The sequence below is a fragment of the Oncorhynchus gorbuscha genome, linkage group LG25 (genome assembly GCF_021184085.1).
Source record: "Oncorhynchus gorbuscha isolate QuinsamMale2020 ecotype Even-year linkage group LG25, OgorEven_v1.0, whole genome shotgun sequence".
Taxonomy (NCBI): domain Eukaryota; kingdom Metazoa; phylum Chordata; class Actinopteri; order Salmoniformes; family Salmonidae; genus Oncorhynchus; species Oncorhynchus gorbuscha.
This window is the reverse complement of record NC_060197.1, coordinates 36,901,496-37,179,541: the sequence shown is the minus strand read 5'-3', so window position 1 is coordinate 37,179,541 and position 278,046 is coordinate 36,901,496. Positions and strand designations below refer to the sequence as shown.

General features: G+C 44.3%; 12 protein-coding genes, 1 long non-coding RNA gene and 1 other non-coding gene across 33 annotated transcripts in view; 6 read left to right on the top strand and 8 right to left on the bottom strand.

The window, feature by feature from the left end:
• Positions 1 to 3,067: 3,067 nt before the first annotated feature.
• On the bottom strand, positions 3,068 to 64,338 carry LOC124013949 (equilibrative nucleoside transporter 2-like). 2 transcript variants are annotated; one of them, XM_046328529.1, is made up of 14 exons: positions 62,660 to 64,338; positions 20,689 to 20,805; positions 20,310 to 20,366; positions 19,208 to 19,289; positions 15,530 to 15,675; positions 14,935 to 15,074; positions 14,515 to 14,649; positions 7,980 to 8,077; positions 7,703 to 7,772; positions 6,678 to 6,868; positions 6,348 to 6,450; positions 6,005 to 6,090; positions 5,550 to 5,749; positions 3,068 to 5,122 (listed from the first exon to the last, which is right to left on the bottom strand). In XM_046328529.1, exons 3-14 carry the CDS (start codon positions 20,339 to 20,341, stop codon positions 5,011 to 5,013), a joined length of 1,395 nt encoding a protein of 464 aa, XP_046184485.1. In that variant the 5' UTR covers positions 20,342 to 20,366; positions 20,689 to 20,805; positions 62,660 to 64,338; the 3' UTR covers positions 3,068 to 5,010. The 2 variants fall into 2 exon arrangements, with proteins under 2 accessions (XP_046184485.1, XP_046184486.1); XM_046328530.1 differs by lacking the exon at positions 20,689 to 20,805.
• A 6,936-nt stretch (positions 64,339 to 71,274) lies between these two features.
• LOC124013946 (protein ALP1-like) lies at positions 71,275 to 81,978 on the bottom strand. Of its 5 annotated transcripts, none has more exons than XM_046328526.1 (5): positions 80,363 to 80,957; positions 80,173 to 80,258; positions 73,974 to 74,082; positions 73,703 to 73,836; positions 71,275 to 73,248 (listed from the first exon to the last, which is right to left on the bottom strand). In XM_046328526.1, exons 1-5 carry the CDS (start codon positions 80,397 to 80,399, stop codon positions 72,097 to 72,099), a joined length of 1,518 nt encoding a protein of 505 aa, XP_046184482.1. In that variant the 5' UTR covers positions 80,400 to 80,957; the 3' UTR covers positions 71,275 to 72,096. The 5 variants fall into 5 exon arrangements, with proteins under 5 accessions (XP_046184482.1, XP_046184483.1, XP_046184479.1 ...); XM_046328527.1 differs by lacking the exon at positions 80,363 to 80,957 and adding an exon at positions 81,306 to 81,978 and having other exon boundaries at positions 71,276 to 73,248; XM_046328523.1 differs by having other exon boundaries at positions 71,278 to 73,248; positions 80,379 to 80,955.
• Positions 81,979 to 83,369: 1,391 nt separating this feature from the next.
• LOC124013947 (UDP-glucuronosyltransferase 2A1-like) lies at positions 83,370 to 86,608 on the top strand. Its single transcript, XM_046328528.1, has 6 exons — positions 83,370 to 84,224; positions 84,674 to 84,822; positions 84,935 to 85,066; positions 85,301 to 85,388; positions 85,490 to 85,709; positions 85,804 to 86,608. The coding sequence occupies exons 1-6, from the start codon at positions 83,501 to 83,503 to the stop codon at positions 86,084 to 86,086; spliced, it is 1,596 nt and encodes a 531-aa protein (XP_046184484.1). The 5' UTR covers positions 83,370 to 83,500; the 3' UTR covers positions 86,087 to 86,608.
• A 13,499-nt stretch (positions 86,609 to 100,107) lies between these two features.
• Positions 100,108 to 113,304, bottom strand: LOC124013677 (zinc finger and BTB domain-containing protein 38-like). 2 transcript variants are annotated; one of them, XR_006834912.1, is made up of 3 exons: positions 113,004 to 113,304; positions 100,645 to 107,493; positions 100,108 to 100,488 (listed from the first exon to the last, which is right to left on the bottom strand). XR_006834912.1 is itself a non-coding variant. In XM_046328085.1 (2 exons), the coding sequence occupies exon 2, from the start codon at positions 107,475 to 107,477 to the stop codon at positions 101,748 to 101,750; it is 5,730 nt and encodes a 1,909-aa protein (XP_046184041.1). In that variant the 5' UTR covers positions 107,478 to 107,493; positions 113,004 to 113,304; the 3' UTR covers positions 100,514 to 101,747. The 2 variants fall into 2 exon arrangements, 1 of the variants encoding a protein (XP_046184041.1); XM_046328085.1 differs by lacking the exon at positions 100,108 to 100,488 and having other exon boundaries at positions 100,514 to 107,493.
• A 20,718-nt stretch (positions 113,305 to 134,022) lies between these two features.
• On the bottom strand, positions 134,023 to 136,279 carry LOC124014087. The gene is made up of 2 exons (XR_006834960.1): positions 135,771 to 136,279; positions 134,023 to 134,533 (listed from the first exon to the last, which is right to left on the bottom strand). It is a non-coding gene; the product is annotated as an uncharacterized LOC124014087 (long non-coding RNA).
• Positions 136,280 to 136,607: 328 nt separating this feature from the next.
• On the top strand, positions 136,608 to 159,141 carry LOC124013576 (DNA-directed RNA polymerase II subunit RPB1-like). The gene is given in 33 exon segments (XM_046327894.1): positions 136,608 to 136,933; positions 137,786 to 137,918; positions 138,090 to 138,226; positions 138,791 to 138,967; positions 139,153 to 139,434; positions 139,529 to 139,690; positions 140,046 to 140,266; positions 140,531 to 140,663; positions 140,784 to 140,908; positions 141,099 to 141,309; positions 141,531 to 141,740; positions 141,880 to 142,048; positions 142,278 to 142,372; positions 142,569 to 142,772; positions 143,090 to 143,312; positions 143,542 to 143,725; positions 144,265 to 144,436; positions 145,234 to 145,339; positions 146,636 to 146,841; positions 147,082 to 147,345; positions 147,489 to 147,696; positions 147,820 to 148,025; positions 148,852 to 149,034; positions 152,612 to 152,815; positions 153,150 to 153,336; positions 153,726 to 153,839; positions 154,688 to 154,837; positions 154,997 to 155,183; positions 155,185 to 155,258; positions 155,261 to 155,530; positions 155,533 to 155,667; positions 155,670 to 155,717; positions 155,720 to 159,141. Coding segments are annotated over 33 exon segments (5,898 nt in total). The 5' UTR covers positions 136,608 to 136,846; the 3' UTR covers positions 156,151 to 159,141.
• Positions 159,142 to 160,750: 1,609 nt separating this feature from the next.
• Positions 160,751 to 176,174, top strand: LOC124014485 (macrophage-capping protein-like). Of its 2 annotated transcripts, none has more exons than XM_046329548.1 (9): positions 160,751 to 160,907; positions 168,832 to 169,025; positions 171,006 to 171,160; positions 171,624 to 171,785; positions 173,837 to 173,986; positions 174,536 to 174,622; positions 174,845 to 174,977; positions 175,191 to 175,282; positions 175,620 to 176,174. In XM_046329548.1, the coding sequence occupies exons 2-9, from the start codon at positions 168,833 to 168,835 to the stop codon at positions 175,683 to 175,685; spliced, it is 1,038 nt and encodes a 345-aa protein (XP_046185504.1). In that variant the 5' UTR covers positions 160,751 to 160,907; position 168,832; the 3' UTR covers positions 175,686 to 176,174. The 2 variants fall into 2 exon arrangements, with proteins under 2 accessions (XP_046185504.1, XP_046185503.1); XM_046329547.1 differs by lacking the exon at positions 160,751 to 160,907 and adding an exon at positions 163,406 to 163,710.
• Positions 176,175 to 178,132: 1,958 nt separating this feature from the next.
• Positions 178,133 to 178,202, bottom strand: trnaa-ugc. The gene has a single exon. It is a non-coding gene; the product is annotated as a tRNA-Ala (tRNA).
• Positions 178,203 to 180,900: 2,698 nt separating this feature from the next.
• LOC124013530 (nuclear factor 7, brain-like) lies at positions 180,901 to 196,536 on the top strand. 4 transcript variants are annotated; one of them, XM_046327837.1, is made up of 9 exons: positions 181,025 to 181,343; positions 181,883 to 181,930; positions 185,166 to 185,305; positions 185,675 to 185,773; positions 187,264 to 187,542; positions 187,993 to 188,121; positions 194,695 to 194,800; positions 195,104 to 195,654; positions 195,982 to 196,528. In XM_046327837.1, the coding sequence occupies exons 1-8, from the start codon at positions 181,322 to 181,324 to the stop codon at positions 195,634 to 195,636; spliced, it is 1,356 nt and encodes a 451-aa protein (XP_046183793.1). In that variant the 5' UTR covers positions 181,025 to 181,321; the 3' UTR covers positions 195,637 to 195,654; positions 195,982 to 196,528. The 4 variants fall into 4 exon arrangements, with proteins under 4 accessions (XP_046183794.1, XP_046183793.1, XP_046183792.1 ...); XM_046327836.1 differs by having other exon boundaries at positions 195,104 to 195,658; XM_046327838.1 differs by lacking the exon at positions 181,025 to 181,343 and adding an exon at positions 180,901 to 180,993 and having other exon boundaries at positions 195,104 to 196,536.
• Positions 196,537 to 207,715: 11,179 nt separating this feature from the next.
• LOC124014547 (receptor-type tyrosine-protein phosphatase eta-like) lies at positions 207,716 to 219,750 on the bottom strand. 5 transcript variants are annotated; one of them, XM_046329672.1, is made up of 13 exons: positions 219,237 to 219,750; positions 217,867 to 217,962; positions 217,686 to 217,769; positions 216,791 to 216,879; positions 215,914 to 216,499; positions 215,444 to 215,701; positions 214,958 to 215,215; positions 214,554 to 214,677; positions 209,894 to 210,042; positions 209,255 to 209,515; positions 208,699 to 208,968; positions 208,401 to 208,498; positions 207,716 to 208,058 (listed from the first exon to the last, which is right to left on the bottom strand). In XM_046329672.1, exons 3-13 carry the CDS (start codon positions 217,714 to 217,716, stop codon positions 207,966 to 207,968), a joined length of 2,217 nt encoding a protein of 738 aa, XP_046185628.1. In that variant the 5' UTR covers positions 217,717 to 217,769; positions 217,867 to 217,962; positions 219,237 to 219,750; the 3' UTR covers positions 207,716 to 207,965. The 5 variants fall into 5 exon arrangements, with proteins under 5 accessions (XP_046185628.1, XP_046185630.1, XP_046185627.1 ...); XM_046329674.1 differs by having other exon boundaries at positions 219,337 to 219,750; XM_046329671.1 differs by having other exon boundaries at positions 217,867 to 219,750.
• Positions 219,751 to 220,682: 932 nt separating this feature from the next.
• LOC124014289 (cellular tumor antigen p53-like) lies at positions 220,683 to 235,719 on the bottom strand. Of its 4 annotated transcripts, none has more exons than XM_046329114.1 (11): positions 235,577 to 235,719; positions 233,901 to 234,056; positions 233,637 to 233,703; positions 233,186 to 233,422; positions 230,487 to 230,673; positions 230,077 to 230,189; positions 229,527 to 229,636; positions 222,479 to 222,609; positions 222,312 to 222,409; positions 221,970 to 222,073; positions 220,683 to 221,801 (listed from the first exon to the last, which is right to left on the bottom strand). In XM_046329114.1, exons 2-11 carry the CDS (start codon positions 233,957 to 233,959, stop codon positions 221,714 to 221,716), a joined length of 1,194 nt encoding a protein of 397 aa, XP_046185070.1. In that variant the 5' UTR covers positions 233,960 to 234,056; positions 235,577 to 235,719; the 3' UTR covers positions 220,683 to 221,713. The 4 variants fall into 4 exon arrangements, with proteins under 4 accessions (XP_046185070.1, XP_046185071.1, XP_046185068.1 ...); XM_046329115.1 differs by having other exon boundaries at positions 233,186 to 233,392; XM_046329112.1 differs by having other exon boundaries at positions 222,312 to 222,609.
• An 8,511-nt stretch (positions 235,720 to 244,230) lies between these two features.
• On the top strand, positions 244,231 to 268,295 carry LOC124014288 (solute carrier family 2, facilitated glucose transporter member 4-like). The gene is made up of 11 exons (XM_046329111.1): positions 244,231 to 244,658; positions 249,080 to 249,175; positions 255,261 to 255,421; positions 258,116 to 258,240; positions 258,474 to 258,589; positions 258,859 to 259,021; positions 259,266 to 259,453; positions 260,932 to 261,036; positions 261,445 to 261,546; positions 262,772 to 262,975; positions 263,137 to 268,295. Exons 1-11 carry the CDS (start codon positions 244,626 to 244,628, stop codon positions 263,359 to 263,361), a joined length of 1,518 nt encoding a protein of 505 aa, XP_046185067.1. The 5' UTR covers positions 244,231 to 244,625; the 3' UTR covers positions 263,362 to 268,295.
• Positions 265,608 to 269,674, bottom strand: LOC124014291 (Y-box-binding protein 2-A-like). 2 transcript variants are annotated; one of them, XM_046329116.1, is made up of 9 exons: positions 269,502 to 269,674; positions 268,172 to 268,235; positions 267,947 to 267,980; positions 267,635 to 267,736; positions 267,112 to 267,345; positions 266,548 to 266,630; positions 266,195 to 266,411; positions 265,947 to 266,096; positions 265,608 to 265,782 (listed from the first exon to the last, which is right to left on the bottom strand). In XM_046329116.1, exons 1-9 carry the CDS (start codon positions 269,578 to 269,580, stop codon positions 265,747 to 265,749), a joined length of 999 nt encoding a protein of 332 aa, XP_046185072.1. In that variant the 5' UTR covers positions 269,581 to 269,674; the 3' UTR covers positions 265,608 to 265,746. The 2 variants fall into 2 exon arrangements, with proteins under 2 accessions (XP_046185072.1, XP_046185073.1); XM_046329117.1 differs by having other exon boundaries at positions 267,647 to 267,736; positions 269,502 to 269,672.
• A 4,414-nt stretch (positions 269,675 to 274,088) lies between these two features.
• LOC124014168 (eukaryotic translation initiation factor 5A-1) overlaps positions 274,089 to 278,046 on the top strand; it is an 18,143-nt gene continuing 14,185 nt past the window's right edge. The window contains exons 1-4 of one of the 2 annotated variants that reach the window (XM_046328927.1): positions 274,089 to 274,461; positions 276,444 to 276,613; positions 276,903 to 277,007; positions 277,835 to 277,966. In XM_046328927.1, coding sequence (XP_046184883.1) covers positions 276,446 to 276,613; positions 276,903 to 277,007; positions 277,835 to 277,966 — 405 coding nt within the window. In that variant the 5' untranslated portion in view covers positions 274,089 to 274,461; positions 276,444 to 276,445. The remainder of the gene's footprint in view (positions 274,462 to 276,443; positions 276,614 to 276,902; positions 277,008 to 277,834; positions 277,967 to 278,046) is intronic. The other variant, XM_046328926.1, reaches the window with a different exon arrangement.

Genomic DNA, 278,046 nt, shown 5'->3' with positions numbered 1-278,046 from the left:
TTGCTTTTTGGCTTATGACGGAATGACAACTACTGTCCCCAGTTGACCATTTCACCCCACCTGTCAAGTAAGAACAGGTGTTAATGACAATTACTGGGTTTTCAATAAATAAAATGGGGGGGGCGGGGCATTTTTGGGTTGGTCAAGTGTCTTTTTCATTGAAATATGTGCTTTCAATGCAGTGAAAAATAAAACACTTCAAAGTATTGTAAAAAGAAGAATACATCACACAGAAATATAAAAGTAAATTGGATGTCACCATATCAAAGCTATTTCCAACAGCAGCAACTAAAATTCCTCAACTCAAAAACGATACAAATGGTTCCCTTCGCTGTAGTAGCACATAATACATTGTTGTTGTCCAATCATACCGTACGATCCTGACGAATCAAATCCCTGCTCGCAGCCATAATCCAACTGATTTGAAGTTCCATAAAACAAAGTTGATTTGTTTGTATTAAACACTACAGTGTAACAATTATGTCCAACAAGACTCGTTCTTCTCATAGCCAGGTTCTCAAAACCTTATTGCATGAAGTACTTTAACAATAGCTGTCGTTTCACTATCTAAAACTAATGATTCAATCACTACTCTGCTTTTCTCTGGTCTCGCATCGTAAAACGTTGTTACACAAAAGGGTAACTCTGGTCTTTACTATATTTCACTCTTCTTGCTCATGTTTTATTACCCGGCACTATGGTGTCAACAGTGGATGTCCCTGGATTATAGCGTCTGCTAAATAACCTCACATGTCAAATGTAAATGAAGGATGTCTTATCTTAAACGAGATCTATATGCAACATTATGAATGTTTAAAGAAATGCTCTGGTACTTTGGCGACTAGTCAGTATTTTTTTTGTGTTGATAACGATCTGTGTTGATAACAATTTCATGTTAAATCATTCAGACATGGTCATGACCTGAGTCCTGACTCCTTGGTCCTGATTCTCGAACCGTTTCCAGAAATGTGCACTTCCCTCGTCATGGATTTAACAGCGTCGGACTGGTGTAAAATTTGGTTGGAGGGAGTTTACCGTTTCCACAGTCGTTAACATCCATGCGAGAAAGTTGTAAGTGCACACTTCGAGGGAAGGGTGTAAAATCGGGATGCAACCTTAGTAATGCTCCAGAGCCCAGTTCCCCAAAAGCATCTGAAGACTAAGTTCATTATTAGAACAATAGGATCCTATCCCATGTCTCTTTTGGGAAACCGGTCCCAGACCAGTGGTGTATTGGGAGGTAGACGCTGGTATACTCTGTATACCCACGTATTTTTCATTGGGCATTGAGTATACCTTCTTAAACCCCGGATGCGTACCAAAATAGTGTGGGGAAGGTATTCGCCGAATCAATTAATAAGGTTGATGAAACCGATCAGTATGTTAATCTTAAAATGTTGAAATCTTATTTATTCACGTTTTAGGCACAGCAATGTTCCAAAATGCAATTTTGGGGAAAACACCTTTCTAAAACACCACAAAAATCTATATTTCTTCGATTTTTCCCAGACCTCAAAGTGGTCTCGTGATGTGGTTTAAGCATCGTTATGGACTTGGAGCGTCCAATTTGGTTATTTATCTTTTTTTAAAGTTTCAGATTTCTTTCAAATCTGAAACTTGTGAATTTCTTAGTTGACCGCTATGCCTACTTGCACAGTACATCTTGGGTTGACCTGACTGCGAAAGAGCAGGATGGGATTGATCATTTTAGGTAATTCAGAGTATAGCTAGTTTTTCATCCAGTTGGCGACAGATTTTCATGCGAATATTAAAAAAAATATATGCATTAAGAAAATATACGCATTTCTCCACCAGTGGCGTTTCCACCAAATAGATTTGTTGAGGATAAAAGTCAGTGCGTGATGACGTGATGCACACAAAATGTACGCAATTTAGTGTTAAAAATCTAATGTTCAATGTGTTTACGTCGCATTTTCAACTCTATCGATAGTTTTGTCACAGAAACTGTTAAATAGCAAATGTGCCTACTCTGATGTTGACACGTTGCCAACAGCTGGCAGATACAGTGAGGGTAGACTAGTGATGAGGTTATGGCTAAATCAGTCATACATCGATCACCATGTCACCTGAATCAGACCCTCAATATTTATTTAAAAGGAGCATCAAGATTACCATGCACTTTCACCACCCTGTAAAGTTCATAATTGATTTAATATGTAGCCTAATAAACTGCATGGTTTCCAGAGTCGTAGCTGGAGGACCATACATGTCATCGCGTGACTCATTATGTTTATTATATCAATATTTACGCATAAAGATGTTTCCACCACAATTTCTCGCATAATTACTTTTCCTGACAAAAAATATCCCATGTGCGAATTAACAAATTATATGTCGGTATTTATAAAATTGTACTTAAACTGCCCGTTTTCATCACAGCTGTCGTGCATTTTATATGGTATGAAACTGGATGGAAACGTGGTTTGCGTCACTATTTCTCATAGCATTTTTCTCACGGGGCGCCTTTACTTCCCTTGGCGGGCCGTTTGAATTTTTGGGGGGCAAAATGATTATACCCACTTCTCCAGTCACCACTAAACCACTGGTTCGGGTAGAGGGGTATTGTTAAAAAAAAAACGCTTCCTTCCTTCCTACCTCGATCACTGTTCTAACATGACAGAATATATGAAAGCTGTGTATTGGAGTCCTTGCTAACACATATGCAATTGTGATAGGCCAGTGATTTCCTAAAGTAAGGAAGGGTGCATCTGTAGAGTATTTGAACAGGGCCATTACCCTCACCTTCATCCAGCCATTCTGAAACCAAACGGATGTTTGTCTCAACAACACCACGTACAGGGACCTTGTTTGTCTTCTACATACAGTATGATAGTTAATTCTCACTCCATTCAGAAAACACTCTTAAACGTTGAGCAATCAAACCAAAAACAAAGATTTCACGAGAGGGAAACATAAAAAGGATTTTAAAACAACGGATACTTATATTAGAGGAAGGAAGAAAGGAAAGCCTAGAAACCAAAATAGAGCAAACACAAAGTTCATACAAGAGTTGGTAAGGTTCTAATCAATGTGTTCATATCTGGAATAAACAGTTTATAGACATAAATCTATAACTTGATTTAATGCACAGCTTTAGAAATGGTTGTCGATTCATGTTTAATGGCACTCCGTTAAATGTATAATCTGACTCCATTAAATCATCGTGGCCATGATACATTCAAGGAATGAAAATTGGCAGATAATTATGGAATTGTGATTTAGTGTTATGTTAATGTATTGAAAAATATTTTTCTGTAATGTGTTTTACTCCCACTGTCTATGTAATATGAAGTCAAATATTGGCAGATACAGACACTTTACCCTTAGCTGGCTCATCAACCAGTGACCGCTAGAAGCTATTCTTGTTCTTCATCTGTGTTCAAAATACTATAGTTTAGTCTAGTAAATGACCAAAAGCGAAACAAAAACAAGTGCTGTTACTTAAATCCAATGAATTTACATAATCGAAACAGAATAGCTGACACTTTTTCATGGTGACAAAAAATTAAACATTTTGTTATTACAGAAAGCCAAAAGCAACACCCTGTTTACAACAAAGCAGGGAGTGTATCCCTTTTTGTTTAGAAAAATCTGTCACAGCACACCTTTGTACATTATACCTAAAGCCAAAGCTCTGTTCAAACAACGTGACTAGACAGCAACAGGTTAATAGGTAGGTTAGCAGCACAGAATGGTGTTAGGGCAGCGTTTCCCCAAAATCAAACCTCAGGACCCCAACGGGTGCACGTTTTTAGTTTTTTTGCCTTAACACTACACATCTGATTTTATATTCTCAAAAGCCTGATGATCAGTTGATTATTTGAATCAGCTGTGTAGTGCTGGGACATTAAAACAAAACGTGCACCCCCTGGGGTCCCATGGACCGAATTTGGGAAACACTTATGGTCAGACTGAACGCTACCCTCAGGAGAACAGTGGGAAGGAGGAGGAGTGGAATGTGGTCTGGTTCCCATCACCTCCTTGCCCTCTGTTCCTATCCTTACACTGCATCATATCCTGTTTCTAAAACCTGTCCTACTGGGCCATTATCCTGACATGAACAGGAAGCGAATGGAGTATTTTCTATGAACTACATTTCACTCTATTGAACACACCCCAAGTGGTCCTCTCCACTCCAATGGGCTAGAATGACATGAGTGTGCTGATGTCCACAGACCGATGTCCATGTTGTCTGTGTAATGTAGTGCCTTTGTACTGATGTGCAAATAACATAATGAAGAAACCTATCTGTAACCAAATGCAAACTAAGGGAAATAATTGAATTGGTCTTCCGTGCAAAAATAATGTACTATTTCATATTGTCATGATATCCAAAATAAATCAAATGTTTTCAATCAAATCAAATTGTTGAAAAATATAAGTACTTACTCATCAGAGCTAGTAATCCTGATTTAATCTGATGTCGTTATGAAAATAAGACTTCCGTGAGAAAATGATCTACTTTGTGGAACAATCCATTAGTTCTCCATAAACTCCTCTCGCTACTCTTCTTGACTAAGGTTAGTGCCTTAAGAAAACAACAGGGAAACAAACATTATACAAACAGACTCCTCAAAATGGTCCAACTCAAAAATAACCACCCAAGTTTAAAACTGTTTGGCACCGACTGTGTCCATTCATTGTTGTCCGATGAGAGGCAACCAGTCTTTTACTACTAACCACTGTAAACCAGTTGTAAAGTAGCTAGTCATGTAGCGTCATACCCTTCATATCTCAGTTATTTCAAAACGTGTTGTGCATGTCAGGCAGCTGGGGAGATGATATTCAATCCCTGGTATAATATCTATTGTGGTCAGTACTAATATCATTTTGATGCAGGCTTTTCTTTATGCAGCTCTATTCCCAGCCTGGGTCCTTCTAGGTATGACGATGGAAGTGGATGATGTCAGGGCGTGTCCCGTCACTTTACGGATGGGGATGGAGGTGGCTGTTGACTGATGGTGGTGGTCCTCTGATGTGTGTGTGTGTCTAGACCAGTAGTCGCAGCAGGAAGGACAGGGCGGCCCCGATGGAGAGGCCCAGGGCCAGGAAGAAAGTCATCAGGGCCCCGGCCGTCTCTGCATCTTTAGGAGCCACCAACCTCGGAGGAGACGGAGAGAGAGACAGGCGTGTATTCATAAGCATACTGCAGCAAAATTATTTGTCATGGAAAAATAAAACACAAGCATTTCTTATTGGACAAATTCGGGTAGGCCCCTTCCGGTTTCTGCTCGTGTGGTTCCTATTGAATACACCGCAGATATAGGGTAGGTTTTGTTGTGGTGTTACAGTGGCAACAAGGAAGTTGGCATGGTCGGGTGAGAGAAAAAGTATGTCATGTGACTGAAAGAGAATTCCAGAGTGTGTGTGGGAGAGAAGTGGTACCAAGAACTTGCTACGCCAAAGGTGACTAAAGAAGAGTGACAAACCATGACAGGTAGATTGGATTAGTCAATACGTGAATAACTGGCATAATGTTATGACAGCGGACTGTCACGTAATGGTGCGCGTGTGTTACTTCTACTCACTGTGGGGCGTAGGACATGGAGAGGCAGACACAGTATCCGTTGGAGAGGGAGAAGAGCATCATGATGAAAGCGAAGGCAGCGTCGTGGGAGAAGAGGACGGGGAGGTAGGAGCGGCTCTGGACGTTACAGAACATCAGCAGGGGAACAAACACCACCCTGGAGACCACCAGCCCCGGGAACAGACAACTCTCCTTGGGGGGCTGCGGTCCAGATACACAGAGAAATGTTACTGATATACAAGGTTGGATAGACGCAATAAAATCATTTTAGAATAATAACTAAATGTAATACTAAGAACAATAATAACTAAATGTAATACTGGGAAAGAAAGTGAAGGATTATAAAACACTGAGAAACCTCGAAAGTTGTTACATAAATCAAATCCATTGTGATCCTATCAAATGTGTAATAAAATGACATTAATCCACAGAGATGAAATGGGATCAGACACCTACCCACTGGACCAGGGTGGTGACAGTTCTGCCGATCCAGTCACACACGTTGAAAATGAGGAAGCAGCACACAGAGATGAAATAAGGTTCTGATGGGAGGAAGAGGGAGAGAGGTGCTTCATCTGAGTTTTACATCTCATGCATATTAAACATACAGTATACATATCTACACTCTTAGAAAAAAAGGTGCTATCTAGAACCTAAAAGGGTTTTTCGGATGTTCCCATGGGATATCTTTTTAAAGAACCCTTTTTGGTTACAGGTAGAAAATGGTTCTACTTGGAACGAGAAAGGGTTCTCTTACGGGGACAGCCGAAGAACCCTTTTGAAACTGATTTATACATACCCCATTTCCCAGGGTATATGGTCTTGACGTCCACAGTGACGGCGGGGAACACAGCGAGAGTGACGGTGAAGACAAAAACCACACAGAAAGCCATCACCCATATCTGGAGAGAGAGAGAGAGGGACAAGGTAAGAAATATAGTGGAAACTCTCCCATGCTTAAACTCCTCTGGTGCTTTTAATGCATGTTGGGGAGTGAACAAGTGCACACTTCAGAAAAGGGTAGGGAATTGGACCTCAACTGTACACCAGAGCCATATATTTAGAAAATACATAAATAAATATATGACCAGTAGAGAGCCTGCTGAGTAACAATAGAGGTCAGCATTACCTTTTTAAACACCTCCATGACGGTGGACTTCCTGTCCCTGACCTCAGCCTGCTCCAGGGTTAAGAAGGCCTGTTTGGGACTGACCCCAGCCCCCTTTAGCTCCACCTCCTCGCCACTGGCATCTCCATTGGCCAAAGAGCCATTGGCGTGGCCATACAGCTTGCCGTTCTCCGCCGTGCCACTCTCTGTCACTGGAAGAAAGAGAAAGATTTCAGGGAAAATAGATTGACTTGACCTAACACTGACCAATCAACAGGCAGCGGTAAATGTGTGTGGGAGTAATGGCAGATGTCATTATAAAGGGAGAGAGGGACAGACACTAGTTTCTGGAGCCCACCAGACTACTACATTATCTGTTAAGAATAGGGCCAGGAGTTTTTCCTCACCCCATGACCTCATTAGGAAAAACTAGACCAAGCTATAGCTGAATTACTGTAGTCCCTGATCCCTCCAGGACCGATATTGAACAGCCCTGGCTTTCCTAGACCTTTGTTAATTTCCATGGAAACATCTATTGACGTTAACAGGAGAGTGATGGGGTGGTTTAATAGTGTCTGATCTGTAAATGTCCCACAGGGCAGCTCTTTGTCTGGGAGAGGTTGCTGCACTAATTGGATAAATGTGAATAAACTGGGCTAATGGGATAACGATCTGTTGAATCAGTTCCATTCAGACCATGGCCTGTATGCATCTTGCGTCTTAGAGTAGGAGTTCTGATTTGGGATCGCCTTTGCCTTTTAGATCACAATTAACACGATTACATGGACGGGGGAGACCTGATCCTAGATCAGCACTCCTACTCTGAGATGTTTGGATATGTACAACCAATGTTCCCGAGACTGCCGCACAGCTCAGTGCCCAAAACAATTAAAGGGAACTTTGCATACAACCCCTGAGTGTAAAGGAGAGTACTAGCAGTGACAATCTGCACTGCTGTGGATGGTCATTGGTGAGATATATGAGCACAAAATAACCCACATCTTTCACTATGAATGGGTGTCTCTCACAGCTTTCAGCAGCCTCACCTTTCAGCAGCTCATCTGCAGTCTCCACCTCATAACTCCTGCTCTTGTCCAAGTAAAACTGGGCAAACTCCTGGATGAGACCGGAGCAGAGGCCAAATGAGACAGACTGAACATTCCCTGACCTTGAACACAGATTCCTCAGGTAAAACAAAGTCATGCCGTACTGCAGTACGGTCAGCTACAGGCCCGGGGGATACAGGGTCTGTTCTGAGGCCCAACCTGTGGTATCTACCAGGGCTTCTATTACATTCTAGTCCTGTAAAGCTGAGCAACTCACCAGGCGAGGCAGTAGGAGGTAGCTAAGCAAAGTGATCAGGGTTCCTACACACGGCGTGATGAAGTAACCCAACGCAGTCGTCTCAGGGTCCGTATCACCTGTCACACAACCACAACCACAACCACAACCACAACCACAACCACAACCACACACACAAAATAGAAAGGAGAGGTCAGAGAAATACTTACAAGTGGAGTTGCAGAGGCCACATCATACTCATTTGTCTATAGTTTTTTTTTTTGATTTGACAACTCAAAATACATGAAATGTTACACCAGGCAAAAGATACATATAGGATCATTTGAAGATATACAGATATATACACAAAAATAGTCTAGAGACTATTTCCACTGTGATACTCTGTTGGTTAGAAAGATGGCCTCTGTTTCATACATTCAATCATAGATAATGTTCAAATATACATATATATAAAGCAAATATACACACCTACACTTTATATACAGTCGTGGCCAAAAGGATTGAGAATGACACAAATATTAATTTTCACAAAGTCTGCTACCTCAGATTGTAAGATGGAAATTTGCATATACTTCAGAATGTTATGAAGAGTGATCAGATGAATTGCAATTAATTGCAAAGTCCCTCTTTGCCATGCAGATGAACTGAATCCCCAAAAACATTTCCACTGCATTTCAGCCCTGCCACAAAAGGACCAGCTGACATCATATCAGTGATTCTCTCGTTAACACAAAAAAAAATCAAATCAAATTTTATTTGTCACATACACATGGTTAGCAGATGTTAATGCGAGTGTAGCGAAATGCTTGTGCTTCTAGTTCCGACAATGCAGTGATAACCAACAAGTAATCTAACTAACAATTCCAAAAAAAAAACTACTGTCTTATACACAGTGTAAGGGGATAAGGAACATGTACATAAGGATATATGAATGAGTGATGGTACAGAGCAGCATACAGTAGATGGTATCGATATACATATGAGATGAGTGTGTAGACAAAGTAAACAAAGTGGCATAGTTAAAGTGGCTAGTGATACATGTGTTACATAAGGATGCAGTCGATGTTGTAGAGTACAGTATATACATATGCATATGAGATGAATAATGTAGGGTAAGTAACATTATATAAGGTAGCATTGTTTAAAGTGGCTAGTGATATATATATATAATATATATATATATATATATATTTACATCATTTCCATCAATTCCCATTATTAAAATGGCTGGAGTTGGGTCAGTGTCAATGACAGTGTGTTGGCAGCAGCCACTCAATGTTAGTGGTGGCTATTTAACAGTCTGATGGCCTTGAGATATAAGCTGTTTTTCAGTCTCTCGGTCCCAGCTTTGATGCACCTGTACTGACCTCGCCTTCTGGATGATAGCGGGGTGAACAGGCAGTGGTTCGGGTGGTTGATGTCCTTGATGATCTTTATGGCCTTTCTGTAACAACGGGTGGTGTAGGTGTCCTGGAGGGCAGGTAGTTTGCCCCGGTGATGCGTTGTGCAGTCCTCACTACCCTCTGGAGAGCCTTACGGTTGAGGGCGGAAGGCGGTGATACAGCCCGCCAGGATGCTCTCGATTATCTGTAGAAGTTTGTGAGTGCTTTTGGTGACAAGCCGAATTTTTTTCAGCCTCCTGAGGTTGAATAGGCGCTGCTGCGCCTTCTTCACGACGCTGTCAGTGTGAGTGGACCAATTCAGTTTGTCTGTGATGTGTATGCCGAGGAACTTAAAACTAGCTACCCTCTCCACTACTGTTCCATCGATGTGGATAGGGGGTGTTCCCTCTGCTGTTTCCTGAAGTCCACAATCATCTCCTTAGTTTTGTTGACGTTGAGTGTGAGGTTATTTTCCTGACACCACACTCCAAGGGCCCTCACCTCCTCCCTGTAGGCCGTCTCGTCGTTGTTGGTAATCAAGCCTACCACTGTTGTGTCAAACTTGATGATTGAGTTGGATGCGTGGCCACGCAGTCGTGGGTGAACAGGGAGTACAGGAGAGGGCTCAAACGCACCCTTGTGGGGCCCCGTGTTGAGGATCAGCGGGGAGGAGATGTTGTTGCCACCCTCACCACCTGGGGCGGCCCGTCAGGAAGTCCAGTACCCAGTTGCACAGGGCGGGGTCGAGACCCAGGGTCTCGAGCTTGATGACAGGGTACTATGGTGTTGAATGCCGAGCTGTAGTCGATGAACAGCATTCTCACATAGGTATTCCTCTTGTCCAGGTGGGTTAGGGGCAGTGTGCAGTGTGGTTGAGATTGCATCGTCTGTGGACCTATTTGACAAGCAAATTGGAGTGGGTCTAGGGTGTCAGGTAGGGTGGAGGTGATATGGTCCTTGACTAGTCTCTCAAAGCACTTCATGATGACGGAAGTGAGTGCTACGGGGCGGTAGTCGTTTAGCTCAGTTACCTTAGCTTTCTTGGGAACAGGAACAATGGTGGCCCTCTTGAAGCATGTGGGAACAGCAGACTGGTATAGGGATTGATTGAATATGTCCGTAAACACACCGGCCAGCTGGTCTGCGCATGCTCGGAGGGCGCGGCTGGGGATGCCGTCTGGGCCTGCAGCCTTGCAGGGTTAACACGTTTAAATGTCTTACTCACCTCGGCTGCAGTGAAGGAGAGACCGCATGTTTCCGTTGCAGGCCGTGTCAGTGGCACTGTATTGTCCTCAAAGCGGGCAAAAAAGTTATTTAGTCTGCCTGGGAGCAAGACATCCTGGTCCGTGACTGGGCTGGATTTCATCTTGTAGTCCGTGATTGACTGTAGACCCTGCCACATGCCTCTTGTGTCTGAGCCATTGAATTGAGATTCCACTTTGTCTCTGTACTGACGCTTAGCTTGTTTAATAGCCTTACGGAGGGAATAGCTGCACTGTTTGTATTCAGTCATGTTGCCAGACACCTTGCCCTGATTAAAAGCAGTGGTTCGCGCTTTCAGTTTCACGCGAATGCTGCCATCAATCCACGGTTTCTGGTTAGGGAATGTTTTTATCGTTGCTATGGGAACGACATCTTCGACCACTTATGAACTCCACACCGAATCAGCGTATTCGTCAATATTTCCATCTGACGCAAGAAACATGTCCCAGTCCACGTGATGGAAGCAGTCTTGGAGTGTAGAGTCAGCTTGGTCTGACCAGCGTTGGACAGACCTCAGCGTGGGAGCCTCTTGTTTTAATTTCTGCCTGTAGGCAGGGATCAGCAAAATGGAGTCGTGGTCAGCTTTTCCGAAAGGGGGCGGGGCAGGGCCTTATATGCCGCGGAAGTTAGAACAATGATCCAAGGTTTTACCACCCCTGGTTGCGCAATCGATATGCTGATAAAATTTAGGGAGTCTTGTTTTCAGATTGGCTTTGTTAAAATCCCCAGCTACAATGAATGCAGCCTCCGGATAAATGTTTTCCAGTTTGCAAAGAGTTAAATAAAGTTCGTTCAGAGCCATCGATGTGTCTGCTTGGGGGGGATATATACGGCTGTGATTATAATCAAGATAATGCGGTCTACATTTGATTGTGAGGAATTCTAAATCAGGTGAACAGAAGGATTTGAGTTCCTGTATGTTTTCTTCATCACACCATGTCCCGTTAGTCATGAGGCATACGCCCCCTCCACTCTTCTTACCAGAGAGATGTTTGTTTCTGTCGGCGCGATGCGTGGAGAAACCCGTTGGCTGCACCGCCCTGGATAGCGTCTTCCCACTTGTCCCTCTGGTCCATGTCTGAAGCAAGAACGTGTCCATGTTGCTCCATCAACCTTGTTGTCGAAATTGGCAAGAAGAATACAAGTGGTGCGATGTGCCCTTTTCACATCATGGAAGGCAGAACACAGGATCCGCGTCGCGGAAAACATATTCTTGGTCAGTTGATGATCTTATATTCAGTAGTTCTTCTCGACTGTATGTAATGAAACCTAAGATGACCTGGGGTACTAATGTAAGAAATAACACAGCATAGTTTCCTAGAGTGTTGACAGCTGTGAGTGTTGACGAGGACAAGGCTGGAGATCACTCTGTCATGCTGATTGAGTTTGAATAACAGATTGGAAGCTTCAAAAGGAGGGTGGTGCTTGGAATCATTGTTCTTCCTTTGTCAACCATGGTTATCTGCAAGGAAACACGTGCCGTCATCATTGCTTTGCACAAAAGGGGCTTCATAGGTAAGGATATTGCTGCCAGTAAGACTGCACCTAAATCAACCATTTATCTGATCATCAGGAACTTCAAGGAGAGTGGATCAATTGTTGTGAAGAAGGCTTCAGGGCACCCAAGAAAGTCCAGCAAGAGCCAGGACCGTCTCCTAAAGTTGATTCAGCTGCGGGACCGGGGCACCACCAGTACAGAGCCTGCTCAGGAAAGGCAGCAGGCAGGTGTGAGTGCATCTGCACACACAGTGAGGCAAAGACTTTTGGAGGATGGCCTGGTGTCAAGAAGGGCAGCAAAGAAGCCACTTCTCTCCAGGAAAAACATCAGGGACAGACTGATATTCTGCAAAAGGTACAGGGATTGGACTGCTGAGGACTGGGATAGTCATTTTCTCTGATGAATCCCCTTTCTGATTGTTTGGGGCATCTGGATAAAAGCTTGTCCGGAGAAGACAAGGTGAGCGCTACCATCCGTCCTGTGTCATGCCAACAGTAAAGCATCCTGAGACCATCCATGTGTGGGGTTGCTTCTCAGCCAAGGGAGTGGGCTCGCTCACAATTTTGCCTAAGAACACAGCTATGAATAAAGAATGGAACACATCCTCCGAGAGCAACTTCTCCCAACCATCCAGGAGCAGTTTGGTGATGAACAATGCCTTTTCCAGCATGATGGAGAACCTTGCCATAAGGCAAAAGTGATAACTAAGTGGCTCAGGGAACAAAACATCGATATTTTGGGTTCATGGCCAGGAAACTCCCCAGACCTTAATCCCATTGAGAACTTGTGGTCAATCCTCAAGAGGCGGGTGGACAAACAAAACCCCACAAATTCTGACAAACTCCAAACTCCATTGATTATGCAAGAATGGGCTGTCATGAGTCAGGTTGTGGCCTAGAAGTTAATTGACAGCATGCCAGGGCGGATTGCAGAGGTCTTGAAAAAGAAGGGTCAACACTGCAAATATTGACTCTGCATCATCTTCATGTAATTGTCACTAAAAGCCTTTGACACTTATGAAATGCTTGTAATTATACTTCAGTATTCCATAGTAACATCCGACAAAAAATATCTAAAGACACGGAAGCAGCAAACTTTGTGGAAATTAATATTTGTGACATTCTCAAAACTTTTGGCCACGACTGTACAAAAGTCTGTGGACACCCCTTCAAATTAGTTGATTCGGCTATTTCAGCCACATCTGTTGCTGACAGGTGTATAACATTGAGCACACAGCCATGCAATCTCAATTGACAAGCATTGACAGTAGAATGGCCTTACTGAAGAGTTCAGTGACTTTCAACATGGCACCATCATAGGATGCCACCTTTCCATCAAGTCTGATCTTCACATTTCTGCCCTGCTAAAGCTGCCCCGGTCAACTGTAAGTGATGTTATTGTGAAGTGGGTACTTTTAGGAGCAACAACAGCTCAGCCGTGAAATGGTAGGCCACACAAGCTCACAGAACGGGACCGCCGAGAGCTGAAGTGCGTAGCTCGTAAATATCGTCTGTCCTCAGTTGCAACACTCAATACTGAGTTCTAAACTGCTTCAGGAAGCAACGTCAGCACAAGAACTGTTCATCGGGAGCTTCATGAAATGGGTTTCCATGGCCGAGCAGCAGCACATGAGCCTAAGTTCACCATGCGCAATGCCAAGCGTCGGCCGGAGTGGTGTAAAGCTCGCCGTCATTGGACTCTGGAGCAGAGGAAACGCATCCTCTGGAGTGATGAATCACGCTTCACCATCAGGCAGTCTGACGGACAAATCTGGGTTTGGCGGATACCAGGAGAACGCTACCTGCCCGAATGCATAGATCCAACTGTAAAGTTAAGTGGCTGTTTTTCATGGGTCACGCTAGGCCCCTTAGTTCCACTGAAGGGAAATCTTAATGATACAGCATAAAATGACATTCTAGATGATTCTGTGCATCCAACTTTGTAGCAACAGTTTGAGGACAGCCCTTTCTTGTTTCAGCATGACAATTCCCCCGTGCACAAAGTAAGGTCCATACAGAAATGGTTTGTTGAGATCGGTGTGGAAGAACTTGACTGGCCTGCACAGAGCTCTCAACCCCATCGAACACCTTTGGGATAAATTGGAACGACGACTACAAGCCAGGCCTAATCGCCCAACATCAGTGCCCGACCTCAATAATGTGGAAAGCCTTCCCAGAAGAGTGGAGGCTGTTATAGCAGCAAAGGGGGGACCAACTCCATATTAATGACCATGATTTTGGAATGAGATGTTCGACGATGTGGTTCGACGATGTACTGTAGCATAAGACTCCACATTTGCCTCAGTTGAATGATTTGCCACTGAGCATCTCTGATGTGAGTTTTGCATGTTTATTTACAAGTAGTTATTTGTATATTTGTGGGTTCTAGATATTTGTTTGTGTGTGTGACTCACTGGCTATGGAGACCAGCATGGCGATAGCAGCGAAGGTGCCGGCCAGCCCCTGGCCACTCATGAACACAGCGCTGTACTTCTGAGGAAGGAGGCCCACCAGGCCAAACAGACTGCCCTGTAGCACCGCTCCAAACGCTACAAAGTGAGAGAGAGAGAGGGAGAGAGGGTGAGAGAGAGAGAGGGAGAGAGGGTGAGAGAGAGAGAGAGAGAGAGAGAGAGAGAGAGAGAGAGAGAGAGAGAGAGAGAGAGAGAGAGAGAGAGAGAGAGAGAGAGAGAGAGAGAGAGAGAGAGAGAGAGAGAAACACACACACTTATTCAAACACACACAATTCCCCCACCACACACAACATGATTCCCCACCATCCACCCAATAACACAATGCCCCCCCCTCAAACACACACACAATCATGTCCTACTCACAGTTGATGAACCAGATGGTAGCCATGGTAACAGAGAAGAAGCGGTCCTCCTCCATGGGGATCTTGACCAGGATGGCAGTGAGGATGAAGAGGATGAAGATGAAGACCAGGCTGCCTGCTATCCGCACCATCTCCGATATCCTTCGCACAAACACACACAAAACGTTAGTTCTCAATTAGAGCGATTAGAGCGAAGTAAATTACACCACCCAGACAGTGCGTGACATATTTTTTATCTATTGTGTAAAGCCCCTCTAAAATCCACTGTATCGCACTGTATAGACTTTTCTTTTTCACCTATTTGCAGTTTAATAAAATGGCCAATTCAAAAGGGTTGTTCTCTCTCTCTCACACACACACACACACACACACACACACACACACACACACACACACACACACACACACACACACACACACACACACACACACACACACACACACACACACACACACACACACACACACACACACACACACACACACACACACACACACACACACACAAGCTCATCAGCCAAGTGTGCAGTAGAAGGGTGTTTCTTGGAAGGGCATTTGGATGACTTGTAAACCTGAGAGAAGAAGTGCTGTCTCACCGCTGATAGAAGAAGGAGTTGAGCAGAGTGCAGAGCAGCAGGGGGAGCTGGGACAGCAGAGTCATCCAGTTGTTGAAGTAGTACTCTTTGTGGGAGACCACTGTGCCGTTGCTCCGTTCAGTCTTGTTAAGGCGGCTGTTGAAATACTAATGACAGAAGAGAAAGAGATAAATAATAATATATGACCATTTTCCAGGCGCTTTTATCAAAGCGTTAGTATGGGTGGGCCCCAGCAGGAATCCAACCCACGATCCTGGCCGTTTGCTCTACCAACCGAGCCACACAGGACTCATGAGATGACCCAGTTTAGTTTACATTAACGTTCAATACGATGTTGTTTATCACAAGTCACTCATTCCTATACAAATAGGCCTATTCTTTAAGTAGTTCTACAAACGTGTACGTATACCAAATATATAACGTATACCAAATATCACAGCTTACCCTAGGGGAATGAGTTGTGGGGTTTGACATTTGAATATTCAGAGAGCTAGGCCTAAGAGGCTGTACACACACAACCTGGTCACATGGTTGAACACACAGCGCCGTGGAAAATCCATGGCCTCTTACCACACCACGAGTGGTTAACTTCAACATACCGGTACTTGGTGACGCAAGACTACAAAACACCAGGGGGCCAGTCACCAGGGTTGGGAAGTAACTGGTTACATGTAATCTTCTACATGTAATCTGATTACAAACCCCCCCCCTAACAAATCAGTTAAGTTACCAGCAAAAATACTGTAATCAGATTACAGATACTTTGAAAAACTAGATGATTACTTCTTGGATTACTTTTAAAATTCAGCAAGGTTGTTTGCGTAAAAAAACATTATGATACTTTTCTGGTTTCTTAAATTCAATTCAGCATTGAAAAAAGACTCAAGTTGAAGTTTGTTCCAACCTGAGTGTGTCTGACTACAAGTTAGAGAGCACTGTGTTGACACACCAAACTCATTTGATGGATCCTGTTTGTCTTCTAATTAATGCATCTTAAAGGAAAAGTAATCCAAAAGTAACTGAAAGTAATCAGTCTATGTTACTGAGTTTGGGGAATCTAACAGTTACGTTACTGATTGCAATTTTGGACAGGAAACTAGTAACTAACAGATATGTTTAAAAAGTAATCTACCCAACTCGGCCAGTCACACTAAATCCCTCTTAGACAAAACGTTTGACACCAACAACTCAGCAAATCCTCGTTAAACAATACGCATTTACATTTTAGTCATTTAGCAGACTCTCTTATCCAGAGTGACTTACAGGAGCAATTAGGGTTAAGTGCCTTGCTCAAGGGCACATCAACAGATTTTTAAGCTAGTCGGGCTTGGGTATTTGAACCAGTAACCTTTCGGCTACTGGGACAATGCTCTTAACCATTAGGCTACCTGCCACACATACAGTTGTGTACACACACATACAAACAGCATCTGACTCTTAGGGATAACAGCAGCATTACCACCCTGCATCCCACTGCTGGCTTGCCTCTGAAGCTAAACAGGGTTGGTACTGGATGGGAGACCAGATGTTGCTGGAAGCGGTGTTGGAGGACCAGTAGGGAGCACTCTTTCCTCCGGCAAAAAATAAATAAATATACAGTGCATTCGGAAAGTATTCAGACCCCTTTACTTTTTCCTCATTTTGTTACGTTACAGCCTTATTCTAAAATGGATTAAATACATGTTTTACTCAATCAATCTAACACAATACCCCATAACGACTACGCGAAAACAGTATTCAGACCCTTTGCTATGAGACTCGAAAATTGAGCTCAAGTACACCCTGTTTCCATTGAACATCATTAAGATGTTTCTACAACTTGATTGGAGTCCACCTGTGGTAAATTCAATTGATTGGACATCATTTGGAAAGGCACACACCTGTCTATATAAGGTTCCACAGTTGACAGTGCATGTTAGAGCAAAAACCAAGCCATGAGGTCCAAGGAATTGTCCGTAGAGCTCCGAGACAGGATTGTGTCAAGGCACAGATCTGGGGAATGGTACCAAAACATTTTTGCAGCATTGAAGGTCCCCAAGAACACAGTGGCCTCCATCATTCTTAAATGGAAGAAGTTTGGAATCACCAAGAGCTGGCTGACCGGCCAAACAGCAATTGGGGGAGAAAGATCTCCCAGAGGTCCTCTGTGGAGATGGGAGAACCTTCCAGAAGGACAACCATCTCTGCAGCACTCCACCAATCAGGCCTTTATGATAGAGTGGCCAGACAGAAGCCACTCCTCAGTAAAAGGCACAAAACAGCCGCTTGGAGTTTGCCAAAAGGCACCTAAAGGACTCTGACCATGAGAAACAAGATTCTCTGGTCTGATGAAACCAAGCTTGAACTCTTTGGCCTGAAAGCCAAGAGTCACATTTGGAGGAAACCTGGCACCATCCCTATAGTGAAGCATGGTGGTAGCAGCATCATGCTGTGGGGATGTTTTTCAGCGGGATGGACTGGGAGACTAGTCAGTATCGAAGGAAAGATGAACGGAGCAAAGTACAGAGAGATCCTTGATGAAAACCTGCTCCAGAGCACTCAGGACCTCAGACTGTGGCAAAGGCTCACTTCCCAACAGGACAATGACCCTAAGCACACAGCCAAGACAACGCAGGAATGGCTTCGGGACAAGTCTCAATGTCCTTGAGTGGCCCAGCGAGAGCCCGGACTTGAACCCGATCAAACATCTCTGGAGAGACCTGAGAATAGCTGTGCAGCGACACTCCTCATTCAACCTGACAGAGCTTTAGAGGATCTGCAGAGAAGAATGGGAGAAACTCCCCAAATTCAGTTGTGCCAAGCTTGTAGCGTCATACCCAAGAAGACTCGAGGCTGTAATCGCTGCCTTAGGTGCTTCAACAAAGTACTGACTACTGGGTCTGAATACTTATGTAAATGTGATATTTCAGTTTTTTTTTACTTAAAAAAAAAGAAATAATCTAAAAACGTATTTTTGCTTTGTCATTATGGGGTGTTGTGTGTAGATTGATGGGGGGGGGACGACGACAATGTAATCAATTTTTGAATAAGGCTGTAACATAACAAAATGTGGAAAAAAATCAAAGGGTCTGAATACTTTCCGAATGCACTGTATATATCCCAATGCCCCAGGGCAGTGATTGGGGACTTTGCCCTGTGTACAGTGCCCTCTTTCAGATGGGAAGTTAAACTGGTGTCCTGACTCTCTGTGGTCACTAACAATCTCCTGGCACTTATCGTAAGAGTTGGGGTGTTAACCCCGGTGTCTTGGCTAAATCCAGAATCTGCCCATCATGGCCATCTAACCATCCCCAGCTTCCAATTGGCTCATTCCTCCTCTGCCCTGTAACTATTCCCCAGGTCATTGCTGTAAATGAGCATGTGTTCTCAGTCAAATTACCTGGCAAAAAAAGGGTAACATAAAATAACAGTTCTGCCTGATTTTCAAAAAAGACTTACTTTTCAAGTTAATTCCTTAAGATGTCAATGTTCTACTTTGGATAAGGTTCAACAAGTGTGTATGTATCATACATACAGTGTTGAACCTGAGCTAGAGTAGATCTGATCCTAGATCTGTCTAAAGTTGCACAAAACAACAGATCTAGGATCAGATTTACCCTATATGCTAACTGTAGCCTTTAGGGGACTAAATAACTATCTGATCCTGGACTTGTGGTTATAGACGCATGTTAGGTTTACCATGGAGGCGGTCATGAAGAAGTTCCATGGTAGCAGCGTCCCGAGTCCCAGGATGAAGAAGATAACCCCCACCAACCAGCCCCTGGGTTAGGGAGGGAAATATTAGAAACAAGCAAGTAATTCACAGGTTATTGATATATTGTATTTACCATGTAATTTCTAAATAAATAGAAAGTCATTTATGTACCGTGAAATAAAGTGCTACCAGCCAAAGATCATTAGCGGATTTTATAAAAGTACACTGGAAATGTAATCTATTCTCTACATTAATTGATTGAAAACAGTACAAAGTCACTTTTCAGTACCATAGCTTTGCTTAGAGGCAATGCCACACATTGCAATCCCCCACCCCAAATACGACTGGGGTTCAGAGTGAGAGCGGAAGCCAGAAACAAGTGAGAGGAAGAGGCACCATGGGCAGAACTGATGGGAAGTTTGGCTCTTTTTACTGACTCCGATCTTTTCGACTCGTTAAATCAACGGAAGAAATCTCTCGACTAATTCCGTTCTTTTGAGTCAGTAATGCCTAGAGCCCACAGGACCCCCTACCGGCGAACGATGAACTGAAAACATGAAAGAGTCATGTTTCTACCTCCTACAAGCCACATTTCGTTCACCATAGGGGGCTTATTGGAGCTGTCATTTGTGACCGAGACTTGTAAACGTCTGCTTTAAACAATGTAGAGTTGTTGATTGGTAGGCAAACAAATAAGATGATTTATTGATACATTTGACAGTAGGTCTAGCTGTGGACGAAACCGGACTAGATTGTGAACAACTATTGTCGGAATGCATTGCTTAACTGCCATGAGTGTGATCAGCACAACATCGTTCGCGAACTGCAGACCCCCAAACGATTCGTTCTTGTGTATGTTTTAATTCTACAAAGCCGAGTCCATCATAACATTCAATAATCAATGAATCACATTCATTCTTGCACCATGCCATCAATTAACATTTCTAAACATATTTGTATTCTCAATGCAGTCTGCAGCATGATCTATATTCCGATCACGCAGGTCAAACGAACGACTAAAATTAACGAGTCACTCAGAAAAAAACAAACCATGATTGTCAAGTTTAAAAAAAGGTAGACACTCACCTATCGCGCGGGGCGTCTGTCCGACCCTTCATCCTGGGCACGGGGGATCGGTTGAAACTAGGGGCAAAAGAGTGGGGAACACGATCAACATCTAAAAGACAGAGAGTAGATTTGTCTAATCAGCTCTAAGCACGTTATTTACATAATACAAATACAGGACATGTTCTACATACTAGCACATTGCTGCAAGGAGGAGATGGAGCCATTCTCACTACACTAGAGCACTGTATGTCCGAGACCCACTGGATTGTAGCTTGTACTGTTAGCTGTGCTGAGATATCCACCCCTCTGCCAGGTCACAACTTCACACTCCATTTATTTAAATATGTACGGTGTATAAAGCGCTTGGCATTTGAGTCAAAAGACGAGGCCCGAATACCTGTTCTCCCTTTGTCTGTAGATTAAGCAAGAATTCAGAGCCCACTCCTTGTGTATCTTCTTGGTCCTCAATGCACAGAAATGCGTAGGTTCCGCACTCCGACCCACTAACACAAATCTAACAGGAGCAGAGTGAAAGGTTGTGAGTGATATTTCAATTCAGAATGTGAGTGTGTGAGAACTGGGGAAAGTATTTATGCATTCAACCCCTACACTCATTGCTTTGTTTCGTGTCATTTCACCAAAAGCAACATTTCTGCCAGGAGGCATGCTTTCACTAAGAACCAACTCTAGTTTCTAATTGATAAGATTGTTTATTCATACATTTCCTCTGAAATTCATACAAATGCCTGAAAGTCAATGATAAATGATATAGTAATAGACATGCGGTAGGCCTATCGCTTGGTCATGCTGTGAATCGGTTTGGTCAAAGTCATTATAATCTAACTTCACTCTTACTCATAATCTAACGACACTACACTCTCACCTTTAAAAAAGTCTAGAACCTTAAAGGAGAACCCTTTGTAAAAACCCTTTTTAGTTGCAGGTAGAACCATTTTGGGTTCCATGTGGAAACCTTTCTACAGAGGGTTCTATATGGAACCTAAAAGGGTTCTCCTATGTGGACAGCCAAATACCCATTTTGGATCCCTTTTTTCTAAGAGCGTAGATGACAAGCTTGAAGCAGTCAAGCAGAACTGATAAAACTGGGTAAATCGTGGACAATGCTGCATTATGAAGGAGTGAGTGAGAGAGACCTGCTCTACCTCCTCACCCAGAGACCTGCTCTACCTCCTCACCCAGAGAGAGAGACCTGCTCTACCTCCTCACCCAGAGAGAGAGACCTGCTCTACCGCCTCACCTAGAGACCTGCTCTACCTCATCACCCAGAGAGACCTGCTCTACCTCCTCACCCAGAGAGACCTGCTCTACCTCCTCACCCAGAGAGAGACCTGCTCTACCTCCTCACCCAGAGAGAGACCTGCTCTACCTCCTCACCCAGAGAGAGACATGCTATACCTCCTCACCCAGAGAGAGACCTGCTCTACCTCCTCACCCAGAGAGAGAGACCTGCTCTACCGCCTCACCCAGAGAGAGAGGCCTGCTCTACCTCCTCACCCAGGGAGAGACCTGCTCTACCTCCTCACCCAGAGAGAGACCTGCTCTACCTCCTCACCCAGAGAGAGACCTGCTCTACCTCCTCACCCAGAGAGAGACCTGCTCTACCTCTTCACCCAGAGAGAGACATGCTATACTTCCTCACCCAGAGAGAGACATGCTATACCTCCTCACCCAGAGAGAGACCTGCTCTACCTCCTCACCCAGAGAGACCTGCCTCACCCAGAGAGAGACATGCTATACCTCCTCACCCAGAGAGAGACCTGCTCTACCTCCTCACCCAGAGAGAGAGACCTGCTCTACCGCCTCACCTAGAGAGAGAGACCTGCTCTACCTCCTCACCCAGAGAGAGAGACCTGCTCTACCGCCTCACCGAGAGACCTGCTCTACCTCCTCACCCAGAGAGACCTGTTCTACCTCCTCACCCAGAGAGACCTGCTCTACCTCCTCACCCAGAGAGAGACCTCACCCAGAGAGAGACCTGCTCTACCTCCTCACCCAGAGAGAGACCTGCTCTACCTCCTCACCCAGAGAGAGACCTGCTCTACCTCCTCACCCAGAGAGAGACATGCTATACCTCCTCACCCAGAGAGAGACCTGCTCTACCTCCTCACCCAGAGAGAGAGACCTGCTCTACCGCCTCACCCAGAGAGACTTCCTGAGAGACCACTTTACCTCCTCACCCAGAGAGACCTGCTCTACCCAGAGAGACCTCCTCACCCAGGAGAGACCTGCTCTACCTCCTCACCCAGAGAGACCTCCTCACCCAGAGACCTGCTCTACCTCCTCACCCAGAGAGAGACCTGCTCTACCTCCTCACCCAGAGACCTGCTCTACCTCACCCAGAGAGACTTTCACCCAGAGAGAGACCTGCTCTACCTCCTCACCCAGAGAGAATTCCTCACCCAGAGAGACCTGCTCTTCACCCAGAGAGACCTGCTACCTCCTCACCCAGAGAGAGACCTCCTCACCCAGAGAGAGACCTGCTCTACCTCCTCACCCAGAGAGAGACCTGCTCTACCTGAGAGACTCTACCACCCAGAGACCTCACCTCACCCAGAGAGAGACCTGCTCTACCTCCTCACCCAGAGACCTGCTCTACCTCCTCACCCAGAGACCTGCTCTACCGCCTCACCCAGAGAGAGACCTGCTCTACCTCCTCACCCAGCCTGCTCTACCTCCTCACCCAGAGACCTGCTCTACCTCATCACCCAGAGACCTGCTCTACCTCATCACCCAGAGACCTGCTCTACCTCCTCACCCAGAGAGACCTGCTCTACCTCCTCACCCAGAGAGACCTGCTTTACCTCCTCACCCAGAGACCTGCTTTACCTCCTCACCCAGAGAGACCTGCTTTACCTCCTCACCCAGAGAGACCTCCTCACCCAGAGACCTGCTTTACCTCCTCACCCAGAGAGACCTGCTTTACCTACCCAGAGAGACCTGCTTTACCTCACACCCAGAAGACCTGACCTGAGACCTGCTTTACCTTACCTCCTCACCCAGAGACCTGACCTCACCCAGAGACCTTTTACCTCCTCACCCAGAGAGACCTGCTCTACCTCATCACCCAGAGAGACCTGCTCTACCTCATCACCCAGAGAGAGTGACCTCATCACCAAGAGAGAGAGAAACTCTTTACCTCATCACCCAGAGAGACCTGCTCTACCTCATCACCCAGAAAGTGACCTGCTCTACCTCATCACCCAGAGAGAGAAAACCTGCTCTACCCCATCACCCAGAGAGAGACCTGCTCTACCCCATCACCCAGACCTGCTCTACCTCATCACCCAGAGAGAGAGAAACCTGCTCAACCTCATCACCCAGAGAGAGAGGGTGATAGTCAGAAGATCAAAAGAAAAGCAAGTACAGAAGCACTGCCCCTGTGGCAATTTAAGCATTTCTGAGAATTATTTTTTGCTGATAAAACAGCAACTTGGAGACTGAGAATTGTAGTCTCAGTCTAGAGTATAAGGGTCCGGGAATAAGTTGGAAAAAAGGTTTATTCGACTAATGTTAGAATTCCTGAAAGAAACATGAGATGTATCCTCAGTATCCTATATCCTGAGGCTTCTTAAGAAAATAAACTGAACAGAACAACCTGATTCTGTGGCATGAAAGAATCATTTCAGTGAAGTTGTCCTTTGAGTTGTCAACAGTTTTTCAAGCTAGTTGCCATTTCAGTAAAGTCAAGCCAAGTCACATAAGGTCATAGACAGGCAAGGTCTCCCTACAGTAGGTGAAGGTTTCACGGTGGCCAGTAATATGTGATAACAGGAGAGTTAACAGGAAAGTTTGATGGAATCTGTCAAAAAGAATGGCAAATATTACTCCTATGTTCACAGACCTTGTCATTGGCTACTGTCAAACATGTTTTGGGTGAAAATGAAATGAAATCAAAGCTCACAATCAAATAAAATTGTATTGGTCACAGGCACATATTTTTGCAGGTGTTGTGAAATGCTTGTGTTCCTAGCTCCAACAGTGCAGTAGTATCTAACTATTCATAACAATACACACAAATCTAAAAGTAAAATAATGGAATTAAGAAATATATCAATATTAGGATGAGTAATGTCGGAGTGGCATTGACTAAAACACAGTAGAATAGAATACAGTACATACATATGAGATGAGTAAAGTAGTATGTAAACATTATTAAAGTGACCAGTGTTCCATTATTAAAGTGACCAGTGATTCCATGTCTATGTATATGGGGCAGCAGCCTCTACGGTGCAGGTTTGAGTAACCGGGTGGTAGCCGGGTAGTGATAACTATTTAACAGTCATCCTTGAGATAGAAGCTGTTTTTCAGTCTCTCTGTCCCAGCAATGCTTGTGGCATTGGGTGCTGTAGGTGTCCTGTAGGGTAGGCAGTGTGCCCCCGGTGATGCGTTGCGCAGACCGCGCCACCCTCTGGAGAGCTCTGCGGTTTTGGGCGGTGCAGTTGACGTACCAGGCGGTCATACAGGATGATTTCAATTGTGCATCTGTAAAATATTTAGGTGCCAAGACAAATTTCTTCAGCCTCCTGTCTGTGTGGGTGGACCATTTCAGACTGTCAGTGACGTGTATGCCGAGGAACTTTCCACATTCTCCACTGCAGTCCCGTCACTGTGGATATTGGCGTGCTCCCTCTGCTGTTTCCTGAAGTCCACAATCAGCTCCTTTGTTTTGTTGACGTTGCGGGAGAGGTTATTTTCCTGGCACCACACCGCCAGGGCCCTCACCTCCTCCCTGTAGGCTCTCGTCATTGTTGGTAATCAGGCCTACTACTGTTGTGTCATCTGCAAACTTGATGATTGAGTTGTAGGCATAGATGGCTACGCAGTCAAGAGTGAACAGGGAGTACAGGAGGGGGCTGAGCACGCAACCTTGTGGGGGCCCAGTGTTGAGGATCAGGAGGGGGGGGCACCCCGTCAGGAAGTCCAGGACCCAGTTGCACAGGGCGGGGTTCAGACCCAGGGCCCCAACCTTAATGATGAGCTTGGTGGGTACTATGGTGTTGAAGGCTGAGCTATAGTCAATTAACAGCATTCTTACATAGGTATTCCTCTTGTCCAGATGGGATAGGGCAGTGTGCAGTGCGATTGCACCGTCTGTGGATCTATTGGGACGGTATCCAAATTGAAGTGGGTATAGGGTATATGAGGTGATATGATCCTAAACTAGCATCTCAAAGCACTTCATGATGACAGAAGTGAGTACTACGTAGCGATAGTCATTTAGTTCAGTTACCTTAGCTTTCTTGGGAATAGGAACAATGGTGGACATCTTGAAGCAAGTGGGGACAACAGACTGGGATAGGGAGAGATTGAATATGTCCGTAAATACACACACCATCCAGCTGGTCTGCGCATGGCCTGAGGACGTGGCTAGGGACCACCGTCTGGGCTGGCAGCCTTGCGAGGGTCAACACGCATAAATGTCTTACTCACATCGGCCACAGAGAACGAGAGCCCACAGTCCTTTAGCGGGCAGCGTCGGTGGCACTGCATTATCCTCAAAGCGGCGAAGAAGGTGTTCAGCTCGCAAATTGATGTCAGGGATTAGTATTATGACTTAGCTATGCAAATAATGTGTAAGAAGATGAATTGGTACTTTGAGGATTAAAACCTAAATATAATCTGTTACATGATGAGATATGATGAGATGAAAGGGTGATAGGAAAAACGCTTTGTCCAACACTTGAACAGTAAGACACAACATAACAATGGTCTACTAATCATCAGCTCCACTCATCTTTTCTGATTTTCATTAGCTTTTCCAACCCTCCATTTCCCTTCAAATGCAGAGTATTTTGCTATGTCCAAATGAGTCGTTTCTTTGTTGAAAATGGACCATTGGGAAATGCCATTTGATTTATCTTACCTTTCATATACAACGTCACAGAAACAAATATCAGAAAAGTGACCAAAATCATTAAGTAAAAAACTGAGAACGAAATCTGGGGAGGCCTGATACTACATCTGGGGAGACAGGATACTACATCTGGGGAGACAGGATACTACATCTGGGGAGACAGAATACTACATCGGGGGGGACAGGATACTACATCTGGGAAGACAGGATACTACATCTGGGGAGACAGGATACTACATCTGGGGAGACAGGATACTACATCTGGGGAGGCAGGATACTACATCTGGGGAGACAGGATACTACATCTGGGGAGACAGGATACTACATCTGGGGAGACAGGATACTACATCTGGGGAGACAGGATACTACATCTGGGGAGGCAGGATACTACATCTGGGGAGACAGGATACTACATCTGGGGAGACAGGATACTACATCTGGGGAGACAGGATACTACATCTGGGGAGACAGGATACTACATCTGGGGAGACAGGATACTACATCTGGGGAGGCCGGATACTCTGGGGAGACAGGATACTACATCTGGGGAGACAGGATACTACATCTGGGGAGACAGGATACTACATCTGGGGAGACAGGATACTACATCTGGGGAGACAGGATACTACATCTGGGGAGACAGGATACTACATCTGGGGAGACAGGATACTACATCTGGGGAGGGATACCGGATACTACATCTGGGGAGGCAGGATACTACATCTGGGGAGGCAGGATACATCTGGGGAGACAGGATACATCTGGGGAGACAGGATACTACATCTGGGGAGACAGGATACTACATCTGGGGAGACAGGATACTACATCTGGGGACAGGATACAGGATACTACATCTGGGGAGACAGGATACTACATCTGGGGAGGCCGGATACTACATCTGGGGAGGCCGGATACTACATCTGGGGAGACCAGATACTACATCTGGGGAGACAGGATACTACATCTGGGGAGACAGGATACTACATCTGGGGAGACAGGATATCTGGGGAGACATCTGGGGGAGACAGGATACTACATCTGGGGAGACAGGATACTACATCTGGGGAGGCCGGATACTACATCTGGGGAGACAGGCCGGATACTACATCTGGGGAGACAGGATACTACATCTGGGGAGACAGGATACTACATCTGGGGAGACAGGATACTACATCTGGGGAGGCCGGATACTACATCTGGGGAGACAGGATACTACATACTACATCTGGGAGACAGGATACTACATCTGGGGAGACAGGATACTACATCTGGGGAGACAGGATACAGGGGATACTACATCTGGGGAGGCCGGATACTACATCTGGGGAGGCCGGATACTACATCTGGGGAGACAGGATACTACATCTGGGAGACAGGATACTACATCTGGGGAGACAGGATACTACATCTGGGGAGACAGGATACTACATCTGGGGAGACAGGATACTACATCTGGGGAGACAGGATACTACATCTGGGGAGACAGGATACTACATCTGGGGAGGGGAGGCCGGATACTACATCTGAGACAGGATACATCTGGGGACATCTGGGGAGACAGGATACTACATCTGGGGAGAGAGGATACTAGGGGAGACAGGATACTACATCTGGGGAGGCCGGATACTACATCTGGGGAGACAGGATACTACATCTGGGGAGACAGGATACTACATCTGGGGAGACAGGATACTACATCTGGGGAGGCCGGGATACTACATCTGGGGAGGCCGGATACTACATCTGGGGAGGCCGGATACTACATCTGGGGAGACAGGATACTACATCTGGGGAGACAGGATACTACATCTGGGGAGACATACTACATCTGGACAGGATACTACATCTGGGGAGGCCAGGATACTACATCTGGGGACATCTGGGATACTACATCTGGGGAGGCCGGATACTACATCTGGGGAGACAGGATACTACATCTGGGGAGACACATCTGGGGAGACAGGATACTACATCTGGGGAGACAGGATACTACATCTGGGGAGGCAGGATACTACATCTGGGGAGACAGGATACTACATCTGGGGAGACAGGATACTACATCTGGGGAGACAGGATACTACATCTGGGGAGACAGGATACTACATCTGGGGAGGCCGGATACTACATCTGGGGAGACAGGATACTACATCTGGGGAGACAGGATACTACATCTGGGGAGACAGGATACTACATCTGGGGAGGCCGGATACTACATCTGGGGAGACAGGATACTACATCTGGGGAGACAGGATACTACATCTGGGGAGACAGGATCTGGGGAGACAGGATACTACATCTGGGGAGACAGGATACTACATCTGGGGAGACAGGATACTACATCTGGGGAGACAGGATACTACATCTGGGGAGACAGGATACTACATCTGGGGAGACAGGATACTACATCTGGGGAGACAGGATACTACATCTGGGGAGACAGGATACTACATCTGGGGAGACAGGATACTACATCTGGGGAGACATCTGGGGAGACAGGATACATCTGGGGAGGATACAGGATACTACATCTGGGGAGACAGGATACTACATCTGGGGAGACAGGATACTACATCTGGGGAGACAGGATACTACATCTGGGACAGGACTACATCTGGGGAGACAGGATACTACATCTGGGGAGACAGGATACTACATCTGGGGAGACAGGATACTACATCTGGGGAGACAGGATACTACATCTGGGGAGACAGATACTACATCTGGGGAGACAGGATACTACATCTGGGGAGACAGGATACTACATCTGGGGAGACAGGATACTACATCTGGGGAGACAGGATACTACATCTGGGGAGACAGGATACTACATCTGGGGAGACAGGATACTACATCTGGGGAGACAGGATACTACATCTGGGGAGACAGGATACTACATCTGGGGAGACAGGATACTACATCTGGGGAGACAGGATACTACATCTGGGGAGACAGGATACTACATCTGGGGAGACAGGATACTACATCTGGGGAGGCCGGATACTACATCTGGGGAGACAGGATACTACATCTGGGGAGACAGGATACTACATCTGGGGAGACAGGATACTACATCTGGGGAGACAGGATACATCTCTGGGGAGACAGGATACTACATCTGGGGAGACAGGATACTACATCTGGGGAGACAGGATACTACATCTGGGGAGACAGGATACTACATCTGGGGAGATACTACATCTGGGGAGACAGGATACTACATCTGGGGAGACAGGATACTACATCTGGGGAGACAGGATACTACATCTGGGGAGACAGGATACTACATCTGGGGAGACAGGATACTACATCTGGGGAGGCAGGATACTACATCTGGGGAGACAGGATACTACATCTGGGGAGGCAGGATACTACATCTGGGGAGGCCGGATACTACATCTGGGGAGACAGGATACTACATCTGGGGAGACAGGATACTACATCTGGGGAGACAGGATACTACATCTGGGGAGACAGGATACTACATCTGGGGAGACAGGATACTACATCTGGGGAGACAGGATACTACATCTGGGGAGACAGGATACTACATCTGGGGAGACCGGATACTACATCTGGGGAGATACTACATCTGGGGAGGCATACTACATCTGGGAGACAGGCTACATCTGGATACTACATCTGGGAGACAGGATACTACATCTGGGGAGACAGGATACTACATCTGGGGAGACAGATACTACATCTGGGGAGACAGGATACTACATCTGGGGAGACAGGATACTACATCTGGGGAGACAGGATACTACATCTGGGGAGACAGGATACTACATCTGGGGGAGGCCGGATACTACATCTGGGGAGACTACTACATCTGGGGAGACAGGATACTACATCTGGGGAGACAGGATACTACATCTGGGGAGACAGGATACTACATCTGGGGGGGAGACAGGATACTACATCTGGGGAGGATACTACATCTGGGGAGACCGGATACTACATCTGGGGAGACAGGATACTACATCTGGGGAGGCCGGATACTACATCTGGGGAGACAGGATACTACACAGGATACTACATCTGGGGAGGCAGGATACTACATCTGGGGAGACAGGATACTACATCTGGGGAGACAGGATACTACATCTGGGGAGACAGGATACTACATCTGGGGAGACAGGATACTACATCTGGGGAGACAGGATACTACATCTGGGGAGACAGGATACTACATCTGGGGAGACAGGATACTACATCTGGGGAGACAGGATACTACATCTGGGGAGACAGGATACTACATCTGGGGAGATACTACATCTGGGGAGACAGGATACTACATCTGGGGAGACAGGATACTACATCTGGGGAGACAGGATACTACATCTGGGGAGACAGGATACTACATCTGGGGAGACAGGATACTACATCTGGGGAGACAGGATATCTCTGGGGAGACAGGATACTACATCTGGGGAGACAGGATACTACATCTGGGGAGACAGGATACTACATCTGGGGAGACAGGATACTACATCTGGGGAGACAGGATACTACATCTGGGGAGACATCTGGGGAGGATACTACATCTGGGGAGACAGGATACTACATCTGGGGATACTACATCTGGGGAGACAGGATACTACATCTGGGGAGACAGGATACTACATCTGGGGAGACAGGCTACATCTGGATACTATACTACATCTGGGGAGACAGGATACTACATCTGGGGAGACAGGATACTACATCTGGGGAGGGATACCTGGATACTACATCTGGGGAGACAGGATACTACATCTGGGGAGACAGGATACTACATCTGGGGAGACAGGATACTACATCTGGGGAGGCCGGATACTACATCTGGGGAGACAGGATACTACATCTGGGGAGACAGGATACTACATCTGGGGAGACAGGATACTACATCTGGGGAGGCCGGATACTACATCTGGGGAGACAGCTACATCTGGGGATACTACATCTGGGGAGACAGGATACTACATCTGGGGAGACAGGATACTACATCTGGGGAGACAGGATACTACATCTGGGGAGACAGGATACTACATCTGGGGATACTACATCTGGGGAGACAGGATACTACATCTGGGGAGGCCGGATACTCTGGGGACATCTGGGGAGACAGGATACTACATCTGGGGAGACAGGATACTACATCTGGGATACTACATCTGGGGAGGCCGGATACTACATCTGGGGAGACAGGATACTACATCTGGGGAGGCCGGATACTACATCTGGGGAGACAGGATACTACATCTGGGGAGACAGGATACTACATCTGGGGAGACAGGATACTACATCTGGGGAGACAGGATACTACATCTGGGAGACAGGATACTACATCTGGGGAGGCCGGATACTACATCTGGGGAGACAGGATACTACATCTGGGGAGGCCGGATAATACATCTGGGGAGACAGGATACTACATCTGGGGAGACAGGATACTACATCTGGGGAGACAGGATACTACATCTGGGGAGGCCGGATACTACATCTGGGGAGGGGACAGGGTACTACATCTGGGAGACAGGATACTACATCTGGGGAGGCCGGATACTACATCTGGGGAGACAGGATACTACATCTGGGAAGGCCGGATACTACATATGGGAAGGCCGGATACTACATCTGGGGAGACAGGATACTACATCTGGGGAGGCCGGATACTACATCTGGGGAGGCCGGATACTACATCTGGGGAGACATACTACATCTGGGGAGACAGGATACTACATCTGGGGAGACAGGATACTACATCTGGGGAGACAGGATACTACATCTGGGGAGACAGAATACTACATCTGGGGAGACAGGATACTACATCTGGAGAGACAGGATACTACATCTGGGGAGGCCGGATACTACATCTGGGGAGGCCGGATACTACATCTGGGGAGACATGATACTACATCTGGGGAGACAGGATACTACATCTGGGGAGACAGGATACTACATCTGGGGAGACAGGATACTACATCTGGGGAGACAGAATACTACATCTGGGGAGACAGGATACTACATCTGGGGAGACAGGATACTACATCTGGGGAGACAGGATACTACATCTGGGGAGACAGGATACTACATCTGGGGAGACAGGATACTACATCTGGGGAGGCCGGATACTACATCTGGGGAGACAGGATACTACATCTGGGGAGACAGGATACTACATCTGGGGAGACAGGATACTACATCTGGGGAGACAGGATACTACATCTGGGGAGACAGGATACTACATCTGGGGAGACAGAATACTACATCTGGGGAGACAGGATACTACATCTGGGGAGACAGGATACTACATCTGGGGAGACAGGATACTACATCTGGGGAGACAGGATACTACATCTGGGGAGACAGGATACTACATCTGTGGAGGCCGGATACTACATCTGGGGAGACAGGATACTACATCTGGGGAGACAGGATACTACATCTGGAGAGACAGGATACTAAATCTGGGGAGGCCGGATACTACATCTGGGGAGGCCGGATACTACATCTGGGGAGACATGATACTACATCTGGGGAGACAGGATACTACATCTGGGGAGACAGGATACTACATCTGGGGAGACAGAATACTACATCTGGGGAGACAGGATACTACATCTGGGGAGACAGGATACTACATCTGGGGAGACAGGATACTACATCTGGGGAGGCCGGATACTACATCTGGGGAGACAGGATACTACATCTGGGGAGACAGGATACTACATCTGGGGAGACAGGATACTACATCTGGGGAGACAGGATACTACATCTGGAGAGACAGGATACTACATCTGGGGAGACAGGATACTACATCTGGGGAGGCCGGATACTACATCTGGGGAGGCAGGATACTACATCTGGGGAGACAGGATACTACATCTGGGGAGACAGGATACTACATCTGGGGAGGCCGGATACTACATCTGGGGAGACAGGATACTACATCTGGGGAGACAGGATACTACATCTGGGGAGACAGGATACTACATCTGGGGAGACAGGATACTACATCTGGAGAGACAGGATACTACATCTGGGGAGACAGGATACTACATCTGGGGAGGCCGGATAATACATCTGGGGAGGCAGGATACTACATCTGGGGAGACAGGATACTACATCTGGGGAGACAGGATACTACATCTGGGGAGACAGGATACTACATCTGGGGAGGCCGGATACTACATCTGGGGAGTCAGGGTACTACATCTGGGGAGACAGGATATTACATCTGGGGAGACAGGATACTACATCTGGGGAGGCCGGATACTACATCTGGGGAGGCCGGATACTACATCTGGGGAGGCCGGATACTACATCTGGGGAGGCCGGATAATACATCTGGGGAGACAGGATACTACATCTGGAGAGACAGGATACTACATTTGGGGAGGCCGGATACTACATCTGGGGACGCCGGATACTACATCTGGGGAGGCCGGATAATACATCTGGGGATACAGGATACTACATCTGGAGAGACAGGATACTACATCTGGGGAGACAGGATACTACATCTGGGGAGGCCGGATACTACATCTGGGGAGACAGGGTACTACATCTGGGGAGGCCGGATACTACATCTGGGGAGACAGGATACTACATCTGGGAAGGCCGGATACTACATCTGGGAAGGCCGGATACTACATCTGGGGAGGCCGGATACTACATCTGGGGAGGCCGGATACTACATCTGGGGAGACATGATACTACATCTGGGGAGACAGGATACTACATCTGGGGAGACAGGATACTACATCTGGGGAGGCCGGATACTACATCTGGGGAGACAGGATACTACATCTGGAGAGACAGGATACTACATCTGGGGAGACAGGATACTACATCTGGGGAGGCCGGATACTACATCTGGGGAGGCAGGATACTACATCTGGGGAGACAGGATACTACATCTGGGGAGACAGGATACTACATCTGGGGAGGCCGGATACTACATCTGGGGAGACAGGGTACTACATCTGGGGAGACAGGATACTACATCTGGGGAGGCCGGATACTACATCTGGGGAGGCCGGATACTACATCTGGGGAGACAGGGTACTACATCTGGGGAGACAGGATACTACATCTGGGGAGACAGGATACTACATCTGGGGAGACAGGATACTACATCTGGGGAGACAGGATACTACATCTGGGGAGACAGGATACTACATCTGGGGACATCTGGGGAGACAGAATACTACATCTGGGGAGACAGAATACTACATCTGGGGAGACAGGATACTACATCTGGGGAGGCCGGATACTACATCTGGGGAGACAGGATACTACATCTGGAGAGACAGGATACTACATCTGGGGAGACAGGATACTACATCTGGGGAGGCCGGATACTACATCTGGCGAGGCCGGATAATACATCTGGGGAGACAGGATACTACATCTGGGGAGACAGGATACTACATCTGGGGAGGCTGGATACTACATCTGGGGAGACAGGGTACTACATCTGGGGAGACAGGGTACTACATCTGGGGAGACAGGATACTACATCTGGGGAGACAGGATACTACATCTGGGGAGGCCGGATAATACATCTGGGGAGACAGGATACTACATCTGGGGAGGCCGGATACTACATCTGGGGAGGCCGGATACTACATCTGGGGAGACAGGATACTACATCTGGGGAGGCCGGATACTACATCTGGGGAGACAGGATACTACATCTGGGGAGGCCGGATAATACATCTGGGGAGACAGGATACTACATCTGGGGAGACAGGATACTACATCTGTGGAGGCCGGATACTACATCTGGGGAGACAGGATACTACATCTGGGGAGACAGGATACTACATCTGGAGAGACAGGATACTACATCTGGGGAGGCCGGATACTACATCTGGGGAGACAGGATACTACATCTGGGGAGACAGGATACTACATCTGGGGAGGCCGGATACTACATCTGGGGAGATAGGATACTACATCTGGGGAGACAGGATACTACATCTGGGGAGACAGGATACTACATCTGGGGAGACAGGATACTACATCTGGGGAGACAGGATACTACATCTGGGGAGACAGGATACTACATCTGGGGAGGATACTACATCTGGATACTACATCTGGGGAGACAGGATACTACATCTGGGGAGACAGGATACTACATCTGGGGAGACAGGATACTACATCTGGGGAGGCCGGATACTACATCTGGGGAGACAGGATACTACATCTGGAGAGACTGGATACTACATCTGGGGAGACAGGATACTACATCTGGGGAGGCCGGATACTACATCTGGGGAGGCAGGATACTACATCTGGGGAGACAGGATACTACATCTGGGGAGACAGGATACTACATCTGGGGAGGCCTACATCTGGATACTACATCTGGGGAGACAGGATACTACATCTGGGGAGACAGGATACTACATCTGGGGAGGCCGGATACTACATCTGGGGAGACAGGATACTACATCTGGGAAGGCCGGATACTACATCTGGGAAGGCCGGATACTACATCTGAGGAGACAGGATACTACATCTGGGGAGGCCGGATACTACATCTGGGGAGGCCGGATACTACATCTGGGGAGACAGGATACTACATCTGGGGAGACAGGATACTACATCTGGGGAGACAGGATACTACATCTGGGGAGACAGGATACTACATCTGGGGAGACAGGATACTACATCTGGGGAGACAGGATACTACATCTGGGGAGACAGGATACTACATCTGGGGAGACAGAATACTACATCTGGGGAGACAGAATACTACATCTGGGGAGACAGGATACTACATCTGGGGAGGCCGGATACTACATCTGGGGAGACAGGATACTACATCTGGAGAGACAGGATACTACATCTGGGGAGACAGGATACTACATCTGGGGAGGCCGGATACTACATCTGGGGAGGCAGGATACTACATCTGGGGAGACAGGATACTACATCTGGGGAGACAGGATACTACATCTGGGGAGGCTGGATACTACATCTGGGGAGACAGGGTACTACATCTGGGGAGACAGGATACTACATCTGGGGAGACAGGATACTACATCTGGGGAGGCCGGATAATACATCTGGGGAGACAGGATACTACATCTGGGGAGGCCGGATACTACATCTGGGGAGGCCGGATACTACATCTGGGGAGACAGGATACTACATCTGGGGAGGCCGGATAATACATCTGGGGAGACAGGATACTACATCTGGGGAGACAGGATACTACATCTGTGGAGGCCGGATACTACATCTGGGGAGACAGGATACTACATCTGGGGAGACAGGATACTACATCTGGGGAGAGACAGGATACTACATCTGGGGAGGCCGGATACTACATCTGGGGAGACAGGATACTACATCTGGGGAGACAGGATACTACATCTGGGGAGGCCGGATACTACATCTGGGGAGACAGGATACTACATCTGGGGAGACAGGATACTACATCTGGGGAGACAGGATACTACATCTGGAGAGACAGGATACTACATCTGGGGAGACAGGATACTACATCTGGGGCCGGATACTAAATTTGGGGAGAGGCCGGATACTACATCTGGGGAGGCAGGATACTACATCTGGGGAGACAGGATACTACATCTGGGGAGACAGGATACTACATCTGGGGACGCCGGATACTACATCTGGGGAGGCCGGATAATACATCTGGGGAGACAGGATACTACATCTGGGGAGACAGGATACTACATCTGGGGAGACAGGATACTGGTGTGAAGGTGGGTGGATCTGGGTGAGGCCGGATACTACATCTGGGGAGGCCGGATACTACATCTGGGGTAGGCCGGATAATACATCTGGGGAGACAGGATACTACATCTGGGGAGACAGGATACTACATCTGGGGAGGCCGGATACTACATCTGGGGAGGCCGGATACTACATCTGGGGAGGCCGGATAATACATCTGGGGATACAGGATACTACATCTGGAGAGACAGGATACTACATCTGGGGAGACAGGATACTACATCTGGGGAGGCCGGATACTACATCTGGGGAGACAGGGTACTACATCTGGGGAGGCCGGATACTAAAGTGAATATCTGGGGAGACAGGATACTACATCTGGGAAGGCCGGATGACTGACATCTGGGAAGGCCGGATACTACATCTGGGGAGACAGGATAGAGGTGGAGTGGAGGTGGGTAGATAGAGGTGGAGTGGAGGTGGGTGGATAGAGGTGGAGTGGAGGTGGGTAGATAGAGATGAAGTGAAGGTGGGTGGATAGAGGTGGAGTGGAGGTGGGTGGATAGAGGATGATAGAGATTTGTAGAGGATAGCTCTGGATAAGACCGTGGAGGTGCTAAATGACTTTAATGTAATGTAATGTAATGTAATGAGATTAAGTGAAGGTGGGTGGATAGAGATGGAGTGAAGGTGGGTGGATGGGTAGAAGTGAAGTGAAGGTGGGTGGATAGAGTGGAGGTGGGTGATAGTGAAGGTGAGTGGATAGAGGTGGAGTGAAGGTGGGTGGATAGAGGTGGAGTGAAGGTGGGTGGATATAGGTGGAGTGGAGGTGGGTAGATAGAGGTGGAGTGAAGGTGGGTGGATAGAGGATAGAGGTAAAGTGAAGGTGGGTGGATAGAGGTGGTGTGAAGGTGGGTGGATAGAGGTGGTGTGAAGGTGGGTGGATGGGTGGAGAGGTGGAGTGGAGGTGGATAGATAGAGGTGGAGTGGAGGTGGGTAGATAGAGGTGGAGTGGAGGTGGGTAGATAGAGGTGGAGTGGAGGTGGGTGGATAGAGGTGGGTAGATAGATGAAGTGAAGGTGGGTGGATAGAGGTGGAGTGGAGGTGGGTGGATAGAGGATAGAGATTTGTAAGTCGCTCTGGATAGAGACCGTCTGCTAAATGACTTAAATGTAATGTAATGTAATGTAATGAGATTAAGTGAAGGTGGTGTGGATAGAGATGGAGTGGAAGGAGGTGGGTGGATAGAGGTGAAGTGAAAGGAAGGTGGGTGGATAGAGATGGATAGAGGTGAAGGTGAAGGTGGATAGAGGTGGAGTGAAGGTGGGTGGATAGAGGTGGAGTGAAGGTGGGTGGATGAAGAGGGTAGATAGTGGAGGTGGGTAGATGGGATAGAGGTGAGTGAAGGTGGGTGGATAGGGTGGGTGGAGATGGAGGTGGAGTGAAGGTGGGTGGGTGGGTGGATAGAGGATAGAGGTAAAGTGAAGGTGGGTAGAGAGAGGTGAAGTGAAGGTGGGTAGATAGTGGAGGTGGGTAGATAGAGGATAGAGGTGAAGTGAAGGTGGGTGGATAGAGGTGGAGTGGAGGTGGAGTGAAGGTGGGTGGATAGAGGTGGAGTGGAGGTGGAGTGAAGGTGGGTGGATAGAGGTGGAGTGGAGGTGGGTAGATAGAGGTGGAGTGAAGGTGGGTGGATAGAGGATAGAGGTAAAGTGCAGGTGGGTAGAGAGGGTGAAGTGAAGGTGGGTAGATGGAGTGGAGGTGGGTAGATAGAGGATAGAGGTGAAGTGAAGGTGGGTGGATAGAGGTGGAGTGGAGGTGGGTGTGAAGGTGGGTGGATAGAGGATAGAGTTGAAGGTGGGTAAGGTGGGGTGGAGAGATGGAGTGGAGAGGTAGAGGTGGGTGGATAGAGGATAGAGGTAAAGTGAAGGTGGGTAGATAGAGGTGGAGTGGAGGTGGGTAGATAGAGGTGAAGGTGGGTAGAGGTGGGTGGAAAGAGGATAGAGGTAAAGTGAAGGTGGGTAGATAGGTGGGTGGAAAGAGGTGGGAGGTGGGTGGATAGAGGTGGAGTGGAGGTGGGTGGAGAGATAGAGGTGGAGTGGAGGTGGGTGGAAAGAGATGGAGTGGAGATGGGTGGAGTGGAGGTGGGTAGATAGAGGTGGGTGGAATAGAGGTGGAGTGGGTAGATAGTGGGTAGATAGTGGTGGAGTGGAGGTGGAGTGAAGGTGGGTGGAGGTGGGTGGATAGAGGTGGAGTGGAGGTGGGTGGATGGGTGAGAGGTGGAGTGGAGGTGGGTAGATAGAGGATAGAGTTGAAGTGGGTAGATAGAAGGAGGTGGATAGAGGTGGTGAGTGGAGGTGGGTAGATAGAGGTGGAGTGAAGGTGGGTAGAGGTGGGTAGAGGAGGTGAAGTGAAGGTGGGTAGATAGTGGAGGTGGGTAGATAGAGGATAGAGGTGAAGTGAAGGTGGGTGGATAGAGGTGGAGTGGAGGTGGAGTGAAGGTGGGTGGATAGAGGATAGAGTTGAAGTGAAGGTGGGTGGATAGAGGATAGAGGTAAAGTGAAGGTGGGTAGATAGAGGTGGAGTGGAGGTGGGTAGATAGAGGTGCAGTGGGGGATGGGTGGATAGAGGATAGAGGTAAAGTGAAGGTGGGTAGATAGAGGTGAAGTGAAGGTGGGTGGAAAGAGGTGGAGTGGAGGTGGGTGGATAGAGGTGGAGTGGAGGTGGGTAGATAGAGGTGGAGTGGAGGTGGAGTGGAGGTGGGTGGATAGAGGTGGAGTGGAGGTGGGTGGATAGAGGTGGAGTGGAGGTGGGTAGATAGAGGATAGAGTTGAAGTGAAGAAGGGTGGATAGAGGTGGAGTGGAGGTGGGTAGATAGAGGTGGAGTGAAGGTGGGTGGATAGAGGTGGAGTAGAGGTGGGTAGATAGAGGATAGAGGTGAAGTGAAGGTGGGTGGATAGAGGTGGAGTGGAGATGGGTCGATAGAGGTGGAGTGGAGGTGGGTAGATAGAGGTGGGTGGATAGAGGATAGAGGTAAAGTGAAGGTGGGTAGATAGAGGTGGATTGGAGGTGGGTGGATAGAGGATATAGGTGAAGTGAAGGTGGGTGGATAGAGGTGGAGTGGAGGTGGGTAGATAGAGGTGAAGTGAAGGTGGGTGGAAAGAGGTGGAGTGGAGGTGAGTAGATAGTGGAGGGGTGGAGGTGGGTGGATAGAGGATAGAGGTCAAGTGAAGGTGGGTAGATAGAGGTGAAGTGAAGGTGGGTGGAAAGAGGTGGAGTGGAGGTGGGTGGATAGAGTGGAGGTGAAGTGAAGGTTGGTGGATAGAGTGGAGGTGTAGCAGCCCAGAGCCGTCAGAGTGGGGTTGAAAATATGCTGCTGCTCTGTGCAGAGGGAAGCAGGGCGCTCAGGGTCTCCATGAACAGGACACCACACTCTCCTGAATAAATCATGTGTGCAGAGGTGAGCCTGGGCTATTTTCTCGAAAGGCTGTCACTGCCCTAAAGCAGCCCCAGGCACCATTTCAACGCCTCTAGAAGGCACACTGGCAGCCTAGCAACCACAAACCTATTAGTAGGGTAAATGTCATTCATTCCAGTTATTTAAAGCCATGATTGAGCAGGTTTGAAGCAGGATGTTTTCTATACAGAACAGCCCTCCATCAAATTGAAATGATTTTTATTGCGGACATTTGAACAGCAGGACTACAAAGAGTTATTTTCCAGTTTTCCCAAGCCATTAACGTGTCATAGCAATGTGTAAATGTCTAATTACTCCCCCCACACCTTATCATTCCAGCCTCTTGTAAACCAGACAGCTGCTCCACTACCAAATATATCAGTGTCTCCGAGCACCAACTGCCCTAGTTGTTACTGTCATAACAAAACCAGAAAGATTAGGCCTTCCATCTGTTCAAACGGTCTCTGTTTTCATATCTAACATGATAAAAACGTGGAATTTTCTCATTTCGTCTCCATTAAAATATTTTTCAAATAAATGTACTCAAATAGCTCATTTTACGTATTAGGCTTATTTATGTAGGTTATACAGAGATACAATCAAAATAACCTAGATGTATATCTAGCCAGCTTGAGCCCATGGTTTATGAACTGATACACAAAACTAAGCTGGATTCAAAAAAATATATATTTAAATTATACAAAATTCTTGAAACCAATATAATGTTATATATATGGGTGATACAACCATACCAGCTCTTCAGATTTTGCTGTGAGGAGGCAGAGTCATTAGATCATTTGTTTTGGTACTGACCATATTTTTTGGTCGCAGGTTCAGAAATGGCTGAAGAATTGCAACATTTACCTGGAGCCAACTCTGCAAATAGCACTGCTTGGTGATTTAAAAAGTCATAGTCAATCGATCAATAATACTCTTAGCAAAAAGGTTTATCTTTCATTTACAATCTGTAGAAACTACGAGAACAGAAAAGGTTCAGAACTGTTGTGGAACATCACAGAACAGTTCTGAAATATATGGCAAATAGACATATAATAATAATAATAATATATGGCAAATAGACATGAAAACTGGATATGTTCAGATAGATGGGAGGTTGAGGGTCGCTGAAGGACGAGACTATAAACAAACAAAATATCATTATTGTCAAATATACTGTGTCCGTAAAATGTATATAGTATGTATAAGCTGGAAGCCTGTTGTTGTCCATTAGTTTGCTCCAATTAGGTGAGGGGTGGTAGGGTTAGGGGAAAATAAGGGAATACATATGTACTAAAAAAATATATGGGGGTTTTGTAAATTATGCAGACAATTACATTGATGGAATCTATCTGTGGGGAAATTGTGATCCCCAAAATAATAATTTGTTCTCAGTAGAACTGTAGATTTTCAGTGCTGAACATTTTCAGTTCCAAATAATATGGCAGAAGCCCATATGAAATAAACCTGTCTGGTCACCAAGAAGAAATGGAGTACAAGCCACGCGGTTTATCACCTATCAGGGAGTAGGAGTAATCCTCCATTGTGTCAATCTTGGCCATGTGGTGTCTAGAAAGCAGCAATGTCGCATGGTGGACTACGGCAATTTCCATTCAACATGATGAATATTCAAAGATAGCCTACATGTCCTTGGTGATGATTTCCATGAAGGAGTGACCAAGAACTTCGTCAAGGCGGATGATGTGACAGATTCCATTTGTAAAGGCTGACTGGCTGAATGACGACCATGAGGGCATGGCCTAACGCCTCGATCACACGGACAGCATCATTGCGTTTAGGTACAACGGAAGCACAGTACCAATCAAAATGGTATGCAGCAGCATCATATGTATGTAACAAAAGTTCAACATTCACCTTCTGCTATAATTTCTGTCAAGCCGTCTACACATACAGTTTAATGCATGTGTTAGATAAATCCAACGTATGAACCACACGGAACGCATTGCAACTGCTTCTGCAACGCGATGCTGCAAGGCAAACGGAGCGTTCCATTGGAAATGAATAGTACCAGTCAAAAGTTTGGACACACCTACTCATTCAAGGGTTTTTCTTTATTCTTACTATTTTCTACATTGTAGAATAATAGTGAAGACATAAATACTATGAAATAACACATATGGAATCATGTAGTAACCAAAAAAAAGTTTTAAACAAATCAAATATATTTTATATTTGAGATTCTTCAGTGTCCACACCCTTTGCCTTTTTATTTGATTTATTTCACCTTTATTTAACCAGGTAGGCTAGTCGAGAACACCTTTATTTAACCAGGTAGGCTAGTCGAGAACACCTTTATTTAACCAGGTAGGCTAGTCGAGAACACCTTTATTTAACCAGGTAGGCTAGTCGAGAACACCTTTATTTAACCAGGTAGGCTAGTCGAGAACACCTTTATTTAACCAGGTAGGCTAGTCGAGAACACCTTTATTTAACCAGGTAGGCTAGTCGAGAACACCTTTATTTAACCAGGTAGGCTAGTCGAGAACACCTTTATTTAACCAGGTAGGCTAGTCGAGAACACCTTTATTTAACCAGGTAGGCTAGTCGAGAACACCTTTATTTAACCAGGTAGGCTAGTCGAGAACACCTTTATTTAACCAGGTAGGCTAGTCGAGAACACCTTTATTTAACCAGGTAGGCTAGTCGAGAACACCTTTATTTAACCAGGTAGGCTAGTCGAGAACACCTTTATTTAACCAGGTAGGCTAGTCGAGAACACCTTTATTTAACCAGGTAGGCTAGTCGAGAACACCTTTATTTAACCAGGTAGGCTAGTCGAGAACACCTTTATTTAACCAGGTAGGCTAGTCGAGAACACCTTTATTTAACCAGGTAGGCTAGTCGAGAACACCTTTATTTAACCAGGTAGGCTACACCTTTATTTAACCAGGTAGGCTAGTCGAGAACACCTTTATTTAACCAGGTAGGCTAGTGGAGAACACCTTTATTTAACCAGGTAGGCTAGTCGAGAACACCTTTATTTAACCAGGTAGGCTAGTCGAGAACACCTTTATTTAACCAGGTAGGCTAGTCGAGAACACCTTTATTTAACCTTTATTTAACCAGGTAGGCTAGTCGAGAACACCTTTATTTAACCAGGTAGGCTAGTTGAGAACACCTTTATTTAACCAGGTAGGCTAGTCGAGAACACCTTTATTTAACCAGGTAGGCTAGTCGAGAACACCTTTATTTAACCAGGTAGGCTAGTCGAGAACACCTTTATTTAACCAGGTAGGCTAGTCGAGAACACCTTTATTTAACCAGGTAGGCTAGTCGAGAACACCTTTATTTAACCAGGTAGGCTAGTCGAGAACACCTTTATTTAACCAGGTAGGCTAGTCGAGAACACCTTTATTTAACCAGGTAGGCTAGTCGAGAACACCTTTATTTAACCAGGTAGGCTAGTCGAGAACACCTTTATTTAACCAGGTAGGCTAGTTTATTTAACCATGTAGAACACCTTTATTTAACCAGGTAGGCTAGTTGAGAACACCTTTATTTAACCAGGTAGGCTAGTCGAGAACACCTTTATTTAACCAGGTAGGCTAGTCGAGAACACCTTTATTTAACCAGGTAGGCTAGTCGAGAACACCTTTATTTAACCAGGTAGGCTAGTCGAGAACACCTTTATTTAACCAGGTAGGCTAGTCGAGAACACCTTTATTTAACCAGGTAGGCTAGTCGAGAACACCTTTATTTAACCAGGTAGGCTAGTCGAGAACACCTTTATTTAACCAGGTAGGCTAGTCGACAACACCTTTATTTAACCAGGTAGGCTAGTTGAGAAGACCTTTATTTAATCAGGTAGGCTAGTCGAGAACACCTTTATTTAACCAGGTAGGCTAGTCGAGAACACCTTTATTTAACCAGGTAGGCTAGTCGAGAACACCTTTATTTAACCAGGTAGGCTAGTCGAGAACACCTTTATTTGACCACTTAGGCTAGTCGAGAACACCTTTATTTAACCAGGTAGGCTAGTCGAGAACACCTTTATTTAACCAGGTAGGCTAGTCGAGAACACCTTTATTTAACCAGGTAGGCTAGTCGAGAACACCTTTATTTAACCAGGTAGGCTAGTCGAGAACACCTTTATTTAACCAGGTAGGCTAGTCGAGAACACCTTTATTTAACCAGGTAGGCTAGTCGAGAACACCTTTATTTAACCAGGTAGGCTAGTCGAGAACACCTTTATTTAACCAGGTAGGCTAGTTGAGAACACCTTTATTTAACCAGGTAGGCTAGTCGAGAACACCTTTATTTAACCAGGTAGGCTAGTCGAGAACACCTTTATTTAACCAGGTAGGCTAGTCGAGAACACCTTTATTTAACCAGGTAGGCTAGTTGAGAACACCTTTATTTAACCTTTATTTAACTGAAAGCCAAAACAATCGCCACCGCAATGAAGTTTGAGGATTTTAGAGATGGACCATCGCGGTGTCGAAGATTTATGAGACGTAAAGGCCTGTCCATCAGGGTACGGACGAGTCAAGTCAGCAGCTCCCTCCCGACTACGAGGAAAACGTTTCAAACTTCCGCAAATTCACTGATGCAAAGATAGAGGAGCATTCCATCGGCCCGCACGACATCATAAATATGGATGAGGTTCCTCTGACGTTTGACCTGCCTCTCACTCGGACTAGCAACAGGAAAGGCGAATCATCCATCACGCTGAAAAACAACTGGGCATGAAAAAAGGCACTTCACCTGTGTTCTGAGCTGCACGGCGTCGGGAGAAAAGCTTCCACCGATGTTGATTTTTAAACGCATGACGATGCCAAAAGACAAATTCCAGAGAGGAATTGTTGTGAAAGTGAACAAGAAAGGATGGATGACGGAAGGCCTAATGCATGAATGGCATACGGAGTGTTACGGCAAGCGACCAGGAGGATTCTTTCACAAGAACAAGGCATTGCTCGTGTTGGACAACATGAGGGCCCATATAACAGATTCTGTGAAAGAAGCCATCAAGAGGACAAACTCAATTCCAGCTGTGATTCCTGGGGGAACAACAAAGTATTTGCAGCCACTGGACATCAGTGTAAATCGTGCATTTAAGGTGGCGCTCCGTGTTCAGTGGGAGGCTTGGATGACAAGTGGGGAGAAATCCTTCACTAAAACGGGCCGCATGCGAAGAGCCACTTATGGTCAAGTCAGCCAGTGGGTCCTGACAGCGTGGAGCATTGTCAAAAAATCCACTATCATCAACGGGTTTCGAAAGGCTGGACTGCTGCGTGTTGTTGAGGGCAGTTCAGCGGGGAATTTGCCTCCGGATGAAAGTAATGAGAGCGACAATGAAAACTCCGACACCGAAGGAGATGACTTCAGTGGTTTCAGTGCACAGGAGGAGGAAGATAGTGACCAATGACTTTACTGGTAGGCTACTGTTTAATTTTTGTTACAAAAGCCTATTTATTTTTGTTACAAGTCGTGTTTCGTTTAAAGGCTGTGTAAAGTTAATTTGTTTCAATGTACCGGTAGGCACCTGCGACCTATAGACATGTGCGGCTTATTTATGTACAAAATACTTTTTTTTTTTTAAATCAGTTGGTGCGGTTTATATTCAGGTGCGCTTAATAGTCCAGCAATTACGGTTAAGTCAGAAACGTCCAGAATAGTGATGCTGGACGGGCGGGCAGGCGCACGCAGCAAAACATTGAAGAGCATGCATTTAGTTTTACTTGCATTTAAGGGCAGTTGGAGGCCACGGAAGGAGAGTTGTATGGCATTGAAGCTCATCTGGTGGTTAGTTAACACAGTGTCCAAAGAAGGGCCAGAGGTATACAGAATGGTGTCGTCTGCGTAGAGGTGGATCAGAGAATCACCAGCAGCGAGAGCGACATCATTGATGTATACAGAGAAAAGAGTCGGCCCAAGAATTGAACCCTGTGGCACCCCCATAGAGACTGCCAGAGGTCCGGACAACAGGTCCTCCGATTTGACATACTGAACTCTTTTTTAAATTTTATAATATGTTTATTATTTTACAATAAAAAATCAAATAAAAAAGACAGCAATACTAACAATGACATTCATTGTACTGTTGAATGGGATGGCCAATTTAGAGGACAAAACAAAACTTAACTCAAACATACACAAAATCCTATTAGGTGGTACATGTATATGAAGACAGCATATTGTCATTACAAGCAGTGTAGTTAAGCCAAAAATAAATGTTGAGTGGAGTACAGCACAGAGTAGCAGCAGATCGTCAACCCAGTTATGAAGCGGGACTAGACCATTTATCCAGTATCGGCTGCCATATTTTGTAAAACATTGGACTTTATTGGAGGTATTGTATCGAATCTTTTCATATGTATTACATTCCCTAAATCCCGTAACCACATTTCAAAGGTAGGTACAGTCTCCAGTTTCCAAAATTGCAACATGAGCCTTTTGACTAATAGAGTACAAAGAGAGACAGCTTTCCCTTCGTGGTTATTCCCATCAACTGTACCAAACAGAGTGGTCAATGGGTCTGGGGCTAGAACTCTATCAAAGGCTCTAGATAAATAATAAAAAATGAGAGCCCAGTAAACATGTAACTTAGGACATGTCCAGAATAAGTGGGTCAACGTCCCCTCATCCGCTTGCACCTCTCACACAGTGGTGAGGTGTCCGGGAATATTTTATGCAGTTTTACTTTTGAGTAATGTAACCTGTGTATCACCTTAAACTATACAAGGTTGTGTCTGGCATTCACTGAACTGTGGTTTATATTCCTGAGAGCTTCTACCCAGTCCTCATCTGAGATTTCTGAACCAAGTTCTTGTTCCCAAGCCCTTTTAATGGTGTCTGTGGATACCTCCTTGTGGGCCTGTAGCACATCATACAGTCTAGAGACCGACCCTTTTGAATGGGGTTTGACAAGGATCAAGCTATCTAATGTAGGACTATTTGGCTTCATGCCATACTGTGGGATATGTGTCCTTACGAAATTCCTGATTTGGAGGTATCTGAAAGAATGTGTTGTTGGCATGTTGAACTTTCCCTGTAATTGTTGAAATGAAGCTAACTGGCCATCTATGTATAGATTACCAATTGTTGTGAGCCCCTTCTCCCTCCACTGTGAAAACACCACATCATCCAATGCGGGGTGGAAAGCATGATTCAGGCAGCGACCACCCATACGTAGAATGTATGCACACATGACTGTAAGTCGCTTTGGATAAAAGCGTCTGCTAAATGGCATATATTATTATATATTATAAATCGGGCTGTCAATGTATACAGTGGGTATGTTAAGAAAATACCTCATCTGTTTCCAGATACTAAGCGTATGACAAATGACTGGGTTAGAGTCATAAGTGGATTTATTCACATATGATGGGCTATTAACAAGTGCAGGGAGTGAGAACGTTGACAGGAGGCCTGCTCAATCAAAAGCCATGCAGGCATATCCTTCTGTCTCATCGCAGGTAAGCTTTCCCTCCAGAAAGACACAATGTTCAGATTAGCAGCCCAATAATACAGTTTAAAGTGAGGAAGGCCAAAGCCCCCCTCTATTTTGTACATGCATAAATGCTTCTTTGAAATTCTGGCTGCCTTGTTATCCCATAAAAATGGAGCTACTATTGAATCCAGTTTCTTAAAATAGCTTTGTGGTATGAAATTGGGTAGACATTGGAAAAGGTAAAGAAACCTGGGTAGAACAACCATTTTTATACGACCAACCAAGGAGATAGGCAGAGTTTTCCAAAAATCTATATTTTGTTTAGCTGATATATTTTCATGTCCCAATTCGCTTTCAATAGCTGATCAAGGTCTCTTGTCACTACAATGCCAAGGCTTGTGAACTTGTCCATCACTGTTCTAAACGGGGTAAATTGCAGAAATTGCTTATCCACAGGCCGTGATATTGGCATCAACTCACTTTTTTGCCAGTTTATCTTGTAGCCAGAGAAGGAGCCAAATGTGTTTATCAAGTTAAGTAAGGGTGGAATAGATGTTTTAGGTTTGGACAAAAACAAAAGAACATCGTCTGCATATAAGGAAATGTTGTGCTGTGTGTCCTTTATTTTAACAGAAGCTATATCGGCACATGCCCGAATGCGAGTAGCAAGGGGTTCCATGGCTATCGCGAAGAGAGCAGGCGAAATAGGGCACCCCTGTCGGCACCCCTTGAACAAGCGGAATGACTGCGACATTTCTTGATTGGTTACCACGGACGCCATTGGGTGTGCATAAATCATTCTTATCTAATTAATAAATCCCTTTTCGAACCCGAAGTGCTCCAGAACCAACATCATATATTTCCACTCAATCCGGTCAAACGCCTTCTCTGCATCAAGAGCTATTACCACTGCCTCAACCTTATGATCGTGATACATTACATTGAAAAGACTTCTCAAATTGTAGTGTATATGTCGGCCCGGGATAAAACCTGTCTGGTCAGGGTGTATGATGTCAGAAATATATGTTTTCAATCGGTTTGCCAATATCTTTGTCAACACCTTGTTTTCTATGGGGAGTAACGACACGGGGCGCTAAGACGACATCTCCATGGAATCTCTATCTCTTTTCAAGATCAGTGCTATTGTAGCCTCATACAGTGTTTGCGGGAGTTTGGCATTTTCTTTGGATGGTTTAAACATTAGCAACATAAGTGGAGCTAGACTGGAGCAGTACTTCTTATAGAATTCTATTACATATCCATCAGGCACAGGGGCCTTGCTGTTTGGAAATTGTGCTATCGCTGTGTTAATTTCCTCCAAAGTTATCCCTGCATCGAGTGCAGAAGCTGCCCCCCCTGTCTAGTTTAGGAAGTTCACGTTCAGCGAGAAAGCATTCCATAGTTTGTGGATCAGTAGCATCACATTTTGATTGGTATAGCTCTGAGTAAAACTGTGCAAAGCATTTATTAATATCCTGCGGATCTGTTACTATTTTACCCTTCTTGTCTTTTATTTTGTGAATAGCTCTAGATGCCTGTACATGCCTTAGCTGTCTTGCTAATCATTTATGTGGTTTGTCACCCTGTTCAAAATAACTTTGTAACTTTGTTGCGTTCTACCAAGTAAAGAGCCCACCCGTTTCGAAAGGATGGTATTGTATTCATATTTTAACTTTGTGGTCCTTCTGTAGCTCAGTTGGTAGAGCATGGCGCTTGTAACGCCAGGGTAGTGGGTTCGATTCCCGGGACCACCCATACGTAGAATGTATGCACACATGACTGTAAGTCGCTTTGGATAAAAGCGTCTGCTAAATGGCATATTATTATTATTATTATCTTCTCAAGGATTGTATACGAGGAATTCGTCCTAAAAACGTTCTCCTGCTCCCCTAACTCTCTTTCAATTTCGCTTAGCCTAGTATTGGCACGTTTCTTCCTCTCTGATGTATAAGAAATAATGTAACCTCTAATCACAGCCTTTAGAGATTCCCAAAGGGTGGAGTCGTCGTCAACATCCCCGTGTCGTTAGTTCTGAGGAAAAAGGCAATCTGCTCCTTCAAATACTGACAAAAAGCCTCATCTTTCAGCAGGTATGCGTCTTAGCGCCACGGTCGCCGACCTGTCGACATAGTGTAGAGTTTCAGCACCATGGACAGAGAAGAGTGGTCCGTAATTAGAATAGGGTGATAGGTAACCGACTCAGCTGCTGAAATTAGTTTGGAGTCCAACAAAAAATAGTCCATTCTGGAATATGATTTATGGACTGATGAAAATAAAGAGTAATCCCTGTCTGTTGGGTGCGTCAGTCTCCAAATATCAACAATGTTAAGGTTTGTCATCAATGTATTTAGACAGACACTGGCATTTGATTGTTGAAGTGACCTTGATAGCTGTTTATCTAAAAGAGGATCTAACGTACAGTTAAAGTCCCCTCCCACAATAACACTTGTATCCGAGATATTTGGTATGTCCTTAAATACCCTTTGAAAAAATAATGGATCATCGAATTTGGGTCCATATAAATTGACCAAGGTTACTGGTTTCGAATTTCGAATTCAGTGTACCAGCCACAATAATATACCGACCATTAGGATCTGAAATCGAGGATGAATAAACAAACGGAATGTTTTTCCTTATCAGGATTTGCTACCCCTCTCGCTTTTGTATCAAAGTTAGACTGGTATATCTGACCGATCCAGCCGACTCGTAGCTTGGCCCGAGCGAAGCGTTTAATATGAGTTTCTTGAATAAACACTATGTCAGCACTCAGTGATTTTAGATGAGAGAAAACCTTAGCTCGTTTCACCACATGCCCTAAGCCATTACAGTTCCAGCTGACTATCTTTATTCCACCTGGTCTACTCTGTGCTCTGTCACTATGTGGCATTTCTTATTTTAGAGCAAATTGTTGCTGTCATACAAAACTCAGAAGAAAAACGTTCCGCCGTGCGGGAGCTTGTCATGCCACCTGTACTAATAATAAACGTGAACATAAAACACATACCCCATCCCCCCTCCCGTCCCTTTACTGAGTGACTTCCCCAAACGAAGCACTCCTTGGCTAACACACAAACCTTAGGGTGTCTAGACATACAGCTTGAACTAACTCGTCTATAGATGCTCCACATATACGCTAATATTAAATAACACTTAACACTTAACTCTCACGTTAGGGGGTGAGTGGCGCTAAAACATGATGTGCCAAACAATGCTATATTAGCCACAACATCTCACCAATCATAAGTCCCAAATTCTGATCTTCTAATCGAAAAGCCATAGTCCGGAAATCCAAACACATTCCTGGCCTGTAATTTGGTCATTTAGCCAGCTGACACAGCCGTTCTGTATCCTCAGCCAGGGAGCTTGCTTGTCAAGAACAGATCAGCCTCTTTTGGGTTGTCAAATGTACGTGTTGATCCTTCGACTGTCACCTTAAACTGGGCTGGGAAGAGTAATCCATATCGGATGTTGGCCGCCCTGCATTTGTTGCATACCTCATCATACTCTTTCCGTTGGTTCCTCACCTCCAAGGTAAGATCTGGGTAGAAAGACACCCTGGCTCCGTTGAAGTTAAGGGGGAACTTTTGACTAGCCAGCTTGAGGATGAGATCCCTGGTCTGGGGATAGTGCAGCCATACAATGAATGGCCTTGGTGGCTCGCCCTTGGCCGGCTTCGTTGCCTGAGATCTGTGTGCGCGGTCGATCAGGATGGCCGTTTTGAAGTGTTCACTCCCCAGCAGGGCCGGTATCAGCTCAGAGACAAATTCAGTGGGTTTCCCTTTCTCAGTGTCCTCCTGGATGCCACATATTCAGATGTTCTGGCGTCTTGATTGCGACTCGAGCATTTCCAGTCGGGCTTTCAGGGTTTTGTTGTCATTTTTTAACGTTGCTGTAGCCTGGCCTCGTGATCGACTGTCGTCTGCTCAACCTCATGCACCCTTCTCTGAGTTGCCTTCACAGTTTCGGCCAAAGTCCCAATACTCTTTGAGATATCAGCCAACCTTGTGTCCACCTTCTTGCTTAGTGAGTTTATGGCAGCCAGTATGTCACTTTGTATAGGCTCTGTGGGGGACTCTTGGAAGCTAGCCTCTTCAGCTAACTCCTCGTGGGTTGGCGACGTTGAAATTGGTTCGCTGTCTATCTCATTCAAGTTATCTTGTTTAGCACTCCCTTTTCTGGTGCCTTTTCCCTTTGTCATATTTGTTTGAAGATATAGGTCGTGAGAGGTTAAGATAAATACTCATTTGTTTCAAAATGGAGCGGTGCTCTAGCAAAGCACATCTACTCCATAGCACGCTCTCTAGCGCCCCTGACATTCTGAACGCTATCTGAGAAGTAGATGGTGAACCAAGCGAGGCAATCATTTGAGAAACCAAGGCTGTTGAGTCTGCCAATAAGAATGTTGTGATTGACAGAGTCGAAAGCCATAGCCAGGTCGATGAATACGGCTGCACAGTATTGTCTTTTATCGATGGCGGTTATTATATCGTTTAGGACCTTGAGCGTGGCTGATGTGCACCCATGACCAGCTCTGAAACCAGATTGCATAGCGGAGAAGGTACGGTGAGATTCTAAATGATCGGTAATCTGTTTGTTAACTTGGCTTTCAAAGACCTTAGAAAGGCAGGGTAGAATAGATATTGGTCTGTAGCAGTTTGTGTCTAGAGTGTCTCCCCCTTTGAAGAGGGGGATGACCACAGCAGCTTTCCCCAATCTTTGGGAATCTCAGGCGATATGAAAGAGGTTGAACAGGCTCGTAATAGGGGTTGCAACAATTTCGGCAGATAATTTTAGAAAGAGAGGGTCCAGATTGTCTAGACCGGCTGATTTGTAGGGGTCCAGATATTGCAGCTCTTTCAGAACACCAGCTATCTGGATTTGGGTGAAGGAAAAGTGGGGGAGGTTTGGGCGAGTTGCAGTGGGAAGCGCAGGGCTGTTGACCGGGGTAGGGATAGCCAGGTGGAAAGCATGGCCAGCCGTAGAAAAAAGCTTATTGAAATTCTCAATTGTCGATTTATCGGTAGTGACAGTGTTTCCTAGCCTCAGTGCAGTGGGCTGCTGGGAGGAGGTGCTCTTATTCTCCATGGACTTTACAGTGTCCCAGAACTTTTGAGTTTGTACTACAGGATGCAAATTTCTGTTTGAAAAAGCTAGCCTTAGCTTTCCTAACTGCCTGTGTATATTGGTTCCTAACTTTCCTGAAAAGTTGCATATCACGGGGGCTATTCGATGCTAATGCAGAACACCACAGGATGTGTTTGTGCTGGTCAAGGGCAGACAGGTCTGGAGTGAACCAAGGGCTATATCTATTCCTGGTTCTACATTTTTTGAACAGAGCATGCTTATTTAAGATGGTGAGGAAGGAACTTTTAAAGAATAACCAGGCATCCTCTACTGACAGGATGAGGTCAATGTCATTCCAGGATACCCCGGCCAGGTCGATTAGAAAGGCCTGTTCGCTGAAGTGTTTTAGGGAGCGTTTGACAGTGATGAGGGGTGGTCGTTTGACCGCAGACCCATTACGGATGCCTGTAATGTTAGGATGATATCTATGAGGGTGCCGTGTTTACAGATTTGGGGTTGTATATGGTAGGTTCATTAATCATTTGTGTGAGATTGAGGGCATCAAGCTTAGATTGTAGGATGGCCAGGGTGTTGAACATGTCCCAGTTTAGGTCACCTAGCAGCACGATCTCAGAAGATAGATGGGGGGCAATCAATTCACTTATGGTGTCCAGGGCACAGCTGGGGGCAGAGGGTGGTCTATAGCAAGCGGCAACGGTGAGAGACTTGTTTCTGGAAAGGTGAATAGAAGCTCGACTTATTTTGGTACAGACCTGGATAGTAAGACAAAACTCTGCAGGCTATCTCTGCAGTAGATTGCAACACTGCCCCCTTTGGCAGTTCTATCTTGGTGGAAAATGTTATAGTAAGGGATGGACATTTCAGGGCTTTTGGTGGTTTTTCTACGCCAAGATTCAGACACGGCTAAAACACCCGGGTTGGCAGAATGTGCTAAAGCAGTGAATAAAGCAAACTTAGGGAGTATGCTTCTAATGGTAACATGCATGAAACCAAGGCTTTTACGGTTACAAAAGTAAAATGAGAGCACCTGGGGAGTAGGAGTGGAGCTAGGCACTGCATATCCTGGATTAACCTCTACATCACCAGAGGAACAGAGGAGAAGTAGGATAAGGGTACGGCTAAAGGCTATAAGAACTGGCCGTCTCGCACGTTCAGAACAGAGAGTAAAGGGAGCAGGTTTCTGGGCACGATAGCATAGATTCAAGGCATAGTGTCATGTTTTGTCATATATTGTCTTGTCATTATGCTTTCCCTTCTGTTCGTTTCCCCCTGCTGGTCTTATTAGGTTCGTTCCCTTTTTCTATCCCTCTCTCTCCCCCTCCCTCTCTCTCTTCTCTCTATCGTTCCGTTCCTGCTCCCAGCTGTTCCTATTCCCCTAATCAATCATTTAGTCTTCCCACACCTGTTCCCGATCCTTTTCCCTGATTAGAGTCCCTATTTCTCTCCTTGTTTTCCGTTCCTGCCCTGTCGGATCCTTATCTATTGTTCACCGTGCTGTGTTTGTGTATCGCCCTGTCGTGTCGTGTTTCCCTCAGATGCTGCGTGGTGAGCAGGTGTCTGAGTCTGCTAGGTTCAAGTGCCTTCCCGAGGCAACCTGCTGTTCAAGATCGAGTCTCCAGTCGGTTCTCGTCATTACGAGTGGAAGTTGTGTTTTTTGATTGTATTTTACTTTACTGGATTAAAGACTCTGTTTTCGCCAAGTCGCTTTTGGGTCCTCATTCACCAGCATAACAGAAGGATCCGACCAAGAATGGACCCAGCGACTATGGATTCTCTCTACTCTACTCTCGAGTTCCAGGGAGCGATGCTCGGCAGACACGAGCAGGAATTGTCTGCTGCTCGGCATGCCGTTGAGACCCTGGCCGCTCAGGTCTCCGACCTCTCAAGACAGTATCAGAGTCTTCGTCTCGTGTCACCAGCTACTTCCGGTTCTTCCGAGCCTCCGGAACCTAGGGTTAATAACCCACCTTGTTATTCTGGGCAGCCCACTGAGTGCCGCTCCTTTCTCACCCAGTGTGATATCGTGTTCTCTCTCCAACCCAACACATACTCAAGAGAGAGCTCGGATTGCCTACGTCATATCACTCCTTACTGGTCGGGCTCGGCAGTGGGGCACAGCTATCTGGGAGGCAAGCGCTGAGTGTACTAACAATTATCTGAACTTTAAAGAGGAGATGATAAGGGTTTTTGATCGCTCAGTTTTGGGAAAGAAGCTTCCTGGTCCCTGTCTTCCCTATGTCAAGGTAATCGATCCATAACGGATTACTCAATAGAGTTTCGCACTCTTGCTGCCTCCAGTAACTGGAACGAGCAGGCGTTGCTCGCTCGTTTTCTGGAGGGACTCCACGCTAAGGTTAAGGATGAGATTCTCTCTCGGGAGGTTCCATCCAGCGTGGATTCTTTGATTGAACTCGCTATTCGCATTGAACGACGGGTAGATCTTCGTCACCGAGCTCATAGAAGAGAGCTCGCGTTAACTGTGTCTCCCCTCTCTCCGACACTACCGTCTTTCCCCACTGACTCAGGTGTTGAGCCCATGCAGCTGGGGGTATTCGCATCTCGACTAAGGAGAGGAACGGAGAATCACCAACCGCCTCTGTCTCTATTGCGTTTCCGCTGGTCATTTTGTCATTTCATGTCCAGTTAAAGGCCAGAGCTCATCAGTAAGCGGAGGGCGACTGATAAGCGCTACTAGACGGTCCTCTCCGTCAAGTACATGTACTACTTTACCGGTCCATCTACGCTGGACCGGATCGGCAGCATCCTGCAGTGCATTAATAGACTCTGGGGCAGAGGGCTGTTTTATGGACGAAGCCTGGGCGCGGGAACATGACATTCCTCTCAGACAGTTAGGGAGCCCACGGTCATGTTTGCCTTGGATGGTAGTCCTCTCCCCAGTATATTATGTGAAACACTACCTTTAACCCTCACTGTATCTGGTAACCATAGTGAGACCATTTCTTTTTTGATTTTTTGTTCACCTTTTACACCTGTTGTTTTGGGTCATCCCTGGCTAGTGTGTCATAATCCTTCTTTTGATTGGTCTAGTGGTTCTGTCCTTTCCTGGAGCGTTTCTTGTCATGTGAAGTGTTTAATGTCTGCTATTTCTCCTGTTTGTTCTGTCCCCTCTTCTCAGGAGGAACCTGGTGATTTGACAGGAGTGCCGGAGGAATATCATGGTCTGCGCACGGTCTTCAGTCGGTCCAGAACCAACTCCCTTCCTCCTCACCGGTCGTATGATTGTTGTTCTGATCTCTTTAAGAAGCGTTTGCATCCGCTCCTATCCTTGTTGCACCTGACGTCACTAAACAGTTTATTGTTGAGGTTGACGCGTCGGGGTGGGCGTGGGAGCCATTCTGTCCCAGCGCTCCGATACTGACGATGGGGTCCACCCTTGTGCGTATTTTTCTGCTTCTGCTCCTGGTCTTGCTGGGTCTCAGTCTGTTCCCTGCCATCGCATCTCTCCTGTTCTTGTTCCTGCCCTTGCTGTGTCTCAGTCTGTCCCTAGTTGTTACTCTCCTGGCCTGTTTGGTCCTGTTTGCTCTAAAGTTTTCAGTTCTCTACCCGTGTCTCATTTTTTTTTTTTAGAGTAGTACCCTAGTTTCCCTTTTTTTTTTTTCGTTTTCCGTTACGGTCCTGAGGAGAGGAGTTGGGTTCTTTCTCGGGACGTGCTGGACCGTTTGATCTATGATTTCCTCCGTTGCCGCCAGTGTTCCTCCTCGAGAGCGCCAGGAGGCGCTCGGTGAGTGGGGGTACTGTCATGTTTTGTCATATATTGTCTTGTCATTATGCTTTCCCTTCTGTTCGTTTCCCCCTGCTGGTCTTATTAGGTTCGTTCCCTTTTTCTATCCCTCTCTCTCCCCTCCCTCTCTCTCTTCTCTCTATCGTTCCGTTCCTGCTCCCAGCTGTTCCTATTCCCCTAATCAATCATTTAGTCTTCCCACACCTGTTCCCGATCCTTTTCCCTGATTAGAGTCCCTATTTCTCTCCTTGTTTTCCGTTCCTGCCCTGTCGGATCCTTATCTATTGTTCACCGTGCTGTGTTTGTGTATCGCCCTGTCGTGTCGTGTTTCCCTCAGATGCTGCGTGGTGAGCAGGTGTCTGAGTCTGCTAGGTTCAAGTGCCTTCCCGAGGCAACCTGCTGTTCAAGATCGAGTCTCCAGTCGGTTCTCGTCATTACGAGTGGAAGTTGTGTTTTTTGATTGTATTTTACTTTACTGGATTAAAGACTCTGTTTTCGCCAAGTCGCTTTTGGGTCCTCATTCACCAGCATAACACATAGTGTACAGACAAAGGTAGGATGAGAGTTCATTGGAGGTAAACCTTAGGCATTGAGTAATGATGAGAGATAGTCTCTAGAGACGTTTAAACCAGGTGATGTCATTGCATATGTGGGAGATGGAACAACACGGTTGTTTAAGGCATATTGCACAGGGCTAGAGGCTCTACAGTGAAATAACACAGTAATCACTAACGAGGACCGTAATGGACAAGGCATATTGATATTAGGGAGAGGCATGCACAGCCAAGTGAATTGTATGGGTCCAGTGAATGGTTGTGCTGGCTGGGGACACGGCAATTCAGATAGTTAGCAGGCCGGGGCTAGCAAGCTAGCAGTTAGCAGGCCGGGGCTAGCAAGTTAGCAGAATGGCCTTAGAGGGACGTGGGGGAAATTCTGTTTTTGCCTCCTCGTGCGGTGACATCGATAGACCAGTCATGGAATTAGTAGGGTTCCATGAAGGTCAGTCAATACAGAACATTTCAAGAACTTTGAAAGTTTCTTCAAGTGCAGTCGCAAAAACCATCAAGCTCTGTGATGAAACTGGTTCTCATGACCACGACAGGAAAGGAAGACCCAGAGTTACCTCTGCTGCAGAGGATAAGTTAATTATAGTTACTAGCCTCAGAAATTGCAGCCCAAATAAATGCTTCACAGAGTTCAAGTATCAGACATCTCAACATCAACTATTCAGAGGAGACTGCATGAATCAGGCCTTCGTGGTCGAATTGCTGCAAAGAAACCACTTACTAAAGGACATCAATAAGAAGCAGAGACTTGCTTGGGCCAAGAAACATGTGCAATGGACATTGACCGGTGAAAATCTGTCCTTTGGTCTGATGAGTCCAAATGTGAGATTTTGGTTCCAATCACTATGTCTTTGTGAGAAACTAGGTGAACGGATGATCTCTGCATGTGTGGTTCCCACCGTGAAGCATGGAGAAGGAGGTGTGTTGGTGTGGGGTATTTTTCAACAGGACAATGACCCAACACATCTCCAAGCTGTGTAAGGCTATCTGACCAAGATGGAGTGCTGCATCAGATGACCTGGCCTCCACAATCACCCGACCTCAACCCAATTGAGATGGTTTGGGATGAGTTGGACCACAAAGTGAAGGAAAAGCAGCCAACAATTGCTCAGCATATGTGGGAACTCCTTTAAGACTGTTGGAAAAGCAATCCAGGTGAAGCTGGTTGAGAGAATGCCAAGTGTGCAAAGCTGTCATCAAGGCAAAGGTTGGCAACTTTGAAGAACCTCAAATATAAAATATATTTTGATTTGTTTAACACTTTTCTGGTTACTACATGATTCCATATGTGTTATTTCATAGTTTTTATGTCTTCACTATTATTCTACAATGTAGAAAATAGTAAGAATAAAGAAAAACCCTTGAATGAGTAGGTGTGTGTAAACTTTTGACTGGTACTATTCATTTCCAATGGAACGGTCCGTTTGCCTTGCAGCATTGCGTTGCAGAAGCAGTTGCAATGCGATCTGTGTGGTGCATACTTTAGATTTATCGAACGCATGCATCAAATTGTATGTGTAGTGCCTCCCGGGTGGCGCAGTGGTTAAGGGCGCTGTACTGCAGCGCCAGCTGTGTCACCAGAGACTCTGGGTTCGTGCCCAGGCTCTGTCGTAACCGGCCGCTCCTGGGAGGTAAGTGGAGCGACGCACAATTGGTAGGGATATTCTTGTCTCATCGCGCACCAGCGACTCCCGATGGAGGGCCAGGCGCAGTGCGTGCTAACCAAGGTTGCACAGTGTTTCCTCCGACACATTGGTGCGGCTGGCTTCCGGCTTGGATGCTCGCTGTGTTAAGAAGCAGTGCGGCTTGGTTGGGTTGTGTATCGGAGGACGCATGACTTTCAACCTTCGTCTCTCCCGAGCCCGTACGGGAATTGTAGCGATGAGACAAGATAGTAGCTACTAACAATTGGATACCATGAAATTGGGGAGAAATAGGGGGTAAAATTCAAAAAATAAAAAAATAAAAAAAATTGTATGTGTAGACGGCTTGACAGAAATGATTGCAGAAGGTTGAACTTTTTTTGCATACATATGATGCTGATGCATACCATTTTGCTCAATAACGAGGCGTAACAAGCTGATCAGACAGGCTCCGCACGTGCACCAACCTGTGCATGTTGATTTTGTCTATCTCCACCAGACATGTTCATGACACGCAGGTTAATGCACGACGCGCTGCAAGCTCCGCCTCTCCCAGCTACTCATTGGTTAATCAACTGTGAACCAACTATATTAATTTGGGGATAGGTCGAAACACACATGAAACATTCATGGAAATTTAGCTAGCTTGCTGTGGCTAGCTAATTTGTCCTGGAAAATAAACATTGGGTTGTTATTTTACCTGAAATTCATATGCTCCTTAAAAAATTTTTTTTTGTTATTTAGCAGACGCTCTTATCCAGAGCGACTTACAGTTTCATATTTTTTAATACAAGTCCCCAGTGGGAATCTAACCCACAGCCCTGGCGTTGCAAGTACCATGCTCCACCAACTGGATCTTTGTAGAATTTTGACCAATGTTGATTCAAACAAAATCATGTGTTCTCTACTCCGACAATTAATCCACAGATAAAAAGAGGAAACCTAGGTTAGCTTTGTTTGTTTTCTTTGATAAATCTCTCCTCCTTCATCTGTCTTCTTCTGTGGATTTTATATGGCGGTTGGCAAACAAATTTAAGGTGCATTACCGCCACCAACTGGACACCTAGTTCATATTTTAATCACCTACCTGTGTACATGCTTTTAAAAACCAATGAGTAGCTGGGAGAGGCTGTTTGAATGTTAAATGACGAGATAGAGGCATTGGTAACCAGTCTTGTTCAGTACATCACAACACATCCGGGTATCTCAAGCACCCCGGTAAAACACAAGAGTTGCAGTAATGAACATTTACCAACAGATGGATTCACTGTGCCATCTTACACCCATAACATCTTCCATTTAATAAAATAGGACAGGAGGTGTCAATTCACTAACAAAACAAACCTAGTAACAATTTCCAACATGAACCGTTTAGTATTTTTTAAATATTTTTTTTCAGGTAACAACAACACATTTTGATATTCTCTTCACTTTTATCTCTGTCAACAATCCATGATGGGAAACCTACAGATTAAGTCTTTTTGGTGGCTGGGACAGACGTCCGCAGCGTGAAAAGACAGAGGGCTTGTCTGCGAGGACTGCGGCTTCCCGCACAGGCATGTCACCTGAATGTCTAAGGGGAGTATTGATGGGCGAGGGAGCGGCCGACCTGTGATCCCCTGGCTCTTCGCCCAGTGCCTCAGACCCCATGTGACTTGCTGGGGTTCTGTCTTTTGTCATGCGACCCCTTTGGCCATCAGGGTTCTGAGTAGGTGCTGGCTCAGTAATCCGAAGGTCAACCCTGTTACAACGGTACAGTGATCCATTCACTTCGACCAAGTAGGAGCGTGGTGCCACTTTCTGTACACAGGAGCCGAGTCTCCAGAGGCCTGTCCGGTCCCCTGGTAGTGGCTTCATTCGCACCGTTTTACCCACCCTGAGCTCAGGTAAGTCTTTTGCTGATTTGTCGTAGATGAACTTGGAGACCTGTCTTCTGTGACGTAGCTTCACCAGCACGTCTGTCACCACACATGGCTCCAGGAGAGTGCTGGCTACTGGCAGAGCTGCTTTTAAGCACCGTGCCATGAGGCGCTGTGCCGGGCTGCTATTGTAACAGTATAATTTTAAACCGTCCCCTCGCCCATACCCGGGCGCGAACCAGAGACCTTCTGCACACATCAACAACAGTCACCCACAAAGCATCGTTACCCATCGCTCCACAAAAGCCGCGGCCCTTGCAGAGCAAAGGGAACTACTACTTCAAGGTCTCAGAGCAAGTGACGTAACCGATTGAAACACTATTTAGGGCACACCACTAACTAAGCTAGCCGTTTCACATCCGTTACACTATCCATGCCTTCTGTCGGGGTATTGTGCCACTGCAGGATTGCTTTCCAGGCATCTTTGCCCTCTCGCAAATTTTCCTTGCCCACTGGCACAAACCCTAGAAGGGAGGACATTTAATATTTTAAAGCTAATTTCCTGCTATTCTACATATTTTGACATGGTTTAGGTCTATGTCCAGGTGGAAAATAAAATAAAAACACAGGTCAGATGCTTTGAACATTAAATGAGCACTCAAAATTTGACTACTTTTTTGAGGGAGGATATTGAAAGTATGCTAATACCTTTAGAAAGATATATATATATATAACACTGTGAAATGTTTCAGTTTTTGATTTGTTAAAAAAGTTTGAAATATCCAATAAATGTTGTTCCACTTCATGATTGTGTCCCACTTGTTGTTGATTCTTCACAAAAAAATACAGTTTTATATCTTTATGTATGAAACCTGAAATGTGGCAAAAGGTCGCAAAGTTCAAGGGGGCCGAATACTTTCGCAAGGCACTGTATTTTCGTTTGACACTATTCAGACAGTAATGAAATGAGATGGGCAGACAGTCAAATGGGAGAAGGCCATTGTTACATTTGGAAGGCGCGTGGGGATGGATGCAGCTAGATTTGGCTTCCAGACTCCGCTATTGTGCCAAACCCTCAGTACGCTCTGGACCCCATTGCCAGAGCAAGCATAAATTGTATATGTATATCAAATCAAATTTTATTGGTCACATACAGACAGTTAGCAGATGTTAATGCGAGTGTAGCGAAATGCTTGTGCTTCTAGTTCCGACAGTGCAGTAATATCTAACAAGTCATCTAACAATTCCACAACGACTACCTAACACACACAAATCTAAGTAAAGGGGTGGAATATGAATATGTACATATAAATGCATGGATGAACAATAACCGAGCAGCACAGGCAAGATGCAATAGCTTGTATAGAACCCAGCATATACATAGGAGATGAGTAATGCAAGACATGTAAACACTATTAAAGTGGCATTATTAAAGTGGCAAGTGGTCCATTTATTAATAAAGTGGCCAATGATTTTGAGTCTGTATATAGGCAGCAGCCTCTCTGTGAGTGATGGTCAAATGAGTTGTTTAGTTACTTACTCAAAATGCATATGCCAACCAGGCAGGCTGTAATCCATACATGGCTGTTATGTAAGATTTAGCCATGTGTGAATGACAACATGCCTGCGTTGGCATATGCATTTTGAGTAAGTGCTCGGCCTAAAGACCTTGGGAATGTGATTTTGAGAAAAAAAAAAGAAAAATCCCGTCCGCACATTTCCAATCATCTAATTTCACTAAACAACCCATTTGACCGTTGTAGCATGCGACATTATTCTAGCAAAATTATAAGAGAGCAGAGGCCCATTTATCCGTCACAGAAACCGCGCAGCCAGGCAAACAAGAGCCGTTGTCGTGTCGCATCACCTAACGACCAATAACAAAGAAAACCTGCCAAACGTATGGACTGTTGCCCGTTTACACGATTGTAAAACAATTCATTGCTACAATTAAGTTTAACACTGTAACAATTAATTCCCGCCTTTCATGTCAAATCGTGGTGTAGGCAAGAAGAGTCATGTCATGCCTACTAACCTTGTAGAGATGAGAAGTGCGGCAGTCAGATCACTGTGTTTTCATTATTGCAACGCAACAAAAAAAGACGTTTGTTGCTAAAAAACCAAAGCGATAACATGTAGGATAAAATGTAACAAGATAAATGTAGCCTTTCGCTCCACGTGGCGCGAGCGCCAAATAGTTACGTATGGCTGTGCTGCTGTTACAATTTTACATAGCGCGTAGGCTAATCTTCATCATCTCCCCGACTCGGAGTTACACACACTGAGGTATAAATAAGAAGTTACACATACAACCAAATACAACATAGCTCACTGCTCGGATGCCCCTCCCCATGTCATCATAGCGCACTACTAGTTTTTCGGCCATAGGCAATAGGTGGTGATGGGCATTCCGGCTCTTTTCAGTGAGTCGGCTCTTTTGGCTCCCAAACGGCTCTTTAAAAAAAACATGTCTTGTATTTTTTCAAGTCAAACCGTTTGCGATAGTTTGACTATGATTTCTGTGAAAACAATTATAATTAAATTATTAAATGATATCATAATCTACCTTAACCACAATGTATTTAAAAATGCATTGGTTTGTTATGTAATATAATACTATTAAACATTTGCATTTAAATTATACATTTGTAATGTATATAAACAATGTGCATATAAATCTAAACATTCAAAACGAATACAATCTGAACAGCATAATAGAATATTGCACAATATCAAAGAAAAATAAATAACAATTTGCAAAACTGCAGCATCCCACAAATTGAAATAAATGTAAAGAGGATGTTTTTACACATGTGCATTTAAAGTATAACTTTTTTAATGTATATAAACAAAGTGCATATAAATGTAACAATTCAAAACGAGTACAATCTGAACAACATAATAATAGAATAATGCACCATATCAAAGAAAAATAAATCATGTGCAAAACTGTAGCATTAAACATTAAACTGGTCCCTCTTTTCTCTCTATTCTTTATTGCCATGTTATAACCAGCAGCACACAGCAATGCTGACCATATTTTGCTTTTATGAGAGATTTGCATTCAGAAGTGCAAGCTGCCTCACTTTGAGGGGCTGATGCGGATTCTTCTCTCAGTAATTATTTGTCCCGTTTTCAAGAAGACCCTCTCAGAGGGAACGGATGTGGCCACTATGCAGTCTCCCTGTCATGACTTAGTAAGCCGTGGGTAGACAGAGACCTTGTTCTTCCACCAGCTCAGAGGATTTGCAGATCTTTGGAGGAGGGGCTCCTCAATGCACCAATTTGTAAGTCGCTCTGGATAAGAGCGTCTGCTAAATGACTTAAATGTAATGTAAATGTAAATAGGATCGGACCTCCATTATGGCATCTGCTGAGGGATTCCTTCGTGCTGCATCCCCAGTTGCTCTCTCGTCAAACAGCATCCAAACAGCAGACGTTTGTGGCACTACTGCTGGTGCTTCTGCTCCATCTGATCCCTCTTCTTCCTGTTGCCCTGGTTCCTGAGCCAACTGACTGCTGGAGCTGTCCCTCCCTGCTGCTGAGGTTATTCTTTGAAGAGCCTCATCGATCGCTCTGGCATCACTGAAGGCTAACTTCTTAAACCTGGGGTCAAGTGCAGCGGTTTCTGATAGCACGTGATTATATTCCATTCTGTGGAACTTCCTGTCCATTGATGAACATAGGGTGTCCATCAACTCTGTCACATGTCCTGTGGTTACATTTGCTTCTCTGGCGGATGGCTGTGATTCGCTGCAGACCCTTACACAGGATTATCATTTTTGAGGCTGTCACATTTCTGAAACGAGAGAACAGTAAGTTATGAGTTCAGGTTCATATTTTGTCTACTGATACTACATTCTCATCTACTGCTCATATACAGTTGAAGTCAGAAGTTTATATACACTTAGGTTGGAGTCATTAAAACTTGTTTTTCAACCACTCCACAAATTTCTTGTTAACTGTAGTTTTGGCAAGTCGGTTACGACATCTACTTTGTGCATGACACAAGTATTTATGTTTACAGACAGATTATTTCACTGCATCACAATTCCAGTGGGTCAGAAGTTTTCATACACTAAGTTGACTGCTTTTAAACAGCTTGAAAATTCCAGAAAATTATGTCATGGATATAGAAGCTTCTGATAGCCTAATTGACATCATTTTAGTCAATTGTAAGTATACCTGTGGATGTATTTCAAGGCCTACCTTCAAACTCAGTGCCTCTTTGCTTGACATCATGGGAACATCAAAAGAAATCAGCCAAGACTGCAGAAAAACAATTGTAGACATCCACAAGTCTGGTTCATCCTTGGGAACAATTCCCAAATGCCTGAAGGTACCACGTTCATCTGTACAAACAATAGTATGCAAGTATAAACACCATGGGACCACACAGCTGTCAGCTCAGGAAAGAAACACGTTTCTGTCTCCTAGAGATGAACATACTTTGGTGCGAAAAGTTCAAATCAATCCCAGAACAGCAGCAAAAAATGAGAAGATGCTGGAGGAAGCAGGTACAAAGCAGGTACAAAAGTATCTACATCCACGTAAAACGAGTCCTATATCGACATAACCTGAAAGGCTGCTCAGCAAGGAAGAAGCCACTGCTCCAAAACCTCCATAAAAAAGCCAAACTACGGTTTGCAACTGCACATTGGGACAAAGATCATACGTTTTGGAGAAATGTCCCCTGGTCTGATGAAACAAAAATAGAACTGTTTGGCCATAATGACCATCATTATGTTTGGAGGAAAAAGGGAGGCTTGCAAGCAGATGAACACCATCCCAACCGAGAAGCACAGGGGTGGCAGCATCATGTTGTGGGGGTGCTTTGCTGCAAGAGGGACTGGTGCACTTCACAAAATAGATGGCTTCATGAAAAAGGAAAATTAGGTGGATATATTGTAGCAACATCTCAAGACATCAGTCAAGAAGTTAAGGCTTTCACAAATGGGTCTTCCAGATGGAAAATGACCCCAAACATACTTTCAAAGTTGTGGCAAAATGGCTTAAGGACAACAAAGTCAAGGTATTGGAGTGGCCATCACAAAGCCCTGACCTCAATCCTATAGAAAATTTGTGGGCAGAACTGAAAAAGTGTGTGTGCAAGCAAGGAGGCCTACAAACCTGACTCAGTTACACCAGCTCTGTCAGGAGGAATGGGACAAAATTCACCCAACTTAAATCATTCTCTCTACCATTATTCTGACATTTCACATTCTTAAAATAAAGTGGTGATCTAACTGACCTAAGACAGGGAATTTTTTACTAGGATTCAATGTCAGAAATGGTTAAAAACTGAGTTTAAATGTATTTTGCTAAGGTGTATGTAAACTTCCAACTTCAACTGTACATATATAATATTGGATTAAATAATGATGTAGTAATAACTGCTTACTGTACCTCTCTCCACTGTTCTCCACAGTGACCTGCTCAAAGGGTTCCAGGACTCTGCACATCTCCTCCACCACCTCCCATTCCTCTTGGGTCAGAGCATCAACATGTGCATTGACAATGGCCAGGGTAGAGATGATGGCATCCTTTGACTCAAGAAACCGCTTCAACATATAAAATGTTGAACTCCACCTTGTAGTGCAGTCTTGTTAATGCCTCAGCTCAGGCATGCCCATCTGGCGTTGTGTAGAGTTTCGTTTTTCAGCACCTACTGTACCCTGTGGAAGTATTCCACAGCTGCTTTAACTTTGTCCACAGTGGGCTTCATCACCTTCAGAGCATCTCTTACAAACAGGTTGATTGCGTGGGCAAGACATGGATGATGGGTCCATTTAAACATTTTCATGGCTTTGGTTATGTTAGCTAACATAACAGACCACTTTTCCATCTACTTGCCATTCTCTGGCCACTCTCAACAGTTCCTCTGCCAAGTTCTCTGAGGTATGTATGTCGCTGAAGTCAAAGCAGTCCAGAAGACAGCTAGACACCGAAAAATCTTCAATGAAAAGACATGTAACCGACATGTAAGAAGTGGTTACCCTTGATGTCCAGCAGTCAGTGGTAAGGCAAATTGCAGTAGCTTTCTGGACTCTTTCCCACACTGAAGCCTGTGTGCTCTCGTACAGTTGTGGAATAGGTGATTTTGAAAGGGTTTTCCTGCTTGGAATTGTGTACATTGGATTTAGACTATTGCTATAATATCTAAAACCTCTGATCTCCATGATCGAAAATGGCTGGAAATCGTTGGCAATCATTTTAGCCAATGCAATATCAATTTGGCCTTGTTTTGCTACAGACATAGACTTTGGCATAAACTGGTCCATAGAAGACTGTGTTGCTGTGGGTCGAGGAGTAGGCCTACTTGACTGACTGGACACATTGCTGGCTCCACCACTATCACTAGCAGGCCCACTAGTTTCTCGAAGCTCCGCTACAGATAGCTTCATAGTTGGGTGCACAGTTTGCATATGCCGGTGTAGGTTGTGTGTAGAACAGGCTTTATATGATATTTTGTTTTGGCAAATTCTACTCTGTGCTCTAACATTATTTACATTACTAAAATGCATCTAAATGCTACTGTGCTTCCGACTCATTTTCCAGCTGTTTTCACAGCTGTCCTTCCTCTCTCTCCTCAGCTGCTAAGTGTGTGACTGTGAGTGAGTTGGCTCTGCCCTCCCTCATGCATCTTTGGTTCATTGGTTGACACTGCATGTCTGATTGACAGGAACAACATGTGAGGCTGTTAGTCTGAGCAGACAGTCAGAACGAATGTGTGCGCTTGAGCATTTAGGCCTATATTATTGTATTTTTTAGTTCTTTGAATTAGTTAATTCTATTCATTTAAATCTTTTGATTATTCATATCCTTATTTTTTTTTATAAATAGATTAGGCTCTTCTGATATGCGAGCTGGCTCCCAACTTTCACCTACAAGAGCCGGCTCTTAGAGCCGACTCGTTTGCGAACGACCCATCACTAATAAACTCAGCAAAAAAAGAAACGTCCTTTCACTGTCAACTGCGTGTATTTTAAGCAAACTTATTTGCTTAAAATACAAAATATTTGTACGAACATAATATTCAACAACTGAAACATACACTGAACAAGTTCCACAGACATGTGACTAACAAAAATTGAATAATGTGTCCCTCATGGACTGCACCATATTTGCCAGTTCTTGCTGTGAGATGTTACTCCACTCTTACACCAAGGCACCTACAAGTTCCCAGACCTTTCTGGGGGGAATGGCTCTAGCACTCACTCTCCGATCCAACAGGTCCCAGACGTGCTCAATGGGATTGAGATCCGGGCTCTTCGCTGGCCATGGAAGAACGCTGACATTCCTGTTTTGCAGGAAAACTGTATGACATATCCAAAACCGCAGCAGATAAACTTTACTCGAGATCTATAAAAAACAAAACAAGTAGGCTGCAGTTTGATTAGCCTACATGTAGCACAGTAGACTGAAGAGTTCCACTCACATTTTATATAGCCGAATATAATCAAATGAATCAAAGACATGGTACTTGTGTACACAAGAACTAGGCACTTCCTAAATAAGGCTAACTACCACCAAACTGAAGTACGACAAAGGTAAAATCTCTAATATGTGCCTTTGTACAAAGATAGAGTCAAAGACCTCAGACTTTGGTTTCCTCATATCGTTCCTCCACAGTGCTTGACTTGTTTACTTGAGAATCCCTATCTGATTTCTCTATGATAGTCCTTCAGTTGTCTTTTTTTAATTGAAAGTCCATTTGGGAAAACATTTCCTCTGCCATTACTCAGACTTCCTCAACGGTTCCCCTTTTTGTCAACAGTGTCTTGTACCTCCACCGTTAACCGTCCTGACTTCCTTGTACTCTTGCTCTTGTTCACTGTCCATCCAGATTAGTTGTATTACTGTGTTTCTTCTTGGCATTTAGTGGTGTGAAGTACTTAATAAAAAATACTTTGAACTACTACTTACATAGTTTTTGGGGGTATCTGTACTTAATTGATATTTTGTTACAACTTGTACTTTTTTTATTTCACCTTTATTTAACTTGGCAAGTCAGTTAAGAACAAATTCTTATTTACAATGACGCCCTACCAAAAGGCAGAAGGCCTCCTGTGGGGACGGGGGCCTGGGATTAAAAATAAATACAATATAAATATTAGGACAAAACACACATCACAACAAGAGACAACACTACATAAAGAGAGACCTAAGACAAGATAGCAAGTCACACAGGACAACACAACATGGTAGCAACACAACATAACAACAACATGGTAGCAGCACAAAACATGGTACAAACATTATTGGGCACAGACAACAGCAAAGGGCAAGAAGGTCGAGACAACAATACATCACACAAAGCAGCCACAACGGTCAGTAAGGTGTCCATGATGGAGTCTTTGAATGAAGAGATTGAGGTCAAACTGTCCAGTTTGAATGTTTGTTGCCGCTCGTTCCAGTCTCTAGCTGCAGGGAACTGAAAAGAGGAGCGACCCAGGGATGTGTGTGCTTTGGGGACCTTTAAAGAGAATGTGACTGGCAGAACATGTGTTGTAAGTAGATCTCTCAGATAGGGGGGAGTGAGGTCTAAGAGTTTTATAAATAAGCATCAACCAGTGGGTCTTGCGACGGGTATACAGAGATGACCCGTTTACAGAGGAGTATAGAGTACAGTGATGTGTCCTATAAGGAGCATTGGTGGCAAATCTGATGGCCGAATGGTAAAGAACATCTAGCCGCCCGAGAGCACCCTTGCCTGCCGATCTATAACGTATGTCTCCGTAATCTAGCACGGGTAGGATGGTCATCTGAATCAGGGTTAGTTTGGCAGCTGGGGTGAAAGAGGAGCGATTACGATAGAGGAAACCAAGTCTAGATTTAACTTTAGCCTGCAGCTTTGTTATGTGCTGAGAGAAGGACAGTGCACCTTCTAGCCATACTCCCAAGTACTTGTATGAGGTGACTACTTCAAGCACCTAGTCCTAGACCCTCAGAGGTAGTAATAACACCTGTGGGGAGATTACCTTTGTTTTGGAGGTGTTCAGAACAAGGGTAAGGGCAGAGAAAGCTTGTTGGACAGTAGGAAAGCTTGTTGTAGAGTATTTAACACAAAATCCGGTGAGGGGCCGGCTGAGTATAAGACTATCATCTACATATAAATGGATGAGAGCGCTTCCTACTGCCTGATCTATGTTGATGTAAATTGAGACATTCCTAAAGAAAATAATGGACTTTTTACTCCATACATTTTCCCTGCTACACAAAATAGTCATTACATTTCAAATGCTTAGCAGGACAGAGAAATTGATAAGTGTGAATCCCTTGTCATCCCTACTGCCTTTGATCTGGTGGACTCACTAAACACAAATGCTTATTTTGTAAATTATGTCAGTGTTGGCGTGTGCCCCTGGCTATCCGTAAATATAAAATAAAATAAAAAATATTGTGGTTTGCTTAATATAAAAAATTTTGAAATATATTTATACTTTACTTTTGATACTTAAGTATATTTTTGCCTTTACAAATATATTTAAAACCTAATACTTTTAGACTTTTCCTCAAGTTGTAGTTTATTGGGTGACTTAACTTAATAGAAAATTACTTAAGTAAAAGTGTATCTTTACTTTTACTCAAGTATGACAATTGGGTACTTTTTCCACCATTGTTGGCATTGGTATCCCCCAACAATCCTGTTGTTTGTCCTTAACAGACCATAATCTGCCTCTCAAACTCTGGTTATCCTAGCCATGTAATTCTCTTGGCTGCAAAATGAGGAAAGCGTCTCTGTTCAAATCTGACAAATATAAGTATCAATCTGCAAAAAACATAGAGAAGAATGATTTGTTGATTTTAAAACACAATGTTTCAATTGTAAAATAACTGAATAATTTGGTTTAGACTATTCATTGAGTGCTATTAAGTGAGCACTGAACATATCCACATCACAAAACTAAATATGGTTACTCGCCAAACACTTGCACTCCCATGGGTTTGCTCTAGGATGTCCTCATCCTCTTTAATCCAATCATCATCCTCTTTAATCCAATCATCTGCATAATTTACAACTCTCCTTTTCCTTCTCTGTGAAAAGACCAAATAATAAATGAAAATCAATGAAACATTGAAATCTGTTGCCAAAATAATATATCCCTTGAGGATGGAAGAGTGCTTTTGTCTGTCTTATCACAGAGTGCATTGGTGATTGAAATTAGCCTGGCACCATGAACCTACCATGTCGTATTTTCCTCTAAGGTAAAAATGTCCCTTTAGGTGGCACAATGAAGAATGCTTTTATCAGACTTGATTGCATACCACAGCCTGTAGACTATAGGGTAGTGGTTTTCAAACCTCTCCTTGGGGACCCCACCCAGATGCTTCACAATTTTGTTGTAGCCTTGACCCAACTCACCTATTCAAGGGCTTGATGCTTAGGTGACTAGATGAATCAGGTGAGCTAGCTATGGAATAGTTCAAATACATGAAACGGCTGCGGGTCCCAGAAGACAGATTAAAACCTGCCTGCTTATAGGGGATGCTTTGAGTATCCATACAGTAATAACACAAATTCATTCAATGGCTCCTGGTGGTACCTTTGGGAAATAACATAACCTTTCAGTTTTTCTAAGCCGAAACTACTGCATTGAAAATTCAGGAAAAACTTCTCACACACACACACACACACACATTTGAATAAACCATAGTATTATAGGGCAGAAAGGCTAAGGTACAAGAAAAAAAAATAATCCATTCGCATTACAAAGGATTTGGAGGTAGATATATTGCTTTATTTTCAACTCAACCGAAAAAGAAAAGGTAACAAGTAGAAACGATGTATATAAACCCTAGACTACTGATGCCATGTATTGGCCATTGAGAGGCTTTGAAGCCACCAGTCAGCCATATGACACTCCCTAGTAGGAGCAGTTCTCCATAGGAAAGAAAGGGATTCTACAGTAGTTTAATTAAATGGATTCAAGGACAAAATTACATGTATTTTTGTTGTTGTTGTGGGGACGGTAACATTAGTCATCTAAAAATAAATGTACTCTAAGGAGAATATATTTTTTCACTTAATTTTTATGCTAAATAAGAGAGTGCCAAGATGGGGGCAAGGTGGTAGCGCCCCCTATCAGTCATCTAGAGTATACAGTATAACTCATTGAGTAGAACACACTTGTAATAATCACTGAATTGATCAAAAAGACAGCAACAAGTTCAAATACCTGCCCCACTCATTTACACCACTCACAAAAACATAATCCAAATCGTGTTTCACTATACTGTGTACAGTATAAAGGAAATCATATTTGAAATAAAGTGGATGATTTTTGACATGGTAAAGAAACAACACTGGCATATGAGGCGACTATGCTTAATTGTTTTAGTGAAAAAGTCAAAAATGTCAGTAGTAACAGTTCCACCACCACTTAAGGGCTGATGAAGTATCACAGCTAGCCAGTGGTGTAATCGGTGACTGATGGTGACTTATTCGACCCATCAATTGTGATCACCAAATCAATGTTCCATCACTACTATGTTGTAAGCGTGTTCTTTTTGCACTGCCGTCATGTTTGCTGGTGCAGATGTACCTCGCTCATCTTTCACAGTGGCCATGCATTTCATTGTAGAGCTCCGTTGAGCCAAACTGTCCCTCAACGCCTCTCCGCTGGTCTCATTGGACGCTAGCCACTCCTTCAGAGCCTCTGTCACCTTGCTTCCATCCTCAATCTTCACTGGCTCCAGCAAGTCTCCCGACCTGAGGCAGATGTTATGCAGCACGGTGCACACCGCTAGCACTTTGGGGATGAAGCTTGGGTGGAGCTCAAGAGGCTGCAGGAAGATCATGTGCCAGCGCTTCTTCATGATGCCGAAGGTCCTCTCGATGGAGGAGAGAGCCATGGCGTGGTGCTGGTTGAACTGGACGTGCACCGGGTTCTGGTCAGACTTTGAATAGGGTGTGATGATGCACACAGGCGTCTGTAGGCAAGGGTACCCGCCGTCGCCTAGGAGGAAGCATCCGGGTGGAGGGTAGAGGGCACATTTGTAAAGGGGACTGTGCCTCAGGATCCTCACGTCGGTCATAGACCCAGGCAGCCCTGCAAAGACGTCGATGAAGCTGCCCGTGTGGTCGCAGACCCCTTGGAAGTTGATGGTGGGGAGGGCCTTCTCAGGGAGGGGCTGGTCACCTGGACGCTGTTGGGGTTGCGGTACACCGGGGATCTTGACCCTGACGTGGCACCCACCTATGGCCCCCACAGCCTTCTCAAACACCGGGTGACGGGCCAGTCTGCCGAACCCTTGCATCGTGAGAGCCAGCTCGCCTGAAGAGGGCTTGTTCACAATCTTCAGAGAGAGCTTGACCAGTTTGTCCGCAACGTCGCGGACGATGCTGGTAGCATTGGACAGAGGGATTCCGAAAGTCTCAGAGACAGTTTTATAGGAGGTCCCGTGGGCCAACCAGTAAATAAAGACGAGGATCTTGAATGTTGCCATCTGTCTGTCTTGACCAGTCAGTGCCAAGGAGAACAGATAATTCAGAGATTCCCTCTTCAGTCGGTAGTCGGGATACGTGTCTAGTTCAGGATCACAGAAGACTTTGAGGATGGGAGTGGAGGGATTCAGCTTACTGCACTGAAGTAGCCCTCCGTTCTGTAAGAAGACGACCAACTGTATGTAAGTAAACACGTAGAGGGACTTGGTAGCCTGCCTGGTAGTCAGAGGCCTATGTCGATACAACACGCCACTTCTGTACATTCAAAAAGCTTCATTATTTTTTGTAAAAAATGTTGTGTGTCGGTCTTTGTTGTCTTTTTAGGGGATTAAGTTTGTTGTTCATTTCCAGATGCTGCTGGACCTTTGGAGACACTTAGATGACTGGGACAGGTTCACTTCTTGAAGAACTTTTCCATTGTTTGGGTTTGATTATTTGACGGTTGTATTTTACTTCCCTTTCCCATCTTTTGTCATGTCTCTGATTAGTTTTTAGTTTTTTTATGACCAAAACATGGCTCAATAGATCTGTATATCTCACAACCAACCATCTCAACAGCATGTGTGTTTGTATCACATAGGCCTTAACTAAGATTTAAACATTTAAAAAACTGATGGAAAGTGGACTGACCTGATGCTGGGTCATTGATGATCCTGGAGTTTCTTCCTCTGTTCTGTCTTTACTGTCTATTCTGTCGTCTCGCCACAGGCTTTGGCTCCACTCGTTAACAAACACCATGTCCACTTTGGGACACAGCTGCTCATCTGAAACAGACACAGGTGCCATTACAGTAAATACAACGTATGAAATTCACTTCAAAAAGCTTAATATGTAGTCTGGGCAAAAGGTTATGCACTATTCTCAAACATAGAACTGTGATACATCAAACTGTCACACTCACCTGTCACTGGAGATGGTGTGTCATGTTCTGTGTCATCATTTATTTCCTTCTTGATGCGAAGTACTTTAATTCCATCCTTCTCCATGGTAACAACTTTTAACAATTTCCACTGAAAATGTTACAAAAACTAATTTACAGGAAGTGCAGATGTAAAGTTTGGTAACAGAATGCAGGTCAAATCTGTTTTTTTTAAATGTAACTACATTTTCCAAAAACTCTTAAATATCTACTTTGAATTAAGACAGAATGATGTCTGCAGAAAGAATGACATGACACCTTCAAATTGAAAAAAAAAACTATTTTAGTTAGAAGAACTACAGTAAATTAAGTGGATTAACACCCTATAACACAATTATAGTGACAGAATGACATCATGGGTCTCTGATTTGTGCTGTACAGAAATGCATCATTAAGAATGGCATTCTCTTCATGGTACAAAAATATAATATCATTTTGAGTATTATTCTACATACTGGCTACCACATTTGGTTGGTCCGGGCTTGACCAAATCTGTACCAATCATGGATGTCTATGTTTCACAAGTTTGGACATCACAGTACAAATCGGTAAAAGAACACCAAACTGCAGTAAAAAAAAATAAGAAAAAATATGAGAGTGAATTCTTGACAGCTTCAGATGGTGCCTGCTCTTGGTGAAGGCCTTTATTCGTCTGGCAGCCGAGTTAGATGGCACTAGGGAGGGACAGGTTAGATGATGGCAGAGTTAGCTAGCCGGTCCTGACGTTGTTCTCAGTCCCCAGCCCTCGGTAGCCACGTCCTAGTGGAGGACGACTCCTCCACTGGTGATGTGTAACATCCACTTGGGTGACGCTTCTTCTGCTGCCGATACGGCGCTAAAAGCTCACCACACGTCAGTCCAGTGTATAAAGCCACCCTCACTACAAGGGAGCCCTCTGCCATCTCCACACTGTAGTCCTCTCACTTTGGCTGGGTTAAACTAGAAGCGGTGCTGAATGCATCTCTGTAATGCAAACAGAAGTCAGGTAGCTAAGCAAAGCAAAGAAATCAATCTGCCATTCCATTGGTCAAGGAAACTAGACATATTCGCTAGAAATTCAATGAGTTATCAAACACACAAAAAGTTTTAAAAAACAACTAAATATGTACAATATTTTACAGGAGTTCTCCGACTGTACTGAGCTATACTCTACTTTTCCCTACTGTTGTCCAAACTTGTGAAACAGATCTCTATGATTGGTTCAGATGTGGATTGACCAAATTTCAACTACTTTTCAACGTCCATGGAAACCTGGTGCTCAGTGGGTGAGGTGGCTGATTACAGTAAATAGAAAGAGGGGGGACTCATGGGTAGGCCTCAGTAAGAGCCAAGAGAAGTGACATTAATTGGAGAGAGACAGAAGAGAGACAGGGAGAGTGAGGGGGTTGTCCAGACTGTTTTCACACTCTTGCTGTGAACCCCACTGGACAGAAAAATACATCAATATTATGAGCTGAACATAACAGTTATACCAGTGGAAGGGAGGACAGTAACAGGAGACACTATGAGCTGAACATAACAGTAGGCTGGTGGAAGGCAGGACAGTAGCAGGAGACACTATGAGCTGAACATAACAGTAGGCTGGTGGAAGGCAGGACAGTAGCAGGAGACACTATGAGCTGAACATAACAGTTATACCAGTGGAAGGGAGGACAGTAACAGGAGACACTATGAGCTGAACATAACAGTAGGCTGGTGGAAGGCAGGACAGTAGCAGGAGACACTATGAGCTGAACATAACAGTAGGCTGGTGGAAGGCAGGACAGTAGCAGGAGACACTATGAGCTGAACATAACAGTAGGCTGGTGGAAGGCAGGACAGTAGCAGGAGACACTATGAGCTGAACATAACAGTAGGCTGGTGGAAGGCAGGACAGTAGCAGGAGACACTATGAGCTGAACATAACAGTAGGCTGGTGGAAGGGAGGACAGTAGCAGGAGACACTATGAGCTGAACATAACAGTAGGCTGGTGGAAGGCAGGACAGTAGCAGGAGACACTATGAGCTGAACATAACAGTAGGCTGGTGGAAGGGAGGACAGTAGCAGGAGACACTATGAGCTGAACATAACAGTTATACCAGTGGAAGGGAGGACAGTAGCAGGAGACACTATGAGCTGAACATAACAGTAGGCTGGTGGAAGGCAGGACAGTAGCAGGAGACACTATGAGCTGAACATAACAGTAGGCTGGTGGAAGGGAGGACAGTAGCAGGAGACACTATGAGCTGAACATAACAGTAGGCTGGTGGAAGGCAGGACAGTAGCAGGAGACACTATGAGCTGAACATAACAGTAGGCTGGTGGAAGGCAGGACAGTAGCAGGAGACACTATGAGCTGAACATAACAGTAGGCTGGTGGAAGGGAGGACAGTAGGGAGACACTATGAGTGGTTAAGTGGAAGGAGGACAGTAGCAGGAGACACTATGAGCTGAACATAACAGTAGGCTGGTGGAAGGGAGGACAGTAGCAGGAGACACTATGAGCTGAACATAACAGTAGGCTGGTGGAAGGGAGGACAGCAGGAGACACTATGAGCTGAACATAACAGTAGGCTGGTGGAAGGCAGGACAGTAGCAGGAGACACTATGAGCTGAACATAACAGTAGGCTGGTGGAAGGGAGGACAGTAGAGGAGACACTATGAGCTGAACATAACAGTTATACCAGTGGAAGGGACAGTAGCTATGAGCTGAACAGTAGCAGGAGACACTATGAGCTGAACATAACAGTAGGTTGGTGGAAGGGAGGACAGTAGCAGGAGACACTATGAGCTGAACATAACAGTAGGCTGGTGGAAGGGAGGACAGTAGCAGGAGACACTATGAGCTGAACATAACAGTAGGCTGGTGGAAGGGAGGACAGTAGCAGGAGACACTATGAGCTGAACATAACAGTTATACCAGTGGAAGGCAGGACAGTAGCAGGAGACACTATGAGCTGAACATAACAGTAGGCTGGTGGAAGGCAGGACAGTAGCAGGAGACACTATGAGCTGAACATAACAGTAGGCTGGTGGAAGGGAGGACAGTAACAGGAGACACTATGAGCTGAACATAACAGTAGGCTGGTGGAAGGCAGGACAGTAGCAGGAGACACTATGAGCTGAACATAACAGTAGGCTGGTGGAAGGGAGGACAGTAGCAGGAGACACTATGAGCTGAACATAACAGTAGGCTGGTGGAAGGGAGGACAGTAGCAGGAGACACTATGAGCTGAACATAACAGTAGGCTGGTGGAAGGGAGGACAGTAGCAGGAGACACTATGAGCTGAACATAACAGTAGGCTGGTGGAAGGCAGGACAGTAGCAGGAGACACTATGAGCTGAACATAACAGAACCAGTGGAAGGGAGGACAGTAGGGAGACACTGGCTGGTAGGCTGGTGGAAGGGAGGACAGTAGCAGGAGACACTATGAGCTGAACATAACAGTAGGCTGGTGGAAGGGAGGACAGTAGCAGGAGACACTATGAGCTGAACATAACAGTAGGCTGGTGGAAGGCAGGACAGTAGCAGGAGACACTCTGAGCTGAACATAACAGTAGGCTGGTGGAAGGTAGGACAGTAGCAGGAGACACTATGAGCTGAACATAACAGTTATACCAGTGGAAGGCAGGACAGTAGCAGGAGACACTATGAGCTGAACATAACAGTACGCTGGTGGAAGGGAGGACAGTAGCAGGAGAAACTATGAGCTGAACATAACAGTAGGCTGGTGGAAGGGAGGACAGTAGCAGGAGACACTATGAGTTGAACATAACAGTTATACCAGTGGAAGGCAGGACAGTAGCAGGAGACACTATGAGCTGAACATAACAGTAGGCTGGTGGAAGGGAGGACAGTAACAGGAGACACTATGAGCTGAACATAACAGTAGGCTGGTGGAAGGGAGGACAGTAGCAGGAGACACTATGAGCTGAACATAACAGTAGGCTGGTGGAAGGGAGGACAGTAGCAGAAGACAACTGTGGTTTGTGTCTACTATGATTTCCTATTGTAGCCAATTCAGTTGCAGTCATTTTGCAAATCATTTTTTGAGTCATTCTGTTACCGATTTGGAAACAGAATGACACGTTTTAATCACTAAATAAATCATAAACCAAATGATCAGTAAACTACAACTAATTGGTAGCTCTACCTTTAATTGTTACTTCTGTAAACTTTCATAATCTTCCCACTTAAAGATGTGGTGTTTTGGTAAAAGTATAACAATATATTTCTTAAACTTACAGGCTAATGATTTCTGCAAAACTACATTTAAATGTTGATATTAGTTGGTAGTGGTAACATTGAGCTTTGATGCATTTCAAATACCTTGTAAGACTTTTTCTGCTAGATGTCGTTTAAGAAAACATCCACTCCACTTGTTCCACTTAAATTACTGCCCAGCTGAACAGCACCTTATCATCTGAAGCTGTGGGAGACGATTGCCCAAGACCTGCCAGATCTCTACATTGGTTTTGTTTGTTTTCACAGCATCTTTGTGATTCTCTTTGTATTATTATTATTATTATAATAATTAGTAGTAGTAGTAGTAGTAGTAGTAGAGGTTGACCGATAAATCGGAATTGCCGATTAATTAGGGCCGATTTCAAGTTTACATAATCTGTATTTTTGGACACTGATTATGGCCGATTACACTGCACTCCACGAGGAGACTGCGTGGCAGGCTGACTACCTGTTATGCGAGTGCAGCAAGGAACCAAGGTAAGGTGCTAGCTAACATTAAACTTATCTTATAAAAAACAATCAATCTTAACTACACATGGTTGATGATATCTAGCTTGTCCTGCGTTGCATATAATCGATGCGGTGCCTGTTAATTTATCATTGAATCACAGCCTACTTGGCCAAACAGGTGATTTAACAAGCGCATTCGCGAAAAAGCACTGTCGTTACTGCCGTTTCTCTCCCAATGTGTACCTAACCATAAACATCAATGCCTTTCTTAAAATCAATACACAAGTCTATATTTTTAAACCTGCATATTTAGGTAATATTGCCTCTTAACTAGGGAAATTGTGTCAATTCTCTTGCATTCTGTGCAAGCAGAGTCAGGGTATATGCAGCAGTTTGGGCCGCCTTGCTCGTTGCGAACTGTCTGAAGACCATTTCTTCCAAACAAAGACCGTAATTAATTTGCCAGAATTGTACATAATTATGACATGACATTGAAGGTTGTGAAATGTAACAGCAATATTTAGACGTATGGATGCCACCCGTTAGATAAAATACAAAACGGTTCCGTATTTCACTGAAAGAATAAACATCTTGTTTTGGAAATGATAGTTTCCGGATTTGACCATCTAATGACCTAAGGCTTGTATTTCTGTGTGTTATTATATTATAATTAAGTCTATTATTTGATAGAGCAGTCTGACTGAGCGGTGGTAGGCAGCAACAGGCTCGTAAGCATTCATTCAAACAGCACTTTCCTGCATTTGCCAGCAGCTCTTCGCTGTGCTTCAAGCATTGCACTGTTAATGACTTCAAGACTATCAACTCCCGAGATTAGGCTGGCAATACTAAAGTACCTATTAGAACATCCAATAGTCAAAGGTATATGAAATACAAATGGTATAGAGACAAATAGTCCTATAATAACTACAACCTAAAACTTATTACCTGGGAATATTGAAGACTCATGTTAAAAGGAACCACCAGCTTTCACATGTTTTGAGCAAGGAACTGAAACGTTAGCTTTCTTACATGGCACATATTGCACTTTTACTTTCTTCTCCAACACTTTGTTTTTGCATTATTTAAACCAAATTGAACATGTTTCTTTATTTATTTGAGACTAAATAGATTTTATTGATGTATTATATTAAGTTAAAATAAGTGTTCTTTCAGTATTGTTGTAATTGTCATTTTTTACAAATATAGATATAAAAATCGACCGATTAATCGTCTTTTTGGGGTCTTCCAATAGTCAGTTTCGGCGTTGAAAAATCATAATCGGTCGACCTCTAGTAGTAGTAGTAGTAGTAAGATCCATTTTCCATGTTTGACCAGAAATCAGTCTTTGCTTATTGCTAATTTTTAGGATGCAAAATGGTTGAAACATTTATATATGCCTTCATTTAACCTCTTAGCTTTCATTTGACACCAAATGTAATGTACTCCCATGAACTAATAATTAGTATTCATGGGCCTTTTACATGGAAATGCCCGTATACAAACCTGGGATTGGCCAGCCGGATCCTGAGATTGCAGCCCTGCACCTGTCTTCTCTCCCTTTCCATCGTCTTTTGTGTGGACAGGTTCATCTATACAATTATCATAAACAAAAGAAACCATAAAATACATGTTTGATTATTTGCCAAAAAATAAATCGTATAACAAAGCAAATGCAATCAACTTAGTTTCCAACCATCCACACGAGTTACATTTCCTGCCATCAGCTTCATGACGAGCGACAGAACGCTGCTTTGCCGCCATCGACTTGCCTTCCAAAATTTGCAGCTTCTTTTTATTGGACTCGTTTTCGACTTTTAATGCTTCGTTCTCCAGTTTACTCTTGGACAACTGTTGGCGAAGGACCACGGCGCTGTCCTCTACAAGTCGGACTATTTCCACGACCGCTGCCGTCACTACCGCGTTCATGAGAGAGGTTAGCTGACTTTGAAAGTGGCCAGCATTCTCCATTGTCATTTGCTAATAAATCTTAAACTTTTTTTTTTAGAAAACAACAATAATGTGATGAACTGTCATCAAAACCTACACGTACGTATTCACGTTGTCTTCTACCTTTGCCTGGCAAATTGTAAACAATGCTTGTGCACGACTTCCTATTTGGGGAGGAGCTATTGACGAGTTGGTCATGCAGTAAGTATGGTGTGGTGCAAGTACCAAAAGGAATATAGAATTTAATGATTTCAATTTGAGATTAAGATATTAAAATGCATTTAAAATGTACTTGCACAACTATAAAGCAAGCAACAATGAGGTCACTGGTCAAACAATATTATATTAACTTCATAGGCTACAAATTGTCTTTCTATCTTAAAATGTGCCTTCCCACTGTAATCTCAATATTAATCAATTCCAGTATATTTAGAATACCAGTATATATTTTTTTTAAACACACATTTAAAACATGTCAATAAGCTTATTTTATCTGTTAAGATGTATTTAATTAATGAGTCAAATAACATTATTCAATAGAAAATTAACAGAAAGAAAATAACATTTTAATAAATCTGACAGTCCTCTACGAACAGTACGTTGGTATCACAGTACCACACATCTATGGTTGCGACATGAATCATCACTGAGGTAGCATGTCAAATAAAAAACAATTACTCTACACCCACATTGCATTGCCATTTTGACTCATCTTCCAGATTCCAGGATTTGAATGCTGGCCAACCCCAGCTCTGTCCGAACCACTTCTCGCCATAATAATGCTCTTGATTTTGATCTCTGGCCTCAGGTATACAAAAAGCATCTTCCCAAGCGCCTCTGCAAATCCTGCCAAATGAAAATTCATTTCTATTGGAAACTATTCGCACCACCCCGGTTTGGGTTTCCTTTTCACTTTGAGTCACCCGGATCCCTTATTTGTGATGTTGGTGTTGGAAATTCCCCTTGTTCCTCAGTTTCTCCAGCAAAACTTTCCACTGTCTCGAGGCTACGTCGAGACTTAAAGAAATAAGCCATTTCAGTGTTATTTTCCCCATGCTGTTTCAATTTTCGATTGGCACTCTCTACATACAAATATACATACTGGTCTTGACGGAAGGAAAAAAAAACATTTTGGAGTGAGGTTCTCCTCTGCACTGATCAAATGATTATCCGTCTTAGTTGTTTAAATTCAGATAGTGATTGAACGAACCGTACACAAATCCATAACAGCATAAGTTTCGAAAACCGTTTCGCAAGGGATGATTTATGTTTCTAAACGTTGAAACACCGCATCATAATTGTAGTTCACGCGCAGCCAACCATGGGCGGAGCTAACCGCTGTAAACCCTATCGATAAGGAGAAAGGTTTTCAAGAGCAAGCAGGCTACCTTTACCAGGAGCTGGAAAGCCAACATGACGACGACAAAATGGAACATTGTCTATCCCCCGCTGTCGACAGTTCTGCTTCCAAACTTTGTCATTTATTTTTGTTAGATTAATTCAACAGTTCCAGTGCTTTGTTGTCAGTGGTGGAAAAAGTACCCAATTATCATACTTGAGTAAAAGTAAAGATGCCTTAATAGAAAATAACTCAAGTGAAAGTCACCCAGTAAAATAGTTCTTGAGTAAAAGTAGTATATATGTAAGTATATATGTAAGTATCAAAAATACATGTAAGTATCAAAAGTGAATGTAATTGCAAAAATATACTTTAGTATCAAAAGTAAAAGTATAAATAATTTCAAATTACTTATATTAAGCAAACAAGATGACACATTTTTTGTTTTTTATTTATTTATCGATAGCCAGGGGGACACTCCAACCTGACGTCATTTACAAACCAAGCATTTATGTTTTGGGAGTCTGCCAGGTCAGAGGCAGTAGGGATGACCAGGAATGTTCTCTTGATGAGTGTGTGAATTGGACCATTTTTCCTGTCCTGCTAAGCATTCGAAATGTAATGAGTACTTTTAGGTGTCAGGGAAAATGTATGGAGTAAAAAGTACACTATTTTCTTTAGGGGTGGAGTGAAGAAAATTTGTAAAAAATAGTAAAGTACAGATACCACAAAAAACGACTTAAGTAGTTATTTAAAGTATTTTTACTTAAGTACTTTACACCACTGTAGGTTCTCAAGTTTAATCTTGGACACCTCCAGCCGAAGTTGAAAATGCGCCATCCTCTACAATTCCCAGTCGTTCCAGGACCACAATTTTCAAAAGCAGGTTCAAGACAGATGTTAGCTGAGTTGTTAAATAGTCACAATTCGCCATAATTGTCTTTTTATACAATGACACGTATGTGAATGTATGAACATACTCAGTCCTTTGAACGTTCTGCTGCTAGCTTCCTTTCCTTAGCATGCCTGTCAAGGAAAGAAATCAACATAAAAGCATTGCCATCATAGAGAAAGGAACACTGCCATCTACCGGATAGAAACTGGTCGCACAGGTGCCTTCCTAAAACTACTTTGGGCAGACAGCTCTTGCGGTCAGAAGTAAGCAAATTAAGGTTCATCAAACTTTGATTCTAATACCCCATTGTAAACTTGAAACCCTGTTCTTTTATACTACTCTGGAAAAAGTTACAAAAACCGAAAGGTGAACGAGTCTACGTCGTTTTAGACATGCACTTTTGCCTCATTGAAGAAAGAGGGTTCAGGTTCTGAAGTCCAAGGTACATTGTCAGTGGCAGATTTGACACAGCTGTGCAGTGTGCAAATGTGTACCATGGTTATCTCTGACATAACCTATAGACTTTGAGACTGCAGAGGCGAACACATAACTCTTTTATAGTCAGGTTGATCTTACACAATTCTAGTGAAAACCTGTATGTCGTTGTTGAACGCATAGAGGTCCTCTCTGTCTCTATCTACTCCGCTACAATGGTGTCTGGGACGTTGTTGATGTCCATGGCCCTCCTCATTCTCTGTGGGTGTCAGGGCGCACACAGTGGTAATGTGCTGGTCTTTCCTGGGGAGTTCAGTCACTGGCTCAACATGCGTGTGATCCTGGAAGAACTAGTGGAGCGAAACCATAGTGTCACAGTGCTGGTTTGCTCTGCCTCACCTTCAGTCAACTATACCAAACCAGAGGGTTTCAGCTTCAAGGTGTATAATGTTCCTTTTGAGAGACATGATTTGGAGTCTCTCCAGGAGGACTTCCTAAACTTCTGGATATACGAGGCTCAGAACGCCTCAATGTTGCAGGTGGGCCTGAAGATCCGGGAGGTGTTGGGAAGCATGACAGCTCTACATCTCAACATGTGTGATGCCATGTTCCACAACAAAGAGCTTATGGACACACTGAGACAGTGGGAGTTTGACGCAGTCCTTTCTGATCCAATGATGCCATGCAGTGACTTAATGGCAGATGCTCTTAACGTGCCTTTCATTATCTCGCTGAGGTTTACATTTGGCATGACTATGGAGAGGCACTGCGGGCAGATACCAGCGCCCCCCTCTTTTGTTCCTGCCCCCCCTTTGACGTACACAGACCAAATGAGTTTTTTGGAGCGGGTTCACAATTTTGTTACGTACATGATACATTCTACCTTTTTCTCTATACACTGCCTACAGACCATTGATAAGTACTACAGTGGGATCAAGGGTAAGTTGATCAGAATTTGTCAAAAAGTTGGAAGGGTGCTTGCACCACAAGCTCAATCTCAGGTTTGTTTTTTTATAAAGATTGGAATATCTACAAGAAGAATGTCATATCATGACTTGGTTTATTTGATTAAGTGGATAAGCTAAATCAGGTTAGGTACTCCTTTGACAGAGCTCTGATTGAAGCAGTGCTTTCGCCATTGATGTTATATATAGGGCTAGGTCTACACTCTACTGAAGCTATTCTGTGTGCAAATCTGCAACATGTTGGTTATTGAATGATTCATATGCACAATGGCTTTTTTTAGTACAATAACTGTTACATTCTGAGAGAGAGAATCCGCTGTAAAAGTTGTAACAATATAATTACTGATTCGCTTGTATAGGTTTTGTGGACCACTTATTCAGCAGTACTGCGTCTCATTCATAATGCATCTCGACATTTATCAGGCAGACCTACGACTTTATGCGAGATCTTGGGGAAGGCAGATATCTGGTTGATACGGACCTACTGGGACTTTGAGTATCCTCGACCTTTCCTTCCCAACTTTAAATTTGTGGGAGGCCTTCACTGCAAACCTGCAAAACCCCTTTCAAAAGTAAGGCTTTTCAACACAAACGTATCAACTGTCTTACAAGATGATCTATTATCTACAGTCTATTGGGCTGATAACATTGAACCAGAAGGAAACAGATTGTGTTGAATTTCAGGCCATGGAGGACTTTGTGCAGAGTTCAGGAGATGATGGAATCGTGGTGTTTTCCCTGGGATCCATGATCAAGAACCTCACGAATGAGAGGGGAAACACCATAGCCACTGCATTGGGACAAATACCACAGAAGGTTAGTCTGTTGCTTATAACATTGTTATAAGTAGAGGTGTCATCGTCTCCTTGATCCCGATATTGGATCCATTTGTACGATTCAAACAAGCTAGCTTACACTTTTCCTTCACATAGAATTCTGTCAGAGATATTGCATTTGGCCATCAGGGACCCTTCAAAAAAAACATTGCTTCTTGTTATAAGTACCGTTTCATCGCAGGTTCTCATTCATGTTCCTGTTTTCTCACCATAGGTGCTGTGGAGATACGATGGGGAGAAACCAGAGACTCTCGCCCCCAACACAAGAGTTTATGAATGGATCCCACAAAATGATTTACTTGGTGATATGTCTTTCTTGATAACAGTCATAAACATATAAACATTCCTTGCGTACAACAGTGTTCAACAGCCCTGCTTCCTCTCGTTGTGCTGTATCAAAAAGGTCATCCAAAGACCAAAGCCTTCGTCACCCACGGTGGGACTAACGGACTATATGAATCCATTTACCATGGAGTCCCAATGGTGGGCATCCCCTTGTTCGCTGACCAGCCAGACAATATCATCCACATGAAAAACAAGGGAGCCGCTGTAATGGTGGACTTCAACACGATGACACCCAAAGACCTTGTGGATGGCCTCAACAGTGTGATCAATGATCCATCGTAAGTCACAAATACACAACTGCGGTTTCCTCACGCCAAACGTTTGGGCAACTGTTGAAAATGTGCCTTGATTCCCCTATTCCCCTTTCACCAGGTATAAAGCAAGCATGATGAGGCTGTCAAGAATCCACCACGACCAACCAATGAAACCCTTGGATACAGCTGTGTTCTGGATCGAGTTTGTGATGCGTAACAAAGGGGCTAAGCACTTGAGGGTGGAGGCCCATAACCTGAGCTGGTACCAGTACCACTGTCTAGATGTGGCAGCTGCTCTGCTCACCATAGTGGCACTTGTCATAGTTGTATCCATTAAAACATGCATTTTCTGCTTCCGCAAGTGCTGCAAGAAAACTACATCGAGACAGAAGACAGAGTGACCCCTTGAAATAATGTGAAAGGGTCATTCCACCAAATTAGTACCTTGTTGGGTAGTGTAACTTCGTGAAAAATAAATGTTTTATTTCACCTCATTTTAACATTCTGTCACAAATATGCATGTTGAACTTTAATTGAAAAAATGTTTTGCCCATCAAGGTTAAATGAAAAAAATACTATGGAAAGTGCCTATTATTAATTGCCAAATCAAGTATAGCCGAGTTGACTGTAACAGGGTTGATGATGTCGTCTTAAATCTGCCATAAATCCCGTTGCGACGGGTAATCAAAGCTTGTTGTGTGCAACAGGGAGAACCGAAGACAGAAGATAAGAGTGACCTCCTGGAATAATGTTCATGTCAGGTATTATTGCAGTGAAAGAATCATGTGCACGTTTGTGAAGTCTTAAATACTATTTGAATGCATTCACATGCTTTGAACTTGTTGAGAAACACTGATTGGCTAATAGCCTACAAACTGTGTCAACTATAAACCAAAAGCACAGCTATCATGCTTGTAAACCAATCGTATTGTTCCAAATCCATATGAATAGATTGTTCTTTATAAATAATGGTTTGTTGTTACATTTAACTGCCGAAAATGCTGTTATGGAGGGAATTTACTTAGTACACGTGTCAATTCCACAGAGGGCCGAGTGTCTGCAGGTTTTCACTCCTCTCTTGTACTTGATTGATGAATTAAGGTCACTAATTAGTAAAGAACTCCCCTCACCTGGTTGTCTAGGTCTTAATTGAAATGAAAAACCAAAAACCCGGAGACACTAGGCTCTTCGTGTGATGACTTTGACCCCTGCCAGAGGTCAGGCATGTGGGAGAAGTCGGAGCTGAGGGATGATAGTCGAGTTTCCCACTAGTAATTAGGAGTTGGAGGGGCATTCAAGTGGATTTTTCCCGGTAAAAATACCACCTTCCCACTTGGTTATGAATGCAGCATTAACAGTGGTGTAACTCGTCTATCATCCCTGTGTCAGAGTCTATCTAGAAGATAGCGAAGGAGTCAGGCGCAGGACACAGGTAAGAGTAAAAAAACACTGTATATACTCAACCCAAGAACGGAACAAAAGTCCCGTTACAAAACAAGGACAAAACAGGACTCGAACTCTAACACACGAAAGACAATCACGCACAAAACAGAAAGGGAAACCAGAGGGTTAAATAAGGAACATAATTATGAGATGGGAACCAGGTGTGTAAACATACAAAACAAAAGGAAAAATGAAACATGGATCGGTGGCAGCTAGAAAGCCGGTGACTTCGACCACCGAACACCACCGAACACCGACCGAACACCGAACACCACCGTACACGAAACACCACCGAACACCACCGAACACCGAACACCACCACCCGAACACCACCACCCGCCTGAACACCACCGAACACCACCGAACACCACCGACACACCGACCCGAACACCACCCGAAAACCACCGAACACCGCCCACCGAACACCACCCACCCGACACCACCGAACACCACCGAAGACCACCCGAACACCAACACAGACCGAACACCACCGAACACCGACCGAACACCACCGACACCGCCCGAACACCAGACACCACCGAACACCGACCGAACACCACCGAACACCGCCCGAACACCACCACCGAACACGACCCGAACACCACTCGAACACCACCGAACACCGACCGAACACCCACCCGAACACAGACCGAACACCACCGAACACCGCCTGAACACCACCACCACCGAACACCACCAAAAACACACCACCGAACACCGCCCACCACCAAAAACCACCGAACACCGCCCGAACACCACCCGAACACCACCGAACACCACCGAAGACCACCCGAACACCGCCGAACACAGACCGAACACCACCGAACACCGACCGAACACCACCGAACACCGCCCGAACACCACCCGAACACCACCGAACACCGACCGAACACCACTGAACACCACCCGAACACCGACCGAACACCACCGAACACCACCACCGAACACCGCCCGAACACCACCCGAACACCACCGAACACTGCCCGAACACCGCCCGAACAAGGAGAGGGAACAACTTCGGTGGAAGTCGTGACACCCTGAGCTCCGACTTCTCTCACAGGCTGACGACCTCTGATGTTACCTACTAAGAAAATAACGGCATTTTCAGCAGTTAAATGTAACAACAAAACATTTTTTTATGAAGAGCAATCTATTCATATGGTTTTAGAACACTATGATTGGTTTACAAGCATGATAGCTGTGCTTTTAGTTTATGGTTTACACATGCCCTTATGGTGATGACCTTTTGCAAATCCAATCAGTTTTCCACGTTCAGGTCATCACATTGATAAAAAATACCTTAAATGACATAGAAACAACATTGATTCAACCAGTTTTTTCCCAGTGGCACACCCCTAAGTCTCAATATACACAGAACAGCCACACTCTTTACTTGTGCATATATTTAACATTATGCCAAATGTATGGCAAAGTCAATTGAACATATGGCATTCTCTTATGTACCAGTCATAATTATACATTTATAGAGTGATACAGCTAAATGTGGGTGAGTTCAAACCAGTGGAGTAGAGTTAGGGTGACCTGACACGCTCTTTCCGCCCACTGTCACGCCCTGACCTTAGTTATCTTTGTTTTCTTTATTATTTTGGTTAGGTCACGTGTGACGAAGGTGGTATGTGTTTTTTCTCTTGTCTAGGGATTTTTGGATATCTATGGGGTTTTGGTATGTCTAGGTATGTAGGTCTATGGTGGCCTGAATTGGTTCCCAATCAGAGACAGCTGTTTATTGTTGTCTCTGATTGGGGATCCTATTTAGGTTGCCATTTTCCATTTTGGTTTTGTGGGTCATATTCTATGTTCAGTTGCCTGTTTGCACTAGTCATATACGTAGCTTCACGGTTCATTTTGTTGTTTTGTATAGTTTTGTTCAGTGTTCTCTCTTTTATTAAAGGAGTTATCTACGCTTATCCCGCTGCGCCTAGGTCTCATCGTTACGACGAACGTGACAGAACAATCCACCATAAAAGGACCAAGCAGCGTGAAAAGGAGGAGCAGCGTTTGATGGAGCAGAAAGCATGGACGTGGGAGGAAATACTGTCAGGAGAGGATCGCCTACCATGGAGGCAGGTGGAGATAGCACAGGAGGAACGGCGACGATATGAGGGTACACGTCTAGCACGGAAGCGCAAGAGGCAGCCCCAAAAAAATTTGGGGGGGGGCACACGAGGAGATTGCATGAGTCAGGTCGGAGACCTGAGCCTACTCCTCGTGCTTACTGTGGGGAGCGTGCTTACTGTGGGGAGCGTGCTTACTGTGGGGAGCGTGCTTACTGTGGGGAGCGTGTTACTGGTCAGGCACCGTGTTATGCGGTAGAGCACAGGATGTCTCCAGTCCGCTATTCTATTCTAGCTCCTCTAATTGGCCAGGCTAGAATGGGCATCCAGCCAGGAAGGAGGGTGCCGGCTCAGCGCTCCTGGTCTCCAGTGTACCTCCTTGGACCAGGATACCCTGCGCCGGCTCTGCGTACTGTGTCTCCAGTGCGCCTCCACAGTCCAGTACGTCCTGTTCCTCCTCCCCGCACTCGCCCTGAGGTGCGTGTCCCCAGCACGGGACCACCAGTGCCAGCACCATGCACCAGGCCTATAGTGCGCCTCGGCAGTCCAGTACGCCCTGTTCCTCCTCCCCGCACTCGCCCTGAGGTGCGTGTCACCAGCCCGGTACCACCAGTGCCAGCACCACGCACCAGGCCTACAGTGCGCCTCGGCAGTCCAGAGTGTCCGGCGACAGTACCCCCAGAGCGTCCGGTGACAGTACCCCAGAACCTCCAACGACGGTCCACAGTCCAGAACCTCCAACGACGGTCCCCAGCCCGGGGTCTCCATCGATGGTCCTCAGTCCAGAACATCCGGCGATGATACACGCAGCGAGGGTCCCCGGGGCCTACGGCGAGGATCCGCAGGGGGGGGGGTACTGTCACGCCCTGACCTTAGTTATCTTTGTTTTCTTTATTATTTTGGTTAGGTCAGGATGTGACGAGGATGGTATGTGTGTTTTTCTGAGTTATGTACGCTTATCACGCTGCGCCTTGGTCTCATCCTTACGACAAACGTGACACCCACAGACTACTGAGCAAAGTCTCTTTCACTGCGCCATTCAGTTTCTCTGTATTACAGTAAAGGTAATCTCAGTTAGCCCAGAAATAAAATCATGCGTAATTTGGTCAGATGTTTCATTTACATAGTCTGCCCACAAGAGATTACAGTAAAGGCAATACTACAACCAATATTGTATATTTTCCCAAATCTAATGATAATGAACCTAGAAAAGGAATATCATGAGAAAAACACCTTGGACCTCATTTGAAACCTGTACATTTATCAGTTGTGAGAGAATTTTTACGTACCTTTCGGCGTTCGTTCCCTTGTCCCTCAGCTTCCAATCCCAGCAAAGTGAGACATAAACCCAGCAGCAGTCCACCTGACATCATCTTCAACGAGCCACCCTACCAGTATCCAGAACCACACAGTTGTTGATCCATTCCACTCACTCTGAACTAACCCTGTGGTAGTAGTGGTGGGGCTAGTGATCTACCGTGACACTCTGACGCCTGACTTGAAGTGAGCCAGAGCTACGTGAGCCCGCCAGAATCCCACCTTCAAAGCAGTGGAGGCTACTGAGGGGACGACGGCTCATTATAATGGCTTTAATGGAGCAAATGGAATGGAATCAAACACATGGAAACCATGTGTTTAATGTATTTGATACCATTCCAGCATTTTGCTCCAGCCATTACCAGGAGCCCATCCTCCCCAATTAAGATGGCACCAACCTTCTGTGCTTCAAAGAGACCATAGGGCAAATACACTATACATACAAAAGTATGTGGATTCAGCTATTCCTGCCACACTCATTGCTGACAGGTGTAAAAAATTGAGCACACTGCCATGCAATCTCCATAGACAAACATTGGCAGTAGAATGAATGGCCTTGCTGAAGAGCTCAGTGACTTTCAACTTGGCACCGTCATAGGATGCCACCTTTCCAACCAGTCAGTTCTTCAAATTTCTGCCCTTCTAGAGCTGCCCCGGTCAACTGTAACCGCTGTTATTGTGAAGTGGAAACGGCTAGTTTGTGTGGTAGGGCACACAAACTCACAGAACGGGACCGCCGAGTGCTGAAGTGTGTAGTGCGTAAAAATCGTCTGCCCTCGTTTGCAACACTAACTACCAAGTTCCAAACTGCCCCTGAAAGCAACTTCAGCACAAGAACTGTTAACTGAGAGCTTCATGAAATGGGTTTCCATGGCCGAGCAGCCGCACACAAGCCTCCCATGGCCATGCAGCCGCACACAAGATCACCAAGCATTGGCTGGAGTGGTGTAAAGCTCGACGCCATTGGGACACTGGAGCAGTGGAAACGTGCTCTCTGGAGTGATTAATCACGCTTCACCATCTGGCAGTCCGACAGTTCCAGTGGAGGGAAATCTTAACAGTACAGCATACAATGACATTCTAGACCATTCTGTGCTTCCAACTTTGTGACAACAATTTGGGGAAGGCCCTTTCCTATTTCAGCATGACAATGCCCCCGTGCACAAAGCGAGGTCCATATAGAAATGGTTTGTTGAGATCGGTGTGGAAGAACTTGACTGGCCTGCACAGAGCCCTGACCTCAACCCCAGTGAACACCTTTGTGATGAATTGGACTGCAAGCCAGGCGTAATTGCCCAACATCAGTGCCCAACCCCACTTATGCTCTTGTGGCTGAATGGAAGAAAGTCCCCGCAGCAATGTTCCAACATCTCATGGAAAACCTTCCCAGAAGAGTGGAGGCTGTTATAGCAGCAAAGGGGGGACCAACTCCATATTCATGCCCAGGATTTTGGAATGAGATGTTCCACAAGGAGGTGTCCACATACTTTTGGTAATTTAGTGTACATGCAGTGGCTATTGATTCCCAGGAGTATTTGTTGCTTGTTTATGTCTAACTTTAAGTCACTCTGGATAAGAGCGTCTGCTAAATTGCTCAAATGTCAAATGCAACTGTTTGTAGGTGAGAGAGAGGGAAAGTGCAAGGGGAAACACAGAAAAGGAGTGAAAATAAAGCGAAAGACTAATAAAAAGACAAGAGGGGGAAAGAGGAAGTGTCAGTGACCGAGAAAACCAGGACAAAATATTGATGAGCTCATAGGCCATCCGAGACCAACTTTTCAATACGGAATGTTCTCTTACAGAACAAGAGATCCTGGCATGATTTTTCTGAACTGATAATGAGATCGCAACTAATCGATGTGATCCACCACTACCTCTCTATCTATGGTCAAACAGACGTCAGCGTCGACTGATGGTTGTTTACCAGTTCCACTGAGACCTTGACTGTTGGCTGAGAGAGCAGTGGCTAAGTGTGTTGGGGTGTCTTTACGCTGCCGTCTTGGCAGTATTCCTGTATGGTCATCTGAGGACACACTCCGCTTCCAGGAAGGGTACGGTGATGCTGACAAGAGTAGTCCTCTCATGCCCTGCAATGGGAAAGCTATCACCAGACGAAGGAGTCAAAATATTTTGTCTGATTGGTTTTACGTCACAGTGTCCCGACATCTTGCTCTGTTTGACATCCCCAAGTTTTTGCAAAATATGAGATTACTTCTTTAGTGCACCTAAAAATAAATCTGTAAATTGCTTTAGTGATTGGCAGTTGAGACCACTTCCAGATCAGCACTGTTCTACTCCTGCAGTGCAAGTCAAATGCCCTGATTAACATTTTTCCCGTCAGCGTATTACTGGAAAGCTCCTTTAATAACCAGACAACCTGGATTCCACAGAGTTAACTGGAGAAGAGTTCAACGGTTTTACGTTACAGGGATATAATCTTGCAGTACCTTCCTGTGCCACTGTGTGTCACTCTTAAGAGGGGTTTCAAAAAGTTACATGTTCTCGGAAATAGACATTGGTCTTGGAAATCACTTCCGACCTCAAACAAAACTTTTCACTAACTACCTCCTAATAACCCTATCCTTTCACTAACTACCTCCTAATAACCATATCCTTTCACTAACTACCTCCTAATAACCCTATAAGTTCACTAACTACCTCCTAATAACCATATTTGAACATCTTGGCCATGTTCTGTTATAATCTCCACCCGGCACAGCCAGAAGAGGACTGGCCACCCCACATAGCCTGGTTCCTCTCTAGGTTTCTTCCTAGGTTTTGGCCTTTCTAGGGAGTTTTTCCTAGCCACTGTGCTTCTACACCTGCATTGCTTGCTGTTTGGGGTTTTAGGCTGGGTTTCTGTACAGCGCTTTGAGATATCCGCTGATGTACGAAGGGCTATATAAATAAAATTTGATTTGATATCCTTTCACTAACTACCTCCTAATAACCCTATCCTTTCACTAACTACCTCCTAATAACCCTATCCTTTCACTAACTACCTCCTAATAACCATATCCTTTCACTAACTACCTCCTAATAACCCTATCCTTTCACTAACTACCTCCTAATAACCATATCATTTCACTAACTACCTCCTAATAACCCTATCCTTTCACTAACTACCTCCTAATAACCATATCCTTTCACTAACTACCTCCTAATAACCCTATCCTTTCACTAACTACCTCCTAATAACCATATCATTTCACTAACTACCTCCTAATAACCATATCATTTCACTAACTACCTCCTAATAACCCTATCCTTTCACTAACTACCTCCTAATAACCATATCCTTTCACTAACTACCTCCTAATAACCCTATCCTTTCACTAACTACCTCCTAATAACCATATCATTTCACTAACTACCTCCTAATAACCCTATCCTTTCACTAACTACCTCCTAATAACCCTATCCTTTCACTAACTACCTCCTAATAACCATATCATTTCACTAACTACCTCCTAATAACCATATCATTTCACTAACTACCTCCTAATAACCCTATCCTTTCACTAACTACCTCCTAATAACCATATCATTTCACTAACTACCTCCTAATAACCATATAATTTCACTAACTACCTCCTAATAACCATATCCTTTCACTAACTACCTCCTAATAACCATATCCTTTCACGAACGTACTCCTAATAACCCTATCATTTCACTAACTACCTCCTAATAACCATATCCTTTCACTAACTACCTCCTAATAACCATATCCTTTCACTAACTACCTCCTAATAACCATATCATTTCACTAACTACCTCCTAATAACCCTATCCTTTCACTAACTACCTCCTAATAACCATATCCTTTCACTAACTACCTCCTAATAACCATATCCTTTCACGAACGTACTCCTAATAACCCTATCATTTCACTAACTACCTCCTAATAACCATATCATTTCACTAACTACCTCCTAATAACCATATCCTTTCACTAACTACCTCCTAATAACCATATCCTTTCACGAACGTACTCCTAATAACCCTATCATTTCACTAACTACCTCCTAATAACCATATCCTTTCACGAACGTACTCCTAATAACCCTATCATTTCATTAACTACCTCCTAATAACCCTATCCTTTCCCAGTTTTAACCCAATAACTATGTGTAATTAGGATTAGGTTTAAGGGTGAAAAGCCCTGCATATGTTGATTTAGTATGCCCCCTTCCCCCCACAAGTGTAACAGCTAACTCTATTACGTGGTGGTGTAGTACAACAGTAACAGCTAACTGTATTACTTGGTGGTGTAGTACAACAACAGTAACAGCTAACTGTATTACTTGGTGGTGAAGTACAACAACAGTAACAACTAACTGTATTACTTGGTGGTGTAGTACAACAACAGTAACAGCTAACTGTATTACTTGGTGGTGTAGTACAACACTAACAGCTAACTGTATTACTTGGTGGTGTAGTACAACAACAGTAACAGCTAACTGTATTACTTGGTGGTGAAGTACAACACCAGTAACAGCTAACTGTATTACTTGGTGGTGTAGTACAACAGTAACAGCTAACTGTATTACTTGGTGGTGAAGTACAACACCAGTAACAGCTAACTGTATTACTTGGTGGTGTAGTACAACAGTAACAGCTAACTGTATTACTTGGTGGTGTAGTACAACACCAGTAACAGCTAACTGTATTACTTGGTGATGTAGTACAACAGTAACAGCTAACTGTATTACTTGGTGGTGTAGTGCAACAGTAACAGCTAACTGTATTACTTGGTGGTGTAGTACAACAGTAACAGCTAACTGTATTACTTGGTGGTGTAGTACAACACCAGTAACAGCTAACTGTATTACTTGGTGGTGTAGTGCAACAACAGTAACAGCTAACTGTATTACTTGGTGGTGTAGTACAACACCAGTAACAGCTAACTGTATTACTTGGTGGTGTAGTACAACACCAGTAACAGCTAACTGTATTACTTGGTGGTGTAGTGCAACAGCTAACATTACAGTAACAGCTAACTGTATTACTTGGTGGTGTAGTACAACACCAGTAACAGCTAACTGTATTACTTGGTGATGTAGTACAACAGTAACAGCTAACTGTATTACTTGGTGGTGTAGTACAACACCAGTAACAGCTAACTGTATTACTTGGTGGTGTAGTGCAACAGTAACAGCTAACTGTATTACTTGGTGGTGTAGTGCAACAGTAACAGCTAACTGTATTACTTGGTGGTGTGGTACAACAGTAACAGCTAACTGTATTACTTGGTGGTGTAGTACAACAGTAACAGCTAACTGTATTACTTGGTGGTGTAGTACAACAGTAACAGCTAACTTTATTACTTGGTGGTGTAGTACAACAACAGTAACAGCTAACTGTATTACTTGGTGGTGTAGTACAACACCAGTAACAGCTAACTGTATTACTTGGTGATGTAGTACAACAGTAACAGCTAACTATATTACTTGGTGGTGAAGTACAACAGTAACAGCTAACTGTATTACTTGGTGGTGTGGTACAACAGTGACAGCTAACTGTATTACTTGGTGGTGTAGTACAACAACAGTAACAGCTAACTGTATTACTTGGTGGTGTAGTACAACAACAGTAACAGCTAACTGTATTACTTGGTGGTGTAGTACAACACCAGTAACAGCTAACTGTATTACTTGGTGATGTAGTACAACAGTAACAGCTACCTGTATTACTTGGTGGTGTAGTACAACACCAGTAACAGCTAACTGTATTACTTGGTGGTGTAGTACAACAACAGTAACAGCTAACTGTATTACTTGGTGATGTAGTACAACAGTAACAGCTAACTGTATTACTTGGTGGTGTAGTACAACACCAGTAACAGCTAACTGTAATACTTGGTGGTGTAGTACAACAGTAACAGCTAACTGTATTACTTGGTGGTGTAGTACAACAACAGTAACAGCTAACTGTATTACTTGGTGGTGTAGTACAACAACAGTAACAGCTAACTGTATTACTTGGTGGTGTAGTACAACAGTAACAGCTAACTGTATTACTTGGTGGTGTAGTGCAACACCAGTAACAGCTAACTGTATTACTTGGTGGTGTAGTACAACAGTAACAGCTAACTGTATTACTTGGTGGTGTGGTACAACAGTAACAGCTAACTATATTACTTGGTGGTGTAGTGCAACAGTAACAGCTAACTGTATTACTTGGTGGTGTGGTACAACAGTAACAGCTAACTGTATTACTTGGTGGTGTAGTACAACACCAGTAACAGCTAACTGTATTACTTGGTGATGTAGTACAACAGTAACAGCTAACTGTATTCCTTGGTGGTGTAGTACAACACCAGTAACAGCTAACTGTATTACTTGGTGGTGTAGTGCAACAACAGTAACAGCTAACTGTATTACTTGGTGGTGTAGTACAACACCAGTAACAGCTAACTGTATTACTTGGTGGTGTAGTGCAACAGTAACAGCTAACTGTATTACTTGGTGGTGTGGTACAACAGTAACAGCTAACTGTATTACTTGGTGGTGTAGTACAACAACAGTAACAGCTAACTGTATTACTTGGTGGTGTAGTACAACAGTAACAGCTAACTGTATTACTTGGTGGTGTAGTACAACAACAGTAACAGCTAACTGTATTACTTGGTGATGTAGTACAACAACAGTAACAGCTAACTGTATTACTTGGTGATGTAGTACAACAGTAACAGCTAACTGTATTACTTGGTGGTGTAGTACAACACCAGTAACAGCTAACTGTATTACTTGGTGGTGTAGTACAACAGTAACAGCTAACTGTATTACTTGGTGGTGTAGTACAACAACAGTAACAGCTAACTGTATTACTTGGTGGTGTAGTACAACACCAGTAACAGCTAACTGTATTGCTTGGTGGTGTAGTACAACACCAGCTATTGTTATTGTTATGTACTTTGAATTTGCTTCAACAAACACAGTACCAACCACCACTTCAGCTTGTGGAGAACAAAGAATGTTGACGAACACGGTATACAGTGATTAAAATAATAGGGCAAATTGGTTTTTATCTCAGTGCAGATGTTCAAATCAGACATGAGACTTTCTTTCTGTTGGGTCATCAGGTTAATACTTTATTTGTTTGATTGTAGCGAAGAGGAGAGAGGAGAACAAGAGGAACGAGTTAAAGAAACAAGGAAGTAAACAAACAAGAGACTTTGGGAAAGCTGTGGCTACAAGCCTTTGTATCAAATCCAGAGACAACGTTATCAGGCAACAGTAAAACGTTTGATATATTTGAAGAAGAAAGAAAACGGTAACGTATTTGTGGACTCTAAAAACTATGGCACAGTATTTACCTAAACATACACAATACCAAACTGTTTAGCCACACCCCTAGAACTATGACCAGCTTCATAGCACTCTAAACCACATGGTTTTTCTTCAAGTTATTTGCCATTTTGATCAATTCAGCCATATACCATTTACATTTCTTATGCCATAAAAAGGCACCTTGTCTGAAATCTGGAAGATCCTCACCATTTCAATACAGCTACGTTTCAATATATCAAAGCGGAGGCACAATTCATTTGAACTTACTGAACATACTGTAAATGTGTATATCATCACCAGAATTCACTCTTTATGTCTATTTGCAGGCGTTTGGTCAATGATTGATTGCCATGATGGCAAAACTATGGCATAAGAAATGTTTTTTACAAAACACAAATATGTCCATATAGTGAAATGGCCTTTGATAGGTATAGTATGGAGAGAGTCTTTACAGCTGGGTAGGGAGGGGGGGTCTTTACAGCTGGGTAGGGAGGGGGGGGGGGGGGCTCTGGAACAAAACCACTGAAAAAGGCAACAAAAAAAATACAGGAGGTCCCTATTCCCCGAGGGATATGCTGCATAGAAGCAGATTTGTTTTGGTTTTCCTTTTTCACAGACACACACATACACACACACACACAGAGATACGCACACACACACACACACACACACGAGACGCACAAAAGGCTTGTAACCACACCCAAGTGGAGGCCGCAAGCCCCTGCGGTTGGTCACGCTGTGTTTTCGTCCTCCTGCCCGAAACGAACAGCGCAGCGGTGGCATCATACACACATACCCATTACACACTTCAAAGAGGTGGTGTAAAGTGTGTGTTTGTTTGGGGAGGAAGGGGGATAATTGGACAGCTCCCATACTGATTCTGAGAAATAAACGTGGCAGCTGCTCTTTTTGAGGGGGTTATACTCCGGAACAAATACAACCGAGACAAAACCAAGATTGAGAGCTGAGATAATGGGGAAAAGGACAGGATGTGGAAGGAAAAAGAAAGAAAGTTATGGGGAAGAGAAAGTGAGTGATTTTGGATACCTAGGAGGATATAAACTGTTAGGAAGCGAGTGTTGCTCATGCTTTAGTGGATACAGAACCCAAGTTTCTTGACGTTCCTAGGACTGTACAGTATATATGCATACCAGACTTCATAACGACTCTTTACACATGTTATTTTTCAAGTCAGAAAAACTGAAATCCATCTACCTTTAATGCATTTTGTACTTCAATAACCTCTTGACTAAAATTACATTCATATTTATAAGTGTACTCAAACCCCCTTTTGCTGAATCCACTTTTGTCTCGCTAGCTAAAAGGGGTAGTAAAAGTTAAACAAATCCAAAAATGTAGTGTAACACATAAATCACACAGAGAAAGACTCAGAACAGGAAAAAGTCCCACAGGATTCTGGGAAACTCAAAGCGGCACAGTGGATGCTGCTAAGCCCGGCCCTTCAACACCAGCTCTGTGGGAGACGATTACGTCACCTCTCGCTTCTCTACCCCAGAGCGCAGAAGGAGGGAGGGAGGAGAGGAGCTATTGGAACACAAAAAGCTGTCTGAGACAAGCAGACCTCAGTGTGGCGTGATCTTACTGCGTCTTCCGACTCCATTCGCCTTGTCCTTTTCTATCTCCTTTCAGTGGAGGGGGAGGGGTCTTTTTTGATTCGACATCAAGATGTAGGAAGCTCCGTTGAGGGTACTGGCCTAGGTGCGCCCTGGCCTCTGTGTTTCTCTTTTAATCTCTCTCTTAGGATCACAGAAATTGCCCTGCCCTGATTCCATCTCTATGTATTTCCTTGTGCACTCCCTCTCTTCAACACGGCCTAGCAAATGGAGTGGGTCTTTGGTGGACACCAGGGGGCATCAGGGGGAGGGAAAAGGCCACAAGAATAAAAAGGTTGACTGATTCTTGTTTTATTATTTTCAATCCTTGGAAGAAATGAGATGAGTACAAGGACAACTGGAAGTGTATGGTCTACACTAGCCTATGATTGTCACCCAGTGGCCAGCTACAGTACATGTGCATAACAGCTACAAGTGTCAAGTCTTCCCTCCCTTTTCTAGGAATGTTTTCCAGTTGTTATGCACAAGGTAAAAACTAACATGAACCTCGCAGCAGACCTGGGTCATCTGGCCACTCTATGGTCTTAGGTTAGTGACCTGGACTGAAAGTCATCTGGCCACTCTATGGTCTTAGGTTAGTGACCTGGACTGAAAGTCATCTGGCCACTCTATGGTCTTAGGTTAGTGACCTGGACTGAAAGTCATCTGGCCACTGGTCTTAGGTTAGTGACCTGGACTGAAAGTCATCTGGCCACTCTATGGTCTTAGGTTAGTGACCTGGACTGAAAGTCATCTGGCCACTCTATGGTCTTAGGTTAGTGACCTGGACTGAAAGTCATCTGGCCACTCTATGGTCTTAGGTTAGTGACCTGGACTGAAAGTCATCTGGCCACTCTATAGTCTTAGGTTAGTGACCTGGACTGAAAGTCATCTGGCCACTCTATGGTCTTAGGTTAGTGACCTGGACTGAAAGTCATCTGGCCACTCTATGGTCTTAGGTTAGTGACCTGGACTGAAAGTCATCTGGCCACTCTATAGTCTTAGGTTAGTGACCTGGACTGAAAGTCATCTGGCCACTCTATGGTCTTAGGTTAGTGACCTGGACTGAAAGTCATCTGGGTCCCTGGACTGAAAGTCATCTGGCCACTATGGTCTTAGGTTAGTGACCTGGACTGAAAGTCATCTGGCCACTATGGTCTTAGGTTAGTGACCTGGACTGAAAGTCATCTGGCCACTATGGTCTTAGGTTAGTGACCTGGACTGAAAGTCATCTGGCCACTCTATGGTCTTAGGTTAGTGACCCGGACTGGAAGTCATCTGGCCACAATGGTCTTAGGTTAGTGACCAGGACTGAAAGTCATCTGGCCACTATGGTCTTAGGTTAGTGACCCGGACTGAAAGTCATCTGGCCACTATGGTCTTAGGTTAGTGACCTGGACTGAAAGTCATCTGGCCACTATGGTTACTGGAGGTAACATAAGCTCACAAGATCGGTAATTGACAGATTCTACTCCAGGCAAATGGTTTGCTAGAGTTGCTGCTTTGTGAACAGGGAATAGAGGAATTCCTTCTAATGCTTCTATGCACTGACCTATAATGCCTAGTCCATCTAGTGTTAGAATGTTGCTAACACCTCAGAACCCCATGGAACGATCAGCACTCAGATGGCAGCCATACAGCCACTCACACACATCCACACACACATCCACGCCAAACAAGCAGAATCCCACCTCAGCGTTCACAAACAGAATTCCTACATACTGTGCATGTTACCTGTGCATATAAAGCTCTCACAGACACTTGGAGCACAAGTTTACTAAAGCAATCACACATATCACACACTCACACAGTGTAATTTAATGCTCCGACTCCCACCGCGTCGAATCATGGCCATTTTGGCTGATCCCTTCTGTCCCTAAAACAAGGCCTCCCCTGTATTTATTATGCAGCCACAGAATGGGAAGCGGACCGAAACAAATGATTCGCAAAACACACCCTGTTAGCTGTTGTTATTCTTATATTATAGATATTGTCGTAACAAGTTTGAGAGGACAATTAATCAAGCTCTAGAACTATTACTACTGAAAGACGTGAGAACAGAAACCAGAGCCAGAGGAAAGGAGAGGGGAATGAGGGATCTGTCTTTTTTCTCTCCTCCTCTTACTTCACTCCCCCACTTCCCATCATCCCTCCTCCTGATTCAACGCTTTGGCTCTGATCGCTACTTTACAAAAGAGAGGCAGGGGACTGTGCAAGTGTACACACTACAAAGGAGCCGATGGCACCCTTCCTTCTCCACTACGGGGACTGGTCGTCCGCTTTGAAATATTCCTCAGATGTCATTTCTATATACACCTTCTACAACTTTCCGTTACTGTTGTCCCGCTGTTTCTTGCTGCTGCCACCGCTGCTGTTGTAGAGGCTGGGGTTCCCCACTAGGTGGTGTGGCGCCATGCCAGCGTAGGGACCAGCTGCAGCAGCGTAGTTGAAGAGGGCAGGGAGGAAGGGCAACGGCTCCACCTTCTCCCCCCCGGGGGCCATCATGTTCAGAGCCATAGGCAGGGTGGCCAGGTTGTAGGGGTAGGCCAGCAGCTGCGGCCCGTAAAGCAGGTGGTAGGGGTCGGGGTAGAACGGCAGTTTGGCAAGATCCCCAGTAGGCACCATCTTCCCCAGCGGCCCGAAGGAGAGAGGCCCCGTCGGGTAGGACATGAGCAGGTTGTCCTCCTGCTTCTTGCCAGAGCGGTAGCCACCCTGGACGATGAGGGGCAGTGGGTAGTCCTGCATGGGGTATCCCCTGGCAGTGACCTCCCCTCTGTGAGGATCTCTCGATGGCGCTGGGGAGTGGTCCAGGGGCTCTTCCTCGGACGGTGGGGGGTCCCGGGGGAGCAGCAGGGCATGGGCAGAAGGGCGGTCGCTGCCACTGACCGACCCAGGGGGCAACTGAAACCTCTCGAGACCCTGTGTGCCACGCAGGGACTGGGCAACCTGTTGATTGGCCTGCATCAGCAGGTCCATAGCAGTGGGGAAGTGTCGGGGAAACTTGGAGGGCCGCCTCTGCAAGGGTGGGCTGTTAATAGCAGTTTGAATTGGTGTGTGTATCGGGGATGGTGCGGGACTAATCGGCTCCTCTTTGGGTACCAGGAGGGTCCCCTCCATGTCTCTGGGCTGCTCCTGTAGTGATGCTCCCCTTGACTGCTGAGCCCTCTCCATCTCCCTTTCTCTCTGCCTCTCCCTTCCCAGCTCTCTGTCCATCTCTCTCTCCCTCTGCTTCCTCCTTCCCAGCTCTCTGTCCATCTCCCTCTCCCGTTGCTTCCTCCTTTCTAGCTCTCTGTCCATATCCCTTTCCCTCTGCCTCCCCCTTTCCAACTCTCTCTCCATATCCTGTTCCCTTTCCAGCTCTCTCTTCATCTCCCTCTCCCATTCTCTCTGCCTTTCCCTCTCCACCTCCCTCTCCCTGGCTAGAATCGAGGACATGGTCAGGTCTTGTGCTTGGTTGGGACTGGGGCTCCTGGACAAGGGTGGGACCCTGAGATCTTGGGCGACTGGTGAGTTCTTAAAACCAGCATGATGGAGGAGGCCCATCCCACATCCCTCCCTCTGTCCTTTTCCCACAATATCACCCTCCAGCTTCACACCACAGACCCCTTGGAGGGGCACTGTTGTCATGGCAACGGACAGAGGAGCAGCAGTATGGCTGATTCTCATCTGCAAGGTCGGGGCCATATTTGGAGAAGTGACAGGTGCAGGGCTGGTCCTCCTGTGGTTCTGCCCCTCCAGACTCCTCTTCCTGGGGGTCCGGTAGTCCAGACATTCAGCTCCGCTGCTCATGACCAGCACACCCTGGAGGGCCGAGGAGCAGCAGAGGGAGGGAGATGGTGTCGGCCGGTCGGCTGTGGGGATCTCTGGAGGGGGCTGAATAATCTGAGGACTGGGCTCTCTGTCAGGAATGGGAGTTGTGAGTTCATTAAGTTCTTTGAGTTCAGGGCCGCTGCACAGTGTTGGAGTTTGGTGCTCTGCTTTCACCTCGCTAGGCTGGCTCGCGCACTGCAGCGGCCCTATGGCCTCGCTACTATGCTGTGTCTCTGGGATAGGGTAGCTGATAACGGGGACAGAGTGAACAATGGGAACATGGTCCCTCGTGGTGTCTACGTCTTTGCTAACAGTGCTAACTGTTGTCTCTGCTGCTGCTGCTGTTTTTAACTCTGTTTGCGTCTCCTCCTTTTCTCTCTCCGGGGAGCTGCTTAACTCGTGGCGCCTCACGTGGCGGTTTAGCGCTGAGGATGTCTTGCACACCTTATGGCACTGGGGACAGGTGTGTCTCGCCAATGACCTCCTGCTTAGGCAACTTGGACTTCCCTTCCCTAGTATAACCCTCTCTCTCGCCCTATCTACCTCTGTTAACTCCGTCTCTGTCTCCATGCCCTCATCTCGAGACTGACACCCAGCTCGGGATTGCACAGACGAGGGGTTGGGGGCTTTGGGGTGCTGGGCTCTCTGGTGGTCCTCTAGTTGGTCCCTGGAAGGGAAGGGGGCCCTACAGAGGAGGCACACAAACTCCAGCAGGTGGCTAAGCTCGTGTTTATCCCGTTTCCTGGAACTGGAGAACCAGCGACCACACGTATCGCACTCCGACGCACTTCCATCGGACCAGAGCCGACGTTTTGTGTCCATAGGGGGGACTGAGGTAGACAATGGGGGCTGGGGAGAGACCAGGGGAGGATCAGCAAGCTTAAGGTGTGCTTCCCCGATTTCGTCCTCCCCCTCTTTGTCCTTCTCTTTTGAAGGTATAGAGGAAGTACTGAACGATTCAGGTGCCTCTCCCTCCTCCTGCACCATGTGATCTTTCACCTCCCCCACTTCCTGCTCCACCTCATCCATCTTTCCATCCTCCTTCTCTTGGTCTTCCTTATTCACATGGTCCATGAGTCTCTCTGCCCTCCTCATTAGCCGGAGGGAGCGTTTGTAGTGGAGTTTGCGTTGCCAGTTCTTTGTTTTGTGGGCATGAGGGGCCTTCCTCTTGGGCTTGTATGAGTAGTAGGGCCTCCAGAGGTTGTCCTCATCATCCTCACTCTGCCCCTGCTTGCGCACCTCCTGGCGGAAGTAGTACTCTCTGACTTTGCCCGTGGCTTTTGGGCTTTTCTTCCGGCTGTCCCCCTCTCCATTTTCCCTCTCCCCATCTCCTCCTCTCTCCCCCTCAGCTTCGACACTAGAGCTGCGATGGGAGCGGTGTTTGTGGTGGTGGTGGTGGGAGTGGCGAGGTTCCTTGGAGTCATGTGGGGAGGAGTCCATCCTTTTGGCTCTGGAAGAAGGGGGGCTCCTGTCCCTCTTGAGGTCCGTCTCGGAGATGCTGCGTTTGACCATGGCCTCCTCGCCTATCCGCACCGTGATCTGGCACAGCGGCCCGGCCCCTTTGCCCTCTGACCCTGTGGACAACTGTTTGGCTGAGGAGCTGTCACTCTTGCTGTGCCCCTTGCGGGACTTATGATGGGACCTAACTGTTTCTGACCTCCTCTCCCCCTGCTCTGTGGCATCTGAACTATCCACTAATTTAGCTCTCTTCCTATGGCTCTCCGTACTTTCCCTGTGAATTTTAACAGGCTTTGCACTGACCTTGGGGAGTGTCTGGCTGTTGCAAGCTTCAGGGGAGGGACTGCTCAGGGGGCCTTTCCCGGCCCCAGAGGTGACCTGGTTGCTATGGACAATGACGGATGGCGCCGCTGTGCCATGCACTATGACGGAGGGCTTGGAGTGGCCGTATGTGATGACAGAAGACAAACCCAACTCTGGGCTACCGCTGACCTTTGGAGTTTTGACTTTGTTACGAACGGATGCTTTGGAGCTGCTGCCACAGCTATCTACCTGCTCTGACTCTGTCTCTCTGTCAGCTACTCTCCCTAAGGCCATACCTGTTAGGGAGGGGGGCAGTGTGGGGATCTCTCCCTGCTCTAGGCCCACTGAGAGGGGGAAGCCAGCAGGGAACTCGTCAGGGTCAGACTTCACACCCTTGGGTAGAGAGCAACTGATGAGGCTGTGAAGGTCCAGGGAGCCGGGCAGGCTGCAGTCCAGGGGCTGAGGCAAGGGGACGGCAGAGGGGTCAGACGGGGGCAGCAGCAGGCTGTTGGCCAGGGAGTCACTGTAGGTCTTGTAGGGTCTCTTCTGGGAACGCATAGGAAGCAGGCGGTAGAACTTGAGGGCGTTGACCTTCTGCTTGTAACCGCCGTTGACTGTCTTTTCGCTGGAGATGAGGCCCGGGCTGATGCCGTGGAAAGCCTTCTGGTGGGTCTTCAGGTTGTAGTACGTTGCAAAAGCCTCCCAGCAGAAGATGCACTGGTAGCGTCGCTCGCCCGTGTGCCACACCTCGTGCTTGGTGCGGTACTCGGCCAAGGCGAACACCTTGTCACAGAAGTGGCAGGGATACTTGCGGCGCCACGAGTGCACGTTGGAGTGACGCTTGAGGCTGGACAGGGTCATGTAGGAGCGCTCGCACACCGAGCAGAAGTAGATGACATGGCCGTCCACCACCTTGACGAAGTGGTCCTCGTCCCCCACCAGCTCTGACACGTCGCCTTCATGCCGAACCAGGAGACCTCGCCCTTTTTTCCCTTTCCCAGGCTTCATATCCTCTTCACTTGCCCCCACAATCTGTCCTCCCTCCACCCTAACCTCCCCTTCCTCCAGGGGCTCCTCTTTGGCCAGGATGGGGAGAAGAGGGATGCTAGATGGGAGGGCCGGGTTCAGAGCGTGCGTGCAGGAGGCCTCATGGGACTGCAGTCTCTTGTTGTGGATGAAGGCTTTGCCACAGTGCTGGCAGCTGAGGGCCCGGCCGCCACGGTGCAGCCGCATGTGGGCCGTGAGAGACAAGGCGGAGCTGAAGAGGCGGTGGCACACCCCACATATCAGCTCTGGCTCGGGGCCATCTGGGGGGGTGGAGGAGGAGTGAGGAGGAAGAGTGAAAGACTCAGAGGGGTGAGGAAGAGGAGGAGAAAGGTGGAGGTTGGGTGGACGTAGGTTTGTTCCAACTTGGGGGCTGCCCACCCTCCCTCCTTTTTTCCCTGTTTTCTCCTTTCTGTCTGTGCCCCGCCCCCCCTGGCCCCGATAGGCCACGGTGCTCAGGTTGAACAGGATCTGTGCAGTCTTTGAGGGTGAGGCCGTGCCATTGGTCAGTCTGTGACCCTCCCCTGGGTAACCACCTAAAGGCCCATTGGAAGACCTGGGGGGGAACCTGTGGAACTGGGAGTCCAGACCGGCTTTGAAAAGAGGTGGGGGGGATTTGATGTCCTTTTTGACCAGTGCGGTAAGATCCATAGGAGAGGAAGACGAGGAAGGGGAAGAGGAGGCGGAGGAAGAGGACGGGGAGCTGTCCCGCTGGGGGGGGTTAAAGGGCCGCCGTTTGTCTGTGGTGGTGGCATCCAGTTTCCACGCTGACACCTCGTTGGACGCCTTGGAGACTGAGGAGGAGTGTCGGCGGCGGGGGTAGGATGTGGCTGAGGAGGGGTGGTGGTTGTGAACGGTGAGGGCGGCGGGCAGGGCGGCACTGAGGGGGAAGCTGAGGGTGATCTTAGCGTTCTCGGGGCCGTCTGCCTCATCATTCATCAGCCCCTCCATCATGGCCTCCCCTCCTCGGCACTGCCGGCTTTTTCCCTTCATCTGCCCTGGTTCCGCCTCCTCTTCTTCCTCAACCAGATTGGTCAAGATGGGCACCCTAAGGCTGAGGCCCGCCTCCGACAAATGCCTGGTCCCCTTGGAGCCCTTGCGGGCAACACGGGAGGAGTAGATGAAGTCAAGCAGGTTGGACAGCACACAGGACTGGAGGTTAGGCAGGTCCAGCTCAGCCCCCTGGATGAGCCTGGAAGAGGGGGTAGACGGCGGGTGGTGGCTGCCTAATACAGGAGTCGTAGGCGGTGGGGAAGACGTCGACAGCAGCAGCTGGCGGAAGTACTGGCAGCAGGCGGCCAACTTAGCGTCGCTGGTGGCGATGAGGTTGACGTCACAGAAGAGGGTGGGCCCGGCGGGCAGGCGCTGCTCGTTCAGGCGTAGCAAGAAGAGACCTGCGTGGAGGGGGTCCAACACCTCCAGCCAGGACACCATGACCAGTCCCCAAAACCTGAGAAACGACAAGAAGAGATGAGTGTTACAGCTAGAATGGATCCCTGCATGCGAGTTTTGTAAGTGGCTGTGGATAAGCACTACATTTGAATGTATTATACAAGAAAGAAAATACTGATTCCTATCCAAACAAAGATTCCTTCATGATGCTAAGGAAACAATGCTAAGGAAACGATGCTAAGGAAACGATGCAAAGGAAACGATGCTAAGGAAACAATGCTAAGGAAACAATGCTAAGGAAACAATGCTAAGGAAACAATGCTAAGGAAATGATGCTAAGGAAACAATGCTAAGGAAACAATGCTAAGGAAACAATGCTAAGGAAACGATGCTAAGGAAATGATGCTAAGGAAATGCTTAAGTCGCTTAAGAGCGCAACAAACGTCAGCTGATATTAAAATCCAAAAAGGAATGGCGAGAGCAGGGAAAGAGAGAAGAAGAAGGAATATGTGGTAATGCTGGTTTAGATTTCAGCACACAGAGACTGGAAAGAAATTCCAGGGATCCATCTTGGCTGTGTCACAACATTCACGTCACCTAATTGGAAGGCGTTCAGATTTAATCAAGATTTAATCAAGATTCCCTTGGAATAGAGTGTCGACTTGCATCCCATAGCCCTGTGGACTTAAAACAAATAGGTCCCGTTTAACAGACATGGTGGGGGGGAAAGGGGAGTGATTCTCATCACAGCCTGCTGGCCCATTCCTGGTAGTGGTCAGAATCTGCCGGCCATGACTCTAACCATTATTTGTGAAGGCAGAGGGAGAGAGAGAGGGAGGGAAGGAAAGTGGAAGCCAGGGAGAGAGGCAGGGAGGCAGGGTAGGGGAGGATAGTGGAGGAGGGGTGTTTTTCCGCCCGCTGCATCCGGTTCTGTCGCAGTTAAGCTCGAGAGGACGAGCAAAGATCGCCGGGGCGCTTCCCATTTCCATTCTAATTCTAGCAGCGATTGCGGCAGATCCACTCGCCTGCTATCTATTCATACACGCCAGCTCGCAGATTCGCCTGCAATAGGCAATTTTATTGTAATTACTTATTTAGCACAGGCCGTTCTGTGGGGTCTGCAGATTGGGGAGATGGATGTTGAGGCCTTAATGATGCGACAAAAATAAAAATCCACAGTCATGTTTTTCTGCTTGTGTTTTCAAGCAGCAAGGCAGAAAGGCCTCTGTAAAATTCCACAGGCAGCCCTGAACAGGCAGAAACTAGGTCAGCACTGTTATTGCAGAGGGAAGAGGGAGAGAGAGTGAGGGAGAGAAAGGAAGAGAGAGGGCCAAGCTGGAAACAGGAACACACATACACACAGCACAGGCCGACAGAAAGGCAGATAGCGCACAGACAGACAGACACAAACACATCCCCATTGGCAGAAATGCACGCAGTCATATATACAGGCACGGCAAGCACCCACAGCCACAAAAACAAACTACTGATGCCATGGGTGTAAAACTATAAGTAAAACAATGGGGAGAAGCAGGGGCGCAATCCGCAACAGACAGAGAGTCTGTAGAGGTGGAATGAACTGAATTACAGAACAGAATAAGAGGAGCTTTGAAGAAAGAGGATATAAAGGGGGAAAGGGACACGCCACCCATACACTGAAATGATACACAACGAAATACACAGTAAAGTCGCACAACTACGCTGCTAATCCCACTTGCTCTGTATTTCCCTGGATATACAGGCAAACACAGTGACTATTTTGGCAACCTACCTCTATAGCCCTATTCGCACAGGACTAGTACTACTATACAATGTCGGTTATGTAATGGTTACTCCAGCACAAAACGGACGGAATTCGTTTTCCCAAACTGCCCCTGTATTTAAAAAAAATATTATTCATTCAAATGGACCGTTATGACAGAAGCCTGGAGGCTCTTCTTGTCGTAAAGATATTTCAAATGTCTAGGGATGGCCTAATGTTGACCTAATGACCTTCAGGTCAAAGACAGTCAGCTTAACAATCCATATCAATGACAACCATGAACTAACCTACGCAGACATTTAACTACCTGACGGATTTGCCAATTTATCAATTCATTGGCACAATATCGTCCACTTCATCTTTAAAAAAAAAGAGAAGTACGGCACTAGGAAAGTTGATATGTGACAAAACAGTTTGTTCATCTGTAGGCTACGGGCATAGCACTTTGTTTTACGCATCAATTTGGTCCCGTGTTCTTCCCCAACCTGGGTACAGCACCTGCTTAACTCTTTTAATATCCCTCAAAACACGGAGATGACGATTCACACGGGACTATCAGAGGACCTGGGAGTTCAGCCAAAAAAACAGGGTTTTTTCAGGGCTGGAATAATAACTACATGCCAAGTAAACATGACTGACATGGCAGATTCAGACGGGACTAAAATGACAAATGTGGTGGGTTGTGCTCATGCCCAGTAAACCATATCCTGTCCGCACATGGCTTAACTTCCTGCATACTGGACACAGAGACATAAAAGTTCATGTGACTCTGGGGAAGTAGATAAAAGGCCTCATTGCCAAAATCCTGAAGTCTCCCTTTAAAGTAGATGTGTCTTCTTGAAAAATATGTGGATATGTTTACTGTGCAGTCTGCTCTGACAACACACTGTCACTTGGTATTAGTCCCGTGTGGCTCAGTTGGTAGCGCATTGAGCTTGCAAAACCAGAGCTGTGGGTTCGATTCCCATGAGGGACCAGTACGAAAAATGTCTGCACTCACTACAGCAAGTTGCTCCGGATAAGAGTGTCTGCTAAACGACAAACAAATGTCATTTAGACGCCAGCTACTCGTAGGCGGACACACCGTGAGACGGCGTGAGGGCAAAAAAAATGTCACGATTTCATATGGTGTTTACGCCGCAAATGGGAAAATGCGTCTGCCGCCCTCTCTCTCTTCATCTCGCTGTGACGCACACAACTGACTCTCCACAAACAGGCCCTGAACGACGGTCTGGCCAAGCGTGACGGGGAGCTTTACACACACACAATCACGCACCACACACAGTCACGCGCATGCATACACCCCCTCCCCCCTCGCACGCAAGCAAGCATCTGACCCTCAGTGTGCCAAGGACCCAGCCTCGCCCCCCACAAAATACAGTGCCCTTCTGAAGCACAGAAGTTCCGCACAAACAAACATGTCCGCTGAAGGATTGTACATCCATTTTCACCCACGGTGCTGAAAAGAGAAAAAAAAAAACACACAAAAACAGAACAGCAAGTGCAAGTACGGTTTGTGTGGCACAAATGACGGACTAAGCTACGTAGATGAACACAAGGCAGAATCACAACGTCAGCAAGAGGAAAAACATCAACGCTACACCCGGGTCACAGTGACCATGCCACTATTAAAAGTACCTAGAGTCCTAATCAGTTAGTATGCAATGGCTCTGATCCCATCTCCTTTATATGTACAGCCCAGCCATAGACTAGTGACTGCAAGAGCCTGGTGGGTGGGTTTCAGCCAGCACGCGGGGGGAAATGTGGGGGGCCGGTTTGAGTGTGTGTGTGGGGAGGGGGGGGGGGTTTACTCGTTCCGCACTGTGAGCGAGTGGAGTGGGATTGTGGAAATAGGAAGGTGTCGGTTGGGTTCTCCCCAGTGTGGAACGGCCAGCAAGGGGGGCACCAGTTGGGTCGTGAAAAGGGGGCTGTCGTTGGAGACAGAGAGAGGGAGAGACACTGAACTCTCCATAACCCCCCCGGCCCAGAAAACATGGAGGAGCCAGCCAGATGGGCAGAGGGAGGAGGAGGAGAAGAGCAGGGGAGGAAGGGATGATGGTATGGGTCGGGGAGTGGTGGGTGGAGAGAGGAGGGTGGAGAGAGGAGGGTTGGAAGGGTAGATAGTGTAACTTCAAACACATCTCTTCCTGGTCCAGATTTCATGGTTTCCTTGTCTTTCAGATCCTGCTCAGCGTGTCAACATGGCCCCCCCCTCCCCCTCAGTGTAATCTGTGGTATCGCTACAATTTGGCATGCCACTCCACGCACCAGCGAGCCTGCTCCATGTTAAAACGCCACACTCCATGGTCCGTTAGCTCTCAACCCGGCACATAATTATCATCATTCTGACCCCTGTAATAGAGAATGGAAACAACACCCACTGACCTTTTTGGGGTAATTTTCCCCAAAACCATTAAAAATTTTGCACACAGTCCCTCTGAAGACACAGTGCAGGTCAGTTAGGTTTGTGCAGCGTAAAACAATACAACTTTATTGTCCACAGTTACAGCGAACAACGGAAATGTGTCTTCTGCTCTCCTCATTTCTCAACCGTACGACTAGAGCGCATCACCCAGCAAAGGGACAAATCCTGACTTTATAGATGCATACATAACTCAAACCTCTGGTCAAATCATACTTCTGCAGAAGTCATTCATATCAACGAGAGATTTATGCGTAACATTGCACGCTGAAATCTCCATTTCCGAACTGGACAACTGGAATGGCTTAAGTGGAAATTGTATGCAAAACCAACATTGCCAGGGTATTCAAGTCTTCCATTGGATGCCATTGACATAATCTAGCCAGTATACAAACAACAAGTCAAACAGAAAACTGTTGGCTGGAAATTCATCAACTGCCACTGGCGCTAAGCAACGAGGCTCCCTATAACTCCTGACCTCTGACCCCTAAAGCCCTGTGGCATTGTAGGTCATATTTCCCATACAGTGAAGGCAGAGGCTTGGTGGCCATGGTGACCAGGAATGTGGAAATATTTGGCAGAGGGACTGTTGTTTTGGAAAAAGAAAGCAGGGTTGGTTAGGGAAACAACAATGGGTCTGTGACGTTAAAATGCCCTCCAAGGCTTAGCAAGAACCTCCTTCCGCTTCCAAAATAACAACCTGGCACTAGAAGGATATTTTGATGACACACCAAAGAACAGACAGGAGAGGCGAGAATAATTTAACCTCGGCGCTAAATTCGCTATCAGGGACGTGTATGTGCAAGTTTTTCACCAACTCCTTGTGTCATTTTGGGAGTTAAGTCGGCTGACCAGTCACAGTGAGAAAAGGTTGCTCACACAGAGCCCATGTCATGCTCACGTCTACCGCCTTGCTCTGATACACATTAGCTAGACCCCCCAATCTGGAGTGTTTCATGCAGATGCGAAAGACGCAGAGATTTTTTAAGTTTCATCACAATCTCTGAACGAGTCATCGCTCCTGAAAAAGAACTGCGTGGTACGCCAGCGAGACCGAGGAGGAGGAGGGAGACAAGGCCTCTTATTGGCCCCCCACACACACACACACACACACACACACACACACACACACACACACACACACACACACACACACACACACACACACACACACACACACACACACACACACACACACACACACACACACACACACACAGACACACACCAACCCTTACACACACTTAAAACAAATATTACATTTCTCCTGACATACAAAACAACCAGGCAATGGCGTGACTGAGAAAAACAAGCAGACGAAAAAAGAGAGAAACATATCAGCCTCCCTTTCACTGCTAGGCAAGCACACAACAAGACAACGTACCTCGGAAAACCTCCTGCTGCATCTCTGCTGCGATGTGTTCTCCCTCCTCTCTCTCTTGCTCGCTCTATCCGCTCTCTCCCTCGGTCTGTGTGAGCGTGCGTCTGCGTGAGTGTGTGTGTGTGAGAGAGTGCAGGCAAGGAGAGACGGCGCACACACAGGCAGCAGTGTGTAAAGACAGAGGGCAGGAGCGACTCTCACACTCTGTCTCTCTCGGTCTCTCTCACTCGCTCTCTCTCTCGCTCGCTCCCCCTCGCTCTCTCTCCCCCTCACTCTCTCTCTCTCACTTGCTCCACTCTCTCTCACTTGCTCCACTCTCTCTCACTTGCTCCACTCTCTCTCACTTGCTCCACTCTCTATCACCTGATCCAATCTCTCTCACTTGCTCCACTCTCTTTCTCTCACTTCAGTTGTGCACATGATTGTCAGTATTTTTGCCTTTTTTTCCAGCAAGTGAATTCCCCCCCACACCCCGAATCCAATCCTCTTTTTATTTGGAAGTGTTGTTCTCCAACCACACACACAGACACACTACTTTATATACACAAAGCCCGGCAAGATAGGGAGGGCGAGAGAGAGAGAGAGAGAGAGAGAGAGAGAGAGAGAGAGAGAGAGAGAGAGAGAGAGAGAGAGAGAGAGAGAGAGAGAGAGAGAGAGAGAGAGAGAGAGAGAGAGAAAGGCAGAGGACGCCATTTAAGCAGTTTGTTACGAGCACTGCCAGTCCCCAAAATGGCTGAAAACAAACAGGAGCAATGCCAACAACAAAAAAATCCTGGGCACTAGGATAGAGAGAGAGAGAGAGAGAGAGAGAGAGAGAGAGAGAGAGAGAGAGAGAGAGAGAGAGAGAGAGAGAGAGAGAGAGAGGAGAAGAGAGAGAGAGGAGAAAGAGAGAGACTACAGACAATAGTTGGATGGCCGATGGAAGTGAAGTTGCCGGAAAGAGGGAAGCAGAGATCAAAGAGAGTTCGAGAGAGTGAGGGAGAGAGAGGGAGAGAGAGAGGGGGATGGGGGAGAGAGAGGGGGGGGGAGAGAACGGCAGGGACACACTGTCTTTGTTTTTATTGCCTCTGTTTAAAGGGTTCAAGTTTATGGGGAGCGAGCGATGGAGAAGAAGTCAGGTGTGTGTTTGGGGTTCACTGCATGATTGAGTGACCCTAAATACAACTCCACCCTGCTCTGCTGTATGATCGATTGTTTGACTGACAGTCAACAGACATCTGCGTGGCCTTGCTGTGTTACTTTATGTCAAAATGATAACATCTTCCCTTGCCGTTGTCAGAATGTCTTTGAAACAAATGGAAGAAAACAAAGCGGGGGGGAACTACCTCAACTTGTCCAACAACAAACTCATTTCCGTTGAAATAAGTTTTGCTACGGTGTGCATTAGTGAATACACCCTTGGTTTGGGAACTATTCAAAAACGGTGTGAATCTTATGCTGGGGGGGGGAGAAAGAGGGGTAGTGAGGGAGAGAGAGAGCTATATTGCATGCTCCAATTTTTGGAAAAGTATGATTATTTTATACTAATATAATTGCTCAGAGAATGAGATTTTCTTTAACAAGTCATTTTTGTTAAATTATTGGCAACCCTGCTTTCAGTACTCCAGGACCTTACCCATGTGAGGATAATGACACAGCCTTTTTCTAAAATTAAAACCACAGGTTTTCAATGGGGTTCAAGTCTGGAGGCTGATGGTGGTAAATTAACCATTTCTTTGTGGATTATGGGTTATTGTCTTGCTGGAAGATTCACTTGTGGCCAAGTTTCAGCCTTCCTGGCAGAGGCAACCAGGTTTTTGGCTAAAATATCCTGGTACTTGGTAAACTTCATGATGCCATTGACCTTAAAGAGATTCTCTGGTTCTTTTGTATACTTTTTAGCCAGTAGTTCTGAAGGTAAAGCTCACGAGCCAAAAGTAGCCTCAGAAAATTGCGCATTAGGTCACATACAGTGATCTCCAAAAGTATTGTGACTGTGACCATTTTTGTTATTGTTTTGGCTCTGTACTCCAGCACTTGGAATTTGAAATGATACAATGACTACGAGGTTAAAGTGCAGACTGTCCGCTTTAATTTGAGGACATTTTAAATCGACATTGGGTGAACCGTTTGGAAATTACAGCAGTTTGTGTACATAGTCCCCCCATTTTAGGGGGGGGGACAAATTCACTTGTGTATTAAAGTAGTCAAACATTTGGTATTTGGTCCCATATTCCTAGTACACATTGATTACATCACGCTTGTGACGCTGCAAACTTGTTGGATACATTTGCTGTTTGTTTTGGTTTAGTTCTTCAGATGATTTTGTGCCCAAAATAAATTAATGGTAAATTATTATAGATTGTGTAATTTTAGAGTCACTTATTGTAAATAATGTTTCTAAAAACTTTGACATTGATGTGGATGCTACCATGATTACGGATAGTCCTGAATGAATGTGGATGCTAACATGATTACGGATAGTCCTGAATGAATGTGGATGCTAACATGATTACGGATAGTCCTGAATGAATGTGGATGCTGATTACGGATAGTCCTGAATGAATGATTACGGATAGTCCTGAATGAATGTGGATGCTAACATGATTACGGATAGTCCTGAATGAATGTGGATGCTAACATTACGAATGAATGTGGATGCTAACATGATAGTCCTGAATGAATGTGGATGCTAACATGATTACGGATAGTTCTGAATGAATGTGGATGCTAACATGATTACGGATAGTTCTGAATGAATGTGGATGCTAACATGATTATGCTAACATGATTACGATAGTTCTGAATGAATGTGGATGCTAACATGATTACGGATAGTTCTGAATGAATGTGGATGCTAACATGATTACGGATAGTCCTGAATGAATGTGGATGAATGAATGTGGATGCTAACATGATTACGGATAGTCCTGAATGAATGTGGATGCTAACATGATTACGGATAGTCCTGAATGAATGTTCTGAATGAATGAATGAATGATGCTAACATGATTACATAGTCCTGAATGAATGTGGATGCTAACATGATTACGGATAGTCCTGAATGAATGTGGATGCTAACATGATTACGGATAGTCCTGAATGAATGTGGATTACGGATAGTCCTGAATGAATGTGATTACATGATTACGATAGTCCTGAATGAATGTGGATGCTAACATGATTACGGATAGTCCTGAATGAATGTGGATGCTAACATGATTACGGATAGTCCTGAATGAATGTGGATGCTAACATGATTACGGATAGTCCTGAATGAATGTGGATGCTGACATGATTACGTATAGTCCTGAATGAATGTGGATGCTGACATGATTACGGATAGTCCTGAACGAATGTGGATGCTGATGATTACGGATGCCTAACAATGATGCTAACATGATTACGGATAGTCCTGAATGAATGTGGATGCTAACATGATTACGGATAGTCCTGAACGAATGTGGATGCTAACATGATTACGGATAGTCCTGAATGAATCGTGAATAATGAGGAGTGAGAAAGTTCGACACACAAATATCATACCCTCAAGACATGCTAACCTCTCACCATTGCAATAAGAGGGGAGGTTAGAATTTTTTGGGGGGGGGTATGATATTTGTGCCTCTGTAACTTTCTCAATCACCATTATTCATGCCTCTCTGAATTATTAACAGACTTCATGTCTGTGACAGAGACACGCCTATGTAGTGAATTGTGCCAAGGCCTATCACATTTGTCACTGTCTGAAGAGTCACAGTGACAGTTCAAAGAGGCAAGCGTTATTTTAAAGGCTGTATACATTATATAGGTGTGTCGGGGGTTACTGGAGGGTTTATTAATTGCATCCGGGTCGCGTGTGCAATCCGGCAGTGTCCATGTTTATTTTTTTTATGGCAACTTTGTGTGCAGTACACATGTTAGACTAAAGGCTTCCACAGACAACATGTTTGGATAATGTGCTATTTTACGTTTTGCTAATCTGATACTGTGAATGTTGTGTATTTTGTGGAATTGCATTAGTGGTGACACTGGTTTACTCATCTAATATGTATATACTGTATTCTACACTATTTATTGCATCTTAGCCTATGCCGCTCTGATATTGCTCATCCATATATTTATATATTCTTATTCCATGCCTTACTTATATTTGTGTGTATTAGGTAGTTGTTGTGGAATTGTTAGATATTACTTGTTAGATAATGCTGCACTGTCGGAACTAGAAGCACAAGCATTTTGCTACGCTCACAATAACATCTGCTACTCATGTGTAAGTGACCAATACAATTTGATTTGGGGGAAATGTAATTTCCCAGGTCTTGTCATTTTATTTTTTCAGGAAATGTGAAGAGTGTTCCCGGGACAGTCCCGAGTTCCCAATTACCCATGTGATTCCCTAATGCACATACACTATATGTACAAAGGTAAGGGACACGCCTTCAAATTAGTGTATTTGGATATTTCAGCCACACCTGTTGCTGACAGGTGCATAAAAATCAAGCACACGCCCATGCAATCTCCATAGACAATCATTGGAAGTAGAATGGCCTTACTGAAAAGCTCAGTGACTTTCAATGTGGCATCATCATAGAACAGCATGCCACCTTTCCAACAAGTCAGCTTCTCAAATTTCTGCCCTGCAAGAGCTGCCCCGGTTAACTTTAAGTGCTGTTACTGTAAAGTGAACACGTCAAGAAGCATCATTGACTTAATTGTGAAGTGGTAGGCCACAAAAGCTCACAGAATGGGACTGCCAAGTGCTGAAACGTGTAGAGCGTAAAAATCTTCTGTTCTCGGGTTGCAACACTCACTTCCGAGCTCCAAACTACCTCTGGAAGCAAAATTAGTACAAGAACTGTTCGTCAGGAGCTTAATGAAATAGGTTTCCATGGCCGAGCAGCAGCACACAAGCCTAAGATAACCAAGCAAAATGCCAAGTCGGCTGGAGCAGTGTAAAGCTTGCCGTCACTGGACTCTGGAGCAGTGGAATCACGTTCTCTGGAGTGATGAATCACGCTTCAACATCTAGCAGTACGACGGATGAATCTGGGTTTGGCAGATGCCAGGAGAACGCTTCCTGTCCGAATGCATAGTGGCAACTGTAAAGTTAGGAGGAGGAATAATGGTCTGAGGCTGTTTTTCATGGTTTGTGCTAGGCCCCTTAGCTCCAGTGACGATTAATCTTAATGCTTCAGCATTACAAAGACATTCTAGACAACAGTTTGGGGAAGGCCATTTCCTGTTTCAGCATGACAATACCCCTGTGCACAAAACGAGGTCAATACAGAAATGGTTTGTCGAGATCGGCTTGGAAGAACTTGACTGGCATGCACAGAGACCTGACCTCAACCCCATCGAACACCTTTGGGATGAATTGGAACGCCGACTGCGAGCCAGGTCTAATCGCCCAACATCAGTGCCCGACCTCACTAATGCTCTTGTGGCTGAATGGAAGCAAGTCCTCGCAGCATTGTTACAACATCTTGTGGAAAACCTTCCCAGAGGAGTGGAGGCTGTTATAGCAGCAAAGGGGGGGCCAACTATATTAATGCCCATGATTTTGGAATGAGATGTACGACTTGCAGTAGTCCACATACTTTTGGTAATGTCGTGTATGTGTACATCAATGCTCTCTCTCTTGCACTGCTGTGTGTCACTCAACTGGCAAGTAAAATAAAGGTTAAATAAATAAAAAATTAAAAAGAGGTCGAAGCTCATTGGCTAGGACTCGCAGCATATCTTCCAGGAAAACAGTCGCTTTCAAAATAAGGTTTTTGTTGCTAATTGTGGTAAAACAGTAATTCTGCTCATAGATATTGCATGTATGAACTACACATTGATACATCCAGCCTAAAGCTGGAGGTTAAAAAAATACTTAGTAGTCGCCAAAGTTCAGGAGCATGTCTTTAACAAGGGTCCCAGGACTAGTGGAAGCAAAATAGCCCCATAACATCAAAGGTGCACCACCATGTTTTACCGTTGGTATGAGGTATTTTTCTGCATATGCTTCTGTTTTTTTCCGACACCACTGGTGTGCGTGGCTAAAGAGCTATACTTTCACGTCATCTGACCATAGCACAGTCTGAGAGGTATACTACGAAGCAAGCTACATCTACTCAGGGTTTTCTAAAGCTAGACAGCTTCAGTTTGCTTCGCATTCCAGCTCCGGCTTCATCCGATGGTGGATATTGTTCGTCCGCCTGCCGCTAACTCTAGCAGGCTTGTAACTGCGCGTGGACGATTCAGTGTCACATTTTCATTTGTGCCCCAAATCAAAATGAAAGAAAAGTTATCTTCCAAATTCAGGAGGCTATGGTGTGAAATTAACTTTAAGAAGTGCAGTCTTTATTGTATTACTTTGGTGTGCTTATCGATGCAGAAGCAACGTTTTCCCACTCTTAACGATAAAATTATTGTATTAAGTCATACAAAAGTTTTACTCTGCATGTAGTTTAAACTGTCGTTACTAAATGTGTATTTTGATAGGTATAAAAATGTAAACACAAAATACATTTGATGAATAAACAATGTAATCCGTTGTCTTCCCCAAAATGTTTATCCAAGCACTAATCAAAATCCACAAAGAAATAGTTTAATTGACCACAAAAATAAAAATTTTGCAATGGTCATCTCAGTCTCCAGACTTGAAGAGAGCAGACGATGGATATCAGGGATCTGGAATGATTCTGTATGGAGGAATGGTCCATCCCTCCCAACGTGTTCTCCAATCTCACAAAACATTTGAGTGAAAGGCTCAGTGACGTTCTCTTCACAAGGGGAGTGTGCAGGAGTATTGAAAACGGGTGCCAATAACTTGAGCCCTATGTTTCAGTTTTTTTTATTTATATTACTTAAACAAAATCTCTTTCTCTGAGTAATTGTATTAGTATAAAATAATATAACTTCTCAATTGTATTAGTCTAAAATAATATAACTTCTCAATTGTATTAGTCTAAAATAATATAACTTCTCAATTGTATTAGTATAAAATAATATAACTTCTCAATTGTATTAGTATAAAATAATATAACTTCTCAATTGTATTAGTATAAAATAATATAACTTCTCAATTGTATTAGTCTAAAATAAATAACTAAATATAAAAATAATATAACTTCTCAATTGTATTAGTATAAAATAATATAACTTCTCAATTGTATTAGTCTAAAATAATATAACTTCTCAATTGTATTGTGTACAGCTCAGTATTTGTATTATTTCTTATATACGTTATTTTTTTGCTCATGTTTTTTTTTTTTACCTATATTTTACTAGGCAAGTCAGTTAAGAACAAATTCTTATTTTCAACGACGGCCTAGGAACAGTGGGTTAACTGCCTGTTCAAGGGCAGAACGACAGATTTTGTACCTTGTCAGCTCGGGGATTTGAACTTGCAACCTTTCGGTTACTATTCCAATGCTCTAACCACTAGGCTACCCTGCCGCCCCGTTTATCAGGGGTGCCAATAATTATGGATCTGACTGTATACCAGCACACTTGTCTCCATGGGAACGGTGCTGGGATTGGGTGATGCTGCTGTAACCTCTCCAGCTCTTCAAGGAACTTTGTTGCTTTTCTCTCCCCTCCAATACACTCTTTCACCAATGGAGAGAGAGAGAGAGAGAGAGAGAGAGAGAGAGAGAGAGAGAGAGAGAGAGAGAGAGAGAGAGAGAGAGACGGTGGGTTACAGAGTATGAGTGTGCTTGTGACAGTGTGTGCGTTTTTCACATAAAGTGGTGAGTGTGTGTGATTTGGGGGTTGGGTAATTGCGGCTGTTGGCGGTAATTATAGTGAGGGGTGTGCACACATGCTCACGTTACTGGAGTGTGGCTGACCAGTCCCATGAGTGTTTTTCCCCTGTCTTGTTGCAGTGGCGGCCGGCCACAAACTCTGTATTCAGAGGGAGGCCCGTCGTCCAGCCGTCCCTATTCATGCCCGTTTGCCCAAACATTATCATGGCTTTTCATGCTGTGCTACAAAGCGACACACACATCTGAATACACAGAGATGGAAGCGCCGAGACAGCCATCTTGCTGGAAAACCCGAGCCATTATGGAGTGATACTTTCGGTCGAAGAGTTTAGAATGAGTTTCATTGTAAAACCATTCACCATTCATATCGTTTTAAAAAGTCATGCCCAACTACACAAAGGCAGTCTTGAAGTAAGTGTGTTGAAAACAGTACAAGAAAAAATACCTTTTGGCTGTTTTGCTGGGAAATCTATATGGAGTGTGCGACTATTTATTTATTTTAATAGTTTACAATCTATAAACACAACATGAATATATTTTCTCGAAATGCATCATGGTTATTGTCAGGTTTGACAGAACGACTGAAAAATAGGGACCTGAAAAGCATTCAATAATTTCAACAGTGCAATTGATTTCAACAGTGAGTGGACATCATACATCCAACAGCACTTGACTTTGTATTCAATAGAATCCGGTCTCTACAGTATCTTTCATGAGTCCTGCTTGAAACCGCCAGTACTGTGGTTGATACTGATACAGAGACGGCAACTACTGCATTTCGATGTATTTGACTAGCAGCTTTGAATTCATGGCGGAAGCCTAGAGAAAAACTAGAACCAAAACTACCCCTAAAGAGACAAATCTGCTGAAGTGGGAAGTCCAGAGAAGTTTACCTCAGGTTAAAAGGTCAGGGGTCATCTTAAATGGGAACAGGAAGTGAGTCACCCCACGAAGGGGTTAGGTTGGCGAACATTCACTCTGTCCAGCAGACATTTTTTTAAATTAGAAAATAAATTACACATATATACTTACATGGGCAACACATGCACACCCACAAACATACAGAATTGCATGCAAGCAAATTTGCAAAAACACACACATATATTGGAACTCTTCAACAAACACACAAATACATACTCTTGCATAAATGCACATGATTTACAGCGCACATCGTGTCTGCCAAATGATTACCTGCATCAATTTGGCAAATGCTCCAAACCAGCAACGTGATCAAACATGCAGCATGTCACAGCGGATTAGGGTGGCATGCCTTCTGTCTGCGCAACCACAGCTAGTGTGGAGTCACACAACGTGCGCCTTGTGAAGACGGGAAATTCAAACTGGGCGGCGGTGACTAGTGGATAGTGATTTAGTTTAAGACAGGGGTGAATAGTGGATAGTGATTTAGTTTAAGACAGGGGTGAATAGTGGATAGTGATTTAGTTTAAGACAGGGGTGAATAGTGGATAGTGATTTAGTTTAAGACAGGGGTGACTAGTGGATAGTGATTTAGTTTAAGACAGGGGTGAATAGTGGATAGTGATTTAGTTTAAGACAGGGGTGAATAGTGGATAGTGATTTAGTTTAAGACAGGGGTGACTAGTGGATAGTGATTTAGTTTAAGACAGGGGTGACTAGTGGATAGTGATTTAGTTTAAGACAGGGGTGACTAGTGGATAGTGATTTAGTTTAAGACAGGGGTGAATAGTGGATAGTGATTTAGTTTAATACAGAGGTGACTAGTGGATAGTGATTTAGTTTAAGACAGGGGTGACTAGTGGATAGTGATTTAGTTTAAGACAGGGGTGAATAGTGGATAGTAATTTAGTTTAGTTTAATACAGAGGTGACTAGTGGATAGTGATTTAGTTTAAGACAGGGGTGAATAGTGGATAGTAATTTAGTTTAGTTTAATACAGAGGTGACTAGTGGATAGTGATTTAGTTTAAGACAGGGGTGAATAGTGGAGAGTAATTTAGTTTAGTTTAATACAGAGGTGACTAGTGGATAGTGATTTAGTTTAAGACAGAGGTGACTAGTGGATAGTGATTTAGTTTAAGACAGGGGTGACTAGTGGATAGTGATTTAGTTTAAGACAGGGGTGACTAGTGGATAGTGATTTAGTTTAAGACAGGGGTGACTAGTGGATAGTGATTTAGTTTAAGACAGGGGTGACTAGTGGATAGTGATTTAGTTTAAGACAGGGGTGACTAGTGGATAGTGATTTAGTTTAAGACAGGGGTGACTAGTGGATAGTGATTTAGTTTAAGACAGGGGTGACTAGTGGATAGTGATTTAGTTTAAGACAGGGGTGACTAGTGGATAGTGATTTAGTTTAAGACAGGGGTGACTAGTGGATAGTGATTTAGTTTAAGACAGGGGTGACTAGTGGATAGTGATTTAGTTTAAGACAGGGGTGACTAGTGGATAGTGATTTAGTTTAAGACAGGGGTGACTAGTGGATAGTGATTTAGTTTAAGACAGGGGTGACTAGTGGATAGTGATTTAGTTTAAGACAGGGTGACTAGTGGATAGTGATTTAGTTTAAGACAGGGGTGACTAGTGGATAGTGATTTAGTTTAAGACAGGGGTGAATAGTGGATAGTAATTTAGTTTAGTTTAATGATTTAGTTTAAGACAGGGGTGACTAGTGGATAGTGATTTAGTTTAAGACAGGTGGTGAATTTAGTGGATAGTGAATTTAGTTTAGTTTAAGACAGGGGTGACTAGTGGATAGTGATTTAGTTTAAGACAGGGGTGACTAGTGGATAGTGATTTAGTTTAAGACAGGGGTGAATAGTGGATAGTGATTTAGTTTAAGACAGGGGTGACTAGTGGATAGTGATTTAGTTTAAGACAGGGGTGACTAGTGGATAGTGATTTAGTTTAAGACAGGGGTGACTAGTGGATAGTGATTTAGTTTAAGACAGGGGTGACTAGTGGATAGTGATTTAGTTTAAGACAGGGGTGAATAGTGGATAGTAATTTAGTTTAGTTTAATACAGAGGTGACTAGTGGATAGTGATTTAGTTTAAGACAGGGGTGAATAGTGGATAGTAATTTAGTTTAGTTTAATACAGAGGTGACTAGTGGATAGTGATTTAGTTTAAGACAGGGGTGACTAGTCCCTCGACTTCTTGGCACTGACGGAAACATGGATCACCACAGACAACACTGCTACTCCTACTGCTCTCTCTTCGTCCGCCCACGTGTTCTCGCACACCCCGAGAGCGTCTGGTCAGCGGGGTGGTGGCACCGGGATCCTTATCTCTCCCAAGTGGTCATTCTCTCTTTCTCCCCTTACCCATCTGTCTATCGCCTCCTTTGAATTCCATGCTGTCACAGTTACTAGCCCTTTCAAGCTTAACATCCTTATCATTTATCGCCCTCCAGGTTCCCTCGGAGAGTTCATCAATGAGCTTGATGCCTTGATAAGCTCCTTTCCTGAGGACGGCTCACCTCTCACAGTTCTGGGCGACTTTAACCTCCCCACGTCTACCTTTGACTCTTTCCTCTCTGCCTCCTTCTTTCCACTCCTCTCCTCTTTTGACCTCACCCTCTCTCCTTCCCCCCCTACTCACAAGGCAGGCAATACGCTCAACCTCATCTTTACTAGATGCTGTTCTTCCACTAACCTCACTGCAACTCCCCTCCAAGTCTCCGACCACTGCCTTGTATCCTTTTCCCTCTCGCTCTCATCCAACACCTCCCACACTGCCCCTACTCGGATGGTATCGCGCCGTCCCAACCTTCGCTCTCTCTCCCCCCGCTACTCTCTCCTCTTCCATCCTATCATCTCTTCCCTCCGCTCAAACCTTCTCCCACCTATCTCCTGATTCTGCCTCCTCAACCCCTCCTCTCCTCCCTCTCTGCATCCCTTGACTCTCTATGTCCCCTATCCTCCAGGCCGGCTCGGTCCTCCCTCCCGCTCCGTGGCTCGATGACTCATTGCGAGCTCACAGAACAGGGCTCCGGGCAGCCGAGCGGAAATGGAGGAAAACTCGCCTCCCTGCGGACCTGGCATCCTTTCACTCCCTCCTCTCTACATTTTCCTCCTCTGTCTCTGCTGCTAAAGCCACTTTCTACCACGCTAAATTCCAAGCATCTGCCTCTAACCCTAGGAAGCTCTTTGCCACCTTCTCCTCCCTCCTGAATCCTCCGCCCCTCCCCCCCCCTCCTCCCTCTCTGCAGATGACTTCGTCAACCATTTTGAAAAGAAGGTCGACGACATCCGATCCTCGTTTGCTAAGTCAAACGACACCGCTGGTTCTGCTCACACTGCCCTACCCTGTGCTCTGACCTCTTTCTCCCCTCTCTCTCCAGATGAAATCTCGCGTCTTGTGACGGCCGGCCGCCCAACAACCTGCCCGCTTGACCCTATCCCCTCCTCTCTTCTCCAGACCATTTCCGGAGACCTTCTCCCTTACCTCACCTCGCTCATCAACTCATCCCTGACCGTTGGCTACGTCCCTTCCGTCTTCAAGAGAGCGAGAGTTGCACCCCTTCTGAAAAAACCTACACTCGATCCCTCCGATGTCAACAATTACAGACCAGTATCCCTTCTTTCTTTTCTCTCCAAAACTCTTGAACGTGCCGTCCTTGGCCAGCTCTCCCGCTATCTCTCTCTGAATGACCTTCTTGATCCAAATCAGTCAGGTTTCAAGACTAGTCATTCAACTGAGACTGCTCTCCTCTGTATCACGGAGGTGCTCCGCACTGCTAAAGCTAACTCTCTCTCCTCTGCTCTCATCCTTCTAGATCTATCGGCTGCCTTCGATACTGTGAACCATCAGATCCTCCTCTCCACCCTCTCCGAGTTGGGCATCTCCGGCGCGGCCCACGCTTGGATTGCGTCCTACCTGACAGGTCGCTCCTACCAGGTGGCGTGGCGAGAATCTGTCTCCTCACCACGCGCTCTCACCACTGGTGTCCCCCAGGGCTCTGTTCTTGGCCCTCTCCTATTCTCGCTATACACCAAGTCACTTGGCTCTGTCATAACCTCACATGGTCTCTCTTATCATTGCTATGCAGACGACACACAATTAATCTTCTCCTTTCCCCCTTCTGATGACCAGGTGGCGAATCGCATCTCTGCATGTCTGGCAGACATATCAGTGTGGATGACGGATCACCACCTCAAGCTGAACCTCGGCAAGACGGAGCTGCTCTTCCTCCCGGGGAAGGACTGCCCGTTCCATGATCTCGCCATCACGGTCGACAACTCCATTGTGTCCTCCTCCCAGAGCGCCAAGAACCTTGGCGTGATCCTGGACAACACCCTGTCGTTCTCAACTAACATCAAGGCGGTGGCCCGTTCCTGTAGGTTCATGCTCTACAACATCCGCAGAGTACGACCCTGCCTCACACAGGAAGCGGCGCAGGTCCTAATCCAGGCACTTGTCATCTCCCGTCTGGATTACTGCAACTCGCTGTTGGCTGGGCTCCCTGCCTGTGCCATTAAACCCCTTCAACTCATCCAGAACGCTGCAGCCCGTCTGGTGTTCAACCTTCCCAAGTTCTCTCACGTCACCCCGCTCCTCCGTTCTCTCCACTGGCTTCCAGTTGAAGCTCGCATCCGCTACAAGACCATGGTGCTTGCCTACGGAGCTGTGAGGGGAACGGCACCTCAGTACCTCCAGGCTCTGATCAGGCCCTACACCCAAACAAGGGCACTGCGTTCATCCACCTCTGGCCTGCTCGCCTCCCTACCACTGAGGAAGTACAGCTCCCGCTCAGCCCAGTCAAAACTGTTCGCTGCCCTGGCCCCCCAATGGTGGAACAAACTCCCTCACGACGCCAGGACAGCGGAGTCAATCACCACCTTCCGGAGACACCTGAAACCCCACCTCTTTAAGGAATACCTAGGATAGGTTAAGTAATCCCTCTCACCCCACCCCCTAAGTTTTAGATGCACTATTGTTAAGTGACTGTCCCACTGGATGTCATAAGGTGAATGCACCAATTTGTAAGTCGCTCTGGATAAGAGCGTCTGCTAAATGACTTAAATGTAATGTAAATGTAAACTAGTGGATAGTGATTTAGTTTAAGACAGGGGTGAATAGTGGATAGTAATTTAGTTTAGTTTAATACAGAGGTGACTAGTGGATAGTGATTTAGTTTAAGACAGGGGTGAATAGTGGATAGTGATTTAGTTTAAGACAGGGGTGACTAGTGGATAGTGATTTAGTTTAAGACAGGGGTGACTAGTGGATAGTGATTTAGTTTAAGACAGGGGTGACTAGTGGATAGTGATTTAGTTTAAGACAGGGGTGAATAGTGGATAGTGATTTAGTTTAAGACAGGGGTGACTAGTGGATAGTGATTTAGTTTAAGACAGGGGTGACTAGTGGATAGTGATTTAGTTTAAGACAGGGGTGAATAGTGGATAGTGATTTAGTTTAAGACAGGGGTGACTAGTGGATAGTGATTTAGTTTAAGACAGGGGTGACTAGTGGATAGTGATTTAGTTTAAGACAGGGGTGACTAGTGGATAGTGATTTAGTTTAAGACAGGGGTGACTAGTGGATAGTGATTTAGTTTAAGACAGGGGTGAATAGTGGATAGTAATTTAGTTTAGTTTAATACAGAGGTGACTAGTGGATAGTGATTTAGTTTAAGACAGGGGTGACTAGTGGATAGTGATTTAGTTTAAGACAGGGGTGAATAGTGGATAGTAATTTAGTTTAGTTTAATACAGAGGTGACTAGTGGATAGTGATTTAGTTTAAGACAGGGGTGAATAGTGGATAGTAATTTAGTTTAGTTTAATACAGAGGTGACTAGTGGATAGTGATTTAGTTTAAGACAGGGGTGACTAGTGGATAGTGATTTAGTTTAGTTTAATACAGAGGTGAATAGTGGATAGTAATATAGTTTAGTTTAAGACAGGGGTGAATAGTGGATAGTAATTTAGTTTAGTTTAATACAGAGGTGAATAGTGGATAGGGATTTAGTTTAATACAGAGGTGAATAGTGGATAGGGATTTAGTTTAATAAGGAGGTGACTAGTGGATAGTAATTTAGTTTAGTTTAATACAAAGGTGACTAGTGCATAGGGATTTAGTTTAGATTAATACATAGGCGACTAGTGGACAGTGATTTATTTTAATATGGAGGTGACTTATAGTGATTAAGATTATTTTAATATAAAGGTGACTAGCTGATACTGATTCAGTTTAGTTTAGTACAGAGGTGACCAGTGGACAGCGATTTAGTTTAATATGGTGGTGACTAATAGATACTGATTCAGTTTAGTTTAGTACGGAGGTGACTAATAGATACTGATTCAGTTTAGTTTAGTACGGAGGTGACTAATAGATAGTGATTCAGATTATTTTAATATGGAAGTGACTAGTTGATAGTGATTTAGTGTAATAGGGAGATGACTAGATGATAGTGATTTAGTTTAGTTTAATATGGAGGTGACTAATAGATAGTGATTCATATTATTTTAATATGGGGGAACCTAGTGGATAGTGATTCAGTTTAGTTTAGTACGGAGGTGAGTAGTGGACATTGATTTAGTTTAATATGGAGGTGACTGGTGGATATTGATCTGATTTAATATACAACCAAGAGCAAACCTAAAACACATGGTTGCTTCGAGGGGAAAGGAAAGGAGAGGAGGAGAAGGGGGAAGGATAGGAAATGAGAGGAAGAGAAGTGGAAAGGAACGGAGAAGAGTGAAAGGAAAGGAAAGGAGGAGAAGGGGAAAGGAACAGGGAAGAGTGAAAGGAAAGGAAAGGAGGAGAAGGGGAAAGGAACAGGGAAGAGTGAAAGGAAAGGAAAGGAGTGAAAGGAAAGGAAAGGAAAGGAGAGGAGGAAAGGAAAGGAGAGGAGGAGAAGGGGAAAGGATAGGAAGACAAGGGGAAAGGAAATGAGGAAGAGAAGGGGAAAGGAACAGAGAAGAGTGAAAGGAAAGGAAAGGAGGAGAAGGGGAAAGGAATGGAGAAGAGTGAAAGGAAAGGAGAGGAGTGAAAGGAAAGGAAAGGAGAGGAGGAGAAGGGGAAAGGAAACACCTCTAAAAGAGGCTGGAAAAGATTGGTGGAAAATCATCTGGGAGGGGTGACTGATATGGTTTGTGGTGGTGGTGGTGTTGAGGAGGAGGAGGAGGGAGAAGGGGGGTGAATTTTCCACTGCCAGGGAAAGAACGGCTAAATCAAATTAATTAGCTTCTTCATCTCCAGGCAGCTACTCAGGCATGCTGTACTGGCAAAGAGAGGGAGAAGGAGAGTGTACACAAGAGAGAGAGTGTAGAGAACTTGGTGGAGGAGTGAAGAGCCTGTTATATGTGCTCGATTCAGGAGAGCTGGGAGGGTGGGGGCAGTGGGGCCTGGGTATTGGTGAGGGAGGAGTGGGGCATAATTCTCATATAATCAGGAGAGGAGGGTTGTTTTGCTGGTGTTCAGCGGCGAGTAGGAAGTAGCTGTGCGTTGACTGTGTGGCGGGCCTTTAGTGCTGCAATCCGGGTTTATGATACTTCCTGTTCCTAAAACGGCATACTTTTTCAGAGCGCTGTCAACACCCCAGCTCTTCCGCAATGCCTCTTTAAATAGCAGGCACACCTCAATTTGACACCGAGAAAAGAGAATGGATGTGAAGAACAGCAAAAGAAAGAGAAAGGGAGTGTGAGGGAGAGCGACAAAATCAAATCATTCCCCAGTGATAAAAAAAGGACAAACACTATGATAATACCGTTGACATCGGGAGAAAGAGAGCGAGAAAGAAAGAGGCAGATGGTCAGAGGCGGTGGCACCAAGCCAGAGAAAACATAAGAGGCAGAGCAAAAAAAACAAAGAGAGAGAGAAAACAGTGGTTGGGCAAGGGGAGAGTCCGTGCAGCCAGCATCTGGTAGTCTCTACAGCTCAGTATGAGAGAGGGAGGGGGAGGAAGAGAAGAGATGGAGAGAGAATATGGGTGAAGCGAGGTGGTATGGGAGAGAGTGACAGAGGGAGGAAGAACATAAGAGAGAGGGAGAAGAAGAGAGAATAAAGGACAGGGGAGGCGGTGCGGGTGTGAGCGAGGTGATATGGGAGAGAGTGACAGAGGGAGGAAGAACATAAGAGAGAGGGAGAAGAAGAGAGAATAAAGGACAGGGGAGGCGGTGCGGGTGTGAGCGAGGTGATATGGGAGAGAGTGACAGAGGGAGGAAGAACATAAGAGAGAGGGAGAAGAAGAGAGAATAAAGGACAGGGGAGGCAGTTCGGGTGTGAGCGAGGTGATATGGGAGAGAGTGACAGAGGGAGGAAGAACATAAGAGAGAGGGAGAAGAAGAGAGAATAAAGGACAGGGGAGGCGGTGCGGGTGTGAGCGAGGCAGCAAAAAAGGGGAGAGGTAAATAGAATTAGGGAAAGGGCAGGGCGTGAAGGATAGACAGACCAAGAGAGGGAAGGGGAGATGGCCGGAGTCAGGGGCAGTCCTCTGGGGGATAGGAGGACTCAACCGTGCTGCTTGTGCCAGACTTTGTCGCACCGCACGGAGCCCAGATTAACACTAAACCGATTGTGACGGGAGGTGGGATCAAGTGCAATTAATTTAGCACCTCAGATAGTTCCGGAAAAGAAAGAGGCTCTAAAAGCCTTCACACAATGGAACATCACGTGTGTGAATCTCCTCCAAAAGCACTCCGTGCCTCCTGCAAGAAGACAAAGTGTTCCCTCAGACTTGGATCCTTCAATATCAAAGCATCTTAAATTACTATCATGTTTGTCAGAAGACGCAAGAATGACAATAAAAAATGCCTACGTGAGACATTAAGGTTGGATCTGATGGGTGGATGATTAGGGAGGTCTAAAAGAGAGCAACTCGGTGACATCATCAACACAAACAGTAAACAGGACATTCCCTGGGCTCCCTGTGAAGGTCTGGGATGCCTTTCAAGAGAACAGCTCGCTTGTTCCGTTTAGATTTGTTAAACAAGCAAGAGCGTGCCTCTTACTAAATGTCATGATCCATTTTATTACAAAACAGCAGGCCAGTGTATATAAACTGAAACGTAATTTGTTTTTATGGAGTTGGAAGCTAAACATTTATGCTTGACCAATTAATCTGTTAGATACTAATATTATCAGAATGGGCTGAATCCAAACATACATTTCTCTTTTGATCATGTGATTAGACACAGGGTGTAATTCAATAATTGCGGATACTGGATTTCCACAAGGCGCCTTCAGAAGTGATTTGCACAGCAACGTGTCCTGAATGGAAGGAATTCACAATTGATTAAGAAACCGCAGTCCCATGTTGTGACCCGGTCAGGTGGCCTACTGATGGCAAACCTGGCTGAGAAATCATCAGGCACATGTAACAGGGCTGACCATTTCTAAATCAAGTGCTCTCTCCACTGGCTTCCAGTTGAAGCTCGCATCCGCTACAAGACCATGGTGCTTGCCTACGGAGCTGTGAGGGGAACGGCACCTCAGTACCTCCAGGCTCTGATCAGGCCCTACACCCAAACAAGGGCACTGCGTTCATCCACCTCTGGCCTGCTCGCCTCCCTACCACTGAGGAAGTACAGTTCCCGCTCAGCCCAGTCAAAACTGTTCGCTGCTCTGGCCCCCCAATGGCGGAACAAACTCCCTCACGACGCCAGGACAGCGGAGTCAATCACCACCTTCCGGAGACACCTGAAACCCCACCTCTTTAAGGAATACCTAGGATAGGATAAAGTAATCCTTCTCACCCCCCCCCCTTAAAAGATTTAGATGCACTATTGTAAAGTGGCTGCTCCACTGGATGTCATAAGGTGAACGCACCAATTTGTAAGTCGCTCTGGATAAGAGCGTCTGCTAAATGACTTAAATGTAATGTAATGTAAATGTGAGTATGATAGAACCACATTTACCTATGGTATTACATAGTGTCATCTCATGTGTTTAGTTAAGACGCTTTATGCGTACCTTTAAAGTGTGGCAGACAAAGACAAGAATACACACACATAGTAAACCAAGCCCAATAGTTAGTAATAGGCCTGCACTACAGGTGCGTGTGTACCTGGGACATCGGTGGTAAAGGCAGGCATAAAAAGCTACATAATCTAACACTCCCTCCCCACTATTTCCTCCGGCTCTTAGCCTACCTTCCGTCGGAGACGTTTAAACAGGGGTCCAGAATCTCAGAGTCAAAATGGAGTCACTTATCTCCTCCCCTGCTGTTCCTGGGTCCCTCCCCATCTCTGAACGTCCCTCCCTTCCTCACTGTGCTACAGAGGACTCCCTCGCTTACTCACCCAGCTGTCGCTGGCTCGCACACTGCCAGGCAAACACTGAAAACGAGAACTCCTTCTGGACAAGGATCATTTTAATCCCTTCAATGAATATAACACACAAAAACAAGCACACTCATGTACGTCACCCATCCCACTGAGGACACTAGTCTCAAATTTAAAGTGTTACACACACCCACAAATGACATACTCACAGATCAGTATTCACATGGTAGATTAGTCACCCTCTCTAGGAAAATAAGTCACAATTTACAACTCAAAGTGCCTGAGTGATAAGGTCCATAATCTGGGTCTATGTAGCTCAACATAAAATGTAAACTAAGATTGTCATATGATATAGGCCTAAGAAATTAGAATCCATTGACAACTTTAGGACCATGCAAGAGGGGTGGTGCTAATGAATCAACAGAGTATTTTGGACCAGGTTACCTGTTTTGAATAAGCATTATATACATATACTAAGCTGTTGGCATAATACAGTATATTGGACCAGGTTACCTGTTTTAAATGTAGGCAGCACCAGTAGGAGGCTGAGAGCAAGGCAGGGGACATTTCCGCATATGAACTGTTGTTGCGCAATTTCATTACCAAGCATGCCATTGGCATCATAGACCATAAGGGGGAGCCAAAAGACTGATAATGGTTTGTTTGTATAACAGCACAGTGGTATCCTTTTACAGGCCTTCAGAAAGTATTCACCCTTTACTTTTTCCCACATGTTGTTACAGCATAAATTTAGAATTAATTAGAGATGTCACTGGCTTACATACAATACCCCATAACGTCAAAGTGGAATTATGTTTTATCAACATTTTTACTCATTAAATAAAAATGAGTATTCAACCCCTTCGTTATGGAACATTCTGGAGTAAAGATGTACTTAAGTCACAAAGTAAGTTGCATGGACTCAGTGTACAATCAGTGTTTAACATGACTACTACCTCATCTCTGTACCCCACACATTCCACAAAGACCAGAGCAAAAGCAGACATTGAATATCCCTTTGAGCATGGTGAAGTTGTTCATTACCCTTCTGATGGTGCATTAATACAGCCAGTCACTACAAAGATACAGGCGTCCTTCCTAACTCGGAGAGGAAGGAAACCGCTCAGGAATTTCACCATGAGAGCTATTGTGCCTTTAAAACAGATAGAGTTTAATGGCTGTGATAGGAGAAAACTGAGGATGCATCAACACTGTAGGGGCTCCACAATACTAACCTAATTGACAGAGTGAAAAGGAAGCCTGTACAGAATAAAACATGCATCCTGTTTGCAACAAGGCAATAAAGTAATACGGCAAAATATGTGTCAAATCCAATACAACACATTAGTGAGTACCACTCTCCATAGCTTCAAGCATAATGGTGGCCACATAGTATGGGTATGCTTGTAATGGAAAGGGCTGGGGATTTTTTCAGGATTCAAAAAAAGAAACAGAATGGTGCTAAGCACAGGCAAAATCCTCAACCTTTCAGCAGGACAATAACCTAAAACACAAGGCCAAATATGCACCGGAGTTGCTTATCAAGAAGACAGGTTATGTTCCAGTGGCCGAGTTAGTTTTGACAAATCTATTTGAAAATCTATGGCAAGACCTGAAAAAGGGTTTCTAGCAATGATCATCAACCAATTTGGCAGAGCATGAAGAATTTGGGAAAAAAATGAAATAGGAAAATGTTGCACAATCCAGGTGTGGAAAGCTTACCCAGAAAGACTCACAGCGGACGCAGGGGTGTGAATACTTATGTAAATGAGATGCATTTCAATTGTAATAAAATAGCAAACATTTCTAAAAACATGTCATTATGGGGTAGTGTGTAAGAGAAAAAAAAAACATTTAAAATATATTTTTAATTCAGGCTGTACATTTTTTTTACAAATTTTTAAAATCAAAGCACTTGGAAATAAGGATACAGCTGATCTGACTACTATAACAGCTTGAGGGTGGGAACTTGACAACTGTCATATACAGAGTCTGCCAAATAAATGAGAGCAAAGTGGCATGTTCATGCTGTCAACAGTGAAACACCCTTCAATTCCCAAACACATAAACAGAGTCAATAAGTAACTTTGATTTCTTTATTACTTTAAACAAAATACAGTTACTACAATCCTTTAATTTAAAATCACTCAACAATCAGGGGTGTACATTTGCAACTACCATTCTAAAAAGGAGCAGCATACAGAAGAGCCTAGCCACTAAGAAAAGTATTTGCAAATCGGTAATGCAAACTGATTGGTTTATGGACATGCCGTTTAAAAATCAACCGATGCAGTGCAATCAATGTGATCATATATCTAACAACTTCCCTGTTAAACCTACTTGCTCTAGTCTTTAAAAAGTCCTCCTGGCTACACACTCATGCAAGAACAAACAAAAAAGTTGTTAAGGGGGACAACATTCTACAATATGTTACATCAGCTTTTAGGTGTACATTTTTAGTTGAAGACCTCTTGGTCTTGTGGTAATGTTCTGTAGCAAGAGTTTTGTGAACAATGTCTACAGTGGCTGGTCCACTCCTGAGCCAGTCAGTGGCAACAACCAGGTCCTTCCATGGTGAAAACACTTCTGGTACCTAGTGACACAGGAAATTCGTGAAACGGAGAAATAGCTCGCTACCTAGTTAGTACAATCCCTGAACTCAATTTAGATGGTACCTGAATATGTAAGCTGTCAACGTTATACAACACATCTATTTAAAAGTATATCAAACAACAGGTCTGCTTGAACGCTAACTTTCAGTTTCTCTGGTAGCTAACAGGACTCCATTTTTCTTGCCAACAAGAAGCACAAGCCACAACACCGCCATGTTGAGACGAGGTTTCAACGTTAAAATGTACAACGTTAAATTAGTTGGTAGTAGCTAGCAATTGAAACAAAATAGTCCCAACAAAAAAAAAAACATGAATTAACATTCAAGTATCAACCAAAACAAATGTATAGCAACGATATTGAAAAAGAAAAAACAACAAGACGACCAGAGAATGTCATGAGCTGCTAGTTATCCGTCCGAGAGACAGACAAGCAGCAGTGTTTTTGACCATGTTGTTGTGTAGATTAAAGTCAGCATGCCAACTCTGCTAACTAGCAAGATTACGCAACACCTATACAAATAACTTAAGCAATTCGATAGCCAACTATCGTAACTATATCAAAACTTTTTTTTTTTTACTCAGTGCCCACCTTTTTTCTATGAATATTACAGACTTAGCTAACATATTTATACATCTGACCAACAGGGGTTGGCGAGTTAACGTTACCTGGTCGCTCCGGATGCCATTTTTCTTGTAACTATCTAGCTATATTAGCTAGATGTTTTCCTATTTAAAAAAAATGAAACTAACTAGCAAGCCAATGAGTCTATTGTACTCGGTGATATTTAAACAAAACCAGGGCTAAAATAGTATAAAACATGTGTTGCTAATTTTCCATCGTTGAATCGCGGGTTTTAACAGTGTCTACAAAGGGGTACCGACGTTGGATAACTAGTTGGGTTGGCAACCCGGGTCCTGGAGTGAAATTACCAATTAGTTGGTCAGGTGTGGTGCCTAATTGGAACAAACTCTTGTTTTCTGCGGCACCAAATATTATAGTACTACTATGTGGAAATCTGATTTTACATAGACTTTGGTTTGCCGTCTAGAGACAGTTACCGCCAAAGCCAAGCTGGGTCATTTCGTTTTAGACGTGGCCTTCCAATCGCGTCCCTATTTCAGAATATAAATAACAATGTACATAACATTAGCGAAATGTACTCTTTAAAAACTAGTATTTCAAGCTTTCCCGTTATAAATTACGGTAACGTCTTTCACCGTTATTGTATTAAACATCGCAGGCTTTTGTCGGATTTTCCCAGTTGGAGTACTTCAAATAACACTGACCACGCCGGCATGGTTTCCACTTGAGACCGAGGATTCTCGCGTAGTCCCGTAAAAAAACAAAATGTTGTTGTAAAGTAATAGTAACTTCGACATCTTCTTAAAAAACATAAGAAAAATAACTCGTTTTAACTGGTTTCAAAATAATAATACTAAGCGAAAAACCACTTTAAATACGTCTTTGATTTTCCGAAAGGTCGAGGTAGGCCTCGTGAACGAGCTTCTTTTCCAAGAGTTGTAGCCGATCCAGAGCGAGACCAACGAGACAACACGGATTTAAAAAAAATAATAGCTTAGAGAGGAAAAATAAGAATCGGTGAAGTTCGGCAAACATCGGAAATAAGGCGGGTTTTTCCAACGCCATCGTATCTCTATAGCCATTGGTTAATCTCTGCTTATTAATGTATATTAATTATGTAATTGACCAACCACATTACATTTTATTGAATATTTATAGAACTACAACCATATTTACATTGTAGCCCCGCCTCTGCTCTGTTCTGACCAATGGTGAGCATTTCAATCAATTTAGTGCCTGCTTTATGTTTCAATTGGCTAAAGAAGAGAACGTAAGCTACAATTGGTCATGCGTCTTATGAAATGTATTATTCATGTTAGGATCTTGTGTAGCCAATTAACGTTTTACTACAAAGATCCATAACCCGCCTCCTGACTGTTCAGCCCCTGCTTCGTTGAGTGTGTCAACCTGTACCAAAATATCCAGTCTATATAAACACGCGTTGGCTACTTTCAAACTCAGATGCGCGTAGAGCGCACTGGAGTGTAGATCAGGAAAAGGGAAGGGGTCAGCTGGTAGCCATAGTGGATAGGAGTAAAACGTAAATAAATAGACTCCAAGGGCAATAACCAACGTGGGTCTTCGTGATATCGCCTTCGGAGACATTCCGGTCACCGTTGGCGGCTTGGCCAGAGTCCTGGTGGCATTTAAAGCTGTTCTTTCTTACAAAAGCGGCGTGCCGAGGGAGGACGCTTCTCTTTGAATAGACAGGATGCACGGACCGCCCTCCGGCGACAGCGCATGCCCATTGCGCCTCATCAAGAGAGTGCAATTCGGCATCATCAGCCCAGATGAGCTTGTAGGTTTTGCTTTGGGGTGGGGGGATTCGTTTACTTTATGAACGTTCACATTGATCTTACCTGTACATGATAATACCTAGAATGTATTATGACAATGAAATGGATGTAGCAATTCGTTTGCAGATAGCCTAGCTAGCTAAGCCATGTTGGAGCTTGAGCTAGCAACAGCATGTTGTAGGAAGTTCGACCAACTTTCAGCACACACAGTATTTTTCATCTGAGCTAAGCCATATCATGAATCAAACTCCCTTTTTATATGGAAAGTTCTACATGTAAACAAAGACTACTTTTACTGAACTTGGCTATTTTGCTCTGCTATATTTGGTGTTCCCTAACAGTTAAATGCACAAACATTAGCCAAGTCTAGATGTTCCCTCTTGTTATGACCTATATATGTGGGAGCTACATCGTAATAAAAGGTCACGTCAATAAAGTCAAAGTTATGCATGTTTCTTTACTTTGTTTTTTTATTAGTTTGGTATAATAGAATAAGTTGTTTACACAGTCCGTAATCATTGCATTGTCAATTCCTCGCCTCCAATTGATGTTCATCTAATGAGTTGGTCCTCACACAAGTGATTTGTCAGATAGTACCCAATATTGGTTTAGAAATGCAACTGATCGAAGTGTACCACCATGTTCTAATTGAAGTGTAGGTACTGTCATATCTTGATTCAGTTACCCATTTTGTAGCAGTTATTTATTTGAATTAGTTTCCCATGTGGCCTGAAAGAGGTTGGTTTTTCCAATGTTGTCGTAAACTTGTGACAGCTTTATTGTTTTGTGTATGTACTTGGGCTATTCATATTTTGGAACCGGATTTGATGTTGACCATGGATGTGTCACTGTAGAAACGGATGTCGGTCACAGAAGGGGGAATCAAGTACCCCGAGACCACAGAAGGAGGACGTCCTAAACTTGGTGGGCTGATGGACCCCAGACAAGGGGTCATCGAACGATCTGGAAGGTGTCAAACGTGTGCAGGTACCGAAAGTTACCAGGCAATCAATTTTCATCTCAATGATAATAAAACACTTGTTTTGAATTTGATAGTCTTTTTATTTTTTATTTTCAAACCCAAACAGTTGTGGTTCAGGTTAGGTCACCACTACTGTATTGAAATGTCAACAAAGCATTGTTGTTTTTGCTATTCAGGCAACATGACAGAATGCCCGGGCCACTTCGGCCACATAGAGCTGGCAAAGCCTGTCTTCCACGTGGGATTCGTCAACAAGATCATGAAGGTTCTCCGATGTGTCTGCTACTCGTGCTCCAAGCTTCTGGTCGACACGGTCAGTAACCCTCCATTCCTCACTCATATCACTACCTACAGTGCAGCTACGCAACCTATATGTAACATTTACTAATCTGCTCCAGCATTCGATTCTCTTGTGAGGCTAATGGTAATTGACCAGCGCTATACCTCCAAACATCTGCGCTGCACAGCATACACACAGAATATATAGCACTACATTAACTCCTGATATGTGTAATTGATTGTCATTTTATGGGTATAAGCACTATTGAATAAATCATGCTAATGATTGCATATTAGTCCTGGGAATTGCGTTACACATTCCAATGACTTGTTGATTTTTATTTTATATATATTTTTTATTTAACCTTTATTTAACTAGGCAAGTCAGTTAAAAACAAATTCTTATTTTCAATGATGGCCTAGGAACAGTGGGTTAACTGCCTTGTTCAGGGCCCTAACAACATATTTTTACCTTGTCAGCTTGGGGATTCGATCTAGCAACCTTTCAGTTACTGGCCCCAATGGTCTAACCACTAGGCTACCTGCTGCCCCATAAATTTTGTGATGGTGTGATGTGATGGTCTTTCCTTCCTTCTAGAATAACCCAAAGATCAAAGACATCCTGCAGAAGTCCAAGGGGCAGCCCAGGAAGCGCCTGACCCACGTGTACGACCTGTGTAAAGGCAAGAACATCTGCGAGGGCGGAGAGGAGATGGACAACAAGTTTGGAGTGGACCAGCAGGAGCACGACAGTGAGGACATCACTAAGGAGAAGGTACTTTCACCGGCGATGCTTGTCGACATGTCATTTATAGGCCATCGATACTTAACATGTCTTTTTTTTGTTCTCTTTGTCTGCTTCATCTCCCTTAGTCACATGTGTCTGATTCTGTTTCTTCTTGTAACACACACCCTCTCACTCTCTCCCATGCACACACACTCTCTCCCTGACACTCCCAGGGGCACGGTGGCTGTGGGCGCTACCAGCCGCGTATCCGCCGGTCGGGCCTGGAGTTGTACGCCGAGTGGAAGCACGTGAACGAGGACTCGCAGGAGAAGAAGATCCTGCTGAGCCCAGAGCGCGTCTACGAGATCTTCAAGCGTATCTCGGACGAGGAGGATGTCATCCTGGGCTTGGACCCCAAGTTCTCCCGGCCCGAGTGGATGATCGTCACAGTACTCCCCGTGCCACCACTGGCTGTCCGGCCCGCCGTTGTCATGCAGGGCTCTGCTCGTAACCAGGTGGGCCTGGGAAAGTTTGAGATTGTTTAAGTTTTTACCTCTGTCGTTTACCTCTGTTTAACCACATCGTATCCTTTTTGTTTATGTCGCCCAGGACGACTTGACACACAAGCTGGCCGACATCGTCAAGATCAACAACCAGCTGCGGCGGAACGAGCAGAGCGGCGCGGCGGCCCACGTCATCGCTGAGGACGTGAAGCTGCTGCAGTTCCACGTGGCCACCATGGTGGACAATGAGCTGCCAGGCCTGCCCAGGGTACGCACGGCTGCAGTGACACTTGGGAGGGCACCAATTGGCACAACATTACTGTACTTCTTACCCTTGCCGATGTGTAGTGTTACTATAAACATTTACTCTTACTGTTTTTGTTTGAATTGAAGACTGTTAAATTAAATTAGAAGTAACACCAAATAAAATTTCAGAATACATTTCAAAATACATTCACAGACTACTGGATGCTTTAAAAGTGTTATTTTGTTAAGCTGATAAGACGGACAACTATTCAACCCATAACTGGGTTTATTTAGTTTTCAATGATTACTGATAGTTGTAAAGGATCATCTGTTCTGAATATGCCTGTGCTGATCTCTGACTTAATCTCAACTCCCAGGCGATGCAAAAATCTGGCCGCCCACTTAAATCCCTCAAACAGCGCCTGAAGGGGAAGGAGGGGCGAGTCCGAGGTAACTTGATGGGGAAACGTGTGGACTTCTCCGCCCGAACCGTCATCACCCCCGACCCCAACCTCCAGATCGACCAAGTGGGTGTCCCGCGCTCCATCGCAGCCAACATGACCTTCCCAGAAATCGTCACACCCTTTAACATTGACAGGTACACCCTTTAAAGTTGACAGGCACACCCTGAAACGTTGACGGGCACACCCTGAAACGTTGACGGGCACACCCTGAAACGTTGACGGGCACACCCTGAAACGTTGACGGGCACACCCTGAAACGTTGACGGGCACACCCTGAAACATTGACGGGCACACCCTGAAACGTTGACATCTACCTATATTTCATTGAGATAAAAAGTAATTGATTAAACTGACAGAATTGTGTATTGGTTCTAATGCTGGCTGTCCTATGTCTCCAGGTTACAGGAGTTGGTGCGCAGAGGCAACAGCCAGTACCCCGGAGCCAAATATATCATCCGTGACAACGGGGACAGAATCGACCTGCGGTTTCACCCCAAACCAAGTGACCTTCACCTGCAGATTGGCTACAAGGTAACCCTCAAAAGACCAGATGGTCGTAATTTATCATGTAATGTTTTCTAAGGAATATGATTGACATGAACTTGATGTAATGCAATGTCACTTTTACAAACTCATTGTTGCCTCCCTCAGGTGGAAAGACATATGTGCGACGGTGACATCATTATCTTCAACAGACAGCCCACGCTACATAAAATGTCTATGATGGGGCACAGAGTCCGAATCTTGCCCTGGTCCACCTTTCGAATGAACCTCAGGTACTACTATCAAGTCCTGAATGATCCATTCAAGTCTGTCAGCCAGTTACAGGACACGCCCAAATTTTCTCAAATTGAAAGCAAATGTTAACGCATAAGACACATTACATATCATTGAACATATGACATCAAACAGATCCTGAATGGTGACATTAACCACTTTGGATCCCTCCTCCCTCTTGCTCCACAGTGTAACCACCCCGTACAATGCTGACTTTGACGGGGACGAGATGAACCTGCATCTACCCCAGTCCCTGGAGACGAGAGCTGAGATCCAGGAGCTTGCCATGGTGCCTCGGATGATCGTCACCCCCCAGTCCAACAGGCCCGTCATGGGCATCGTGCAGGACACCCTCACCGCGGTGCGCAAGTTCACCAAGAGGGATGTCTTCCTAGAGCGGGTAAGGAGGGCATTACGGATTGATCAGCCCAAAGTCGATGTTTGTCAGGAATTTTAGACATCAATACACTGCACAATGTTGTACATGTTAAACAAAAATTTAACACTTGTAAAAGTTGGAGTAAGATTGTTGAAGACGATCACAAAAAACACACACACACACACTTCGGAAAAACACACTCATCTTCCTACACTCATTCTGGAGCATGATCTGTCCCCAAGGGCGATGTGATGAACCTCCTGATGTTCCTGTCCACGTGGGACGGCAAGGTGCCCCAGCCAGCCATCTTGAAGCCCCGGCCACTCTGGACGGGCAAGCAGATCTTCAGCCTCATCATCCCGGGCCACATCAACGCCATCCGAACACACAGCACCCATCCAGACGAGGAGGACAGTGGGCCATACAAACACATCTCCCCTGGGGACACCAAGGTAAAATACTGAACACTCAGCAGGCAAAACACCCTGAGATGCTCATGTGGTAATGAGGATTTGTAGGGGGAAAAATCCTCTTGTATTGTTAGTGTGTGCAGAATACAGGGTCTTATTTCTGTCATTGTGTACATCCCAGGTGATAGTGGAGAACGGAGAGCTGATCATGGGCATCCTGTGTAAGAAGTCCCTGGGTACCTCGGCTGGCTCCCTGGTTCACATCTGTTTCCTGGAGATGGGCCACGACGTCACCCGCCTCTTCTACTCCAACATCCAGACGGTGGTCAATAACTGGCTGCTCATTGAGGGTAAGGACCTGGGTTGGGCTGAGCTGGGTGGGTACTGGAGGAGGGCATCAGTGGGTGGAATGGTCAGATGAGGAAAAGGCAACTCATTTGAAATCCACTTAATATATAATAATATATAATAATATATATAATATAATAATAATATTACTTGTGTATAAGCTCATCTAAATGCAGATATTTTAGTCAATATTACCTCCATTTGTTCTTAATTATCATATACTCTCTCTAGGTGCCTCTATTGGTATTGGTGATTCTATTGCTGACGCAAAGACTTACCTTGACATTCAGAACACCATCAAGAAGGCCAAGCAGGATGTAATAGAGGTAAGTCCCTTCTCTCATCGGGAGCTTTCTTCAAAGTTCCAGAATATTCCTTTAAAAATAATTCCTCTTGTACTCACGAAGGGGGAATCCCCTGAAAATTCCTTAGGAAAAATATAGAATGGAGTAGAATAGATGTGATCCCTAGCCAAGCTCCGCTATCTTAACTGTCACATTTTCTTCCTGCATTCCTCTCCAGGTCATTGAGAAGGCCCACAACAATGAGTTGGAGCCCACCCCTGGTAACACGCTGAGGCAGACCTTTGAGAACCAGGTGAATCGCATCCTGAATGACGCCCGTGACAAAACGGGTTCCTCCGCCCAGAAGTCCCTGTCTGAGTACAACAACTTCAAGTCCATGGTGGTGGCCGGCTCCAAAGGCTCCAAGATTAACATCTCTCAGGTACGTCCAGGGGTCTTAAAAAACAGGGCTGTGTTCAGAAAGGTGAACATTTTTTTGAAACAGGCAGGGACTACCTCAACCTATCCAATAAGAAATGCACATTTTTGTTTCCCATTAAAAATGCTTTAAAATGTTTCACTAGGGTGTGCTCTACCGAGCACGACCCAGGGTTGTTTCAGACATCGATGGGTCACTATGGCACAAAAACATTGGCACTTTATTCCTATATGGATGACGGCAGAAAACAGTCCTCAATTTACACCCACTAACTTCCATTGTCTTCTTTGTCTCACCATCACTCTCTCTGTGGCCCTCAGGTTATTGCTGTGGTGGGGCAGCAGAACGTGGAGGGTAAGCGTATCCCCTTCGGCTTCAAGCACCGCACGCTCCCCCACTTCATCAAGGATGACTACGGCCCTGAGAGCAGAGGCTTCGTGGAGAACTCGTACCTGGCTGGCCTCACGCCCACGGAGTTCTTTTTCCACGCCATGGGAGGCAGGGAGGGGCTTATTGACACGGCTGTGAAGACCGCCGAAACTGGTGAGTGAAGGGGCTGAGGCATGAGCGATGTTAGGGACAGAGACGGGTTAGGGTTCAGGGTTTAAGCTGGTTAGAAGCACTGGTTAATGAAGGGTACGAGGGGTAAGAAGGGGTGAAGGTTACGACCCCGACGCGATTAGGGAGAGGGGACTACAGACGTGATCGCATAGCTAGTTGACTCGGTGGTTGAAATGCTCTTCAAACCTCTTTCCTCATCTGGTTCCTTCAGGTTACATCCAGCGTCGTCTGATCAAGTCCATGGAGTCTGTGATGGTGAAGTACGACGCCACCGTGAGGAACTCCATCAACCAGGTGGTGCAGCTGCGCTACGGAGAGGACGGCCTGGCCGGAGAGGCTGTGGAGTTCCAGAACATGGCCACGCTCAAACCCTCCAACAAGGCCTTCGAGAAGAAGTGAGTGGTGAAGGGAAGTGGGATTGCCGGGGAGGAAAATGACGGCTAGAGTTTTGGGTGTGGTGTAATTCAGCTCACCTACCCCAGTAACAGATTTGTTTGAGCTGTCTTGCCAACGCTTAAGGTCATGGCAACAAGCATAGGAGTTAGCTGTATGGGAAAGACAGATCTGGGACCAGACTGGGGCTCTCACTGAATTCTGTGTTAATGTCATATTGCATCTTAGTCATTGGAGGATTCACTAAGGTTCTTGAACTAGTACATGTCCTTCTCTTCTCGTAATGATTGACAGTGTAATGACAACCCCAAACACTGGATTTCATAGTCTCCACCTCTCCACAACCATCTTATTTATCACATAGACTCTAATGCCAACACTCTTAAGGATTGCAGCTCACTGTCCACAGGCCACACATTCAGGGTCAACTGGCTTAACTCTCCACTGTCAGCCTGTCGGTCTCCCCTCTTATCCCATCCCTCCCTAAACCTCTTCCCCTCATATCCCGTCCCTTGCCTAAACCTCCTCCCACGACCACTAGGTTCAGGTTTGACTGCACCAATGAGCGGGCGCTGCGGCGCACCCTGCAGGAGGACGTTGTGAAGGACGTGATGACCAATGCCCAGGTGCAGAGTGCCCTGGAGAGAGAGTATGAGAAGATGAAGGAGGACAGAGAGATTCTGAGGGCCATCTTCCCCACTGGGGACAGCAAGGTGAGAGGGAGACTGAGACGCACGCACACACAAGCATATGAACACACTTGGGCCTCCCGGCTGTACTGCAGCGCCTGCTGTGCCACCAGAGACTCTGGGTTCGCGCCCAGGCTCTGTCGTAACCGGCCGAGACCGGGAGAACCGTGGGGCGACGCACAATTGTCCTAGCGTCGTCCGGGTTAGGGAGGGGTTGGCCGGTAGGGATAACCTTGTCTCATCGCGCACCAGCGACTCCTGTGGCGGGCCGGGCACAGTGTGCGCTAGCCAAGGTTGCCAGGTGCACGGTGTTTCCTCCGACACATTGGTGCGGCTGGCTTCCGGGTTGGATGTGCACTGTGTTAAGAAGCAGTGCGGCTTGGTTGGGTTGTGTATCGGAGGACGCATGACTTTCAACCTTCGTCTCTCCCGAGCCCGTACGGGAGTTGTAGCGATGAGACAAGATAGTAGCTACTAAACAATTGGATATCACGAAATTGGGGAGAAAACGGTGTAAAAAAAAAGCATATGAACACACACTGGCTTATTTGCGCATCTCCTGATTCTCCACACACACACATATCTCCACACATGCACATATCTCCACACACGCACATATCTCCACACATGCACATATCTCCACACATGCACATATCTCCACACATGCACATATCTCCACACACGTACACTCATTCACTTCCATGTCTTCCCAGGAACTCTCCCACTCCCACATGTCACCACTGCAAGCATATCCCACTGATTCAGCCCAATGCATTAACTTCTTTAGTATTGTAAAGACCGATGTCCCTGCTCCCCACTAGGTGGTGCTTCCATGCAACCTGGCCAGGATGATCTGGAACGCCCAGAAGATCTTCCGGATCAACCCCCGCACCCCCACAGACCTCAACCCCCTTCGAGTGGTAGAGGGTGGGTACCACAGTCATATACTCTGCAGTCACCACAGACCCATATTGTAGACCGTCTAAAGATGTACTAGAACACTTCTGTTTTGTAACCCAGGGACTGATTCAGACCTGGGACACCAGGCGAGTGCAATTATAACTATAGTTAGAAACGCTAAGCAGACCGATACTGATTAGCCCTGGTGTGTTGTAAAAGGTTGATGCCATTAATTTTCTATGGCCACTTGGATTGTGAATAGGCCTCTGAGCTATCACACCACCACACCAGCTATCACACCACCACACCAGCTATCACACCACCACACCAGCTATCACACCACCACACCAGCTATCACACCACCACACCAGCTATCACACCACCACACCAGCTATCACACCACCACACCAGCTATCACACCACCACACCAGCTATCACACCACCACACCAGCTATCACACCACCACACCAGCTATCACACCACCACACCAGCTAACCACCACACCAGCTATCACACCACCACACCAGCTATCACACCACCACACCAGCTATCACACCACCACACCAGCTATCACACCACCACACCAGCTATCACACCATCACATGAAGTGACCTTGATAGGTGAAAGTTGATCACACCCATTGTCAACCATGTCATTCAGTGGAATGATTCACAAATCATGTGGACAAAGTGATTCTAGCCTGGCCTACCCCCAAGCTGCACTCCTTACAGACGGCTTCTGGTGCCCGACCATAGTCTTAACACTGAAGACTAGGGTGCTGAGTGATGTGGTGTGATCCTTTACTCAGTACTGCACTACACAGTGTACAGTATTGTGCTTCACGGGCCCTATTCAGACTTGGAAGTAAGTTGACTTGACATGTACTGAAGTCAGAAAATGTTGGACTTAAGTCCATGTTTTATTAACTTAAATCCACGTTAATTCTACGTATCTCGAGCCTGAATTGGGCACCAAGTGCCTCGGTCAAAGTAACGTTTGTTGTCATGAAGACAAAGACGTGTTGTGTTTAGAAGACCATAGCACTTGATATGCTACTGTAAGAGGTTACCCGATTCATTTAGTCATTCCAATGACTAACCTTTTGGTGTACAATGCATCTATCTAGATTTTTAAAAAATAAGGACTTGCTGCACTTCGTTCAGTAACTAAGTAAATGTTGTTGACATATCTGCCATCTTGGTACCAAATTTCTCTCGCATAAAGCAATTTTAACTCAGCCACTAAGCCAGGCTAAATAATCCTAAAATAAAATGACACGGTCTGACATTCTAAAACGTCTCCCCGCTCCTTTACACGCCGCAGGTGTCCAGGAGCTGAGTAAGAAGCTGGTGATTGTGAACGGCGAGGACCACCTGAGCAGACAGGCCCAGCAGAACGCCACGCTGCTTTTCAACATCCACCTGCGCTCCACGCTCAGCTCCCGACGCATGACAGACGAGTTCCGACTGAGCACTGAGGCTTACGACTGGCTATTGGGGGAGATCGAGAGCAAGTTCAACCAGTCTATTGTGAGTAGAGCTATACACGCACAGCATGCTGGGAGAGACTGGAAGGGGGAGGGTCAACACCAAAACTGGTTGCTATGAACTAAAGATGTTATTAGATTGAAATGGACCGTGTAAATGGATAGTGTGAAGGAGTAGAAAACCAAGCCTAGAGCTTGATGGGATATTTTTTTATTACACTAATCTAATTAAATCATAATCATTTAATGTAATTACTTCTCTACCTCCCTCTCTGTCCTCTAGGCCCACCCGGGTGAGATGGTGGGGGCGTTAGCAGCCCAGTCGCTGGGAGAACCCGCCACCCAGATGACCCTGAACACCTTCCACTACGCTGGTGTGTCGGCCAAGAACGTCACTCTGGGCGTGCCGCGTCTCAAAGAGTTGATCAACATCTCCAAGCGGCCCAAGACCCCCTCCCTAACCGTGTTCCTGCTGGGCCAGGCGGCCCGCGACGCCGAGAGGGCCAAGGATATCCTCTGTCGGCTGGAACACACCACCCTCAGAAAGGTGAACCGTGGAGAATGTGATGTGGTAGACCACAGTCAACAACCTTTCGGCCGACTATCTCCTTTCTTAGGTTGTTCCTTTTCTTTGCGTACTGATTTATACAACGATTATCAACCCCTCTCTTTCTCTCCTCCTCTCTCCAGGTGACGGCCAACACAGCCATCTACTACGACCCTAACCCCCAGAGCACGGTGGTGACGGAGGACCAGGAGTGGGTCAACGTCTACTATGAGATGCCCGACTTTGACGTGACTCGCATCTCCCCCTGGCTCCTCCGCATCGAGCTCGACCGCAAACACATGACTGACCGCAAGCTGACCATGGAGCAGATCGCAGAGAAGATCAATGCAGGTGGGGATGAGTGAACACAAGCAAACACCGATTGATGGATCTATAAGGAAGTGTTGTAAGTAAAAAGGACCATATAATCCCTACACAACCTACTGCAGAATGCAACCTTTTTTCTCCCTGAAGGTTTCGGAGATGATCTGAACTGTATCTTCAATGACGACAACGCCGAGAAGCTGGTCTTGCGAATTCGCATCATGAACAGCGACGAGAACAAGTTCCATGAGGATGAGGAAGTGGTGGACAAGATGGACGACGACGTGTTCCTGAGGTGCATCGAGTCCAACATGCTGACGGACATGACACTGCAGGGCATCGAGCAGATCAGCAAGGTCACCGAGGGGTCACGTGCACACACACACACACACACACACTGAAAATACCCCATAATGTCTGATGTCTTAACTTCACTAGGGCACCATTTGACATCTCAGCCCCTAATACTCCTCAATTCTTTTGGATGAATCCCGGAACATATTCCAGTCTGTGCTAGTAAAACAGTCCTGTAGCATCCGCGTCATCTGACCACTTCTGTATAGAGCGAGTCACTGGTACTTCTTGCTATAGTTTTTGGATAGAACTATGGTCAGATTTGCCAAATGGAGGGCGAGCTTAAGTTTCTGTGTGTGGAGTAAATGTGGTCTAGAGTTGTTCTTTTTGTCCTCTGGTTGCACATGTGACATGCTGGTAGAAATGAGGTAAAACTGATTTAAGTTTGCCTGCATTAAAGTCCCTGGCCACCAGGAGCGTCGCTTCTGGATGAGCATTTTCTTGTTTGCTTATAGGCTTTTGCACTCAACGAGCTGTATAAAGCCATAAGCAGTCAGCATCGTTTGTGGAGGTAAATAGACGGATACGAAAAATATAGATAGTGTGGTCTACCTCGAGACTTAATATTAGACATTGCACACCAGCTGTTATTGACAAATAGACACCCACCCCTTGTCTTACCAGACGTACCTCACTTATCTACCTCTTCGCTACCTCCCTTATCCTTTACTACATTACCATCTAATACTCTAAGCTATCTCCCTTATCTGTTACTACATTATCACTGACTTAACACACACTGGTTGACCTTAACAATATGGCTGAAACCTATCCAGATCGTTAACCCATCAGCTATTGATCTTCGTCCTGTCTGTCTCCTCTCCCTAGGTGTACATGCACTTGCCCCAGACTGACAACAAGAAGAAGATCATCATTACAGAGGAGGGAGAGTTCAAGGCCCTGCAGGAGTGGATCCTGGAGACAGATGGCGTGGGACTGATGAGGGTCCTCAGTGAGAAGGACGTGGACCCTGTCAGGACCACCTCCAACGATATTGTAGAGATCTTCACGGTACGGATAGATTCCATAGTTACCGATAGCTATGCTAGTTGTGATAGTTACCGATAGCTATGATGGCAACCGATTGCTACGGTAGTTATGGTGTTACGAAACCTATTAACTAACCTGCTAATATTGTAGCACCCGCTAAGACTAGGGATCGTAGGCCTACCTAGGTACATGGTCTGTAACCAAAATGTGTGCATTAATGTGAGAAATCAGCATTTTTATGACCGTGTTCGATGCACATGTGCCCAGGGAGACAACAACCTTCCGTTGTGTTCAGGGCAAGCTCTGTCTTGACTCCTTTGGGTCGGTCAGCCCTAGTGAATTATGTTAGGATGATGACAGAAACCAATAGATACCGGAAGGAAAACGACAAACAGGCATGCCTAAAATATCTCACAAAAGGTCTAATGGCCACCAAACTCACAGCTTGCAAGCTGGGACATTGACTCACAATCTTAAATGATAACAAATAAAGTTTTAAAAAATATATATATATACAGTGCGGCAAAAAAGTGTTTAGTCAGCCACCAATTGTGCAAGTTCTCCCACTTAAACAGATGAGAGAGGCCTGTAATTTTCATCATAGGTACACTTCAACTATGACAGACAAAATGAGGGGAAATAATCCAGAAAATCACATTGTAGGATTTTTATGAATTTATTTGCAAATTATGGTGGAAAATAAGTATTTGGTCACATTACAAACAAGCAAGATTTCTGGCTCTCACAGACCTGTAACTTCTTCTTTAAGAGGCTCCTCTGTCCTGCACTCGTTACCTGTATTAATGGCACCTGTTTGAACTCCACTATGGCCAAGACCAAAGAGCTGTCAAAGGACACCAGAAACAAAATTGTAGACCTGCACCAGGCTGGGAAGACTGAATCTGCAATAGGTAAGCAGCTTGGTTTGAAGAAATCAACTGTGGGAGCAATTATTAGGAAATGGAAGACATACAAGACCACTGATAATCTCCCTCGATCTGGGGCTCCACGCAAGAACTCACCCCATGTGGTCAAAATGATCATAAGAACGGTGAGCAAAAATCCCAGAACCACACGGGGGGGACCTAGTGAATGACCTGCAGAGAACTGGGACCACAAAGTAACAAAGCCTACCATCAGTAACACACTACGCCGCCAGGGACTCTAATCCTGCAGTGCCAGACGTGTCCCCCTGCTTAAGCCAGTACATGTCCAGGCCAGTCTGAAGTTTGCTAGAGAGCATTTGGATGATCCAGAAGAAGATTGGGAGAATGTCATATGGTCAGATGAAACCAAAATAGAACTTGTTGGTAAAAACTCAACTCGTCGTGTTTGGAGGACAAAGAATGCTGAGTTGCATCCAAAGAACACCATACCTACTGTGAAGCATGGGGGTGGAAACATCATGCTTTGGGGCTATTTTTCTGCAAAGGGACCAGTACGACTGATCCATGTAAAGGAAAGAATGCATGGGGCCATGTATCGTGAGATTTTGAGTGAAAGCCTCCTTCCATCAGCAAGTGCATTGAAGATTAAATGTGGCTGGGGCCTTCAGCATGACAATGATCCCAAACACACCGCCCAGGCAACGAAGGAGTGGCTTCATAAGAAGCATTTCAAGGTCTTGGAGTGGCCTAGCCAGTCTCCAGATCTCAACCCCATAGAAAATCTTTGGAGGGGGTTGAAAGTCCGTGTTGCCCAGCAACAGCCCCAAAACATCACTGCTCTAGAGGAGATCTGCATGGAGGAAAGGGCCAAAATACCAGCAACAGTGTGTGAAAACCTTGTGAAGACTTACAGAAAACGTTTGACCTCTGTCATTGCCAACAAGGGTATATAACAAAGTATTGAGATTAAATTTTGTTATTGACTAATACTTATTTTCCACCATAATTTGCTAATTAATTAATAAAAAATCCTACAATGTGATTTTCTGGATTTTTTTAAATCTCATTTTGTCTGTCATAGTTGAAGTGTACCTATGATGAAAATTACAGGCCTCATCTTTTTAAGTGGGAGAACTTGCACAATTGGTGGCTGACTAAATACTTTTTTGCCCCACTGTATATACACACACACACACACAGTGCCTTGGGAAAGTATTCAGACCCCTTGAATTTTTTCACATTTTGTTACAGACTTATTCTGAAATTGATTGTATTGTTTTTTTCCCTCATCAATCTGCATACAATACCCAATAATGACAAAGCAAAAACAGTTTTTAGAAGGAGAAAAAAACAGAAATATCACATTTACATAAGTATTCAGACCCTTTACTCAGGACTTTGTTGAAGCACCTTTGAAAGCAATTACAGGTCGGGTCCAAGTCCGGTCTCTGGCTGGGCCACTCAAGGACATTCAGAGACTTTTCCCAAAACCACTCCTGCATTGTCTTGGTTGTGTGCTTAGGGTCGTTGTCCTGTTGAAAGTTGAACCTTCACCCCATCTGAGGTCCTGGGTGCTCTGGCACAGGTTTTCATCAAGGAGCGTCTCTGTATTTTGCTCTGTTCATCTTTACCTCAATCCTGACTAGTCTCCCAGTCCCTGCCTCTGAAAAACATCCCCACAGTATGATTCTGCCACCACCATGGTTCACCGTAGGGATGGTGCCAGGTTTCCTCCAGATGTGACACTTGGCATTCAGGCCAAAGAGTTCAATCTTGCTTTCATCATAGCAGATAATCTTGTTTCTCAAGGTCTTTAGGTGCCTTTTGGCAAACTAAGCGGGCGGTCATGTGCCTTGGTCACTCAACCACAAAGGCCTGATTGGTGGAGTGCTGCAGAGTTGCAGGTTGTCCTTCTGGTAGATTCTCGCATCTCAGCAGAGGAACTCTAGCGCTCTGTCAGTCACCATTGGGTTCTTGGTCACCGCCCTGACCAAGGCCCTTCTTCCCCGATTGCTCAGTTTGGACGGGCGGCCACCTCTAGGAAGAATCTTGGTTGTTCCAAATTTCTTCCATTTAAGAATGATGGAGGCCACTGTGTTCTTGGGGACCTTCAATTCAGCAGAACTTTTTTGGTATCCTTCTCTAGATCTGTGCCTTGACACAATCCTGTCTCGGAGCTCTACGGACAATTCCTTTGACCTAATGGTTTGGTTTTTGCTCTGACATGCACTGTCAACTGTGGGACATTATATAGTCAGGTGTGTGTCTTTCCAAATCATGTCCAATTGAATTGACCACAGGTGGACTCCAAGTTGTAGAAACATCTCAATGATGATCAATGGAAACAGGATGCACCTGAGCTCAATTTCGAGTCTCATAGCAAAAGGTCTGAATACTTATGTAAATAAGGTATTTCTGTTTTACATTTTTAATAAATGAGCAAACATTTCAAAAAATCTCTTTTCACTTTGTCATTATGGTGTATTGTGTGTAGATTGCTGAGGATTTTAATTTATTTAATACATTTTAGAACAAGGCTCTAACGTAACGAAATGTGGAAAAAGTCTACTGAGTACTCTCCGAAGGCACTGTGTATATATAAAAAATGTTGCTCCACTGCTAAACCTGAAAAGTACATGAATTGCCGCATAGCCCAAACATGTCAGTCAGTATTTTTTGCGATATTCATAACTCATTCCCCTCCTTTCTAGGTACTGGGTATTGAGGCTGTACGTAAGGCGCTGGAGAGGGAGTTGAACCACGTCATCTCCTTTGACGGTTCCTACGTCAACTACCGCCACTTGTCGTTGCTTTGCGACACCATGACATGCCGCGGTCACCTGATGGCTATCACACGTCATGGCATCAACAGACAGGACACGGGACCTCTCATGAAGTGCTCCTTTGAGGAGACGGTAAGAGTCACGTGAGGGGACAGGGGAAAGTGGAAGGGCGGGGGGAGGATGTTGCAGATGTATTGGTATAAGTTCGTTTTTTCATTAGAACATATTTACGACTTGCGTAACAATTCTAGTCACCGTCCTTAATAGTAGGAGTACTCAAATGTCCAGTACTTAACCTGGGGGTCCAGGTGTCACTGATTGGCCAGAGATTCCACTCACCTTGTTCCCAGGTTTGGATCGGACCTTAGTGGGAAACAATGAAAATCAGCATTAAGCTACTTTTGACCTCGAGGTCTGGATTTGAGAAAAGGGGGCCTCCTGTTCTTACACTCCCTCCCTGTCCCAGGTGGATGTGCTGATGGAGGCGTCATCCCACGGGGAGAGTGACCCTATGAAGGGTGTGTCTGAGAACATTATGCTGGGCCAGCTTGCCCCCTGTGGGACGGGCTGCTTCGACCTGCTGCTGGACGCTGAGAAGTGCAAATACGGCATGGAGATCCCCACCAACATCCCTGGGATCAGCGTGGCTGGACGTGAGTGGCTACAAATATTCCACACAGTGAATAATACAATTAAGCAAGAATTGAAATGGAATTGTTCATCCTATGGACGTTTTCAATCACCAGATTTACATTTTCGATTGTATGTTGAAATGTATTGGTGTGGACTCATTGAACAACATAGGAAATGTGTACACGTATGAAATGTGTACACGTATGTTCTCATTTGTATGTTGAAATGTATTGGTGTGGACTCATTGAACAACATAGGAAATGTGTACACGTATGTTCTCAGAATGTCTGTTTGACTTCAAAGTATCCATGCATTTATCAAGTAATGTATATGGATACATCTCAATGAAGATAGATTATGAAGTATGCACATATGAAATGTGGTCTAAAATGTGTCTTCATTTCCACAGCCACCGGAATGTTCTTTGGCTCGGCGCCTAGCCCCATGAGTGGCATGTCCCCTGCCATGACCCCCTGGAACACTGGAGCCACCCCCGCCTATGGTGCCTGGTCCCCCAGCATTGGTAAGGCTCAACCTGGGCGGACTTTGACAATATCCCGGGGGTACAGCATGGTCCATCCCACCTGACCCTACTGTTCCATTGACTCATGCCCTGACTCTCTACTGTTCCATTGACTCATGCCCTGACTCTCTACTGTTCCATTGACTCATGCCCTGACTCTCTACTGTTCCATTGACTCATGCCCTGACTCTCTACTGTTCTGTTGACTCATGCCCTGACTCTCTCTACTGTTCCGTTGACTCATGCCCTGACTCTCTACTGTTCCATTGACTCATGCCCTGACTCTCTCTACTGTTCTGTGACTCATGCCCTGACTCTCTCTACTGTTCCATTGACTCATGCCCTGACTCTCTCTACTGTTCTGTGACTCATTCCCTGACTCTCTCTACTGTTCCATTGACTCATGCCCTGACTCTCTCTACTGTTCTGTGACTCATGCCCTGACTCTCTCTACTGTTCTGTGACTCATGCCCTGACTCTCTCTACTGTTCCATTGACTCATGCCCTGACTCTCTACTCTTCCATTGACTCATGCCCTGACTCTCTACTGTTCCATTGACTCATGCCCTGACTCTCTACTGTTCCATTGACTCATGCCCTGACTCTCTCTACTGTTCCGTTGACTCATGCCCTGACTCTCTCTACTGTTCTGTGACTCATGCCCTGACTCTCTCTACTGTTCCATTGACTCATGGCCTGACTCTCTCTACTGTTCTGTGACTCATGCCCTGACTCTCTCTACTGTTCTGTTGACTCATGCCCTGACTCTCTCTACTGTTCCGTTGACTCATGCCCTGACTCTCTCTACTGTTCCATTGACTCATGCCCTGACTCTTTCCGACCACCAGGTAGCGGGATGACTCCCGGAGCAGCAGGCTTCTCTCCCAGCGCAGCGTCCGATGCCAGTGGCTTCTCTCCGGGCTACTCCCCGGCCTGGTCCCCTACCCCTGGATCTCCTGGGTCCCCGGGGCCAGCCAGCCCCTACATCCCCTCTCCAGGTTGGTCACCATACAAAACAACCAGTTTGGTATGAAATACCAACTGACACAGGAGTGACTGCATTACCTTTTTCCATGTTATAGGAATAACACTGAAGCTTGATGTTCTGTGTACAAGTTTTCTTTATTTCTCATGTCTCTACATTTCTACTTTTCCAGGAGGTGCGATGTCTCCCAACTACTCGCCCACCTCCCCAGCCTACGAGCCCCGCTCTCCTGGGGGATACACCCCCCAAAGCCCGGGCTACTCCCCAACCTCCCCCTCGTACTCCCCAACCTCCCCCTCGTACTCCCCCACCAGCCCCAACTACAGCCCCACCTCACCCTCGTACTCCCCAACCTCCCCTCCTACTCCCCAACCTCCCCTCGTACTCCCCAACCTCTCCTAGTTACTCCCCCACGTCCCCCTCCTACTCCCCAACCTCCCCTCGTACTCCCCAACCTCCCCTAGTTACTCCCCCACGTCCCCCTCTTACAGCCCTACATCCCCAAGCTACAGCCCTACGTCCCCAAGCTACTCCCCCACCTCGCCTAGCTATTCCCCCACCTCACCCTCCTACTCCCCCACCTCACCCTCCTACTCCCCCACCTCACCCTCCTACTCCCCCACCTCACCCTCCTACTCCCCCACCTCACCCTCTTACTCCCCCACCTCTCCAAGCTACAGCCCCTCTTCACCCAACTACACCCCCACCTCCCCTCCTACTCCCCCACCTCCCCATCCTACTCCCCCACCTCCCCAAACTACACCCCCACCAGCCCCAACTACTCCCCTACCTCCCCCTCTTATTCCCCCACCTCCCCATCCTACTCTCCCTCTAGCCCACGCTTCACCCCCAGTCGCCCACCTACACCCCCAGTTCTCCCTCTTACAGCCCCAGCTCCCCTCCTACTCACCCACCTCACCCAAATACACCCCTACCTCCCCCTCATACTCCCCCAGCTCTCCAGAGTACACCCCCACCTCCCCCAAATACTCCCCCACCTCGCCCAAGTACTCTCCGACCTCTCCCAAATACTCACCCACCTCCCCAACTTACTCACCGACGACGCCCAAGTACAGCCCCACTTCGCCCACCTACTCACCCACCTCGCCCACCTACACTCCCACCAGCCCCAAGTACTCCCCTACCTCCCCAACATACTCTCCAACCTCACCCAAATACTCTCCCACCTCCCCCACCTACTCACCAACTAGCCCCAAAGGGTCCACCTACAGCCCCCTGTCTCCGGGCTACAGCAACCCCTCGCCCAGCTTCACTCTCACCAGCCCGGCCATCAGCCCAGATGACAGTGACGAGGAGAACAACTGAGGGAGCCAGGAGAAGAGGGGGCTGACTGCCCCAGTCCAAGCTCCTGGGCTGGATAACTGAAGGATCGCCTTTCTGCTGGAGGTGTCGCTGGTTTGGGTGGACAAAGAAAAAAACTAAACCCTGGGCATCCCACTTGTGAATTTTATATTTTGGGGACCATTGTACCCCCAGCCTTGTCCAACTTGAGGGGTGGGGGTCCCTAAAAATACTTCCTACTATTGTATTTGATAGACTTGAACAGTTTAGCCAGGAGAAATGGCTGCCTTTTGAACTAGAAGTTTTGTTTCTGTTATTAATTTTCATGCAGGGGGCTGAAGCAGAGTTCTAAGTACCTAGAGGAAAGCAGAGGGGAGGGAGATGTGGTTACCACATTGACAAAAACCTCCCTCCTTTTCACCCCCCTGTTTCCCAGCACCCAGTCTCTCTCTCTGAACTTCACTGTTGGATGTGTAGTTGTAGGGGAGAGTATTGCCAAAAGCCTTGAAAAATCTACCAGTGGATTGTATTTCTCTCCTTAAAAAGCATTTAAGCTTCCAAAAAAAGACAGAGTAGAAGAGTTGAGGTGATCTTTATTGCATATTTTACTAAAACGTATCTTTTAGTTTTTCAGTTTTTCTAAATCTACAGTTGCTGTTTTGGTTGGAAGAAAAAATTGAGCTAATGTTTCTAATTTAATTTTCACATGCACCGAATACAACAGGTGTAGTAGACCTTACGGTGAAATGCTTAGTTACAATCCCTTAACCAACAATGCAGTTCAAGAGTTAAGAAAATATTTACTAAATAAACTAAAGAAGGCTGGCCAGCGTTGAGGTGAACAGCATAAAAGATTACAAATGTGCAGTTCAGAACAGTGGAAGTAGAGTAGTGGAAAGGGTTGCCATGATATACTGCAGGTGTATTCCTTGCAGCACATAGTCCAGGGCTGAAGACTGCCTAGGACGACAGATGGTCAGGTCATGGATGCAGAAACCCGAAAGGGAGATGGTGACGTATTGTCACCTCTCTGTGACATTCCAAATAAACCCCTTTACCCTCACTCCAAAGACAAGCCTGAAAGATGTCAAAACCAGCCACCAGCATCCCTGTGCTCTTCACCATTAGATGAGACTTGTGTACAACAGCAAAAAGCTGATTTTTTTTTCCAGCAAACCACTTCTTTCTTAAAATACTGGGAAGTATGAGGTTTATGAAAGACTTAGAATGGAATAATGAGATAATATTATTACTATTTGATTCTGTTTGGTTTCAGGAGAGAATGGGGCGTTTCTAGGTGGAAGAGGGATACTAGTTGGTCGGTGTTGTTGCTTCTGTCATTGTTTAGGAATGAGTAGCAACCTGCTAATACATTTTAATTATCCAGATTTAGGTTGAAGCGCTCTTATTTGAAATCCCTCCCACCTTTCAATAATACGTGTTCCATAGTTCTAATTAGGAAATGTAAATGAGTTCTCAATACTTTGTTCAATACTCGTTCAATTTATTTAAGAAAGAAAAGAGAAACGTACTACTTGTGTGAATCAGTATAGAGGATAAATTGAGAATCCAATGATTTTTTTTGTACGTTTTTTTTCTCATTTGCTTCTGACTTGGTAAGAGCGGTTTGCAAAGAGTGTCTGTGTTCAGGTACTTTGGATGAAGGGGCAGGGAACGGAGGGGGGTTTGTTTGATTTCTCCCCCTTAAGGTCTCTCTTCCATTCTGTTTCCCAATCGCCCTGTTCAGTTTCTGCCATTCCGGCTCCAATTTGGGCCAAGATGGCCGCCGCGTTCTCATTCAGTTGTAGAAAGGAAATTTTTGCATGCAGTCCATTCATGAGGCTTCCGCTAAGTGGCTCTACTACAGTTAAGGAAGAGAATTCAATGTTCAGCTTAGTGTTTTCAGTTACGCTCTTGACCACTGGAGGGCGACATATGCCCTCAGTTGAGTTGACTTCTCTTAGAAGCGTCAGTTTCAGTTCAGTGATTTTTAACAAAGGAGACCAGCCATTTCGGAGCACTTTTGGCCTCTACATCCCCCTACCCACTACATTAGTGTGTCAGTGAATCCTTGAAGTTTATGAAAACCACGGACCAAGCATAGACAAACATAACATTCACTTCTGGGTGCTCTTTACACTTTACTAGGCCTAGTTTGATGAAGTGGACAAGTGTTTGATTCTCTTGCCTGTATGACTATGGAACACAGATTGTGTTTCCTCTGGTGTTCCCTCCAAGCAATAGGACATGCTTTTGATTGGACTAGCTGGCTTTCCCTCCCCCCTCTTCATCCACAAGTGATACTGATTATTTTCTGAAATCGGTGTTTGTCCTTTTTTCTACCAGTGTATGTACCTGTGATTGGTAATCTCGGCGTGGGTGGGAGGGAAAGGAGTGGAGTACTGTATGGAACTGGGAGTCCTGAGGGAATGGAATTTGATGCCTGTGGACTTCCATGGTGGGACTGGTACTCTGATGCAGTCTGAATTTGTCGGGATCTTAATCTGAATCATGGTCGGGAACGTATGCGTTTCAACAGGGGTGATTTTGAATTGACTGGACTGTACCACCTGCATTGGATACAGGTGTTGGCAATACACTGTTGAAATCCATGCAGTTGGTCTCTCCCATCATCGCCTCATGACATGGTGACTTTGTCCACTACCATCATATCCCATTGATTTACCTGTCGTCCAGTCAATTCAAACATACCAGGACTCGTGTGTGTGTGTGTGTGTGTGTGTGTGTGTGTGTGTGTGTGTGTGTGTGTGTGTGTGTGTGTGTGTGTGTGTGTGTGTGTGTGTGTGTGTGTGTGTGTGTGTGTGTGTGTGTGTGTGTGTGTGTGTGTGTGTGTCGTAGGAGAGACAGGGTTTCTTGAGTTGGTGAACAGACTGGACAGGGTGTCTGGGGAAAAGGAAGGATTAAAATTGCCACTGTATTGAAATCAATCCAATATGTCATTCTCTGTATGTTTTGTTTTTTTGACTTGAGAAAAAAAATAAAGTTTTACTACAAGTTGTGTGTCTTATTTGTAAGAGTTGTCAGCACTACCAGTAAGCTGAGTGATTTAACAAATCCCTTTTATATAAGCGGAAATGTGTAAGAGGAATTATTCCATAGATCTTACCTTCTACTGGGTAAACCTAGAATTTGGGGTGAGGGTGAACGCATTCTGGATCTGAGGTTTTGATCAATAGGCCCCATATGACTATACAATAAAACCTCTATAAGGGGCTATTGGTTTCTTTTTCAGGGCACATCACTATAGATATCATAGCCACTGCTATACAAGTCATCTAGTTAACAACCCTGCATGACAGGAGAGCTTGCTTCATTTTCTTACACATCTCCTTGGTTTGTGGTTTAGTGACATAGAGCCAGCTGTCGCCATGGCTACAGATGTTAGGGCCTAGTTCAATTTCAAACATTATCCGCTAACCCTAGCCCCTAAACGTTCCGTGTCAAAAGATCTGGAAAATATGAATAGGTGAAAGGAACATGGTAGACACTCCATTAAGCCTATGAGACGGCTTGGTGAGACCATTGGTTATTTGAGATCTGTGAACACAACGTGTAGGGGCTGAAATGGAACTGGAGCCTAATACTGATTGAATGCCAAAGATGACTATTTTCCAGTCACCTGATATAGTACACTGAATCACAGTCACACACTTGAGTCTATTTAGAATGTGGACTTCTCTTTTTCCATCTTGGTTGGTGTATTTGGTAATCCAAATGGGATGTTCCAGGGAAATACTGAGGATGTAGACGGGCCTCAAAATGTGCCAGTTTAGGTTGCCTTGATTAAATCAATACATATCAATATAAATATAACAGTCTGAAATATTGACCAAATGAGAGGAACTACAGATGTTCACATTTAGCAGACACCATTGTCTGGATTGACCTTTCAAAATAACATACTATGTGGAACAAGGTTCAAGTTATGGAGTTTGCTGGACACCACACCTAAAAATCAGTGCCCCACATAAGTAAAAAAAAAATGTAAGTGTTAAGAAATAGTAATGTCAGCCTAGCCCACTATCATCATTAAGGAATCCCCCAAGGGTCAAAGTGTAATTAGGTCCCTGTAGAACCACAAAAGAATGTCCTGGCTGGTGACTGTGCAGTTTGTCACTGTGTAGGAGGTCATAACACTATATATTCGGCACTCAGTCAGTTAAGTGTTCCCCATACAAGGTGTGTCTATGGGAGAGGCCATATGAATACTGGTTAGTTTGGTTATGTTGCTATGGTGAAGGAATAGTGGCTGAATCATTAAGATAAACAAATTCTCATGCCACAAAGTCATTCACAACTCTTTCTTGTTCTATTCTGCTAATTTTGTCTCACTAATGCCACACTCTCACACCCTGTTCTTACTCTTTCCAGCCCTTCTCTCACTCTGCTTCGTTAGCTTTTCTCTCTCTCTCTCCTTACTTTTTCTGCAGTTTATTTTTTCTGTAAACCAGGGGGCTGGGCTATGACTGTTTGAGACAGAGACAGAAAGAATGTGTGGTTGAGATTGTTTGTGTGTGTGTGTGTGTGTGTGTGTGTGTGTGTGTGTGTGTGTGTGTGTGTGTGTGTGTGTGTGTGTGTGTGTGTGTGTGTGTGTGTGTGTGTGTGTGTGTGTGTGTGTGTGTGTGTGTGTGTGTGTGTGTGTGTGTGTGTGTGTGTGTGTGTGTGTGTAGACGTTCCCTTTGCATGACTACATTTCCTCTTTCTCTCTCTCTCTCCACCGACGTGTCCTAATCCACTACCTCCTCAACTAAAGTTACAAGGTAAGATCTACAAAATAACTTGTACTTTTTTTCTTCACATTTCACTTGTCTTTTGTCTTTTTCTTTTCTACCCAACTTGTCCTGAAACAGGATGCATCCATCTTGCGTTCTTTCCTCAAATTAGCTGAGGAATCTGAGGGAACACTGAAACTTCACTTACCTCCCTTCTCCACCCCTGACTTTAACACCCTCCATCCTCTCTCGATATCTCTATCAATCATATTGTTAGCCATCTCTTCATTCTCCTCTCTGTTTCTCTCTCTCTCTCTGTTTACAGATTGTTTATGGACTCTGCTCTGCACGTATTCCTTTATCACTTGTTATCTCAATGTAATTACTTCTCCCTTGAATTTAATCCCTCACACACACACACCTTGCACACACCACAGGAGGTTGGTGGCACCTTAATTGGGAAGGATGGGCTCGTGGTAATGACTGGAGCGGAATTGGTGGAATGGTATCAACTACATCAAACACATGGTTTCCAGGTGTTTGATTCCATTCCATTTGCTCCGTTCCGGACATTATTATTAGCTGTTTTTTCTCCTCAGCAGCTTCCACTGGCACGCACACACACACACACACACACACACACACACACACACACACACACACACACACACACACACACACACACACACACACACACACACACACACACACACACACACACACTGTCATTTGACAAATTGGGCTCCCGAGTGGTGCAGCGGTCTTAGGCACTGCATCTCAGTGCAAGAGGCGTCACTACAGTCACTACACTACAGGGGCAGCCGGTAGCTTAATGGTTAGTGTCGGAGGTTGCTGGATCGAATCTCTAAGTTAACAAGGTAAAAATCTGTCGTTCTGCCCCTGAACAAGGCAGTTAACCCCCTGTTCCCCGATTGCTGTCATTATAAATAATAATTTATTCTTAACCGACTTGCCTAGTTAAATAAAGGCAAAAAAATAATAATTACACTCATATCTCCCTCTGTCTGTCTGTGTATTGTCACTCCCTCTGATTAAGAACGCATGAATGATCTGATTGGCTCAGTGACCCCAGCACCCTATCTCTGACCCCGTCTCTCTCTTTAACCTGAAGCCAAATGCCCTCTGCTGCCCAGGGCCAAAGGCCTAGCCCAGCTCAGCGAACACATAATGTTCTGAGAACCATATGTTGGTGAGAGTGTGGTTGTTCCTATGGTTATTTTGCATACAAACTACCCACAATATTCTGGGAATGGTACAGGATACCCAAATAGCTCATAAAGTTCTAAAAGCAGCTAGCACATAATGTTCGAAGAACCATATCTTTCTTAAGTGAGAATTTCAGTACTTCAGTATAACGTTTCCTACAGGTTCTCATGCCATTAAGAAAACTTTCCAGAAAAAAACACAAGAAAACATTAGTATTGTTCAAAAAAGGTTCTACGGATGTTATTTAAAAACATACACATTCTGTTCTCGGCATCAACAAAACTCTTTCTATCCTGTAGCTTGTTAAGTGTGTTCACACCTGATCTTAATGAGTGTTTTTTCTTTGCAACGAGGCCTGTTAGAATAGACTCAAATGAACAGCTTGCATGAGTTTAAAAAACGGGCATGCTAGCTCTATCCTAGTGGTGCAATGGATTGATTCCATGGATAGAGAACAGAAGACAATAGGTTTGAATCCCACTGATGCCATTCCAAAATAAAAATGAATTGTGTTTGCATGATTAATGCCTAAGCGAATGCATTTCTGTGTGTCTTACGAGTGCTTGGAGTTCAAAACAGTTCAACTAAGCTGGCAGTGTTATTAAAAGTCATAGTGAAACATTCTAAAAACTTTATTTAATTACCTTCTCAGAGCGTTAATAATACCTCACAGGAAAACTTTAAGAAACCATAGCAAAATGTTCTCAAAACCTCCCTTCAACCTAAAAATGTATGTTCCCAGAAGAAACTAAATGTTCACTTCCATTCTCAGAACCTTTAAAAAAATGTCCAGTTTTACATGCCAGGAAGCATATGGCTTTTTTTCCAGAAATAATGGGAAACCAAAAATGTACGTTCCCACAACTTCCAAGGAACCAAATGTGCTAGCTGGGAGGTTCCTGTCTCTTGGGTTACATCCCAATTATCTTACATGGTCTCCTTTGCTTGTAACCTTGTTTATTTTTGTTTATCACTGACCTGGTTGGGAGATGCAATGGAGACTAAGGATGTGTTTACACTAATTGGTCTTTGACCAATCAGATCAGCTCTGAAAAAGAGCTGATGTGAAAAGATCTGATGTGATTGGTCAAAAGACCAATTAGTGGAAAAAATATAATAATTAGACTTGTGTATATGCACCCCAATTGTACTGTCCTGTCCTGTCCAATCAATGCTCATGAGAGACATGAGATGAGGAAAGGAGGGTGCTCATTTGTTAGGGACTGTGTACAAATTGCCTGTCGCACAAGTTAGACATCTGTCAGTGTCAGGACGCATCTTCTTTTCCCCTCTCTCATTACTCTGCTCTGGCCCATGGCAAGTGGTTAGGCATTGAAGATGGGGGAGCCTGCCCAGCAGTCATCATTGTCACCGTGGTGTTTAGCGTTTGTCAGGAACCCGACTCTTCCCCCATAGGGCGCCCTTGCCAAGGCTGCTCAGATCACTCTCCGGGCTCACGTTGCCTTCCTCATATAATCTAACCAGGCCAGCTGAGGAGCAACGATACACTCTGCCTCGCCCAGGCCTCCTCTGTCCACTTACAGTCACAAACACTCGAGCAGCCATCAGGCAGAATGGAGCTGGAGTCAGGTGCGGTGCCGGAGCTAGCCGAGGGGATCATGCAGTTAAGTTTCTCTCGTCTAAACCTCCTCTTCACCACGCTGTCTAAGCGTTGTAACCCTAAACCCCACCGCCGGACACCTGCAGCCCTATGTGCAGTGGTTGGTGTCCCCTTGGCTTTGTGTCCTACATAGGCTAGCATGTGTGTTCAGATATTTACTTTTTTTTATCTTTATCTGTCAATCTTTCTCTGACTGGTTACTTTTACCAGCTTGTTTTTGTTCTGTTTATTGATTATTTGGAGCTGGCCAATAAATTGTATCTGTTTTGCTAATTGGAATTAGGGCGCTTCTGTTTTTTTACGAGGGCATGGCCTTGCTGATAGATAGCATGAAGGATAGGCTCTATTCTCACTGGGTTGTTGCTACGTGCATGAACTTCCTTATACCTACATCCTTACCTGTGATGCAGAGACATTTTATTTGGGTTAGGTGAATGTTAGTTTTAGTGTGATTGACTCCGCTATAGTAGTATAAGGAAAGAGGTGCTTCTGATATCCTGTGATGTGGCTACCCAGAGGTAGGGAAAATACCTAAGAAAGTAACGAGAATTATTCAAGTAAAAGTATTTGGGTTTTAAATATACGATACTGCAGTATCAAAAGTAAATGCAATTGTGGAAAAATAGTTATGTATCAAATGGCACAATTTTCATTGTTTAATTTCCTGATATCCAGGGACACTCCAACACTCAAACATAATTTACAAACAAAACATGTGTTTAGTGAGTCCACCAGATCAGAGGCAGTAGGAATGACCATGAATTGGTTATATTGATAAGTGCTTGAATTGGACTTTTCCTGTCCTACTAAACATTCAAAATGTAACAAGTACTTTTGGGTGTCAGGAAAAACGCTTGGAGTAAAAAGTACATTTTCTTTTAGGAATATAGTGGTAAAGTACAGATACCCCCAACAATTACTCAAGTAGTACTTTAGTAAAACATCATTTAAAGTACTTTACACCACTGTGGCTCACCAGCACTGAAATACAATCGATCAAATGTATTTATAAAACTTTTTTTTTTACATCAGCAGTTGTCACAAGTGCTTCTACAGAAACTGAGCTTGAAACTCCAGAGAGCAGACGATGTAGTAGCATGGTGGCTAGGAGAAATTGAGCCTGAAACCCCAGAGAGCAGACGATGTAGTAGCATGGTGGCTAGGAGAAACTGAGCCTGAAACCCCAGAGAGCAGACGATGTAGTAGCATGGTGGCTAGGAGAAACTGAGCCTGAAACCCCAGAGAGCAGACGATGTAGTAGCATGGTGGCTAGGAGAAACTGAGCCTGAAACCCCAGAGAGCAGACGATGTAGTAGCATGGTGGCTAGGAGAAACTGAGCCTGAAACCCCAGAGAGCAGACGATGTAGTAGCATGGTGGCTAGGAGAAACTGAGCCTGAAACTCCAGAGAGCAGACGATGTAGTAGCATGGTGGCTAGGAGAAACTGAGCCTGAAACCCCAGAGAGCAGACGATGTAGTAGCATGGTGGCTAGGAGAAACTGAGCCTGAAACCCCAGAGAGCAGACGATGTAGTAGCATGGTGGCTAGGAGAAACTGAGCCTGAAACCCCAGAGAGCAGACGATGTAGTAGCATGGTGGCTAGGAGAAACTGAGCCTGAAACCCCAGAGAGCAGACGATGTAGTAGCATTGTGGCTAGGAGAAACTGAGCCTGAAACTCCAGAGAGCAGACGATGTAGTAGCATGGTGGCTAGGAGAAACTGAGCCTGAAACCCCAGAGAGCAGACGATGTAGTAGCATGGTGGCTAGGAGAAACTGAGCCTGAAACTCCAGAGAGCAGACGATGTAGTAGCATGGTGGCTAGGAGAAACTGAGCCTGAAACCCCAGAGAGCAGACGATGTAGTAGCATGGTGGCTAGGAGAAACTGAGCCTGAAACTCCAGAGAGCAGACGATGTAGTAGCATGGTGGCTAGGAGAAACTGTCTGGTGAAATGTCTCCTTTTTAAGTAAGCATTTCTGAACCTGGTAACCATGCCTTTTGATGAAATATGCAATTGTGAAAGATTGCTATTGCAAAAATGCTCAACCGGATACATTTTATCTAAAGATTGAGGATAGGGAGGAGGACTTCAGCTTGTTGATTCCTCTATCGTTCTCAGTAAGAACCATTGTTAGACACAGTGGTGTTTTAAGCTCTAGGTGAGTGTTTAGAGGGAGAGTGTGAGTCAGATTAGCAGTTTCCATAGAAGCTGATCAAATGGCCACAATCTCTGTTAATGGGGGTGAAGCTTTATCTAAAAAAAGCTGCAGATTGAAGTTTTATTGTCTGAAGCTACTCCCTGTAGCAATCTTGCCTCACAATACAATATGTCGTTGTGCCAATCAAACTTTATCAGTACTGGGTTTTTCACTGGCCCCTGTGAGTGCAAAACTGAAATGAATTGAGAGCATTTTCATTTCTTTGGGGGGAACATTTTACAGAATGTTTCCATTTCAGACAGGCTTCTTTCAAGGTTACCCAAAACCCAGGCCATTTCCCTTTATGCTGTTATTAGAAGTGCATACATTTACATCATTTAGCAGACTTTCTAATCCAGAGCGACTAACGGGAGCAATTAGGGTGAAGTTCCTTTGATATCAACAGTCGGCTCGGTGATTTGAACCAGCCTCCTTTCCGTTACTAACCCAACAATCTACCTGCCACCGATGACAAGTCTTTGCCAGTCTGGCTCCCATTTTGTATGCTGGTTAACCTACTGTTAGGGTTAACCTACTGTTAGGGTTTACCTACTGTTAGGGTTTACCTACTGTTAGGGTTTACCTACTGTTAGGGTTAACCTACTGTTAGGGTTAACCTACTGTTAGGGTTTACCTACTGTTAGGGTTTGCCTACTGTTAGGGTTTGCCTACTGTTAGGGTTAGCCTACTGTTAGGGTTAGCCTACTGTTAGGGTTAGCCTACTGTTAGGGTTAGCCTACTGTTAGGGTTTGCCTACTGTTAGGGTTTGCCTACTGGTTCGGGTTTGCCTACTGGTTCAGGTTTGCCTACGGTTAGGGTTTGCCTACGGTTAGGGTGTGCCTAGTGTTAGGGTGTGCCTAGTGTTAGGGTGTGCCTAGTGTTAGGGTGTGCCTAGTGTTAGGGTGTGCCTAGTGTTAGGGTGTGCCTAGTGTTAGGGTGTGCCTAGTGTTAGGGTGTGCCTAGTGTTAGGGTGTGCCTAGTGTTAGGGTGTGCCTAGTGTTAGGGTGTGCCTAGTGTTAGGGTGTGCCTAGTGTTAGGGTTTGCCTACTGTTAGTGTTTGCCTACAGTGTAATTATAGTGCAGCACCACATGTTCTGTGAGAGTTGGGTGTTCCACATAGCTGGCCAAAAGGTTTCCGGAATGAACTAACTCCGAATGTTGTAGTTTTGTTTGCTCTAAATAATTTATAGGACACTAAAATGTCAGTCTGCATGGCGTGTGTGTGTGTGTGTGTGTGTGTGTGTGTGTGTGTGTGTGTGTGTGTGTGTGTGTGTGTGTGTGTGTGTGTGTGTATACAGTACAGGTGGATCTCAAACCTTTTATTTCATTGTGATCCCCCTTAAAAGGCTTTTGTGTTTTCTGTTTGTTCTGTTTTCCATAGTCTACTCCATTTCAAGTGTCTAACAGTGCACTTACTACAAGTGTAATACACCACATAGTAGGCAGAACCTACATGCTTATTGACCCATCTACACCTTACACTTGTTTGTTTGGCGTATAATGTGACAGGATATCCCATTGAATGTGGATAGACCGTAGAAACAATCCACATGGTGCTGTGATTCAGGGGGAATTATTTCTACTGGACAACATCAATACTTACCTGTCTCTCAAATGATTCCACCTGCCTTCTGTTTGATAGAAAAACAAATGCCTGGCAAGGGACACTGCACCTTCAGTATAGACAAAATCAGCATTTAAGGCTTGGTGACTTGAGTTTATCAAATGTTTCAACATTAAATTAGTCATATTCAAAGATAAATCATTGAATCCGATTGTTACAGGGAGTAACTTTGACAGAGGTGATCGGAGGAATCATAAGTGGTTGTTTTTGTCTGCGTAACATCAGGAATGCTTAAACATGCTCTGCTACAAATCAATAAAGCGTGATATAGCTTTGGCAACTGTGGCTTGAGAGAGAGAGAGAGAGAGACTTAGTTTTCAGTGTCGGCATGTGAGACGTGATAAGACCTGCCCTATAGACACACCCTCTTTTGTACAATGAATGACTAGTGCATTATGGGTTGGTATGCCTGCTCTGGTATTGTATTACACAACAATGATGTAGCCCCATCTACCCTTATGGTCTTTTATCAAGCAATATGCACACACTGTATATAGACTTTCTATTGTGTTATTGACTGTACGCTTGTTTATTCCATGTGTAACTCTGTGTTTGTCGCACTGCTTTGCTTTATCTTGGCCAGGTCGCAATTGTAAATGAGAACTTTTTGTCAACTAGCCTACCTGGTTAAATAAAGGTGAAATAAAAATAACTTGACCCCTCATTTGGGGTTTTCTCCTATTCATTTCTACCTTTTTTTTTCTTTCCTGTTTCTGAGTTCCTGCAGAAATAGTTATTCATGTCATGACATGATGATGAGTTCTCACCCATCCTCCACTGCTGCTTTCTGTGTTTTTTTTGTCTGGACTCCAATATGGAAATAAGTATTCTTGCCACGACAAGTAAAAGCAACTTTCTGCCACCTCTAGCGGCAACAACTCCCCATGTCTATTTGTCTCACTCATTTCATAGCAAAGAAATACACCCCCCTTCCCCACCCCAAATAATAAAACACTCTACTTCTTTATTATCAATTGCATCTTAGCCGCTTTCACTGCTCATCCATATATTTTGGACTTAAATATTGTTTGTATTAGGTTTTGTTCTGGAATTGTCGGCTCTAGAAGCATAAGCATTTCGCTACTCGCAATAACATCTGCTAACCATGTATGTGACCCATAACATTTGATTTGACTTACACCCTCGCTCTTCCAACTCTTCCCTCCCCAATCTACCATTTGTTTATCCTCCCCTGACCCCCTCTACCCAGTGCAGAATGCTCCCTATCCAGGCAGCCCCCTCCCCATACTCCTACATCCATCCTCCACTGACCCACTCTCTCCTCTCCTTCTCCCTGTACAGAATGTTTCCCAACATGGCAGCACCCGGACAGTTTGGGCCAGAGACGCAGGAGCCGGGGCTGAAGGTGTGGCGGGTGGAGAAGATGAAGGCGGTGCTGCTGAAGCAAGCTGAAGTTGGAGCCTTCTTCAACGGCGACTCCTACCTGGTGTTGGAGCACAGGGGGGACCAGGGGGCCGACCTACACATGTGGATAGGTGAGATGTAGGAAAATGGATGCATGTTGTGTGTCAAATACGTAGGGTCAAGAGTTTTACTTGACCAGGGTCTGTATTGACAGAGTAGGAGTACTGATTTAGGATCAAGTTCCTCTGTCTTATTCATTATGATCTAAAAGGCAAGACTGATCCTAGATCAGCACTCCTTCTCTGATAGACTCACGTGGCCATGATAAACTTTGCCCCACTAAGGTATAAAAAGCTGTAGAACTTTGTAATAGAATGCTCCACCATTTACCTTTATGGAAGTGCAAGACAATGTTTTGATCCATACTGATATTTGATAGAACTTCAATAGAAACCGCTATAGGAGCCTTTCAGTGTGCTACTCCTCGATCTGTTATTAAATGGGTGAGTTGTGGTCATCATGGGGGATGGGGAGGACGGGGATATCTGTATACATTAGTAAGTGTGTACATGGGTGGAATGAAACTGTCTGTCTCTTGGGATAAGAGTATTTTGTTATCATTTATGGATGGTGCTTCCTACACTCTTAGAAAAAGGTTTCAAGAGTTCTTCGGCTGTCCCCATACGAGAACCCTTTTTTGGTTCCAGGTAAAATCCTTTTTGGGTCCCGGTTGGTGCAGCGGTGTAAGGCACTGCATCACTACAGACCCAAGTTCAAACCTAGGCTGCGTCTCAGGCGGCCGCAACTGGGACACCCAGATGGCGGGGCATAATTGGCCCAGCATCGTTAGTGGAGGGTTTGGCCGGGCGGGATTTCCTTATCCCATCGCGCTCTAGTGACTTCTTGTGGTGGGGCGGGTGCATGCACGCTCGCTTCGGTCGCAAGTTGTACAGTGTTTACTCCCAATAAATTGATGCGGCTGGCTTTCGGGTTAAGCGAGTAGTGTGTCAAGAAGCAGTGCAGCTTGGCAGGGTTGTGTTTCGGAGGATGCATGGATCTCAACATTCTCCTCTTCTGAGTCCCTCCTGGAGTTGCAGCGATGGGACAAGACTAACTACCAGATTACGAGGTGCAAAAAAAAATGAGAATGAGATGTCCGACAAGCAGGTGTCCACATACTTTTTCATGTAATATACTAGCCAACCCACTGTTTCCACACCATATTAACCTCTGTGCCGTTGCCAAGCGAATAACCTGCGTGCTAATGGTGATGACATGACACTGACCCAACGATTTATGTGAGGGAGGAGACTAAGACTGACAGATGGAAGGATGATGACAGAAGGAGGATGGGGGGAGAATTAAAGAAGAGCTCCCTAAGGAAGAAGGGCTGTGTGTGTGTGTTAAAAAAAATGCACTAAGGTGATTGTCAGTGCTCCTCTAAAAGCCCCCCCTCTACCCTCTCCATGTTCTCTGTGACCCCTACACCCACCTTTCACAAGAGCCCGGCCCGACCCTATATGACCTTTAGCCCCCAGGTCCAGACAAGTGGACCACAATAATAAAGGTCCCAACGTTTCTGCGCATGGGCGGGATTCTCTACTAACCCACATGCTCTGCTCTAGGCTGCTCGCTTAATAAAGTTAGATCAAAGCTGAATGTCTGCTCCTCCTTTCATTCTCCCTCCGCTATGTGTCTGTCACCACACCCCTACTCCCCGCTATGTGTCTGTCACCACACCCCTACTCCCCGCTATGTGTCTGTCACCACACCCCTACTCCCCGCTATGTGTCTGTCACCACACCCCTACTCCCCGCTATGTGTCTGTCACCACACCCCTACCCCCGCTATGTGTCTGTCACCACACCCCTACTCCCCGCTATGTGTCTGTCACCACACCCCTACTCCCCGCTATGTGTCTGTCACCACACCCCTACTCCCCGCTATGTGTCTGTCACCACACCCCTACTCCCCGCTATGTGTCTGTCACCACACCCCTACTCCCCGCTATGTGTCTGTCACCACACCCCTACTCCCCGCTATGTGTCTGTCACCACACCCCATCTCAGACTCACACAACTCACCCCTCCCCTCTCTTCCTTTCTCTCCAGGTGAGAAGTCATCTCGCGATGAGCAGGTGGCGTGTGCCATGTTGGCCACCCAGCTGGACAGCTTCCTGGGTGGTGACCCCATCCAGCACCGAGAGGTCCAGGGCTACGAGTCTCCGGCGTTCATGAACCTTTTCCCCAGAGGGGTCAGCTACAAGGTGAGCAGGAGAATAGCCCTGGTTCATACTTCCTGACAACACAGGGCCCATCTGTTTAAGAAATGTACTTGCCTGGGAATTTGTGCACAAACTTTTGTTTCTCTTTGACATCAATGTGTGGTTTTCTGTAATCCACGTGTTTCCCACATTAGATTTGGACCCACTGAGTCATGGATGTGTATCTAAAGTGTTAGGATTGAGTCCTCTACTGAAAGCTAATGTATTTATTTATTTTTTATCCATGATTGATGAAATGACTTTACAAGCACTACTTTTCATGACCTCATCACATGCTTCTGATTTGTCATATCATTCCACATATCTCTCGTTGAAATGACAGTTAGTAAATCCTTAGACTTCCTGGTTAGATACAATGTTGAGAAAATGTAACCAACATTTTCATATTGTTACCTTTTTTTTTATTTTTCCTTTTATTCACTCTCTCCCTCAATCACACGTGTAGGAGGGTGGTGTGGAGTCTGGCTTCAGGCGGCCCCAGGGCGGGTCAGGGCCCGTTCACAGGCTGTACCAGATCAAAGGGAAGAAGAACATCCGTGCCAAGGAGGTGGAGCTGAGCTGGGAGAACTTCAACAAGGGAGACTGTTTCATCCTGGACCTGGGAGAGGTGAGTGGGGGGGAGGGAGGTGAGAGTGTGTGTTACTAATTCCCTGCGGGAGGCTCTTAGCAGTGAGGGCTTGGAGAACTATTACATTGCCTTGAATGGCACATTCCTTAATTAGTGATCAGTAAAGTAGGCCTCTACTAAATCGTACTGTGCATTTGGAAAGTATTCACACCTCGACTTTTCCCACATTTTGTAACAGCCTTCATCTAAAATTGATTTAAATGTTGTTTTTTTCACCCCTCAATATCCCCTCAACACAATATCCCATAATTACAAAGCAAAAACAGGTTTAGAAATTGTTTGCAAAATGTAAACATTTTTTTAAAACATTTACATAAGTATTCAGACATCTTTACTCTACTGTGTTGAAGGACTTTTGGCAGCGATTACGTGTCTTGGGTATGACACTACATGCTTGGCACACCTGTATTTGGGGAGTTTCTCCCATTTTTCTCTGCAGAGCCTCTCAAGCTCTGTCAGGTTCGATGGGGAGCATTGCTGTAGAGCTATTTTCAGGTCTCTCCAGAGATGTTCAAGTCCGGGAATCTGACTGGGCCACTCGGACATTTAGAGACTTTTCCCAAAGTCACTCCTGCAATGCCTTGGCTGTGTGCTTAGGGTTGTTGTCCTGTTGGAAGGTGAACCTTCATCCCAGTTTGAGGTTCGGAGCGCTCTGGAGCAGGTTTTCATCAAGGATCTCTGTACTTTGCTCCGTTCATCTTTCCCTCGATCCTGACTTGTCTCCCAGTCCCTGAAAAACATCCCCACAGCATGATTCTGCTACCACAATGCTTCACTGTAGGGATGGTGCCAGGTTTCCTCCAGACATGACGCTTGGCATTCAGGCCAAAGAGTTCACTCATGCTTTCATCAGACCAGAGAATCTTGTTTCTCATGGTCTCAAAGTCCTTTAGGTGCTTTTTGGTCAATTCCAAGTGGGCTGTCGTGTCTTTTACTGAGGAGCAGCTTCTGTCTGGCCACTCTACCATAAAGGCCTGATTGGTGGAGTGCTGCAGAGATGGTTGTCCTTCTGGAAGGTTCTCCCATCTATACAGAGGATCACTCGTGCAAATGATACTGTTTTGAGGTATAATATAATCATGATGCTATCAGTTGCTGACGTTACGTTGCTGGGTGGACTTAATGGCTGGACAATGAGGAAATAATATCTGGGTTTTTGCCATTTGTGAGATCCTGCTTGACTCACCTGTGTTTTCAGCCTGGGGCAGTTCATCTGTTGGATGAAGTGATCTGCCATTTTCAGGGGGATAATGGTCTCACCATGTCTTACCTCAGTCTGACCCATAGAGGTCTCAGTAAAGTCTCGACACCATAATGTGTATTCACTGTATTCCATACAAACCTTGATTTTAAATTAGTATTTCATTAGACAAGGCCCTTTTCCCCCCCGATTGCTCAATTTGGCCAGGCGGCCAGCTCTAGGAAGTGTCTTGGTGGTTCCAAACTAATTCCATTTAAGAATGGAATCCACTGTGTTCTTGGACCTTCAATGCTGCAGAATTATTTTGGTACCCTTCCCCAGATCTGTACCTCGACACAATCCTGATTCGATGGTCTACGGACAATTCCTTCCACCTCATGGCTTGGTTTTTGCTCTGACATGCACTGTCAACCGGGGGACCTTATATAGACAGGTGTGTGCCTTTCTAAATTCTGTCCAATCAATTGAATTTACCACAGGTGGACTCCAATCAAGTTGTAAAAACATCAAAGATTATCAATGGAAACAGGATGCAGCTGAGCTCAATTTCGAGTCTCATAGTAAAGGGTCTGAATAATTATGTAAATAAGGTGTTTCTGTTTTAAAATATAAAATGTTCTAAACCTGTTCTCTTTGTCATTATGGGGTATTTAGTGTAGCTTGATGAGGGAAAAACCATGTGTTTAATCAATTTTAGAATAAGGCTGTAATGTTACTTAATGTGGTAAAAGTCAAGGGGTCTGAATACTTTCTGAATATATTATATATATTATTATTATGTATATTATTAACTTCAGATGAGACAATAAAAAAACGTCTATGTCTTTAGATCATATTTTCCTGGATCGGCTCGCAGGCCAACATGTTTGAGAAGCAGAAGTCGCGTGAGATCGCTAGCCTGATCCGTGACACTGAGAGACATGGCAAAGCACGCATCACTGACGTCAATGAGGGGGAGGAGACGCCGGAGATGCTCAAGGTACAATCGCCGGCTTAGTCCTTTAAGCTAAGCAAATGAAAACAAAAGTCAGACCTAATGCACAGGAGGCTTCTGAGGGGAGGACAGCACATAATAATTGGCGGAAAGAAGCGAATGGAATGGCAAACGCATGCAAGCTACAGTGTGTGTGTGATCTATTTGATACCATTCTGCGCCGTCCATTGTCATGAGACTCCTCCCCAATTAAGGTGCCAACAACCTCCTGTGACCTTGAGACCTGTCAATCCTGTAATATCTAAGCATACTTAGAGACTTTGAAATCGAGTATAGGAAGGTAATGAGTCGATAGTCATGTTTTGTGGGCGGAGGTTGCTGATATGATTAATGGGGATCTAACTTTTAAAATGTATACAAACCAGTGGAGCCTGCAGAGGGTAGAATGGCTGGAATGGAGTGAATGGTATCAAAAACATGGTTTGAATTTGTTTACCACTCCATTCTACTCCAGTCCAGCCATTTATGTTGAGCCATCCTCCCCTCAGCAGCCTCCACCACAATCCATGTTCCACTCTGCCCTGTGATTGACAGGTTCTGGGACCAATGCGAGAGCTGGCAGAGAGCACTCCAGAGGAGGACAGTCGCGCAGACATCTCCAACTCCGCCTCCCTCTACAAGGTAGCTGGGCATTACAATTCCGTTGGTAAACAGTTCTCTCCAGAACTGTTCTATTGCATCACATAATTACTGTTGGATCGTTCACCCCAATAACAGAATTTGAGATATTTTGGATTCTAGACTGCACAGCTATACTTTGGAGAGCTTTTTTTCCAAGATTTATGGGGCAAACTAGTTCACAAAGGAACTAAAAGTCATGGCCTGTGTTGCTGTTTTCCACAGGTGTCCGATGCGACAGGTCAGATGAAACTGACCAATGTCTCGGAAAAGAGCCCATTTGCCAAGGACCTTCTGGTGCGCGACGACTGCTTTATTTTGGATAACGGGGCCAACGGAAAGATCTTTGTTTGGAAAGGTGAGGAAAGCACGTGAACCTCGACTAACATTTCTGCTCTGTGAAATGTATCCCTAGAATGTCTGAGATATCCGATGTCTAATGAAATACTAATTTAATCAGGGTTTGTATTGAATAAAGTGAATATACATTATCGTGTCGAGGCCTTACTGACACCTCTATGGGTTAGACGGAGGTAAAACATGGTGAGGCCATTATCCCACTGATTGACAGGTATGGGAGCAAATGCAGAGGAGAAGAGGGAGGCCCTGAAAATGGCAGATCACTTCATCCAACAGATGAACTACCCCAGGATGAAAACGCAGGTGAGTCAAGCAGGATCTCACAAATGGCAAAAACCCAGACATTATTCCCTCATTGTCCAGCCATTAAGTCCACCCAGCAACATAACGTCAGCATCGTGATTATATTATACGTGAAAACAGTATAATTTTTCAAGTTTTGAATTCCATTTAGTCAAACCGAATCCCGTGTATGTCTCCTTCCATTGTCACACTGCCATTTCTGTTGTGTAACCACTAACTAGCAGGTCATGAACCCAGTATCATAAATGTTTTATGCATATACAATGGGGTGGTTTATGTGTATGACAAAGTAGATCCAGTCATGACCGGGTAGTCAAATCTCTGTTCTCTCTTACAGGTGGAGATACTACCACAAGGGAGGGAGACAATCATCTTCAAGCAGTTCTTCAAAAACTGGAACTGAACTACAATGGCTCTCAGAAAAGGGTCTCAATGATGCCCTCGTAAAATAGTATGAAATTGAGACCTGGAAAATAAAATCTCTCAATGTTTTGGTCTTCTCAGGAGTGACAGCATCTCAAATTCAATAACTTTTTTAGAAATGCGTTTACTTATATGTACATATTTGTAAGGTACTATACTCATAGAAAACAATTCTTTAGTCATGCTTAGAGGAAATAAACTCCAGATAATAAGAGCATTTATGATTTCACACCAAATGGGAACCCTAAGTCACTACTTCTGCTTCCGACTGGGGAGGAAAATGTGTACTCACTGGTTACTAGTCTCATTTAAAGCCAAGATGACATTCCACAAATCCTATAAGTTGAATTTGTTTGGTTTAGTCTTTTTTACATTTTTTTTTTACATTTGTTTAAGAATAACAGGACATATTCTACTAATACATGTAGTAGGCTACAGATTATGAAAATAAATGGAAACTGAAACAACACGTACAGTGTGGCTTTGTGCTTTGGTTCCTGACAACTTTATGGCATGTCATTGTCTGCGTCCCAAACGGTACCCTATATAGTGCACTACTTTAGACCAGGACCCTAGGGCAGTAGTGCACTAAAAAAGGAATAGGGTACCATTTGGGATACAACGACTAAGTTGTAATTACTTGTGTCAATTCTCTCCTGCTTGTTTTCATTACTGAAATAATCAATGTGTTTCACCTTTCACCTGGTGAGATGACGTTGCTTCGGTTGTTACACCTCTTCCCATAGTTCCCTGGATAAACACTAGGTTAAACCTGCCTACAGGGGAACTACCAGTAGACTCAGTTTATTTAAGTAACCTTCTGTAATACGTTGGGGTTGTCAAAGAGAGCCTATGTTAATGTCATGTTCTAAAGCTGTATCCAGTGCCTTCAGAAATTAATCACACCCTTGACTGTAACACTACAAAATGTGGGGGGGGGGGGTTGGATTTAATTGTACATTTTGGTCAACGATCTACACAAAATACTGCCCCACCTGGATTGTACAATATTTGCCTTTTATTTTTATTATTCAAGCTCTGAAGTTAACCATTGCTAGAAAGCCATTTTCAAGCCAAAGCTGTAACTAGGCCACTCAGGAACATTCAATCAAGTCTTGGTACATTTAACATTTACATTTAAGTCATTTAGCAGACGCTCTTATCCAGAGCGACTTACAAATTGGTGCATTCACCTTATGACATCCAGTGGGACAGTCACTTAACAATAGTGCATCTAAAACTTAGGGGGGGTGGGGTGAGAGGGATTACTTAACCTATCCTAGGTATTCCTTAAAGAGGTGGGGTTTCAGGTGTCTCCGGAAGGTGGTGATTGACTCCGCTGTCCTGGCGTCGTGAGGGAGTTTGTTCCACCATTGGGGGGGCCAGGGCAGCGAACAGTTTTGACTGGGCTGAGCGGGAGCTGTACTTCCTCAGTGGTAGGGAGGCGAGCAGGCCAGAGGTGGATGAACGCAGTGCCCTTGTTTGGGTGTAGGGCCTGATCAGAGCCTGGAGGTACTGAGGTGCCGTTCCCCTCACAGCTCCGTAGGCAAGCACCATGGTCTTGTAGCGGATGCGAGCTTCAACTGGAAGCCAGTGGAGAGAACGGAGGAGCGGGGTGACGTGAGAGAACTTGGGAAGGTTGAACACCAGACGGGCTGCGGCGTTCTGGATGAGTTGAAGGGGTTTAATGGCACAGGCAGGGAGCCCAGCCAACAGCGAGTTGCAGTAATCCAGACGGGAGATGACAAGTGCCTGGATTAGGACCTGCGCCGCTTCCTGTGTGAGGCAGGGTCGTACTCTGCGGATGTTGTAGAGCATGAACCTACAGGAACGGGCCACCGCCTTGATGTTAGTTGAGAACGACAGGGTGTTGTCCAGGATCACGCCAAGGTTCTTGGCGCTCTGGGAGGAGGACACAATGGAGTTGTCGACCGTGATGGCGAGATCATGGAACGGGCAGTCCTTCCCCGGGAGGAAGAGCAGCTCCGTCTTGCCGAGGTTCAGCTTGAGGTGGTGATCCGTCATCCACACTGATATGTCTGCCAGACATGCAGAGATGCGATTCGCCACCTGGTCATCAGAAGGGGGAAAGGAGAAGATTAATTGTGTGTCGTCTGCATAGCAATGATAAGAGAGACCATGTGAGGTTATGACAGAGCCAAGTGACTTGGTGTATAGCGAGAATAGGAGAGGGCCAAGAACAGAGCCCTGGGGGACACCAGTGGTGAGAGCGCGTGGTGAGGAGACAGATTCTCGCCACGCCACCTGGTAGGAGCGACCTGTCAGGTAGGACGCAATCCAAGCGTGGTAAGCAACTGATGTGTTTTAAGTTATTGTCCTGATTTTAATTTTCTTGTGATTTAGAAGACACTTATCCAGAGCAACTTACAGTAGTGATTGGATATATTTTCATTATTTTTCCTGTACTGGTCCCCAGTGGGGATCAAACCCACAACCCTGGCGTTGCAAGCGCCATGCTCTACCAACTGAGCCACACAGGTGAATCTCCCAGTGTCTGTTGGAAAGAAGACTGAACCAGGTCTTCCTCCAGGATTTTGCGTGTCCTTAGCTGTATTACGTGTCTCCCTCCCGCCAAAACTAGTCCTTGCCGATGACAAGCATACCCATAACGTGATGCATCCACCCCTATGCTTGAGAATAAATAGTAATCAGTGATGTGTTGGGTTTTCCCCAAACACAACGCTTTGTATTCTGGAGAAAAAGTTCATTTCTTTGCCACATTTTTTTGCAGTATTACTTTAGTGCCTGGAATATTTTTATTCTGTGCAGGCTTCCTTTTCACACCCTGATCTTTGGTTGAATCTGTGCTTGAAATTCATGGCTCAATTAAGGGACCTTACAATTACCTGTATGTGTGGGGTACAGAGATTGGGTAGTCAATCTAAAAAAAATTGGGCTGTAACACAGCAAAGTGTGGAAACTAAAGGGGTGTGAATACTTTCAGAATGACTTTCTTTGACTGGGGACTGAGTTTTTGTCCTGGAGTGGAGGTGACCGTTGGTCTCAGTTGGACCATTGGACTCTGGAGATAATTAGGCTAATAATGACCTTAATTCCATTGACGTATGAGCGACACGCACTGCCGCTCTCTGATGGATAGATCTCACACACACACAGAGCCACCCACTGGGTGCTGACGCTGCTGCAGTACCCCCTGAAAAATCCTATTTTTTAAAAAGATTTGTATTTATTTTTTCGTCACAAAGTAGTGCCTTTCCTAGTCCTTCCCACGGCTATGCGCACACACACAAACACACACACACAGACAATTTTCACTTATGGAAAAACATCCACAAGACCTTGATCAATTTCTGGCCTATTCCTGACACATCGCCTGGCAACAGTAAAATATTCAGGTGTGTGATGATTGGTCAGTATGATGCGAAGAGCCAAAGCTAATTCTCAACTGTGATCCATATTATTTAAAATGTATTGCCTTTAGGTCTTAGTAACAGTAGGGCAATTATTTAGCAGTTCAGGTCAGGAAATGCCAACGTGGCAGTTCTATGATTGTTTATTCAACAGAGAGATACCCATCATAAAGCAACATTAAACCTTACTCTATCATAGGTAGCTTATAGTTTGCGTCACAATGCGGGACCGATGATGTAAAGATGCGTGTAAGGTCTATTAAATGAATGGCCTGTGATAAGCCCATTTAATGTGTGAGCTGGCAGGAGTGTTTGTTTGTGTGGCTCTCCCTCGTTTCTAACCAACCGTATTACTGTCGCTGAAATGGATGGCTGAATGGAGAAAGCAGCCACATCATGGGAGAATCAAGTATGAGTGTACACAAGATAAGGGACCCTCTTTTCCAATACCAGAATATGACTCAAATCCTAAATGTATATGCCATCACTAAATGAAACTATGTTAGGGATAGAGAAGAGATTCATACAAAATACAATCCTTTAAAACCTCTTGGCGCACAGATCCCTTTAGCGGAATCATTTTCGTCAACATCCGGTGAATTGCAGAGAGCCAAATTCAAACTAAATCACTAAAAATATTACATTTTCATAATCACAACTTAACTTGTTAATCCACCTAGCGTGTCAGATTTAAAAAAGGCTTTACGGTGAAAGCAAACCATGCGATTATTTGAGGACAGCTCTCAGCAGACAAAACATTACAAACAGCTAGCAGCAAAGTAGATTGCTTTTCTGACTTTCGTGACCAATCAAATTAATCGTTTACCTTTGATCTTCGTATGTTTGCACTCAAGAGACTCCCAGTTACACAAATGTTTGTTTTGTTTGATAAAGATTCTCTTTATATCCAAAAACCTCCATTTGGTTGGTGCGTTTTGTTCAGAAATCCACAGGCTTGTGCGGTCACGAAGGGCAGACAAGAATTCCAAATAGTACCCGTAAAGTTCATAGAAACATGTCAAACGTTTTTTTAGAATCAATCGTCAGGTTGTTTTTACAATAAATAATCAACCGGACGGTAGCCTTTTCAATAGAAAAGAGAAAGAAAAGGTCTCGCTCCAGGCGCGGGCGCATGCACAAATTTGAGGACACTGACGCGGTGTGATCATTCTCGCTCAATTTTTCTGAATAAAAGCCTGAAACTATATCTAAAGACTGTTCACACCTTGTGGAAGCCATAGGGAAAGTAATCTGGTTGATATCCCTTTAAATGGAGGATAGGCTTGCAATGGAAATGTGTAGTTTCAGAAAAACGGCACTTCCTGGATGGATTTTCCTCAGGTTTTCGCCTGCAATATCAGTTCTGCTATACTCAGACAATATTTTGATCGTTTTGGAAACTTTAGAGTGTTTTCTATCCGAATCCGCCAATTATATGCATATTCTATTTTCTGTGGCTGAGAAATAGGCAGTTTACTTTGGGCATGTTTTCATCCAAACATCAAAATACTGCCCCCTAGCCTCAAGGTTTTAATTTAGACATGAAAATTGGGATACTGTTCTGTACAGGCATAAGTGTATATTTGCTAATGATTGATCCACTAAAATAGCATCAAAGATGGTGAATCCGCGTCACATCAACATGTGACCTTCGTGACCCCTTATCGCTATAATATCTCGCGCTCTCTCCTTGGTAAAGCCAACAGTGATTGCTAGGAAGGTAGACTGATTATACTTTATATCCTTGCAGAAAGGTCCCCCCCTCCATCTCAGTGCCAAGGACCATAAAAAAGTCCAAAGATCAAACTGCAAGCACTGTAACAAAAACAGCAGACTTGGGAGGGTTTGCTGTACAAACTACCAAGAACACGCACCAGACCGACCTTCACACATAGGGTAGGATTTTGGTTTCTTTTTCATTTTTATCTTAAATGTGTTATTCTTTGTCATTTGATCTAATATAATGATAAACACATTGTCATGTTTCGTTTTAATTGTGATAAAGATTATATTTATGATATTTCCTTATAATAATAATAATAATAATATATGCCATTTAGCAGACGCTTTTATCCAAAGCGACTTACAGTCATGTGTGCATACATTCTACGTATGGGTGGTCCCGGGGATCGAACCCACTACCCTGGCGTTACAAGCGCCATGCTCTACCAACTGAGCTACAGAAGGACCCCATTTCAACACTGATGTTCACATTTGACCTGGCATGGGGAGTAGAACACTACATAGTAAGCCATTTGAGAGGATGTGTGAAGCTTACGGGTCAAGTGTCCAATTCATTTAATAATTTAACCGACACTGCATTTTGTTATGCATCTTAGGTTGTCACATAGGACAGTAAAAAAGGTACATGTCCACTAGGAGAAATAGCCTGTTCCCCTTATGCTAATGACACATTCAAGGAAAACAGAAAAGGGTCTTAAATTATGACTGATTTGCTTTCCCATACCCAGACAGAGGATGTTTCAAATATCTACACTAGCGTAGATACTCTTATCTACTGAAGTTTTTTTTCATAGCTTCAACAATGTCACCTGTCATTGTTTTTAGTTCTGCATTTTGAATTTTATGTATGTTTATTTCATTTCAATGTATATTCAAAGCTTGGTAGTAGACTTTCAGTTTTAAGTTAAGTGTATTTGACGTGTGACCGTCAAATTTGCCATTTTGTACAATTTAACGTGGATATGGATAAATAAGTTCAATCTTTGGTAGCCTCAACTGTCATATGGAATATTTTGTAAGGAGTCAATTTATGTTCATGCAGGATTAAGGATGGCAACTTTCGAAATGAAGAGCATTCTGAAGGTGTCGAGTAAGTATTTGTCCCCTTTCCTTACTGAGATATCTATATACATACAGTGGGGAGAACAAGTATTTGATAACCTGCAAAATCGGCAGTGTTTCCTACTTACAAAGCATGTAGAGGTCTGTAATTTTTATCATAGGTACACCAACTGTGAGAGACGGAATCTAAAACAAAAATCCTGAAAATCACATGATTTTTAAGTAATTCATTTGGATTTTATTGCATGACATAAGTATTTGATCACCTACCAACCAGAAATAATTCCGGCTCTCACAGACCTGTTAGTTTTTCTTTAAGAAGCCCTCCTGTTCTCATTACCTGTATTAACTGCACCTGTTTGAACTCGTTACCTGTATAAAAGACACCTGTCCACACACTCAATCAAACAGACTCCAACCTCTCCACAATGGCCAAGACCAGACAGCTGTGTAAGGACATCAGGGATAAAATTGTAGACCTGCACAATGCTGGGATGGGCTACAGAACAATAGACAAGCAGCTTGGTGAGAAGGCAACAACTGTTGGTGCAATTATTAGAAAATGAAAGACATTCAAGATGACGGTCGATCACTCTCGGTCTGGGGCTCCATGCATCCATCCTCCCATTTTAGAAAACCCCTTTGCAAGGATGTTAGCACAGCTGAAAACTGTTTTCCTGATTAAAGAAGCAATAAAACTGTCCTTCTTTAGACTAGTTGAGTATCTAGATCATCAGCATTTGTGGGTTCGATTACAGGGTCAAAATGGCCAAAGACCTTTGTTCTGAAACTCGATTTCTTGTTCTGAGAAACCAAAGGCTATTTCATGTGAGAAATTGCCAAGAAACTGAAGATCTTGTACAACGCTGTGTACTACTCCCTTCACAGAACAGAACAAACTTGCTCCAACCAGAATAGAAAGAGTGGGAGGCCCCGGTGCACAACTGAGCAAAAGGACAAGTACATTAGTGTCTAGTTTGAGAAACGGACACCTTGCAAGTCCTCAACTGGCAGCTTCATTAAATAGTACCCGCAAAACAACAGTCTCGGCGTCAACAGTGAAGAGGCGACTCCGGGATGCTGGCCTTCTAGGCAGACTGGCAAAGAAAAAAACATATCCCACCCAGACTGTCTGATTAAAAACAAGTTTAAGATAGGCAAAAGAACACAGACACTGGACTGAGGAAGATTGGAAAAAAGTATCCTGCCTAGAAGGCCAGCCACTTCCCTGTTGAGACTGGTGTTTTGAGGGTACTATTTAAGGAAGCTGCCAGTTGAGCAGTGTTGCCAACTAATTTTCAGGGTAAGTTGCTAGAGGCAGGTTGACTTATTGCTTAAAGTTGCTAAATGATGTTGTGATGTCATTACATAGAATACACAATAACGTTACTCAAATATGATTTGACATTTGTTCAGGTAGACTCCCACTCTTTTCTGTACAATTTTGATTGAGACATATTGATTGATGTAAGTTCTGTTCAAGATCAAACATTCGTGACCAACTATATTCATGGGGTTTGGCTCATCGAACCGTACCTCTACTGCAGTCAGCCAACAATGATTAGCAATTTGCTGAAATTGCTGCTAGCCTGCTGCTGCCTGTGCATGAGCTGAGCACCTGCTGCTGACGTCACTCACAATGCACTTTTGCAGCATGGCACGTGTTGTTACTGAGTGTTGTTGATAAAAGGTTATATAGATGGGTGAGCCGGTCAAGGATCGATTCAGACAAGGTGTTAAAATTGTACTATACAAGCGACAGTTTATTCAGAATGAGAATATCTGGTACACGTAAATACGGCCCTTCCATTCGCTCGCACAGAACAGCAGGAAAAAGAGAGAGTGAACCGTTACAATACAATTTATACAAAACAGAAAGTGGGTAGATTCTGGAAGTTCGATTCTTCGGATTGGTTCACACTTGAGGTAGTCTTCTTTTATTGGCTCAGCTGGGCCGTCCGTCACTCTAGAATCCCGCCGTCACACAATGTTCAGCTAAAGGGGGAAATTTGGTGTGTGTGCTGGATGGGGGTGTGTGTGCGTGAGTTATCCTGTAGGGGGCCCCACATCCTTTACTGTGAGAATATGTTGCTATGTGTTGTCTCAGTTATAACAATGCAATATCAGTATGCTGGTCACTTACATAAGAAATAGCACTTCCTAACAGTGTGACAGAAAAAAGTTGTGTAATTTAGAAGGAAAATGCATGCATTTTAGCATTTGAGTCACTTCAAAAGTTGCAAAAGGTTCAAAATCCATTTTTAAGTAGCTAAATTTCTTGCTATGGTGCTATTTGAAAAAAAAGTTGCCAGGGTAGTCTGAAAAGTTGCTAAATCTAGCAACAAAATTGCTAAATTGGCATCATTTGTAACTGTTTTCGTCTGGAGAAGGAGAAGAGGACCAAAATGCAGCGTGGTAGATGTTCGTCATACTTTTAATTAAAACTGAACACTACACAAAATAAACTAAACAGTTCTGTGTGGAAGACACAGAAAACAATCGCCCTCAACCAAAATGGGGGAAACAGGCTACCTAAGTGTGATTCTCAATCAGAGACAATGATCGACAGCTGCCTCTGATTGAGAACCATACCAGGCCAAACACAGAAATACAACATAGAAATAAGAACAGACTTACCCACCCCAAACTCACGCCCTGACCAAACTAACACAAAGACATAATAAAGGAACTAAGGTCAGAACGTGACATCATTTGAGGACGTGTGTATGTATGTATGTGTATGTATATATATTTTTTTGTGTGACTTTTTTAGTTGACCACAAATCAAGTAATCTTTAATTAGAACTATTTTGAATTGCCTGTCATCCTATTAAACGTGACTACATTGGTAGTTATTTATTGTTGTAATATGAATCTAGAATTGATTCCAAACTGGCATTCAATCTTTATCGGAACACATCACAACCGTCCAATAGTGAGGCAATCATTAAAAACAAGCATAGATCAATCCATTTAGGAACACTACTATCTATCTACTACTTTCTGTGTACTATATAGCACTGCCAGTGTAGGGAAGACCCGAGACTTTTACTCTAATGAACTAGGTCAGTAATTTGACTCCTAATCATTCATGCAATTCACAGGTCTGTACATCAAACGGTCGGTTCACAATGTTTTAATCCGAAAATTCCGGATGTCACACCCCCTTCCCCCCCCATGCCAGGGGCACTTGAAATGAACTCTGAAATGTATCTGTGTGTCCCCACCTCTCTAATCTCATTTTATCACTGTTTCACCTCCAGAGCTGAAATTGGAGAGCTCTACCCAGAGTCACTCCATCGGGGCGGTGCGATGGAACCTTCCTGAAGAAGACCTCCAGGCCCACAGCTCAGCCCCTACCAGCCCCTCCAAGAGCTGCGCCCCCTCCACATGCCGCTTACGGGTAAGTTACACACAAACCTCCATCCCCTCACAGTATCACATTTGATTTGTTTATTTAACCAGGCAAGTCAGTTAAGAACAAATTCTTATTTACAATGACGGCCTACCCCGGACGACGCTGGGACAATTGAGCGCCGCCCTATGGAACTCCCAATCACAGCCGGTTGTGATACAGCCTGGATTCGAACCAGGGTGTCTGTAGTGATGCCTCCAGCACTGAGACGCAGTGCCTTAGACCACTGCGCCACTCGGGAGCATCCAGACTATTTTAAAGTCATTCTATTTGTGTACTCTTCTACCTGTATGTGCTTGTTTGTACTAGTTTTCTACATTTGCCTGCTCATCCTGTATATATGTGTGTCTCTTGTAGCAACATCGTCGTCAAAACGGCCTGAAGAACCTGCGCAGCCTGCAGGAGTGTGTCCGCTTCATCAACCACTGGAAGGAGCAGGTGGCCGAAGTCTGTAAGGTAAGTAGACCCCTGAGAGGGAAAGAGATTGAGAAAGAGATTGGGGGACAGGGGAGACATACATTTATAGAAAGAACAAGGGGAGAGGGATGTGGTAAGAGGATGAGGAAACAAAAGCCCCGACAGACCAGGGATGCACATTGATTTCCAACGTTAGTATGATAGTTTTAGCGGTAGTTTTGGCGATTGTATTAATGATACTATTTATTAGCGGTAGTATTAATTTGACCCATATTTTGTATTGCAAAATGCCTCTGGAATTATGGGTTGTGAGGGGAAAAAGGACAAGTAAATGCACAGGGAAGTGCGATGAAGGAGAAACAGTAGGCCTGGTTTAGTGGGGATGGCGTCAATCATTGGGGAACTATGAGACCGGTGTTGAATGAAGCCTAGATAGTGAATAAGGCCTGTCTGTCGGTCAGGGATTGTTCACAAAACTTTTGCAACATTTAATTGAGTGACTTTACAGAGAAAGGAATATATATATTTTTTTATATAAAAAAGGGGACTTTAGAACTGTCACTTGAGTAAAACAGGGTGAAATGACCCATTTGGGTTGATCACCATGTTATTATAGCTTGAACACCTGGGTTGACTGTCTTCTAGTTAGTCAACATGTTGACAGTTGGACGGTTTAATACTTAAAATAAAAAGTATTGATTCTCAAAACCAAATTGTTCTTAGCGGGACAAACTTAGCTTGTTTATTACCTTTACATTTGACATGTTAGTCATTTAGCAGACACACTTATCCAGAGTGACTTACAGTTAGTGCATTCATCTTAAGATAGCTAGGTGGGACAACCACATATCACAGGGATATAACATTAATTATTCCTCAATAAAGTAGCTATCAGAAAAGTCAGAGCTAGAAGGGGAAGGGAGGAAGTCAAGTGCAAGTGTTGGATCACCGATAGTGGATACGCGTTGCTAAGCAAGACAGATGACAGTTAAATGAGGTGATGGGTAAGGAGGGTACTGATACAGGGGTTCTTATCAGCCTTTACAGCTCTGTTAACCCATCCCAATGCCCTGTGGGGCTGAGCTGGAACAAACAGGGTTATAGTCAAACTATGTAACTTAGGCAGATACCCCTCCAGGGTGGGAGGGGAGGTTACAAGTTTACATGGACAGTGGATTTTTACAATTGGGCCAGGTGGGGATTGGAGGTAAGGCGGGGTCGGGAGTGCTAAGCTGGCCTCTGGCGTATAACTGCCAGGTGGGAACAGGGTTACGTAAACGAAAAACACACTCAACCATCCCATTTTGCATTTATTTGATCTAGTTTTGCAACGCATGGCTAGATGTTCGCCTTGTGCCCATTTTCTTTGTGAATCAAGCTACATTACATGCACAATCACATGCTGTACTATCAATGGACAACACAGTATTGCTACGACAATAGTGAGATGGTTGACATGACATAGCTATACATGCTATTGAGAATGTACAGCATGATATTGACCTTGTTGCTGTTTTGTGTTGTTGCAGAGTGGCAGTGACGCAAGGGAAGGCACCAGTAAAGGAGAGACCTCTGAGGAACTGAAAGACCCAAGAACAGAACGCAGTCTGGAGGAGAGCAGGAAACTCATTCTCCTGTGGGCCAATGAGCTCACAAGTGTCGACAAGGAGTTGATGAAAAGCCCCTGGGTGCAGGAGAGAAGTGAGAAGGTGGAGGAGGAAGAAAACGGGGATGGAGAGGAGGATCCTAACGAGGAAGTGCAGCAGAGGATCATGGAATGGGCCAAGGAGCTGCAGAGCGCCTCAGAGGTGAGAGATCAGGGGTCAAGGATACAAATGTATATAAAGAGTTAAAGGAACACCACTGAGAAAAGAAATGGAGGAAATATGTGTTCCCTAATGATAGTCATTTCTATAACCTAAACAGCCTTGGGCCAGGTGGGGGTTGGAGGTAAGGCTGGGTCGGGAGTGCTGAGCTTGCCTCTGGCGTATGACAGCCTCTCTCAGGCTGAGACAGAGAGACTCTAGCAAAAACTGAACACTTAGCATAAGGGGTAAAAGGTCAAAAAAAGTGTTTTTATTTTTTACATTTATTTCACCAGGCAAGTCAGTTAAGAACAAATTCTTATTTACAATGACGGCCTACATCGAACCAAGATGTCTGTTGTCGTGCCTTAGACCGCTGCACCACTCGGGAGCCCAATAGGAGACCCATAGAGATGACTTGGTATTAACGTCCATGTGTCTGTGTCTACACAGAGCTGTGGGGTGCAAAGCGACGAGCTCGGCAAGGTTCTGCGTCTGCTGGGCCTGAGGAAGAAGAGACTGGTCAACCTCCTGCCCTTACTGGAGTTCATTACCTGGTCACTGCTAAAGGAGGACTGCAAGGTGAGTTCCAGACACCGACGCACGCAGGCGCACACAACAAAAAAGGGGAGAAAAAAGAGGTCAACATTATATATTGGAGAACTAGTTTTAGTTTCATAGTTGAATAGTTTATTAGTGGTCTTCTCATTAAACATTATGTTTACAGCGTTTTATTTTCTGAAGTCGTACCCTCACCTGAATCCATTATAATTAGTTAGCAATGTTCCCTCTTAATCATTCACATTTCTGTTGATTGAGGATCAGCAATACAATGATATAGTCTATACATGCCTCCACCAGGTTAAAACCCTAGGTGTTATTTTAGATTCTGTACTAAATTTCGAGTCACACATTAGGAATGTGACCAAAATAGCTTTTTACCACCTGAAGTACATTGCCAAGGTGCGGCCATTTCTCTCTCAGGCTGAGACGGACTCATCCATGCTTTTATTACAAGCAGGCTTAAATACTGTGATGCTCTCTGGTCTGGTCTACACAAGAAAGCCATGGGTCAACTACAAAACATACAGAATGCTGCAGCATGGGTACTGACCAAGACCAGACAGAGAGCATACATTACACCGGTTTTAAAATCTCTGACTGGCTGTCTGTGAGTTTTAGAATTAGTTTTAAAATGATTCTATTGGTTTTTAAATCAATTTACGATTGTGCACCCCAATACATGTCAGACATTACATTTACATTACATTTAAGTCATTTAGCAGACGCTCTTATCCAGAGCGACTTACAAATTGGTGCATTCACCTTATGACATCCAGTGGGACAGTCACTTAACAATAGTGCATCTAAAACTTAGGGGGGGGTGGGGTGAGAGGGATTACTTAACCTATCCTAGGTATTCCTTAAAGAGGTGGGGTTTCAGGTGTCTCCGGAAGGTGGTGATTGACTCCGCTGTCCTGGCGTCGTGAGGGAGTTTGTTCCACCATTGGGGGGCCAGGGCAGCGAACAGTTTTGACTGGGCTGAGCGGGAGCTGTACTTCCTCAGTGGTAGGGAGGCGAGCAGGCCAGAGGTGGATGAACGCAGTGCCCTTGTTTGGGTGTAGGGCCTGATCAGAGCCTGGAGGTACTGAGGTGCCGTTCCCCTCACAGCTCCGTAAAGCACCATGGTCTTGTAGCGGATGCGAGCTTCAACTGGAAGCCAGTGGAGAGAACGGAGGAGCGGGGTGACGTGAGAGAACTTGGGAAGGTTGAACACCAGACGGGCTGCGGCGTTCTGGATGAGTTGAAGGGGTTTAATGGCACAGGCAGGAGCCCAGCCAACAGCGAGTTGCAGTAATCCAGACGGGAGATGACAAGTGCCTGGATTAGGACCTGCGCCGCTTCCTGTGTGAGGCAGGGTCGTACTCTGCGGATGTTGTAGAGCATGAACCTACAGGAACGGGCCACCGCCTTGATGTTAGTTGAGAACGACAGGGTGTTGTCCAGGATCACGCCAAGGTTCTGGCGCTCTGGGAGGAGGACACAATGGAGTTGTCAACCGTGATGGCGAGATCATGGAACGGGCAGTCCTTCCCCGGAGGAAGAGCAGCTCCGTCTTGCCGAGGTTCAGCTTGAGGTGGTGATCCGTCATCCACACTGATATGTCTGCCAGACATGCAGAGATGCGATGCCACCTGGTCATCAGAAGGGGGAAAGGAGAAGATTAATTGTGTGTCGTCTGCATAGCAATGATAAGAGAGACCATGTGAGGTTATGACAGAGCCAAGTGACTTGGTGTATAGCGAGAATAGGAGAGGGCCAAGAACAGAGCCATGGGGGACACCAGTGGTGAGAGCGCGTGGTGAGGAGACAGATTCTCGCCACGCCACCTGGTAGGAGCGACCTGTCAGGTAGGACGCAATCCAAGCGTGGGCCGCGCCGGAGATGCCCAACTTTGAGAGGGTGGAGAGGAGGATCTGATGGTTCACAGTATCGAAGGCAGCCGATAGATCTAGAAGGATGAGAGCAGAGGAGAGAGAGTTATTTAGCGGTGCGGAGCGCCTCCGTGATACAGAGGAGAGCAGTCTCAGTTGAATGACTAGTCTTGAAACCTGACTGATTTGGATCAAGAAGGTCATTCAGAGAGAGATAGCGGGAGAGCTGGCCAAGGACGGCACGTTCAAGAGTTTGAGAGAAAAGAAAGAAGGGATACTGGTCTGTAATTGTTGACATCGGAGGGATCGAGTGTAGGTTTTTTCAGAAGGGGTGCAACTCTCGCTCTCTTGAAGACGGAAGGGACGTAGCCAGCGGTCAGGGATGAGTTGATGAGCGAGGTGAGGTAAGGGAGAAGGTCTCCGGAAATGGTCTGGAGAAGAGAGGAGGGGATAGGGTCAAGCGGGCAGGTTGTTGGGCGGCCGGCCGTCACAAGACGCGAGATTTCATCTGGAGAGAGAGGGGAGAAAGAGGTCAGAGCACAGGGTAGGGCAGTGTGAGCAGAACCAGCGGTGTCATTTGACTTAGCAAACGAGGATCGGATGTCGTCGACCTTCTTTTCAAAATGGTTGACGAAGTCATCTGCAGAGAGGGAGGAGGGGGGGGGGGGGGGGGATTCAGGAGGGAGGAGAAGGTGGCAAAGAGCTTCCTAGGGTTAGAGGCAGATGCTTGGAATTTAGCGTGGTAGAAAGTGGCTTTAGCAGCAGAGACAGAGGAGGAAAATGTAGAGAGGAGGGAGTGAAAGGATGCCAGGTCCGCAGGGAGGCGAGTTTTCCTCCATTTCCGCTCGGCTGCCCGGAGCCCTGTTCTGTGAGCTCGCAATGAGTCATCGAGCCACGGAGCGGGGAGGGGAGGACCGAGCCGGCCTGGAGGATAGGGGACATAGAGAGTCAAGGGATGCAGAGAGGGAGGAGAGGAGGGTTGAGGAGGCAGAATCAGGAGATAGGTGGGAGAAGGTTTGAGCGGAGGGAAGAGATGATAGGATGGAAGAGGAGAGAGTAGCGGGGGAGAGAGAGCGAAGGTTGGGACGGCGCGATACCATCCGAGTAGGGGCAGTGTGGGAGGTGTTGGATGAGAGCGAGAGGGAAAAGGATACAAGGCAGTGGTCGGAGATTTGGAGGGGAGTTGCAATGAGGTTAGTGGAAGAACAGCATCTAGTAAAGATGAGGTCGAGCGTATTGCCTGCCTTGTGAGTAGGAGGGGAAGGTGAGAGGGTGAGGTCAAAAGAGGAGAGGAGTGGAAAGAAGGAGGCAGAGAGGAAAGAGTCAAAGGTAGACGTGGGGAGGTTAAAGTCGCCCAGAACTGTGAGAGGTGAGCCGTCCTCAGGAAAGGAGCTTATCAAGGCATCAAGCTCATTGATGAACTCTCCGAGGGAACCTGGAGGGCGATAAATGATAAGGATGTTAAGCTTGAAAGGGCTAGTAACTGTGACAGCATGGAATTCAAAGGAGGCGATAGACAGATGGGTAAGGGGAGAAAGAGAGAATGACCACTTGGGAGAGATGAGGATCCCGGTGCCACCACCCCGCTGACCAGACGCTTTCGGGGTGTGCGAGAACACGTGGGCGGACGAAGAGAGAGCAGTAGGAGTAGCAGTGTTGTCTGTGGTGATCCATGTTTCCGTCAGTGCCAAGAAGTCGAGGGACTGGAGGGAGGCATAGGCTGAGATGAACTCTGCCTTGTTGACCGCAGATTGGCAGTTCCAGAGGCTACCGGAGACCTGGAACTCCACGTGGGTCATGCGCGCTGGGACCACCAGAGTAGGGTGGCCGCGGCCACGCGGTGAGGAGCGTTTGTATGGTCTGTGCAGAGAGGAGAGAACAGGGATAAACAGACACATAGTTGACAGGCTACAGAAGAGGCTACGCTAATGCAAAGGAGATTGGAATGACAAGTGGACTACACGTCTCGAATGTTCAGAAAGTTAAGCTACGTAGCAAGAATCTTATTGACTAAAATGATTAAAATGATACAGTACTGCTGAAGTAGGCCAGCTGGCAGTGGGTGCGTTGTTGACACTACACTAATCAAGTCGTTCCGTTGAGTGTAATAGTTTCTGCAGTGTTGCTATTCGGGGCTAGCAGGCTAGCTAGCAGTGTTGTTTACGTTACATTGCGTTAAAAGAACGACAATAGATGGCTAGCGAACCTAGAAAATCGCTCTAGACTACACAATTATCTTTGATACAAAGACTGCTATGTAGCTAGCTAAGTAGCTAGCTACGATCAAACAAATCAAACCGTTGTACTGTAATGAAATGAAGTGAAAATGTGATACTACCTGTGAATGCGACCGGGTAGTTGAGTTCTATACAGAAGACGTTGGCTAGCGTTGGCTAGCTAGCAGAGTCACCTACGTTAAGGACGACAAATAGCTGGCTAGCTAACCTCGGTAAATTAAGATAATCACTCTAAGACTACACACTCTAAACCTAAACAACACAATTATCTTGGATACGATGATACGAAGACAGCAAAGACAGCTATGTAGCTAGCTAACACTAAACTAATCAAGTCGTTCAGTTGAGTGTAATAGTTTCTCCAGTACAGCTAATCAGTGGACGTTAGCTAGCTGGCTAGTGAAGACTACGTTAGGACGGCGAAATACGATAATTACGCAATTATCTTTGATACAAAGACGGCTATGTAGCTAGCTGAGAAGAAATTGCTAAGATAAGACAAATCAAACCGTTGTGATATAATGAAAAGGTTATACTACCCGTTGGAGCGAAGTGCAGATGCGACCACTCGCTCCAACCGGAACCGGAAGACATGCTTTTAAGTTATGAACCCAGTATGTCCCTCAGGTACTGGCATTTTAACTATCCCAAAGCCTAGAACCAAGGGTATCAGACCTCAGGATAAGACCCAGATGCAGACAGTTCGAAGTAACACAGGTTTATTACAAAAACAGGGGGCAGACAAACAACAGGTCACAGGCAGGTAGAGGTCATTAATCCAGAGCAGTGTCACACGGTACAGAATGGCAGGCAGGGTCAGGGCAGGCAGAGGTCATTAATCCAGAGCAGTGTCACAAGGTACAGAATGGCAGGCAGGGTCAGGGCAGGCAGAGGTCATTAATCCAGAGCAGTGTCACAAGGTACAGAATGGCAGGCAGGGTCCGGGCAGGCAGAGGTCATTAATCCAGAGCAGTGTCACAAGGTACAGAACGGCAGGCAGGGTCAGGGCAGGCAGAGGTCATTAATCCAGAGCAGTGTCACAAGGTACAGAATGGCAGGCAGGGTCAGGGCAGGCAGAGGTCATTAATCCAGAGCAGTGTCACAAGGTACAGAACGGCAGGCAGGGTCAGGGCAGGTAAAATGGTCAAAACTGGGAAAACAAGAAAATGGGGTAAGGTCAAACGCTGGTAGGCTTGGCGAGACTAGACGAACTGGCAGCAGACAAACAGAAGACAGGTATAATACACAGGGGATAATGGGGCAAATGGGCGACACCTGGAGGGAATTGGAAACAAGCACAAAAACAGGTGAAACAAATCAGGGTGTGACAGAGGTATGGAGAGGCAGCCTTTAGTTATCATGCCTCCAGCCTCTGGAATAGCCTGCCAGAGAACCCGAGGGGGGCTGGAACTGTGGACAAAGTTAAGAGATCTTAAGATTTTAAAAAACAAAATGACAAACGGAACAACTAAAAACCACATCCTAAGGAAAAGCAAAGCTAAAAATATGTTTGTGTCGTAAATATTTCCACTTTTATTTTCATTGTTTATTTATTTTTTCGTGTAAAGACATTCCATGTCTGAAATGTGCTGTATAAATAAAGCTTGATTTGATTTCTACCCACCTACTTACCTAAAGTGTTATGAAAGCAGCTTACATAACCAGTGATATACCGCTCCACTAATAAAGCTGTAAAATCATAACTGGTTGGGCTACAGAGTGTTAGAGGTGTGCAAATAGTGACAAGGTTTGTGGTGGAAGCATGACACAGATCAATGCTCCACCAGAATCTGTAGGGCTTATCACATAGAACTGATTAGCTACCGACCTGGTCCACAGGAAATCTAGGACTCAGCCAATCATAATCTATTTAATCCATGTTTCTGTTTCATAATATTTGCTCGAGGTACTATTTCTTTATTCATAATAGTAGGGAAATTAGGAGCAAAAGTAAAGTTCTTTGGCAAGATCATGATGGATTAGATAAGAGGTATTTTTTTCAATGACATTTAAACCACCGTATTTAAACCACCATGTCAAAGTGTTGTTTTTTCCCAATTCAATATCTAGTAATAATATAGGGATATGTTACAATACAAAACATTTTAATTGAACATCACAAGACAGCCATCCCAAAACCAAACTCTATACAGCCCTATCTATCTCATCACCCATACAGTGAATGATTGACCGTTGTCTTGTCTAAACTTCATGTCCGTCGTACCTTTGCCTTGTTGTGATAAGGCCCCAGGTCATTTGATATAGTGCACTAAAACATAATGTTGAGAACTGCCAGTCTAGCATGTCATTTACGTCCTACTTTTCCTCTATCAGCACAGTGTGATCTGCCTTGTTGGTCAGGGTTGACAAGAACATGTATACATTTGAATCTGTTGATCTGGTCTGTGTCACTTTGATCAGTACATTTCAAGTCACAGAGGTGAAAATGAAACTCTTAATGCCAATTGTGTTCCTGTTTTCAGGGTGTTGTTGCTCATCTGTGGCTGTCAGCCAAGCAGCGCACCTGGAAGGCAGGCACTGCAAGATACATCCCTAACTCGGTGTGGAACTGGATGGTCAGTGCATCAGGTAACTATCCTCCTATTTGGACATGTACTTTAATTTAAGATATTAATAAAAAACAATTAAAAGCACTGAAAATAAGAATGAATAGAATATTCAATATAAAGCATTTTCCAAACATTTTGCCCAAACCTTGAACTACAGCTACAACATAATGGTAATAGCTACTAGCATAGAAATGTAGAATAGAAGAACAGATGACGATGTCATTTAAAATGATGAAAGTAAAAAATGATGAAAGTAAAAAATGTGCGGCACATTTCAGAAAGCTACCAACTCAACCAACTCTCTCCCCCCTCCTCCCTAAAGCTGACGTGACCCTTGACCCCATGACCAACCACTCGTGGCTTCAGCTCTCCGACGACCACCGAAAGGTCCAGGAGGGCATATCCGAGTCCAACCTGCCCTTTAGTCCCCAGCGCTTTGACGCCTGGCCTGGCGTGTTGGGCTGGGAGGGATACGCCTCTGGACGCCACTACTGGGAGGTCGAAATAGCCAACAACGGCTACTGGCGGGTGGGCCTGACCACGGCGGGCGCCAAACGCCACGGCCGCTTCCCCATGAGCCCCCAGATGGGCTATTGGACCCTGTGGCGCAGCACCCACCAATTCTATGCCTGCACCAAGCCTGAGACGCCCCTGCCCCTGGGTCTGATGGCCCGCCGGATGGGGATCTATCTAGACTATGAGGAAGGACAGATTTCCTTCTACAACGCGGAGACCAAGTCACACATCTATACATTTACAGACACCTTCAAGGAGAAGCTGTATCCGGTGTTTTCCCCACTGGACGGGCGCACACTCATCACCGTCATCTCGCCGCATAAGGTCTCTACGTTTTGAAGACATCAGGTTCCTTTGGTTTGTAGGTTCTCCCCAAACATCAGCTCTGTTAGCTTACTTTCAATCACTGTCGGATTTGGACATGGAAAACCAGGTGTGTGTGTGTGTGTGTGTGTGTGTGTGTGTGTGTGTGTGTGTGTGTGTGTGTGTGTGTGTGTGTGTGTGTGTGTGTGTGTGTGTGTGTGTGAGCAGCTTGCTCCAGTGACATTCTGTCCAATCAAATCAAATTTTATCCGAACTGCACCGTCTGCAGAAACTTACTTCAACAACTTTCTCCCTCAAGGGTTTTCTCCTAAATTATTACTTTCCCTCCTCTCTCTCTCTCTCTCACTCTCTCTCTGTCAGCATCAAACTAACTGCTCGGCCAATCAATAACATGAATTAATCAAGGAAGTGCCAAGAAGAAGAGAAAACAATAGGAGAAGCAGTTGACACTGACCATCACAGACTTGGGTTGCGGCATGGGCCCCGTTCCCACATCAATCCCTAGCCTTGGCCTAGACAATTCTGGACGGCCCCTTATAGATCTGAAATAACTGAATGGATAGAATCAAAAAGGAAGGAACTTCACACTCTAATAAAAAGTGTCTGTTAACACGCACATTTGACAAGTTAGATTTAAACATCAAATGTTTGAACAGCCCCACATTTTTATAATCTTTTTGTAAAATACTGTATGTATATAAATTGCATTATGACACTAAAACAGCTAGCTAAATGGAAGATTGAAAATGTACAATGAGGAGAACTAGTTATTTTAAATCCAGTGGTGTGAAGTACTTAAGTAAATATACTTTAAAGTACTACTTAAGTTGTTTTTTGGGGTATCTGTACTTTACTTTGCTATTTATTTTTTTGACATTTACTTTTACTTCACTACGTTCATAAATAAAATACTATACTTTTTACTCCAGACATTTTCCCTGACACCCAGAAGTACTTGTTACAATTTGACAGGAAAATGGTCCAATTCGCACACTTATCAAAAGAACATCCCTGGTCATCCCTACTGCCTCTGATCTGGTGTACTCACTAAACACAAATGCTTCATTTGTAAATGAATGTCTGAGTTTTGGAGTGTGCCCCCGGGGGCTATCCGTAAATAAAAAATCTAATAAAAATATATTTTAAAGCAAATAATTTCAGACTTAAAATCAAGTAGCATTTTACTGGGTAACTATTACTTGAGTCATTTTCTATTAAGGTATCTTTACTTTTACTCAAGTATGACATTTGAGTACTTTTTCCACTACTGTTTAAATCAACCTATATGTTACTGTGTATCTACCTATATAAATATGTATGTCTATATTTATTAACTTTATAATGCACTGGCATTATAAATCTGCGAATAGAAAATTGTCACCAAGTACGAATATTTTTGTCTACAAAACATGGATTTATTTGTGTGCATCACATTTTCTCTGACTCAAGTAGGGTGGACCCTAATTAGTCGACTGGTCGATTGTTTAGTCATTAGGCTGTTGGTAAACCAAGATTGTTTTAGTCTATCAGTAACAAATCTATTTTTATTTGCGCCCATCTCAGTGAACTAATCAACTGGGTCTCAATCCTGGTCCTGGGACCCAAAGGGGGGCACATTTTTGTTTTTGCCCTAGCACTACACAGCTTATTCAAATGATCAACTCAAAACGCTTTGATTTGATTCAGGTGTGTAGTGCTTGGGCAAAAACTAAAATGTGCCCCCTTTTGGGTCCCAGGACCAGGATTGAGAACCACTGATTAATCCATTGCGGAGGCCTAGACTAAAAACCAATTTATGCTTGATCCAGAAATGTGTTCAGAGGCTCCATATGGAGGGTGTGATGCAATTGCGGAGCCTCCAGAGGCAGACATAAGCCACATCGAGCTCAGTGCCACATCGGCACGCGCCTTCTACATTTTGTAACAATGCGGAGGGCTCTGTATAGGGCGGTACATCCTGTAGAAAACAAACTCACTTCCTTGACAACAGCTCGGCACTGCTCCGCAAAGCGCAAGTATGAATGAAGGCCCTGACTTCTGTTGAGGCGAATGAAGGCCCTGACTTCTGTTGAGGCGAATGAATGCCCTGACTTCTGTTGAGGCGAATGAATGCCCTGACTTCTGTTGAGGCGAATGAAGGCCCTGACTTCTGTTGAGGCGAATGAAGGCCCTGACTTCTGTTGAGGCGAATGAATGCCCTGACTTCTGTTGAGGCGAATGAATGCCCTGACTTCTGTTGAGGCGAATGAATGCCCTGACTTCTGTTGAGGCGAATGAATGCCCTGACTTCTGTTGAGGCGAATGAATGCCCTGACTTCTTTTGAGGCAAATGAATGCCCTGACTTCTGTTGAGGCGAATGAATGCCCTGACTTCTGCTGAGGCGAATGAATGCCCTGACTTCTGTTGAGGCGAATGAATGCCCTGACTTCTGCTGAGGCGAATGAATGCCCTGACTTCTTTTGAGGCGAATGAATGCCCTGACTTCTGTTGAGGCGAATGAATGCCCTGACTTCTGCTGAGGCGAATGAATGCCCTGACTTCTGCTGAGGCGAATGAATGCCCTGACTTCTGTTGAGGCGAATGAATGCCCTGACTTCTGCTGAGGCGAATGAATGCCCTGACTTCTTTTGAGGCGAATGAATGCCCTGACTTCTGCTGAGGCGAATGACTGCCCTGACTTCTGTTGAGGCGAATGAATGCCCTGACTTCTGTTGAGGCGAATGAATGCCCTGACTTCTGCTGAGGCGAATGAATGCCCTGACTTCTGCTGAGGCTGTATCACCCACCGTAAGTGATACATGGCCAATGCAGACCTCGATTGACCATGCCCAGATGCACAATGGACTTCTCTTTCCAGAATGCGCTTTCTCCCGCCAACTTAATTGTGTAAATTGTTTGCGTTTGATTGTAAGTGTATATCAATGACTCATTACATATCACCAGTAGAAATTCCTATAATTTCCTGGGAATTTGTTAATGTATTCAATATTATTCTAGTCTTCCCGTTTTCATTGTCGGAGTAAGGATGCACATGCATAGAAGTAGGCTAATAGGCTTCCTGGCCTGTGCGCAAATGTATGCATATGAAACCGAGTTAAAGACATTTTCAAGATGGATATTCATGCTTTCAAACCACTTGAACCACAGACTCCAAATAAGTGTCATGATGTTGGAAAAATTGCGCACAACATTGCACGTCTTATTTTCACGAGTTGGACATTAATTCGCTTTCCAAAGCTAAAGCTATTAAATGTGGAATTGTGAGCAGCATTTTGTATTCCTAGTTGAATTAGTTAGGGAGTGTAAACAAAGTACAACCTTTTTTACATTCTAATTTCAATAGCTCCTTGGTCATTTGACCTACTGACTTCAAACAAGGTTCAGAATGTCCACTGAGTGGGCCTACATATTGCACACCCTTTAGTTTGTCCATTTTCATCTCACATGGTTTTACATGAATTTTCCAAAATGTAAAATTTCAATAGCTCCTTGGTCATGTCACCTAATGACTTCAAACTAGGTTCAGAATGTCCACTCAGTGAGCCTACACATTGCACACCCTTTAGTTTGTCCATTTTCATCTCACATGGTGTTACGTGATTTTCAGTGGTCACCCCCAAAGCCAATTCCTACTTTGGCCGCCTTTCCTTCCAGTTCTCTGCTGCCAGTGACTGGAACGAATTGCAGAAATCACTGAAGCTGGAGACTCATATCTCCCTCACTATCTTTAAGCATCGTCAATCAGAGCAGAGCAGAGCAGAGCACCTGTACGTAGCCCATCTGTAAATACAATAGAAAAGTCCAACTACCTCATCCACATATTGTTATTTATTTATTTAATTTATACATATATATTTTGCTCCTTTGCACCACAGTATCTCTACTTGCACATTCATCTTCTGCACATCTCACTCCAGTGTTTATTTGCGAAATTATAATTATTTCGCCACTACGGCCTATTTATTGCCTTACCTCCTTAATCTTACTTCATTTGCACACACTGTATATATACTTTTCTATTGTGTTATTGACTGTACGTTTGTTTATTCCACGTGTAACTCTGTGTTGTTGTTTGTGTCACACGGCTTTGCTTTATCTTGGCCAAGTCGCAGTTGTAAATGAGAACATGTTCTCAACTGGCTTACCTGGTTGAATAAAGGTGAAATAAAAAAATACTGTACATGGGAATGTCTTATGTCCGTCCTACATGTAGTGTTGGTACATGGAATATTCCTCAACTGCATAGATCATACATTGCTATTGCAAATAGAAGTATTTATGTTCAACTGACATTTTCAGATATTATTTTGACAAACACACTTTGGGGCTTACAATTCATTCTCTATTGTCATAGAGTTGGTGGGCACCGTCACCTGTGATCATTGTGATTTGACTTTCTTTAAGCACGTACTGATGAAAGTGTCAATTAGTATTTTTTTCTTAAAGTCTACAAACTATACATTGATTCACTCTGTGTTATGGTTGAATCCAAAATGCTACTTTTATTATTGTCCTGTAAATGGTTCAGTGCCTTACCTCTACTAATGAAGAGGTAATAAATTACTACTAGATTATAAGGAATATAAGGAAAACAGCATACAAATTTGGCTTGTGTATTCATTTGCCTATAACTAATCAGAATTCCATTATGTTTACATAAAGAGAATACTTCAAAATGAGAAGATCCTTCCATGGAAAAGACGACTGGGCGGACATAAAGTGGAAATGAGGGTAAATAACTCACACCATGCAGCAGGACACCTTCAGCTGCGGGGTCTTTGTAATGCAGGTTTGATAGTTATATTTTCAATAATGAATGGTGTCTTGACATTGGCCTTGACCTTTCCCTCTTCTCTCTCTACTTTATAGAGTTGACTCTTGGAAAGCCTTTGTTAACATAGAGTCTGGTAACATCAAAAGGTGGGAAATGGAACCATATTTTGGTAATCCAACCAGTTGAAAACATGCATTGGTACTTAATGAATATGATGTCAGATCAGTTGTTGTCTGAGACATTACTACTAATGATGGTATGACATAAATCGTATCTTGGAAAGTATACACATTCTAGTTATCAGATTCACATGGAATTGTTGTGCAGTTTAAATGTAATTTTAGCTTCTAAAATGAGAGAATTGGTTTGTCATAGAGTAAACTCTGCTCACTCAGTGGCCCCGCCCAAGTGAACAAGCATCAGTTGTAAACTATGAAATACGCCCTTCTCTTCACCACCATATAAACCCGTTGACGGAAATTCAATATTCTGTTCCAAGGACGTGAGGACTTGCGGTCCCTGCGTTAAAAGGGCAAGATCACCTACAGAACTAAGCCAACCTCAGTGTGAGCTCTGGTTGAACGACAAGAACCTAAAGAATTTAGAATCGAATTTCAATGTGAAGATGACGATCAACACGCCGAAAGGATGAATTTCGACTATACCAGCCAGAATATAGCATGAGCTTAAAGTATGGCAACTTGGTATGAACTTTGAACTCTTATTCACTAAAGAAGTGATACCTTCTAGCCGATTGAGTTAGCCGCAGCAACTGTAAACGTGGGCTAGGAAAGGACGGACAACGTATCCAGTCTAACACACAACAACGATACTATAATGTATCCAGTTTACCACCAGAGACATTCTTCAGAGGACAAGGAAGATCTCTGTTGAGGAACACGGCCTTCCATCTACGACCAATCTATTGAAGCCGCAGCTCAGAGTAAATATTCCTTGCATTTTTTTTTCTCCAAATGGGTAGTTATTTAGAATGCATAAGATTCTCTATTTACGATAACATAGCTTCTCCCTTTGTTACTCAGTCTTCCCGCTCTTTCATTCAAAACCCAAAACCCTTTCTTTGCGTAACCAGCCGTCATATCTGTTCCGTCCGCTAGGGACGTTTTTCTTTATGACATAATTTATAATCAATGTATGATACATTCTCTGTATATGTAATTCTGTGGGATTATTTAGTAAATAAATAATTAAACCAAATTTTGTATTGCTGATTCAACAGGGTTAGCCAGGGTTTGTGAAGATAACCAAGAATTTACAACTTTCAGATGAGACTGAATAAGGTGACGATAAATAATTGACTGCTACTGATGTAAAAGACTACCAGGTCTTTAAGAGTTTATTTGGAAGATAACAGCTCTATAAACATTATTTCGTGGTGCCCCGACTTTCAAGTTATTTACATTTACATGATTAGTTTAATAAGGTAATATTAATTACAGAGAAATTATTTTATAGAATACCATGACATATCACTTAATCCGGCATAGCCAAAGACACGACAACGGTTAGCTATTATGTGACAATTAGGTCAAAAACTCTATTTTATTTTTTTGGTGTAGATGGCCAAGGAAGTTGCACAGAACTTCCCCAACATCCCCTCCCAAATTGATGTGGAACCTTCAAAAACACATGGAGCAACTGCGAAAAGAAAGGGCTGAGGATATACTAAAAATGTCTGGTATGTAAATGCCATTTAATTCAAAGTAAATGTAAAATCTTTATTTGTATGTGGTTGTATGGGACAGCCATATGTTCAGTTCATGCCTATGATTTCAGAGTTAAACAAAGCCAATAACAGCTTCATGTGTGCCACTGATAAATAACCTTGATGTAGCCCAAAGACTGACTGGGTTAGTAACTTTATTTATCATGTTTATAATCTTTTGAGAACAGTGACGCCATGTAAGACAATTTATGATATAACACAATGGATGGCTAATTCGTCATTCGTCATACTGCATTGATATTTGATATTATTTATAACGTATTACGCTTTGTTTTGTTTTGATTGAATGTTTGGCATGCCAACGGTGATCCCATGTGCTGTGCCTAGGAATGAAGACTAAAGAGTTCAACGGAGTAAAGAACACAAACTGGAAGTGCAGTCTTTGTTGTTGAAAATGTATGCTATACCCCATACACACTGAAGAGGCTCTGAAATGTACATCAACCAGGGTTAATGTCTGCTATACCCCATCCACACTGAAGAGGCTCTGAAATGTACATCAACCAGGGTTAATGTCTGCTATACCCCATCCACACTGAAGAGGCTCTGAAATGTACATCAACCAGGGTTAATGTCTGCTATACCCCATCCACACTGAAGAGGCTCTGAAATGTACATCAACCAGGGTTAATGTATGCTATACCCCATCCACACTGAAGAGGCTCTGAAATGTACATCAACCAGGGTTAATGTCTGCTATACCCCATCCACACTGAAGAGGCTCTGAAATGTACATCAACCAGGGTTAATGTCTGCTATACCCCATCCACACTGAAGAGGCTCTGAAATGTACATCAACCAGGGTTAATGTCTGCTATACCCCATCCACACTGAAGAGGCTCTGAAATGTACATCAACCAGGGTTAATGTCTGCTATACCCCATCCACACTGAAGAGGCTCTGAAATGTACATCAACCAGGGATCAAGAGAAAGTTAACACTGTGAAATGTTTCATACTTACAGTGCCTTGCGAAAGTATTCGGCCCCCTTGAACTTTGCGACCCTTTGCCACATTTCAGGCTTCAAACATAAAGATATAAAAATGTATTTTTTTGTGAAGAATCAACAACAAGTGGGACACAATCATGAAGTGGAACGACATTTATTGGATATTTCAAACTATTTAACAAATCAAAAACTGAAAAATTGGGCGTGCAAAAGTATTCAGCCCCTTTACTTTCAGTGCAGCAAACTCTCTCCAGAAGTTCAGTGAGGATCTCTGAATGATCCAATGTTGACCTAAATTACTAATTATGATAAATACAATCGACCTGTGTGTAATCAAGTCTCCGTATAAATGCACCTGCACTGTGATAGTCTCAGAGAGACTATGTGAGATGAAAATGGAGGTGGGGGTAACCAGTGAAATTCATGTAAAACCATGTGAGATGAAAATGGACAAACTAAAGGGTGTGCAATGTGTGTCTATGCCATCGGGTTAGCTACAACCTGTTTTGAAAGTGTCAGGAGTAATGGTTAAAAAGTTATTGAAATTTGAAATGTTTGATTTGTCACGATGTTGATGGTCCCTAACTGCTGTTGGTGGATGTAAGGAAAACTACAGGCAAATATCCAACCTAAAACTGTCTTTACCTTGGTGCATATAAAAGTGTCCATTTGGGGGTCTGGTTGTGTTTCTGATTGGCTTAATGCACCACGGCTAATGACCTGTGGAGCTTCTCAAAGTAATGTTTTCTTCAACTCAAACAGCAAGCAAACAAAGTCTATTTTTACATCCATTGAAAATGACAACAGTTCCTCAATGCATTAGAAACACTTTCCAGCTATCTCCCTTCCCATAACCACTCAGTGTGAAAGGGAAAAATGTCATGCCCTGATGACAGGAGCTCAAGCAGTAGAACGTTTGAGGTGAGGTTACTCAGCTCCGGTGAGCTCCTGCCAAAGTCAAGCACTGCTTCGTATCCCTTGTGCAAATGGCAATGTTTTTATTTTTTGGCTCTATGCAGGCTATTTTTACATATTTGGCAAAGGTTTATAATTTTAACTTAGAATTGGATAAAAATGTTATTAAACACAATGCAATGATTTTGAGATATGAAGCCGTTATTATAAATGAAATTAAACTGTTTAATGAAAATGTGCATATAAAAACCATAACTGGCACGCAGATTGGTAGAAATGGTCAAATAACTTGTCATTCCACATGAGAAAGTTGGCCGACTCCACGTGTAGCCTACCAAAGGCAACTTCTGGAGAGTAACATCAGAATCTGTCAAAGCCAGAATGAGAACAGTTAAGGTTTTTTTCTTCTTTTTATCTATATCTCGTGGCGCACTCTCGATGCATTTGTCTTATTTCATCAAACCGTAAGCTTTAAGCATCAGACAAGCTCAAATGAATAAAGTTGATTTTATTCAAACACATAGGGTGTGTATATATACGGAAAAATACAAGTTTAAAAATGTTCAATAAATTGGTCGAAAGAACTTTCGGTTCAACAAGATATTTTTTTAGTCAGGGACAGCCATAGACTCATGTATATGTCCTTTCACTTATCTTTATCCAACCATTTATTGGCAGTTTATAGTGGTGATGGTCATGGTGCATACCAAGGTCACATTACATGTAGTTCTGTCCTTGAGCTGTTCTTGTCTAATGATGTTCTGTATTATGTTTTGTGTGGACCCCAGGAAGAGTAGCTGCTGCTTTTGCAAAATCTAATGGGGGATCCTAATAAAATACCAAATTTCATCTGAGACAATTCAGTATATTACAAGTGTGGCTGCCAATACAGAAACATCTCTATATAATGTGATACTGATGCCTAGAGTTTCAATGCGTGAGCACACTCCCCTCCCCCTCAAGATAACTACCAATAGTATTGCAATATCTACAAGGGTGGGAGTTGAGTATGTTTTAGTTACTTCAATGAAAAGTTCTAAAAGGTTGGTGATGATTTAAACGGGTCCCATAAGTGGGTGTATACCGGAGGTTTTTGGTACCATGTGTTTGGCATTAGGCCTCACACATTTAGGGTCCGTGGCCCTCACAGTCCACATCAAACAGACCCGCCCCGTTGACTTTTCCACATTTTGTTACGTTACAGCCTTATTCTAAAAATGTATTTAAAAATTTTTTTTACTCAATCTACACACACTACCCTATAATGACAAAGCAAAATAAAAAATGGAAATATCACATTTATGCAAGTATTCAGACCCTTTACTCAAAACTTTGTTGAAGCACTTTTGGCAACGATTACAGTCTTGAGTCTTCTTGGGTATGACAATACAAGCTTGGCACACCTGTAGTTTCTCTCATTCTTCTCTGCAGATCTTCTCACACTCTGTCAGGTTGGATCGGGAGCGTTGCTGCACAGCTATTTTCAGGTCTCTCCAGAGATGTTCGATAGGGTTCAAGTCCGGGCTCTCGCTGGGCCACTCAAGGACATTGAGACTTGTCCCAAAACCACTCCTGCGTTGTCTTGGCTGTGTACTTAGGGTCGTTGTATCTATACAGGTACAGGTACAAATGTATCTATATCCACAGTAAAACGAGTCCTATATCAACATAACCTGAAAGGCCGCTCAGCAAGGAAGAAGCCACTGCTTCAAAACCACCATAAAAAAGCCAGACTACGGTTTGCAACTGCACATGGGGACAAAATTCGTACTTTTTGGAGAAATGTTCTCTGGTCCTATGAAACAAAAATAGAACTGTTTGGCCATAATGACCATCGTTATGTTTGGAGGAAAAAGGGGAGGCTGGCAAGCCTAAGAACACCATCCCAACCGTGAAGCACGGGGGGTGGCATCATGTTGTGAGGGTGCTTTGCTGCAGGAGGGACTGGTGCACTTCACAAAATAGATGGCTTCATGAGGACGGAAAATTGTATGGATATATTGAAGCAACATCTCAGGACATCAGTCAGGAAGTTAAAGCTTGGTTGCAAATGGGTCTTCCAAATGGACAATGACCCCAAGCATACTTCCAAAGTTGTGGCAAAATGGCTTAAGGACAACAAAGTCAAGGTATTGGAGTAGCCATCACAAAGCCCTGACCTCAATCATATTTTGTTGTGTTACAAGGTGGGATTACATTTTTTTTCATCAACTAAGTGGAAGGATATTTGTTTTAAAAAACAATTGAACAAATAAAACACTTTATATATATATATATATATATATATATATATATATATATATATTGATTCCTTCTGGAAGTATTCATACACCTTCACTTATTCCACATTTTGCTAGAGCCTGAATTCAAAATGGATTAAATAGAGTTTCTCACCCATTTTTATTTTTATGAATTACAGAAATATCTCATTAACAAAAGTATTTACAACCCGAGTCAATACATGTTAGAATTACTTTGGCATCGATTACAGCTGTGAGTCTTTCTGGGTAAGTCTCTAAGAGCTTTGCACACCTGGATTGTACAATATCTGCACATTATTCATTTGAAAATTCTTCAAACTCTGTCAAGTTGGTTGTCGATCATTGTTAAAACGGCAATTTTAGATTACTATAGATTGTTTAGCCGATTTAAATCAAAACTGGAACATTCAATGTCATCTTGGTAAGCAACGTTGGTGTATATTTAGCCTTGTGTTTGAGTATTGTGCTGATGAAAGGTGAATTTGTCTCCCTGTCTCTGTTGGAAAGCAGACTGAACCAGACAGCACAACCTGTGACACAGTGTGAAGGATTACCTGTCCCTTGCCCTCTTGTCCTTTGCTATCCTCCCAACTATTTTTTTGTGTCCTCTCCTATTCTCTTCCTCTCTGAAATGGGACAGACACAGATATGTGCACCAGTGTTTAGTACCTTTTGAGCAACCCTGTTCAACGAATTAGGTTATGCAAAAACCATTTTTTTTAAAGCATTTTCTTCTTTGACATATGTATTTGCCAAGTGTCTACTGTCTAGAAGGGGGTCAACCTATGTTGCTGACTGGACCCCACGCTTAGCCGTTCCAACCTCTTCCTTCTTACAGTCGACTCCCAATCACAAGCCTGATGTGATACAGCCTCTTCTCTGCTGTTATGTTTGTGCATCACGTGTATCACATTTCTTCCTGTTTCGATTCCGACTTTAGACTATTCCCATCAGCGCGCATTATGTCAACTACTCTGGAGGTTGCCTTGTCTCTCAAACAGGAAGTGTCAGCAAGCCACATGCCAGCTTATTCTGAAGGTTCTACCTCGCACTATAGCCGTTTTACTATAGCTGTCTATTACAATAGATACGAAGCTCTATTAATAGACAACTATAGTAATTAACAACTACAACTACCTATAGGAAGGACATCAATGGATCTGAGTGGATACAATTTAATTTAACATTGAGCAACCATAAAAAAGTAATCCACTGCCCCGCCTAACATGGCCAACCAATTAAATAAAAAATGAATTAAAAAAACTATTATGTCACATGCTTGCTGGGGGTCCAACATCCAGCAAAGATGTTGAATTGAATAACCAACTTCCAACACATATTCGTCCTTAACATCAGGTGCCTTCTTGATCGAGTTGCAAAAATCTAGTTTTAACAAAAACACTAGTAAGAAAAAAAAGATATATATACTGTATATAATGCACACCAAGACAGTCAGCCTTTTATTCAGTCATTTGGTCAGAGAAAATACCTTACTAAAATGCATTTGTAAAACATACATTACTTCCTGAAAACAAGCAAAACAAGGATAGACAAGAAATTCAAAACACATACATTCTTGGCACACATCCAACTCTTAATTTATCTATTGTTATCATTTTTTATTATCAAAATACAATTCATCTTAATCTTGACTAAGAAATGATATTGAATAGATGGTATGTGGTATGTGTGTGTAATTATGCCCCTCGCCACTCCAGTTCCCAGAACACCTTATCAATCAAAGTTTCATTTTCCATCTTGCTGAACCACTTGCGGAAATGGCTAATCAACTGTAACAAAAAAGTACAGACATAAAAATACAGAACAAAAACTTGTTTTGTATTCAACGTGTAAGACAATATATTCATTTTGATTTATTCAGTATGTGATGGAGGAAAACATTTGACACTGTTCTTCTGTACGTATTTTTCTCTATATTCTCACTAACTACTGTTGCTCATTGCAGCTTTTTACAAAAATATTTTTCTTGCAATTATCCTGCTATGTGGTTGTTTTACCAATTCATTGTATGATGAATGTAATGTAATTGGAAGATGTGGGGATGAATGTAATGTGATTGGAGGATCTGGTGATGAATGTACTGTGATTGGAGGATGTTGTGATGACCTCACATTTTGCAGGACCTCTGTCCGTGTGCCGCTATCCTCACAGATGGAAGGTTCGCTGGAGGAACACGCCATAGTCATAGTTCGAACTCTCACCGTAGCACCTGGCAGAGAGAGGGGGGAAGAGAAAGGAAAGAGAGAGCGAGCGAGCGAGCGAGAGAGAGATCCATGTGAGTTAAGATGTAATGTAAGGGAGTGATGAAGAAAGGTCACCCACAACAAACATTGTCACCGATCATTATTAGATATGTAAGCAAGATATTTCAACAACATGTAAATATGTCTGATGTGGTGAGTAATTTACTTGTGGTCTGTGATGTTTGGACAGGCTGGCTTTCCTGGGTTCCCGCCTTCACTCGTACTTCGAAGGTGTAATTGGTCCCAGCATGCAACTCATGAAATGTATAGTTGGTTGTGTGCGTCTCGTACGTCTGCGTATCATTCCAGAATTCAGTTATGTATTTCACCAGGTACTTTATTTGTACACCTTGGGATGCCACGGGGGCTTTCCATGACAGGGTGACATGACTCTTATTGAAGAAATCGATTTGGGCTGATTGCGGTGGGAGAGGAACTAAGGGAAGGAGACAGGGAAGAACGATAAAAAGAGGAGTGACTTAAAATTAGAAGGGAAAATCATACATTTCAAAGTGCAAAACCTCTCAAAGGTCAAAAGCTTTTCAAATTCACATCAGCTGTTGCCCTTTGACACTGTACTGTACATTGTAAGAATACTATCGACTAGATGTCAACAATAAAAGTCTAAATGTCTTTCTTGTATTTTTATACTACTGCTATGTATCAATATTGATGGAATGTGTTCATCTATTTAAAGAGTGAAAGATTAACTAGTAACTCACGAGTGAAATTTGCAGTGGAAATTGGGTGACTCTTGAGATACCCATTCAGAGTGGTGACTGTCACTAAATATTCAGCTCCTGCCTTTAGGTTGGTGAATGAGAGTTGACTGTTAGTTGTATTCTCTGTTTCCACTTCCTCGTTAGAAGAGTTTAGCTTGAGCTGAACACTGAATGTCTCGTAGTTTCCCTGAGGAGGTGTCCAGTACACTGTGATGGTGTCCTCAGTAATGTCCAGCAGTAAGTTTGCAACTTCACCTGGAGCTATGGGGGAGAAAGGGAAAGAAGGATGAATGTGACACAAGGAAAATATATAAAAGTGACAAATTGAGAATATTAATGGTAGTGTGAAATGATTAGGCTATTGCTATAATAATATTCAGTTATTATACACCATTCACAAAAATACTATCCACCTTACCAATCAACCACCAATTAAATCCACTACCTAATCAACCACCCTCTCAATGAACTAATGCCTCATTATCGTCACTCCGGCGAGAAGTTTCCCCTAGGTACGGGTCTAGGATCAGCTTCGCCTCCCCAACCTTAACCATTAGTGGGGGAAATGCAAAACTGACCCCCGATCAGTGTGTCCAGGGGTAATTTCACCTTACACCATCAACATGTGTCCATACTCACTGGTGCGGCCAATCGCTTGGCTGGGTTCTCCCTCAACCGATCCGTCGGGCACCAGTGCCACAACGCTCAGCCAGATCTTGGCACCTGGCGACTGGTTCCCCACCGTCAGAGTCGTGTTTGTCAGATTCTTCCAGAATATGACAACCGTTCTATACTCAAAATAAACAATGGCCTTGTGTCAATCCTGTTCACATGCGTCCTTGTCATACACTGTAGTTCAGAGTCTGTTCTCTGTTCCATAAAGCAGGGTAATGGAGTGTGTTCTATACATTACATTTCTATGTGAATTTGCATGCCATTTTTACATGCATGTTCTGACTGTTCTCATGACGCAACAGTTGGGTCTGTTTATTTATGAAAGAATTAGCAGTAGAAAGTCAAATGGCAAAGCTGGGACCGAGAGACTGAAAAACAGCTTCTATCTCAAGGCCATCAGACTGTTAAACAGCCATAACTAAATCAGAGAGGCTGCTGCCTACATACACTTAAATAAATGGATCACTAGTCACTTTAATGTTTACATATCTTGCATTACTCATCTAATATATGTGTGTGTGTGTGTGTGTGTGTGTGTGTGTGTGTGTGTGTGTGTGTGTGTGTGTGTGTGTGTGTGTGTGTGTGTGTGTGTGTGTGTGTGTGTGTGTGTGTGTGTGTGTGTATATATATCACACACACACTGTATTTTATACCATCTATTGCATCTTGCCTATGCCGCTCTGTCATTGCTCATCAATTTATTTCTGAACTCAGCAAAAAATGAATCCAAGACCCTGACCTTCAAAGATTAATTAATTAATTCGTAAAAATCCAAATAACTTCACAGATCTTCATTGTAAAGGGTTTAAACTCTGTTTCCCATGCTTGTTCAATGAATCATAAACAATTAATGAACTTCTTGACGCTACCCATCCCGTTAGCGGGATCATTTTCTGAATAACATAGCGCCACAGTCAAATAATATTACTAAAAAATATTCATATTCATGAAATCACAAGTGCAATATTGCAAAACACAGCTGAGCCTTTTGTTAATCCACCTGTCGTCTCAGATTTTGAAATTATGCTTTACAGCAAAAGCAATCCAAGTGTTTGTGTATGTTTATCGATAGCATGACATAACATTATGTACACTAAGCATTAAGTATCTAGGTCACGAAAATCAGAAAAGCAATCAAATTAATCGTTTACCTTTGATGATCTTCGGATGTTTTCAATCACGAGACTCCCAGTTACACAACAAATGTTCCTTTTGTTCCATAAAGATTATTTTTATACCCAAAATACCTCTGTTTGTTTGTCGCGTTATGTTCAGAAATCCAAAGGAATGAGGTCACGACAACGCAGACGTATATTCCAAATAATATCCATAATGTCCACAGAAACATGTCAAACGTTTTTTATAATCAATCCTCAGGTTGTTTTTAAAATATAAATTCGATAATATATCAACCAGGTGTGTAGATTTTTCAATAACACCGGGAGAAACAATGTCCGCTTTACTCTGTAGCGCAAAACTCACTCTGAGAGCCCCCACCTATCCACTTACGCAATGTGATCTTTCACGCTCAGTTTTTTAAATAAAAGCCTGAAACTATATCTAGACTGTTGACACCTTAGAGAAGCCACAGAAAAAAAGGAATCTGGTTGATATCCCTTTAAATGGAGGATAGGCATGCATAGGAACAGAGAGGTTTCAAAATAAGAGACACTTCCTGATTGGATTTTCCTCAGGTTTTCACCTGCAATATCAGTTCTGTTATACTCACAGACAATATTTTTTTTACAGCTTTGGAAACTTTAGAGTGTTTTCTATCCTAATCTGACAATATATGCATATTCTTGTTTCTGGGGCTGAGAAATAGGCAGTTTAAAATGGGTACGTATTTTAGCCAAAATTGAAAATACTGCCCCCTACACGCATGAATGAACATGCACCTGGGGAACGGTCGTTAAGACACTAACAGCTTACAGACGGTAGGCAATTAAGGTCACAGTTATGAAAACTTAGGACACTAAAGAAGCCTTTCTACTGACTCTGAAAAACACCAAAAGAAAGATGTCCAGGGTCCCTGCTTATCTGTGTGAATGTGCCTTAGGCATACTGCAAGGAGGCATGAGGACTGGAGATGTGACCAGGGCAATAAATTTCAATATCCGTACTGGGAGACGCCTAAGACAGAGCTACAGGGAGACAGGATGGACAGCTGACCGTCCTCGCAGTGGCAGACCACGTGTAACAACACCTGCACAGGATCGGTACATCCGAACATCACACCTGCGGGACAGGTACAGGATGGCAACAACAACTGCCAGAGTTACATCAAGAACGCACTATGCCTCCATCAGTGCTCAGACTGTCCGCAATAGGCTGAGAGAGGCTGGACTCAGGTCTTGTAGGCCGGTTGTTAGGCAGGTCCTCATCAGAAATCACCGGCAACAACGTCGCCTATGGGCACAAACCCACCGTCACTGGACCAGACAGAACTGGCAAAATGTGCTCTTCACTGACAAGTTGCGGTTTTGTCTCACCAGGGGTGATGGGTCAGATTCACATTTATCGTCGAAGGAATGAGCGTTACACAGAGGCCTGTACTCTGGAGCGGGATTGATTTGGAGATGGCGGGTCCATTATGGTCTGGGGCGATGTGTCACAGCATCATTGGACTCAGCTTGTTGTAATATAATAATAATAATATGCCATTTAGCAGACGCTTTTATCCAAAGCGACTTACAGTCATGTGTGCATACATTCTACGTATGGGTGGTCCCGGGGATCGTTGTGCGCGTTAACGTGTTCAATGGACTGAGCTTGTTGCTGTGCGTTAGAGGGAAGACTTCCTCCTCCCTCATGTGGTACCCTTCCTTGCAGGCTCATCCTGACATGACACTCCAGTATGACAATGCCATCAGCCATACTGCTCGTTCTGTGCGTGATTTCCTGCATGACAGGAATGTCAGTGTTCTGCCAAGGTCAGTGAAGAGCCCCGGATCTCAATCCCATTGAGCACGTCTGGAACCTGTTGGATCGGAGGGTGAGGGCTAGGGCCATTCCCCCCAGAAATGTCCGGGAACTTGCAGGTGTCTTGGTGGAAGAGTGGGGTAACATCTCACAGCAAGAACTGGCAAATCTGTTACTTTTGATTTTGACCCCCCCCTTCTTCAGGGCCACATTATTCCATTTCTGTTAGTCACATTGTAGAAAAGGCCCATGGAGTTGGTGGAAGAATAATTTAATTCATGGCCACTTGCTCAGCTGGGCTAGGGCCGCTTTAATTACGTCAGGTGGAAATGTCCGACAGATCTCAACTCCATAAAAGGAGGAAACCGCCATGGCCTGATCTCGCTGCTTTCTCTTCCATAACTCTGTCTAATCCAGAAGTTCTGTGCATCCATGAATCTACACTACCCAGTAAATATACCACTTTATGGTTAAAGGACTTCCTGCCTCAGTCTCACCCATTCCTCTGTCACCTGACCACCTGTTCACCGTCAGTCATCCTACCTGTCCAGCTACTCAGATTCCACTAATCTTTCACCCGTCTGTGGAACTTGTTTAGTTTATGTCTCAGTTGTTGAATCTTGTTATGTTCATACAAATATTTACATGTGAAGTTTGCTGAAAATCAAACGCAGTCGGCGTTTCTTTTTTTGCAGAGTTTATGTACGTATTCTTATTCTATTCCTTTACTTAGAGTTGTGTGTATTAGGTAGTTGTTGTGGAATTTTTAGATGACATGTTATTTATTGCTGCACTGTCGGAACTAGAAGCACTAGAAGCATTTTGCTACACGCAATAACATCTGCTAACCATGTGCATGTGACCAATCATTTTATCTGTTTTTAGCTACGACTCGTTAACGTTCTATAGCGGCCAAAAATACTGGATACAGTTTCTATAGTCTCCTCATTCATTCATTTTATTTAGTTAGCCAGGATACTGCACCCAGTAACAATTGCCACTGTTTTCAAGGGAGTCCTGAGTTCCAGCCTACATACTTGATAACATGTCTATAGTAAACAACATGCTTGGTAACGTTCTATAGTAGCCCACATACTTGGTAACGTTTCTATAGCAGTGTACATACTTGGTAACGTTTCTATAGTAACCTACATACTTGGTAACATTTCTATAGCAGCCTATATACTTGATAACATTTCTATAGCAGCCTACATACTTGATGTTTCTATAGCAGCCTACATACTTGATGTTTCTATAGCAGCCTACATACTTGATGTTTCTATAGCAGCCTACATACTTGATGTTTCTATAGCAGCCTACATACTTGATGTTTCTATAGCAGCCTACATACTTGATGTTTCTATAGCAGCCTACATACTTGATGTTTCTATAGCAGCCTACATACTTGATGTTTCTATAGCAGCCTACATACTTGATGTTTCTATAGCAGCCTACATACTTGATGTTTCTATAGCAGCCTACATACTTGATGTTTCTATAGCAGCCTACATACTTGATGTTTCTATAGCAGCCTACATACTTGATGTTTCTATAGCAGCCTACATACTTGATGTTTCTATAGCAGCCTACATACTTGATGTTTCTATAGCAGCCTACATACTTGATGTTTCTATAGCAGCCTACATACTTGATGTTTCTATAGCAGCCTACATACTTGATGTTTCTATAGCAGCCGACATACCCGTTTTCTTCTCTCCAGGCGTGCGCTCTGTACCCAGAGGTGTTACCTGTCGGCCGTTCCCATTGGAATTCGACACTGTCATTAGTAAGAGCAGTCGGCTTTAAGTTTGACACCATTCCTGGTTCTGAAGGGGAAAGGAGAGATCAGTGTGTGTGAGCTGCACTGAACATTTTGATTTTATCCAACTAGGCAAGTCAGTTAAGAACAAATTCTTAACTCCAAATATAAATGTATAAAACTGACCTTTTCAAATCAAATTACATTAACTTTCTCAATGGAATGAAATTAAAATGGAATTTGAAACAGAATGTCTTATTATTTATAGTTTCCCCTATGGAAACGTTCCTCTAGGAAAACAAGTTAAACATTTGCATAGGAAAAACAACAACAGTGCTCTGACTCACTGGTGTAGGAGGGGATAGCCAGCCGATCTCCCTCGATGGACTTGTCCTCCACCTCGGCATTGACCTCAAACGTGTACAACCCTCCTGGTATCAGGCCTTTGACCAGGGCGCTCTCTGTGCGTGTGGTCATTTTCAGGTCGGGTTCACCCCTCACCTGAATGGTGTACAAGTCACGGTTGCCCTCAGGAGCGAACCAGGTCAGGAAGATGCTTGTTTCTGAGACATTGGCGACATTGAGTTTTTGGATCACGCCAGGCTCTGAGAGAGAATTCATGATCAGTAGTTAGCATAATCGTCATCATTGATATCGATGTCTTCATATTGTTACAGTAATATCATAATAAATATCTACCGGTACACAAATATATCTGTCTAGGATCTCTACAACTACTAGTATTAGAAGTAGTGGAACAGTAGCAACAACAGCAGCTGTAGTGGTCCTATTCAACATTAACATTTGCTACTGGTGGTATTCCCCATACTCACTGGTGTAGAAGGAGACGTTCTGTGGGTTGAGGTCTCTTCCACACTTAATGGGGAACACCTGGACTCTGTACTGGGTTCCGGCGGTGAGGTTAGAAAGGTCATAGGTCTGGTTCAGACTGCTGTGGTTTAGGGTCAGGTTGTAGTCAGTGGACTTGACCTCCATCCTGTATCCGCTGATGTCACCAGGCCCACGGGTCCAGCTCAGAGTCGCGCTGTGTAGTGTCTTGTTGGGCATGGTGGCATCACCGTAGAAACGGTCTACATACACAGGTGAGGTGCGGTTTTTGATTGGGATGGGTTGGGGTGAGGGGGAAAGAGAAAGAGGGGGGAAAGGGTGCAAGTCAAAGAAAACACATCAATATGTTTATCAGTAAGTTATGCACCCCAAACATCAACATCTCAGTCCACTTCAAGGGAACATCACAGTAAATCAGAAACATTCATATTATCTTTTTTAAACCACCCCCTACCTTCATAGCAGATATAAGGAAGAAGCTCTGAGCAGATTTTATCGAACCAAAGTCCAAAACTGAGCATGGCTATGCAAGGCTCCTCAATGTACAAGTCTGTCTCAGTTTCATTCGTCCCATTGTTCCCACTAGTCATATTGGTGCCATTGATGGCACCAGTAACTCCAGGAAAGAACGTTGATCCCGTCATGACAGACGTCATCTTTGTCACGGCTGGTGTCGTCGTTGACGATGCAGTCATGTTTACCTTTTCTGTGAAGTTCGTACCATGGTAGCTACTATTAACAGTAGTTACCGGGGGAACACTGGTAGAGTTGCTGTTATTGGTGCAGCAACACCCACAGTAATTGGGGGGGGTGGAATAGTAGTTGTTAAAGATGTTCACAGGATTCTTGGGCTTGGAGAGTATGGGGCGACCGGGGTACCAGTTCTGGAAGGCGAGGGGGTTTCCATTGGACCAGCGGGACCAGGGGAAGGAGCCGTTGTTCATGGTTTTGCGGAGGCCGATCCAGTAAGAAGAGGTCAGGTTCTGGGCAAGTTGCTGGATGTTTTCAGGGGTCAGGCTCACCATCTCCTTGTAGCACACCTAATAGGACAAGGATAATATCAGGTATATTGGGTCAGTACTGGTCCTAGAGGGCCACAATGTGTGCCAGCTTCTGTTCCAGTCCAGCAATAATATTTGATAACATCATCATCTAATCATTGTCCTCGATCGAGTCACTGGTTTAACCAGGCGTTTTAAAGCTAGGTTGCGGTTGACAAAAGCCTGCACACATTGGACACTGCTGTTTTACATTGCGTACAAGAAGTCTGTGTGTCCAGGAAAGGTGTCCCATGGGGACAATAAAGATGTTTCCATATTTTAGTGTTCTACCTGGCAGTGTAGCCTGGCCTGTTCCCAAGTGGAGGAGTTGGACTGGAAGAAGTACTGTCTCTCAGCTACACAACACACCACCAACACAGCTGGGAGGAGGGAACGAGGAAGAAATCTGAATATGATTTAGAGTTAACATTCATATACAGCTTCCAGTCATTTTCAGTTTCAGTATGATAATCAATGATCCTATTCAGCAAACTTTATAATGCAAGGCTAAAAGTCATGTTAAAATTTGACTGATTTTTAGCACCTGTGTATCATTCAGGGCCATACTCATAAAGCATATCAGAATATAAGTGCTGATATAGGATTAATTTAGCCTTTTAGATCATATTGATTATAATTACATGGACACGGGGGACCTGATCCTAGATCAGGGGCCATATCAAGTGTCTCAGTGTAGGAGTGCTGATCTAGGATCAGGTTCCCCCTGCTCATGTAATCGTGTTCATTGTGATCTAGAAGGCAAAACTGTTCCAAAATCAGCACTATTGATTCAAAAGGTAAGTAAACTGACACTGTTATTCCATGTCTACAACTGGGTGCCATTAGATTTGTTTGATGGGATGTCTTTGCATGAGTTTGCATATGAGGGAATGCTAGTCCAGGAAGTTTGGGATACATTTTTTCCAAACAGAATATCCATTGTAAATGTCACTTGAACATTTTTTATTAAAAAGAATGAAACAATTCTCACTCTTGCGCCTTTCTTTCTGCTTTAATAACCTGCCAAATACAATATCTGCTTTCCATGTTAGTTTTGCTTCCCTTGTTGGTAGAACTTACTTAATGATTGTTTGTTTTTTAGACCCTAAAAAGGTTCACCTTTCTGTAGACCTTTAATCAACACATGAAAAACAATACATTTGTGAAACGCAAGACTTGAGCTCACCCCATAATATCAGGTGTTGAATCCTGCCCATCCTTCGACTGGAACGATTCAGACTTCTTTGTTCTGGTTACCGTTTTAGATATTCTCACGGGAATACATTTAAATCAGACAAACAGCTGTTGAAATCCACTAAATGTATCCAAGATGAACTGAAGAGGTTCATCAATATCCCAAAACTTACCAAAAGGAGTGAGAACAAACCAACTGCGGACGCAGCATGTGATCTTAACACCTGTGCAGGCAACGTCTGGCTCTCATTTGAATATGGACACACGGACTGCATTCAGAATGAGGGGATGGAGGGAGAAGACTCACAGGGAGTGTCATTGGAGTATTCAGAGTATTATTGGAAAACATATTGACGTGAACAAGTTGAGTCCCCCTAACATGTCAAATTATATTTGATTCCTAGAGCATTTAATATCCCATGATTATCTGTATGACTTATTCAAAATTGTCCATGAATGGCTGCAAAAATACATAGCCTCATATAATTAATTTACAAAGACAAGTTGTCACATCAGATTTCAAATGTGATAACACTGGCAACATTGGGAAGTGGAGCTATAAAATAAGTGTGGGGAATAACAGTAGTGTTCTTGATGACAAGCACAGGAATGACCCTATATTGTTGCTCATTGTTAAGAATGACAATTGTTCCACTGATCAGACTAAATATAGCAAATATCCCGAAGATGACAAATCTGCCCCTACACACTAAACTAAATTATGTTTCTATTTATTATCCACCCATAAAATGGACACTTTTGGGTTCATAATCTGTTTGACGAAATTATTTTTCATAGTTCCAAATCAGGTCACTGTACCAAACGTCCCTGCTAAAACATACTCTGGGTCTGTCACAGACTAAATGCCAATCACCAAAAACATTTTTGCAAGTGTGGATTAAATATGCTGTCAAAAGGCTGCATTCTGCAATAGGGGCTGGAGTAACAGCAACCTAATTTTGTTGACAACATTGTTACATACGTTTTTTTTAACAGTTTTAAACTCAGCGATAAAGGTTCTAACGCCATTCATTTCCACTCTAATCTTGAGCGGTGTTTCTTTAAAACATGCATCCTATCCCCTTGATCCTTAACATAACTTCACAAATAATATTCTTCAATGTTCCGCATTTCAGCGTTGTAGCAAGACAGGGTAGATTTTCGCTCGTGATGTTCAATTGCAGTCGCAGATGCTCCGATTTCAAAACGATTTGGAGCACAGTTGAAAAGTTTATGCACTGACTATAATGGCCTAATTAGAAGAATAAAATCAGTACTTTTCAATGCGCGTTAGATAAGGTGTGCCGTGATTAGTGTTTCACGGCCTGAGAGTTGGCAAAAATGTCAAACAGAAACATAGACCTATTTTTGATATCCTGTCCACTTTTCCCCCCCGCAGTCTGTAGGCTACTGCGCATTTTCCATATTTGCGGGTTTGGGTCCAGTGCTGGCTTCAGATTTTCACTTTATCGCATAGTGAGTCGGGTGGTTGCGGATGGATCTTTAGCTACCGCAGGTGGGTGTGGGTGAACAAACAGCTCACCCGCGAATTACTAGTGCTCAGCCCATTTCTGTACTCCTTGTACACCCATGACTCCAACACCATTTAAGTTTGCTGACGATACGATAGTGGTGGGCCTTACCGCCGACGTAACTGCCTACAGGGAGGTGGTCAAGAGTCCTGGCAGAGAGGTGCGAGGAAAACAGCCTCGGTCTCAATGACAGTAAAACCAAGGAGTTGATGGTGGACTACAGGAAACGGGGTGAAGGGCTGCAGTGGAGAGGTTCAAAGGCTTCAAGTTCCTTGGTGTGCACGTCACAGATGACCGGGTAATGGTCCAGTCACACCACCACCGCGGTGTTGAAGGTAACAGCGCCCCTAAGACCTCAGGCGACTGAAGAAATTAAGCATGGGTTCTCAAGAAGTCCAACAGAATACAATTTAACGTTATTCCACTGCGTGACCAAGACACTACCCACTTTATATTTGTAAATACTAATAGTCCATTATTACCATGAATACTACCTCTTACTTCTATGATTTATTTATAACTTGACTGTTTGTCGTCATTAACTGATAATGTCCTGAACTGCTGAGGGAGCTCCCACAAGCATTTCACAGCACCTTTATACCTGCCGTAATCTGTATGTGACGTATAAAATGTGATTTGGAGCCAAAACCACTAATAGAGTTCTTGCCACAGGAGGCTGCTGAGGGGAGGACGGCTCATAATAAAAGTTGGAATAGAAGGAATGGTATCAAACACATAGAAACCATGTTTGCCGTTTGACACCATTCCAGATATTCCATTCCAGTCATTACTATGAGCCCGTCCTCAATTAAAGGTGCCACGGCCACCTGTGGTTCTTGCATAATCCACAGGTGTACCACAAAGGTTCTTTTGAAATCAACGACCACTCGATTACAGATGGTAGTTTCTGGTATTTGATAGATGACTATCTCGCTCCCATTTGGGAACTTATCTACTGGATCAACATGGCTCCCACATGCAAACAAAATGGAACTACAAAGAAGAATTTGTTAAATGGATGCAAGAGATACTTGGTTTTGCGTTATTCCTCCACACATGCAAAGCATGATGGGTCGATATGTAAACATAGCAGTAGGGGTCCAGAGTGTCGCAGTGGTCTAAGGCACTGGATCTCAGTGAAAGAAGCTTCAGTTCCCTACAGTTCCTGGTTTGAATCCAGGCTGTATCACATCCGGCCGTAATTGGAGTTCCCATAGTTAGATAAAGGTTAAATAAATCAAATATACTTAGAGAATGGTCTGGGACAGTGAAGTAGGTCAGCTGAAATAATAGAGTACGCAACATTTGGTTCTGGGTTCCGAGATTACGGGTAGTCTCTAGACAACCTTGTCACGCACCCATGTCACCTTGTTCATCCGCAGGGACTTTGTATATAAAAAAAAAAAAACTCAAACTCAAAACTCAAAAGACTGCAGGTATTGAGAAAAGACTGAGGATTTTAAGTATTACTTAAATTGCTTTAATTGATTTTAAAAGTTCCCTGAAATGTTTCCTTTCCCCCTGAACAAAATAGAGCCTCATGTCTCAGCACCGAATGACATCAAAAAGAGTTTCCATCAGAGAATGATAAATTAAACAAATATACATGTGCTAAGTATCATAATCATAGTATCAGACCGCTTCACAAGAGAGAACTCAAATGTATTTTTTTTTTTTAACAATGAAAAAAAAACATTCTGATAACCAGAGCTACAAGTAAAAACAAAAGGGGCAAAAGAAAGACATGGTTTCAGGAGGAGGGATAACAGCAGTTATGTTCAACAGGTATAAAAAATACTAACAGGCAACTGGCCAATTAACTGGTAACAAAGCATCGTGGCTAGGCAGGTCAAGATATGAATACTTGATTTAATTGGTCCAAATCATAAAAGCACAAGCTAAAGTGCTGTTTGGGGGACAGGTGAGGAGGAGGAAGTCCCACCAGATGGTTAAGGCAGTGGGAGGAGGGGTCTTAGCTTACCTAGCTAATTTTAAACAAAACCCTAGGCCCTACACTTACGCAGTTTGTGTTGTACTGAAATTGTTGGACTGGTATCCGAAATATGGTGAAAATCCCAACACGGTACTTGTACTATCTGAGAAGGTCCGGTCACAATTTTCCTAGCTGTCAAAAGATCCGGATGGACAGTAATTTACCGTCATATAAAAAAACAATACAATAAAAAATAACACTTTTTACACAGTTTGAACTGTTTTGAAGCTAATTTCCTGCAATTCTACAGATTTTGCCATGTCTTGCATGTTCATATGACTACATTTATTAAAATGTTGGTCCGTCCCTATTGACCCCTTTCTGGGTCCAGCGTATGGCTGTCTAGGTGGAGCTATTACCATCTTGCTAATATCTTTCCTTTCAGAAGTGCCTACATGTAGGGACTAGGGTTTGGTATTGGGCATTTAACTTGGGAGTCGCAACTTAATGTTGGCCTGGAATAGACAGGAGAATAAGGACCGACATGTCCTGGCCTTAGTCCGAGTCGCTCCTGTCTTCCTTTGTAAGCAGCCGCTTTCCGCTCTTCGGGGCCATTGCTTCTTGCTTGAGGATCTTTGCGGAACTAAGAAAGACAAATACAGGACAAACAGAGGGTGAGACTGTTTACCATTGAGAGGAGAACATGTATGTTGCAGGTAATAGATGTGGGGGGAGGTAACGCATGTAAATGGTACATGGGGATTTTAGGGAGAAGTTCCTGTCGTCAGGATGGCTGCCGCTGGTAGCATACCCTTTCTTCTTGTATTTCTCCTGCTCAGCGGGAGGAATGTGGTCCATCAGCTCCAGACTGTCATTGATCTTCTTGAGCCACTCATAGTGCTCTCGGCCACGGACCTGAGAGGAGAGGGAGGAAGTGAGAGGGGACTTCCCTTGGGCACAACCATGCAGTAGAGATACACAAATTCTCCCTCACAAAAGTGCCTCTGTCTGTCAGCTTGTGTGTGTGTGTGTCTGTCAGCTTGTGTGTGTGTGTGTGTGTGTGTGTGTGTGTGTGTGTGTGTGTGTGTGTGTGTGTGTGTGTGTGTGTGTGTGTGTGTGTGTGTGTGTGTGTGTGTGTGTGTCATTCCCTCACCTGCAACAAAAATACATTGTCCTTGTCTTCATCCTCAGTGCTGGAGCCATTCTTGATCTTCTTGCTGGTCCCTGGAGGGGGAAGGCCCTGTTGGGACTCTGAGGGGAGAGGAGACAATGTCAACAATGACATAGGAGACGAGGGTTGAGACGTGGCCCGAGTCTTACTTCTCTTGGAGCCGTTGGTGGTCTTGGTCCCGTTCAGAACTTTGTTTGTGTTCTCTTCTTCGGTCTTGCGGTCCCGGCCGGGACAGGCACACACACGGACCTCGAAACAACGGCGACCCAAAACCTGACCCCTAGAAAGGAAGCAAGGGGGTGAAGAATAGTGAAAGTTAGAGGCAATAAACTCACGGGGAGCAAAACACACTAGGGATGTGCATCTTTCACTTCCAAGATGATTCGATATGCATCTAGATACAGTGCATTCGGAAAGTATTAACCTTTTTGGGATAGGGGGCAGCATTTTCACTTTTGGCTGAATAGCGTGCCCAGAGTGAACTGCCTTCTACTCAGTCCCAGATGCTAATATATGCATATTATTATTAGTATTGGATATAAAACGCTGAAGTTTCTAAAACTGTTTGAATAATGTCTGAGTATGGCAGGCGAAAACCTGAGAAAAATCCAACCAGGAAGTGGGAAATCTGAGGTTTGTAGTTTTTCAAAGCTTGGCCAACCGAAAACAGTGTCTATGGGGTGAAGTTGCACTTCCTAAGGCTTCCACTAGATGTCAACCGTCTTTAGAAACTTGTTCGAGGCTTCTGCTATAAAGGAGGGGGGAATGGGAGCTGAATGAGTCATGGGTCTGGCAGAGAGTCTCAGGCTCACGACAGAGTTAGCCCTCGTTCCAGTGCTTTTTTTCAGACAATGGAATTCTCCAGTTGGAACCTTATTGATGATTTATGTTAAAAACATCCTAAAGATTGATTCCATACATCGTTTGACATGGTTCTACGACCTGTAACGTAACTTTGAGTTTGGACGTAGTGCTCGTGCCTCATGAAGATGGATTACTGGGCTGAACCCGCCAACAAATGGCTATTTGGACATTAATGATGGACTTTATGGAACAAATCAGTCATTTATTGTCGAACTGGGATTCCTGGGAGTGCATTCTGATGAAGATCAAATGTTATTTCTAACTTCTGTTGACTCCAACATGGCGGATATTTCTTTGGCTGGATTGGGCTCTGAGCGTCGTACTCAGATTATGCTTTTTCCTTTTTTTTTAGAAATCTGACACAGCGGTTGCATTAAGGAGGTCTCTTTAATTCTGTGAATAACACTTGGATCTTTTAATCAATGTTTATTATGAGTATTTCTGCAAAATCACTGGATGTTTTGGAATCAAAACATTACTGCATGTAACGCGTCAATGTAAACAGATTTTTGGATATAAATATGCACATTATCGAACAAAACACATGTATTGTGTAACGTGATGTCCTATGAGTGTCATCTGATCAAAGGTTAGTGATTAATTTTATCTATATTTCTGCTTTTTGTGACTCCTATCTTTGGCTGGAAAAATGGCTGTGTTTTTTCTGACTTGGCTATCACCTAACAATCATGTTGTGCTTTAGCTATAAAGCCTTTTTTGAAATCAGACACGATGGGTAGATTAACAAGAAGTTTTTAATTTGCTGTATTGGACTTGTTAATGTGTGAAAGTTACATTACATTTCGTGCGCTGCCTTTTCAGCGGAATGTTGTCGAGGGGATCCGCTAGCGGAACGCCTGCCCTAGAAAGACCCCTTGACTTTTGACATTGTTACGTTACAGCCTTATTCTAAGATAGATTCAATTGTTTTCCCCCCTTCAAGCTACACACAATACCCCATAATGACAAAACAAAAATAGTTTTTATTTTTTAGCAAAAAATTATAACCTGAAATATTACATTTACATAAGTATTCAGACCTTTTACTCAGTACTTTGGATGTGGCGCGTCGCTGCACAGCTATTTTCAGGTTTCTCCAGAGATGCTCGATCAGGTTCAAGTCCTGGCTTTCAATGGGCCACTCAAGGACATTCAGAGACTTGTCCCGAAGCCACTCCTGCATTGTCTTGGCTGTGTGCTTAGGGTCATTGTCCTGTTGGGAGGTGAGCCTTTGCCCCAGTCTGAGGTCCTGGGTGCTCTGAAGCAGGTTTTCATCAAGGATCCCTCTGTACTTTGCGCCATTCAACTTTACCCTCGATCCTGACTAGTCTCCTAGTCCCTGCCGCTGAAAAACATACCCACAGCATGATGCTGCCACCACTATGCTTCTCCAGACATGACACTTGGCATTCAGGCCAAAGAGTCCTTTAGGTGCCTTTTGGCAAACGCCAAGGGGGCTGTCATGTGCCTTTTACGGAGTGGCTACCATCTGGCCACTACTAAAGGCCTGTTTAGAGGAGTGCTACAGAAATGGTTGTCCTTCTGGAAGGTTCTTCGATCTCCACAGAGGATCTCAGGTTCTTGTTCACCTCTTTGACCAAGGCCCTTCTCCCCCAATTGCTCAGTTTGGCCGGGCGGCCAGCTCTAGGAAGAGTCTAGGTGGTTCCAAAATTCTCCCATTTAAGAATGGAGGCCACTGTGGACCTTCAATGCTGCAGACATTCTTTGTTACCCTTCTCCAGATCTGTGCCTCGACACAATCGTGTCTCTGGAGCTCTACGGACAATTCTGTCAACCTCATGGTTTGGTTTTTGCTGCGACATGGACTGTCAACTGTGGGACCTTATATAGACAGGTGTGTGCCTTTCTAAATCATGTCCAATCAATTGAATTTACCAAAAGGTGGACTCCAATGAGTTGAAGAAACATCTCAAGGATGATCAATGGAAACAGGATGCACCTGAGCTCAATTTCAAGTATCATAGCAAAGGTTCTGAATACTTTAAAAAAAACGTATTTACATAAATTTGCAAAACCCTGTTTTCGCTTTGTCATTGTGGGGTATAGTGTGTAGATTGAGTAACTTATTTCATTTAATCCATTTTGGAATAAGGGTATATTGTAACAATGTGGAAAAAGGGTCTGAATACTTTCAATGCACTGTATACGGGATACAATACATTTGTAGTTTGAAACGATTCAGTGCGATTAGAGAAACAAATTGATTCGGTGTGATAAGATGCACTAACTTCTGTTGCATAAACATTCAATTTCCATTCTAAAGATGGAGCTCATGAGCTGGGCCTCTCCGAGTTGGATCTGTTGGAGCAGACTTGTGTGCGTACGTACGTAAATCGTGTGCATGGTTGTCTCTCAAGTTTGGCGTTCAGCTTTTTCGCGCCGGACGCTTTATCTGCTCCACCATGCACCTGTCTGGTTGAACGCCTCCTCTCCCACTCAGCCTCCCGACCAAAGCTCTCCCAAGCGGGTGGGCCATCTGCTCCCGTTACCTGCTGCTTGGATCACACCCGGCGATCTACTCCCAGTCTTCCCTGGCCTGTCTCCCAGTCTGGTACAGGTACCCCCGCCACACTCCCTCGAGCTTTCACTTGGCTCCAGCACACACTCACGCCGTAGACTTTGGACTGATCTGAATTTTTACCTAGGCTAATTAACTTGTGAATCTTATGTGAGCTTTATTCAGAATTGCTTTTCATTAACTAGCATCGGTCTACTATTTATTAATCTCAGACTTTTATAGCCTATTGGACTCAGAGCCACGTTATTGTGTTGGGGCGATTGACTCAACTTACAATGTCTAGCCTCAAGCCATTTCACTTTTTTCTTGTGCTATTTGCTCCATGACTCCTGCACACTTTGTTGAGTATGTAGTTGCTCATTTACCAGAACGTGGATTAGACAATGTTCGTTCCCACCCTCGCGACAAACTTCTTTATTGGTTACATGTACTCTAGGCCTCCCATCCTATTCTAACCCTCTCTCGCTGGCTTTGTATTCATGTTACCTGATGAAATTGTGGTACAATATGATCTTGTTGCCACCTGATGCACATTCAAATGTCATTAAAAATATCAACACTGCAGAGCTCTCCCTGTCCTCTACCGTGCCCTGGAAAAGTGCATGAACACACTGGCCCGTCTACGTTTGCTAGTCACAATTCTGATATTTGCTTTGATGATTTCTGCCCTTGTAAAAGCCTTGGTTGTCTGCACGTTAACACTAGACGCTTATTAACTGAAATGGATCAATTTAAAGTGTGGGTTCACAGCTCCAATCCAGATATGTTGGTCATTATTGAGACATGGTTAAGAAATAATGTTCTGATGTTAAACTTCCAGGTTATAACCTTTTTCGGCAAGACAGATCTTCCAAAGATGGGGGAGTGGCCATCTTTACCAAGGATCACCTTCAGTGCTCGGTTGTCTCCAACAGGTCCCCAAACAATTTGATTTGCTGTTTTAAGCATTAAGCTTTCAAATAGCTCTTTGTTGACTGTTGCTGGGTGCTATCGTCCTCCATCAGCACCAGCCTGTACCCTACCTGCCCTAAGCTCTCTCATGGCTCTTTACACCAAGTCTTAATTTGTCCTGCTAGGTGACCTAAACCAGTACATGCCTAAACCACCTGGCCAAGTTAAAACAATGGAACTCCCTAAATCTCTCTGATCACCAATCCCACATGGAATGACCCCAAATACCAAGAAAAGTCTACTCTCCTTGACGTTATCCTCACAAATAATCCTGATTAGTATCAGTCTGGTTGGTGTTCTGTAATGACCATAAGTGATCACTGTTTTACAGCTTGTGTTCATAATGGCTGCCCAGTGAAAATGACTTCACCGGATTCGTCATAGACGCTTGCTGAAATGCTTTCCTTCATGACCTGGCCTCTGTAAATTGGTATAGAGACAGCTTGATCCCCTTTGTTGAAGATGCCTGGAACCTCTTTTTGTTGCATCTTTTCAGTGGTATTGTTAACAAGCATGCCCCCATAAAGAAAATTAACAGCAGGATCAGCACCTGGTTCGACCGTGATCTGGCAGTGTTACTCCACCTCAAAAACACCATTTGGCAAAAGGCTCTAAAAGAGCGTATGGCTAGGGCCTCCCGGGTGGTGCAGTGGTCTAGGGCACTGCATCGCAGCGCTAGCTGTGCCACCAGAGACTCTGGGTTTGCACCCAGGCTCTGTCGCAGCCGGCCGTGACCGGGAGGTCCGTGGGGCAACGCACAATTGGCCTAGCGTCATCCGGGTTAGACCGGTAGGGATATCCTTGTCTCATCGCGCACCAGCGACTCCGGACCGGGCGCAGTGCGCGCTAACCAAGGTCGCCAGGTGCACAGCGTTTCCTCCGACACATTGGTGTGGCTGGCTTCCGGGTTGGATGCGCGCTGTGTTAAAAAGCAGTGCGGCTTGGTTGGGTTGTGTTTCGGAGTACGCATGGCTTTCGACCTTCGCCTCTCCCGAGCCCGTACGGGAGTTGTAACGATGGGACAAGATAGTAATTACTAACAATTGAATACCACGAAATTGGGGAGAAAAAGGGGGCCAAAAAAATGCAAGAAAAGAAAACAAAGAGTATGGCTGAGCTCTTTAAAAATCACTTTATTAAGTCAGGATTCCTATGACTCAGACACACCTCCTTCATATACCAGCCCTTCTAATGTGACTATTCCCAACGCTCCACCCTCTTTCCCCGCTGCCCTGCTACACAGCTTCTCCCTAAACTCATTTAGATCGTTTCGTCTGTGTGGTTGGAAGGCAGTGCTTAGTATGCAGTGCTTGGAAGGCAGCCACATTGATCTCCCCCTTTAAATAAAGGAACCAATCTTAATTGTTATAGGACTATTTTTCAAAAGTGTTGGAAAAACTTGTCAATAAACTGACTGGCTTTCTTGATGTCTATAGTATTATCTCTGGTATGCAATCTGGTTTCTGCTCAGGTTATGATTGTGTCACTGAAACTTTAAGGTCCTCAATGTCACCATTGCCTGTGACTAAGCAATTTTGTGCTGCCATCTTAATGGACAAAGCTTTTGATACGGTACACCATTCCAAACTTCTGGGTCGGCTAAGGAGTATTAGTGTCTCAAAGGGGTCTTTGGCCTGGTTTGCTAACTACCTCTCTCAAAGAGTGCAATGTGTAAAGTCAGAAAATCTGCTGTCTCAGTCACTGCCTGTCACCAAGGGAGTACCCCAAGGCTTGATCCTAGGCCCCATGCTCTTCTCAATTTATATCAACATAGGTCAGGCAGTAGGAAGCGCCCTCGTCCAATTATATGCAGATAGTCTTTTACCCAGCTGGCCCCTACACGGATTTTATGTTGTAGAGAGTTCAACAAAGCTTTCAGTGTTCAGACAGCTTTCTTTGCCCTTAACATTCTTCTGAACACCTTCGAAACCAAAAAGGTATTGTGGTCGTGTAATAAGATTTCACCACTGTCTCATAATTTAATGGTATAGACCAGTGGTGGGCAAACTTTTTGGCTCGAGGGCCACATCGGGATTTTGAAATTCAACGGATGGTCGCATTTTTTGGGGGACCAATTGTTTGTTAAAACAATTTGCGGAGGCTTCCCGAGTGGCGCAGCGGTTTAAAGGCACTGCATCACAGCGGTCGTCACTACAGACCCGGGTTCGATCCCAGGCTGTCACACAGCTGGCCTTGACTGGGAGACCCATTGGCCCAGTGTCATCCAGGTTAGGAGAGGGTTTGGCAGGCTGAGATGTCCTTTTCCCACCACCATCTAGCGACTCCTGTGGTGTACTGGGCGCATGCACGCTGACCAGGTGTATGGTGTGTCCGCCGATACATTGGTGCAGCTGGCTTTCGGGTTAAGCAAGCAATGTGTCAAGAAGCAGCGTGGTTTGGCTGGGTCGTGTTTTGGAGGACGCACGGCTCTTGACCTTCACCTCTCCCGAGTCCGTACTGGAGTTGCAGCGATGAGACAAGACTAACTTCCAGTTGGATACCACGGAATGTCTCGCGGGCCGGTTTGAAGTGCCGGCAGGCTGAAGGCACGGACGCAGTTGTCACAAAATATGAGGTATTTTCAGAAGGTAGAAAGTAATTTAGCACATTGTTTTTGTAGGCGATTCTTAACGTTTGAACCAATTTTGTGACAGATGCATGCTACATTTGGATCGGAGTCCCGCTGACAGACGCACTCATATCTTACATTTTTCAACCGGGGACAGATCATACATCCCTAAAAAAAAAAACACATTACGGAAAATGTAACGCAAACTCAGACCCTGATGCGTAATTTCCAAAATAAACAAACACAGTGAGAAGGGATATGGAGAGACACTTACTCCTGGGTCTCCAGGGTCAGGATGGTGAGGATGGGCCGCCTGTTCATACCACCCATGCAACTGGAGTTACACATGAAGTTCAGGAGAACAGTAGTCGTTTCAGAGCCCAGCTATACAAACACATATACACAATGGTAAGCTTCACTTGAACGTACATTGACAAATGCAAAATAGACAGATGTCTCTATGAAAGTGTCAAGAGAAATGGCAAATAAAATACCATTGATAAGAGTGAATAGACCGGTCTTGGAAGCTCAAATCCAGCCAATTTAACTGGTAAACGCATGGGTCCATAATGGCTTCCTGGTATGGTGATATAATGATTTCCATGGTAATGTAGAATGTTCATTCAAATGATACAAACTGATGTGGCTATTGTTTAAATAATTTCATTTGAGTTGATTCAACAAATCGCAGAACAGATTGATGGGGTACACTTCCTGCCTTGCTCATCTGGGTACACTTGCAATGGCCGCCAGTCCACCCATTATGCCATCATTTACTTGAATGGGGAGGACCGTTCTATTAATTCTCTTTCTATATGGTATACCTGAGGAGGCTCATAGGGCAGCAGCACACTTTGACGCTTGGTGTTTCCATCCTCCAGGTATTGAGCCCACTGGCTCCCCTCCACCCTAATCAAGTGACTGCGGTGGACTACGCCTAGACAAAAAAAAAAAACAGGAAGTAGACAAGTAGTGAGGGGGAGTCTCCTCTGTTTCTGGGACAATCTTTTACATGGAGTGAAGGTATACCTCATCTCTCTGAGACCATGGAGAATATTATGATTAGATTTGCATGGGTTTAATTTCCTCTTTATTCGTTTACATGGCTAAATACAAAAACCGAGCCAAAATAAAATCATGCATATTAGTACATTTTTCTCCCACTCTAAGGGCAAAATCCTTATTATCTTCATCAGTTTTGAAAGTTTACCTTAGACTATAAACACACACCCACCTTCATTGTTATCTGAGGCGCTCTGGTGGTGGGGGCAGCGGCGGACCACCTCAGAGACATGCTCAGACTTCTTGTAGATAGCGGTGGCCCTGAGGATGGCTCCTGGCGGGGGATCCATGGCCATCAACACCTCCACAGGGCACGTCTTAGCCAGCTGGCAGTACAGCTTGTTCAGCTGCACAGAATACTGGGAGGGGAGCGAAAACAATGAGCAACCAGTTGTATGTGCCTATAGGAATTTTATTTTGTGAAACAAAGTGGTGAATTGAATTGATAAAAAGTGGGGAAAAATAAGCACTTTGGTGAAGTTATTTCACTTGAGATTTTGTGTGTGTGAGTATTATCCGTTTATAAAGTTTACATAAAATACTGAACACTAGCAAAGGGTGGGCTTAACACCTACAGGTATAAGATCATAATACACATGAACAATTATATTAATATTCTGAAGAAATCGTAAATACCCTGTTTATAACTATACATTTTGACCAAAAGGGCTGCATTTTAACCCTTTCCATAATGGAGCCCTTGTGTGGAACATGCCCTGTCATGTCAGACCCATGCATTACTGCAACCTACCAGCATGCAACTCCTCAGTTCCAATGAATGAGTTGCAGGGGGCGTTAGTTTGAGGGCAGCACACACTAACTCAAGCCTGATAGACCTATCATAGTACGGTGACATGTGAGTCACTGTGGAAACCTTGCTGCTATTGGCTGTTTTAATCCAAATACTTTTTCGCCAAAACCTTGAGTTTCAGCAAATCGTCACAATGAACTGGATTCCAGTTGAATGTAACCACAGGGAATTAGAATGAGTGGAATATCCTTCATCTCTGTCTGAGGTAAAGTAACTGCAATTTACTGTAATTAATTGATTGAAATGAGACCATGGATTGGTTTGAAGACATTTTACTGTTACTTTTTTGACGATCACAATAGGTACCTTAATCAAAATACTTCAAAATAGATGTTTCCTCCAGAAGAGAAAAGTAATTCTAAAGTTGAAAGAGGGAGATCAATAGAGAGAGAGATATATATATATATATAGCATGTGAATATACAGAGAGACAAGGCTTCTTAAAGGGTGGGGCTGGACCCCATGGAAGGCTGTGTTTCATTCCTATAGAGTACCACAGTATGAGTCATAATACCCATAAAGCCTAGCAGTCAAACAAGGAAAGGGTTCCAACCATTTGTCCACCATAAAGTTTTCCCACTGGGCAGTGGTTCCCAAACTGTGGGGCTCATTCTAGCTTTAAACTTCCTCTTGAAAATTAGAATAGTAGAATGCACAAGGTGCAATTTCTATACTTGGCAGTGCATCATTAGTTTATCTTGTCATGTTAGTCATTGCATACCTTAGATAGCAATTTATAACTTGCCAGAAATGTCCAGATCAACTAGTCCATGTCAGCCAAAGTGTTTCAGGTAGGTTTTGTAGCCCATAGATATTGTAATTTGTGTCACTCAAATATCACATGAATACCCATTAGACATGCCAAAACGTATAGAATTGCTAGAAAATCTGCTTTAAACCTGCTAAATGTTCTCCGCCAACAAGAGGGGTGTGAAAAGTTTTTCATGAACATTGTTAGTGCCCATAGAAATAGACGTGGTGCAGAATGTCCCCCAATGCTAGGGGCCCTGAGGGAAAAAGTGTGGGAACCCCGGGTATAGGGGATTTTAAAAACACTTAAAATAAGGGCTGTGTTTTGTTTAGACTTACCCTGGTGTGACGTTTTGATAGCCACGTAAATCGCTCTAGGACAAGGTGACTTATAATATATTTGCCTGTATTTACCCCTCAAATTAAATTTGCAGCTATTTAGTTGCTAATGTGGCTATCGTAAAGAACTAGAAATGCCGTGACTGACTTGAGGCAAAGCTAAGAATCTTTGGATTAATTATCTAATGTTAGTTAAAATTTGTAATGATTAAATTTTCCAAATTTCTTTAAAATGTATAATTCTGTGAAGTGTCTTGTGCAAGTTTTAAAATGGGGCGGCAGGTAGCCTAGTGGTTAGAGTGTTGGCCTAGTAACTGAAAGGTTGCAAGATCAAATCCCCGAGCTGACAAGGTAAAAATCTGTCCTTCTGCCCCTGAACAAGGCAGTTAACCCACTGTTCCTAGACCTTCATTGAAAATAAGAATTTGTTCTTAAAGGTAAAAAAATGTTTTAATGGACACAATACCTGTTAGCAAAGGAGTCAGCTAGAGATGACGTGCAGGAGCTTGAAGGGATTTGTAGTATTCCATCATGTCTACGTTGATGCTAATTAGCATTTTCGAAACAAAATAAATAGAGCCGAATATATTGATTGAAAAAGTCACCTTGTATGAGAGGGATTTACATACTTACACGCCAGGGTAAGCCCACGCAAAACACATCACTTATTTTAAGTGATAAATGAACATATTATCATGAATTATAAACTGGGTGGTCTGAGCATTGGTAAAATATTTTCACTGTTCTAATTACGATAATAACCAGTTTATAAAAGGCAACTCTGGAGTTTGTGGTATATGGCTAATATACCACAGCTAAGGGCTGTATTCAGGCACTTCTGTTGGGCAGAAGAACAGCCCATAGCCATGGTATATTGGCAATATATACCACACCTCATCGGGGCTTAACTATACGTGTGTGCATGTATTCAGGCATGAGCATGTGCAGTAAGCCATATGCATGACACTCACAGTGGAGGTGACAGACTTGGCGGTACCCGACTTCTGGAATCGCAGCTGGAAGCCGTGCTTCCCAGGGTAGTCGTTGGTGGAGGGGACAGTGGAGGCGGGGGGAGGAACGCTGTCCAGGGTTGACACAGAGGGCTCCACAACCGGGGGCTCCAGCAGTTCAAACAGCACCTCGTCAAAGACCTTGTGGAGAGTCGCGTCAGGAAGGAGCTGTGAGGGAGGTAAGTGGATGCCATTTATCTACAGAGGAGTAAAGCATTCAAGTTATCAGTTGCTTGTTACATTTCTGTCTGAATAATGAAACAGGAGTGCCCACCATGGAAATCAAATTACCAGAGAACAAAAAAAATCGAACTCAAACAATCACTGGGGGGGGGCTCATTAGCCCATTCTAAAAATGTGTGGCGTGACGAAAATACTTCCTTTACGTCATGAGGTAGACAATCAAACGTACCGAGACATCCAGGTCAGACCAGTTTTCAGTAGCAACCAGTGGAATACTGGGCCCCTGAGGTGTCATACTATAGAAAAGAAATCACCGGATCAGTCATTATTATGGCCCTGAAAAGACCTATGCAGAAAAGGTGCTTTAATACATTGAACAATGTCTCTGGGCTTCCACTCACACAGAACCACCTCGATCTAGTCTTAGAAGTAGCTACCTACCTTGGTAGTCTTAAACATAAGTCTGTGGTCCTAAAGGTTGCTCAAAACTTACTTGCTCTCCCAAAGCTGCTGGAAGGAACATTGGCCCAGGGGGGGGCTGAGCTCTTCCATCCTTTATCCGTTCACTTTATCGACAGCTCACAAGACCGTTTGGGAGGAGAGGATTGGACACAGGGACACAAGGAGGGAGGGAGGAAGGCGATAGGATCTAGGAGAGAGAGCACACCCATGCAATTAGTTAAGAAAAAAATCTATACTAGTTTTAGCAGCTACCGGTGTCTTCAAAACAAAACATTTATGGAATGAGTGGGGAAAGGGGGACAACAGCTCCCAAGTGGCACAGCATTCTAAGGCAGTGCATCTCAGTGCTAGAGGCGTCACTACAGACCCTGGTTCGGGTCCAGGCTGTATCACAAACGGCAGTGATTGGGAGTCCCATAAGGCGGCGCACAATTAGCCCAGTGTCGTCCTGGTTAGGGTTTGGCCAGGGTAGGCCGTCATTGTAAATAGGAAATTGTTCTTAACTGACTTGCCTAGTTAAATAAATAAAAATTAAAAGGCTAGAATGCAGACAGGGGACGGGTAATGACCGACTGGGTTGTGTAGTTAGCTAGACAGCAATGTGAGCAAGTGGTGCCACGGTATTAGGCTAATCCTCATCTAAATCTATGATTAACTTGCAACCCACCCTATACAGAGAGAAATAATAACGGTGTCTTTATGTATGCCCATGGTTCATTGGACAGAGCCTATGAGGAAAATTAACATTGTTGTTGTAGGGCAGGGATCATCAACTAGACTTCTACATTTGTATATGATCACATTTTTTTTTTTTTATAGTAAATCACTTGAAGCGGATTTCCTGGGGGTTTTGCAGTCATGTAAATGTAATGTAATGTCTGACTTTTTTTTTTTTTTTAAGACAATTTTTTTCTCAGAGAACTCGGGGGCAAAATAAAACCACCTGTGGGCCAAATCCAGTTGGGGAACCCTGTTCTAAGGTAAAGTTAAATGAATACACGGTGAAAATAAGATCTATGGTAAACAAAGGCTTAGGATATCTTATTTCTTGTTCTATGAGAACCAGCTAAAGAACTTTTTGGTAAATTCTTTAGAATTTATGTACTAATAAAAACGGTTTCATAATTCAAGAAGATCATGTTAACTGGCATAGACCGCTTTCGGTATTCCCAAACATTGCCGCACGAGGGAGATGCGCGCAAATTGTTAGATAAAAGTTATTATTATAAATATTATAAATATGAACTTCAGTACCATGCGGAAAGGCCGCAGTTGTACATGAAAAACATTGGTACAGATAAGCGTTTTCAGAATTGACCTTTTTACAAGTATCGATTGAAGGTGGCTCAATCTTGTTTCTGACAAATCGCGCGAGGGTTTGAGCGTTCCTCAGTTATGGCCTAGCATGTCCTAGCTAATTAGCGAGCAGGTTAGACAACCAAAACAGTCTGAAACGTAAGCGATTCGTGATCATCATCCCACTTCCATGTCATATAATACTACAATGTGTAGTGATTAAATTTGTATTAATACAACGAAATACAAGACACACAAAACTTCACCCACCATCTTCCACTAAAATCTGCTAGCTCAACTGTAAGCTTGACTGGCTTTTTTACTAGAATCTCAAATCAACAACGACCACAAACTTTTCCAGGCAAAATAACTTGCTACGCTGCCTAAAATAAATAAAACATGGATTTATACCTCGCCTCCCGTTTATGAATCTTTTCTTGCAGCACCTTGGTTCTCTGTCAATGCAATCCGTAGCAGCTATAAAGCAAAATATTTTGTTTCAGTGAAAAGCGTGCATTTCGGGGATTTCCCCAATAACCAGAATAGGGGAGGAGCTGTGCAGAGTTCACAGGCCACCAATCAGAGGCCGCGCCCACCGAGGTGTATGTTTTCAAATGAAATTGCGCGAAATGTTCAAAAAAAAAAAAATTAAGTGGATACATTTTACATTTTGGTATTGCTAAAATTATATTGGCTGAATGCAGGAATGAAAACAAATATTGTGGCGTTTGAGGCACACCATTTATTGCACACTGGTTATCAATGCGTTGTATCATCACATTGAATTGCATAGTTCATGTTTTGTGATAATAATGTCTGATAATGATGTCTAATTTCTCAGATTATGTGCATGTCCAAAGATTATGAACTCATGCAAAATTATTTCCTTCAAAATAAAATAAAAATATCTACAAAGTTGCATTCATTTAGAAAAGACATGCCTGCTCCTCAAAATGTCCTTATTTCAACTGTTATAACGGCTTAATGTAATTCACCAATATTCATTCTTCCACCCTAGTTGATATGCCTAAATTATGGAATATTGTTGATGATGAGTCGATAGGCTACTAGCATTGATGGCACTAGTAGCCCTGCTATTAAGAGGGATAGCTGACTAGCTGACCTTTGAGTGAATATTCAAGCTTGTTTATTTGTTATGTAATAATAATAATAATAATATATGTACACATGATATGAGAATAAGAGCACCTCCTCCCAGCTGCCAACTGCACTGAGGCTAGGAAACAGTGTCACCACCGATAAATCCATAATAATTTAGAAAATCAATAAGCATATTTCTACGGCTGGCCTTGCTAACCAGGTCAACAGCCTCGCACCCCCCACAGCAACTTTCCGAAGCCTCCCCCATTTCTCTTTCACCCAAATCCAAATAGCTGATGTTCTGAAAGAGCTGCAAAATCTGGACCCCTACAAATCAGCCGGCTAGACAATCTGGACGCTCTCTTTCTAAAATGATCTGCAAAAATTGTTGCAATCCCTATTACTAGCCTGTTTTCTTTGGTATCGTCTGAGATCCCCAAAGATTGGAAAGCTGCTGCGGTCATCCCCCTCTTCAAATTGCTACAGACCTATATCTATCCTACCCTGCCTTTCTAAGGTCTTCGAAAGCCAAGTTAACAAACAGATCACCAACCGTTTCGAATCCCACGTACCTTCTACCCTATGCAATCTGGTTTCCGAGCTGGTCATGGATGCACCTCAGCCACGCTCAAGGTCCTAAACGATATCATAACCGCCAACAATAAGAGACAATACTGTGCAGTTGTATTCATCGACCTGGCCAAGGCTTTCGACTCTGTCAATCACCACATTCTTATTGGCAGACTCAACAGCCTTGGTTTGTCAAATGACTGCCTCGCCTGGTTCACCAAGTACTTCTCAGACAGAGTTCAGTGTGTCAAATCGGAGGGCCTGTTGTCCGGACCTCTGGCAGTCTCTATGGGGGTGCCACAGGGTTCAATTGTCATGTTTGTCATTTATTATCATGTCTTGTCCCTGTGCTCCCCATTCTATTCGTTTCCCTCTGCTGGTCTTATTAGGTTCTTTCCCTCTTTCTATCCCTCTCTCTCCCCCTCCCTCTCTCACTCTCTCGCTCTCTCTTCTCTCTATCGTTCCGTTCCTGCTCCCAGCTGTTCCTATTCCCCTAATCATCATTTAGTCTTCCCACACCTGTTCCCGATCCTTTCCCCTGATTGGAGTCCCTACTTATTCCTTTGTGTTCCGTTCCTGTCCCGTCGGTTCCTTGTTTAGTATTCACCGTGCTGTGATTGTGTTTCGCCCTGTCCTGTCGTGTTTTTTGCCTTCATCAGATGCTGCGTGTGAGCAGGTGTCTCTGTCAACTACGGCCTGCGCCTACCCGAAGCGACCTGCAGTCTGTGGCCGCTTCTCTTGTTATTCCCCTCTACAGACTAGAGGATTTCTGTTATTCCCTGTTTGGACTTGAATAAACTCTGTTTCTGTTAAGTCGCTTTTGGGTCCTCTATCACCTGCATGACATCAATTCTCGGGCCGACTCTTTTCTCTGTAGACATTAATGATGTCGCTCTTGCTGCTGGTGATTCTCTGATTCACCTCTACGCAGATGACACCATTTTGTATACTTCTGGCCCTTCTTTGGACACTGTGTTAACTAACCTCCAGACGAGCTCAATGCCATACAATTCTCCTTCCGTGGCCTCCAACTGCTCTTAAATGCAAGTAAAACTAAAAGCATGCTCTTTAACCAATCGCTGCCCACACCTGCCCACCCGTCCAGCATCACTACTCTTGACGGTTCTGACTTAGAATATGTGGACAACTACAAATACCTAGGTGTCTGGTTAGATTGTAAACTCTCCTTCCAAACTCACATTAAGCATCTCCAATCCAAAATTACATCTAGAATTGGCTTCCTATTTCGCAACAAAGCATCCTTCACTCATGCTGCCACACATACCCTCGTAAAACTGACTATGCTACCGATCCTTGACTTCGGCGATGTCATTTACAAAATAGCCTCCGACACTCTACTCAGCAAATTGAATGCAGTCTATCACAGTGCCATCCGTTTTGTCACCAAAGTCCCATATATTACCCACCACTGCGACCTGTATGCTGTCGTTGGCTGGCCCTCGCTTCATATTCGTAGCCAAACTTACTGGCTCCAGGTCTTCAAGTCTTTCCTAGGTAAAGCCCCGCCTTATCTCAGCTCACTGGTCACCATAGAAGTACCCACGCGCTCCAGCAGGTATATTTCACTGATCATCCCCAAAGCCAACACTTCCTTTGGCTGCCTTTCCTTCCAGTTCTCTGCTGCCAATGACTGTAACGAATTGCAAAATTCACTGAAGCTGGAGACTCATATCTCCCTCACTAACTTTAAGCACCAGCTGTCAGAGCAGCTCACAGATCACTGCATCTGTACATAGCCCATCTGTAAATAGCCCATCCAACTACCTCATCCCCCATACTGTTATTTATTTTATTCCTTTGCACCCCAGTATCTCTACTTGCACACTCATCTTCTGCACATCTATCACTCCAGTGTTTAATTACTATATTGTAATTAATTTGCCACTATGGCGTATTTATTGCCATACCTCCCTTATCCTACATCATTTGCACACACTGTATATATATCTATTGTATTATTGACTACATGTTTGTTTATTCCATGTGTAACTCTGTGTTGTTGTTTGTGTCACACTGCTTTGCTTTACCTTGGCCAGGTCGCAGTTGTAAATGAGAACTTGTTCTCAACTGGCCTACCTGGTTAAATAAAGGTGAAATAAAAAAATAAAAAATAAAAATATACATGGATGCAGAGTGCAATAAACTGCTTAGCATTCTTTCAGGTTCACCTCTGGAAAATGCAACAACAATAGAAAAATAAGCTATTGAATACAAAGACTAGGAAAAACACAAACTTTATGAAGTAAAAATAGAATGATAATTTAGCTAAAATATAATACAAGAAGGCACTCAAGCGAATTGACGTTGGATATTTACACATGCATGTGCAGGACCAGGAAAGGATATTGATGGTACCAACCAGCAGTAAGAACCTAATCCTGATCATAGTAGTAGGCTACTGTATATAGACATATCTAGGATATAGATAACATGAATGGTGTTAGTAAGGTCACTTCAGAGCAATGCAAACAGATAGAAAATAACTACATTTGAGTTGTACGGTGCACACAAGCACCTAATTCGATCATAACCATATCTAAATGACAAATACATGCGATTCCCGGGACCACCCATACGTAGAATGTATGCACACATGACTGTAAGTCGCTTTGGATAAAAGCGTCTGCTAAATGGCATATATTATTATTATTATTAACCATTCTGAATGAGACAGCAGTACTAACTGATTAAATAGCAGCATGTAAAGATATTATAAGAACATAATAAGTACTTACTAAACTCTTATAGTTTTCAGTCTTATAAGTCTTGGCCAAGTTTGCGTGAATGGATTTCAGACAGTTTTATGATTAAGGCATTAATAATACAAGTCGATCTGTCATCATATTATTATTGTTTTACACAGTGTATAGTAGTTTACAGGGATGGGACTGCATAGTTGAAGTCGGAAGTTTACATACACCTTAGCCAAATACATTTAACCTCAGTTTTTCACAATTCCTGACATTTAATCCTAGTAAAAATTCCTTGTCTTAGGTCAGTTAGGATCACCACTTTATTTAAAGATTGTGAAATGTCAGAATAATAGTAGAGAGAATGATTTATTTCAGCTTTTATTTTTTTCATCACATTCTCAGTGGGTCAGAAGTTTACATACACTCAATTAGTATTTGGTAGCGTTGCCTTTAAATTGTTTAACTTGGGTCAAACATTTCGGGTAGTCTTCCACAAGCTTCCCACAATAAGTTGGGTGAATTTTGGCCTATTCCTCCTGACAGAGCTGGTGTAACTGAGTCAGGTTTGTAGGCCTCCTTGCTCGCACACGCTTTTTCAGTTCTGCCCACACATTTTCTGTAGGATTGAGGCCAGGGCTTTGTGATGGCCACTTCAATACCTTGACTTTGTTGTCCTTAAGCCATTTTGCCACAACTTTGGAAGTATGCTTGGGGTCATTGTCCGTTTGGAAGACCCACTTGCAACCAAGCTTTAACTTCCTGACTGATGTCTTGAGATGTTGCTTCAATATATCCACATAATTTTCCACCCTCATGATGCCATCTATTTTGTGAAGTGCACCAGTCCCTCCTGCAGCAAAGCACCCCCACAACCTGAGTATGCCACCCCCGTGCTTCACGGTTGGGATGGTGTTCTTCGGCTTGCAAGCCTCCCCCTTTTTCCTCCAAACATAACGATGGTCATTATGGCCAAACAGTTCTATTTTTGTTTCATCAGATCATAGGACATTTCTCCAAAAAGTACAATCTTTGTCCCCATGTGCAGTTGCAAACTGTAGTCTGGCTTTTCTATGACGGTTTTGGAGAAGTGGCTTCTTCCTTGCTGAGTGGCCTTTCAGGTTATGTCGATATAGAACTTGTTTTACTGTGGATATAGATATGTTTGTGCCTGTTTCCTCCAGCATCTTCACAAGATCCTTTGCTGTTGTTCTGGGATTGATTTGCACTTTTCGCACCAAAGTACTTTCATCTCTAGGAGACAGAATGCGTCTCCTTCCTGAGTGCTATGACGGCTGCGTGGTCCCATGGTGTTTATACTTGCATACTATTGTTTGTACAGATGAACGTGGTACCTTCGGGTGTTTGGAAATTGCTCCCAAGGATGAACCAGACTTGTGGAGGTCTACATTTGTATTTTTAGGTTTTGCCTGATTTCTTTTGATTTTCCCATAATGTCAAGAGGTCTGGGCTGATTTCCCATGATGTCAAGCAAAGAGGCACTGAGTTTGAAGGTAGGCCTTGAAATACATCCACAGGTACACCTCCAATTGATTCAAATCAGAGGCATCTAAAGCCATGACATCATTTTCTGGAATTTTCCAAGCTGTTTAAAGGCACAGTCAACTTAGTGTATGTAAACTTCTGATCCACTGGAATTGTGATACAGTGAATGATAAGTGAAATAATATGTCTGTAAACAATTGTTGGAAAAATGACTTGTGTCATGCAACAAAGTAGATGTCGTAACCGACTTGCCAAAACTATAGTTTGTTAACAAATAATGTGTGGAGTGGTTGAAAAATGAGTTTTAATGACTCCAACCTAAGTGTATCTAAACTTCCGACTTCAACTGTATCTACTTTTTGAAACCAGTCCTACCGTTACACAAGGACAGATACAGGGAACGGGTCCTAGTCGATGAGAATACATCTTTGCTGAGGCATCTGTGTTATTTGCAGAAGAGAGGCGGTGATGGGATTTTCAAACAGAGCGGTTGCCAGGTAAAAACATTGCTCAAATAAAATGCCTTCAATATTGTGACTCTGGCTGATTGCTGAACTTTGAAAATATCCCATTGCTAGGAACTGATTTAGGTTATCAGGCTAGTCTACTCTTCACACTAGAGTTTCCTCACCATTAGTGAGCTACCACTGTCTCTGAAAAGAGGTACCTGGAACCAAATAGGGTTCTTCAACGGGTTCTCCTATGGGGACAGCCGAAGAACCCTGTAAGGTTATAGATAGCACGCTTTTTTTTCTAAGAGTGTGTGTTTGCTCTTGTGGTTACAGGTCTCAAGGAGTTGGCTATGCAAGTCTAACTAGTTATAATCAGTATTTTATGTAGAATCTAAGTTAAGCATAGATAGACATCCATACTAGTATAGCATGTGCTCCTTTTTTGCCAATAGACACCATTGCTTTCTAAGTCTGAGACTTGTTGAACGCACAATTGGCTATAATGCGACATCCGTTTTCTGTCACACATCACATTACTGTAAAATGTTTAAGAACTGGCACTCTGGCAGCCCCATTTTGCTAATCACACACACACAGTGCGGGAACGAGTCATTACAGAGGAACAGTAATCACATCGCCTGACACACAGCAGGTCACCTGTTTGACTGGCGGTGGGGCAGTCACATGGTCCGTGTGCGTCGGTCAGTGTGGCGGTGTGACTTTCCATCAGATAACACTCTCTGATTGGTGTCACTTCCAGTTTTGGAACAACACAACTGACATTTGCACTGTGACTGCCTAAACATTGTTTATTTGTTCTGTTTTCATTTCTTTGTTTGGCACAGTTCTGTTTTTTTTTTATCTTTGATTGGGACAGTTGGTTCTTACAGGCACCACTGTGTATTATCTGTGTCTGTCCCGGGATACAGGTATGTGGGTCTACATAGACACACACACTCTTAGAAAGAAAAGGTGGGAAATTGTGCAAGTTCTCCCACTTCAAAATATGAGAGGCCTGTAATTTTCATCATAGGTACACTTCAACTATGACAGACAAAATGAGGAAAGAAAATCCAGAAAATCACATTGTATGATTTTTAATGAATTGATTTGCAAATTATAGTGGAAAATAAGTATTTGGTTACCTACAAACAAGCAAGATTTCTGGCTCTCACAGACCTGTAACTTCTTCTTTAAGAGGTTCCTCTGTCCTCCACTCGTTACCTGTATTAATGGCACCTGTTTGAACTTGCTATCAGTATAAAAGACACCTGTCCACAACCTCAAACAGTCACATTCCAAACGCCACTATGGCCAAGACCAAAGAGCTGTCAAAGGACACCAGAAACAAAATTGTAGACCTGCACCAGGCTGGGAAGACTATTTAGAACATAAAGGTGTTCTTTGGCTGTCCCGATAGAAGAACCCTTTGAAGAACCCTGTTTGGTTCCAAATAGAACCATTTTGGTTCCAGGTAGAACCTTTTGGGGTTCCATGTAGAACCCTTTTTTTTAAGAGTGCATGTCATGTGGTCTGGAGGTCCTAGGCCACTGTTCTCCTGGTATAGAATTTCTTCCTCATTTAGTGTGGGCCATACACATGACTCACTGGCCTGGGGCCCTGGCTTTGGACGATGGTGTCAGGTTCAGCTCCTCTTTCTCAATCTGTGCCTTAGATTAGAGTATGATAGACGGGAGGGGGGAAGGGGAAGATGTGAGGAAAGGAAAGTGGGGTGAGATGCGAGCTTGTTCACAGAGGGTGTGGGTGAGTTGGATTGATAGATCTAGTCCAGACATTTTTCCATTGCATTTTTGTCAGGTCCTGCCTTGCCCCTCATAACCCCTACCAAGACACACCTCCCAATTCACACCTGCTAGCAGTCCCCAATTTCCCCAGCCACCCCTACTTCGCCGACCCAAGTGGTACATTCCAAATTTAGGGCCCACTGGTTGCCTCGGAAAGGATTCATATTTTTGTGTGAAATAGGGAAGTGTTTGTGGTGGATGGGGTGAGTTAGCTGTGGTGTACTGGTGGGGAGCGTCACCCTTTTGGCATGTGTTCTAAAATAGCGGAAAGACAGAATGACTGCTAGGGCAATGTAGACAAGCCCATCTGACTATCCAGAAGAAGTGTTGAGTCATAGGTCCAGATTGGTGGTGGTGGACATTGGCTTTCTCCCAAGGTCCAGGCATCCAGCCTTTGCACACCATCCCCTGCAGAGGAATGGGCTACATATCTAATAAGCATATCATAAATATAGTCCTTTCTATAGATGTACCTTTTTCAGCCACTGCAGGTCTCAATCTAATCTATAAGAGGAAAGTGTCTCCTCACCCAATTATAACCATTCTTAATGGTGTTGGAGAAAATCACATGTTAAGGTTGAAGAGGAATTAGTTTAAAAGTAGACCAACTAGTCTATCACACTTTTTAAAATAATGCTTTTTAACTGAATTTAACAATGGCATGAACCATCACGACTTTCTCTTTTGCACATGCTGTTCAGCTTCAATATGTACAATATACTGTATCTAGGCCACTCATGGAATCTGAAAAACCCATATACTGTATCTAGGCCACTCATGGAATCTGAAAACCCACAGTGCATAGAAGTTACAGTGAGATGGTGGTTATTCTGTATGCTGATGAAGCGCTCCTTTTGACTTCAGCCAATGGTGTATAAGGTCAAGACATGGCTTTCTGCTTCCGTCTCACCCCAAACGACGACCTCTGTGACAGGCCTTCAAGAGTAGGGGGCGGCTAAAACGCCCTCCCGTCGCCCCTCGTTCCCTCCGCACCTTCTCTCCGTCGTTTGAAAATACCAAGAGTTGTGCGCCGGTGTACTGATGTCATTATATGCAAACTGGACCCAGAAGCTCCACAAACTTCAAAGAGAGGACACGTTAAACATTTAGAACTATCGCCACCTCGTCGGTTTTCACCTTGGTTCCAGTTTTTTTCTTGGGTTTTACTCTTCCTTTCGACTTTTATTACAAGTACCAGGTTTATTGTCCTTATTCCAATTGAGTTTTTTTCACGTGGTGTCCAGTTGGGATAGCGCGCGGGGGAGCGGGACACAACTGTCACCGACTGTAATCTGTGTCTCGCGCTGTCAAAGACATGCCGTCTGGGTTTCAGCAACTCGGAGGGGAGGTAATCTAAACAACACTCGTTTTTATAAGAAAATAGTTGATTTGCAATAAGTAAATTGCAATGAAATGTTTTCATGCGCACTAACACTGAGTAGCCTATGATGGATGAAGTATAATTTACTCACTATTGACACTGATTTGCAATAGTCTAGCCCATGTCTCTGCATAATGTGTGATTTAAAATGTATGTTGTGTTGTTTAAAACCTCTTTCTACGACTGTAAAAGCATAATTATCAATTTATCTATTAATCAAATTATACATGTATTGTTTATATTTTATAATCCAAGTTTTAGGCTCTCATTAGGAAAAAGAAAAATCGATCACGCACTCTTATCCTAATCTATATATTTCTAAGTATCTCTATCTGTTTATTCTCATCCTCCTCTGAGTGCATGATCGATTTTTTTTTCACCTGACAAAATAACTGGTCTGCCATTGGCATTGAATCATGCTGGGCACACACTGGTTGAATCAACGTTGTTTCAATGTAATTTCGCATGTGCATACAATGATGACAATGATGACTCCATCCAAGCAAACGGTCACTAATACCACTGCAGAATCTTGTGATCTATGACGTGGTTCACAACAACATAGTTGACCAAAATAAGGACAGAGCAACCGCTGTTTGTTAGTGTCCGTCAAATATAACAAGATAAGAAAAGACATAGTGTTTCTATTGAGAGCGAAATTACATTTGACATTTTGGGCTATTAGAATAATTATAACAATTGCTATTCATATATTAAACAAAACATAATGTTCTATTTTCTGACAAAATTGACAAAACATAAAGTCAGCCTTTATTTTGGACATGAGAGCCCGTAGTTTTATTGGTCCTATATAGTGACCTTGATCAGCAGAGAGAAGAGCGTGCTTACTGATCAGGGCTGAGATGAATATGGGTTGGTTGGTAGATCACCCAGTACAACCTGTACCTTGTTCCTTCCCACAGCTGACGCCAACAAGGTTACTGACACTTTAATTCAAAACCATTCTTCTTAGACTTACTAGGATCTCAGCATCGTTGAGTTATTCTTTCTTTTCATGATTGGTGGCACAATAGCAAAAATCACATCACCAAACTGTTATATCAAAATGCCGGTACGTTTAAATTGGTTGCTGATGACAGAATCTGAGACAGTGAGAAACAATATTATCTTGCCTTGACCTCAACTCTGTCCCATTTGTTTCTGTCTTTCCCAATATGTTCTACATATGCAGGCTACAGTTGAAATGTTGTGAAGCACGTTCTGTGAAGTAAAATAGAGCGTGTCTCTTGCCTTTAGACTAGAAATGTTTTCTTTGTTGTACGATGTGGGACGCAGACGCAGACACAAACACACACACACACACACACACACACACACACACACACACACACACACACACACACACACACACACACACACACACACACACACACACACACACACACACACACACACACACACACACACACACACACACACACACACACACACACACACACACACACACACACTTTCCCTTTGTTTTGCTTTATTTTGACAAAACACAGCTTATCTGTAGACTCAACACAGCAAGGTTACAGCAACACAGACAGACACACCCTGACACAAACTCAACCAGGTGTATAACACACATTGGGACATTTGTTAATGAACCATTTTACCATGTCTCAGAATAGAATAGTACAGACAAGAACATCATGCGTAGAATATTGTAGAATAGAACTATGTCCTCTGACGGGAACTGCTTGCAGTCTTGTTTAGTTGAAACGAAACAGTAAACACTCCATGTATATGTTTTTATTAATAACATAACATATTGATAACATTTTTGGAGAAGAAACTGTCAACCCTATCTAGCTATGATAGGATGTGAAGTAACGGTGCATTGCAGCCCATGTTTAACTAATGTGAACTCAGTGGTATGTTGTGAAGGCTTGTGGAGCCAGTCAGCTTTCTGTGTTGAAGGTAAACAGATGTAAACAGTAGGAAGGCCTGGTCAGTCTCTCCCAGAACCCCTAGCTGTCAGTCACCGTGGCAACAGGTGCCTGTGAGATGATGGGAACTATAGGCAACTCATCGTTCACTTACCCAATAACACGATACACAGGAAAGTCTTGGACATGGCTACAAAGATCCTTTCTCATTTAGTACCACAGTTACAGTGGGGCAAAAAAGTATTTAGTCAGCCACCAATTGTGCAAGTTCTCCCACTTCAAAATATGAGAGAGGCCTGTAATTTTCATCATAGGTACACTTCAACTATGACGGACAAAATGAGGAAAGAAAATCCAGAAAATCACATTGTATGATTTTTTATGAATTGATTTGCAAATTATGGTGGAAAATAAGTATTTGGTTACCTACAAACAAGCAAGATTTCTGGCTCTCACAGACCTGTAACTTCTTCTTTAAGAGGTTCCTCTGTCCTCCACTCGTTACCTGTATTAATGGCACCTGTTTGAACTTGCTATCAGTATAAAAGACACCTGTCCACAACCTCAAACAGTCACACTCCAAACTCCACTATGGCCAAGACCAAAGAGCTGTCAAAGGACACCAGAAACAAAATTGTAGACCTGCACCAGGCTGGGAAGACTGAATCTGCAATAGGTAAGCAGCTTGGTTTGAAGAAATCAACTGTGGGAGCAATTATTGGGAAATGGAAGACATACAAGACCACTGATAATCTCCCTCGATCTGGGGCTCCACGCAAGATCTCACCCAGTGAGGGTCAAAATGATCACAAGAACGGTGAGCAAAAATCCCAGAACCACACGGGGGGACCTAGTGAATGACCTGCAGAGAGCTGGGACCAAAGTAACAAAGCCTACCATCAGTAACTCACTACGCCGCCAGGGACTCAAATCCTGTTGTGCCAGACATGTCCCCCTGCTTAAGCCAGTACATGTCCAGGCCCGTCTGAAGTTTGCTAGAGAGCATTTGGATGATCCAGAAGAAGATTGGGAGAATGTCATATGGTCAGATCAAACCAAAATATAACTTTTTGGTAAAAACTCAACTCGTCGTGTTTGGAGGACAAAGAATGCTGAGTTGCAGCCAAGAACATCATACCTACTGTGAAGCATGGGGGTGGAAACATCATGCTTTGGGGCTGTTTTTCTGCAAAGGGACCAGGACGACTGATCAGTGTAAAGGAAAGAATGAATGGGGCCAAGTATCGTGAGATTTTGAGTGAAAACCTCCTTCCATCAGCAAGGGCATTGAAGATGAAACGTGGCTGGGTCTTTCAGCATGACAAGGATCCCAAACACACCGCCCGGGCAACAAAGGAGTGGCTTCATAAGAAGCATTTCAAGGTCCTGGAGTGGCCAAGCCAGTCTCCAGATCTCAACCCAATAGAAAATCTTTGGAGGGAGTTGAAAGTCCGTGTTGCCCAGCAACAGCCCCAAAAACATCACTGCTCTAGAGGAGATCTGCATGGAGGAATGGGCCAAAATACCAGCAACAGTGTGTGAAAACCTTGTGAAGACTTACAGAAAATTGCCAACAAAGGGTATATAACAACGTATTGAGATAAACTTTTGTTATTGACCAAATACTTATTTTCCACCATAATTTGCAAATAAATTCATTAAAAATCCTACAATGTGATTTTCTGGATTTTTTTTATAATTTTGTCTGTCATAGTTGAAGTGTACCTATGATAAAAATGACAGGCCTCTCTCATCTTTTTAAGTGGGAGAACTTGCACAATTGGTGGCTGACTAAATACTTTTTTTGCCCCACTGTATATATAGTGGATATTAGAGAGGTGTGTCTGGAGGGATGTGGGGTCTGTTTGTGCGTGTGTGTGTCTGCATGTGTGTAGTTTTGGCCTTTACTAAGACAGGAGAGTTCCCAAAATATAGAGGCTTGTAAACAGTCTAGACCATGGTCATCTTACAACAGCAGTTCCGTCATTGTCTGTGTATGGACATGACATTGTCTGTGTATGGACATGACATTGTCTGTGTATGGACATGACATTGTCTGTGTATGGACATGACATTGTCTGTGTATGGACATGACATTGTCTGTGTATGGACATGACATTGTCTGTGTATGGACATGACATTGTCTGTGTATGGACATGACATTGTCTGTGTATGGACATGACATTGTCTGTGTATGGACATGACATTGTCTGTGTATGGACATGACATTGTCTGTGTATGGACATGACATTGTCTGTGTATGGACATGACATTGTCTGTGTATGGACATGACATTGTCTGTGTATGGACATGACATTGTCTGTGTATGGACATGACATTGTCTGTGTATGGACATGACATTGTCTGTGCAACAAACCATACCTTTCTTGATGGTCCATCTTCTCCACATCCTTCACACAATCTCTTTGTGAACAACCACACAATTGCATCATGGTAACAGTGAGGTGTTGTGTTCTTGTGTGTGCTCTACAGACGGTGACTGGAACCCTTGCTCTCTCAGTGTTCACCGCTGTATTGGGTTCCTTTCAGTTTGGGTACAACATAGGTGTCATCAACGCTCCTCAGAAGGTAAGACCGACTTGCACTCATCAACCAGAGCTATTGATACAGAGTTCTGCAAATTGGGATTTAGAATTTCCTATAGATGCCAAGTTTGCACCAAAAGTGTTATCATGAAACATGGGTCTGCAAACATAGATGCTAGTGCCAGAACCATGGTTCTCAGACGGTTGCATACTTAAGTGTAATACACTTCAAAACCAGGTGAGACGGTTCAGCATCGGAATAACTGTTAACTATGAACTCTTCAATGTGTTGTCTCACATTTCATTTCACACACTGATAGGGGAGTGTGGCTGCAAAACTACCTGAGACAGGTAGTGAGTTGGCATTTACACAGATGTCCCCTTGATTCCACCCAGCTAAGCTCAGTCTCGCCGTTTCAACTGATAAAGGGCAGCGACTGAAAACAGCTCCCTGTGCTCTATGAGTGAGTCAAAGAGAGTTGCTGTTTAAGAACCGACCTGGGAATTAATACCTCTAGCATGACCTTTTCTAAAACCGATTATTGTTGTTGTTTTCTCTAAGGACCAGGTACACTACATGGCCAAAAGCATGTGGACACCTGCTCGTCGAATGTCTCATTCCAAAATCATGGGCATTAATATGGAGTTTGTCCCCCCTTTGCTGCTATAACAGCCTCCACTCTTCTGGGAAGGCTTTCCACTAGATGTTGGAACACTGCTACGGGGACTTGCTTCAGGCACAAGAGCATTAGTGAGGTTGGGCACTGATGTTGGGCGACTAGGTCCTGGCATCGGCCAAACCCAGACTCATCCGTCAGACTGCCAGATGGTGAAGCGTGATTCATCCCGCCAGAGAACTCGTTTCCACTGCTCCAGAGTCTAATGGCGGCGAGCTTTACACTACTCCAGCCGACGCTTGGCATTGTGCATGGTGATCTTAGGCTTGTGTGCGGCTGCTCGGCCATGAAAACCCATTTCATGAAGCTCCCGACGAACAGTTCTTGTGCTGACGTTGCTTCCAGATGCAGTTTGGAACTTGGTAGTGAGTGTTGCAACCGAGGACAGACAATTTTTACTCGCTACGCCTTTCAGCACTCGGCGGTCCCGTTCTGTGAGCTTGTGTGGCCTACCACTTCGCGGCTGAGCCATTGTTGCTCCTAGATGTTTCCACTTCACGATAACAGCAGGGCAGTACCCCAAGCAGGGCAGAAATGTGACAAACTGACTTGCTGGAAAGGTGGCATCCTATGATGTTCCTATGATGTAAGGCCATTCTACTGCCGATGTTTGTCTATGGAGATTGCATAGCGGTGTGCTCTATTTTATACACCTGTCAGCAACGGGTGTGTCTGAAATGCCGAATCCACTCATTGTATATATAGTGAATTTGTACACCATAGGTTGACTTTCACAGTGCAGTACAGTCTATGGGACGGTTTCCTGGACACAGACTAAGACTAGTCCTGGACTAAAAAACATTCTCAATGGAGTTCTCCATTGAAAGCTATTTCTAATCTAATCTAGCCTAATCTGTGACTGGAAAACAAGCCCTGTGTGTTTTGAAAGCAACATCCTAATGTTAGTACAAACAATTATGTATTGAAACTTGGTCGATGAGAGAGAGAGAGAGAGAGAGAGGAATAGAGAGAGGAATAGAGAGAGAGAAAGAGAGAGAGGAATAGAGAGAGAGAGAGAGAGAGGAATAGAGAGAGAGAGAGAGAGAGAGAGAGAGAGAGAGAGAGAGAGAGAGAGAGAATAGAGGAATAGAGAGAGAGAGAGAGAGAGAGAGAGGAATAGAGAGAGAGAGAGAGAGGAATAGAGAGAGAGAGAGAGGAATAGAGAGAGAGGAATAGAGAAAGAAAAGAGGTAAAGGGGGAATAGAGAAAGAAAAGAGGTAAAGGGGGAATAGAGAAAGAAAAGAGGTAAAGGGGGAATAGAGAAAGAAAAGAGGTAAAGGGGAATAGAGAAAGAAAAGAGGTAAAGGGGGAATAGAGAAAGAAAAGAGGTAAAGGGGGAATAGAGAGAGTGAGGATGTACTTTTAGAGAATAGGAGATGGACAAAGAGAGAGCGAGGAAGGAATAGATTGGATGCAAGAGAGGGAAAGATCAGAAAGAGCGAGGGGTGTCCAGGGGAACATCTGAGTAATGTCAACACCAGGGGTGTGTGCACCACATGCTGCATGACGAAACACACAGCGCTGCCAAAAATACCCACCATCCTCACCTCTCCTCAGCTCTCATCCCCCTCATCCCCTTATCCCCCCTCATCATCCCTCACCCCCCCTCACCACTCCTTCCAATCCTCACCCCTCATCATTCCTCAACCCTTAACCCTCATCCCCTTCTCACCTCTCATCCCCTTCTCACCTCTCATCCTCTCCTCACACCTCATCCCCTCCTCACCCCTCATCCCCTCCTCACCTCTCATCCTCTCCTCACCCCTCATCCCCTCCTCATCCCCTTCTCACCCCTCATCCCCTCCTCACCCCTCATCCCCTCCTCACCTCTCATCCTCTCCTCACCCCTCATCCCCTCCTCAACCCTCACCCCTCACCACCCCCTCACCCCTCCACCCCCTTACCCATCTGCAAGCCTTCACAATTCACACATCTATTTACCCCCTCCATTGCCCCCCCCCCCATCTCAGGTATCCTTCACAGCTGAGGGGTGCAATTGGAGGCAGAGGGGTTTAAGGCACTGATTCTGGTGTCATGGGAAAAAGGGGCTATTTTGGGCTTTGGGGGGCGAAACTCACAAGGTTCGCAGAGGGTTCATGCCGAGACAGAGTCAAGGGCAGATGGTGTCGTGTTCGAAGTGGGACACTACATAGTGCACGTCCAGTACAGCCTCCTGAACCATATAGATATAGTTAGATGCTCTTGCTGCTGTCTAGACATTCCCTTAGATTCACTATCCTAAAGCCCACTTCTCGTAAAATGTGTTAGTCGGGGTTGGGTCATGGCGTTTTGATGTGGAAGTGGCATATGTCAGGACATATATATGGTAATTACTAATATAGATAATATATTGGAACATATGTTAGCTACCATACATCAAATCCACTGAATGTACCAAACATTAAGAACACCTACCTAATATTGACTTTCACCCCCCTTTGCCCTCAGAACAGCCTCAATTTGTCACAGGACATGGACTCTACAAGGTGTTGAAAGTGTGCCACAGGGATGCTGGCCCATGTTGACTCCAACGACCTCCCACAGTTGTGTCAAGTTGGCTGGATTTCCTTTGGGTGGAGGACCATTCTTGATACACATGGGAAACTGTTGAGCGTGAAAAACCCAGCAGCCTTGCGGTTCTTGACACAAACCGGTGCGCCTGGCACCTACTACCATACCCCAAAATCTTTAGTCTTGCCCATTCACCCTCTGAATTGCACACATACACAATCCATGTCTCAATTGTCTCAAGGCTTAAAAATCCTTCTTAAACCTGTTTCCATCCCTTCATCTACACTGATTGAAGTGGATTTAATAAATGACATCAATAAGGGATCATAGCTTTCACCTGGATTCACCTGGTCAGTCAATGTCATGGAGAGAGCACATTATATCAAATGTAGCATTGTTTCATGCTGCATATATTGCATTGTGGGTATACAGCAGTATCATTCAAGTGTTAGTACCTGTATTTAGATACAGCCAGTGAGTGAGTCAGACAGAGGAACTTACTTGGAGTCAGTGAGTTGTGTTTTAGAGGGGCCTTACAACCGACGTGGCTCCTCTGGTCATGAGTCCCGGTCCCTTGACACTCTTAACTCAGAGTGTCAAAACTTTGACCCCTGTGCCATCTATTTACCAGGGAAAACCCTCAGGCCCAAAACAACCTTTAGACTGAACTGACATCTATTTGTGTTAAATTACAGTTTAGTCATTTAGCAGACTCTCTTATCCAAAGTGACTTACAGTAGCAATTAGGGTTAAGTGTCTTGTTCAATCAAGGGCACACCAAGATATTTTTTGGGGGTTACTGCCCAACACTCTTAACTGCTAGGCTACCTGCCTAGGTAAGGAATTAATGAGTAGGAAGTTAGTCATATTGGCAGGCAAGAGGCACAGAGTTTTGGGTTGTGGTTATAGCTGGCCTGCACAGAACAGTTTGTCCTAGTATTCACACAAAGCATATCTCTCTCTGTTCCATTACCAAAGTATGTATCTCAAGGAACAAGTAACACTTTGTGAGGCCTCGCATACACTTACTACCTAGATTCAGTATATGTGGCCCATGCCATCCCACTAGGCACAAAATGGTTGAATTAACATTGTTTCATCGTAATTTATCAATGTATTGTGACGTGGAATCTATGTATAAAATACATTGGATTTGTAAAAAAGTAATCAACTTGTTTTGAGGGTAAAAGTTTAACCACGGGATTATGTCATCATAGTAACAAAATGTCTACGTACATATTTTTAACCTTGTATACAATATGTTGAATTTGTACCTTTAAAACAACATCAGATCTTCAATGTTATAACCATTATCATAAAAGGAGCAGCTTAAAACCTAAATAGGACTAGGGTTTCAAGCTTTGGTTGATTTCAAATGTTATGATATTTAGTTACATTAAATTATGTTTGGTTGTCAACACAACCAAATATTAACATTTGAAGGAGCTGTATCTTCTGACTTAGTCTGGCTTTAATTCCAGTTTGTCTACAAATGAATAATTAATATGTTTTATTCAGGTATCCATCTCAGGAATTGGACTAAGGGCCTCCTAAGTGGTGCAACGGTCTAAGGCATTGCAGTGCTAAGGGCTTCACTACAGACCCGGGTTCAATCCCAGGCTGTGTTGCAGCCAGCCGTGACTGTGAGATGGTGTGCAATTGGCCCAGTGTCATCTGGGTCAGGCTAGGGTTTCGCCGGCAGGGATGTCCTTGTCTCATCGTGACTCCTTGTGGTGGGCTAGGCGCATGCACGCTGACTCGGTTGCCAGTTGTACAGTGTTTCCACTGACACGTTGGTGCAGCTGGCTTCAGGGTTAAGTGAGCAGTGTGTCATGAAGCTTGGCAGGGTTGTGTTTTGGAGGAAGCATGGCTCTCAACCTTCGCCTCTCGCAAGTCCGTATGGGAGTTGTAGCGATGGGACAAAACTGTAACTACCAATTGGATATCACAAAAAAGAATAGGATCAAACTTTATTTACAGTTGGAATTGATTTAGTTGCGATGGATACCTGAATCCAACATATCAATGATTAATTCGTAGACAAACTGGAATTAAAGCCAGACTAAGTCAGTGGTACAGATGGAACTATTCAAGCAGAAGATACATCTCCTTCAAATGTTGATATTTGGTTGTGTTGACAACCAAACACAATTCAGTATCACTTTTGAAATATAATAAATAGCCTATTACCTTGTTGACAAGTTAACTAGTTATAAGTTGGATTTGGTTGCCTTGTCAACCAAACACAGTTCAATGTTACTTTTGTAATACAGTAAGTCGTGCATGTTCAAGATAGCATGCATAGGTTGTCGCAGGTCTGTGGAGATCTTCACAATGGCTGTAATAACCTACACAGAATCTCGAACTGCAATCCAGGTCATTTGGTTCCGCTGTTCGTTGAAACACAATGGAATGTAGGTTGTAATTTCAGTGATCAACGTCTCAACCAAATATTATCCACTCTGAAATGATTTTAAAAAATGTAACTAGGCATGTCAGTTAAGAACAAATTCTTATTTACAATGTCGGCCTACCCCCGCCAAACCCCAACGATGCTGGGCCGGTTTATGGGACTCCCAATCACAGCCAGATGGGATTCAGCCTGTATTTGATCCAGGGACTGTAGTGACACCTCTTGCATTGACATGCAGTGCCTCAGACCGCTGCGCCACTCGGGAGCCCAAAATTCATTAATCAAACCAACAACTCTGGTGTTGTAAGGAAGCACAACGCTCCAACCAACTAAAGAAATGTTATCTTTGTTATCTTGACAACATTGTTGTCTTCATAACTTGTTCCAGGTCAGTTTGTGTCTTACCAACTCCTATGATCACTGTCATGCTGGGACAGCACAAACAGCCCTGGGACTAGACTATAGTCTTCCTAAGGAAAAATATTAGCTCTATCAAATGTCTCATATTTCTTCTCCTGCCTGTCCAGATCATTGAAGCGGACTACAACGCTACATGGGTGCATCGGTATGGAAAGCCCATCCCCAGCAGTACCCTCACAACCCTCTGGTCCCTGTCCGTAGCCATCTTCTCTATAGGCGGTATGATCTCCTCCTTCTGTGTGGGCGTCATCTCAGAGTGGCTGGGGAGGTAGGAGAGATGATAAACACATGTATGCATGCGGGAGCGGACACACAGACACACACTCACCCACAGAATGCACATATGCACACAAGTACAGGCACACACACACAAGCACACACACACACTTGTAAATATCAGCACATGTGTTTTTTTTATTTTGCATAGACGTAGGTATATAGACAGATGTATTCACTTTCTCACAGACTTAGGGCTAGTATGTACACACATAGACCTACACACTGATACACCCACGTAATGCATAGTTGTCAGCACCCCTGAGTGTCACAGCGGTCTAAGGCTCAGCATCTCAGTGCTTGAGGCATTATTACAGACACCCTGGTTCAAATCCAGGCTGTAGCGTAACCGGCTGTGATTGGGAGTCCTATAGGGCAGTGCACAATTGGCCCAGTGTCATCTGGGCTTGGCTGGTGTAGGCCGTCATTGTAAATAAGAATTTGTTCTTAACTGACTTGCCTAGTTAAACCAAGCTGGTTCCGTATAGATAGTGTCAGTCAGTTAGATCCAAAATGGTTCTCCATAGATAGTGGCAGTTGGTTAGATCCAACATGGTTCCCCATAGATTATGGCAGTCAGTTATATCCAACATGGTTCCCCATAGAAAGTGGCAGTTGGTTAGATCAAACATGGTTCCCCATAGATAGTGGCAGTCAGTTAGATCCAAAATGGTTCCCCATAGAAAGTGGCAGTTGGTTAGATCAAACATGGTTCCCCATAGATTATGGCAGTCAGGTAGATCCAACATGGTTCCCCATAGATAGTGGCAGTTGGTTAGATCAAACATGGTTCCCCATAGATAGTGGCAGTCAGTTAGATCCAACATGGTTCCCCATAGATAGTGGCAGTTGGTTAGATCAAACATGGTTCCCCATAGATAGTGGCAGTCAGTTAGATCAAACATGGTTCCCCATAGATAGTGGCAGTCAGTTAGATCCAACATGGATCCCCATAGATAGTGGCAGTTGGTTAGATCCAACATGGTTCCCTATGGATAGTGGGAGAAAGTGTTACTGGGCAGGGTTGTGTTATTAGGCAGTGGCTCAACTCAGTTTCCTATTAATATATAATAATATATAATATATATGCCATTTAGCAGACGCTTTTATCCAAAGCGACTTACAGTCATGTGTGCATACATTCTACGATAACAACATTAGACCATTAGACCATAACAACATTAGACCATAACAACATTAGACCATTAGACCATAACAGCATTAGACCATTAGATCATAACAACATTAGATCATAACAACATTAGATCATAACAACATTAGACCATTAGACCATAATAACATTAGACCATAACAACATTAGACCATTAGATCATAACAACATTAGACCATAACAACATTAGACCATTAGACCATAACAACATTAGACAATTAGATCATAACAACATTAGATCGTAACAACATTAGATCATAACAGCATTAGACCATTAGATCATAACAGCATTAGACCATTAGACCATAACAACATTAGACCATAACAACATTAGACCATAACAACATTCTATTATATTCTATTCTATTATTATAACTATTGTAACCCAAGCCGGGATGTTATCTGGACACAGGCCCTCTGTGATTGAAAGGGGATCCCAATGGAGTAGAGTGGGAGTAAGAAAGCCGGAGCCGGTCTTTCCCCCTAGACTTAAGTTTCTCATGGTGGGCAAAATTACAGATTGCCCCTTTAAGTCTATCAAAAGTGTGCAAGTTTGAGCATGTGTCCATTTTTTTTATCAGCGTGAATTAGACTGAGTAATAGAAGCCAGACTTTTATTCCATAGGCTGGGATCTGCACTATGCAGCTGTTGCAAGAACACATTTTTCTGGCTGTCCACTGGTTTCAAACGCAAAGAGTGATAGGCAGCTTAAACTTCTTGAATTCAACCATCAACTATACATTTAGATTTGCGAACAGCCATCCACAACAACCACAATCCATAAATCGCAAATAGCTAAATGAGAGAGCAGCAGTGTGATTCACATCAATGCACTATGTAGATATCAATAATAAGTGATATCCGTATCACCGTAGACGACACCACTGCTGTCATCCTTACCTCCAAGCGTTTATTTAAGTTGGACAGTCATTGGATGCCGACAGCAGTCGCACCATTGGACTGTAGTCTACAAAAGCCTATTCCTGCTCTTTTCCCACGATCCATCAAACACATTTGGTGTGTCATCATAGTGGTCTCTGACTTGTGGTCAGACTCGCTCAGGTGGAACAAACTTAAACTCGTGCCTTTTTTCAATTCTGATTTGAATGTCATTGAGAAAAGTATCAAACATCCTTTCTGAATCTAAAAGTAATTCTTGAGGTAATCATCTAGTTTTTCAAAAGAATCTGTAATCTGATTACAATATTTTTGCTTGTAATGTAACGGATTACCGTTTTTTGTAATCCCTTACTTGTACTCCCCAACCCTGCCTGTGACACTTTCTCCTATGACACTGTAACATGGATATATCAGCAGAGGCATTATCTCTGTTTTGTGATCTGCCATTAAGAGGCTAAATGGTGGAATATTCGAAGACCTGTTCTTATACTGTCTAACTGCCAGAACACACACTACTCACAAATATCAATTGTATATCTGCAAACCAACAACTAATAACATATTTACTTCTAGTATACCAATGATAACTAATATATGTATCTTTATTCTGACAGGAGGAAAGCCATGCTCATTAACAACTTGTTTGCCTTCATCGGAGGAGGTTTGATGGGCATGGCCAAGATCAGCAGGTCCTTCGAGATGATGATTCTGGGACGATTCGTCATCGGTGCATACTGTGGTCAGCACTCATCTTGCAGATTGACTATCTCAGAAATGTGTTTTGATGTGGTTTAATGCTGTTTGAATGGCTTTTCAGTGGTGCAGTTGTAGACAGACTATATTGTTTTCTATGGTTGTAGATGAACAGTACTGACCAGTGAAATAGTTCATCGGAACCACTATCTCTGCTCGGTTTTCTCCACACCTTGGCGTACCAGTTTCTGAATCGGAGCCTCATTCTCTTTCTCCCAGGATTGGCATCGGGGCTGGTGCCCATGTATGTGGGTGAGATAGCCCCTACCAGTCTGCGAGGGGCATTGGGCACGCTCCACCAGCTGGCTATCGTCACAGGGATTCTCATGGCACAGGTACAGCTCTCAGACCACACAATCTACAGGCCAGAGAATGGTGTTTGTTCTCCACAACACATCTATCTGAACAAGTATTAAAGTAGTCAACTTCTCTCTCCTTCCTCCTCTCTCTCACTCTCTCCTTCCTTCCTTCCCCTCTCTCTTTCACTCTCTCTTTCGCTCTCTCTCTCGCTCTCTCTCTCTTTCCTCCCTCTCACTCTCTCTCTCTCTCTCTCTCTGCTTTCCTTTCCTCTCTCCCTTTCTCCCCCTTCCTACCTTTTCCTTAGGTCCTGGGTCTGGAGTCTTTGCTGGGCAGTGAGGAGTTGTGGCCAGTGCTGGTGGGTGTGACCGTTCTGCCCACTGTCCTGCAGATGGTGCTGCTGCCCTTTTGCCCCGAGAGCCCACGCTTCCTCTACATCATCCGTTCCCAGGAGCACCACGCCAAGAGCGGTGAGGATCCAGTCACAACCATGTACCAGGACACTCTGATGGCCTCTTTTGCTTGTCTCCTTTCTTTGTCTCTTTTTCTCTTTCTGGATGAACGGAGAGGACCACAAGCAGAACAGGGGCAGGGTTTGAATAACAGGGAGTCTGGGCAACCCCAGAACAAGTCAGCCTCCCCCACCACACACACACTCTGAAACCCATCTGAAGTTCTATTCTCAGCCTGATTCTCATTTCCACTCATCCCTAGGCTTGAGGAGGCTGACGGGGAGACAGGAAGTGGGGGATATGCTGGCAGAGATGAAGGAGGAGAAGAGGAGGATGGACATGGAGAGGAAGGTGTCCATCGCAGAGCTCTTCCGCTCCCCCATGTACCGGCAGCCCATCATCATCGCCATCCTACTGCAACTCTCACAACAGCTGTCCGGGGTGAACGCTGTGAGTACTAGAGGAGGGAGGAGAGTGGGGAAGAGTGTGTGTGTGTGTGTGTGTCTAAGGATCTTTGTAGCCGTGTCTAGGACTTTATTGTGTGATTGGGTGATTGAACGCTGAGTACCATATAGTTCCCATCATCTCACAGTCACCTGTTGCCACGGTGACTGACAGCTAGGGGTTCTGGGAGAGACTGACCAGGCCTTCCTACTGTTTACATCTGTTTACCTTCAACACAGAAAGCTGACTGGCTCCACAAGCCTTCACAACATACCACTGAGTTCACATTAGTTAAACATGGGCTGCAATGCACCGTTACTTAGTTCATATCTTATCATAGCTAGATAAGGTTGACAGATTCTTCTCCAAAAATGATATCAATATGTTATGTTATTAATACAAACATATACACTGAGTATACCAAACATTAGGACCACCGGGCCATGGACTTTACAAGGTGTCAGAAGCGTTCCACAGGGATGCTGGCCCATGTTGACTCTTATGCTTCCCACGGTTGTGTCAAGTTGGCTGGATGTCCTTTGGGTGGTGGACCATTCTTGATACACATGGGAAACTGTTGAGTGTGAAAAACTTGGCAGCGTTGTTGTTCTTGGCATATTCAAACTGGTGCGCCTGGCACATACTACCATACTCTGTTCAACGGCACTTAAATATTTAGTCTCACCCTCTGAATGGCACACAAACACAATCAATGTCTCAATTGTCTCAAGGCTTAAAACTCCTTCTTTAGCCCGTCTCCTCCCCTTTATCTACACTGATTGAAGTGGATTCAACAGGTGACATCAAAAAGGGATCATAGCTTTCAACTGACTACAAAAAACATTAAGAACACCTGCTCTTTCCATGACAGACTGACCAGGTGATTCCAGTTGAAAGCTATGATCCCTTTTTGGTGTCACCCGTTGAATCCACTTCAATTAGTGTAGATAAAGGGGAGGAGACGGGCTAAAGAAGTAGTTTTAAGGCTTGAGACATGGATTATGTATGTGTTTACTCTTTTGTTTTATTTGAACTAAACAAGAATGTGCCAAGCAGTACGTGTCAGAGGACATAGTTCTATTCTACAATATTCTACGCATGATGTTCTGGTCTGTACTATTCTATTCTGAGACATGGTAAAATGGTTCATTAATAAATGTCCCAATGTGTGTTATACACCTGGTTGAGTTTGTGTCAGGGTGTGTCTGTCTGTGTTGCTGTAACCTTGCTGTGTTGAGTCTCCAGATAAGCTGTGTTTAGTCAAAATAAAGCAAAACAAAGGGAAAGTGTGTGTGTGTGTGTTCAAACTCTTCCACAGTCAAATCCTCTTTGGCCATTTTCACAATTTGAATCAATGTTAGAATGGACAATTCCACCGTTCGTTACACAAACCATATTGCCTTTCGACACCTATTTGGTCAGTATTACTCAAAAAGCTGGACCACGTTCCTTGACCAACCGTCTTCTATTTCTCTCCTGTCCAGATCTTCTACTACTCCACCAGTATCTTCCAGAAGGCAGGGGTCCAGAGTCCTGTCTACGCCACTATAGGAGCCGGCGTGGTCAACTGTGCCTTCACCGTGGTCTCGGTACGCTTGCAAGGTCCTGTAACCAGGCACCTCCATTACTGTTTAACTCTTCACCTTTATCACTGAACAAAGAAGATAACGTAGTGAGTCGACCCAACCTAGACTTTCCCCTCCAAATCATCCAGAGTTGGGTTGCCAGGTCATGATTTGTTTTTTTAATGTTATTGATTGGGTTGAGGGTTGATCTTTGATTTTAAAATGCAAACTTCTCTAGTTAAGCCATCGCTTTTGTGTTTCCATCCTGTAGAAAGCTCCTACATAAAGATTGGAGAATTCCTTAGGCAAACGCCAGTTGGAAAATTCAGACCGAATCATCTGCAAAGTTTTTCCTCAATTAGAAATGAGCGAGCATGACACGGACCTATTGTTACTGACCTGTTTGTCACCTTGTTCTTATCCAATCAACAGCTCTTCCTGGTTGAGAGGACTGGTCGCCGGACACTACACATGCTGGGCCTGTCTGGAATGTGCGGCTGCGCCATTGTCATGACAATGGCTCTCGCCCTATTGGTCAGTTCCAAACGAATACCAACAAACGCATTAAGCCATTAACATATTATCATAATGGCAACTTTGGTGGACTGGAATAATGTATCCATAAACATAAAATTACTACACTGAACAAAAATATAAACGCAACATGTAAAGTATTGGCCCTTGTGCTGGGGACAACAAAGATTCACTCAGAAATTTGCAGTTTTGTCTCAACACAATGCCACAGGTGTCATGTTTTGAAGGAACATGCAATTGGCATGCTGACTGCAGGAATGGCCACCAGAGCTTTTGCCAGGGAATTTAATGTTCATTTCTCTATCATCAGCCTCCTCCAACGTCGTTTTAGAGAATTTGGCAGTGCGTTCAACCGGCCTCACAACCTCAGACCACGTGTATGGTGTTGTGTGAGCGAGCGATTTGCTGATGTCAATGTTGTGAACAGAGTGCCCAATGGTGGCGATGGGGTTATGGTATGGGCAGACATAAGCTACGGACAACAAACACAATTGCATTTTATCGATGGCAATTTGAATGCGGCGAGATCCTGAGGCCCATTGTAATGCCATTCATCTGCCGCCATCACCTCATGTTTCAGCATGATAATGCACGGCCCTATGTCGCAAGGATCTGTACACAATTCATGGAAGCTGAAAATGGCCCTGTTCTTCCATGGCCTGCATGCTCATCAGACGTCAACCATTGGGCATGTTTGGAATGCTCTGGATCGACGTGTACGACAGCGTGTTCCAATTCACGACAATATCCAGGAACTTCACACAGCAAGAGGAGTGGGACAACAATCCACAGGCCCCAATCAACAGCGGATCAACTCTATGCAACGGAGATGTCGCACTGCATGTGATAAACGGTGGTCATACCAGATACTGACTGGTTTTCTGATCCATGCGCCAACCTTTTTTTCCCCTTATATGAACTGTAACTCAGTAAAATCTTTGAATTTGTTGCATTGATATTTTTGTTCAGTATAGAAGGGGCCCCCTATTCAAGTCAATGAGGCCATAATGGGTGGTATGACTATATGCATGTACCACAGGCAGCTGGTGTCACCTTAATTGGGGAGGACGGGCTTATAGTAATGGATGGAATGTAATGAATGGAATGGTATTGACACATCAAACACATGATTTCCTTGTGTTTGATACCATTCCAGTCATTTGTGATCAGTCCTCCGGTCACCAGCCATGTACCTCTGGCTAAACCATCTCCTTTCGCTTGGCAGGACAGTGTTCCCTGGATGAGCTACATCAGCATGCTGGCCATCTTTGGCTTCGTGGCCTTCTTCGAGGTGGGCCCCGGGCCCATCCCCTGGTTCTTTGTGGCTGAGCTCTTCTCCCAAGGCCCCAGGCCCGCTGCTATGGCTGTGGCCGGATTCGCCAATTGGACAGCCAACTTCATTATCGGCTTTGGCTTCCAATATGTTGCTGTAAGTACAGTGGTCACTATGGAGTTTCGGGGAAATTTTGGGATTGTAATATAATGGATATTGATCAGTGAAGTCGATTGGATGGTGTCTCTGAGTTGAAATGTTGAGTGAATGTCTTAAGATACATCAGTGAACACGTTCCCTCCTCTCCCACTCCACAGGAGCTTTGTGGGCCATATGTCTTCCTCATCTTCGCTGCGCTCCTGCTATTCTTCCTCATCTTCACCTTCTTCCGGGTGCCGGAAACACGGGGGAAGACGTTCGACCAGATCTCCAACACCTTCAGCAAACACTCACCCGCCATGATAGATATGGACATGGACATGGAGCTGGGAAAACGCAGCACAGAGCTGGATTACCTGGGGGAGGAGGGGAGCCTCAACTGAAGGGATCCCATAGGGCAATTGGGGAAGGTGGGCAGAGGAGGCCAGACAGACTGTGGGGTGGTGGGCAAGGGAAGGGGGTAGAGGAAGAGAAATGGTATTGGGGGTGGGCTTGGGCCTCATTCCAAACATCCTTTCACCTTTTGAGTTGCGTCTAGATATATCAAGTAGGGAAGGGGGCGTTGGCATGTGGGTCGAGGGATAGGGAGGTGGAATCTGTTTGGGATGGGGGCCATAGTTGATGCAATAGCTGCCACTGGGAAATTACGCTAGAGTGAAAAATATTGGCAGAATCAGGGGTTGCAGGAATTGAGTCAAGGAAAAGGTTGCACAACATTACTAAGCATTGCACCAACTGAATAGACGCCAGAAAGGGTGAAGGGTCAGTGGGGTGGGAGATTTATTACCAGAGCAACCCATAATGGGTGATCAGGAACTAGAATGTTTCTGAACCTTGAGGCATTTACCCCAACCCCAGTGTACATGTACAGATGGGGGTGATTTTAATCTGAGAGACTGCACAGATGTTCAAGGGAAAGAGACTGAGAAACTAGTATTTCTGCACTTTATCTACAAATAAATGTTCAGAGATAGTGAGAATATGGGTGAAAGACAAAAAAAACATGTAACTTTTTACAAAGCTATGGCGTGTGGCATTGACTGAGGTATTTTATTTATGATAAAAGTTAAGTCTCATAGCAGGCTAACCACTCCACCACTAGCAACCCACTTCCGTGTCCCTAAACTTGATTACACAAAATAGTGGACCGCTTTAACATGCGACTCAATGTACAGCCTAGAGACTCCTTTCAGAGGAAATCCTGTATTAAGTACTTAATGTATACAGTGTGCTGGTTTGCTTGACAAAAACTGCACAAGGATCTACAAAATACTCAAACTTCACCCACTCCCATATAAGAGTACATCTTCAGTTTCTGAATGGGACAGGGCCCCAAGTGAGCACTACTAGTATTCATTCTACTAGTTTCCAAACGTAGTCCTAGATAGTTGATATGGCAACAGGGCTCAGATACCGTAGCAGCCATCTGCCCCTAAACATGTGCTGTTGAGCGACCGTCTTCATGAGGACCTGTGGCTTATGTAGTGTGAAAAAAAATATGCAGTGTTGCGATGTGGTTCATGTGACAATTGTCCCCATTTGACAAACATGGGCATGTTGAGGACCTGACATTTCAGCAAGTAATTTCATATATTAACATCCCAAGAAGTGTCAAAACACATATTAAATATACTGCAACTTAAGTCTAGTTATAGTTTAGATGAAATGTTGTTACTGGAGCTTGAGTTGAAGAATGACCAACTTCAGTTATATCCCACTAAATGCAATTCAAGACATTTTACATTGTACTGAGTAATGTGACCATACAAAGAAATGCATTGTAGTCTTTGCAAACATGATTTTTATAGACATTCTGATACTGACATTGCACATAATCCCCTCCAAATAAGCACATACAAAACCAAAAAATAACAATATTTCTTTAAACCAGCCTCATGCCTTTATGAGGGGGGAGGGGTGGGCAGCAGCATGTTTTAGAATCTGGGGGGGGGGGGGGGGTCAGGTCCCAGACTGTACCACTACACTCACACCTGCTTTGCATTCATGTTATCAAACTTAAATAGAGGCCGGAGCCGCTCTAATGCTTGTGCCCATTCTCAGTCAATTAAAGAACTTGCTGTGGGTTGTGGTTTAAATGGGCATCCAAGCAGGTTCACACTTTCTTCTAAAAATGAGTATTTTCTCAATTGTAAACACAGACAACCCACTATATCCCTTCCTGTCTTCCCCTTCTCCCATACTCAGTGTGTAGACAAGTCAGGTGGGTATGTACTGTTAGATGGGGGACTGCGTCTAACGGTCCATAGGACCTACAGAGCGAGACTGACAGGAAGCCAAGAGGAGAGAGCCTGACATTAAAACAAAATAAACTGAACAAAAACTAATGCCACAACTTAAAACTTCCAACCTCAAAACAATCAGTGGGTCCCACAGGATTTAGTCTTCAATTGGCAACCAAATTACACCTGTAATATAGGTGGGCTTTCATTGAATGCCAGAATGTCCCAAAATTATAAAGGAAACAGGAAAGGCAAAATCCACCTGGTGCTTTCAAACCCATCAAAAGACTTATGTAATTCCTCTAAAAACCCATGTAGAAAAATAACTAATTACTTAAGGAACTAAATGGTCACATACTAGTGACATCAGCTACAATATGGCCTACGATGCGGTTTTGTAGTGCAATGTAGTAGTGCAATAGGCGTAACCCAAACCCCTCCTCCACCCAACCCCTGAAAGGTTGCATCAGTTTAGCGTGGAGTCGCACCGCTTGCCTGGGGTCACGTGACACCATCTGCTCAGAGGCGTCATTCTGCCGCCACGGGAACTGTCGTGGCAGGTGCCTGGAAAGGAAGATTTGAGACTTATTTTCCATAATTACCCAAAGAATCTATATTAAAATGAAAATGCATAAATTAATACCTACAGTAAGACTTCAGCAGCCAAGTTATGACCAGAAGAAACAGTAGAAAGAGAAGTACTGAGAAGACTTTGGGGTGCCTCGTACCTCTGGTGATTGGTGGATGGTTTTGGGAGAGGACTTGGGGGACATCTTGGGGGAGCCTTTAGGGGAAGACTTGGGGGAGGCCTTGACGTCAGCTGGCTTGGAGGTCTGAGGGGTGGTACTAGGCCCCAAGGCTGGCTTCTCTGTCCCATCCTAAGATATGATCAGAGGAGAAACTTAGTCACGTAACATATTGTACAGGGAGAGGAATTTCTGGCACAACATTACATAGGCAGCACTGAGTGGCTCACTTTAGAGACAGTGTTCGACTCAGAGTTCCTCTGCCTGCGGCGGCTGAACTGTCGGCGGGGTTTCTGGCCATCTTCATTGGCCTGCTTCCCGTTTGTCTGCTGGACCTCCTGGGCCTCCACCTCTTTCTGTCCGTCCGCTGCCTGGCCTTCCTGCCTCTCGGTGGGGGCGCTGCCATCCTGCTTACCCTCCGCAGGGGGTAGGCGAGGACGGAATGGCCTGAGAAGGTTAGGTGGCGTGGGACAAAGTCAAATGTAGAGTCAAATAGCCCTATGGGCTCAAAAAGATCCATTGACATTAAGATCCTATCCCAAATAAATCTGCCAGCAAAAGAATGCCATGTCACAAGTCTCACCTGCGGTACTGGGGCCTGAACCTGCGTGGTGGTGGCCTCTGCTGGTCGCCTTCCACTGCTCCCTCCTGTTCCCCTGACTCACCCTGGGGAGAGAACAGAACACGGCACTAAAGGAGAGAACTGATTACACAACAGATATCCACAGGATGAGGTCCAACCTTCCTCAACCCCATCCCTCCATTTGCAGACATTTAAACTAGAATATTCCTAGTAAATTAAAGTGGAAGGAAGTTGCTGGTAGGAAGTTACATTCACCATAGGGGCAGCAGGGTAGCCTAGTGGTTAGAGCATTGGACTAGTAACCGAAAGGTAGCAAATTCAAATCCCTGAGCTGACAAGGTACAAATCTGTCGTTCTGCCCGTGAACAGGCAGTTAACCCACTGTTCCTAGGCTGTCATTGAAAATAAGAATGTTCTTAACTGACTTGCCTAGTTAAATAAAGGTTAAAAAATATATATATATATATATTACTTTAACCATCTGTTTTTCTCTTCAAATAAGTCAACATGGAAGGAAAGGAACTTTAAACTGTTTGGATGCACCTTTTCCATCCATCTACTCACCTCTCGTCCTTCCCGCCTGGGTCGGCGGGGCCTGCGTCGTCGCGGTGCGGGTCGTTCACCACCATTCTCCCCTTCCCCTTCCGAGGTGGGGACAGAGGTGCCGTCACCCTTATCATCGGGCTGAGGGCTGTGAGGGGAGGTGCGGCGGCGGCGGAAGCGACGTTTGTTGGGCGCATAGCGGCTGCCTTTCACAGGAACCCCGCTAGGCCCGGTCACGTTGGCTGCCTCAGAGCCCTTAGAGAGGGAAAGAGCTTGTTGGAGAGACATTTAAGACAATGAAAATGTTATATAATTCTCAATGTGCAATTCAAACCGTTTTAGTGACATTGAATAGGGATAGTTCACACAATATTTCCCATTCTTTTGACATGTCTCCGAATGTAGAAAGCTGCACACCTTATGGCATAAAACTGAACATGGCTTACAACTAAGTCAGAGGCATGAAAAGGTCTGTCACAATTTGAATTGTGATACCTCTAAGGCTTGTTAATTATGGGTGATATAAAATGAAAGCCATCCTTACAGGTTTACCTACCTTGGCGGCCTCGACCACATCAAACTCCACCACCTCCCCATCTCCAACACTGCGAAGGAACTTCCTGGGGTTGTTGTTCTTGATGGCAGTCTAAACAGCAGATGGATTGTGTGATGTGATACAGGGTTGTATTCACTAGGCACCAAACAGAAGAAAGCAGACTGAAACAGTAAGGGACTACCTGAACTGGTCCAATAGGAAACCCTCCTTTTCAATTGTAGAACAGTGCGCATTAATGAATGTGACCCAGTGGTATTAGGCAGGTTCTTCCTGACATGGACTTAATCTTGCTAGGCTTACCTGATGAACAAAGACATCTTCTTTGGTGTCGTTTCTGAGGGGGAAAAATAACATCAGTAATGACATCTCCCAGCCATGACAAACCATATCCATGTTAAAGTGTCAGATAGCTGTACTACAATGTGTATGCATTGTGACAAAAGTAATGCCCATTAGTGTACATTTTCCTTGCACATCAGACAAAATAAATTATTCAGGGGCACCTTCTAGCACATAACATGGTACCTGTTGATAAAGCCATAGCCATTGCGCACGTTGAACCATTTCACCGTGCCTTGGACTGCAGAGGCTGCAAAAAGAAAGTTTATTTTCTTTTTACCATCATTTTATTAGGTATTCATGCTGGGATCAAAAGGTATTTTACAGATGAGCCCTGTACACACACGAAAAGTAAAACCACTATAGAAAACAGTCAATAAAAGAAAGGCCCTCAGACTATCGGATAAATACTATTCACAAATATCAAATTCAAGTCAAACCTTTAAGTCACTTGGCCATCAATGAATAGCATCTGAACGGGAAAATACATTACCATAATGTCTAAAATGTTCTCCCTTATCGCAAACTTCTTTTATCAACCAAAGTACTTCAAGCTAGGCTGCAGGATATGGCATTCGCGTCAATCATTAACAATACTTGACTATAACCTACGGACTAGGGCAAGTGGGACTAATGCTTCCTGTGAAAACAGTTAAAGTTTCGACATCGTGGTTAGTGCAATACATAAATACGCCCAGTAGTTGCAACCAAAAACAGAAAGGTAATTTCCACCGATATTGGAATGTTGAATTGCAACTTCAGTCAAATAATTTGTCCTACTGCGCAATGCATTGCTGAAGACATTTTATGAAAGCCCGAACGTGGCAAATAAGTACGGATAAGTGATTATTTTGATCCGAAGGACTGTCAGATGTGAAAAATCAAACTTCAATCGATGCTCAATCAATGACCTACACCTGTGAACGAATTCCCTCCGCCTTGGAAAACGTAACATCTGAAAGTGAAGTTAGAGTATTATTTTGACAGCATTAGCCAACATTCAACCACGTCGATAACTACATTTGTTTTAATTAATTTATAAAACCGAGTGCGTATAAACACGCACAAACCAGCGAGGGGTAATTTGAAAACAAGTATTTCGTCTGCGCTTCTTGAATAATATGGATCAACATTGCCGTCATTGTCTTAGAGTCGATTTTTAAAACAATTATATGAAATTGTTTAAACCCATAGTCAGTGCGTAAAATATGGACGTGGAACTCGAGAAATTATACAATCCAAGAACTGCTTAGGTTCAGCATAATTTGACCTGGGTGTGCAATGTGGGCTACTCCAATTGATTAACATGACCCAAGACCTACAAACTGACAAAACAAAGAAAAATATAGCCTACGCACTTTCTATCTACCCAATTTGTAGCCAGCTGACATCCTTTACGCATTGATTTGAAACACCTGGCCAATGTTGCTGCCTTGATAAATTCACACACAACACTAACGAAGTATGCAAACTTTTGTCAAGGTATCTTCGGCACTAGTAATTATACTTTCCTTACCTAAAATTTTTCTCTCCAGCTGTGGCGGTTCTTCCACTGGTGCCGACGATGGGGCGCTCTGCTCTTCTGCGTCGGTCATACTCGCACGGATACAGATTCACAATAATGTCCCCCTCTTGTCTTAACTTAGCTCAGATCACCACCGCAAACTTTTTATCCAGACAACCTCCCGGGATTCCCGATGTTAACCGCGCCCTCATTGGCATCGTAATAGCCAATCCAGCAATCTCATAGGCTGTGCAAGGAAGGCAATTGGAAGGGCCAAGGCTGCGAATAATGACAAGTTTGAAAGTGAAAGCAGGTAGGTAGGCCGGTGATTGACTGAATGAGGTGTTGTTATGCATGCAACCTCTCAGGACTGTGAACGAGCGGGCATGGCCTATATATAGGATGTACAAATGATTTTGAATGCACATAGCATAGGAAACATTAGCATAGGAAACCATGTGTGTTTAAAACGCAAAGTGGAATTCAGATGGCCTATCTATCATATATGATATAATCTAGATCTTCTTGGTGTGCCCTTCTCCTATAGCATGAGCAATGAACGCATTATATATATTTAAAAATAATAATAATAATACAACAATAACGCACAAAATAGGCTCTAGCCTAAGGCATACTTAGGCTTAGTTTGCTTGGTCATCGTGCTGCCGTCAGATATAAATTAAACAGCAGTTGATCCCACGCCAAATCAGTCAGCACAAACACCCCAGGCAGACATGGTGATCAAAAGACCCCAACCCCTCATCTTTTCTCAGGCCCATGCCCTGACTCATCCACCAGTCCCAAACCTCCCCATTCCTCCATTTGACCTCAGAGCCTCCACCTGGCCCTTTGGCCCTCCATACATACAGTGCCAGTCAAATGTTTGTACACACCTACTCATTCAAAGGTTTTTCTTTATTTGTACTATTTTCTACATTGTAGAATAATAGTGAAGACATCAAAACTATGAAATAACATACATGGTATCATGTAATAACCAAAAAAAGTGTGAAACAAATCAAAATATATTTTAGATTCTTCAAAGTAGCCACCCTTTTCTTTGATGCCAGCTTTGCACAATATTGTCATTCTCTCAACCAGCTTCACCTGGAATGCTTTTCCAACAGTCTTGAGGGAGTTCCCACATATGCTGAGCACTTGTTGGCTGCGTTTCCTTCACTCTGGGGTCCAACTATTCCAAACCATCTCAATTGGGTTGAGGTTTGGTGATTGTGGAGGCCAGGTCATTTGATTCAACACTGCATCACTCTCCTTCTTGGTCAAATAGCCCTAACAAAGACTGGAGGGGTGTTGGATCATTGTCCTGTTGAAAAACAAATGATTGTCCCACTAAGCGCAAACCAGATGGGACGGTGTATTGCTGCAGAATGCTGTGGTAGCCATGCTGGTTAAGTGTGCCTTGAATTAAAATAAATCACTGACAGTGTCACCAGCAAAGCACCATCACACCTCCTCCTCCATGCTTCACAGTGGGAACCACACATGCTGAGATCATCTGTTCACCTACTCTGTGTCTCACAAGACACGGCGGTTGGAACCAAAAATTGCATATTTGGACAGATTTCAACCGGTCATTGCTCGTGTTTCTAGGCCTAAGCAAGTCACTTCTTCTTATTGGTGTTCTTTATTAGTGGTTTCTTGCAGCAATTCGACCATGAAGGCCTGATTCACAAAGTCTCCTCTGAACAGTTGATGTTGAAATGTGTCTGATACTTGAACTCTGTGACACATTTATTTGGGATGCAATTTATGAGGTTGGTAACTAATGAACTGATCCTCTGCAGCAGAGGTAACTCTGGGTCTTCATTTCCTGTGATGGTCCTCATGAGAGCCAGTTTCATCATAGTGCATAATGTTTTTTGCGACTGCACTTGAAGAAACTTTCAAAGTTCTTGACATCTTCCGAATTGACTAACCATCATGTTTTGAAGTAATGATGGACTGTCGTTTCTCTTTGCTTGTTTGAGCTGTTCTTGCCATAATTTGGACTTGGTCTTTTACCAAGTAGAGCTATCTTCTGTATACCACCCCTACCTTGTCACAATTGGCTCTAACGCATTAAGAACGAAAGAAACTCAACAAATGTACTTTTAACAAGGCACACCTGTTAATTGAAATGCATTCCAGGTGATTACCTCATGAAGCTGGTTGAGAGAATGCCAAGAGTGTGCAAAGCTGTCATCAAGGCAAAGGGTGGCTACTTTGAAGAATCTCAAATATAAAATATATTCAGATTTGATTAAAACTTTTTTTGTTACTACATGATTCCATATGTGTTATTTCATAGTTTTTATTTCTTCACTATTATTCTACAATGTAGAAAATGGTCCTAATAAAGAAAAACCCTTGAATGAGTAGGTGTTCTAAAACCTTTGACTGGTACTGTAGGACATGGGATTCATGTTTCACTGGGATAAATTTAACACAGCGGGGACCTGCCAAGTTCTTTGGGGCCATCCACTGGACACTGACTGTGACTGCCACCATGTCAATGCCACCATTGGGGGCAATACCACCATAGGTAGCCTCTCACAAAGTGCAAAGTCTTTTACCAATAATAAGACGCTGTTATTAGGCCTGGGCTACATCAGCGACATATATTCAGCATTAAAACCAGAACCCCCTAAAACCTAAATCTACTTACAAAAAAGGTTGAACATTTTACTATGGTATAATATTGCCTTGAACGTAAAAAAAATGTGAAGGGTAAGGGTTCATTCTCTATTGAGGCTTCGGTCAGTATCCAAGTCTGCGTTATTGTTTTATGTGTCGCATTTACGTTCAATTGCATATGCATAGTAGTATTATGCATAGTATTGACGTCAAACGGAAGGACGCGGATGGTAAACACATGATTCTGACAGTGTATGTTTGTGTTAAATTGGGGCTCATAGACTCGAATGTTAGACTCAACGTTCATATCGGTTGATAATATTGGCGTCAGACTGCTGAAGGTAAAATGACCAAGGACAGGGAACGTTTGTGTTATTGTATCGTGTGTGACTTCCTGGTGTTTACAGAACACTGGAGCTATGAGATAATGATATCAGTGCCGGTGTTGTGCCGAAAATCTCCCCCCTGCCAGAATTCTCCCCCCATTGGCGTGATCGCGCACACACTCAATTCTTCATTGCTGCGACTTGCTTGCTACTTGAGATGTCTGATCTTAACTCCGTTGTCAGTTTAGCCTACATTTCACTGATCTTAGTAGCAGAAAGCATGTTTATTTGTATCCTTAAAGGCAGCTGTCAATGATTACGTTAGGCTGCGTTTCATTATATTTTAATGGCGGTTTGATCGAGGGGGAGGCACTATTAACGTCTGCAGTTTATGGTTTGGCTATTTGTTTCAAGTGTATTAGTCTATAAATAAATGGTTTTGCCAAAATTCGTCATCTCTCCCATGTCTTATTCGACTAGTAGTTGTTCTGAAATGTTTATTGCTGGCCTACATTTTACCCCCTCCTCTATGTTTAAAATAACACAAATACATTAATTATTCATCTTGGTTGCCTACGTGAAGTTTGTTCTATATAAAGTATTTGACCCTAATGTGTGCCACATGAAATATTCGACTCTAGTGACACAATTAAGGAAATTAGAAGGGGGGAGTATTTCAGCAAGACCATTTCTTGCCTGCCGAACCCCCCCCCCACCTCCTTCTAATTTCCTTAATTTTGTAACTAGAGTAAGCATTTCAGAACAACTACTAGTCGAATAAGACATGGGAGAGATGGCAAATTTTGGCAAAGAGGTTTATTTATAGACCAATACACAAATAGCCAAACTGCAGATCAAACCGCCATTAAAATCAAATGAAATGCAGCCTAATGTGATCATTGACAGCTGCCTTGAAGGGTACAAATAAAACATGCTTTCTGCTACTAAGATCAGTGAAATGTAGGCTAAACTGACAACGGAGTGAAGAGCAGAAATCTAAACTAGCAAGCAAGTCACAGCAATGAAAAATTGCGTTCACGCGAAGGGGGGGATTCTGTCAGGGGGGAGATTTTCGGCACAACACCTGTTTAGAGAAATCAGTTGTAGGAGTTGAGCATGTACCAATGAATGGCTGCATTATAGCTGTTAACATTGATGATGAATATGAGTATGATGCATGAAATGTTAAGGCACACGTGTATGATAGCATGTACTATGCTGTCCTCGAACTGTTGTCTATTAATGTAATGTCTTGTCCTGTTTCATGTTTTGTGTAGACCCCAGGAACAATAGCTGCTGCTTTAACAGTAGCTAATGGGGATCCTAATAAGATACTAAAATACTAGTTACATGGTGTGTAAAACAGCGCCCATATTGTTATTCCCGAAGATAACAGTCATTAGAATGAATGAGAGGGTCCCCATGCTTAGTACATGCACTCGGTCTTGTTGGCAAGAAAATATGAATCTCTGTTATTTGATGCAGTTGAGGTAAATGTATGTCATTTTCTTCTGGTTCTGAACTCATTTGGACAAGAGGTTCCATTCCAAGTCTCTCGATATTCCCGTGATTTCGCCCCCCTCCCCTGTTCTAGAATCGGAGGCTTGAGGGTGACCACGCCTGCGCACTGAGCACCATACTGCCGAGGTTCATTTCATGGGTATTTGGAAAGGCTGGGTGAGGGAGTGAGTGAGCGAAAGGTGGAGAGTGCTAGGCTTTAAGGTTCACACTCTTTTTAGGCTGGCGGCTGACCTAAGCGTGCGCCCCCCGACGAGAACGATTTCGACCGTGCGGAGGCTAGTGAAAGCGACTGGAATGAGAGAAGAATAAAGTGAGAGCTGATTTAGGAGTAAAGGAACGACAAGCAGAGGCACCGCGGCGGTAGACACCAGCCAGACAGCCGTTAGCTACGGACGGAGAGAGAGAGAAAAGGAAAAAATTAAAAGGAGGACGGTTTGACATTTGTGTAAGGCGCACAGAGTAACCAAATTGTGGAAACCTTAGTACACCGGGTAAGTTAGCCTACTTATCATAACATGAATATAAAGGGCGTAATCTTGCGTGAGAATAACATTGCATATGCACATGGCTGCTCATAGCTGTCACGTTATTTTCATGCTACATAGCTGGTCACTTGTGAGCATTGTGTGATGATAGCCTAGTAATAAAACAACATTATATCGTTGGATAACCCTCCAGCCAATCGTTGTTTCCAGCTTGATAAACAATATGCTGTTAAATTGGCCCTTGCTCACTAATAAAGTTTTCGCTACGTATCATCCCACTACATGTATTTAATCCAAATAACTGGTGGTACGATTTTACGCATAGAAATTGACCCAAATAACTTGGACCGAAACTCATCCTGCAGGTATGCACGCCGAAGCCTTATCATACGCATTAGCGTAATAACTATACTCTAGTAGCCTACATTCAGATTAGCAACGTCGCCTATTCAATGTATCACAATTAAGATATCTCCTTGTGTGCTTAACGTAACAATGTAACACACTGAAATGACCACGCGCTAATGACCACGCGCTAATGCAACAATGTTGTACTTGGCTCTCGACTGGAGCGGAGCCCCCAGTTATAGTGGGCCTCAGCCACTGAGCACTGTTCACGCATGCAGCGATGCCGTCACTGACAGCCGGTTAACGTTTTGTGCGCACTAGGCCGCACTCGGCTCCAACACTGCGGAGCAAGACACGCGTGCTATAAAAAGGTGGCAGCGACAGTTTTTCTGTCACTAATATGTTAAATTAACATATCCTTATTATTAATAAGTGTTTACGTGAGTCTCTTAATCTCAAAGTGGCCTCGTGTGTGTCAAGCGCCGTCGATAAGATGCAACCAGTATAATCAGTGTCGTTTACCAGGCTATGGCTGCAGACCGAATTAAATCATAGTAGATTACTTGGAATATGGGGCCGGCCGTACTTTTGTAGAGTATTCTCTTGAATGGGCATTACTTTCCACCTTTATCTTTGCCATTATTCTAATAGCAAGTTGACCTTTGTGATATTCTTGACATTCTAACTGAAATGCAAGACGCACCCGTGCGCTGGGCCTTTCCTTGAATCGCGTCCACTCTTCCGCCGCCACATAATCAGTTACACACACTCAGCAAATAATACACCTGCTTGTTTCCATATTTAATTATTTTGAAAATCTTCCTATTTTTCTGTCAATGGCGCAAAAATAACAAAGATAAGGCCTATAAATGATTGAGTAAACTTTTATATATTTTTTGCTTATGGTGAGTAGGCTATGGCTGACTGGTCCAGGTGCCATATCTCTGTTACTTTATTTAGCTCAGTCTGCTCTTTTTCTCTCTCCTTAAGGCAGTGAACCAGCTCTTCATACATTTTGTATTCAATTAATAATGTTGCATTTCTTAAAGTTCTTAAGTAAAATATGTAATTACGTCGCTGGTCATTTGGACAAATTGAAAATGATTATTGAACATTCACAGAGGGAGACAGTATAGACCGACTGCACACTTCATTACACTGTAGGTAATCCTTTTGATTTAGATTACTAATGTGTTCATTGTTAATAATAGGAAGTTTGCAGGAGTACACTCCCTTTGTATACATTTATTCTTTAGCAATGCTTTTTAAACGTCTATTTTAGACTTATCAACAAGTAGCTCATTTCCAAAGCATAAGCCATAACCAATATGTATTAGAATGGAGTTAGAGGCATGTAGACCACTTGGAGTCATTGGTCTCTGCCCTGAACTGCCCTCCCACAGGACTCCTCCCCCTATGGCAGGACTCCTCTGCCCCCAACCCCAGGACTCCTCCCCCAACCCCTGAACTCCCATCCCCCTCCCCATGACTTCTACCCCAGGACTCCTCAGTATTTGAGTGATGCCATTACCAGTGATGTCATTACCAGCAGTGTCATTAACCAGTTCTTAGTCCTCGTTAACCTCTCTCCATATCCCCCTTTCCCTCTCCCCGCTTTGACATCATGGGCTCGGGATCAGGTATGGCAGACGCAGACGTCGACTTCCAGACAGGCGATGCCGGGGCATCCGCCACCTTCCCCCAGCAGTGCTCGGCGCTGCGCAAGAACGGCTTTGTGGTGCTGAAAGGACGACCCTGCAAGATCGTGGAGATGTCCACCTCCAAGACCGGAAAACACGGCCACGCTAAGGTCAGTGGTGTCCGACTGTAGCCATTTTTATAGCTCTGGCTAATGAGTGATAATAAAGATGTTGTGTTCCATGCAGACATAATTACATTGATCAGAGTAATGAGAAAGAGTAGGACGTTAAGACTTTCCTCCAGTCAAAAGAAGAAGACTTTCTCACATTTGCAGCGTTATCCTGAACTTCACACTATATGTCTTGTCTATGTGCTGTGTGTCTATGTGCTGTGTGTCTATGTGCTGTGTGTCTGCCAGCTCCATAAACAGTTTTGTGTTTTGTTTTCTTTATGGGCAGGTCCACATGGTTGGTATTGACATCTTCAACGGCAAGAAATATGAAGATATCTGTCCCTCCACCCACAACATGGACGTCCCCAACATCAAGAGACTGGACTACCAGGTGAAGGGCCAAAGTAGTGAGGAGGACAGAAAGGACGGAGGGAGAGAGGGAGAAGTAGAGAGAAAGAGGTATTGCCAGTTTGAGTGAGATGGCCAGTTACCCAAAACTCACTCTCTAACTGAATGGCCACGTCACTGGGGCAAATCTAATCAAATAATAGATGTCCCTTGAGTATTCTGATTCCCTATTTCTAATTCTCTGACTCACGCCCCTGCCTCAAATCAAATCCAATTTCATTTCTCACATGTGGCGAATATAACAGGTGTCGACGTGCCCTTGTTGACGCACACTGGAAGATCTGAGGGGATTGATTAGGTGTCAACAGTATCGTGGAAACTCCCTCTAGTCTATTTACAGGCTAAATGGAGACATCAGCATTATTCCTGTACCAATCCAGTGGGAAGGTGAGGGAAAGTCCATGAGGGTAGAGGAACGCATCGTAGCATTTGTGCTGATGTAGGTGAAGGTCATTATTTAGTAAAACACAGGGATGGAATGCTTTGAGCTACACCAGCACATGTTCCATTCTTTTTCATGGTCCTTAGAGCTGGATAGGGAACCTCAAGTAGGTAGCTGTTCTTTCCCTTGTGCTCATTTTCATTCTCTTTGGGCTGGGAGACTGTGGGTGGGGGTGACAGTCAGTTGATTGGAGGGCACAAAAGAGCTCAAATTGGTAGACTGGCAGTGCATTGGCATTCACAAAAGGTGCAGAAACTAAAACAAAGAGTCTATTTCATATATGGTCTCTTTATCTTTTCTGTCATTATAACACAACCTTATTCTCATCTCTTCTTATCCTTTCCCTCCCTCCTCACTTCCCCCTGCAGTTGATTGGGATCACGGATGGTTACCTGTCTCTGCTCCAGGACAGTGGTGAGGTGAGAGAGGACCTGAAGATGCCAGAGGGAGACATGGGCAAAGAGATCGAAACCAAGTATGACGCTGGAGAGGAGATTCTGGTCAGTGGTGTTCCCGTTTCCTCTCTTCTTGTTGTTCATGTTCTTGGTTTTTCTTGTTCTTCTATGATTCTCCCTGGAGA

What these genes read in the sequence shown, in the direction of transcription:
- LOC124013949 (XM_046328529.1), bottom strand. Translation starts at nt 20,341, where the DNA reads ATGAAGGGTCGGACAGACGCCCCGCGCGATAG. An exon ending in AACTCCTTCTTCTATCAGCG is followed by an intron (nt 15,075 to 15,529) that starts GTGAGACAGCAC and finishes GTTTGTGCGAAG; the next exon opens with GATATCGGAGATGGTGCGGA. An exon ending in CATATACCCTGGGAAATGGG is followed by an intron (nt 6,091 to 6,347) that starts GTATGTATAAAT and finishes TCCTCCCATCAG; the next exon opens with AACCTTATTTCATCTCTGTG.
- LOC124013946 (XM_046328523.1), bottom strand. Translation starts at nt 80,643, where the DNA reads ATGACAATGGAGAATGCTGGCCACTTTCAAAGTCAGCTAACCTCTCTC. An exon ending in TGAAGCTGATGGCAGGAAAT is followed by an intron (nt 80,259 to 80,378) that starts GTAACTCGTGTG and finishes ATAATTGTATAG; the next exon opens with ATGAACCTGTCCACACAAAA. An exon ending in ATCCGGCTGGCCAATCCCAG is followed by an intron (nt 74,083 to 80,172) that starts GTTTGTATACGG and finishes TAACATTTTCAG; the next exon opens with TGGAAATTGTTAAAAGTTGT.
- LOC124013947 (XM_046328528.1), top strand. Translation starts at nt 83,501, where the DNA reads ATGGTGTCTGGGACGTTGTTGATGTCCATGGCCCTCCTCATTCTCTGT. An exon ending in CTGCAAAACCCCTTTCAAAA is followed by an intron (nt 84,823 to 84,934) that starts GTAAGGCTTTTC and finishes GTTGAATTTCAG; the next exon opens with GCCATGGAGGACTTTGTGCA. An exon ending in CCCACAAAATGATTTACTTG is followed by an intron (nt 85,389 to 85,489) that starts GTGATATGTCTT and finishes TGTATCAAAAAG; the next exon opens with GTCATCCAAAGACCAAAGCC.
- LOC124013677 (XM_046328085.1), bottom strand. Translation starts at nt 107,477, where the DNA reads ATGGTGTCCTGGCTGGAGGTGTTGGACCCCCTCCACGCAGGTCTCTTC.
- LOC124014485 (XM_046329547.1), top strand. Translation starts at nt 163,661, where the DNA reads ATGGAGCTGGAGTCAGGTGCGGTGCCGGAGCTAGCCGAGGGGATCATG. An exon ending in TCATCCTGGACCTGGGAGAG is followed by an intron (nt 171,786 to 173,836) that starts GTGAGTGGGGGG and finishes CTATGTCTTTAG; the next exon opens with ATCATATTTTCCTGGATCGG. An exon ending in AAAGATCTTTGTTTGGAAAG is followed by an intron (nt 174,978 to 175,190) that starts GTGAGGAAAGCA and finishes ACTGATTGACAG; the next exon opens with GTATGGGAGCAAATGCAGAG.
- LOC124013530 (XM_046327835.1), top strand. Translation starts at nt 181,322, where the DNA reads ATGGGGAGTAGAACACTACATA. An exon ending in CCTCCACATGCCGCTTACGG is followed by an intron (nt 185,306 to 185,674) that starts GTAAGTTACACA and finishes TGTCTCTTGTAG; the next exon opens with CAACATCGTCGTCAAAACGG. An exon ending in AGCTGCAGAGCGCCTCAGAG is followed by an intron (nt 187,543 to 187,992) that starts GTGAGAGATCAG and finishes GTGTCTACACAG; the next exon opens with AGCTGTGGGGTGCAAAGCGA.
- LOC124014547 (XM_046329669.1), bottom strand. Translation starts at nt 217,716, where the DNA reads ATGGGCAGGATTCAACACCTGATATTATGGG. An exon ending in GAACGTCTCCTTCTACACCA is followed by an intron (nt 215,216 to 215,443) that starts GTGAGTATGGGG and finishes ATTCTCTCTCAG; the next exon opens with AGCCTGGCGTGATCCAAAAA. An exon ending in TTCCACTGCAAATTTCACTC is followed by an intron (nt 208,969 to 209,254) that starts GTGAGTTACTAG and finishes TCCTTCCCTTAG; the next exon opens with TTCCTCTCCCACCGCAATCA.
- LOC124014289 (XM_046329112.1), bottom strand. Translation starts at nt 233,959, where the DNA reads ATGGAAGAGCTCAGCCCCCCCCTGGGCCAATGTTCCTTCCAGCAGCTT. An exon ending in GGTCTGACCTGGATGTCTCG is followed by an intron (nt 233,423 to 233,636) that starts GTACGTTTGATT and finishes ACTCCTCTGTAG; the next exon opens with ATAAATGGCATCCACTTACC. An exon ending in CCAAGTCTGTCACCTCCACT is followed by an intron (nt 230,674 to 233,185) that starts GTGAGTGTCATG and finishes CTCCCCTCCCAG; the next exon opens with TATTCTGTGCAGCTGAACAA.
- LOC124014288 (XM_046329111.1), top strand. Translation starts at nt 244,626, where the DNA reads ATGCCGTCTGGGTTTCAGCAACTCGGAGGGGAG. An exon ending in GGAGCACCACGCCAAGAGCG is followed by an intron (nt 259,022 to 259,265) that starts GTGAGGATCCAG and finishes ACTCATCCCTAG; the next exon opens with GCTTGAGGAGGCTGACGGGG. An exon ending in CAATGGCTCTCGCCCTATTG is followed by an intron (nt 261,547 to 262,771) that starts GTCAGTTCCAAA and finishes TTCGCTTGGCAG; the next exon opens with GACAGTGTTCCCTGGATGAG.
- LOC124014291 (XM_046329116.1), bottom strand. Translation starts at nt 269,580, where the DNA reads ATGACCGACGCAGAAGAGCAGAGCGCCCCATCGTCGGCACCAGTGGAA. An exon ending in CCGCCAAGGTAGGTAAACCT is followed by an intron (nt 267,346 to 267,634) that starts GTAAGGATGGCT and finishes TCCCTCTCTAAG; the next exon opens with GGCTCTGAGGCAGCCAACGT. An exon ending in TTCAGGCCCCAGTACCGCAG is followed by an intron (nt 266,412 to 266,547) that starts GTGAGACTTGTG and finishes TAACCTTCTCAG; the next exon opens with GCCATTCCGTCCTCGCCTAC.